Genomic DNA, 288,358 nt, shown 5'->3' on the forward strand with positions numbered 1-288,358 from the left:
TAAATTCATAAGTCCTCCGGAGGTGTCTGGACCCTGTGACACGGGTCCAAACACCTTGCGCAGCTCATCAGAAAAAGTCTGAAAAGAGAAGCAGGCGGATGTACCCTTCTCCCATTCTGCAGTCCCCCACAGTCGGGCTCTTCCAGTCAGGTGGTTTATTGTGAAGGCCACCTTAGCAGCTTCTGAAGCAAACGTGTGGGGTTGAAGAGCAAACAGAATAGAACAGTTCGTCAGGAAAGGGTTACATCCCTCAGGGTCCCCGGAGTAACGTTCTGGTTCCCCTACCTGGGGCTCTGGCGTGAAATCAGACGACGAACACGGATACGGAGCCGGGGGCGTTGGCTCAGGTACGGGAGACGCCTGCTGAGTGATGCCTGCTGAGGACTGCCAGCTGGTGGACCTGCGCAGCGATAGCAGCTACTCCCTGCTCCACATGGTCCAAGCGAGCCCTCTCCGAGGTTCGGTCTGCTGGGTCCATTTTTTGGCCAGATTGTACTGTAACAAGTACAACGGAGGACCCAAGTGCAGTTTTAGGTGCTCAGTGAGCACAGTCTATATTATAAAGCAGACAAGCAACCGACAAGGGACAGACAACAGGTGAACCAGAGACAGGCGATGGGTCAGAAACCAGGAGATCCAAACGAGACCAGAAGGGAGCAGGCAGGAGAGGAGGTCGGAGGACAGAAGGCAGGTCAGTATCCGGGGGTCAGGCGGAGAGACGTGGTCAGACAGGGGCTAGTCGGTTACCGGGGGCTCAGACAGGAAGACGTGGTCAAACAGGCGGGCAGGTGGATCTCCAGGTGGCAGGCAGGGCAGGTCAGGAACTAACAGGGTCAGGATCAGAAAAGCAGACAGGAGAAAACGCTGGAGAGTAACACACGATGGTTGATACAATCTGGCAGAGAACAGAGAAGAGAGAGGTGAATATATACCCTCTACCTAATGAGCCCAGCCGGGCTCACAGGTGAGAGTGATAAACTGATGAGGAGGTGTGACAGGCAGAGTAATGAGGAGGTGTGGCTGAGAAGTAAGAGAGAGAGAGAAAGAAAGGGAGAGAGAGAGAAAGAGCAGAGTAGACAGGGATGTGACACTAGGACTGTTATTGTTGAATATTTTATTTGTCACATTGATGAGGGTGAAAGTGTGTCAATTTCATGGTTGTTTAATACATTTGGTCAATATATTAGTAAATTAATGATAAAAAAAACAAAAAAGTAAATCTCCTTTTAATGAGTGTGGTTTTAAATGCTCTGAATGTATTTAAAAGGTATGTATTTGCATTTTCTAAGTCAGTTCAGCCTTCCTCATTTGTGCATATGCATTGTTTGAGACAGTTCTAAATTTGTTCACAGAGTAAGAACAAATTCGGGTAAGAAAACATTGATGAATCCCAGATTTGTGCATCGAACGATCGTACGTGGAGTTCAAGCACAGATTTGTGTGTATGTACTGTTTGTGAATGAGGCCCACTGTGAGTAACTTTTCATCACAACTTTGCAGACTTTTTCTGTATTAAACCAAACCCTTTCCCCATCTTTCCCCCTAACCAAATGCTGTCAGTACCTAAACCTAACCGTAAAATTTGTTAAGTGCTTACCATATGAGTGTAATTTCCCAGACACTGAGAGCCATGAGAAGTTCAAACACAGTAAAAATGCATGTTTCTAGAATATTTAATAGAAATGTTTTTACCTGTCTGATCTGGTTGGGTCTGGTCTGGTGTACTGCATGTGTGATGATCTACTGCAGGGGTGTCAAACTCATGTTAGTTCAGGGGCCAGATTCAGCCAAATTTGATCTGAAGTGGGCCAAACCAGTAAAATAATAACATAATAATATATATAAATAATTTCAACTCCCAACTTTTCTCCATGTTTTAGAGCGAAAAAAGTTAATTTACATTGGGAAAGGTTTACATCTACAAACTGTCCTTTCAAAAGATGTGAATAACATAACAAACTGAAAAAATAAGTGTAAATTTAACAATATTCTGCCTCAGTTTATCATTTACACATGTACATTAGAACTTACAGATCACAGTGGATCTACAAATACACACTAAACATTTAGTAACAGGCAGAATATTGTTAAAATTGTACTTACTTATCTTAAGACATTTCAGGTTATTCACATTTTTTGCAAAATTATACTTTGTTTTAGTGTAAATACATGAAAATATTTACATTTACAAAGAGAAACATTTGGAGTTGTCATTATTTATATGTTATTTTGATAGTATTTTACTGGTCCTGCCCACTGGAGATTGAATTGGTCTGAATGTGGAACCTGAATTAAAAGGATTGTTAATATTTTAGTGTCATTTTTGCATTTCACAAATTCATCCCAAGGGCCGGATTGGACCCTTTGGCGGGCCGGATTTGGGCCCCGGGCAGCATGTTTGACACCTGTGATCTACTGTATATGACTCCTCTATGAGGCAAATAGTCAAAGGAAAGGTCACAGAAAACCTTGAAACTGTAAAGATGCCACATTTCTCACAGTGTACGTTGAGTCGATGTGGGTTCACAGCGTCCTTTTCTTTGACAGACGCTTTTCAGGCAGAAGTTCAGGACTGATTTTGTTCCAAGAGCTGCTTCACAGACACATGTGAAGCGTCTCTGCAAGGTGAACACAAACTCAGTGCTGTGACATTTGACTTTTACAGTTGGCCTTTAACACAGCGGCTGGAGAAAGGCAAAGCCAAGACTGTGTGTGTGGTCTGTGTGTGTGAGAGCCGTCTGATGATTGGAATAGGCATTACTCCCAGTGGATGATATCATGTTCACATATTCTAGTCTGACACACACACACACACACACACACACACACACACACACATGCACACATCCATCACACAATGGGAATGACATCATCGTCATCATCATCTTCATGCAGATGAGAAATGTAGTGTTTTTTTAGATCAGCTGGATGAGGTGATCATCCATCATCCCTGCCAATCTCAACACCATTTCTGGGCAACATCTTGTTTATTGTTTCGACTTCCTGGAAGCACATGATGATATCATGAGGCGGTAAGTGATGGTTTCACAATTTCAGATAAATAATGGAGAAGTAAGGGCAGAAACCTGATGATTCACTTCTTCACAGATAATCAGCTTTTGATGGGTACTGTATGTAAGGAAAGACAAGAAGAAGAGATAACAGAAAGTAAAATCAGAATAATTTGTTGAATGAGAGACTTAATTATAAAAGAGTGACTGGACATAACATGGTCAGAGAGTATAAGGATTGTACATTTCTGCAAACTGCAGAATCTTTTTTTGCCAAAATGTTTTTATTTAAATTTTTATCATTTTAACAAACGTACAACAAACAACAAACAGTGCATATATCAGATCCATGCAACCTGTTGACTACAAACACAAACATTATTATGTTTACAAAAAAAAAAAAATAAAAATAAAAAAAAAAATAAAATAAAGAAATCTGAGCATCCACCTTTAGAAGCCACAGTGGTAACTTTTTCAAATGTTTGCATTGTCCTCCAATAAATTTAGATTGTTAGCATACACAATGAAAGGATTCCAAACACGTTCAAATGACTCCTGTTTGCCCTTAAGAATATAGGAAATTCTTTCTAGTGGAAGAGTAGAAAGCATCTGCCGTATCCACTGACTAAGAGTTGGTTTATGAGTTCTTTTCCAAAATAATGAAATGCATTTTTTAGCAATAACTAGACTGAAGTCTATAAAAATCTGTTTATTTGTTGTATATTTATGTTTTTCTGGATATATGCCAAACAGAAATAACTTTGGGTCTAATATGACTTGTTTAGAAATAATTTTTTCAATTATTTCCCTGATTTCCCTCCAGAACAATGCAGGTTGTACACAATACCGCATACAGTGAACCAGTGTTCCTTTGCATTCTGAACATAAACCACAGAATCTTAATATAATTTGTCATTGAATCATCTGCTGCTTTAGCTTTTTAGGAAGTTGAAGTGGATGTTTGATAAATAAAATCCAGGATTCTGACACCAGAGCCTGGATCAAGCATCAGGTTTTCTCTATGATTTTAGTTTTATACAATGAAATGCTTTGGTTTCTTTTGGATTTGGTTTTAATATTAATAAAAGCATTGTAAGTTATTTTTTATCCCATCTTTGTCCTGGCCAGACAGCAGCATGAGCAGATAAAACCTATAATGTTGATATTTTTTGGTTCAGAATCATTAAAAATATCAGTGGTTTGCAGAAATCATAACCTGCCAACAGTAATCTTAGAGTGATATACAGAAATGAATTGATGAATAATTGTGTTTATAATCACTGTGATGGAAAACCAATATTACAAATATTTGCAGAATACAAAACTCTTCAATATTTTCGTGCAGTTCATGTCAGGAAGTTTAAAACCATGGACCAAACCAAAATTCAAGCAAAGATCCTCCATTTAGATGCACTGTACCCTTCAACCAGAGACATGAATCCATTCACTTCCTGTCTCCTTGGTGGGTGTGGTCAAACGGATCATGGAAATCCTATAGGTAGATGGAAATTAAAAAGTCAAAAACAGAATCAAAAAATGAAAAACACATCACCATTTTTTAGTTATTCATTTTTACATTGTTCAAGATTTGTGTGTTGAGTTCAGTTAATTTTATTTTGATCTGGGTTTGTAAGAAATGTCATTTTAATGTCAGATAATGGTATGTACTTTGTAAGAAATGGGTCCAGTTTTTATTTGGGGAACTGAAGTGTGAAAGAATCTGTACAAATCTATAAACTGTGTTCACTTCTCCTATAGGAATGAATGAATGAGTCCCTCTGGTCTCCTCCAAGGGTGGGGGCAGCAGAGAAACCCACATGATACTGATACAGAAAATGATTCCCCAGTACAGTGTCTTATTTCCCAGTATTTGGTTTTAGTTTTTGTTGTGTTGTATACATTTAATCCATTTACTTTTGACATCACGTTGCAATTTTGGTAGCAGACTCATACCACTGTCATCATCTACGTGTGTCCTAGATGATGAACACTAGTACAACAGTAATGGTTGTTGATGGTACGTAATCATTTGTTCTCTTTTTTTGTAATTTAGTGACTGACCTGTTCTTTGTTATGGACTGTATCCGTTGGCTGACTGGCCAGCTCATGTGGAATTGGGGCGGGACAATGTGGGCCGGACTTCTTCCTATTCCAGGTCAGACATTGAGTGTTGTGGAAGAGTCACAGTAAAATTGTTGTGCATTTATATGATATTTATTTTCTTTTTTGGTTGATTTATTTCCATATATCCTCCTGAGACCCAGGAAAGTGAAAGTTTTAGCTTTTTTACATTAAACACTTGTCTTGATTGGAAACTGCACAATGCAACAGTTTTTTCAGATAGATATTTAAAATCATTTTTATTTATTTATTTATTTATTTATTTATTAATGACATGTCCTTAGCAATGGACAGCATTTCTTAAGCAAAACCGTAAAACTTTTGTCCCCTTCGGAGGACAAAAATACATTGCTGGGTCTCAGGAGGATATTGGAGTGTCCTGCTGGATCTGGAATTTCATTGCCTACTTACGTCTGAAGTGAAGTCTATCTATACGCGTGGTACGACTATGAAATGGACAGAGTTTATTTTTGATATGTATAATATCTTTTGCGTTTTGTGCTGGATTGTTTAGAATTTATTTTGACATGTGTAAGATTTGTTAAGATACTTTGAGGAACTGACATGGAACTTTGTAATTAGTAGAAAAAGATGGGGTAAGGGGGCGAGAGTATGTAAGTTGTACTTCATCCCACCCCTTTTCGAATGTTTTCTTTTTTTTTTTTTTTTTTTTTTTTTTTTTTTTACTTTTTTCAACTTTTTTCCCTTGTTTTTGTTTTTTTGATATTCGAAAAAAAAAAAAAAGAATAAATAAATAAAAATAAATAATCACCTTGCAAAACTTTGTGTAAGTGATCTGAAAGTGCCAACTAAGTATCCACGGGTGGAATCATGGTTCAGTTTGATCAGGACCATGTCAGACCATGGACAGACCAAAGACCGGCTGTGTGGTCTGCACTTTGGTCAGGGAAATAGAAATTTCACTCCGATCAAACTAAAAAGTCTGCAAGTCCAGACCAAAATAGGTGCATGTGAAGGTTCTCTTACTGTCTGTAGCTTTTCATGTTTTGAACTGTTTTAACCCATTATAGACCCAAACATCCACCACAGACCAAACCACCTACTGATCTAAAATGTTTAATATATGTTGATCCATTAAACCTATCAATACATGTAAATAATTGGTGTAAAATACAGTTTGTCATCTTTTCATTGTCATCAGGTATGACCCATTTGGACATTCAGAGGCTCTGTAGTAAACATGGAAACACCGTCATCTTCTACAACATTGATTCACCAGTAAAACCTATGGAGTTTGATAAATGACAGTGGATGGAGACACTGGGTTTATGTTCAGTTAAAGATATATTTTACTGAAAAACTCACTTTTTCTTCAGTTTTCTGCATTTTTGATATAATAACCCTCAACTTTAGTCTGAGCTTTTATGAACAGCTATATGATCAGTTCATTAAATATTAGAAAATACCTGATTTTCACTGAAAAAAATCCAAAATACAGAAGATTATGTTATAATAAATAGTGATAAATCAGTTAAAAAATGTTAAATATTGAGGAAAAATCATTTGGGAACTGTCACAAAAGTAGCACTGGGTTTTTATGGGTTAAGTTATGGATAATATGTGGCTCATTGTACATTACCTGTGTGTTACATGCCTCTTTACAAACAAAATGAATAATTTGACACATATATTGACCTTAGAATGATATGATTGATTCAAGAACTGTTTAACTGCTTCTGCTTAATAAAACAGTCTATTTCAATAGCTGGAACTGCACATAGGAGATCAATGCAGTCAGAGTCGAGGCTTCGATAAAGCTGTGTAATAAAGGCTGCTATATGATCATTCTACTGTCACTTTTTGTCCAAGAGAGGTGAAAATGTGTGAGAGGAAGAAGAGGGAGCGAGGCGAGAAAAAAAAAAAAACGAGGCAGATGTGAATATATTCATGGGAAATGGATTACCAGACGTGGGAGAGAAAGATAATTGTTTGGAGTATTCATTCCAAGTCCCAACTCAATTTCAAGCTCTCCATTTAAGTGAGTGGGTACGAGTGTGCGTGAGTGTGTGTCAGAGAGTGTGAGAGTGTGTGGTAGGAGTGGGTCTGAAGTGGCATCGGTGAGGGTTTCATCCTCTGTGCTTAACATTAGCTCGGCTCGTTCACATGCACAGGTCAAAGCATGTGCACATGAGGGAACACACACAGATACATTTCACTGTTCATCATACAGAAACATCACTTCTCTATGAAGCATCATTGTTGTCCACACCTTCATTCTTTTTTTTTTTTCTTTTTTTTTTAGTTTAGTTTATTTCGGATATGCAGCAAGACAAAGTAATCTTACTTAATACTCAGAAATAAAACAGGTATTAAGAAGTCATAGAAGAGGCCAAAAAAGCAAAAAACCAAACTTATACATATATATGACTGTATTTGCACATTCGAAAAGGAGTGGGAGGAAGTATAACTTATTTAATCCCACCCCTTCTCCACACAACAGTCTATCCTTTAGCTTCCTATCAGCATAATATATGAAAAGTCAAGTCCCTTAGATCTTGTGTAACTAATGAACCTCACTTACCATCCTCACATACACTGTAAAAAAATCTGCAATTTAACATAATTTTCACTGTTTATTTTACAGATTTTTCCTGTATTTTCAAGATACACAAAAATATCAATGAAAAGACTGTGATTTTACGTCAAATGTAAAATAACACGAAAAAAGTGTAACTGTGAATAACCATAAAATTTCAATTTTTGTAAAGAAATTTTTTACTTTTTTCACAGAAAAATACAGTTAAAATACATTTGCAAATGTATCGTAATTTCACAAATATTTCTTTTCTATTTATGAGATTAAACTGTTGATTTAAAGTTTAATACTGTAAAAAAATAATAAAATACGATAAAATTACTGACAATGAACCATAAAAGAAGTATTTGTTCTGTAAGTTTAAGAAGACGTTTTGTCTGTCTGTCTGTGTGCAAGATAACTCAACAAGTTATGGACGGATTTGGATGAAAATTTCAGGAAATGGTGATACTGGCACAAGGAACAAATGATTAAATTTTGGTGGTGATCGGGGTGGGGGGGATCTGCTTTGGCGGAGGTCTGCACTCTCCGAGTGCTTTTCTAGAAAAGATATATGTATATATATATATATATATATATATATATATATATATATGTATATATATATATATATATATATATATATATATGTAATTTGATTGTTTTAATACATGTAAATATTCTTTATTAAACGTTAAAAAGTCAAAAAAATATTCAAAATCTCATGTAAAGTTAGGGCAAAAAACTGTATTTTACTTATGGAAAAGTACTGTATTTTTATGAGATGGTTATTTTCCATTATTTAAAAGTATTTTTTTGGCACCCCTGCTGCCGGAATAATACCGTTTTTTTTTTTTTTTTTTACAGTGTACACATACATACATACCCATATTGACAAACCAGAAAAGTAAATAAATAAATAAGTACATGCATAGGAACATAAGTCCTTGAAGGCAACACAGATGAATACACAATAAAGTAAACAATCAAAGTAAACAACAACAACAGCAATCAAACAAAACATGACAATCAACAAACACACAAAAAACAAGGAACAAACAAAATCAGACACTTTCACTCCTGTTTTCAGCCTTTCTTCTTTGCTCTCATAAACCTGATGTTTCCTGCCTTCACACCTTCAAGATGTCGCTCATAAAACCTCCAAATCTCACCAACGTAGAAGACCAACGTGTGAGAACTCAAAACGTGTAGAGTTTTGTTTCTCTGCTTTTTAACGGCAAGTGTATCACACTGTTAACTCCAGTAACAGATTTTTCACAACTGACATTTTGACTCGCTAAAGCACAAAACCCATAGGTGTAACTGGTGTAATTAACAATGGCTGTGTTCCATTTAGGTGGATTGGTTTAAGGCTCTTTTTATGCGCGTGTGCACGTCGTAGTGGTTTCCCAAGACAATGAAATGGTACATTGGCATCATTAATCTAATTAGTACACCTGCGACTATCCAGCCTAAATGTCTGCCGTAAAAAAAGTCAGTTTGATCATTAGCAAACAGGTGCGTGTTGCTAAAAAGAATTCATGTTCCAGCCTTAAAAGTATAAAAGTCGTCCATAAAACGGAAATATTGCAGGCTTAGCAAAGGTCTACAAAGGACGACATTTGTAATTTTTTGACAGTTTTTATTGGGGCATGGTTAATACTTTTTTTTTAAAGATATGTCCATGGTGCTTCTATATACGAAGGTCCGTCTGTCGGCCCTTTGGTCATGTTTAAAATGTGGTTTCTCAGGAACATTTCAATAGAATGTTGCAAAAAAGACACAAGGATGAGCAGGTTCTGGTCAAGGTCAGTGTGTGACATCAGGTCTGTTCAAATCCTGCTCCTTGGGACCTTATTTGGAAAAACTGTGAATGACAACAATGACAAAGGACAATATTTAGTATCTTGCTTGAACTGTGCTGTGAACTACACAACACTACAAAGAAGATCTGGATTTGTGAGAAACTGTACAGTGGACTGCATTTTTACCTCCGCCAGAAGGTATTGTGAACACTTTGCTTTGTGTGTTTGTTTGTTTGCGTATTTGTTTGTTTGTTTGTTAGCAACTTCATGGGAAAACTATTCCAACCATCTTTACAAAATTTTACCCACAGATAGGCCTAGGCCCTGGGACCAACCCATTACATTTTGGGCCAAGTAGGCCAAAGTTCAAGGTCACAGCAAGGTCACAAAATCTCACATTTTCCTATCTCTCATCATTGAGCAATTTTCGAAAATTCCTAAAAAATTCAAAACGACTTCAATTTGATCCACCCATAGCTTATAACAATATCTTGTGTCTGGCACAAAATTGTCCACATCCACTGTGGAATGTGGACTCTGTGGACATTTCAATTTAACATTGAAAATCCCATTTACAACACATTTTTCATTATAACTCAACAAATATTGATTGAAATCTAATATAATTTGACATACACATGACTGGTACCAAGCTTCAACTTTTTCTGCTGTATGGAACGACCTTGAAACTGTTGAATTTAAAAAGAAATAGTCAATCCACTCATGCACATCATTCGGGGTGCTTGGCGGAGGTTTGCGTTCTCTGAACACTTGTTTGTTTCATGCGATACACGTCACCAACACCAAAACAAACATTATCTTGGCATATTTAACCTCATTCTTTGAGAGCGAGATGAAAAAGTTTCAAAAGAGATGAAAATTACCACAAGTCAGACCATATTCAAGCCACAGACACATCCTGTGCACAGATTTTCTGATACCTCAACAGTTTTACAACAAACTGTAACTTTCTTAACTTGTAAAACTACCTTTTAAACTGATAAACTTTGGTATAATTTAACAAATTATGGCATCATTCAAATGGGATCAAAAATGAGTTGTCTCTCACCATTAACTGTAATACAATTGGGTCCCATAGGTCACAACTACAAAGGGTGGAATCCTCTCTATCAGTCCAATATCTCATGAGTGCCATGAGAGAATTTCTTCAAATCTGATACAAAAATTCAGGGATGAACTGACTTAAGCTTTTCGTTATTTATTAACCCATAAAGACCCAAACAGCCACGACGACCAAAACTATCCACTGATCTAAAATGTTTAATAACTTCTCAACTACTAAACCTACAAACACATGCAAATAATTGGTGTAAAAAGCAGTTTGTTATCTTTTCATGGTCATCAGATATGACCCATTTGGACGTTCAGAGGCTCCATAGTGAACATGGAAACACCGTCATCTTCTACAACATTGATTCACCAGTAAAACCCATGGAGTTGGATCAATGACAGTGGATGGACACACTTGTTTTTATTTTCAGTTCATGATATATTTTGCTGAAAAAGTCACTATTTCTTCAGTTTTCTCTGTTTTTTAATATAATAACCCTCAACTTTAATCTGAGGTTTTATGAACATCTGCATCATCAGTAAATTAAATACAGGAAAATACTAGATGTTCATTGAGAAAATGCAAAATACAGAGGATTATGTCATAATAAAAGGTGATAAATCACTTAAGAAAGTTAAATATAGAGAAAAAAAACTGCCACCAAAGTAATGCTGGGTCTTTATGGGTTAAATAAGACAAAGGGTGCTAAACCAAAACATTTATCACTAATCATGGTTAAATGTAGTTGAATGAATGAACAGATTATGACTGAAGCACAGATCCATCTGACTGAACTGTTGTTGTTTTCAGTTGTGGTTTGTGGAGTAGATCAACAAGGTACAATGTCATGTCATACGTAAAAAAAAATCATTCCTATCATGCATCAAGCACAAAATCATAGAGATATTTACAGCATGACCCAAATGTTTACTATTAACCTTCTTATTTTTTATCACATACAGTATGTTGTAGCAATATATTCTATATACAGAGGGGCAACTGATGACAACATGGTGTGTTAGTAACCCATAAAGACCCAGTACTACTTTTGTGGCAGTTCCCAGATTAATTTTTCTCTCTATTTAAAATTTCTTAAGTGATCACCATTTATTATAATATTAGCCTCTGCATTTTGCATGTTTTACTGTAAATCATGTATTTTCAATTTCCTATATTTTAAATGTTCATGAAAACTCAGAGTAAATGCAAAGGTTATTATATCAAACCAGAGAAAACTGAAGAAAAACTGACTTTTTCAGCAAAATATATAATTAACTGAGCATAAACTGAGTGTGTCCATCCACTGTCATTGATCTGACTCCACTGGTTTTACTGGTAAATCAATGTTGTAGAAGATGACAGTGTTTCCACGGTAACTACGGAGCCTCTGGACATCTAAATCAGTGGTGTCAAACTCATTTTAGTACAGGGGCCCCATTCAGCCCAATATAATCTGAAGTGGGCTGAAACAGTAAAATAACAACAGTGAAAAAAGTAAAATTACATTATGATGTTTACATCTACAATGTTTCCTTTTAAAATCCGATTAACGTGAACAATCTGAAATATCTTAAGAAAAACAAGTGCAATTTTAACAATATTTTGCCTCAGTTTATCAATTTGTCATTTACACATGTACATTACAACTACAAATACACAAACCATTTAGTAACAGGTAGAATATTGGTAAAATTGCATTTACTTCTCTTAAGATATTTCAGGTTATTCACATTTTTTGTAAGATAGTTTGTTAATATAAAAATTTTCATGTAATTTTACTTTTTTACACTAAAACAAAGATAAAAATCTGCAGTTTTCATTATTTATAGGTTATTATGATAATATTTTACTGGTCTGACCCGATTGAGATCAATTGTTCTGTATGTGGAACCTGAATTAAAATGATTTTTACACCATTTATTGTTAATATCTTCAGTATAATTCATCCTATGGGCTGGATTGGACCCTTTGGCGAGCCTGATTTGGCCCCCGGGCCTTATGTTTGACAGCTGTGGTCTAAATGGTTCATATCCGATGACCACAAAAAGATAACAAACTGTATTTTATAACAATTATTTCCATGTATTGACAGGATTAGTGGTTCAACAGGTATTAAACATTTCAGATCAGCAGATGCTTTTGTTCATTTTTATGGGTTAAGGTCTTGGTCCATCATGCTACTGAATCATGCATCAGTGCTCCTTAGCATTGATTTGACAGTGTGTGAACACTACTGAACGGATGAGAACCACCATCCATCCTAAAAATAATCATTACCATCATTTTTGATGATGGCAGTGAAGAGTGATATCCAACACATCAGTCCAAAATGTATCATAGGTACTCAGCTGGGTGGAGATCTGGTGACTGTGACGGCCAAAGTATATGATTTACATCATTTTCACACTAATCCAACCATTATCATCCAGGAAATAGACCCCTCCCATCAGGTTTTATCTTTAATTTGATACCATGTGGTGTATAATGTCTACATATAACAGTAACACAGGCTTCCCTTCAGCATTTAGTCTCTGTTAATAAAGGTTTTTGGTTCCAGGTGAACAGGAAGAAGAAAGAGGGAGGGAGATGAATAAAGGTTTGTATGTGTGTGTGTGTGTGTGTGTGTGTGTGTGTGTGTGTGTGTGTGTGTGTGTGTGTGTGTGTGTGTGTGTGTGTGTGTGTGGTTCTTCTGAGGGGGTTAAGTGCATGGGGAGTGTGATGTGGTGATGGAGGGAGGACAAGAGGGATAAAAGAAGAGGAAAAAACGAGAAGAGAGATCCATTAGCTAATGGATGTCTTCAGTCCTGTCTCGTCAGACTTGGTATTATCGCACAGACACATTCACTCACACACACACACACACACACACACACACACACACACACACACACGCACACACACACACACACACACACACACACATTCACACACTTGCACACACACACAGGCAACAAGCCATCGAACTGGTTGATGTGTTTGTGAATGTGAGCAGATAGCGCTCAGAATAATCGACTGCATTCCTCAACTCTTCCAAACGAGGCCATAAATAGTCCAAAACTCAACTGTCATCAGCTCTGTAGGAATGAAAAAATGATTGCCCATTCACACCATAAGTAAATGTGTGTTTATGTGTGTGTTTGTGCATACTGCGAGACATAAACTAATTGGTGTCAATAAGACATCTGTGGCTTCTCTTTGATTAAGACTGCAGGCTAGGAAAAGGGAAAAACACCTCACACACTCGGTCTTTGTCCACACACACACTTGCATACACCCCCCCACACACACATACACACACACACACATGCGTAGACACACACTAACACATGCACAGACATTGCCTGTAGTCATGCTGATAGCTAACTCCAGGCTGGGCTCATCTGTCTCATTACAGAAACTGGTCTCACTGGAGAATTTGTATTGTTTATGAACACACACACACACACGTACAGAGAACACACACACACACACACGTAAACACACAAGTTTTCCATCCATACACTCTCCGTCGCTCAGTGTGCATGACCACATAGCTGGCACTGCTGGTGGCCTTGCTCAACATCAGAGCTGCTGGAGACAGAAACAGCTTGATGTGACAGGAAAATGGAGACGACATAGAAGAAAAAAAAGATTTAAATAATGAAACAAAGATACCCACTGAGTGAAACCCCCCCCTCTGTCTGAGTTTTACAACATATTGTGTAACAGTGTGACCCAGGAGGACTTTACTGGCTTTATGATTTTTACTGGAACGGAGCTCAGGATAATATTTTAGCCGCAGCTCTTTTTCTTCGCTTTAATTTTCTTTTCCTGCTCGTGTGTGAGTTCTTGTGTAAATTTTGTTATACATATAAATAAAGCTTAATTAAAAGTTGATATGTGGCACAGTGGAGTGTTTAGTGCCATCGCCTAACAATAAGAAGGCCTTGTGTTGGATTCTAGTGCTGACTGGTGAGGCCTTTCAGGTGTGAATGTGACAGTGAATGGTTGTTGGTCTGTATATTCTCCTGAGACCCAGCAAAGCATTTTTATCCTCTGAAGAAGACGAGTTTCATGCTTTACTTAGAAAAAACATCCTGTCCACTGCAAAGGACATTCTATAAAAAATAAAATTAAAATAAAAAATGTTTCTGAAAAACTGGTGCATTATGCTTTTTCCAATCAAGACAATTATGTAATGTAAAAAAGCCAAACTATTTACTTTCCTGGGACTCAGGAGGATATGTCAGCACTGCCATGAAGTAACGACTCGTCCAGGATTCACCCCACCCTCACCTGATACTAGTCAGAATAGACTGTGGAAGAACTACACAGTTCCGACAATTCATAGATGATTCTGACAATTCAACTGTTGACTGAAATGACCAACACAACTGCCTTTTTTGTAAACTAATCACCTCTCAAGACAAATCTGGAAGAGGTTGCTACAAAATCTAGTGTTTCTGCAAAAGAAATACAAAGCTAAATATATGTTAAAAAAATCAATTTATAAATTAATATCAAATTTGTTAGTATAAATTTTTACCTTAACCCAGTGTTTTTCAGCTTTGGGGTCAGGACCCCACGTGGGGTCACCTGGAACTTATAGTAATTGATAAAAACAAAACAAAACAACTTACTAATAAAAAATATATGGTGAGTTGAAAGAGACAATCACAATACATAACAGACATGACAAACTGTGAAGCTGAAACTGAAGCACTGTGGTACTGTTTATCTTTCAAATGTTCATTGTGGTTAGTTTCAGATGCTGCAGCTCTTGTTTGTTCAGTATTAATTGTCAGCCTTGTAAATCCAAGCTGGACTGACTGTACATATCCTGACCAAGGAAAATAAAATTCTCACTTTATGCAGTAATCTACACCTGGCTTTCCTGCCTCTGTCCATAATAATATACATTATATAGACTAAATGTTGTCTAAAATTAACGTTTATTTGCAACATAGTATAGTAAACTATTACATTCTCAAAAACAAATTAATTTCAACAATAAAAAAAAAGATTCAGTTTTGAATGTCTGGGGTCGCCAGAAATTTGTGATGTTAAAATGGGGTCACAAGCCAAAAAAGGTTGGAAACCGCTGACCTAATAATTCAGACAATTCATAGATGGATTAACTGTTGATTGAAATGACCAACACAACTGCCTTTTTTGTAAACTTATCACCTCTCAAGACAAATCTGGAAGGGGTTCCTACAAAATCTAATGTTTCTGCAAAAGACATACAAAGCTAAAGATGCATAAAAAAAAATTCAGTTTATAAATTAATATCAAATTTTTAGTATATATCTTCACCTTTAATGTAAACTGAAGGGTATAAGGCAAGAGGCAACCCATTACACTTCATGACACTTTTGGTGTCACTTTTGAGGGGCCAGTGGTGCTTGATAGAGGTATGTCCTTTAGTTGTAGAAGTATTTCTACAATTAACTTCCAAACACTTCACTTATCCATTAAAATAAGCATTTAGAAAGCTTTTTTTGGATTGAAAGGCTTGAAAAATGTTGGTGAATTCAGGCGTTTATATTGGAGGGAAAATTTTTTATTAAATACTTATATTCAGTACTTTCTTCATTGATTTTTTTTTTTTTTTTTGATGATAAACACTCCTCACACTTAAAAACATTTAACTCTCATGATTTATCAACTGTTTGCTGTGACTTAAAACATATTTAATAGAGCGACAAAGACAGTGGACTGATGATGGGACTGAATTATTTCTGTCTCATCCATGTTAAGACTCATAGTCATTTTAGACGGAAAACAACAGCAAAATGCACCACTTTGCTACTCCTGCTTCTTCTACTTTGTTTATTACAGCCATATGTAATGTAACCTATAACGCCACCTACGTGTCACACAAAGCATCCTAGGTCATTTACTCCTAACCGGTTCATGGACCTCATTCGTAGTTTTGTGCATGTGACTAATCAAGAGTTTATGCAAAATTCACTTAACATTTCACTGAAGCACAACTACTGACACTGACAAGAAACAAATCCAACACATTTTCACAGAGAAGAAAGAACTTTAATTAAATATAGTGAGAGTCAAAAAGTTATCTTACACTTCAAAGTTCAAAATTAAAAAAAAAAAAAAAAGTCATCATCGTCATCTTTACAGTAGTTTCCTCTGTACTCGTCCCCACGCTGATACTGCTGATCATATGTATGAATGATGAATACCACGACAGCTCATGAGCCTGAACGCAGACAAGTGCTTTGGATCATATCTCCCTTTACTAAACCCTCTATTTACTCCTTCCTGTACAGGTATTTATAGTATATGTACTGTACTGTAAAAAAACAAAACAAAACAAAAAAAAACATCCCTCAGCGTTAAGACATCACATTTTTCTTGCAGAGGAAAAATTATGACACACAATCAGACACACACACTCACAGTTTAACAAAAACAGAAGAGTGGTCTTCAGACCCATATTTAAGATTAAATAAATAGGTGGCTCATATTTTTTTTTTCAAAAAGTAAAAGGAGAGCAGAAAGGAGGGCAAACAGAGAAGGAGGACAGAAAATCTGATGGAAGCGAAAGAAGAGGCTGCTGAGGGAGGAAAGGAAGAGACAGAAAGAGGAGACAGTTTTTCATCTCTTTCAGCTGCTGAAGAAAGTCTTCATTAAACAACTCTGTCCCATCTTAGGATCCATCACATGGAAGACAAATACAGACATTCATAAAGACATATTTATAAAATCTACACTTAGATAATGCAACAAAATCATGCTAACTTTAACAATAATTGATTCGTTATGAACACCATGACAAATGAAAATCATCCTCCTGCTCCCTTAACTTACAAATGATAAAAAAAAATACATCATGGCTTGTTTTAGTTTGATTGAAATTAACTGTGGAATTATGGCTTTTAATAAACAGGCGCTATAATAAAACAAACAAAACAAAAAAACAACCTCTGACATTACAGATAAAGTACATGGGAAGCACTTCTGAGCATTTTCCTGGATGTGACTTATTTTTCTGGCTGTGAAAATTTCAGTTTTAGATTTACTGTCTAGCATTTTCTATCTTGTATTCACATTATTTGTTATCACAATACCTTTTTGAGGAATAAACTGTTGACCATATTGTAAAATTTCATAAATTAAGACCCTTCCCCCCATATTCATCTTAAGCGTTTGAACCAAAATATTGGGATTTACTTCATTTAAACAATTTGCTGAGCGTGACATTGGTTTCCTGTCCAGTCAACTTTAAACCATGTCGATGGTAGATGTCTATGATCACTACCCGCTGTAGATCTGAAATGTATGACTGGACAGTGTATGGCATCGAAGCTGTTTCTGTGTACGATGAGAGTGGACGTGTTGAAAAGCATGTGGCATAAGACTGTTTAGGCATTTAAGTCTCAAAGTAATGACTTTGGCAAAATTAACATGATCATACGTTAAGACTGTGGAATCACACATCACGCACTGTGAGCTGTAAACTCAGACTGCAGGGCTGAGGGAGCAGTGACTTCACAACAAACCATCTTCTGAGTATTTAAGACACACCGCCGGCTAATTCAGCACTGCAAAAAACGTCTGCTTGTTCGCTCCCTTACGTTCCCTGGAACAACTTGCTGATTAAGAAAGCAGGTAGTGTATGGGATCCTTGTACAGTGAACTGCTATAGCTATATATTAAAAAATAACCAAACTTACGGGCAAGTAAAAACATTCACTTCCACTAAAACAAACTAAATGTTCTCATCTTTTGTTTTGTAATTGTAATATTAAGACTAAGTAGAAGATTTAGTGACATTCTTTGCAGTGCAGCTATTTAAGACACACCATTGGCTACTTTTCTCACTCACATTATCAAGTCAAACCAAGTCAATGGGCAGGTGACAAAGGAAACACAATCTGCATGGCCTGCTCATCACAGTTCAGAAAACATCACAGCAAACACAAAACACAAAAAAGATCGATCTGTTAAGACAAAATCAGAGTCATAATGGCAGCAGTCTTTAAGACATCTGTCCCTCTTGTTGAGGCCGCTGTGGCTGTGTTCGGCTTTTTAACAGACAATGTGGTAACAGGGCAGATACGTGGGCTTAATGGCAGAGTTTTTGGGTCAAATCCTCTACAGTGATGCAGCTGTTGGCTCCCAGTATTCACACACTCTTCTGTGGGGACGTATTAATGGCCTCAGTATAATTATGTACAAACCAGCTCCCAGAATCAAACATCACCTTTATGCATTTCTACAAATAGATATGCAAAATCTCAATGTTTCTGAATCAAAACAATGCTTTTTAGGAGGATACTGTCACATAGCCAGAACGTTCTAAGCATTTCACAGGGTCTGGCACCCTCCACTATCATTCTGGAATAGGGGTAAAAATTTCCTGGCTTTGGCTAATTCTTGGGTGATGCTGAGCATATGATGCTATGATCGTGTATTGATATATAACAGTTACATTAGACAGGTTGTTTAGGTTACTTTGTGGTGTGGTATAGATTCAAATTAACTATGGAATTAACAGGTGGTATAATAAAAACAAAACAAAACAAAAAACAACTTCTGACATTACAGATAAAGTACATGGGAAGCACATCTGAGCATTTTCCTGGATGTGACTTATTTTTCTGGTTGTGAAAATTTCAGTTTTAGATTTACTGTCTAGCATTTTCTCTTATACTCACATTCTTTGTTATCTCAATACCAACACATAACAGTTACATTAGACAGGTTGTTTAGGTTACTTTGTGGTGTTACAATTTCTACTTAAGAATCCACCACATAAAAAGAAGTCTGTCGAAACTTGCTAATTTCAGGGTGTAGCTGCAGCCTTGTTTGGTTATTTTTTTCAAAGCGGTTAATAGTAGATAGTGGAAGGTGAATCCTGACAATCCTGCTTCTATATAGGATTCATTCTCATTACAGCAAGCCAGACTAATATGAACATATCTCAGTCTTCGTCAATTCTTTTAAGTGCTTCAACTAATCCAGGAATTTCTCAACTGATTTCCAAAACTGAATTAAAAACACTGCACTGTTGAGGTGCCAGGGCTGAAAAATATCCAACCAAATGTATCCCAAATGAGTGTGGTTGTGGCCGAAAGCTCGTACACAAAAAAACTTCTGCAAAGTATTGAGTGAGCAGAGGCATATTTCCTCTTTTCAACAGTCTCCTTTGAGAAATTGTGTTCAGATGTACGTATTTAATTATTTTTATGGTTAGGTTGAGGCGCTGACAGCACTTGGCTAGGGTTAAAGAAAGATACCAGGACTTAGTTTAATGGAGAAAAAGTCATTAACGTGTGCTCATGGTATAAGTAGTAATATAAAAACTGAGCCTTGGGCTTTTCCTAACCTTAACCAAGGTGTTTTTATCACCTAAACCTACAGAATTCATATGCAAAATCTGCTTTTGTAACAATTGTGTAAATCTGTCATGTACCCCAATTGTCTACAGCAAAAAGACAGAAATCCTTTATGTTGATTGTACACATCCTTGGTTTGCAGAAATGTACAAAACACTTGATTCTGGTGACTGGGTTGTAATGTGACAAAAAAGATCAGATCTGTCCTGAATTAACACTGCAGCGGGTCTGTTTTCCTCTTGAATCTTGCATTTATTCTTAGTTTGTTGAATGTTGGCTTAAAGACTTATTTACTCTTGGAAATGAATAACAGGTGCAGTAGTGCAGATGTATGAGTAAATGATTTGTTTAATGGCTAAAACTGCAGTATCAGTTTCAGGGGTGAAGCACCTGAATGTTTCAGCGGATTCACTTAATGCAGCAACAGCAGAGGAGATCAATGTGGATTTGGCAAAAAAATAAGTCAAAGTGTGTGTCTGGTTTGGCTTGTCTGTGTCGACTGGATTTGACCCGTCCCGCAGCCTCTTCATCATCACCATCATCATCATCACCATCATCATCATCATCATCATCAGGTGGCTTTCTGTTCTTCACATTATAATCCTTCATTAATGACCACATTTCATAAATAGAGATCCCTTATGTAGGTTACAGTTCGAGGATGATTATCACACATTAATTGTTGCACAAAAAGAAAAAAAAAAAGGAACAACAATCACTCAAGGGAGGAAGTGGATACTCTTGAAAATAAATACACTTCCTGTGTCCATGGAGAGTTATAATGTCGGCGTAATGGGTTCTCCTATAAAAGCATCAAGGTGTACAAAGTCTAAACAACTTATATCCTCGCAAACAGTCTTTGTTTTTTGTTCGTCTGTTTTCTTGCAGTTGTTTTTTTTTTATGTTAGAAAGGGCCTGAGATAGGTTTGTTCCTTCAGTTCGGGACAGCTGCTTCCATCCCTGACCGGAGTCTGACTCGCACCGTAATCCTTCGCCGGTGTCGGTGTGAGTGTGCTTGGTTCATCTCGCACACACACTCTCACACACTCTCTCTCACACACACACACTCAGTCATGTACTCACACCTTTACATGGGTGGGACAATCATTCCCGGGATTGCTGTTGGGTGGAGAAAGAGAAAAAGAAACAGCAGAGAAAAAAAAAAAATGTTAAAAACACTGCCAAATATTTTCATACTCATAAAAAAATCCCTCATAAATACATCAGTATGTTTTCCCATCTGTGCAGCTGTGTGACTGCAGCGACATTTAAAACATCAATAGATGAATAAATCAGCAGAATCAAGCGGGGACAGAACATCTAAGTTGGCTTTTAGTGCTCACAAACACACAAACATTTAATTCAGCATGGGAACAGTTGGCATATTTTATTGTATGCTTGTGTGTCTGTGTGTGTGTGTGTGTTTGACAGATTACATCATGACGTGTGTTGTATTTAAACCCAGGGGATGGGTGTCAACATGGGAGAAGCAGAGCCCGACCCAGAATGACACACACACACACACACACACACACACACACACACACACACTTTCACCAAGCAGATTGGAAAAAGGATTAAATAAATGGTTTTATATTTCATGGGAAGTGAAAATGGGAGGGAAAACTGCAAAGAGAAAAGAATTCGAAAACGCTCTGAAATGTATTATTTTAGCTGAGCCTCCTTTTTTTTCTCTCTTCTGTTTTGTCTCACTGCACACACACTCACACTAACACACATTCACACACCATAGGGCAGGTATACTGACAGTATAAACTGTCAAGAGAGTCGAACAGCTGTCATTGTAGATTGCTCCCCAGTAAGCTGCCAGTGTGTGATCACTGTGTGTGTGTGTGACAGAGGAAAGTGTGTGTGGCTGCAAGTGGGGTGTGTTTATTTCAGCTGTGCTTTGAGGCTAAGCTTTTGAGTTCCCACACCCACGCACATGCTCTCTTTTTCCCTACACACACACAAAGAAATGCAGTCAAACACACATACAGCTAAACAAAGCCACTGATGTTGAGAAATAAATGCTGAGTGCCAAATTTTCCTTTTTTTTCCTTTGTAAATATCAAACTTCCTGTGTTTTTTCCCAGCCAATGAGATGGCAAGGAGGCGTTACTAGGCAACAGAATGGCTTGAAGCTGAAAAAATTAAACATGTAAAAGATGTAAGACAGAAGTATGACACGACAAGATGCATGCATGCATGAGATAAAGGACAGGAAACATGGGAGATACTTGTGATTTAATGAGTGTTAGTCTGAATTTGAGGATGAGAAAGCTGAGTAACATACTTCAGGTGAAGGCCAGGCCTTGTAGAGAGCTGGCTGTTGAGTACTTGCTAGAGTCCACAAATGTTTGATCTGGTAGAAAGAGGCAGAGAGAAGGGAGAGAAAATGACAAAAGGTAAAAGATCATAGAGGGATAAAAAGGAGGAAGGGAAGGGTTACAAATCGAGGAGAAGGAAAAGACAAAATGGAGCAGGAAGGAAGAGAAAGCTGTTAATTTAAGAGCTGAAGGGGACGTCTAATAATAACTAATCTGACAGTAGTTTAAGTCCAGGTGATACTGTTTGTGGAAATGATGTTCACTCTTCAATAAAAGCATGGAATCTGTAATCTTTGTGGCCCTGAATATTCACAGAGGTGGTGTAATTACATAAAAAAAAAAAAAAAAACATGTATATTTTGCATGGAAGGCACATTTGCCTTGGCTTAATTTCTGAAAATGTTCAAGGTCCCAAACTGTACAAATATAGAGTTTCATTCTTTTATAAGTGAACATATCTCCTCAAATGTTGCACACATGACCTGGACTTTTAGGTTATTTAAGCAATATCTGTCCAAGTGACCACCTGTTACAGTAAATAATAATCTGTGTAATATTTAGTCATTTGTCTACATGATGTATACAAATGGTTAATAGCAAAACTGGATGTTAAGTGATATTGTCATACACTGCTACTAAACAGAAGGTTTCAGTGGAGGGTTAATCATAAAAAAATGTCAAAATTTGATATTATTGAGAAAAATTCTTGTAAAAAAAAGTACTTCCTGGCCAAAGTAAGTGTCGAATACTATTGGATTTGACTTTGTCTCTCTATAAAACAGTCACTGCTGTTCACAGGTCCAACAGAACAAATTCATTCTCATTAAGTTGCCATTTAATTCTCATCTCTGATCCTATTTTTGGAGGGAAAGACAAATGACTTACAGTATTATACAGACATTTATGAGAAATTGCAGAGTTGTACTTGCAGTCTCATGACATTTATAAGTCATGAGACCATGCAATGTATCCAAAAATCAGATTTACCTCTGATCCCTTTTTAAAACACCCACTCTTATAATGTGTTTTAAATTGCTTCATTTAAACCATTCAACTGTATTTTGACCACCCTTATCCATAATATCATTACCTGCACTGCATAATAGTTTGAGTAACATGAAGTATGCGAGCAGATTAGCATGTTATCTGGCGCTCGGCTAAAATATACAGAACATATAAATATTATTTGCACCGCGGAGCCAAAGAGGAAGGTGAAAGTCAACAGGGACTCAGAGGTAAGTTTCAGAAATTCACAGGAGAAGTGGGAGCCCATCACATGCAGGGGGAAGTCCTCCCTCAGCGTATCATCTGATTGGCCGGCTGCTGTCATGGTAATTACCTTGGAGTCCGTTGCCGTTGGCACTGGTGCAGGAGGGTGGCGGGGAGGAGGAGGGCCTGACCACCGGAGCGAAGGCAGACTTCTGCTTAACGGCTGCCGACACCATGTTGGCCGGAGAGAAGGAGAAGACGCCAGATGAGGAGGAGCAGTTGGAGGGGAGGGAGGTGGAGGAGGCCATAGTGGGACTGGAGGGGACGACTAAGAAAGGAGCGACAAGGAACAGTTTAATACTGATTCATTCAACAGTAGCTCGAATTTTGCAAGAAAAAGGCAATTTAGTCAAAATTAAATTCTGTTCAGTATTATGTAACTTGCTTTAATTAAAAAGAAATTTATTCCTATGTTCAACAAATCAAAAAGTTGTTTTATGGGATATTTTATACAAGTATATTTATGTGTTAGGTTTACAGTACAGGGTTTTTTTAAATTCTTATTATTAAAGCTATAGTAGGCAAAGACAAGAAGATGAAATTGGATTTAAGCTATATTTCCTCCTCCTACAGCTCTCTCCTTTCTGTCCTAAACATAGACTGAGTATAAAGGTGAAAAAAGTCAACGCCTATGGAAGCTTTAGTTTGCTTAAAGGTCTTGTGGTTGAATGTAGGTAAATTACTGCAGACAACTTCCAACGTGGAAGTGGTTTATTTGTATTGGGTCAAATTTTCACTTCCCAATTCACTTTCATTATAATCATCGTCAGCAAGAGAAATGACAAGTCAACATCTCTCTGCTTATTATCTTCCCTTTCTCTTTATGTCCTGTGTTATACTAAACAAAAAAGGGACACAATTAAGCATCAGGGAGAAGAGGTGTGGCTATCAGATGAAAGACATAGGTAGATGGATAATAAAGTCGACATGTGAGTGTTTTTGAAGACAAAGAGACAGAAAGGCCCCTGGGGAATCTCCATACAGCACATATGAGAGTCTTGCAATCTGTCCAAAGGCATATAGTCGTATATGTCAGGTTGTTTGTACATAAACGGCACTAAATTAAGTGCAGAAATCAGTTATATTCAAATGAAGTAAGGGAAATTAAATGCAGCTTTTACTTGGTTTGTGTTTTTTAAAGTAAAGTAACTGATACTTTAGATGATTAACTTCATGCCCTATGTGGACACAACCACTCACTGGCATAAGGCGAGTTGGCTGCAGAGCCATTAAGGAAAGTGGGTGAGCCTCCCAGGTTGGTCATGCCGGCGTTGTTAGTGTAGCCGTTCATGGTGCTGGTGACTGAGGTGTAACTGGTCTGCTGAGGTGTGGAGCTGGGCACGTAACCATGAGGAGACACACTACTGCTACTGCGCACAAAACCTGCAGGAAACAGAGCCGTGGAGAGAAAACATGAGGTAAACACCATCTGAAAAGCATGCATTATCAATTTCATGCATTTTGATTATTAATAGGTTTAATAATCATACACCATTTTGCAATCATCGATGCAATGTGCTCTGAACCAACATAAAAACAGCAAACTTCATATGATATTTCTGAAAAATATGATATATTTACCTGCTTGTACAAAGACATTCAGGTTAAAAGAGCTGCAATTATGACTGATAGTGTTGTTCAATACACTGAAAACTAGAGTATTAGAGCATTTTCAGCAAAATTATTAGATGCAAGTCATTAACCAAGAGATGTGCATTGGGTAAATATATTACTGGAAGTCACTGTTGTATCCATATTTTTTATTTCCTGATGTTGTGAGAAAATTACTTAAAATGAAACTGAGCAGAAAAGGACTGATGACACAGCCAAGATGACTGAGTGTCACAAAGTATCAAATTACCTCACATTGCCATTATTGATTAAATGTTGCACAGAAAGCAAAATCATTGTGCAAGAATAACAATAATTGTACATCTGGTAAATGCTGAATCTATTTAACCATACTTTTTTAAATTTTTTTTTATTTTTTAATTTTCACTCCAAGTCATACCTTGGTTGGGTTGTGTGGGTTCTGAGACGTTGACGGACAGCTGCCCGGGGAAGGAGTTAACGCCCATCATACCGGTGTGGGTGGAGCCAGAGAGCTGGGTGTGTCCTCGAGGAACGCTGTAGAGCGCTTCTGCAATGTCCGCAGCCCGCTTTAAGATGATCTCCTACAATAATAAATCAATATGAAAACTACACTGACACTGAGTTACCTGATATTGTACTGTGTATTTGCATGTTTGTGTATAGATCTATTACCTGGTTGTTATGGGGCAAACCGTAGAGAGCTTCTACAAGGTCAGCTGCTCTTTTCAGAATGACCTCCTGAAAGGAAGATTAGATTTGTTTCAGTATTAGCAAATACATTTAATATAACTGCATTGATTTAGTTCTTCTCTTGAAAAATTCCCCAATATTACATGCTGGTGAAGACCCGCATGCAGATAACTACATCTACAAGAAGAAGCACATGCATAAATGCACATGAAGCCCTCCTTCCCCCAGTACACAATCAACCAACACACATTCACCATCTATTCATGATAAACAAATTGCTTTTCAATCTTTTTAAAGACAGACTATCTCCTGTCAAGTCAAGTGCTTTCATGCAGCTGTGCATCTGAATGACATTAAAGTGACAGGCATTTATAATATACTTTAAAGTAAACCTAAAGTGCTCTGTTCACATCTCAGACTACTGTGACTACATTAGCATCTACTACATATTACAGTTTTTGGCCTTATTCCAGAAAGGCAATATTATACCTCTTTGAAAAGGTTGGTTATGTTTCATTTGCAATATCCAAAAACCTGTGGACATTCATGTTGATTTTTAATGTTTAAAATAGGTGTGTTCCTATTCTTGTAACAGAAATATAGGCTTTTCTTTCATGTGTTCATCTGCGATGTAGCCTCCAAAGGTTTGGGCAATTTGGACGTAAACAGGAAAGAGACCATGTGTCACAACTGAGGAGTTCTGCACACATGTTCAGTAGTCCAGATGGAATAATGATGGAATAATCCTGATATGGGTGACTATTTCAGTTGGCATTCTCCTCCTTTATCTCCTCCTGAAAAGACTATGGCTCACTTCCTTATGAGTGTGATTCACTTAAAGAAATACAAACCAGCCAGACAAACCAAAGAGATGTTTCTGCATATATAGTGGACTGATCCAGAACCATGATAACAAGTGGTGCCAGGCACAACAAACCCCGCCCCTCACACAAATTGTAGCTTATTTTGGCATGGATCCAGCTGATGTCACCATTCTATGCACGTGCTGATGTCAGCATATCAATTGCCCCTATATATGTGCCAAGTTTGAAGTGAATGAAAACAAATTGATGTTTTTATAGACATTTGAAATTTCACCCATTATAAATAAATGGGAGAAGAAAAAAGATTTAAAAAATTTATAAAAAATTTTAACTTTGACCTACTGTTCTCAAAATGTAATCATGCCTATTTTGGGTCACTGGCAATCTAATAAATCCAATTTGGCATGAATTCAACCAATAGTTTTGCTACGAGTGTGTTAACAAAGAAACAAACTGAACCAAAAACAATACCCCTTGCCTCCCCCTCGGGGGGCGGGGTAACAAAGGAAATATACTTTCATTCTATGGAAGGAATGCTCCTAAAATCAAAATAATATCCGCTATTCTTAATCTTAACCACCTAATCACATATATGCTGTTTACATGACCCCAAATTCATTACATTCAGAATGACAGTGGAATATGTGTTGGCAAATAGACATAGTGAGTGACTTGAAGTGAGCAGATCTGGTTCAGATCCCAAACAGTATTAAGTTTTAATTGTATAAAAAGCTTAAAGCATAGCTGGAATTATTTAGCAATGGCAATGTTATCAATTTTCCCACAAACTGATGTCTTTATTCACCTCTATTTTCTTATCTTAATCTCTTCCTCTTCTGCTATCCAGCTCCATTTTCACCTTTTCCTCCACCACTCCCTCCTTCATGCTTCGACTCCACACTGGGAATTGTCTCTCTTATCTTCCCCGCCCACTAATCCTCTACATCTCCTCCTTTTTTCTCGGTCTCTTCATCATTTCTCCTCCTTCCCTCGCCCGCCCACCGCTCTCCGTCTCTCCCTGGTTCTCTCAGCTCTCACCCAGGGGTCTAAGGTGTCTTGTTTAACAGTTAATGTGTTGTCGTTTCCACAGCATGAGGCCGCCCAGCGACAGAGGGAAAATTACTCTGTGCTTCACAGTATTAACCTGCACTGTGTGACACACTCACACTCACACTCACACACACACACACACACACACACACACACACACACACACACTTATGGTTGGCTGCATGTGTGCCCTCCTGTGAGTTTGTGCCTGATGGAACATATTGCCACTCCACCAGTGTGTGTGTCTGTGTGTGTGTGTGTGAATATGAGAGGTCACAGAGCCAGTCAGCAGTTTTAGTGTGCCTGTCCATGGTGCTAAATTCAATCTTTTACACATTATTATGGCCAGGCTGGCTCTCTGTTAACCTCTCATTATTAGACTGGTGAGCTGAGGAAAGCACACACATACACAAATGCACAAACACACACACACACACTCAGAAACCTGATCCCAAGTGTTCGAGCGGTTCCAGTAAAGCAGTAGCTGATAAACGGGAAGGAAAGATGATCTTCTGGTAACATCATCACTATCAGGCCTGCAGGCTTCTCCTACTACATCACTCAAAGCCTCCGTCTGCTGGGATCAATGCACTTTCAATACTTTGCTGGTTTATATCTTTTCATATTCAGATACATAGCGCAGATCCTCATTATCCAATTAATCTCTCCCATGCTTACGCCTGTAAATGAGGAAGCAATCTTTGCTGGTTTACAACTCTTCGAGATGAAAAAGGCCTCTGGCTGCGTTGTGTTGATATGAATGAGGTTTAAAGTGCTTTTGTCGATCTTAATGGTGTAATATCTGTTCCACTAGGACTGAAAGGCATCAGTTATGTTTCACTGTTGTGAAAATTAAAAAAGACTGAACCTCAAAAGCTGAAAAGTTCATTCACAGTTTTTGTGATTTTCATGTTGGCTTCCACCACACTGTTAAAGAATATATGTTGTTGGTGGCAAAAATATCTAAAATCAGTTTTGATGACCTGAGGGTTTAAAATTCAGCACTGAAATGCAGTCCAAGAGTTAAAGTTACTGTCTTGATCAGTGACTTTATAGCCTGAATATATTGTTCATGTCCCAAACCACTACAGTAAAATACTTTTTCATAGTTTTTGCAAAGATTTCCAGTGTGCCTTACAAAAGATGAATTTGACTGGTGTAAATTTAGTCAAAAACAGCTTCAATTTGTAGCCGTCTAACATTGTTTTAACTGCATTACTAAGGAGGCACCCTTTATCTGCTTTTTTCTGGTTTATAGGAGATGATGGTGAGTTGATATTTTTAAACCACATCATCTTTGATTTCCCTAATTGCTGTAATAAAACTTTAATCTCTTGATTAATGTGATCATCTTACATCGTCTTTATCTTTTGTCAAATATTTATGGAATCTACACTTGACATGTACTTGTCTGTCAATTGTTTTTATGTCTCAAAGCCATCAAATCCTTCTGATAAACACTGCTTATCCCAATTCTTCTTTTTTTGATCAAGTTCCTGATGTTTTTCTTTATCATCAAGAGTGGTTTCATCTTCAGTATAATCTATTCCTGTTCAGTTTTACCCGATGGCATTCGGGTAAATATGGAAACAGATGAGCTGACAGAAAGTCAGAGGATGAGTGAAAGAAAAGACAGAACTGCTGGCACAGACAAAGAATAACAGTAGATGTCTAGGTGCTTTTACTGTCTGAGTTATGATCAGGCCTAATGCGATAACCATACATTACACACACACACACATGTTGTATGCATTAGGACCAGGAAATGCTGAGCTGAGTATCCGCAGGGTTAGATGTGTGTGTAACGTGCGTGTGCCAGGCCAGCACAGACATGACACACACATGACTTATTCCTCACTAATGCTGGTACATTAGCCGCTTGATCCGCTTCTAATGTCCCATTAGGGATGCCGTACATGCAGGGTCACACCTTTGCACAGAGATGATGTCATACTGTACATGTGGGCTCAGATGGATGCGGGGACAATGGCACACACACACACACACACACTCACACGTGCACACACAGACCCTTTCACTAAAACGTTTTGAGATGATGTGCGGTTTCAGATTTCATCTCCTCTTCCCGGTGCTGAGATGAACATCCACATGTGCCACAGATATACAGTACATTAAGCAGATATACAGTAGTTTCAAATCTTTGTTCATGTGTCACCGGGATTACTCATTTTGGTGACGGTGAAGACGTGACCTCGGTGCGATGCATGACATCACCAAAACGAGGTGCATAGCGATGTTAGTCATGTGAGTCACTAACAAGGATGACACATACTGGTCAAACCCAAAATCCTCCACTAAAGCACAAAAACTGACTGTTGAAATGAATACCATACATATAGAATTTGCTCCATTAACATCTTGCATCCTGCGTTTCACTATCCCTAAAACTGAGACTTCTGGAAATGATGCTGACCCTGTTTTATTTGGGGTTGTGATGTAATGTGTGATGACCTACATTGTCGTAATGTGATCAGGTCTTATCAGTAACTACGCATCCTCTCCCTGATTCATCGCAACCCTTGCACATGACCTTTCTTGAGGAAAACAAGACATCATCCTTGACTACAGCTATTAATTCAACACTAACAGAGAATTGCAGGCATTAATGTTCCTGTTGTGTCTGTTTTGCAGGAAAATTCTACATATTGTGAAGTTTCACAGAAGGAAAGCTGTTATTCAAGCTATAACAGAGTCAGAGTTCCTGTATAAACCATCATAGTTATGCGTGATATGTGTTTCATGTGTGTCTGAATGATGGCATATCATTTGTGAAACTTTGCCACAGTTTTCATTATTAATAAATCTCTAGTGTGGATGTAGCCTAAGTCTCATCTTGCCTCTGAGTAAAGTCTTGGAAACCTCAAACTCAGCTGAGTACAGACACCACCTCATGTTTGTTATATTTTCCATTACCAAAGAGAACTCCTCTTGTCTTTTCATTGCTTTTTCTTCCACCATTATTCTCCAACAGAGGAGAGGGCACTACAAGCCAAGAGAGGTGATTGATTTCTTTGTGCATCCATAGAGGCATTTCTGCTTCCTACCCTCTTAGAAACTGGCACTTCGCCCACACAGATGATTAGCAGCCGGTCAGAGCAGAAGAAATGTTTCATGCAGGAACGTTTTTGGTTTTAGAGAAGATCATTATATGAAGAGTCTAAAAGTTTCAAACAAGTACATAGGATAATCTGTCTGTACTGTACAACTCCTGGTCTGATAGCTGGTGTTAAAACAGCTGGAAACCATAGGGAACATGAGCAAAGATCAACACAAACAACTGAGTTTTCATCGTACAAGCCCTGGGTTTCATGTCCAAACCTTTGCAGCAGTTTGGTTCACTGTAAGTCCAGTATTTTCAGGCCTCTTTGTGGTCGTGTCTTGCTGTATACAGTTTCCTAATGTGCACATATGGACATATGCTGAACAGAGGCCTGTGACACAACGTGGCAGCTAAACCACGACATTTCTGTTTGTGTGTGTGTATGCATGGAAACACAATGTGTGTGTGTGTGTGTTGGTGTACTGTGTGTATGTTTGGCCGCAAAATCCCCTAAATGTTCACTGAACAATTATAGAATCGGCTGTCCACTAGTAATCCTCTCATACACTCCACTGCCCCGTCTGTCTGTCTGTCTGTCTTCTTTATTGTGACTGATTCGTCTCTTTTTGTTTTTTCTGTTGGCAACAAACTCTTAAAACTTCAATAAAAGTGCTGGTTGATACACACAACAAACCGGCAAGAGAGTCTGTGGCACCAATTAAAACACTCCACATATTCCTTCATGAAACTATTACCACACACATACGCACACACACAAACACACACATACACAACTTCCCCATGCTTAAAAATGCACACTTCTGACATCCAAATAAACACAAATAAAAGACAAAAAAGCTTAGTCTCAAACACATACACACATAAATGGTTAGTGGGCAGCAGTAATAAAGCCTCAGGGTTCGATCGACTGCTGGCCTACACCATGATGAATTACCCAGCACAAAACACACATACAGAACACACACACACACACACACACACACACACACACACACATTGAAACAGATACAAAACAGATACAAGCATGTAAGAGGAACCTTGTTCTAAACTCAGCTCATTGACAGACTGACACAGTTAGCAGTAGTCATTCATGTTTTTTTTGGAGTCATATGTCAGGTTTATGTGTTCACAGAAGCCTCATTTTAAAAACTTTGTAGCTCTGTAATTGTCAAATGCGTGCTCTGTTGATTCCTACAGGTGATCTGAGGTGTTTTTTGTTTTTTTTTAACTCGTGCTTTGGTTTTAATACTTTCCATGGATGCAGCCTTTTTGTCTAAATCGTCAGGGGAAAAGCACTGACTGTTAAAAACATTAGTAGAAGGCGCTTCACTGGGTCAAAAGCATAAAGGAATCAGGTGCACATCAAGGACAGGTGCGAAATTCATGAATAACAGGAAAAACGAAAAAGCAAGTAATCACTCAATGTTTTAAAAAAATAAGCAACGCGAAAGAAAAAAACAAACAAGAAAAAATGTATGAGGTGCTCTGATACAGAAATAGAAATCCAAAATTACCTACTGGGTCACCATCGCCCATGTGTTTTGACTTCACATCATTCATTCATCAGGGCCGAGCTCTGAAAGTTACCCGAATGTTTGAATCTGATAACTGATCAATGCATCCTGCTTCTCTGGTTGCACTGGCAGCAGTCACATGTTCTCTATGTGACTTTTTGTGGAAAATTTCAGTAAGGTTGCTTATAATAACCCTGGCCAGTTAACCAGGGAAAAAAGAAGTACAAATAAAAAAAAACATCTGCATAATCTTTTAATAGAGCTATAGTAGTTAATGGAGGTCAGAAATGGTATGAATATTTCATTTATTAAGACATTTATGGAATCATTAACCCATAAAGACCCAGTGCTACTTTTGTGGCAGTTCCCAAGTTAATTTTTCTCTCTATTTAACCTTTTCTTAATTGATTTATCACCATTTATCCTAATTTTATCCTCTGTATTTTGCATTTTTTTGCCTAAGGAAAATCAGGTATTTTCCTATATTTAATTTACTGATTATGTACTTCATCATGGTGAGACACATTTGAGGGTTATTATATCAAAAACAGAGAAAACTTAAGAAAAAGTGACTTTTTCAGTAAAATATATCATTAGCTAAATGTAAAAACAGGTGTCTCCAGCCACTGTCATTTATCAAATTCCATGGGTTTTACTGGTGAATCAATATTGTAGAAGATGATAGCCTTTCCACGTTCACTATGGAGCCTCTGAACATCCAAATGGATCATATGTGATGACCATGAAAAGACTGATTTGATTTATTTATTTTAACGTATTGATAGGATTAATGGTTCTAAAGTTATTATACATTTTAGATCAGTAGATGGTCACCCGTGGATATTTGGGTCTTTCTGGGTTAATGTGCTCTTTGCAAGCAAAAACCACAAACTAAAATGTCAGTGAATGCTCAGTTTTCACATTTAATGCATATATTTTTGCCTGTAGTGAAGTCTGTTGAATTGGCCAAATAAAAAAAGAACAAAGTGAAAAACACTGTAATCTGTTTAACAAGCAGCCTCTTGTCTTTCATGGAGCCTGAGAGCACACAGGAGCAGGTCTGGTCAATTAGATTGCTTGGATCATATAACTCTTTGTATAAATACATTTATCAATATGTGTGGACAGGAGGTAAAGGTACAATTTCCCTTTAGATGTGCAGAAACTTCAACAGAATAAGTGAGAGCATTACATATTCTGTACTAACAAGGTCCAAGCAATGCACACAAATAATCTGTTGTGTTGGTGGGTGCACATGTGTGTGTCGCTGAGTAAATTACTTCTCGGCTCTGACTCAGCCTTTACCAGAAGGTGGAACTAACATCAATTATGGTATCAAGCACTTTAGGTCTCTAAAATTATTTCCTGTACTGCAGTTTCCACAGCACTAATTGAATTTATTGTAAAGCGGGGTACACACATAAAGATAATCGGGCTGTTTTTGTCCCGATTTCCCCCCTCCCCGACCAAAGACAGCAAATGCCAGATTATTTTATGTTTTATAAGATTATCCTATAAGATTGTCCTGTGGTCTGAGGTGTGTTAAGAGTGAATTTGTCCTGGTAATCGGCTCCAACAAAACAAGTAATAATCGGGGCCAACAAAACAAGTTTAATATTTATGATCAAAAATCTTCATGTGGGCGGAAAACCAACGACTCCCCAGTCATGATTCCGTGAGCTGGCCAATCAAGAAGTCAGCTGACTGAGAAACAAGGAAGCAGGTGTGAATAAAAACAAACATGGTCGACCTGAAACATAAAGTTCAGTGGACCTCAGAAATGGAAGACCAGCTGGTGAAGCTGTGTGGAAGCCCAAGAACGTCTATTTAATGTCTCCACCAAGTCGTACCACAACCGAAATGACATGTTGCGTGTTGTGTTTTCCGGTTGTTGCTATGTTTCTTCTTCGTTTTTGTTAGGTCACGTTTGATCACGCAAGATTTCTGGCATGGAGGACTAGATTCTAAATCAATGGTGGGACAGAATCGTTATGTGTGTGGTGGTGGTGTTGAGATTATCGGAGCACACCACACACAGTACAATCTAAACTGTTCAATGCCTGATTTTTTATCTTCTTGTGTGGGGTCTGTAACAGATAAAAAATCTCTTCAGATTTAGGAAATCCTTATGTGTGTACCCTGCTTTAGTTGGTCTATATGTAACAGAGCTCTGAGAGACTCAAATCTGCTGTGATGAGTTAAATTTACTCTGACAGCTACAGGTTAGTTACATTTACACTAGTGATGCCACAAAAAGAGGACGCAGAGTTAGAGTTCCTTACAGCTCAAGTTCACTATTTGTTGCTGACTTATTAACAAACCAGAGACTTAATGATGTCTTATTCTTGGTTTAGTATATACTTTAGCTGCAAAAAGCATCACTGACAGCTATGAAGTGCACAATTAATGTTTAGCAAATGCATAATAAAGCAACGCAAGTACTAACACCCAATAATTTCTGCCTGGGATTAATAAAGTATTCTGATGATTGTAATAGTTAATGACATAATAGGTAACACAGGTAAACACAATATATGCATTTAGGATAATATTATAAAAATTATAAGACATGTGTAACATTCTTAAGCAACCTTAACACTAAGCTGATAAGTTTGTTAAGTTTCTTATAAGATCTTATAAACGTCTTATAATCTATAAACATGGATATGATGCTTTTATTAATATGTTATATTTATATTTATTTTTATGAAGTCATTACAATGTCAGTGAGCATCTTACAAGGACATGAAAAGTAATGTTAAATGATTCTTATTACCACAGCCTCAATATGAAGATTTAGCCAAACTAGCGGCATTGTACCCATGGTGCCATTGTACAATGGCATGAGAGGCTAAAATCACCCTGCATACCTCACAACATTTGAATACCGACATAAAATTGTGCCTGGTAGATAGTCAGGTAATGTTTCTATTCATTTGGCAAGTTTGGCAGCGATCAGGCCTGTGAAGGCTGAGGAAAATCTGTACAAACGCCCTCCTGTGCTGCAATATCAATCGGATGGACACAGAACATGCATTATATAGTGGGATGCAATTTTAAAGGTTTTTGACAACGTGTCCGTCTTAGCCATCTGAAACTATTACACGTGATATAACCTCCTTAAGGGTGAATCAGGTTTACACGGTCACTCCTCTGACTTTGGGACGTTGATTTTCAGCTTTTTTTTTTTTCTTTTTTGATTCAACAACTGCACTGTATCAGTTCATAAGTCATACTTTTTATAACATTCAGAGGATGATGGAGAAAAGGAGGACACTAAAACAGAGAGCTCACAGTGCCAAATCCAGAATGCTGATCCATAAGACCGGATCCAGCCCAGTCCGGTTCCTCTAGTGGGATCTGACATAATCAGATACATCCCACATTCTGTTCCAGCTTCAGTGCAGAGAACTGAGATGACCACAAGTCATCCTCACTGCTTGACAAATCTATTAGGTCTTGTATTGTGGATTTTTGCAAGAAGTTCTATGCACGGCATGTGTACATGACTGTTTTAAACCAAATGATTAAAAACTTTGCCAGTAAGTAGCTGGGACAGGCTCCAAGCAACCCCTGTGACCCTAGTGAGGATAAAGCAGGTTCAGATAATGAATGAATGAATGAATGATTAAAAATTTGCATATGAAAAATATGGGTTGATGAATGAGCTTATGAACATTTGCCTGTACTTGTACATGTGAATTTATTGTCTAAAATATCATATGAAGTTTGCAGCTCCTTCTCTGTAGAACATTCTCATACAGCTGCAGAGGGGCACAAATGACAACATTAATCTAAATTTTATCACAGTCTATCACAGGATTACAGTGAGTTTACAGGCTATATATTGATTATCCATTTTCTACATCAGATGACGTAACTGTCACATCCTGAATAAAGACAGGATTCTTACAGAAGTGATGTTTTTTTCCACAACTTCACAGATTTCTTTTTACAACACACACGCACACAAAAATACAACTGCACTAAGAATGTCTACAGTGACAAATGTTGATATAACTACATGCACTGCATTCATTTGCATTTACACATTTACTATTTCATATTTTATTTCCAAAAACATAACCTTCGTGAGAACTGTTTAATTGTAAATATAACTATTGATAATAACCTTAAACTCAAATTTCCTTATCATGATAAACCTTTAAATTGTTGATTTTCTAAACCAATTCTAAACTTTTTAAACAAATAACCATCTAAATATTTCAACAAATCCACCATGTAGTGTTTAACAGTGTTTTGACATCAGGGAGCTCATTATAAACACTTGAACGTCACTGTTATAAACAAGTGAAAGTAAATATTCACCACATTAATTCACAGGTGTGTCACACACACACACACACACACACACACACACACACACACACACACACTAGAGGTTGGTGTGTGATGTGTTGAACAAAATCCCGGTGATCACACACATCACACATGATTGCTAACACATGTGAAGGAGCCGGCACGTCTGTGATGACATCACGTCACAGTCACATCATCACATCACGGCTGACGCCCACACATTGATGATGTCACAGCGGAGGCAGCCAATCCTGGATCAGCTCCAGTGGGAACAAGGAGGCGACCGACACCCTCGGCCGCTTCTAAGGTCACGACCCCGCCCACCCAGATGTAAAAAGTTGAAGCAGGTCGAACGCACATGCACTTTGAAAACCCGGCTCATGTACAGATTGAGATGACAGCGTTGTGTATCAAAGAAGAGCTCATCGTTCGGCGCTAATTGTTTGCATGTGTTGATCCTTTTAAACCCTCTGTTTGTTCTGCATCTGATAAACAAATAGTAAGATATGACTCTGTGATCAGGAGAGGATTCAAACACACTGCCTGCAAACGGGGTTAAACAGCACATACACACACAGAGTTCATGAAGAGGTACACAACCCACAGGAGATTTGAGAACACATGGTCTAATAACAAAATAAAAGAAATAAAACATAACATAACACATCTGAGGCTCTTGAGTCTATGTGTGTGTGTTTGTCTGTGCACTTGTTCTTTGATTCCAGTGCAGCTCAGTGTAACGTAGAAGCTGCAGGTCTGAGAAAAAACACTGACCTCATTTAATCCACGTTCACTGACCACACAGATCACAGACGTATACAGGGATTTTCTTGAATGTTTAACAGTCGCTGTGATCTTGAAGCATCTTCGCTGGAGTCATTAACACAGTGTCATGCTAAATGCTTTACACTCAGTTTGGAATTTACACACTAACAGCAAAACTGTCAACATTAGTGTCGATGCATGTGATGTGATTAAAGTCTTAAAAAAAGGTGAGATTTACTCTAATGTTTCTGTTTTTGATTTCTGCATTTTTGTTGTTTGTGGAGTCTTAGAATATTTTCAGGCTTTCTTTTTTCCTGTAATTTGTATTTTGTAGTGTGTTGTGTTCACACTTGGATAGCGGCACGTGTGTTTACTTACGCGAATGTAATATAATAAAAAGCAAAAGCCTGTCAGTGGATGTTCTGTGTGTTTTCTACTGGCACAAAACACAAAAGTGTGATTAACTGTTTGCTTAAGAGATACTGAATGTTTAAGGTGGTTTGTTGTACGTTTTTTTAGTTACCATGTACAGTTTTTGCAAAAAATAATCTATAGTTTCAAAGATGGAGCTTCAGAAAATCTGAAAAATACTGTAAAAGAAGCATTAAGTGGTACCTTTGGCAGCCTCTCCGGGTCCCCAGGGTGCCGAGGGATGACTTTCTGAAGTCTCTGGAAACCGTAGTCTATGGTCGGTTCATTTAACGCTGCAGGAGACAAAAAGAAAGACCGAAGGGTGAATTAGTAAAAGTTCCAGCAATCTGCTCCTTAAATGAACTTATTTCCAAAAAAAGTCCCATCTGTGTAAAAACCAACCACAAGCAGCTCTTTAAGTGGCAGTTTACACATTTACACTGTAATTATCAGATTAATCTTTCTTAAAATTAACAAACTTCTGAAATTTACTTTGCTTTACTAATTTTTGTTTCTTGCTTTTTTCATTTTCAGGATAATGTCTATTATTACAAAGCCCAGCATTTTGTGCATGTCTTTACTGCTTTCATTTGATCAATTAAAGAGTTTGAGGATGTTCTCCTTCATCCTCATCTTTTCTGACTTCTTGAATTTAAGTTGAAGTCTGATTGATTGTTCATTATCATATGGTAATGTTTCAGTATCATTGAATGTTGACTGAATGTAGATTATAGATATGAAAACGTTACATTATGCATCTTTTAATATTTTACTCTTGAATTTGAGCTGAAACACGATAAACACATCACATAATTACAACATCTGTGCAGAAATGGGCTGCTGAAGACAGAGAGGAAGACATTATATTTAGAGGCATTTAGTTCCCAAGAAACACAATGCTTTTTTTCTGTGGAAATGGTTTGGAAAATAATGAACCTGCTCAGCATGACACTGAGGAACAAGTTTGGAGGTTGGAGGGGTGGGTTTGTGACTGGAAAACTGGTTCAGAGTCAGGCTGGGAAAATGAGCATGAGGAAATCACATCTCTCAACAACTACAGTGGAAATCCTTTAGAAGCAGGATGTTCAGACTGCTCCCCTGCAGCTCCTCCATCAGACGTGTGAAGATATAAGACCTCTGTCACTCATGAAGAAGATACTACAGTTAAAACATCATATTTTAACATTAATATGACTGTGTAGAAAACATGTGGCTGAAACGTACAGACTATCTATTGGTTTACATTTGCATTATTCTTACATTAGCCTAGTTTTATCACAATATTTAATCACATTCATAACCTTTGAAAACAGCAGTACTTATATGTATAAAGAAAGAATACATTTTAGACAGAATCCAACCATTACGTTGTCTAAATTCTAGATTTTTTAAATTAATTTACATCAGAACTACAATAGATTTTGTTTCATTTGCTCAGTTTTTGATATTTATCTCTGAAAGTGATGCTGCTACTCAAATTTTATGCGACTGTTATTTAATCTATGATTAGATATAATATCCAGTGTTATCATGGTAGTAATTTCTGCTGTATTAACCCTATAAAACCATTCGTATCATATTTGCTACACCAGGTTTTGAGACCTTTATCGAATCAACAAGATCAATACTTTCTTTAAAATCTTGTTCTATATGACCTGATACATGTGTTTTGCCCCCTGGTGGATTATCATTCCACTGCAGCCAGTAGAGAGGCCTTTTTTTTCTTTCAATATGGCCACTATTGTTAAATCATCAGCACACATTTTGCAGAAAAGTCTAATTTTCAAAAAGTTGCGTTAAGAACAATATTTATATTGTTATTCATTTTTTTTTTTAAAGAAGTACTTCAAGTACTGAAACAACACAAAGTTACTTGATAATTAACTGTTTCTAGTACAGTTAAATTGTGTTAAAAATGTGTGTATCAAATTTGATACTGCAGGTATATAAAGTACTTTATAAAAATGCCCAATGTATCAAATGTGATAGGAAAATATATCAAGACCAAAATGATTTAATAAACATCTCAGTTCCACCAAATTGGAATTCTGTGGCTTGTTTTTAATGGGTCAGGTTCTGCAGGGTTAATTGATCAAAACTATACCAAGACACAATCACATGAAAATCAATAAATATCATTAAAGATTTCTGAGGAATTTGTCATTTTTTTTAAACATCGGTTGATTACTGAGCACTGTCCCAGTAAAATAAAACAATAAAAATGAAATGAAAATTGCAATATTTTTGTCACTATGTTGTTGTAATCCTGGGACAAACAACATACCCTTAAATGCTACATGCAAATGTTAAGAGCCTGATGGTGTCATTTTTTCTTCTTCTTCTTGGATATAAGAGGAGACAAAAGCATCTGTATGACAGTAACTCTGCAGGAATAATCTAAAGGGTTTTACAGAACACTTAACGTTCCCTTTAATGTTGCAATTACCCCCATCTACTGTCTTTCACCAATCAATATGTCAATCACGTCACACTGAAAGCTTCGTCAGTCAAAAAAATGCTGCGAGACTTTATGTGCATGTATATTTATCAGTACTGTACGATGTGACTGCGGTCGATCTGCATGTGTGTCTAAGTGTGACAGATGGAGGGAGGAAAAAGTGAGACAAAAGGAAGAAATAAAGAAAAAGAAGCTACAACAGACAAAAATATGTAAGTACAGACAGTGTTGGGAGTCGAGGGAGTGTGTGTGTTTTGTGCAGCTGGAGTGATATTTGGTACTTTCCAGATTGTGCACTGATAAATTACTTGCAGCTGAATTCCTTATGTGTTGTTTTCTATTATCTTCAAGCATGTGTGTGTGTGTGTGTGTGTGTGTGCGCGTGCATGGGCTTTATATGTTTGTCTGCTTTATTATCACATCACACCCAAGTTTCTGGTTTCTGTTATGTCCTAAACCACTCAATTTGTTAGCAACATAACTTCATAAATTGTGAGCTGTAAAAATCCCAGATGTTAAACTGTCAGGAACGATTCATCATCCTCTCAAAAGAAAATTCATATTTTCATTTCTGGACAAATTCGGATTTTTATGATTCATATGCGGCACTTTACAAACATGATATTGAGTGATTTGAAGCAGGAAGGGAGAAGAAAACAGAAGAAAAATGAAGAGGGGATAAAAGACTGAAAGAGTAAACTTAGAGAGAAAAGAGAACATTTGTTCGATATATATATATAAAAAACTAATTACAGTTATGGTTGAGAAAAACAAAAGTGCAAAAACAGCTGCCTAACAGTCGGTGGGATATCAACTGTCAGAATTAACTGCCAGTGTCAGATACACACTCACTCATATCTCTGGAGACGTTTAACTGATGCCGACTCTAATAACACACACACAGAATGACACACACTTAACAGGATGACTTATAGTGGTTTCAATGCCTTAAGTACCTCCAACTGACTATTTAGTATTAATAGAACAATATGTACTCGCAATGGGTTGATGGTGATGTTTGTGTGTAAACCGACGCTCATAGTGTGTGCATGTATAGTTGAAAACCAAAGGTCAGGTTTCTTTCCACATATAGACACAGAAATAATACCAGTGGAGCAGAAACCATCCGACTGATTACACATCAACTGTTAAAGGCATCAGTAATTTCAGCAGACTGGCATTTACAACAAAAACACTGGTCACACAGTCGCCCACAAACACCAAATACACTCATCTACAGCTTTACAAATGCGATTCATGGTGACACAACTCTGAGATGCAGAAATATGAAAACAATGCAGAAAGGTTGTGTTGTGAGCTTTAAAAATCCTTAAAAAGTATAAGTATCTCCTGAGGTGAACAAAAAAGTTACTGTATGTTTTATCATATCTTTACCCATAATGACCCAAACAGCCTCTGGCAACCAAAAGCAACTACTGATCTAAAAGGTTTAATAACTTCTGAACCATTAAACCTATCAATATGTTGAAATACTTGGCGTAAAATGCAGTTTGTTGTCTTTTCATGGTCATCACATATGACCCATTTGGACGTTCACAGGCTCCGTAGTGAACGTGGAAACACCGTCATCTTCTACAACATTGATTCAACAGTAAAACCCATGGAGTTGGATCAATAACAGTAAATGGACACACTTGGTTTATGTTCAATTATTGATATCTTTGCTGAAAAAGTCACTTTTTTCCCTGCTTTCTCGGTTTCTGATATAATAATCTTAAACTTTAATCTAAGCTTTTATGAACATGTATATGATCAGTGAATTAAATATAGGAAAATACATGATTTTCAATGACAAAATGCAACATATAGAGGATAATATTATAATAAATGGTGATAAAACATGAGAAAAATTAAATATAGAAAAAAAAATATATTTTGGATCTGCCATAAAAGTAACACTGAGTCTTTATGGGTTAACCTGACAGACTGATTCTTTGCATTTTCATTATTTTGGCTTCGTTTTATTTTCTTGAGCTAACGGACAATGACTGCTGCCTCTGGGGATAAATAAAGTTGATTTGCATCTTTAACCATAATATTTTACACACACGCAGACTGTGTAGGAGCTACTTCATCTGTTTCATCCCGAAGAAGGCATTGACTGAATAAGTTTAATAATGGAAACAACAACAAAAGTATTTGTCTTTGCTTAAACAAGATATATGGAAATGTTTTCTGACCCAATAAGCCCCTGGACACTTCGACACAAAAATAATGTGACAAAAATGTCCACCAGTGATCTACAGAGAGTTGTAAAAGCTGCAGAGAAGATCATCCTGCATCATAAAGTACTTGTATCACCCGGCTCATCATCTGATGTGCAATATTATTAATTTATTTTTTAATGTATTAACTGAATTATTTAACTTTTTAACTGAGCAACTGCAAATATGCATTATGCCTTGTGTGTTTTATATGGATGTATGAATGTTTTTTTTTAAAGTATCTTTTATAGAGGTGCACCCACATTTCATTGTATGAAATTATAATGACAATAAAGTCTCTTACCTTATTAATGATCTGATATGTCTTAGGACTTGGTGATCTTAGAGTCTTTTATTTGAAGCATATGATAAAAAACAATGCTGTGCAAATTTTAATTGTAAATGTGCCCAGATAGATTTGCATTATGTGATGTTTGTGGCATTAATGTTGCCTTGGGTAACCTTGGGTAATTTGTAGTAATTGCGATCAGGATCTTGGTAAACTGCTGAAAAAAGGACATTTTTTTCTTTCCTCTGTGCATTAATTCTACCTGTTTCTTAGTCAAAGACAATGGAAGCTGCACTGATGATAAATGATAAAGGTTTTAAAAGTGTTCAGGGTGGAAACTCAGGAGACTCGTGACACAATGTACCATAGATATTCACGTAAAGAGCAAACTGATATCATTCAGAGGAGCGACATCTGAAACAGTGGATTGATGACATGCATGACAGCTATAGTAGGAACATTTTTATGTTTTTCTACAGTTATCTGTAGGTGGTGAACCTGCTCTTGACATCAGAACTGGAGGAAAAAAGTCAGTACATTCGAGTAAAAAACAGACTTCAAGTATCCCATATGAATGCACCGCATGAATTACAGACATTAGGGGTTAATTCCCAAATCCCCAGAGATCCATAAGTTATACTAGTTCTGTACGAGTAGTTCATATGTGATTTTTTGGTGAACGTAAGCTCTAAAATTATTTGGTTAGTCTACTTAGACCCATGACGCCTCAAGTAAAGTCATGACATTAACCCTTTAGCCCCTGACATGTCTGTGGTGAGCGTTCTGAACATATAATTATTTTAAATATTCATAAAAAATTAAACTGTTTGCTAAATAGGAAAACTTTCAAGAAATGCTGGTAGAATAGACCTTGCACTTTCCATAGACATCCAAACATGGGCTTTTTTTTTAAACACCATTTTCCGTGTCGTTTTTTTTTTTTTTTTTTTGCTTTGTTTTAACTGTTGTTTGCAGTGTTGTTGTGATTTTCCTTTATTTTATTTTATTTTTTACTGGGTTTTGACTGTGTAACTGCTTTTTGGAGTTCAACCAGATGCCAAAAAGCAGCCCCAAAACAAAAACTACTGGGCCAAAATTTAAATACTTGTTATTCAGTGTGTTCCAGTTCACAGTTCATGTTAAACATCCTAAATCTCTTATTGATGTACATTATGAGAGCCTTATTTGGTAAAAACCTGTATAACACCAATTCCTTGCTTTGTCTTTTTCTGCTATTCCATCTTATTTTGACCCTAAAACACAGAGTAAAACCAAACCACTGAAGAAAAGGAACACAAGCACATACTCACAGCAGCTTTTAGGACACTTCTATGACACTCATTGAGATTATGTCTCAGGGGTTAAAGCAGAGGTCTCAAACGTGTGACCCGGGGGCCAAATCCGGCCCGCCACAGGGTCCAGTCTGGCCCCTGGGATGAATTTGTGAAATGCAAAAATTACACTGAAGATAGTAATCATTTTAGTTCAGGTTCCACATACAGACCAATTTAATCTCAAGAGGGATCGGATCAGTAAAATACTATCATAATAACCTTTAAATACTCACAGCTCTAAATTCTCCAAATTTTTTCTCTGTAAATGTAAACATTTTCATGTCATTTTGCTGTATTTACACTAAAACAAACGATCATTTCACAAAAACGTGAATAACCTTAGCAAATATGAACATTTTTAAATTTATGAAGTGCAGGTTTACCAATATTCAGCCTGTTATTAAATGTTTTCTGTATTTGTTGATTCACTGTGATCTGTAAGTTGTACTTTACATGTGTAAATGATAAACTGAGACATAATATTGCTAAAATTGCACTTAGTTTTCTTAAGAAATTTCAGTTGGTTTATGTTATTTACATTGTTTTAAAGGACAGTTGGTAGATGTAAACATTTTTATCGCATAATTTTACTTTTTTCGCTCTAAAACATAGAGGAAAGTTTAGAGCTGACATTTTTTATGTATTATTATCTTATTATTTCACTGGTCTGGCCCACTTCAGATCAAATTTGGCTTGATGTGGCCCCTGACCTAAAATGAGTTTGACACCCCTGGGTTAAAGGGTTAAGTCTGACCGAACAGTGAGACTAGTTTCACACAGATTATCTGATGAAACAACACAAGACACAATGGTATTTTATGCTATTGCGAGACATGTAAAAGTGCTGTCGGTTAAACATGAAACTGTGTTGAGATCCATTAAACTACAACAGGCCAAAGGGAACCACTACAGCAGTCCCAGATGTATGAGACACAGTGAGTGTTTTTCCTCCAGCTATCGTCTAAATATTGTATGAATAACAGCAACAAAAAGTCATCACACCACAGTCTAAGACCAAGGGAAAACTTGAGTGTAAGCAGCCTATATTTTACAAGAGAAATTATGATTCAGATCATCCCAAAGATCATAATACACCTCCAGGCCTTAATCTGCCATGACTAATGTTAGGATTTGGCAACTAAAACATGTTGGGTCAGATGGTTAAAGGAGAAGGACTTGGTCAGGGATTAAAATCCTCAAGGAGACATGATGTAAACAGCTTCCTCCGGTGTTAAAGTCAGAAGCCCATCTGGAGAACAGGGTCTGGAGAAGACCGGGGTGTGTGTGAGTCACGTTCATCGTAGGAATAATGAGCGGACTTCAGACCCAGACTGGAGCGCTGTGGATGTGTGGTGACACTGAGGCTTGAACCCGTTTCATCTCGACTTATTCTGCCACCCTGCTGCCCATGAAAGCCTCTCAGCGTGAACCCCTCCTGCTCCCTTTACCTCCTCCTTCCTCCCTCTGTTCTGCTCCTCCTCCCTCCCCCATTCTTTCTTAACTACACCTTCTGTCACCTTCACTCATTCATCCATCTATTCTACCATCACTCCTCCTTGAATCCCTCCGGCCCCACCCTCCTCCTCCTCCTGGAGTCCAGAGCTGCCCGCAGATCAATACTCATAGAAGTTTCATGAGGACAGACCCTCCACTCCTGTTTCACAATAAAAATGTGAGCAGAGTAGAAGAAAAAAAAAAGAGAGACAGGGGAAGAAAGGATGGGCGGTGTTGGTGATGGTGTTGATGCTTGTGTGTCTGATTTTTGATGTGGATTTATTATAAACTGGTGATGTTTTTTTGTAGTTAAGTGGAGGAAAGAAGAGGAGGTGGATAAGAGAAGGGGAAGGGTGGAAGAAAAGGATCATCTGAGTGGGTGAAAGGACAAAGAGGGATGAGGTAAAAGGAGAAGAAGAAGAAGAGGAGGAGGAGGTGTGGTGAGATCAATACTCTGGCCAGCTAGGAGTTCAATACCACTGAATTATTGCTTCATTCTTCCCCTTATGAGATGAGATCTATTTCTCTGCAGCTCTCTTTCTCTGTGACTTCTTGTGTTTGTACATATGTGTGTATCTGCATCTGTATGAATGCATATGTGTGCATGTGAGTGGGATTCACTTTGGAGTGGATCGATACGTTACAGTCTGGTTTAAGACTGTCTGTGTCTTTTTCTTTCTCTACGTCCCCCCCTTTTTTTTTGACTTCTGTGCATCTGTAAAATCCCAAAGAGTTCATCTATGCAGAAAAAGAACGTTTCTGGGTTGATTAAAAGTTTCTCTGATCTCAGCTATGGATTTTCTCATGCAGCTGCGTCGATGAAACTGTAGAGGAGTTGCAGAATACACCTATTTAGATCCGAAAATATGACTGTATTCAATTACAGTATGAATAAATGGCAATCAGACAACAGTTTAAAGCCTTAATTCTACATTATTGTCTATGAAATTTAAAGACACCACTAATTCCCATAAGTCCCTGATCAGACACAGAGATAGAACTTATAATCCAGTTAATATATCTCTGATTGAACAATATATTGATAATGTTATTTATGTTACCTCTTCAACCTTTCATGCTATGAGATAACAACGAAGGTAAAAAACAGCCTGTTTTCTGTACACGGCAGCAAAATACACACCACAACTAAAATACTCTATAGAACTGTAAATTCTCATGATTCTATCTTCTTGTGTTTAATATTTTTTCACTCTACCTCGATGCTGTGTAAAAGGAAAAAAGCACCACACTGATACGTGTTTCCATAGACTTGCACATAGTATGAACATACATCTATAGCTCCCAGCACTCCCCATTCACATTTGAGATATAATTGTCATGATAATATTGTTTATGGCAGTTGTTGATAAATGTCAAATCAATGTTGATTTTTCTTCTTGTGTGAGAGTTGAGGAAATCAGACGGTAACTTGTTGTTTGAAATGAATATTACGGCCAGAACGCGACAAATATGGAACAAATCTACAGTTAGAACATTTAAAATTAAAATCAGTGTTAAAATTAAGTAAAAATAAACTTTGATGCATGTAAACTATATCAAGCCTTGAAGACCTAGAACAGTTTTGTGGCAACTTCAAAATGAATTTTTCTCAATGTTTAACCTTTCCTCAGTGATTTATTACCATTCATTATAATATTATCCTCTGAAATTAGCATTTTTTTTTTAGAGTTAAGCAGGTATTTTTCTCTATTTTAAATTCACTGACCGTGTACATGTTCATAAGAGCTCAGAGTAATTTGAGGGTTATTAGATCAAAACAGAGAACACTGAAGCTAAAGCAACTTTTCCAGCAAAATGTTTCATTAACTGAACATAAAAAGTGTCGACAAACACTGTTATTTATCAAACTACATGGGTTTCATTGGTGAATCAATGTTGTAGAAGATGATGGTCTTTACATGTTCACCTCAGAGCCTCTGAATGTCCAAATGAGTCATATCTGATGACCATGAAAAGCTGAGAAATTGCATTTTACCTGAATTATTTCAAAGTATTCATAGAATTAACAGTTAAAAGTAATGAAAAATTTTAGATCAGTAGATGTTTTTGGTTGCAGGTGGTAGTTTATGTCTTTGAAGAGTTAACCCTAAAGATGAAATGAAAATATTTAATGCTGATATTTATCACAGTGCAAAAGTTATATTAAGCTATTATTATTTAGTAGCCCTGTTAGCAACGATATACCTGAATTCAGTGTTTACCAACACTTTTGTCCATAGAATGTACCATCCATCTTTAGCGTTATTATACATCATAGTGACTCCTTGCTTAAGTTTACTTTACGTAACATTTAACAGTAATAATACAATAGTACGACAATACTGAAGCAATTCCAAGTAGTGCTAATACTGTGTAATCTAATAGGATGTGCTACAAATTACATTTAAGAGCATGTATTCTATAATCTGCAAAAGTGCTGATAAATCAGGAGAAATGTGCTTTGTGTGTGTGTGTGTGTGTGTGTGTGTGTGTGTGTGTGTGTGATTGTTAGTGTGTGCATGTGTGAGAGCATGTATTGATTGTCACTTTGTACCATTATGTTTTTATGGGAATGTGTGATGTTGAGAATGTTAATTTTTCCCACCAGGCAGATGAAGTAGACATACGGCACAATGCGTATATGTGTGTGTATAGCTTGTGTGTGTGTGTGTAAATGTATGTGAGCGACCATCTGTTTACCAGACTACTCACCATCCCGCCCTCATATCTCTCTGATTTACAATTACTTTCAACTCCTGCCCCTGTTTGAAAGTGTGTGTGGTAAGTTGTGTAAGACACGACCCCTTTGCAAGTGTGGCTCTGTGTGTGTTTACATGTGTGTGTCATTGCTTGAGTGAGCTTTTGAGCATGTTTAATTGCTCAGGCCTTTACACCCAGAGGCAACTACAGCTAGAGCGTTGAAAAACCACAACAGCCAATCAGCTTTCACCGCCGTGACCTTTTACCAGCAACTTCCAGAAAGAAGTCGACCTTGAGGCGGGGTCAGGCAACCGCAGTAACAGATCTCGTTTCCTGGGTCACATGTTGAAGCCATCAGCCAATCGTGAGGTCACGGGAGGTCATCTCCACCCAATGGCAGAAGAAGTTAGACACCAGACGGACCAATTACCAGCCGACTCGCCTCAGGGTCAGACCAAAAATGTTTTGACTGAGGAACATTGAAGGAGGCACATGAGCTGAGTACCTCTGTGTAAAAAAAAACATTACAACTCAAGGCCATAATAAAGAGATGAAATAACGCACCCTGAAAACAGATCATTTATTATGTTGACAGTGTTTCATCTGTCAGACTCTTTGGGCTGAAGGTGACGAACACAATCTTTTCCGTGAATGATCTTCTACAATAAATTTAAACACACTGTGCCAGCTTTCTGCACTTTATACTTTCAACAGCATGTGTAACTCAGGGACTGTTGCATTGAAACAAAAGCCCCTTTTCCACAGCGCTTCTGTTACGGGAATATTTCGCCTTTATTCCATAATGACATCTGTAAATGAAATGGTGGGATCATTTGGTCCCACCTTTATCGCAGCTTTGTAACACCTCTGGAGGTAAAAACAGAGCCGTGATAAAGGTGTAATCATGATTCCGGAACGCGATGTAAAAGGAACACCTCTCGTTCCGCAACCAAGGTGTGACGTTTTGATGAAGTGTTGCGTGTGTGACCCTCACGCTAGGGGGATTTAAAATGAGCGTACCAACGCGACCAGAAAGACGTCGAACTGGGGAGACGCCAAGATCCAGGAGCTGTTGTCACTTCGGGCGGAGGACTCAATCCATGCTAACATTTGTGGAACGGTGAAAGACCTGGAGAGGTCAGCAACACCACTATGCTCTGGGTATTTCCAACGCGGAAGTTATACGTCGGGCGACACGGTGGTGCAGTGGTTAGCACTCGTGCCTCACAGCAAAAAGGTCCTGGGTTCGATTCCAACACCAGTCGACGGGGGGTGGGACCTTTCTGTGTGGAGTTTGCATGTTCTCCCTGTGTCTGCGTGGGTTCTCTCCGGGTACTCCGGCTTCCTCCCACAATCCAAAAACATGCACTAATAGGTTAACTGGTTAATCTAAATTGCCCATAGGTGTGAATGTGAGAGTGATTGTTTGTCTCTATATGTCAGCCCTGCGATGAACTGGCGACTTGTCCAGGGTGTACCCCGCCTTCGCCCCTATGTAGCTGGGATAGGCTCCAAGCGACCCCCGTGACCCTAGTGAGGATAAAGCGGGTTCAGAAAATGAATGAATGAATGAAGTTATACGTCACACTATACGCTGCACTGTGTCACCACCCCTTTGATTCCAGAACGCAGGTCCGCTGTGTAAAAGTCCAGCCTGTCTCACCTCTGTTACTTGTTTGGCTTGGCTGTGGAAATCAGTCAATGGTGGGAAAAAGGTGGGATCACCATCTCACCTTTTTTCCTGGATCTCTATGTAAAAGTGGCTAATAATTGATACTTTTAGAGAAGTTTGTAAATAAACTACTTGAATGTGAAATGTATAAATGTATACAAAGCAGTAGCTGATGGTGAAATGACGATGAACTCAGTGCATGAAGTTGTAAGGTAAACATGTTATTAATACCTCTAAAATATAATCAGGTCAATTTAATGGAATATAGGGAGAGATTCTTTTATATGTTACAACTGATGAATTGTTTTTTGAGCTGTTGTGCTTTTCCATTGAAACCACTGATATTCCATTTGGCAATAAACCATTTTAGGTAGATCTTGCAAAATTTAATTCCCCGCTCTTTAAACAAATAAATACGTTCCTAAAGGTAGTGCTGTTTTCTTCATTTAACCTGCTGAACTACTCAACTTGTCTGTTGTTATTATTGTTGTTACTGGATGTTTAAACACTAACAATCACTCTTTAAGCAGTATTTCTATAACCAGTTTGATTTACAACCCATGCATTTACAAAGAACTAAAAGCACAGGCTTTGTTTTACTCTCATCTTGTTGTTTTATAATACTATTTGAAAAACTGTAACCATAATGTACTGTTTTCCTCTCAGTTTCATTGTATATGATATGGATGAAGTTAAATGTCCAAACCAAAAGAGGAGGTGAAGTTTTCAGTATTTTTTTTTCCTATCACAGTCATTGTTTTGTGCTGAGTTGCTGTTTTTTTGAGGAGTCATAAAAAACTATAGGAAAATAAAAAAAAGTCTCAGTACTCTTTGTAGTGATAATGTGCTGTTTGTGTTGTTGTGAATAGAGAATCCATATAAACTCTACACATATGACAAAGCTTTATTGCAAACTACAATGCCATGCAATCAGTAAAAGCTACAAGTGTTTATTGGTATAGAGGTTTTTGTGTACTGTACTGATGCAAAAACAGAACTTTTTACAAGAGTTTGACAGGATGTGTTTGCTTTTGTATGAGTTGTGTAATATATAGCTGGTTTGGTGTGGGGTTTTGTGGTTAGTGTGTTGAGTTTTAATACCACGTCATTTATATTTGTTTATACACATCCTTACTGCTGTATATATCTAACAAAAACACTGGCTTCAGTTTAGTATTTTGTGAAAAATTTAGATTTTCAATTCTCCTTCATCCTAAACATGTCAGTGTGGTCCAAGCTTAAAACAGAAAGCTCGTCACCAAAACAAAAGTGTTACAGCTCTCATAAACTTAACGTGAACAAGCCAAACTGTGGATTTACGTTGAGGTGAGTTATTTTTTTATTTCTATTGATCAGTTTTAAATTCTCATCTTTATCTTTGTTTCATTACTTGGGTCATAAATGTGACAAAGACTTTATACAGCAGCTGTTTTTCTCTGTGAGTGACGTCATGATTATGGTGTGATGGAGCCATGTTGAGCGGATCAATACTGAACCAGACATCACATCACCTCCATCCGTTTCCACATGTATGTGCAAACACACACATGCTTTTGTCCTCGCGTCTCCGTCCAGCGGCTGCAGGAAAGCGCTCATTCACAGTCAACAAGCACACACAAATACTCACTGCTTTTCCAGCTTTGTATGTGTGTGTTGGTAAACTGGGTGTTCTGGATGATTTCACTAATAGTTTCAGTATGGAGGGCTATAAAGAGCAGACTGTTTAATTGTAGATGGTTTTAACGAGCCTCTGATTATGGCAACATTCTACCGAGTGTGGGTCGTTAATGTTGACTAATCTACAGTCATTAGTTCAACACTGTCTGGCCTGAGAGTGAACTGCAGCTCATAGACGTTATTCACACACACACACACACACACACACACACACACACACGCACACACACACACACACACACACACACGCACACACACTGGCATGCGTTCGTCACATGCAAACACACATTAATAAAAGACAAAAAAAACGTATAAACATTCATACAGGGGTGGAAAGTAACTTAGTGCATTTGTTCATTCTAAGGTTTTACTCAGTTGTGGCTTTAACTTTACTTGACCCATAAAGACCCAAACATCCACTGTTGATCCATTAATCCTATCAATACATATAAATAATTGGTGTAAAGCAGTTTGTCATTTTTTTCATGGTCATCAGATATGACCCATTTGGACGTTCAGAGGCTCCGTGCTGAAAGTGGAAACACCCTAACCTTCCACAACATTGATTCACCAGTAAAACCCATGGAGTTGGATCAATGACAGTGGATGGAAATGCTTGGTTTATGTTCAGTTAATGATATACTTTACTGAAAAAGTCACTTTTTCAGCAGTTTTCTCTGTTTTTGTTATAATAACCATCAACTTTAATCTGAGCTTTTATGAACACCTACATGATCAGTAAATGAAATTGAAGAAAATACATAATTTTCATTGAAAAAACGGAAAACACAGAGGGTAATATTATGGGGATAAATCATTTTAAAAAAGTTAAATATAGAGAAAAAATATTTTGAAACTACCACAAGAGTCACACTGGGTCCTTATGGGTTAAGAAAACTGGTGCAGCCGTGGCCTAAAGGGTTCGAGAAGTGACTGTGACGGTTTGATTCCCTGGACCGGCAGAGCAATTGTTAGCTGATGTGCCCTTGAGCCAGGCACAGAAATTAACCCCCTGTTTGCTCCCTAGTTGCCTGATACGGCAGCCCACTGCTCCTAGTCTGCAGTGTGTGGTGTGTTCCTCCATACAATATACTGAAAAATAAAGATTCTTCTTCTAAAACTGCAAGAGTTCAGCTAAAAACATCAGAATCTGCAACTCTCTCCAAACTGTCCAAATCAAAAGACTAAATATAAATATAGATGCACCTGCTGAAAAGTGAACTTTTTCAAGCTCGGGTGTTGAGACATGAAATAGAGCAGTAGAACCATATCTAGGTCACGTTTGGTGGATTCTGATCAGCAAGTACAGCAGTCAGTCATGTATTTAACCCATCTATCTGTCTGAAAAGGCCTGTAATTAGATAAAAATCTGCATTTTCAACAGCCTGAAAATACAGGCAAGTAGAAGATGCAGAAATCCTGTTTTTTTAAGGGTTATCATGGAATTTTTACCTGGTGATACTAAAAAGAAATAAAGAAATGCAGCTTTAAGTAGTTTAATTGTATTCCATACTTCTGCTCCACTGCTTTTCAGAGGAATATTGTACTTTTTACACCATTTCATTGGTTTGATAGATTTTGTAACAGATTTTACACCATGGTTGATGTACAATATAGTCAGCTTCTAAAATCACTGTCAGGCTGAACAACAAAACAGTGTAACCCTGTCCTGTATGTCTCATCTGTACTGTCTGACATTCTGCAATTCCACTCTGTTGTAAATATGTATATAGTCAGTATAGTTTATTATTATTATTTTTTGCACTATCTTTATGCATGGACACTTTTTCTTGCAATTTATTCTGTTGCTGCCTTGATCATTGAAGTTTGTGGGATCAATAAAGTCTAATCTAATCTAATCTCATCTCATCTCATCTCATCTCAAATGGAGACTGCAAGGTGCCTTAAAGAAAAACTGCCTTTGCTTGGTCTGCATTCTCCGTGAAAGGAGCTAATCTGTGGAACCTACTCTCCGTTGAAATAAAATCTTTGACAAGTTTAGGTTCATTCAAAAAACTTAAAAAAAATGGATGTGCCAGAAACAGCAGTGTACTCATGTTTAAGGCTTGTGTAATGTTTATCTGTTTCTTTGCTTTAACCTGATTATTTTCTTTCCTATACCACAGTTTTGTATGTAAAAGATCATTGTCTCTCCATTCCTCTCTGTATTTTAACTTTTCATAAAAGCCCATCTAGGAACCGGCATTGCAAATTAGCTTTTGCTATAAGTACTATGATGCATGCATGGGATTGCTGTGTTACAGTTGGTCTATGTCTTTTGTATCTGTCCCTATCAAATAAACCAAATAAAATAAAATCTAATCTCATCAAAATACAACACTTAAATATACGCTTTAACATTTTACAGAGAGTGGTATGTAGTCATATTCATATTTCAGATGTTTACGAGTTGACAACAGCTCCACCAAATACTGATTTCCTCTCTAACGTTTCTCACATGGTTTCATTCAACGGACATAAAAATCATTGCCAAAAAACAAAGACTGAAAATGAATAAAACTCATACCACATTTCTGTGTAACATTTCTTCTGTCCTCTCCTTTTTATCATGTGATGGACCCTCAGATATAAGTGGAGTTCCTGTTTATAAAACTGGATATGAAGGGCTTCAAAATTGCTCCAACTCTACAAGAAACAAGTATCTGCAACAACACTGATGCTGAAGCTAATATCACATGTAATAAAATATGAGTCACAGGAACCAAACCAGCACTTTTACGTAAATGCTTCAAGTGAGATTTGTTGCTCATGTACTTAGATACAATAATAATAATGTAATGGAGTATTTTCACCTGCGTCTTCCATTGCTCCCACCATTTCAACAACACAATAAATATTAACCTTATACTGATGCTACCATGTGTTTCTGTTTGTCCATGTGTGTCCAGCAGACTCACCTGTGTATATGAACCTCCCAGGTGTGCCTTTGCAGAACTGTTTGGATTTGTATGACAGAGTGACCTCCACGACCCCTGGAATGTGTCTCGGAGGCGTCTGCACCCTGATGGCATGTGGCGTGATCAACTAGATTTAGAAACAAACATGAAAGATCGAGAGTCAGAACAAAACCACCTGATCAGGACAGAATGCAAACAATGACTAATAAATCACTTAATCCTCGTAAAAAAACATGAATAGTTCATTGACAACATACATCTGGAGTCTTGATTCAAGACAGCCGGGTCATGGTACAATATTAAATCACTTTTTTGTCGTTTTTTTTTTTTTTTTTTTTACACTTACACTTTTTTTTTAAACACATCCAATTCATTCACTGTATGTTATTCTCCATGTTGGCAACATTTTACCTTGAGTGTCCCTGCTGAATCTCTGATGTAAAGTTTATTTTGGTTTCTGATGCATTGCATTTACACTTGTTGAGGTGCTGAAAGGCATCTCTGAGAAAAGTTTATTTGCATTTAGATTTAACGCATTTTATATTAAATCAGATTATACATCCTGAATCTAAATGCTGTTTATGTACCATTCAAAGATAGGTACTGTAGTGTTCAGAGTGTACGGTATATCAGAAATCTGACTTATTTGAACATTTATGTCTACAAATCCAACAAAAAGATTTATAACTTCTTTTTAATCTTTATCTAATTTATGTTCTGGTTGTATTGATGTGCCTTGTGTTTTATTTTGTGGTTCACTGCTGCACAATTAATTGCCCTACAGGGACAAATAAAGAATCTGAACTGAATGTAGGATGGGTTAAATGTTTGGCATGATGCAAAAAACAAGTAGCTACTGTAACTAAAATCCAATTGGCCTGCACCTCTATAGTTTCAGTGAATCATTCTATTGACCTGAATGTGGCAAACATTTAAAGCCAAACTTTTAAAGTTGGTTTTTAAAATTCTTTTTGGCCCGAGTTTGCAAAAATCTGTAGGTAGGAGGAAGAGATGCAGACAAACAGGCCTTGGCAACGATGCAATCACTTTCCGCCGACAAATATTCAAAATGCGTTTTCTCACTTTGGAATCAATAATCAGGTTGAGTGCAAATGAAACATTTATTTGGCCAAAATCCACTAGAAGCCGGTCTGAGGAACGCCAAGAGAGCTGAGTCAGTTTGAACTGAACTGAACTGAGACTCTGTACACATGTTAGTGTGTGTAAGTGTGGCTCTCAACACTGTAAACAAACCCCTCAGCTCTTAACACACACACATACACACAAACACACACACACACACACACACACCTACACACACACATCCATGTATGCCAGCATGTATACACACACACACACACACACACATTCAGTGTTGTTGTTGGAAGGGAGCCACGGTCGCTCAGCGCACACGGTGAGTGGAGTCAGAAGACAAATAAACATACTGTAGAGGAGTGGTGCTGGGGAAAAGTACGATAGAGAGCTGTGTGTGTGTGTGTGTGTGTGTGTGTTTTCCTGAGCATTAAGCCGATGGCTATCGCAAATCTGCTGATTTGATCAGTATTCCACGGAGAAAGAGACAGAGGGAGAGTGGGTGAGGACGGCAGAGAGGGGCGACGGCTGCATGTTGGTGGGGACTCATTAGAGAGGCAAACCTCATTTACACAAACATTAACTCACACACACAAACACACACACACACCACACAAAAATGCACATGATCACACACAGTTAAGAGCTGGACCATGAGGAAAAGTATGTTTTCATATTGAATTACTTCCAACGGTCCAAGGACAAAAACACACAGTTGAGGGGTTGAACCAACATGGAAACAGGCGACCGCTGATGAACTCACCTCACTCCAAACCAGCATGGTACCAAAGATGACTTGAAGGCCGTCGAAGAAGTTGTCTCCTATGATGATGACTGTAGCGCCCCCTGTGGTCCAGCCCTCACTGGGACTGATGGCTTTAATGCAGGGAGCGGCTCCTAAAGAAAGAAGAGGGGAAAACCATGGTAGTAGCCAAGAGAAACAGCAAAATATCACACACTTTATGTTTGATAAGCATGTGAGCTAAATAAGTATGAAACCTGTTGTATTCTTGGGTACATTTGAGTTTGGCATCCTCCTGTTAACATTTTATATCTGTTTTATATGTTTTTACATGTCTTATACATTTATTATGTGCTGTTATGACTGAGTGTTCCTAATGCTTCTATCTAAAATGGATCTGTGGTTTTTCTTTTTTTTTTTTATACGTAATGTCAACCAGACTTGGATAATACACCAGAAATGAGCTTTTACTGTATTTTAATGTTTATTTTTTTCTCTATTATTTCCTGGTTTCATTGGATTTATGTATATCCTTTCATATTTGTGTGTTAGAATAGATACCTGGTGTTATACTGGGTATAAATAAAATAACCTGCTCTGATAATTAATTTGCCAGTGAGAGATTAAAAAACCTTTAAAGACCAATAGGTTTCTTAACAGGGAGGGAAATCTGGTTTGAAGCTGTTTCACCCTTGTTGCATCTGCACCTCATATTTCTTCATGCAACGCCCTTGGAGTCTGGCTAAAGTCCATGTCAGCACACCAAGTCCTTCAAGTTTTAAAATCTGTTCCTGAGTACAGAGTTTTACTCTTGTAAATCATGTTTGTGAGAGAAATGAGAGAGTAAACAAAGCAAATAAGTGCCGGGGTTTAATGCCAACATTCAATTTGTGTCTTGCTTTTGTTTTCGTGTGATGCCTTCTCATGTCCTATTGATAACTAATGGAAAACACAACAGTACTTTTAAAAATGCCATACAGAGAAGTAAGACATGATTTAAAAGTAAAAGCTCAAAATAGAGGCGTTTTGACAGAATTTCTGTACATTCCCACTGTTATAGGTTAGAGCAGTGATTCAAACTACTTCAGCTCAAGACCCAAAGTAAAAACAATTGATTAACTAACAAAAATCTCATGAATTGTCATAATTTTTTGCTACACCTTCTTTAATCCTTAAACACCAAGAACTATTTTTGTGGCAACTTCAAAATGAAAACGTCTCTACATTTAATCTTTCTTAAGGGGTATATCACCATTTTTTAACATTATCCTTTGAATGTTTGGGGGGCATTTTTCAGTGAAAATCATGTATTTTCCTATTTTTAATTAACTGATAATGTAAATATTCATTAAAGCTCAGAGTAACTTTGAAGGTTATTATATCAAAACGAAGAAAACTAAAGAAAAAGTGACCTTTTCAGCAAAATATATCATTAATGTTACATAAAAACAAGTGTCTAAAGCCCCTGTCATTTGTTAAAGTACATGGGTTTTAATGGAGAATTGATGTTACAGAATGTTGGGTCATATTTGAAGTCGCTCCTTTTACCTACACTGTAAAAAATTTCTGTCATTTCTGTAGTGAATAATTATAGTACTTTCTTGTTCTAACAATTTACAAGGTATAACTGTATTCTGGAATGCATTATGGGTAAAAAAAAAATATTTACGGTAACTTTGATCATTTGTTCACAGTATCACATTGTAAAATTACAGGATGGTTGTGTTTTCACTTCTCCTGACTGTAAACAACACATATTACAACTGCACACAGAAGGTGTGAAAGAGGACATGAAGGTGGACACGGGGGAGCAAACCCAACATCTATCCATTCAATAAAGAGGAAGGAAGACATAATTAGCCCACAAAATTAACATGAGATTCAAGTAGTAACTTCATGCAATATAATTTGACAGTGCAGATGTCTATTTTAACTCAGTGTGTAATATAGACATGTCAAAACCAGCATTTTAGTTAGAATACTGTTTCTTTATTTGTGTGAGTGACTGTTTTTCACATTATTTCATATATCTTAGTCGTGTTTCATACAGAAAATACAGGGTGTGGGACTGGTTAAGTTAAGCTAATGCTAGCTGCATGCATTAGCCCCGTTCAGAAATGCCTCCGATTGTCCAGGCTCTGTTAGCGCTGTTAGCACGGCTACAGTCAAACTAGAGCAGTCAAAACAAAAAACAAAAAAAAATACAATTAATGGTTGTTTCTAATATAAAAAACCCCAATATTTTTCTGTAATTTATATACAGCAAAAACCTGTAAAAAGTATCCAGTAATATACTGTAATTCTTTTTGTAGTAATTAGCAAACAATTTTACAGCACTTTATTGTCAACTTTTTTGCCTGGTATTTACTGTAAATTCTACAGGAAATTAGTTACAGTGTTAATTATTTTCATGTATTGATAGGATTAGTGGTTCCAAAGTCATCAAATACTTTAGATAGGCAGATGTTTTTGGCTGAGGTGGCTCTTAAGGCCTTTGATGGTTAATCGCTTAACATATATTATTTTTGATTCTGTCTTGATGTATCTTTTACATTCTTTTTTTTTTTTTTTTTTTTTTTTGTCCTGTTATGTCCCTGTCCACTTCATTTTACATGGCTATGGTGGGACCAACATTCATAAACTTTTTCATAGACCACTTTTCTTATGTTTTAATTTTGAAAAACCATTCACATGTCATATTACCACTATCTTATCTTCTTAGGATTCCAAAGAAAGATGTTACTTAATTAAGTGTTCTTTCAAAGTACTTTTCTGTGTGTATGAGGATGTATTGTCTTGACACGTCTGTGGTTTTGTGTTTGTTTTCTGTCCTTGTGATTCAGTTAATTTATGAAGCTATGGATATGACATGGATAAAAACACACAGACGGCTCACTACATGGATTAATACACCAAACAAACTCAATACATCCTGCCATGTATCACTTCAACATTGTCTGGGCATTGTGTGTATAATCCCATATGATCCAATCCCAGTCACACTAACAGTGAAAGCCTGTGCGTTAAAAGGCGTCTTTCATCAAGGATTGTCGGTGTACAGTTGGCAGATTATGAGTATTCATCTGAACCTTCAGTCTGGTTTGTTTATGAGAGAGAAGCATAATGATATTAGACCTAGCAACACACACATGCCCAAAACACCACACTATGCTTTTTATGCGTGAAAGTGTGTGTGTGTGTGTGTGTTGTGTGTAGTGGGTGGGATTAGCCAGATGGAGGGGCAGGAATCACCTGATAGGATTAAACCATCAACCATCTGGTGGCCATGCTGCTAACACACACACACATACACACAGACAGAGACGCACACTCCTCTGTGTTACCGTGCTCGAGGTAAGACGGCGTTCCTTCCACGGGGTCGAGCCTGCGGGCCCGTCGGCCATGTTTGGAGTTGTTATGGACGAACATGTTATCGGACACTGAGAGGACATGACCCTCTACGCTCACCGTAGTTGATACCACAACCTGAAGAGAAGTGAAGGATGACAAATGATGGGGTTAGGGACCAAAAAGAGAATGAAAGGTACAAAAAAGTTAAAAACTTACAAGAAGAAAAACTTTAAAAACATGCAGAGTGGTTATTATAAAAAAAAAAAAAAAACCCTAAAAGGAAGAAAGAAAATGAGGGATTAAAGAGTTTGGGGTCCAGAGATCATTGCATGAGGAGTTAAAACCATGAAACTGTGAAAAGCTCTTTAAATGTAACCCGTTATCACTGCTATTACCAACACACTCAACACATATTAAATCACTGCGACTGAGCGGTGTGTGTGCTTGTGTATGTGTGTGTGTGTGCAGTGTCTATCCTCCTCTGTTCAATAGTTCCTGATGGGTCCGGCCCTTAATTATCTCCCAGGGAAACAGAGCTGTCTTCTCTGGTTCCACTACAATAGAGCTGCACAATTAGAGGCACAGATACTGTCACACACTCCCAAGTATGACTCTCTTACTCTCTGTCCTATCACACACACACACACACACACAGACTCACACGGAGAAGCTGCAGAAATACACATATATACATATCAAACACACACACGCACACACGTGCCGAGGTAATAAATCAGTATCAGTATCTTCTGGGCGTCCACTATGTCCACTCATACTCAAGTGCTGTCTTCCTGATTGTGTTGTGGTTGTGCAGATAAGGAAATAATAAAGACTGCACTGCTCTAAATCTCAGTCACGACCCTGACAACCTCTTTCATTCCTTCTTTGGTTTTTTTTAATTCTGTATCTCGTTCTCCCTGGCTCTCCGACTCTGTGTGCATTGTGCGTATATTTATGTTCTGACTGTTCAGGGTCAGGATCTCATGTTTCCTGTGAAGCCGCTGATAGCTTATTTACCCACAAAGAAACACGCACACACTTACACAGACACATTCCTGTGTTTGTGTGCTGTAGTGCCATAAAGTTATGTAGCACTATTGTGTGGAAAAGACACAGGAAAAAGCAGACAGAGCCCATTAAGAAAATGACAGAAAGAGGGTCACACGCATAAACATAAACAGAGACTTTCAATGATGAGGGTTAAAAACAAAAACAGCAGAGGTTTCTACCTGGAACCTCCTCATGTCTCGTGGGTTTCCTGCATTCTTTAGACAGTTCTGGTTGCACTTGAGGAAAAACTTCAGGAAGAATCTGCAGAAACACAGAAAAACAGGCAATATTTGAGGTTAACAGTTTAGATGACTAGCATAGTGTTTTCCCTCTTCAGACATAGACAGATCTACCTCAAAAAGGAATTTACTTCTGGTTATGTAGAATTTAACACGATGCATAAACACACCAGAGAAGTATATAAAGCAGCCCAAAACTGATGTAAATATGTGGCTTATTCCACTGCTCTGGGACAAATCCAAAACCACTACATAAAACGACTCTATGTCTACTGTTAAAGTTTGTATTTCCTCCGTTTAGTCAGTATTTCTACTTCAAATACCACTAAAATGTAGGTTGTCATTTCGTGCTGGCAACTCTAGTATTAGAAAATCTTATAGGTTTGTTATTCTTAGATATTAAAATACTAGCAGACATGAAATTCTTATCCGCTCATTTATCTCTCAAACCACAGGAAACATATTCAGCAGTCTGCCATTTGTAGATCTGTGTTGAGCATAAAAATGACCTTAAATCTTACTAAAATGTCCAATAAAAGCCTAGTATTTATTGCTGGACTGTGTCTGAATTATGATTGTGTAAATACCTGAAAAGATAAAGTAGTAAAATAAAGTCTAAAATAAAACCAGTGTTGTAGAAGTTTCCCGACGATGTTGACACCTATGTGACACTATGTTGAGCATTTGAAACAGGACCATATGTCACAAATCTATATTACACAATAAATCTAACACAATAAACACACAGATGGCCATCGACAGCAAACAAACACATCCCGCTTGTGTTTTTGTGTGTGCCAGCTGGCCAGCCTGGCAGAAGCAACCAGACATAGTCACACAAAAACACCACAGACCCCCACATGTTCATGCATGTACATTTTGTGAGCCTTAAAGTTCCGTGTGTAGCTCAATAAAAGCAATACCATAACACTATCTGACATACTAGGTTATATTACACCTCCAATGTAGTCAAATAAACCTGTTTCTACTACTTTTAGCTGCAGTTGATCTCAAACAGTATTTTTCTGCTTTTGTGAATGCCAAATTTTCTAGACTTTAGAATGTTTGTCAGTATTTTACATGTGGACACACTGAAACTGACCCTCTGCATTTAACACATCATTAGTTGAACTGCAGGACACACCACACACTGCAAATATAAGCAGAGGGCTGCAATGTCAGGCATCTGTTTGAGAAGACAGCAACAATTGCCAATCACTTGAATAAGATGCTACTATTGTAAAATTCTGTAAAATATATTACTTCTTCATCTTTTCTCATCAGGTAGGAACTTTTTGGTGGATGTACAAGGATCCAGGACATTGACAGCAACGTGTGAGTGAGTTTGCGTTTTGTCTCCTTTATACCAATGATTGTGGTTTAGTTTAAATATCACTAGATTCATTACTAGTCATTTTTATTTCATCTTTGCAGACCTCTTCTGTATTAAACCCAGTCCTAAATAGAGGTAGACCAATATACTGATTTTTTTCAATAGCGGCCATCAGCCTGAATATTTTTTTTGAAAGCCAATATTTGATCAGTAGTAAAAATGTTATAAGATATTTGATCAGGCATCTGTGTGGGCAGCACTTGAAGTTCAATAAATGTTAAAAAAGTACTATGTGTAGCTATATATCATTTATATTGCTGCATAAAAATCTTAATTATCTGAGTGTTTCAATTGTATTTTATGGTCAATATGCTTTAAATGCTTTAAATATCAGACTCAAAAATCGGCTGTAGATATCAGCCATCGCTGACGATATTTTTTTAAAAAATTGGAATTGGCATTAGCCTTATCGGCCGACCTCTAGTCCTAATAACTTTCCCTAAAACTATCCAAATACTGTCTGGATCATACAACCATAAACATTGTTAACTAGTTACAATAAATATCATTTGATCATAAATGTAATGGCAAAAATAATGACTTACACATGACCATAATATAACCATAACCTTTAAAATACATTTAAAAGCAACATAGGTGGTTGTAGAATTCATCAACAAAGTAAAAACAGTAGCACATGACAGTTTTCCAAGTAAAATCACAATGCACTCAATTATTTTGTTCATATCCAACAAAAGTATGCTAACGTGTTTCTGTACAGAGCCTTTAAATGAACCAAACAAAAATGCTAGATGTGCTGCCATTTTTTTGCTTCAGGATTTAACTGAAGACATATTATTGAAGGCAAACTATTTCTCCAGTACTACAACTTAACAGACAAAATGTACATAGCTATAAATGTGGGAAATAACTGTGTGTAAGAAGCGCCTCAGTGGTTTGAAGAAACTTACACTGGTAAATTTTATCCAGGCAGCTGCAACCAATACCTGTATACAGAGCTGGGCGATAAAACGATAACGATGTATATCACAAAATAACTTTTCCTTGATAGAAATATGAGACACATCGATACAATTTCAATAGAATTCATTCGTCCATGTTTTGACAGACATAAGAACAGCCAATCATAATTAAGTAGCGCCGCATCAAACCAATCACGCTAGAGCTACGTCAGGTTAGGTTGACGCACACAGCACAGGCGTAAGAGCAGCCGCAGCATACACGCAAATGTTGTAGCCGGAGGTAATGAGTGTTCCCTCAGGAGAAAATTCGACTGAAAACTCAGGCGACCGGGTTAATGAAAAGTAGGGTGTGGACCTTCAATACAATACGGAGGTGTACCGAACGAATACATGTAGCCTATGTGAAGAACGCAAACACTTACCTTCCCTTAAGTTTCGGTTTTACGCCAGTTATGAAAGTTAAGGAACGTGCCACCACATATAAACCCCAGGTATAGAGGGTGTGCACATACGTCACTTCCCCCCTGGGCCACGCCCCTCTAAATCAGACTGAGTGGCAAAAACCAACCTGCTCAACATGACGGAGTATAGCAGTAAACACAGCCAGACCGGGAAAATGTGAAATATGAAATTAAATTAATTAATTAATTGGACTGGACATGGATCCATACGAGCTACCAAAGAACAAGTGGTCCACGAAGACTGACATGTGGACAGAAATACCGAATCCTGACATCCAGGGTGTAGGGGATCATCACTATTTTTACCTGAAAAAAATATACATACTGTCATCATTACTGACAACCAGGGGCTAAAACTAGGCAGAGAACCAATTGATCCAAAGTGCATTTACAGTAGACCGTGTACTGACCCCAGTGAATATATGCAGGATCTGCTAGTACAGAGGAGATTTACGTCTAGTTCAGATCAAGTACTTTATACAACACAGATACTACTGCTGTGGACCAGCAGGGTACGACTTTATTCTTGTAATATGATATTTTTCCCACCTGTTTTTAAATTCTGACATTATTCTTGTAATATTATGGCTTTATTGTCAGAATATGATGACTCTAATCTCATAAACGAATGACATTTTTGTTAAATTATGAGGGTTTTTTTATAACTACAACTTTATTCTCATAACATTGTGATTCTTTTTGTACTTGACTTTATTATCCTAAAATTCCAGGTTTAATATCAATATTTTATGACTTTATACTCGTAGTGACAAACGTCTTTATTTTCTCATGTGGCCCTAATACTCCATCGTAGCTTTTATTCTCCAGTTCCCCCGTATTTGAAAAACTGGGTTAGCCTCAGTTTAAGTTAGTTTACAAATCATGTAGGAGCACAAGGTTCATAATCACAAAATGAAGACAAAAACCATGAAAGATCTGATCATGAAACCAAGAGCTTTACTAAGAAGTAACGTTAGCCAAAACAATACAAAATTTAAGGTATGATTTCACCCAAAAATACAGCATAAATTAATGTTACCTGACACCAAACGGAATCCACAAATCTAGGTTTGGTTTCCTGGATTTGTGGATCCATCTACGTCACTTTTCTTTGGCTTTCGGTGTCTGTAAAATGATAGCTCCGACTGCTTTTCAAACCTGTTCATACAATCAATCGCACAACAGCTCTTCCCCATTTTTTATTACATATTGTTCTTAAGTTTAGACAGTATTGAAGCCAACGCTGCTGCTCATCTCCCTCTTTCCGCCACTCAGTGGGCGTAACCGCGGTGACTTTCACTAGCGGTGACGTCATGTGCATACCCTCTATAGTTTTGTGAAGATGGTCTGTTTTGTTTGTGTTCTTTTAGTTTAGTTTTATATATATGTGTACTTGTTTTATTTATCTGAAACAGTTATATAATGTTCTTCAACACATCTGTCATGTTCAGCCTCTGACAGAAGATAAATCATATTTAAATCCAAAATAACCCTCTGATGTCTTCAAAAGTAACTTATGAGGAACAGAAAAGTTAAACTTGACAAAAATAGTAATTTGATTTATATCGTGATACATATTGATATCATCTGATATGAAAAAAATTATCGTGATATGATTTTTTTCCATATCGCCCAGCCCAACCTCTATGATAACAATGTGTAACGTTCAAGGCTTCATTTGTGTTTGCAATATATTAAACATACAATGATCTCGTACTTAAATGTGCAATTCAACACACTCTACAAAAAGGGTGATGAAGTTTGTATCTGTCTTTGCAAAGATTAGAAAACTTTCTGCTTTAAAGCGCAGTTGATTTCTTTTGTCCTTTGCATTCATTTTCACAGGAAATAAACTGTGTACGTAAATAATTTCTAACTTCTCTGTTTTTAACGTCTTTAACTCCATTCTTTTGTCACTGAGCCCGGTGCTGTGCTGTTTCAGAGATGACAGCCCCTGTACCGGACCACCAGAACAAAGCAGAGGTGTGTGTTCGTGTGTGTCCAAACATGTACTCTGTATGTATGGAAGTGTATCAGTGTGTGTGTGTGTGACGGTGCAGCACAGCCCAGTGGCAGGTCTGAGTGTAGAACTCGGCGTTAACGAGCTCAGGCTTCGTTAGAACACAGGCACTGGGATTCTGCATGCCTAATTGTCCTGACCCCTCACCCCTGGGTGACAGCCTATCACAGCGGAGGACAGCCACGGTGACCCCTGCTGACCTCCCACTGTCTAGTCCTTTTCACAACACTAGCATTGCGTTAACACGAGCGCCTCAGCTGACCCTTGGCTGTAGATCTTGGTGTAAAAGAGGCGGCTGGGAGGCTTACACACTCTCCTGCTCACCTGCCATGAAAAGACTAAAACTGTGGGAGAATCTTCAAGTAATTCCACCATTTAATCCAACTGCAGCACGTACAATGGCAAGATCTGCATATGGACTCAAACATGGGCAACAGTAGTGTAAAGAGGCATTAATTTAAAGAAAACGATGCTGCTTACAGTGTAATCTACTTCAATGAAATTGAGTCAGAATCTAACAAATACTGACGTTCGACATTTATAACCAGGGTCGGAACAAGTAGACAGGTTCATCTGATAAATGCTATAGTTTATTAATTATTTTCTAAGATTTGAAGGTGCTAATGCGCTGACACCAAGTTTATGTTGGAGTCTAGTGCTGTGAGCTGGATGTTTGTTGATGTCTACCTCTATTACTAAGCTAACACCTATCTCTGTTGTTTTTGTCCATGATAACAGCCTGGGCCCTGACTAAAAGACTACTTAAGTAGGATTTTATGCAAGATTTTGTATGCGTTTGGTGCCTGTCTTCCTGCTTCTCTGCCATTTCAACTGTGTTCAACACTTGTGGTTTTAGCTCGCATCAAAAAAATTACACAAACTTCACATAAACAAACAAGTATGCACAAATCTTATAAACTGAACATTAAACTAGAGATTGGGATTCATTTTCTGCTCATGAACACATGAACTATGACCGCACAAATAGTCCAATCACACTTCAACCATCAGCCTGTGCAATCAGTAAACAAGTTAGTCCCTTTTTTTTACTCTTATGGAGTTTTTGTAAGATACATTTTGGGGCTAGATGAAGTGGACAGAGTCAGGAAGTGGGAGAAGAGAGAACAGGGGAATGACACCCAGAAAATAGTCGTAGTTTGGAATCAAAACCCATCTGTTTGGGACCGCTTTCTCATTGAGTAATTTTAAACCTGCCTTTTGCGTTTTACTCTGTTTTATTGCTTGTTTTATACTCTCCTGTTTATTGTACGGTGTCCTTCAGTGCCAAGAAAGGCACCTATAAATAAAATGTATTATTATTATTATTATTATTATTAATAATAATAATAATAATAATCAAACCCGATCTGCTACGATAAGGCACTGGCATATATGATACATGCACTAACACTGGGGTACCCCTGAGTTTTTACATGTTTTCATACTATTTCATTTTTTTTCCAGTGTTATCACAATATGACCTTTTCATCAAACCGTATAATTTAAGTCAAATTTCATGTCAACATTTTTTTTTTTTTCTACTTGTCTTGTCCACCATCATAACAGCAGAATGGTGGTCTGGCTGTTTTGTTGCACTGAACAAATTTGCTGTGCCAAGAGGAACTTCATAAAGTATATAAGACTCCCCTTGATATTCCACTGTCTTTATTTTGGGTTTTGTTGAACCACATCTTGATGCCGGACCAAACAGAAAGAAACGGGGGAAAGAGAAGAAAGAGGGATGAGAGAAGGAGACAAACAAATTTTCATCTCCATAAATGTTAGGAAGGTTAGTTTTCAGTGCTGTTATTTAATTTGTGTCAGTTGGATTGTATAAAATTGACAGCATCAGTTTCCATGAAATTTGTCAGAATTAGAATAATCCTGTTACATTTTGGTGCAAAGAACCACATTTTTTTAATAAAACCATTCCAACTGACCTTTTTTCATAGTGGAGAACAATCTGTGGTCATTTGTATCATGTCAAATGGTTGCATTTAAGTGCATCAGGTTCAGGATTGGATACGTGTATGTTATGTTCACTGGATTAGTCTCTCAGGACAATTAAACGTAGCAGCTGTTTTAATGTTGTCACCTGTGTTTTGCCTGCTTTTATATCTACTGTGAGATATGTCTATTAAAGAACTGTAGGGCTTATAGCAGAGGTGTGTGCATTGACGAGATATTCCAGTTCGGACAGTGGTGGATTGAGTAATTTATGGACCAACTGACTAGCACTAGAGTTGCACTGCTGGCTTTGTTAAAAAAACACAGAAACAGAAGACTTGGGGAAGCAGGAATAACAACTGATGGATCGATAGTGGATAGAAACTGGTATGATAGCACAGGCTGTTAAAAAAAAAGACCACAGATGCTGCAATTTGTTAATCTGTGTAAAACATTAATTCCTTTCAACCCTTTTCTTGAACCAAATAATTTCCTGATCCTCGCCGGTAGATGATGGGATGATATTGCTTGTTATTTTCCATATTTCCTCTGCTGCTTTGCTCCATCACATGGGTGTAAATCCTGTGAGAGCATTTTCTCTCATTGATTGATAACAGAGCATATTCTACATTTTAATGCAGTATGTGTGCGTTCCTCTTCCCCCATCACTTGACCCCATCTGGCCTAATCAACTCAGTTACAAGAAGGCCCTCCAGCTACACACACACACACACACATACACACACACTAACACACATAGACACCTTGTGTGAATTGATTGGCCGGTCCAGTCCCTGGTCGTTAAGAGGCCTCCAATTAAACCGGGCAATTATAAGAGTCAGAATGACTATGGGGGAGGGTGTCGCTCTCTCTTATGCTCATTTTCTCCCCCCCCCTCCTCACTACCTCACTCCCTCTCTCTACACTGCGATCATGTTCAAGTGATAACAGGGCCGTTGACCTTTGCTATATTGTGAGTACCACACTCTGAGAGCTGACCCAACACCCATCGCTCGCACTGAAAACACACACACTCACACACACTCACACACATACAATGAAATGAAATGTCAGAGCAGTAGCAAATGGAAAGTGTAGCGAAAGATCGAAACAAACAAATTAGGAAGGAATAGTAGAGAAGACAAACATAAACACTATTTTGACATGAATTAGATTTGTACAGTTCTGTCTGATAAAAACAAGAAAAAAAAAACAAAACTCTTGGTCTCCTGATCATAAAAAGCCTGAAATATTTGCTTTTCTTGTGCACATAGTCTAATTATAACTGTCTGATTTGGCTTAGATGGCGTTCTGTTTTAATGTGGAATAAACTGTCATGCACCACATTTCATTTAGGGTGTTTTTTGTGTCTTTGGCCCACAAGCAAATTGATGTCAGAACGTAAAGAGATGACACAAAAAGTAGCATAAGACTAAAGGAGTGGATCATGGCAGATTGAAAAAAAAAAAAAAGCTTCTTTCATCAAAACAAGAAAGTTGCATAAGTTATACAATCCTCTAGAACTGCAAGTCATGAAAGAGTTTTGGTAAATAATGAAACTTGCATATTCTGTTAAAATGTCAAAGCTTTAACAGTCCGTCACAATCTGTCATGTTTAAGGTGTGTTTAGCAATAATGAGGAGTAAAAGTAACATGAGTGATTTGCTTGAGGCTGTCAGAATGGAGACGCTTTTTATGAAGATAAATAATGCTGTGAAGTTGGACAAACAACCACAAGTTCCACAAGTACTTATCCTCATTCTGTATTCGCTTAATTGTTTTTCTTTTAACTATTTCACTGTAATTATATCACACCAAGACTCTCCTAGGTAATGTAGCAGTCAAAGATTTATGTGTTAACCATCAGTTTCAGTGAACTCAACTTCACTTCAGTAAAATCACACTGGAAGAAATTCATTATAGTACAATTGTTGGGTTAAACTACAGTTCCCATGAGTGTCAGCCACCATTACCATGAAGAGAGTCAGGAGCAGGAATCCAAGAAATGGCAAGATCAGAATTCCTTGTCCAGTGATAAAAACATGTAGACTTTACAATTACTAGCAGATGGTGTTTTTGGTTTTCTTTACGTAGCGGCAACATTCATGACACAATTCTGCGGCTGGGTGTTTTTTGCTGAAATGGTCTTCAAAGCCAACTTCTTTATTTATGCCTGTACCAAAAACTTTGGAGCAGTAAATCAGATATTTATGGATGCAATTGTTTCATGTTGATCTAAGCAATATGTATTAAAAATACAAGGGAATGTTACTTTTGAAACCAAGAATGTCTGAAATAAGTGATGACATCTGCAAATGATGAAAAAAAAAGCCATCTGGAATTAACTATCCAAAGTAATGGGAGAAGGTCATGTGGTCTGATGAGTCCAGATCCACCTTGTTCCGGAGAAATTAGTGCATTAGGGTGAGAAGAGAGGTGGATGAAGTGATTACCCATCATGCCTAGTGCCTACAGTACAAGCCTGTTGGGGCAGTGTTATGATAAGGTGGATTTTTTTTCCTTCCCTGATGATGCAGACATATCCCAATGTGACAACGCCAGGATTCATCAGAGTCAGATTGTGAAAGAGTGGTTCAGGGAGCATGAGACATCCTTTTCACACACAGGGTGTGCTTTTTAGGATGTCCTGGAGATGAATTCTCCCATCATCGGTACAAGATTTAAGTTTATACTTCTTCCTACTCCTTTTTGACCATGCAAAATTCAGACTTGCATGTACTTGAAGACAGACTCTGTTCATTTAAGTGTTATTTTGTTTTGTTTTGCCTTAATTTGCTTTGTTTTGTTTTATTTTGTTCTTTGCATGTTCGAAATAAATAAATAAAAGATGCTGGTGAAAAATTAATGACACTTTTAATGTAAATAAATGTATGATATTTATTATGACATAACATAAGCATTGGATGGTGCAAATGATGCTACAGTGAATGTGTCCTGGAATCCAAGCACTCCAACAAAATATTGTATATGTGACTTTTTTTGGCCAAACTCTGTGTAATAAACCCACCCTTAATGTTATTAATTACTCTTGTGTAAAATTCTGCTCCAGCCTAATACCAGTAGTTTTTTTTTATCTTCATGGTTAGAGTCAGCCTTCATAATGTATTAAACCACACCACGATGCTAGTGTTATTTAGTCTGTTAGCCACTGCACTGACGACCCACAGCTGGATGCTGTTTTCTTTAGCCCGTTAGCCATGGTGTGGTAGTGAACAGCACAGTTACATCCATTATTCAGAGGCTGAGATGCCAATTATGGCTCAGAGCACAACTGACATTAATATTTAATATATAGGGCTAACACAGACCTGAAGAGAAAGACAGGAAGTGACAGAGAGAGGGGATGAAGAGGATACACAACTCTGAATGTGGTAGAGAGGATGGATAGACAGAGCGTATGAGAGGGAAAGGAGGCACAAATGGAAGAAAAAGGGGGAAGAGGATTGTGGGAGTTTGTTTCGACCACTCTCCTGTCATTTAAACAGTTACAATACCAACAGGGCAAGGGTGACATCCGGGGGAATTCCAGCTTTGTGTATGTGTGTTTGTGTACATATGTGTGTGTATGTGCATGTGTGTGTGTGTGGGACAGAAAACAACAGTGTGAGCGTCTACGACTGAATGTCTGTGTCCGTTTTATTCCCCAAAGACTTGCTATTCTACTGAGCCAAGAATAACGATGTTGCCTTGGAAAGAGGAGAAAAAAGAAAGCTCTCCAAAACACACACACACACACACACACACACACACACACACACACACACACACACACACACACACACACACATAGAGTGCATGCATCGTGCTGGTGAGTTGTTGCTGACAGGTGGAGAAATTGCAGCGAGTCAGTTAGTGCAGACAAACTGAACAACAGATCAGTGCTTTTGCCTCTCCTGCCTCCTCTGTCTCTTCTCTGTCTCCCGGTTTTCTTTAGATGTCTTATTTCACCTGCCTGCCAAGTTTCCTGGCAGCGCTTTCTGACGGAGCCGTGGTTTTATGCGTGTGTTAAACAACTTGCTAATGCATGTGCACCTACGCTAACTGGCAGTAACTGATCACATACCGGTTGTCTGTTACTAAGACAAAAAATCAGCTCCTCTGCACCAGGAGGAGGACTGACTGAAAACAAGTTAATGCACATAAAAATATTATTTATATTGCTCTGATTATGAGCATTTTCTGTAGGTGGAATACCAGTTTAATCAGCCCCGTCTGAATATATGGCATTTCAAACCTGCGAGCTACACAGCTAAAAGTGTAAGTTTCCCTCGCAGTCTAATCTGTCAGATCAACTTCCTGTTTCCTGTTTACCCTGAGTGCTTGTTATTGTTTAATGTGATGACATCAGATAGCATTGCTGGGCCCTACGCCTGCTATCTGAGGAGCCACGCAGTAGGAAAAACAAGGATCTCAAATACTATTACGCCCTCTATTTGACTGTTATCTCAATAATTATGTGATAATCTATTGCTTCCTGTGGGGGAAATGCTTGTTTTTTTTTTTTTTCTTTTCCTTGCCTTTGTAATGTCTTGTTTAAGAGCACTGCGGCAGGGATACTACAGATTTTGAACCGTCTTGCACAAACCAGACATAATCAAGTGGCTGTGCTGTAAATCTCAATCATGGCTAAATCAGGCTAAAACAATCTGGATGTAGATTAAAGGCTTTTAAAGAACAAGGGGTTTAAAATGACATAAAGAAGCAAAACAATGAGGAGGAACTACAAGCTGGATTCATTTTAGGAGAAAAACTGGAAATCTACTCAGGTTTTGGTTCAGTAAAATGTGAGTTTAAACATGTGTTGCACGACATGGAAACCGTTACGACTGCAGTGAATCTGAAACCTGATAAAGTGAGTTACTGCTCTCTACACGGTGTCACAGAACTTTACAGACGCTGTAAATTATACCTGATTATCGGCTACACAGAGCTATGATTGTTAGCAGTTTATGCATTTATTTAATTATATAGCTGTCTCAAAAATCCCGTTTCTTTCCCATTCTTTTCACAACATCCTGAAATCTAAACTCCAAGAAATAAAAACTAAAAATCCATGGTATGTTGTTTCTGCCACAAGGGATTTCTCAGTCAAAACATTATTATTAGTGATAGATTGTTGCTTTCACTACCATTGCCCATGGAAATCTATCTGATGAGATCATGTATTCAAGTTTTATGTTTTTTAATGTAAAAATTAAATTAAAAAAGGGGGTGTGACATCACTGACATTAAACAAAACATCTAATATAATGTAAACACACAAGTCAACAAAATATCTAAAATAGTTGTTTTTAGTTATTTCAGTGTAGAAATGGTTAAATAAAATAGTACATGTTCAGTGTCTTTGCCTGACTTCAACCTTGATTCATTTATCAAAATTACTGCCCATTGTTGACATATTATTTCAGCTCTTTAAGCTGCTGTAACACTATGATGAAAGGACAACAATGAAAAATATGTAATGATATCCAAACTGAACAAAAGAACATGGTTTGCTTTTAGCTTGTATTTCCAGAAGTGCACTGTCATTGTCACTCCTGTGTATCTTGAGACTTACCCAAAAACTTTTATTGTGTATAGATACTTTAGCAGCTGAAAACATGTCATCATTTTCTAAAAAAAAAAAAAAAAAAAAAAAAGAGACAGAAACTGAAAAGATGTCCACACGCACACAGTCAGAGCCATAGATGAAGAGTCCTGTAAGTAACCGGAGCGTGAGAGCGAGGAAGAGGAGAAAAGAGAAACCGAGACGCAGAGGAGAAAGTGGGAGTAAAGGAGGGGGTAGAGAGTGGTCGGGAGTGAAATGGAGTGCAAAAGAAAGAAAAAAGGCAGCAGAGGGAGGAGGGAGGGGAGGAGGGAGGGAGGAAAAGGCATGGGAGAGTTATGCGAGGGAACAAGACTTAAGAGAACTGAGCAGAGCTGAGCCGAGCGGAGTTATTTTACATAATGATGGTTGATATGCACAGAGGTAATTGATAGCTGAGCTGCAGCCCAAAAAACACCCAGCTAGCTGTCAATCACGGATCATCTCCCAGGAGATATGCTAATGATGATGATGATGAGGGCTTAGCTTCATATTGCTATCATTACTATTAATGCTGTCATTGTTGTCATCTCTGCATATTTAAATGACAGAGCAGGCCAGGATGGTGATAGCCGCTGTGTATGATGTCTACGAGAGGGCTTGTACTGTCTGCCAGGGCTGCGATAAAGTGAGTTGTACCGTTTCAGACCTGTACCAGGGTCATTACATCACTGCTACTTGTAGCTGTGACACTAATGTCAGTTTGTGACAAGGCAGCACAATGTCGCTCAGAGCTACGCAGAATCATTATGTATGTACAGTCAGTCCATCAGCTAACAGGAATAATCAATAAAGGAAGCGGCCGTGAATGCATGTTGATTTCAGGTAATTTGATCAGTAATTTGTATCATGTGAAAGGATATTAATGCACAGGAATCCAAAATTTCATAAAACACAGGGAAAGCAGGTTTAGTTAAATGCATATTGTGCTAGAAGTCTCTCAGTCAAAGCAATAAGATGAAGCTGTGACAAAGTGTGGGATCATGGGAGTTGTTTTCACCAGCACTGCAGGTGAAAATCTGTCTGACGAGGCTTGTAAAGTCATTGTTATAGACAAGAGAATGCATTAAAGTTGTAATCACAGGATCTTTTTGTCATATTGGTCTATTCATATATTCATATCAGTTCATAGTCTTTAATGAACTGGTGACATGTCCAGGGTGTACCTTCGCCCAGTGGTCGCTAGGATAGACTCCAGCCCCTCCCGCCACCCTCGAAGCAGTTCAGAAAATGGATGAATGGAATGATATCAGTTTATTCTAATGAATATAGCTGCAAATAACATGATTGTAGGTTAAGTGACTACGGTGCAACTGACAGGCAAATGAAATGGATCACTGTAAATATATTCTGATCTTGAACGCTGAGTTGATATGATGATATGATGTATGTACAGGACATAGAATGGTATTACATACATGCATAACAAATAAGAAACTCATCTGTACTGCAATCTGTTTCAATGAATGAGGAAAAAATATGTGATGTAATTATAACAACTCTTCAAAATGTTGGTGATTACAAAAATGTTATGCCATATTCTTTTTGGTAATATCCTTATACATTGAATATAACAGCCAATCACAACAAGGCAAGTGTGTCTTCATCAAATTACAGGGCTCATCTCCCCTCTGTAGGATGAACTATGACACTGTCGACAATACACAACAATGACAAAAGTACTGGGACATGCTGAATTCAGGGGTTGGGCTGCAAAACAATAATGACAAATGTCACAATATAGTTTTATAGTGCAATAAATATCTTTGCAATACATGTTTTTATTTGGTCTTTAAGGTTAATTTGTTAGCATTGTTTACATCTAAATATGTGCAAAGTGCTTCACAATTTGTTGTTTACTTAACTTTACTCACTGTTTTCATTGTTATAAGTGCTTCAGATGTCTTTATATCTTTGTGAAATATTTGTCATGTTTTCACTATAAACAAACATTTTAAACTGCAGCAAATCATCTGGTTTGTTCAACTGTCACCCAGGACGAAAAACACAGCCTTTTAATTTAAACGAAATATTGAATGATTTGATTTTTTTGATTATTGACAACAACTGACATGATTTTTTTTTTTTTTTTTTAATAACATTTCAGGCTGTAGGTATTTGTTTGTCTTTATAGTGTACTATCATGTGCAAAACTTAATTACTTGAGGATTTTTAACAATATCATATGAACTATTGCCTCTTATTAATTACTGCTTTCAGTTATTTGTGTTAATATAACAATAACAATAAACTTTATTTCTATAGCACCTTTCAAAAGCGCTAGAAGTTGCTTCAGTATAGTTATGTTTTCTCTTTACTTATGCATTACTTTATATATCTCTCTAGCCTTTTGCCACTGTTTGCATTCATATGTTGTTTACAGGTTTCTGAACAAATTCTGGGATGAAAATTACCTTTAGGATTAATACATTATGTTTTCTTTAACCCATAAAGATCCAAACACCCACTGGCAACCAAAACCATCTACTGATCTAAAATGTTAAATAATTGTTGATTTGCTAATCCTATCAGTCCATAGTGAACGTGGAAACACCGTCATCTTCTACAACATTGATTCATCAGTAGAGTTTGATAAATGACAGTAGATGGAGACACTTTTTTTTATGTTCAGTTAATGATATATTTGCTGATAAAGTCACTTTTTCTTCAGTTTCCTTTATTTCTAACATAATAACCCTCTGCTTTTTTCTGAGCTTTTATGAACATATGCATGATCAGTAAATTAAATACAGGAAAGTGCCTGATTTTCACATAAAAATACAAAATGCAGAAGATAATATTATAATAAATAACGATAAAAAACTTAAGAAAGGTCAAATGAAGAGAAATATATATTTTTGTAATTGGCACAAAAGTAGCACTGGGTCTTTATGGGTTAAGTTAAACAACACTTTTCCTGCTGAAATCAAAGAAGAGATTCAAACATTTTTGTACAGTATTGGTAACGGGTAAAAGTTAGTATATTTAATGCAAATAAATTAATCTAATTGTTGAATTCATTTAAATGTTTAACATCTGTAGCCTGTTATATGTCAAAAGCAGCCATCCCAACACTTGTTATAACAATTTTCAACAGAGATGAGACACGACATGAATATTTAGTGAAAAATAAATGTATGTTAGCGTGAATTGCTGCACAACTTTGGGTGTAAAATTGCGTTTTGTGGTTTTAATGGAGGCAGAACTATAGTTACATGTACGTCGATCCAGTGTTAAATTTGCTGTGAACGCCTGACCCATAATGAGATACCAAGGAGGTCTGTGACACTGTCTACAGTTCTCAGAACAAGATCATGCTAAATTACAACATGATAACCTTCATGATGATTCTGTTATAATGTGCCAGAGGGAGAGAAACGACTGAGGAGATGAGAGGGGAGATGGGGGGGTGAGGGTGGGGGGGCAGACTTTGAGAGAGGGAGGAGGTTACTGTGGTGTATATTTTAAAGGCTGAAGGCAAACTGTTGAATTATAGATGAGAGAGATTGATTTGGAAAGAGGTGAGGGGGATGAAGAGGAGGAGGATGAGGAAGAAAAAAGTAGAGAAAAGGTGGAAGGAGGGACAGAGGAGAGAGGGGAGAGGCAGAGGAGGGTCGAGTAGCTAAAAGATCGCTCGCTCTAGGCCAAACACACAGCGCACACACATCTAAAAACACACACTTAGCTCACCTCAAATCGATCTGGAGCTCAGACTTTCCCCCTTTTTACTCCATTGTGTGTCTGTCATGTACACAACCTTCACATGGACAACTCTCACAAATACAGTCGCACACACACCGGAGTTGTGGTGATTACCTGGTAACAAGACAGCAGGACCGGTGACCCGAGGGACGGCAGGCAGAAAAACTAAACTACTAGGGTTTTCTATGTGTTTCTATGTGTGTGTGTGTGTGTGTTCTTTTGTCACTGGTGTTGCAAATAATTCATGGAGGTGGAGGGGAGTGTGTGGTGGAAAAAAAAAAAGGACGAGAGGAGAAGAAAAGGAGCAATGAAGGAAGTGATATTGACAGAAACCTCTTCTTCCTCTCTCCTCCTGTCTCCTCCTCTCTTCATCAGTCACTCAGTCAAACACACACACACATACGCGAACACACACATGCATGCCGACGTCGTACACACACACACACACCGCTGTCAAAGGACTTTCTCACTTATATTGATGCTGATTGAGAAAAGCATCTGTAAGACACTTTTCCACAGAGGGGTAATGTGTGTTTCCTCCTCTCCTTCTTCACTGTCTGGTTACATTTTTTTTTTTTTTGCCTCCCCTTTTATTAGTTCCTTCCAAAAACCTCACACTGTTTCCTTCTCTGCACCTCTTCCTGCTATTTCCATCGGCTCTTTGCTAGATAACATTATTGATATTCTGCAAAATCCTTGAAAAGCTTCAATGCTATTATCTCAAAGATTTTATGGTATAGTTACAGCAAAGGGAAACAATGATTATAGCTACAGATATTGAGAGGATGAAGTGAATTAGGCTACGGTCAGACTGCAGGCAAATGTGGCCCAAATACGATTTTTTTGCCGATATGTGACCTGTATCCGATCTGTTAAAGACAGTTTGAACTGCACAAATTCGACCCAAGCCACTTTCATATGTGGTCCTAAATGTGATTTGATTTGATTTAGTGATTTATTCCGAACATGTAATGAAATTTAACATATATGTGAACAAGCAAAACCTACATAATAATACAAATACCAACAATCATAACAATCTTAGACAGAAGAACAGCATAATAATTCAATTTACATGCCCAAAAAGGGGTGAGAAGAAGTGCAACTTCGTGCAATATTGATACGTATCTGATATTTTGCAATGTGACTTCAGTCTGAATGGCCCGGTTGCATTTATCTGGGTTTTACGTCATTGAAATGCGACAAACGTCACAATCCTGCATCCCAGGTGGAGGAGCAGCGGGAAAATGAACAAGAACACACCAAAATGAGATGCCTCCATATTTACTTCCGTAAACACAGTGCATTCCTTCGTGGTCACGTATTACATCAGGACCTCTTTTGCACTTGCGGGTCACGTCAGGATCGCATTCAGTTCATACTCAAAACCGATAGAAGTCGCATTTAATGTGTAATATTAACGAGACCACAAAAAAATCTGATTTCACCAAAATATCCGAATTGTGCATTAAGACCTGCTGTCTGAACGTAGTGTTAGAGCATTTCTATACCTGAAAGTTTAAACCAATCCCAACCATGGCTTGTGTTTTTGCTATATTTGACATATTTTATCCATAGTTTTAAGCTTAAATTGAAATTTAGGAAGCTGACAAAGGCTGTGTTCACACTGCAGGCAAAAGTGGCTCAAATCTGACCTTTACACTCATGTGCGACTATTTGATGATGATGATACGAACAGCACAAATTATACAGAGTCTTATTTTTTCAGAATCAGAATCAAAATCAGCTTTATTGGCCAAGTATGTGAACACATACAAGGAATTTGGCTTCTGTTTTGTCTTTGCTCACGATGTACAATTTCAGCATGAACCTAATCACACTTGAACATAGACCTAGTATAGACAAACATTTGACTAGAGATGAGGACAACAATTGGTTGAGATTAACAGTGGATTAATATTATAATATGTATAGAGTGCAAATTGGAGTTTTTATACAGTGAGTGGATATGTACAGGGATCCGTTCTATTAAAGATATATGTTTATGAATATATTATTGTAGTGCAAATTAGTCTGCGTTTTTATACAGAGTGCATTCAGTACTTTATACAGAGTTCTGGTTTGTGACACTTCAGTTTGTTGTCCTGAATCAGACACAGATCTAATCTCTTTCAGTATAAACAGTCACAATTTTTACACAATTTTAATTTGAGATTCATAAATCATAAATTCATAAATCTGCACTGAAGGGTGTCACTCATATACATGAATGCAGCTGTGAAGTTAATTTCGATATTAATAATATTTTAGCTTGAAAAATAAGGATTTGAATGGAAAACCTTGACTGATCTGATCACTTCTGTTTGCTTTTGTGCATGTGTCTCAGTTCAGGACCATAACCTGTTTACACTGGAATCCAATACTGGCCACATTTTTGTAAATAATGTGAATAACCAAACAAAAATATGAAGTCTGAGCGATAAATGTAAATTGGGCACTAAGGCTGATAGTGTGAATGTAACTACTGTCATTATCTACATGTGTGGTGTCTCCCTTTACAGATGGCTATGCATATGATGTCGGCGTTGTTTAAGTAATTAGAATAGAAATGCTTGTTACAGTATTGTGTTTGGACCAACACTCCAGCCTCCATAACAGACAGAGCCGCTGTGCAGTCATCCAACACCCTGCCCTCCTCCTATGATTCACAGAGACACAAACTGGAGCTTCATTTGTTGGAAATGGACACTGGCAGTGAGCATAAATCGTGAGCTGCAGAGTTTAAACATATTTCCCAGGGACACTTGGCTGCTTTCCACTGTTATCACCTTCAAGTTAAGAACGTACTCTGTGTGTGCTTTAGTTTGATTACACAAGATTATTTTTACATTAATCAAACACTTTTTTAGAAAGTCAGTGTATGTCGTGAATCTCTTGTGAGTTTTAGGATAAAGCAGTGTCATAACTGCAAAAAGTGTTTTGAGTATGTTTGTGGTATGGAACATATGGAAATAAATAAACAATGAATATATCTGAATCTAATATGTGAATATACGTCTGTCAGGGAACTTTCATATCTGACTCAGTGTCTCACCTGGATTTCGTCAGTTTTCCTTTCAAACCAAATATGCAAATCTCCAATGGACCAAACAGCTCCGTTTAGATCAAACTCATTTATGTGTTAAAATCACTTTTTTAAAAAAAAAATACATACATCCAATTATAAGAAATCATCACATCTATAGCCTCCTGAGACCCAGGAAAGTAAATGTTTTGGCTTTTTTACATTAAATAATTGTCTTGATTGGAAAAAGCGTAATGCAGCAGTTTTTCAGATACAGTTTTTATTTTTATTTAATTTTTCTATGGAATGTCCTTTGCAGTGGACAGGATTTTTTTTTCTAAGTAAAGCTGTGAAACTCTTGTCCCCTACAGTGGACAAAAATGCATTGCTGGGTCTTAGGAAGACATAACTTTTGCACAACAAATACACTGTTGACCATAAAGTTGGAATAATTTTGTTTTCACACACATTTCTCTTTTATTCCTACTTATACACAACAGTAATCACCTTTGACCTGGTGCAATGATTACATACTGAGTCCCAGCTACACTTTATCTATCAAGAATAAATCACATTGTCACATTAATGTCATAAGAAGAGGTAAAAATATTTTATTGCAACTTCATGGGCAACAGTGTATGTTTATTTGGAAATTTTTAAAAGTAATTTCTCTTAATTAACTAATTTCTCGCTGCTGCTGACAAATGCCTTAAGTATAGTGACAATAAAATCCAGCTTTTTTCTATTATATTAATTAATTTTTCTCCTACAAACAGAAAATGAACATGTTGATAAGGTGTGAAAAGACCCTTGTTTATGATATCCAACTGGAATTAAATATTTAAGTAACACACTCTTCTGCTCTGGTCTGATGTGGACTGAACATTTACAACTACAACAGCATAGAAGCTTGAATCTTTTACATGATATCTTTTGGTTTCTCATCCTTTTAAAAAGGGTTAGGGTTTTGACGTTTCACTGGCAATACTGAATTTTGCATGATGGTGACCTCACCTTGATGAAAGAAGAAACCAGGTGAGAAAAGGTAAAAGGATAGAAAGAACAGAAAAAGACTGAGGAAAAGGAAGAAAAAGCTAAGGGCAGGGAGCGTATGGGCGTATGGGCCAGGCCTGAGGATTCACCTCCTGCTACGTTTGTCAAACAAATTAAACGCTGTCTAGGTTTTTCACCTGCGTGTGCGCATACACACAATCACCCACACATAAAGTGCCCGAGTGGCACGCATATGGCTCACCCAGTCCAAATAAGGAAATACGCATACATTACCATAACTAATGTACGAACCACTCCATTTAATATGCTAATTCACTGAAATATTACTGAGCGCCGTCTGTTGTAAATGAATAAATTTGAATTGCAATTAGAATAATCCTTTATAATTAATGAAAACTGTCAATTTTGGTTCAGAAGTAATTTGATTAACGGGTTGATGGGGCACCAATTAAGTGGAGGATGAGGAGGAGGACAGAAGAGGAGGAAGAGAAGAGAGGAGAGGTAATGACGACAAGCTCCTCAGATAAGCTGTTCCTTTTCATCTGTAATACAAGATTAAGCTAAATTGATGTAATGCTCCTTTAAAGACACATTTCTCTTACCTTTGCAGACATCACAGCAGCATCAGGACCACAGGGCAGAGGAGGCACAAAAAAGAAAGAGAGAGAGAAAGAGAGAGAGAGAGAAGACTGATTAGATAACACACAAATTCAGCTAAATCCACTATTTTATTTCTGTGTGTTGCTGATACGTCTCCTTTTTCTCATATCCAAGTCATTTTCTGTGTGTGTTTGCAGGCATCAGTGATTTTTAACAGTTGTATTTCTGCACAAAGGCCTGTAATGCTGTCGTTGACTTTCTAATTCACAAGTACCTCCTACCACTAATTAACCACATCCATGTTGCTTTTATTAGCTAATTACAAGACTGGACACATGCCCGGCTAATTAAGGCTATTAGGTTGGGTAAGTGTGTGTGTATGTGTGTGTGAGAGGGTGTAGATTAAGGTATTTGAGGAGTTAATGTTTTAATGACATCATGTAAAGGAGACCTGCATTGCAACACAGCACGTTCAAACACAGGAAAAGCCCCCACTCTCCCAGTACCAAAACACCGCCTGCTCCTTCTATTCCCAAATCAATAGCCAAGGTCATTATGTGCAGCTGAATCATATGTTTCACTAAAGTTGCTGCGTGTTAATAATATTTCAACAGAGTTGCAGGAAAAAGCTTCTAATTTAGCTCGTTTAGTCAACACTGTCATCCATCATGGTGAAAACACAAAAGACCCCCCTGACTCTCTGCTGTTTTCTTTTGCTTTTCTCTCCTTGCCGTCGCTTTTTTTCCTCCTCATCTCATTTGCTCTCGTCGCCTTCTTATTCTTTTCCGCCTTTTCTCTTCTCCTGTTCTGCCTCCTCCTGATTTAAGGTACTCCTCCGTCATTATCGTTTCTCCAAATATTGCAATTTTGTCCTTTTACGTTGCTTTTTTTTTCCCCCTCTCCTCTCATTAGAAGAGCACTGCAGCTTACATGTTTTCCTTCATCTGCGCTCTCTAATCCTCTCTTTATACATCTGAATATTTATGGACTTGTTTTGTTTTGAATATTCAGGAACCAATTAACATCCTGTTTATGAATAATTAATGCTTATTATTTTTTCTCTTTTAAATTTTTAATAATTAAAATCTATAAATCTGACAAACAAAGCAGCCTTTTTTTTTTTTTTTGCTAACTTTTCAATTCAAGTCTATGAGGTACAGTGTGTGTGTGTCTGTGTGCGTCAGGCTGACAGACTATTTAACAACAGCTCAGGAACTCTCTCTTTCATCTGCCACCAGTCTATCCTGCTGCCATCGAACCGCAGCTTGTGTGTGTTCTCAAATGTATTTGTGTACATGTGTGTTGGCGCTCATGAATAAATGAACTTGTTAAAGAGAGATGAAGGGGAAGATGGAGACAGGTTCTGCTGTCCTGTTCACAACTACCTGATCTGGCACAGCGCTTAGCATGCTTGAACAGATGCACACACACACACACACACACACACACACACACACACACACACACACTGAAAACATGTTCACACACATAAACTGAGTCAGTGGGCTGCACCGGCAACACAAATTAGCTTGACAATAATGCATTTAAAGAGGAGAAAGGAGAGGAGTGAGAGAAAGGAATGAAAGAGGTGGGGCTAATGTGAAAGAAAGAGGGAAAGAAGGAGGAAAAAGTAGCTACCTTGTCCCCCTTTAGTCTTATAAATACAGCCGCCTTCGAGACAGGCATCATTCCTTTTAATCAGTGTCGCCGCTGTGATCAAAGAAATACCACCTCCACAGAAAGAGACAGCGAGAGACACGGTACAACAGGAGACTCCTCACTGTGTATGCATGGATGTGTGTGTGTGTGTGTGTGTGTGTCAGTAACGGCAATGTCGTGTGGTACCTGCACAACAGCAAAGCTATCATGTCTACATGCTGTCATATAAGTGAGGTCTTGCAATACAGGTTTCCACCTCCTTTTCCAGGCCCCCTCTGTCTGCCTGTCTCTCTTTCTGTCTGTCTGTCTGTCTGTCTCACACACACAAACACAACGCTGACAACTGTCAAACACTCACCTTCCAACTGGGGTGTAGGTAATTAACCAGACAAAACAACTCACAACACCTCACGGATCAAAAGCGGAGAAGAAGAAGAACAAGGAAGACACACGACGAAAACACAAAAAAAAAAAGGAACAGAAGAAAAAAAAAGATACTCGACTACAAAAGAAGTTTAAAAAAACAAAACAAGAAAAAAACCCTCCAAAACCAGGAGCTCCACTCAAAAGGGATACAGAAGATGCAATGATGACAGTAGAAACAAATCTGCTCGTCTTCTGTTCTCTTGTTAATTTGTCTTTATGTCTTCAGTAACAAATCAGGCATTTATATGCATTATTTCTACATATTTGTGAGCCATTTAAAAGCATTACATCATCTCCAATAAGAAAGATGACTATTTATTTATCCTCCAGGCCCCTAGATAACTTAATACCCAAGTGGATTTAACTGCACTGTCATAGGTCACATGATTTTTACTCAGCTGTGAAAATAAAACTAAAAAAAAAAAAAAGGATTTGAAGGATCTTGAACGACCACATTTTCTTTCATTTAAAATGTGTTTGGATGTTTGTGAACCAAAAATATGTCTTGCTGTGAGTTGTTATAGTGAAATCCAATATGCAATTTGTCACACAGTTCGGTTTCACTTTACTCTGACTAGGTTGGGTCAGATGGAGAGAACTTTCCCTCAAGAGACTAGAGTTTGCACCCTAACTCATTTAAGTTTTTAGATTCAGGCAATAGCAGCACTTTGTTAGCATTAGGAAAAGATCTCTAGTTGGTTCATACATTGTGAGTCCTTTCACATTTGTGCATTCATGCTCCCTTTCTGTATACCACTAAGCCCTGGTATCTTCCCATGAATATAGCATATGCTAACTTTAATATGTACTTTTTTAGGTACTTTGGGTGTACTTTGCTAGTACTAGGTGACCTGGCCACTTTATTAGGTACGCTTTGCTAGTATGTCACTTAAGCACCTAAAGTCATCTTTTTTCTATTTTCTGATGCTTGGTTTGACCTACAACAAATTGTCTTGACTTGACTTAAGCCATGTGATTAGCTTATTAGATATCTCCATTGATGGGCAGTTAAACACATGTACCTAATAAAGTGGCCAGTATATAAACATGCTGCTGGTGAATAAATGTAATGTAATAAATGCAAAAATATGTAAACACTTAATTATGAATGAGAGTTCTAAGAGACACATTTGAAAAGTACAATGAGCAGCTACTATAAAGACACTGTATGCATGCAGATATGTAAACATGAAACATATTTTGGTTGAACATTAAATGTATGTGTTTTTTCTAATGTACACTATATTCTACTGATTTGATTGAAAAAAAAAAGAGCATGACTACTGCAAAGTAGAGGTCGACCAATATGGGTTTTTCTAAGGCTGATGCTAATTTTTAAAATTTGGTCAGCTGATAGCCAATATCTACAGCCGAATTTTGAGGTCGACATGTATTTATTTATTTTAAAGCACAATGACCGTAAAATACAATTGAAACACTCAGATAATTGAGATTTTTATGCAGCAACTTGAACTTCAAGTGCTGCGCACACAGGTGCCCGATCAAATATCTCATAACATTTTTACTACTGATCAAATATTGGCTTTCAAAAAAAACATTAAGGTCGATGACCAATTTTGAAAAAAATCAATATATCGGCCCAATATATCATCCAGCCGATATATCAGTCTACCTCTATTGGAAAGACTTTTTATGTACTTTCTATGGCACATATTTTGTTTCTCAACACAACCACAAACTAAGATGTTTGGATTAACTGTAGGTGAAGGTCTTTACATATACAGTATATCTACAATGCACTGTAAAGTCCAGAACACCAACTTGGTAGGTTGGTGTCACGTTGGAAAAAAAGTTGACAGTTAAATTATAAAACTAACAGTGAAAACCTCTAGAAGGCCAATTCAGATCATTTTCAGCTTGAGGGGACCACATGGTATAAAAGTATATGGCATTTATGCTTTACCTATTTTTAGGATTTTTTTTCCTGTCAATTTTATGTAAACAAAAGACTAAGATCTACATAACATAAATAGTTTTTACTTGATACGAAGCACCTGTTTTTTTCTTTCTTCCTGTCTTTTGTTCTTTCTGTTATTTAAACAAAGAAAAACAATTAATAATTTAGAAACACATGACCCAATTTAATTAGCGCCTTCGTTAAATTAACAGTTTCTCCCCCTTTGTTCTCCGTCAAGGGCGCATGTTATCATGATGACAAATATCGCCACGTGTGTGTGAGTACATGCATCTGACTTCCAGACTATTGCCGGTGTATCTTACTACTCCGCTAAGTCTCCCAGTGTAAAGGAATGGCAGTGTAAACCACTAATTAGCTCCCAGTCAGAAAACCCAAGACTACAGCAGTGTGTGCATTCAGGTTTTTTAATCCTTTTCTGTTTAATCTCCCTGTTGTTTCCTATTTGTTCAGCTCATTACGTGATCAAAGCCATTTACGTGTTTATGGAGCAGCTCTTTCATGTTGCAATAAAACACACTGAAGCAACTCATAGAAAGTCATAAGGCGATGAAATATGAATGCCGAGTGTTGAAAAGGAAAGTGCGTGTGTGTTTTGTTTTCGCTGTTTGTGTGGCCTTCCGTATAAATGTGAATGTGAATAAAATCAACCTGATGAAACTCTGAGCTAACAAACAAGATGAGGAGGACAGGGGGGCATCTTAGTACTTTGAGCCCTTTCTGTTCACACATTGAACAAATGCACACATATGGAAATACATACAGAGGCAGTTACTGTTAAATTATTCAGCGTACACAAACACACACTGCAGGCAAGGTGAGGGTAAAAGCACAGCTAAGCTAACAGGCATGCCGAGTGGCCCACAGTGTCAACAACCAATCAGGTTGGAGCGTGGTGGCCAGAAAGCGAGATGTGACCCCTGGTGACCCCAAACTCTAATGATTTATAAACATGACTGAGTAGTGTGTGTTTATATGTGCAAGTGTGTGTGTGTGTGTGTGTGTGTGTGTGTGTGTGTGTCACGGAAACCCTGAAGCTATTTAAATGTGGAGATGAATTCTTATTTATTCACACAGAAAAGGAGTGAATGTGAAGACCCCAAGGGTGAGGTTCAAAACAATACAGAGAGAGAGAGAGAGAGAGAGAGAGAGAGAGAGAGAGAGAGAGAGAGAGAGAGAGAGAGGGAGGGAGACGAATATAGATAGAGGAAAAGAAGAGAAAAACAAAGATGGGAAAAGCAACAGAACGAGATGGAAAAGAGAAGGAGAAAATGATGGAGGATGAAGAAACACGGAAGTTTAAAGATGTGAAACTGCACTCGTTTCACGTAGAGAGAGGAGGTTAGAGGAGTGTAAAAGACCCTCTTTTACGATCTAGAACACACACACACACACACACACACACACACACACACACACACACTAACAAACACACACTCCTTCCCCCTGCCCCCAGCTCTGTATGTGTGTGTGTCCTCATGCAATATTAAAAAGGCAGTATGTGTGGGTATAAAGAGTGGTGGGGCCGGGATGCAGTGAATTATATATCACTATTGATTTGCACACACAGAGACACACAACACACACACACATGCACAAACACACACACTTTATTAGATTAAAGCTCACAACTAAGAAACAGACAATCAGTGCAGGCGGTGGCTAATGGTAGATATACAGGGAGATGGAATCAGTCACACACAAAAACACACACAAACACATATACACTAAGTAAATCTATGCATGGACAGTAAACGTTCTGCCTTTTACTCCACATACAACAGGGGGATCAGCAGCCAGATGTGTGTGAACTCCAGCTGTTTTACCAGGAGAGAGAATGATCCTCTCTGATCCAGAACACACACAAAAATCTCCTGTGAAGATATTTTCTCAATCCGCTTCTTAGAGTTTTATTCATCACCAACAAATACAATATTGGTCCAAACTGAAGCCACATCACCTATGTGAGCCAAACTGTCAATGTTTTTTCATTTCATTTCCGGTAAAAATGCATTCAATGACCACATGGTGCAAAATACATGAGCTGTTTGCTCATTCATACTCCATGACCTACAAAGCAATATGCAGTATATTTGCAGATTTTTCATATGCTATCACAATGTTTGTTTTCAAGTCTCTTAAACAAGTTATGAGCAGAAGGATGGTGACGTTTGGGTTTTATTTCTAGATTAAATTATTTAAAAAGTCTAAAAAGGATAGCTGCAATGAAACTGGAATGGATTTTGTGACACCAAGAAGAGAATATGAACAGCTCTGAAGAGCACTGTTTGTTGAAAAAAAACTGCATCATGAAGGATTTTGCTCTACATAAAGACAAGTCTCTGCCTAAAGTTATATCAGTTGTGTGTTCACTTTTCTTTACTTGTCATGTAACGTCATATATCCCTGTATATTCAGGGCTTACTGATGATTAACTGAAAAATGATGATGAAAGTTGTTGTTTTTTTGGTCATGATTATTTAATTAATTAGAGAAAGATCTGAGCTGCATATTCAAGGCTTTCAAAGCTCAACAGAGAGGTATTTTAACATAAATCCTGAATAAATGCCCATAGATATTACAACAGGGTTTCCATAGTTATAAAAACGTAAGCCCACTGTGTTTCAGCTCATTGTTTTGGTTTTATCGTCCATTTCTCTGTTTTATTCTGAACACTCCCATAAGTCTGTTGCAAGTTACAGTACGGAAATGAAAAAGGCTGGCAATAAAAGAGAATGTTATTTCCTGCGTTTTCAAAATAAAAGAAAAAATACATATTTACTCTTTAAAAAAACACTTAAATAATTTAAGGCTTTGAGCAAAAAATGTATATAATCATGAGTGACCATTCACTCCTGCCACATCAAATTGAACATGGGAGAAGTGTGCCCTGTGGGCTTTCTCGCAGGTAGAGAGATTTTGTGTCAGAAACAGTTTCGGAAGTCAGATGAAGAGTATGAAGAAAAGATCCATAGGTGGAAGAGGTTGTTTTGGATGAATAGACTACACAGACTGACAGACAGGAGGAATGTTTATATCCTGAGGGGAACCTTATTTTAGGCTTTGTATTATTAGTTTAAGTTTTAAGTTGCGGTTTGGTGAGGTTTTATGTGACAAAATACTTGCTTAGGCTAAGACATCCGCATGAGTTAGTCTTAATTTAATGCAGTGGTTCCAAACCTTTTTTGGCTCATGACCCCATTTTAACGTCACAAATTTCTGCCAACCCCAGACATTCAAAACAGAGACATTTTTCTCTTGGAGATGTCTTAGCGGGGCCAGGTGGGCGAAGAAATCTTCCCGTTCTCTGTTCGGTCTGGTTTTCTGACTGTGACTGTGTCTGGGCCGGTTGGAGTGTAGTAACGTACACGGTCACATGATGGGGTAAATCAAGACATGCCCCCTCAGATATTATATCTTGCATTTTATTTGAACTTGAGTTTTATTAGGAAAAGTGTGTGGTATTCTAATTATAATGAAATATATATTGAATCATTAAAAAATATTTTTTATCAGTCATTTTTTGTTTTTTAATCAATTACTAGAAATTTCAGGCAACCCCACATGCAGTTGCGACCCCAAGGTTGAAAAACACTGATTTAATGGCTGTGGTTAAAAAAGATCCTATTACAATGGTACAGTCTCTCTACTTTGTTAATTGGATATTTAAAGGTCAAGTGTGTGACTTAGTGGCATCTAGTGGTGATTGTGACCAACTGAATACCTAATGCCTCACATTCCACTTCTAAGAGGGTGGTAGAACCTACTGACGTTCCTAAAACCATTCTTGGATTTTTGGAAAATCATTGCACTGTAATATGGCGGACCTCTGTAGATGTAAACAGTTCACTGTAATGTTTCCCTGCCAAACTTAGACTCAAAATATGTTGTCGTTGGATTGCCAGTTGCTCAATACATAACAACAATATACTGCATATGTCAATTAAATTTAGTCATTAAAATTGAAGAGAAGTCATACAAAGCCATACGTACCAGTTGTGCCACTTGTAAAATAAAAAAAAAATTATAAATGTAACAAGGCAAAAATCAAGTGAATGAAAATGACAAATGATGAAAAAAAGATAAAAGCAATGGAATGGAAAAGTTGATTAAAATGTAGACATAATGGCAATTCACAATGTAGTTTGTCAATCTGAGAAGACATATTTAGGAGTCTCAAACTGAATAGGCTTGAATCCACTGGTTTAAGGCAATGAAAACACAAAAATTCTTATCTTCAGGGGACAAAATAAATCCTACACAGTTTGCCTTTAAGCGGATGCTGTAGATGATTGAAGCAGACTCTGTGAACAACCAGGCTTCTTCATTCCTGTAGACATTTGAGCTCTCAAATCAAATCTCTGAAAAAGTGAATTCTAAATAATTTGTCACTTGGAAAGATATCAAATCACTGAGAGCTTAACCCATAAAGACACAAATATCCACCAGTGACCAAACTCATTTACTGATATAAAAAAAGGTAAATCATTGCTGATCCACTAATCCTATCAACACATGTAAATAATTGGTGTAAAATGCAGTTTCTCATCTTTCCATTGTCATCAGATATAATCCATTTGGACGTTCAGAGGCTCCGTAGTGAACATGGAAACACAGCCATCTTCTACAACATTGATTCACCAGTAAAACCCATGGAGTTGGATCAATGACAGTGGATGGACACACTTGGTTTACTGAAAAACTCACTTTTTCTCTGCTTTTGGTATAATAACCCTCAAATGTAATCTAAGCATGATGATTAAAGTACATGATCAGTGAATTAAGTATCGGAAAACACCCTATTTGCACTGAAAAAATGTAAAATGGAGAGGATAATGTTATGATAAATGGAGATAAACCACTTAAGAAAGTTTAAATCTGAGGAAAAAATAATTTAGGAACTGTCACAAAAGTAGCACTGGGTCTTTATGGGTTAAGATGTGCTACATTTTTTGTAATTGTGAAGAGTCTGAGTAAGCATCCATTGATAGACAACTTCATGGTTTTCTTGATAATAACCAAAATCATTAAGTCCTTACATCAATATCTATGGCATTGTACTCCCAAAAACAGTGCTTTTAGGCATTCTATGTTTTCTTTTCTGTCTGTTTTAGTCACATGATACACACAGGAGTTAGTATTTGATTGTATGACCGTTGTTTCTGATGACTTTTGATGGTCTAATAATTTTTTCTGCGACTGTATGATCCCGTCGCTCATACATCGAGCTTCTCCCTCCACTTTTCCTCCCCTCTCCTCCTCCTCCTCTCTCTACCTCTTCACTCTGCTCCCATTATCTAGCATTTTAATGCATCTATAGTCATGCTAATGGTCTTCAGAATCCAAAATAATTTCTTCTTTGTCCCACTCTGCCACTCAGCACTGATAGAGGAGTGGTATCTCTTTCTCCTTCTGTGTGATTTTGAGTCCTGTCAGTCTTTTTTTTTTTTTTTGTGTCCATCATGCTTTTTCTATGTGTCAGATAAAAGGAGGTAAGGAGTGCTGACGGAGCATGGACAGGAGAGGAGAGGAGAGGAGAGGAGAGGAGAGGAGAGGAGAGGAGAGGAGAGGAGAGGAGAGGAGAGGAGAGGAGAGGAGAGGAGAGGAGAGGAGAGGAGAGGAGAGGAGAGGAGAGGAGAGGAGAGGAGAGGATGTGTTTTACATTATCAGCAGCTCCAACCTTTCTATTCATGCTGGGTGACCTTTCCATCAGTAGGTAATAGAGAGGAGAATGTCTTTTACTATAAAGGCTGGATGTTAAGTCACGCTCCTCTCTGCCCCAAAGAGAGAGGAGAGCACCTGATGGTCACCCCGACACAGCTCAGGGTGAGAGGGGAGGAGGCTGGGGAGATGAATGGAACCCCAGTGTGTCAGGGTGGATGGGGTGAGGGGCATATGGTGTACTGATATTAGCGAAGGATGGGGGTGGCCATAGTGCTGCTAATGTATGTGTGTGTGTGATGGGATGGGATAGATGGGATTGGGAGGGGAGGGGAACAATATTGGTCTGCCAGTGTGGGTCATTGTAGAGAAAACATAAAACATAATCATCCATTAAAATGCAGCTTCACACCCTCCATCACGTCGGCGATGGAGCTGCTGCCATAAACGCTGTATGTGTGTTTTGGTGTGTGTGTGTATACATTCACACGTGCATCACTCTGCTATGATAGATAGAGGTCTAAAAAAGCCAAGAGAGCAAATGAAGACAAGGTTTCTGAGCTTTGGTGGGAGGTCACGGAATTTTTATTCATGTATGTGTGAGTGGTTTGTGTTGTAAATCAAACTTATATTTGACCATCAAACAGTGGTGTGTGACAGTAAAAAAATATTCATGATATAGTAAATACTACAATAGAATCTGCTGTAGGCTCAGACAGTAAGTCAGTTAAATACTAATATAGTGAGAATGATAATATGTCATATATAGATATGTATATCATAAAATTCAACAAATTGCCATCTTTCATGGAAGCATAAACTAGATTCAATAGGAAATACTTAAGTAGCTAAAGTGAAATTATTTAGTTTTATTTTCAGTATTGAAGAGGCAGGTTTGAGTCCTCTCCATGGGCTGTTCTGATACTTTCTATAGCTATAATATGTAACTTTTCTGTCTTAAAATGTCCAAAAACAACTATGTTATGAGTTTTGTTGTCTTTTATACTGACCTTATAATCAGATGTTTCCTACAATGATGTTACAAGTGAGTGAAATCCAGCCTTTAGTTGAAGTAACAGCTCATTTCATCATATTCCCTTTACAAACATTAACATTTATTACTACTGAATTCTAATAAAATGACTATGCATCCCGCCTTCACCCATTGGTACCTGGGATAGGCTTCAGCAATCCCATGACCCCCTTGAGGTCTAAGCGGTAAAGAAAATGAATGAATGAATGAATGAATGAATGAAAGGCTATGTAATACGAATAAATATGAATAAAACTGCTTAGAACTAACAAAGTATAGAATTGAATCCTTTTAGGTCAAATGGGTTTCTTTGACTGAGCTGGTTTGAAATTGTAGGTCAACACTGTTTCTGATTTATCAAATATAACACTTTAAAGTAATTCTTCAAATAGACGAAACCGATATTGATATATTTTTTTGCTTGTTAGTTTTTGTAACAAATTTTTTGCCAAGGAAACATAAAAATCTTCATTATATATATGTGTATAAAAAAAAATCATTGTCACAATCAAACAAGTCATCATTTAAAGGCTTTTAATGTAACAGATATTTACATTCATCCTACTTAAAATGACACTTCTTCACTATCCACACTTTATTCATGTTCCTAGAGTGTTTGCAGAAATGCCCGTTGGTGTTTGCTGGTGTTTTGGTGTTTGCTATGGTAATTGTATTACATTCTAAAGTTAAACTAAATTAAACTGGGTTGATGCTCCTCTTTGTGTCTGGAGATGATTGCCTGTGAGTTACGATATATTCTTCTGTACACCAAGAATCTAAACAACCGCTCTCATTTTGGCACGACAACTTTTAAATGCCAATCAACAAAGCCAGCTCTGTATTTCAAACTCACAGGCTTAATGGTGTCACAGAGAAGACACACACACACACACATACACACGCATGGAGACGCAACTCTTGCTGTGACACCATCATACACTGTAAATCTCCACAGATTGAGGGTAAGCGGGCTTCAGACGGCTCTGTGTATAACTAGCTCCAGCCCGACAGATCAGAATGGCTGGCAGTGAGCTTACATGTTTGTCATCTAAAAACTATTCACCCTCCACTTAGCCAAGAACACAACACAAACAATAGACAGCCCGTTAACAATGTACCATTATCCAGAGTATGATGCCAGGGGATGATGGGAGGAGGGGTGTGTGAGGAGAAAGAGAGAGAGAGAGCAAGAAAAAGAGCAACAGAGTGAGCGGCAAAAAAAAAAGAGAGAATAAAGGCACAGAGATGAGAGAGAGGATTGCAGAGAGACCAAACTGTTATTTAAACCAGGCGGCCACGAAAACATCACAATAAATAACTCGACTGTTTAGTCTCCACCTCAGACGCTGGGGGAAGCGACAGAGTGCAACACGCACCGGAGAGGAAGGCGGGGGGGGAGGGAGGGAGGGAGGTGAGAGGGGCAGAATTAAAAGGACCGGGGATGGATGAAGTGGTGGAAGGAGGGATTAAAAACAAAACAGATAAAACACATTAGGATCACTCAGACTCAAAGAAGTATCCAGAATCGTCTCTGTGTGCGTCTCTGTGTGCGTCTCTGTGCTTGACTAATGAAAGGAGCAGCTTTGCAGTCAAGTACCAGGACGCATGCCTGTTTGCACACAAAAACACTGGGAATACAACACACGTGACAGACAGAATGACACTCCGTTGTTTAGCATCACTGTGTTCCGCTCGTACTTGCACCTTTTTCCCTGCAACACGCACAGAAACCTTCATTCTCAGCAGAAAGAATGGCACAGCGAGGGCACCTTTGACTGCGCAGAGCACTGCCTCGCCAGCCAAGGCCGTTGATGAGAGGAAAATAGTGCTAATGCAGCAAGGAAGCTGTTCTTTCCCAATTAAGCCAATAAAACACATGCTCCCCTCCTTCCTGTAACTGCCTAATAAGCCATAAACACAGCTGAACATTTATAATTCTGGCTAGTCCATAAAAAAAGCACTTCCCATGTGTGCAGGGTGAGGGGTGAGGTGTGCAAAGAGGGTGAAAGCGCTGGCGAGCGCAGCGGCAGCCCCAGCGAGCCACGGAGAGAAATCGCTTTTTCTACTAAAAGAAATATTTAGTACCTCACTGAATTAATGTGAGAGAGCAGGAGGTGGTGGGTTAGAGAAAGATGGAGGGAGGAGGAAGAAGAGAAAGAGGAGGAGGAGGAAGAGGAGGAGGAGGAGGGCTCAGAGCTGTCGTACTAGACCAAAGAAAATGCTTCTATCTGCCTTCCCTCCTCCTCCTCCTCCTCCTGCTTCGTCCTTCTGTGTTCAGGAGAAGGATGCTGAACTCCCTGCAGAGATAAGATGCACACCTCTGCACACCTCTGCACACACACACACACACACACACACACACACACACACACACACACCTACAGGCATACATGCATACATACATACATACATATATGTATTTATATACCTGTACACATGCATACTCACAATTATGCAAGAATAAGATAATAGGCTGGAGGAGCAGTGAGGAAAGGAGAAGGAGTAGAAGACCAGGGGGAGAAAACCCAGGGTGAGGCAGAAAGGTGAGTAAAAGAAAAAAAATATGGGGTGAGTGAAAAAGTGGAGGAACCCTGAGAGGTTCAGCAGTTTTTCGTGTGAGTTCAGCAGCTTCCTGGATCGTGTTTGTGGCCCCCTCACAGGGTCGGCCCAGCCTTTTTCCTCCTGGGGGAGAGGAGTCGTAAACACAGCGTGGGACCACAGTAAAACAGTTCTTAAAAAACACATTTGCTGTTTACTGACTAAATGCATGAGCCCCAGCCTGAAGGTGAGAGGGGAAACTTGGAGAGATGAGAAGAAAAGACGTGCTGGAGGAGAGCAGCAGATCGGACAAACTGGTAGATTCTGGACATTAATGACCCGACAATAAGAAAATACACAGCAGAGGTGAAGAGGAGTTTATGACCTCTGGAGTCTACCTGTGGGTTTGTTTCAATAGTGTATTCATTCTGGATTATTTCAGATCCCACGCTAAATCTTACAAATGACTCATGCTGTATTAATACTTTTATGACGGTTTTAACAGTCCATCTGTAACGTGTATCATTTTAATACAATCTTTAAAGCTACATTATGTAACTTGCAGTTTGTCACATCTATTCGGTGGTATCTTATTTACAATGTCCGACTGATAGCATCCCTCACAGTCTTGGCTTTGTATATTCATGATAACAACCTGTAGACTGTTCTCCATGTAGAAGACGTAGGCCAAATGTTTTGGAAAAATCCAAACAGTGATATTTTTTTCTCTATTTGTGTGCCTCTCCACATATCTTCGACTTCTTTACAGTAGCAGGACAAGCTACCATTAGCTTAGAAATGAGGTCACAGCCCAGCCTGCAACACAAACTCCATACAAACATGCACAAATACTACATATTGAACCTTTAATGCACCTTTTTTCTCCTTTAGTTTATAATTGTTCAATGAAGGATTGTTATTAACATATTCACTAGAACACATTCGGTTTTGGTTCAATCTTTTTTTTTTTTTTTGTTTTTTACAGTTTGAAACCCTGTAAATAAATAAATAAATAACAATTATGCAAATTCCCTATGAAGGCCTTACTATTATTCTTCTTATCATCATTACTTTACCTTAGTAAATAATACTCTTCCTGTTCCACCTGAATTGTTAAACTGTAGATATGTTTTATCATCCTTATAGAATTCTTGGTGTAAAGAATATTGTGGTTTTCTCTTATTTTTCTGAGTGTTGTCCTGTCTCTGTTCGCAGCCACACAGACTTAGTTTCACTCTGAGCATCATTAAAATTTCATTTGAACTCTGAGAGATTACAACCTTTTCTGTTTAGCATCCAGTCTTTCAGTTAAGTGTACGAGGAATATGCCTATTAGCAGAAGTAAGAGGCTTGTCGATGTGGGTAAACTGAACACTTTAAATATGCAAGTAAACACTGGTCTATACTGTACTCAGACACACACACACACACACACACATACACACACATACACACACACACAGCGGTGGTGGAATGCAGCTCTGTGTGTGTGTGTGTTTGTCTTTCCTGCTATTGTCAGACAGAGATTGATACCGCCTCTCTTTAGTGACAGACGATTGTCGAAGCTTCCTGAACTAATTATAAAAAGCAACAACAGTAACACACATGCCCCGCCTGTCTGCATGTCTGTCGGTCTGACCGTACGTCTGCATGTTAGTACTGTACCTCTGCTGCACTCATTGTCTGTCTACATTGTGTAAATTACATGTCTTTGGGTTGAATTCCTTCACTTACGTTTTTTTACACAGTGGATACTATTCATAAATTATGAGGACTGGCATGTAATTAGAAAATCTGCACATTTTCTAAAGTTAATCTGGGATAAAAACATAAACAAGTCTGGATTTTTCTTCTTAAGACTGAATAAAAGCTTGGTTGAATGTCCTTATGTTTTCAAATTTAGAAGAAAAACTGAAAATATTCAGAGACCCTAATTCCAAAGTAACTCTCTTGTGTTTATGACCATTCTTGTAAGACGGGTAATTGTCTTGAAATGAAAATCACCACAGCCCCCTTCCCCTATACACTGGCTTAGAGATGTCCTGAATATCCTCAATTTGGAAAAAAAAAAAAAATACGATGTCACTTTATGCTCCTGCTGATAAATTCACACAAATCTGGAATCCTTTGTTCCAGATTGACCTTTATGTTCATTTTTCTGTCTGATCCTCATCACTTTTCTGCCTGGCAATTTACCTTGTGTAACACATAATGCATTGTAAATGTGAACCTTTTAAGCCACTTTTCGTGTTAATGGAGAATGTTGGTTTAGTTGTTCTAGGGTTTGTTTTGTTGTTTTGTTTTTGTATACATGTAAAAAAAAAAAAAAAAAAAAAAAGGAAATGTGCAACAATTCATTTTCAATTGTTCTGTCACATAGGATACAATGTTTGTATTGCTCAATTCCTGCAATTCTCCAAATAAACAAAGTTTGGAAAAAAATAAAAAAGACCCTAATTCCAGGCCCCCCAAAAAAAAAAGTGGTACACGAAGAAGGTAAGACAACTACACCATTTCTTTACTGGTCATATGAACTACTTTAGACACAGAGGTGACATGACAGAGGTCTGTAAAGTTATTCACAGAGTATGTGATAAGACAGCGGAGCCTGTCATCCACTTTTGGAATAATAGTATGATTAGAGGTGGCCAGGTGCATACAGACTAGACACCTGCAATAGGCCCCCAAAGGTTCCCAAGAGCACTTGAAATATCCCACAAGAGAGCCTGAGGTTTATATGTCTTTTTGAAATATTATTTCAATGGTAACCATCTAAAAATACAACAATATGTTAATGGACTGCCATGCTGATACTACTGGTTTAATCAATTCCCTCTTCCAAAACTGGGGGCTGCTGGGTCATATATACTGTAATGGATATTAACTGCACAGTCTGACTAATGTTAAAAAGATCATATTTAACTAAACCCCCTTTTATTAGTCTTTGGGACATTTATTTGTGTATTTGGACCCTAATAGATCAAAAAGTTTGAATTTGAACCCTCCAGGTGCTGCAAAGCTATCTTTATATTCATTTTTGGCAAAAATTGAGTGGATTTCTACAACCTGTTTTAATTCCTGCTTAATTTGTTACATTTTATAACTAGTTGCATCACAACATTTGCACATATAAGGTCAAGACTTCCGACGAACATTTCTCCGATTACGCCGTAATTGTTTATCAGCAGCAGCGGGTGTAGTAAAACTGAAAATATGTCCAAACTTTGAGCCGATTACCTGAAATGCTCAGTTGTTGGTTGTATTAACGAACACAAGAGGTTGAAGGGGACAGAGCAGCACGGTCAACAACCTGGAGGGGGTGGGGTGTGAAGTGGCTCATGTGCATTTAAAGGGCCAGCGCTCAAAACGACCTTTCTGGTGTCATTACTCAGAAATAGATTTGAAGATGGACCTGTGGAGTTGAATCGATGAAGAATTCAGACCCAAACATAGCATTTACAGTTTATTTAGACCGCAGGGAAATGTTTTAAAATGCATAACTCCATTTAAAAAAGCAAAATATCACTCCTTTAAGGTACAGTCTTCTGCTCTGCATATGGACATATTTAGTGTTGACAGCACTGAGGTGATGATGGGGCCCAAATCAGAATTTTTGCTCAGAGTGGAAACACTTGGTTCGGCCCTGGATATGATTTACAAAAGAACTTCTCAAAGTTATTCACAGACCTTTTATTTCCCAAAAGAGAAAACCTTTTTTTAACAATTCATGATGAAAAAACGTTGAAGTAGATGTGAGAAGATACAGTTTGGGCTCATTCAGTTAACTGGTCAAGAAAGGATGGTCTCTTTACATATTGACTGTGTAATATTTGTAAATTATTGTTTTTTTAATAAGTATTTTGTGCTGTTAGGGAGTGTAGTGTGGCAGATTTACACTCTGTAACAAAAAAATTTCAATGGATTGTATCAGTGTGCAGACAGGGAAAGGCGGAGGAGGGAGAGGCGAAAGGCCAGACAGTGTAAAGGTACTAACATCAGTCGGAGTTTGCCTCCTATTGTCTGAGTGTCATGGAAGTCACGGAAATGTCATGTTGCATTTGCACCCATGGTGTATACACAGACATCAACTCTTACATTATAAATCATATGTGCAGCAGCAGCCCTTTGCAGCTTTGTGTGTGTGTGAGATGAAGCAGTATTCATGGAATGGTTGTGTTCTGCACAGGAAGTGGCAGTGATCCACTTCCTGTTCGGATGGAAATCTCATCTGTGGGGCGAGCTGCCCAGGGTGTTACCGCACACAAACACACACACAGCATGGACCACCACCCAGTCTATTTCAGTCCGTCTTGTATTGTCACCTGAGCCTACAGTAAATACAAACACTTTGTTCTCAGCACAGTTCTGCTTAGGGGGCTTTTTCTTTGTGTGTGCGCTCTGTCCATAAACCACAACAACAGTCCTACTTATACATGCTATAAATGCTCTGTGACATCAGGTCAACGGCATCTACAATCACATACTCACATACCGGATACATGTGAGGCTTCATAACCAATGACATGATCTTTAACACTAAAACATATAGCATTTGTGCATTAAAATATCCAAAAACAATTAGACCTAAGTTACATATAGCTTGTATATGCTGCCTTTTATTAATATTAATGTTAACAATAGTTTTAGCTATTTCAATACAAATAAATGATAAAACAGGAACAGGATCACTAAACATACTGTGAACACGAGGCCCTAAACTACTACATATTTTGTTACCATTTTGATTGAAATCAGAAAAATTAATTCTGTAGCAATAAAAAGGATAAAAACTCTCTTAACCCACATGTTTGAGAGGACAGACATTTAAAACACTGTAACAACTAAAAGTACAAAACACAGATGAAGTTAATAAGAAGAAAAGTTTAAAAGCATGGGAAAAAGTAGGAGCGACTGAAAATGGCAGCATACTGGTTGATGCATACACACTGAATGTATATGTTTAACAAATATGTTTCACATCAGACATTACTCACTATGATTTTAAAATATTTAATTGTTTTCCACAGCAGAACAGCAAGTATTAAAGGAAATGATCAAGTCGTATCAAAACACATTGCATCTGCTAAATAATGCTGCGTTCCAGTCCACCCGTAACTCGTGTTTTTCCAACCTTCTACCGGTGAAAACGCACTGGAATGGCAGTCAAACCTGTGACTTCCCACCTGTGAACTCGGACTAGATCGATGTACTCCCAATTCCGAGTTCTGACATCACGTAGCAACGGCAACCCCCATGGATGCGGTGTTTATGCAAATTGTTTATTAAAACAAAGTATTGCTCTGACATTATATATCTGCAAATGTTCTGCATAATCAGCAGCTACTCTAGCGTTAGCTAGTTTTCAGTCCAATGAGTGCAAGAATAAATTAATACCAAATACGTCTCCAAATATACAAATAACATAACATAAAAGGTAGAACAGCTTCTCTTGCCTTATGCACCGTTTTTACTCCTCTGTTTCCCTCAAATAAGCATAGAGCAAGCACCTTTGGCGATGGAAGTTATTGTAAATGAGCATAACGTATGGTCCATCATGATGGTTTGTTTCTATCTAGCTACCACAATTCCTTGTGCTTCAGCAGTTTGGCATGACTTGCCTGGAACGTTACAAAGTCATGAGTCATGGTTTGAAGTCGTGACTTACGGGCTCAAAAAATGGCCTGGAACGCAGCATAACTCATGTCTGTAACTGATGTAAATGTACTTGTGGCTCCTATCACGGCTCATATGCATCTAACAACATGAAGATGATATACTTATAATGTATTTTATTAACCTGTTTAACACCGTAAACACAGGATTTAAACCCCTAATCCACATGGATAAGCTGCGCAAAGACAGGAATTAGCATGAAATAAAACAAACAAATAAAAAATTTAATTGTCTGTCTTACCCTTTCTGTCTGGCTGCAGGTTTGTTGCAGCAAACAGACGGATTTCACCGGTAAATAAAGCCACAACACTCAAGCGGCATCTCCAGAGATTTAACCTTAACCCTGAAGTGTGTTGCATAACAGCAGCAAACTAGACAGATAAAACACAGGCTGTTAGCACCCCCACCCTCTATCCCCAGTGTTTGACTAGACAGCAGTATCTAAACACAGGGACTCCTCACTACACTGACTTTACAAGGACTAATTACCGGCTGGCACTGAGTGCAGACAGATGGTAAAGAGAGAGAGAGAGGCGGAGAGGGAGCTCACACCGACGGAACAACAGCATATATGCACTGTCATTTCCAACTGTTTGTATTTGTGCAAAAAAATATCTCATTTGCGTCAATAATTACTGTCCAAACTGCAGCAGACCAAAGCGTTACCTAAACTTCCTGGCTGTTTCTTGAACTTCTCTGACTTTCACTAAAACACTTTGCTGTCACTAAAAGTTTTGGATGTTTGTTACAGACTGACACTGTAATGATTCTAATATGAGCTTTTACTGTCATCAGATTTACTGGATTTCTTCACTTTCACTCCTATTAACCTTGACTTCAATCGCAGCTGTTTTATGACGTCAAACTGCTGATATTTGGCTTTGAAAGTACAGCTGTTTGAGCATCGTCACTGCAATGCACGTGTGCGCAATAGTCACATCACAAGGTCCAGCAATGTAGGAGGCAAATGAACTCAACATGTTTTCATCTAATTTAACCTGGGTGCCTGGGTACACACACTGGGCACAGCCATCCACCAATCACAATCGTTCTTAATCGATTTGCCGAAGCAGACCACACCCCTGTACATGGAGTGAGTCAGTGGTAACAACATTGAAAAATGAGCAACAAACAAGAAAAAAAACACCGAAAACGAAGACTTGTTGGCAAAAAGAAAAGCAATGTCAGTTATCTGGAATTATTTCAGCTACTAGAAGGATGATACTGAAACACGTGTTCTGTGTCGATAGTGTCTTGCACCTGTCACCACAATGAGAGGAAACACAACTAATTTATCTGAACATTTATGTCGGCGCCTCACACTATTATATCCTCTTGAGTATTTTTTCCAAATCGCAATATATATCGCAGGGTTAAAAAAATCACAATGTCAGTTTTTTCCAATATCGTGCAGCTCTATTTGACAGTGAAGTTGGTGGATCATTTAGCAGCTATAGAGCACCTGAAGGTTGGTGGTGACCAAACAAGAGCTACAAGAAAAAAAAAATCAAGTAATTCTTGTCAGTGGGCACACACAAATGTTGCTTCTTGAGAAATACGACATACAGGCCAAAAAATTGTGAATGAAATGCACTTCTTTTTTTTTTTTTCAATATTCTTTCTATTTGTTGGATAGGATTTAGTACTATCTAACAGTGAGATTACAAATTACAGCCAATAAAAATATAAAAATGAATAAAAGCCCTTTCGTAAGTGTTTTATTCATTCATTTATTCTGGCGGTGCAACATGCTGAACTCTATGAAAAATGACCTGCTCACTCTAAATATAAACTGAGACATAGTGGTAACAAAAACATTATTTTTAGGCAGTTATGCTGTAGTGAAAACAAAAATGTGGTTCTTAAATTCAGTTTCTGCAAATAAATTCCCTAAATCTTGCACGTTGTACCTTTAAATTAAGCATACCTGAGGAATACTGACAGGTATGGGAGATATACAGTGGTTAGCAATAAAAGAAAATGCATTTTAAGTATTGAAAATAGGACACATCATCCTGTTGGTATGTCTGAGAATGAGCTTGTATAACTATTAAATCATCTGTAAAACAAGCTTCAGTCAAATATTTAATTCCCAGCAATATTTAGGCGTCAAATAAGACAAACTAGTCAGATATCTGCTGGTGAAGAAAATGAATGAGTTGTTGTCCATATTGGTGTTTGTTGACTACAGATGCTAGTATGTAACCCTCCGGTGTTTCTCAGTTTTCAGCTGCTGTAGGCTGTAAGTTACATGGCAGCTCTCAGACTGAAAGCTCAAAGCAGAAAGTTGGTGGAAAAAGGGCAATAAGACTTTTCCTAGACACATACCTGACCTAAAAGATGAGAAATAAAACATAAAGCTTTGTTCTATTTATAGCGTGTGGTGGTCTCCTTCAGTCTAACCTCTGCTGTAGTCATCTTTCTCTCTTTGCCATCCTCTCCACCTCTGCCCCGTCTCACTCCCCCTCTCCTCCCCCTCAACTCTTTATTCAAGCCGTCTTTTTCAATCCTCTCCTGTTTTTCCATCCTGCCTCACCCCGCCCCGCTAGTTATTCCTCCCCTCCATCCCCCATCGCTCTCCCCTTGCGCCGATCTCGTTAGCCGGGTATAAATCTCCAGAACTAACCCAGTAATTTAACCAATTAGCATCTCAGATATGCGGGTGGCACCTAAATTACGACAGTGCAGAATAGTGATGCATGTAGCCCCGGCTGGTGAATTTACAACCTCTCGTTACATATTCAACCGGCATAAATCAAGCGCTCCCCACTGACATGCGGCCTTATGGGTAGGCACGGGCCGAGGTGCAGGGAACAGTCTCAGAGACCTGAGTTAGTTAATCATGTGGAAATAAGCTGCATAACCTAGATTCACACATAAACTGGAAACACACACAAACACAGGTAGATGCAGTCACACGGAAAAAGTCACACGCGAGTAAAGTACGTGTTGAATCATGTTGTGACGCGTACAAACATACAAAATACAACATATATGAACAAACAAATGGATAAAAAACACAAGAATCTAACCACACATGTTTTGTTTTAGGTCCCTCCCCCACCTTCCCTCTTCCTTTTACTCCTCTAAACACACACACAATCACACACTCTCCTGGTTAAATGAGTGTTTCCGTGTGTTGATGGGAAAGACAAAGAGCACAAGCAGCGGCGACCGTGTGTGTTTATACGTGAGTGTGTGAAGGCTTGTGTGATGCTGGCGTTAGCGCAGGCTGGCAGGCAGGCAGGCAGGCAGCGCGTGGTTTGTGCAGCAGCAGAGGGGTGTCTGGTCGTCACAGCGGTGGCGGCGACAGCGAGTGAGTGATAACTGTAGTAAAAGTGTAGTAAACAGTGTGAGTGATGGCGGCTGTCGGCGGGGCCAATTGAGCGTATGACATCAGCCGTGACACATCAGTAGAGAAGCACAACGGTAATGACAGCATCGCCACGCAGCGCACTCAGGCTATCTGTTACTGCTTAACAGCCGCCACACACACACACACACACACACACACACACACACACACGCACACACACACACACACACACACAACAAGCACACACACAAAAAGAACATATAGCAAAAATGAATTTAATCTGCACTAAGAACTGACAATTGTTTCCAAATCCCTCATAAGTCATAATGATACTTATGCTTTTTCTGGTTATTGTTACTCAAGTGGAATGTGTGTGTGTGTGTGTGTCTGTGTGCGTGTGTGTGTGTGTTTGGAGTGGAGGAAGGTTAGTGGTAATTCGAAGCAGGGGAATCTTGGGTAGGTGGGTTTGGGTGTAGTTAGGAAGGTGAAAGGTCACCAGCTCGGGTCCCTGGAGGCAGACAACAAACCCCGCTGTTCCCAAAGGACGGGACTGAGCATCATTATGAAACACACACACATACACACACACATAGTCTATATACCACAAATCATTATAACATGTAGCCTTATAATGAGGTGGTCACCTTCTAAACCTTCTAAAAACTAATCCCCTGATGCATCTCTCTTACTCTCACCTACCGGGCTCCCATGAGAGTCTCTGACTGAGAAGGACTCATAATTAGACACAGGGACACAGACATGGGAGACACACACTCACCAACACATCTGGGTAGAAAATATGGTCCACAATTATAAAATAATTCATGCAAAAGCTCAATCTTAACTGGTGTACGTCTGCGCAGGGAAAAGACCCAGAGAAAAATTCAACAAGAGGGGAGAAAAAAAAAGGAAACAAGATGATAACCAAAATAAATCAGCCCTAACTTCCAGGGTCTCCTTCAAAAGACAAACAATAAATCTCTTATGCCTCAAGTGGTAAAAGTGATCATTACACACTACTGGAATGATTTATTGGGTAAAACTTTCTGCTCTACTATCATTAAAGGCTCGGTTTTCTTAACTTTAATGCAATACATGTAACTTCATTTTCATATGAGGCTTCTGAGGTGGAGAGACTTTTCATTGTGGTGGAGACCAACAGCATTAAGCTATATTTTTAACAATTTGACACCATCTTTGCCCAGAAACAGTGTCCTGGTTAGTCTGGATGAGCCACATTGTAAATGGTTTTTAAAGGGACAATTTGTCTTCTATGAAAGTGGTTACAGCACAAACTATTTCAAGTATGTCCTGGAGATTCTATCATTTTTATAGCAGAGATGGGTCACAGTTGCTGTTAAACTGATTGATTTAGTTTCTTAAATAATACATTTTTCGTTGTTTTTACCGTCACCGGGCATCGTGGTATGTCAGTCAAAGTGTGTATGAGAACACGCTATAAACATTGTAGGTTAATGCAAGAGCTGAGCAGTAATTTTAAGTTCACGCAAAGCAGAAGATGAATCTAGAAACGTCACAGGGCCAGTCAGCTCCAGTCTGTCTTTTCTTTCTCAATTCACTATAATACTGCTCTCACTTACTCATTTTTCTGAGAGTATGGAATTTACTTGTTACATTTAATGATTCAGAGCACATAGACATTGTGGCCCTATGTGATGTAACTATGATATGAAGACTGCAAGTTAACCAGCAGCCTCTTCTAAACCATGATAAAATGTTTTCAATACAATGTAATGGTTAAATGGTGGGTGGGTATAACCTGCCAATACTTAAATACTTTACTAATACTTTAATAGAGATCATTGATCTGTGTTGCTTCAAATCCCTATTTTGCATATGTAATAATATATAATATACTATTGACCACATTCAAAAGTACATTCACCAGCATTTCTTGAATGAATGAATGCAGGAAGGAGTCTCAGATCTTTCATTCTTACTAGATACCATTTTTAGTGCATAGATTGTTATGTGAAATGTACTTTATTTAACAGCAATATAGATAGTGAAATGATTCAAGATTGTGCTAAAGGAAGTCAGTTAAATTTCAAGAAGTAAACCTCTTCAAAACAAAACATTTCATTTCTTTTTTTTTTTTTTTTAAAGAAATCTTGGTTTAATATATTTTGTTCATTTTTTTCCAGTCATAAATTGATCCTTCCTGACTTTGAGCAATGCATTGTGGGACAGAGCACTGAAAATCATATGTTTCATAGTACATTTTTTTACTTAAAGGGGTCATATTTTGCTAAACCCACTTTTATTAGTCTTCGGTACATTTATTTGTATATTTGGGCCCTAATAGTTCATAAAGTTTGAATTTGAACCCTCCAGGTGCTGCAAAGCTATCTTTATATTCATTCCAGCAAATATCAAGTGGATTTCTACAACTCATTTCAATTCCTGCTTAATTTATTATGTTTTATAACTAGTTACGTCATGACATTTGCACATATAAGGTCAAGACTTCCGACGAACATTTCTCAGAGTACAACATACTTGTTTATCAGCAGCAGCGGTTGTAGTAAAAACTGAAAATATGTCCAAACTTTGAGCGATTACCTAAAATGTTCAGTTGTTGGTTGTATTAACAAACATAAGTGAAGTGGCTAACGGGACAGAAAGCCACGGTCAACAACCTGGAAAGGGGTGGGGTCATGTGCATTTAAAGGGCCAGCGCTTTCTGGCGTTATTACTCAGAAACAGGGTTGAAGATGGACCTGTGGAGTTGAATTAATGAAGAATTCAGACCCAAGCATAGCATTTACAGTTTATGTAGACCACAGGGAAATGTTTTAAAATGCATAATTCCATTTAAAAAAAGCAAGATATCACTCCTTTAAGAGCGATATAGACACTGAAAGGATTCAAGATTGCGCTAAAGGAAGTCAGTGAAATTTCAAGAAGTAAACCTCTTAAAAACAAAACATTTCCTTTTTTTTTTTTTTTAAGAAATCTTGGTTAATGTATTTTGTTAATTTTGACAGAGCACTGAAAATCGTGTTTTACAGCAAAAAATTATACCTCTGATGTTTTATCAACAATGTTTCAGGCATGCATTTTTTTCCATACTACAATCTATCTATCATAGTTCTTACACAGAATAATGGTTCCATTTGATTACTGGCCGTATTCACTGCATGTGCGTTTAACTGGTGCATCTAAAGAGCGCTTTTAGAATAAAAGTCATGTGTCACTCTTCTTCTGTCCATCAGCACAAGCAACAAAACAAAGTTGCCATCACCTTTTGCCTCCCGGGGCAGCTTTTCATGGAAGTTTGCATTATAAATACACCAAGAAGAGCAGTTATGTTCATGCAAAAGCCAACAGGTCAGAGAAAAGAAATGCAGATTTACAGAAACTGTCTTTCATTTGGAATAAACACCCAGATGATAGCGGCGGGTTAGACACTTAAGCTGGCTCACACCTACGAGTTGTGACCCAAGTTCAAGTGTTTCTATCTCTCTTTTCCTGCTTGGAGAGAGATACAGAGAGAGAGAGAGGAAGAGAGAGATTGAGAGAGAGAGAGGGAGCAGCATTTAACCTCCAAGGGTCAGACCAAAAAATCTCTGTGATCAATAAGTCCAAGCAACGCCTGCACCCACACAGTGATACCACAGAGCGCAAACAAACACACACAAAAGCACCAACACACAAACACACATAAACCACCCCTAATGGGCACACACAAGCTCAAAACCCTCTACACACACACACACACACACACACACACACACACACACACACACACACACAGTGGAAGAGCTGGCCTCAGCTGTGCTCTCCTCTCGAGCGCGGCACTAACTGACGGCTAATCGATTAGTGCTTGGTGACCTCTGACCCCGCTAGCTTCCTGTCTGACAGATTACACCTCCGCAGTTCCATAGGACTGCCTTCGCCTGCCTCTGTGCTAGTGTGCATTTCAGTGTGTTTTTTGCTCTTTAGCTCCACTCCAGAATAGAAATAACAGAAGGAAGTTTAAGCAGAACTGTTTTCAGGACTGCTATGGTGACCGGAAATAGATTTTAACTGTTATTTGTGTTCGTTTGACCATTAGCTGTGGCTGAAACCTCCTCCAAATAAAGGTAGTTTTGTTGGAAAAAATCCCACATGCATTTGAAGCTCCTATTGTGGTATGGAAACTCACTGCTACTCTTTCTAGTCAAAGTCCCACCAGAAACATAAAGCCATTCCCATTATTGTATTCATCCCAACTTCACCCAAAAAAACGACAATTTTCGAAAGGATTTAGTAATGCAACTGATGTTTACATGAGTGCGCTATAGCATTTGGATGAATGAATGCATGTACAAAAGTGACATCAAGAAGAAACAGTTAGATGATGAAGGGAAATAGGAACAAACCTTACAAGGACGCAGTTTGGGATGGAATCAAAAATAAGAAATAGAAGAGTAGTGCTTATGTCCCATTCCAAATTAAAGCTAAGTATTTGTCCTTGTCCCTGGTTCGATTCCATCCAGGAACCTTTCTGTGTGAAGTTTGCATGTTCTCCCCGTGCTTACATGTGTTCTCTCCCGGTACTCTGACTCCTCCCACCACTCAAACACATGCACTGATTGGTTAATTGGTTAATCTAAATTGCCCATAGGTGTGAATGTGAGAGTGGTTGGTTGTTCGTCTCTTTATGTCAGCCCTGTAATGAACTGGCGACCTGTCTAGGGTGAACCCCCCCTTCACCCACAGGTAGCTGGGATAGGCTCCAGCACCTCCCACAACCCTAGTGAGGGTAAAGCGGGTTCAGAAGATGAATGAATGAATGAATTCGTCAGGTAAATTTGTTATTTTAGCTTCTTTTCATAACCCCGAGCCCTGTTTTTTGTGCCTGAACATAGACTAACTTTAACCTCAGCATTGTCTGAGCTTAGAACTTTACATATGGTATTTTACCTCTACAAATTGCTTGCATAGGCCTATATTTTACTCTATAGATTAGCAGTTGGTATCTTCCATTCTTGTCACTGTTTAAACTCTGTTAATACGCCACAAATCAGGATAAAATGCTACATCACATGAACATAATTTATGCATGCATGTGTTCTGCTATATTTATGTAATACTATGCGCCAATGTCTCTGTCCGTGGTGGTGGGATACAGTGTTTGTTGTTATTTGGGCGTGTGCTGTGTGTTACCGTAGCGACACAGACGGTGTGCAGATCAGGCAGCTTTGTCTGGGAGGGGTGATGAGTGTGCTTGGGTGTGTGTGTGTGTGTGTGTGTGTGTGTGTGTGTGTGTGTGTGTTATGGGGGTAGATAACAATGCCCCTCTCGGTGGGACACTGGTGCTTTCTTCCTGGCCTGCTCAGCACGGGAAACACCACCCCATCGCACACACAGATATTTATACCTGTGTGGGTTACAGTGACTTCACCAGTTCACCGAGCAAAGTCCTAACAAAGGGAAACAAGACCTCATTGTGGACTAGTGTCCCCCCCCACTTCACACACACACACACACACACACACACACACACACACACACACACACACACACACACACAGCATTATAGTGCTTGCAGACTCAGCCGTCCGTTAGATCAGACAAGGTTAGCATTTTTATTCCGACACGGCTATTAATAATGAAATGATGCATGGCTGGCACATTTATCCTCTCCTCTCCTCTTCTCTCCTCTCCTCTCCTCTCCTCTCCTCTCCTCTCCTCTCCTCTCCTCTCCTCTCCTCTCCTCTCCAAATTCCTTCTTACAGTTGTACAAACTTTCATACAGTAGGTAAACACACACTCCTCTTTGCCTCCCAAAACACCTCAACCACCGGTTCACTTTGTGGTGAGGAAAAATTCCCTCTGCCATCGGTGCGTCTGTTAACGTGTGTGTCTGCAGGGAGTTTCCAGATAAACTAAATTTGTTTGCTTTTTAATGACAGAAGCTTAAGATATTCACACACACATGCACACACCGCCGCTAGCCACCTATCATGAATGAGTCGCTCTGTACTTTCCCCCTTAATTCCACATGTGTTTGTAAAGTGTGTGTGAGACTAATGGCTGTCCAGTAATGGGTGTAATAATAGGCTGATAGAGCATGTATAGAGATCTCTGTGTACTGTAGGTACCCAGAGGCCTCTGACCGCAGTCTCATCGCCCACCAGGAGGTTATCCACATACCACACGAGTGCGCACACACTCACACACACACCATCAGTGAATTACTTCTGTAGAGAACCAGCTAAGAGATCCAATAGTCTGTTAGTCACCGTGCCAATCACTTGGTAAGTTTGTTAATCATTCAGTCAGTCAGTCAATCTTTCAATTAGTAGGTTAATTAGCCAGTCAGATAGTCATTTGGTAAATATCGATTTAGTATAAAATCATGTCTCCTGATTTGCATCAATGTACAGAGGAGTGATGCTTCTCACTAGGATGCGGTCCAATCTACAAGCCTCTAGAGTCCACCAAAGGTTCAGGGCATTTTCAAACCTATGCACTTCAGGATACATTCACACCACAAACCTGGATTTTTGATTGTTTATTTACAGTCGTGGAAAAAATTATTAGACCACCCCTTGTTGTCTTCAATTTCTTGTTCATTTTAATGCCTGGTAGAACTAAAGATACATTTGTTTGGACAAATGTAACGATAACAACAAAAATAGCTCATAAGAGTTTAATTTCAGAGCTGATATCTAGCCGTTTTCCATGGTTTTCTTGATAATAACCAAAATCACTTCAGTTCTTACATCAATAGCTATGGCACTGTACTGACAAAATCAGTGCTTTTAGGCATTCCGTGTTTTCTTTTCTGTTTGTTTTAGTCACATAATACACACAGGAGTTTGTACTTGATTTCATAACCATTGTTTTTGATGATTTTTAATGGTCTAATAATTTTTTCCGCAACTGTATTTGTTAGTTTAATGAGGCAAATTCTAGCCATCATGGATCTGAACTGAAAGAGAAACAGTAAAATAACATGTTACAAACAGCTCGCAGTAATACTGAAGTAAATGCAAAGGATGCTGAAGTCTGTCTTTATGGTTTCATTTGTAACTTGATGCGCAGTGATTTCAAGGGAAGATGAGAACAAATAGGAGAAACAGAAGAAGAACATCCTCCAAAGTCATCCCATGTAATTTTAAGGTCTTGGTGTCTTCCATTTTTGTATTCATCGAGTGACTTGTGACATAAAAGTTGCATGAATACAGAAAAGAATGTTCAGGGTAAGGGTAACAATCAGACCTGTATCTGAAGGGGCCAAAGTCCAAAGAAAGAAGACCCAATTGGATGTATATTAACTGTTGTATAATACGCAGTATAAATGTAGCCTGATTGAGCTTGAATCAATTTCTGGTTCTTTTCTGCAATTCTTTCGAGGAGATATGCAGAAGTGAAAATATGAAAATACACTAAAAGCAATCAGATCCCAACTCTGAGTATTTACCGTCCAATGACTAAGTAACAGGTAATCTATTCCCTTGTGGCAGAACGTGATCTGACCATGATCCATCTTAATACAAGACATACTCTGCAGATTCAAGCTAAACAGCTGTAGTAGCCAGGTGCATTTTGCTGACGGGGATGTGTATGAACAAAATCAACAGCTGCTAGTAGTCAGTTAGAAAACCAAATGAGGCCTGATCAGCACTAGCAACAAAGCATGTTGTCTTCTTGACAATTAAGCAGCAGTTTCTTCCTGTGTTTATTTTATTTTTTTTTACAGCCCAACTCCTACATTTATCGCTGATGTGTGCAAGAAACTTTCTCCTGAGGTGGTTGGAATCTAAAATGCATCAAGTTTACGTTTGTCATCTATCAGTTTGGCTTCGAACAAACAAATATGCTTAAAAATATCCTTAACATTTGGTCATGTTTTCATCTTTTCATGTGAGTTTAGTTTGCATTTAAGGTTGTTTCAGTTGCATTTAAGTAGAGTATATGGCAGAAATTTAAGAGATGCACTGTATTTATCCCCTTTATAATTATATTTCAATAGATAATAGAATAGAGGATAGAACTGTGGTTTCAGTAGAATTTGGAAGATGACACAGACATATAGCTGTGGACATTATGAGGTATTATTAAACAGTTAAACAGATCAGTTTCAGCTCAACAGTTTAGTTTCATTTCCCTTCACATTAACCTTTCTTTTTATATGTAATAAACACAAACTGTAGTGTAGAAGTAGCTCATGATATGCATTTTAAGACACAGGTTTTCTCTACTTTGAGGTGGTTAATTTGCTAATTTCATCCACAACACCAGTTTTTTGGATTCTTTAGAGTTTTCTCAGTGTAAATCTTTTCAGCCCTGCGCACACAATATAAAAGTAATTGTAGATGTTGACAACAAGCTGCCTCTTAAAGTAAACGAGGCATCATAACGGTTAGGACAGGAACAGATGGGAGAATGTGTGTGTATGAGTGTGTGTGTGTGTGTGTGTGTGCGAGGCCATCACGGCAGCGTTTGTAGCTTTTAGGGTAACATGATCCCAGCCTTAGGGTGTGTGTTTGTGTGTGTGAGTGTGTCTGCGCTGCAAGGGAGGAAAGGGAAGATGAGGGAGGTGAAAAAGAAGGAAAAGGGGGGAGGACAGAAAGAGGAAAAGGTTGTGAGTGTTTGGGGGCTTTCAGGCACATATTACACATCTGTTTGGAGCTGGTCCAGTCATGCCCCATGGCAATTTATATCAGTAATATTCATCATCCCATTTTCCTAACAAAAATACAGCAAGGTGGATAGAGGAAAAGAGAGCATGTTGGGGCAGGAGGTCTGCAATTTAGTGGAAAAAATATATATATTTGGCTTTGTTTCTATGTCTTTTCCTGATTTTTAGCCGGGAGAGATGTAGTAATTTGTGCAGAAAAGAGCAACAGACAAAATATGGAATAAAAAATTAAAAAGTGAGTGAAAGAAAAAGACAGCCACAACACCGAAATAAGTGCTATTATTCCCAGTACTGACAATAAAACCTTAAATTGTGACTCCGAGTCAAAAACCCTCTTAGTTATGGCTGTTTGTTTGACACTGAGGTGTGTGTGTGTGTGTTTTAAAGAGGGCATTTAGACTAAATCGGCAAGTAATGTGAATATCGGCCTTCTAAATGGTAGGACAGATGCAGACTGAGAGACTAAATGAGAGAAATGAATAAAACATACTCTCTCTCTCTCTACCCATTTCTCCGTCTCTCACCCGCATATATATATACACACACACACAAACATGGTGAGAGCGGAGAACACTGACATTAAGTCGATGGTATGAATAATTCCCAGTAGTCCTCATCTCCAAGCAACTGCTGACCTTTAACACAGGAAGTGATAGTGCAACACAAGAGAGGGTATAAATTTACTTCTTTCTTGAGTTTTTTAACCAGAGATGCTACAATGTGCTATCCTAAACCTGTCAAAAAATATTAAAATCCGTAATGAAATCAATATAGCAGTAAAGTGTGGGGCCGTCAGATAGGATATAGAGGCAGTGAAACCCAGCCCACTTCAGTCTGGAAGTGCACAGAGCTGATTTACGCTGCTTTTTCCCTGATGCTAAACCCAACCAAACTTTCTTGGCGTTTGCATTTGGACCAGGGACCAGATTCCATCAAATACTATTTCTAGTATCACATTCACTTAGCAAGCCTTAGCAAGCCAATGTAGTATTAAATGTGACATCAGATCAAATAAATCACAGACTGGCTGATCCTAAATTTGTTGGAGCACAGACACAAATGTGTGTCATCATGTCATGATGCAGGAAAATCTCCAAAAACTTTGAATCAAATCATCAAGTAGGCTCTATTTTGATAAATCGACCATGGATATGAAGTTTAAGTAGTTATATTCTTTCCTGGAAAAATCTTAAAATGCCATTTTATGTCAGAAATTGTAACTTGCCATTTTTAGTTTCATGCCCCTCCATTGTTGCCTCACTCCTAGCTACAGTCATGTTGAAAACAATATCATCATATGCTTCTACTGCAGCGAAATGCAACATGCTAGTACCAAAACCGAGCCAAGTCAAGCAAAACTGGGGTATGTTGAGCTAATACATCAATGGAAAAACAGAAAACCAGTATTACATGAGATGGTAGAAGAATTCATCATGACACTCAGGTCCTCTATAGCCTCAGAGACAGTCTACCTGATTTTTAATGACGTGTTCATGTAGACAAATCAGCTGCATTATAATTGTTCACAAACTGGCTAATGAACGTGCATTACTGGGGGACTCCAGTAGAGGGCACATCAGAAACCAGAGCAAACTTCCACATTTGCATGGTATAAACCAGGGGCTCCCAAAGTGGGGGTTACGAGACACCAGCAGGGGGTCGTAAGATGATTTTCAGAATCCTCTCATTGTGACCTCTGAGATGATTGCACCAGAATAATGACAGAATTGTTGCACTTCACTTGGGAGGTTTTGCTTAGAAGGTCTTACGGTGTACAGGAGATGCTTTTACTTTTTAAGTGCAAAAGTTACAACAATAACAAAAGAACAACAACCTGATAGACAAACAGGTAAGGCATTGTTTTGGCCTACAGGTTTGACTAATGGTGTCACACTAAAAATAAACACAAAAAGGCCAATAAACGTTGTAAAACAGACACATTAACCTAAATACACATTAACATAACCTTCCCCCCCGACTCCCTGCACATAAAACAGAACACAATGAGTAAAATGTCCAGTACCCATAATGCAATGCAGCAAATATGCCACACTATCATTTAAATCGTATCATGTTCTGTTCTTTTGTGTTGTTATGCCAGTGTTTGGATATGCCTGTTAGTGCGTGACTCACACACATTTATTTTTATGTTTCAGTCACTTCGGGGATAGTGTGGGTTGCCAGTCTCTGGCACCGTTGTTTTGGGGGTCACGAGTTTAAAAGTTTGGGAAGCCCTGGTGTAAACAATAAGCATGGCATCAGGATAACATTTGGTAAATTCTAAAATTACAGCCAAAAAAAGGATGGAAAATGCTTGGGCTCCTACGTCAGTCATGTCACAATAGTCCTTGTCCGGCCAATGTGAGAAACTGTCAGTGGAAAATGTTACAATTACATGTGATTCTCCATAAAGAATCAGTCAGTTCACCATCTTCCTGTAATAATAACCCCATGTTGCTCCTTCCACTCATTAACTGCATTTTGCGTCCAGGTTATCTTAATGTCTAAGGACACGCACGACCAACTTTCCAAATGGAAGATGAGGCAGCCATCATGTGCACCCGAAGAATTGTTAGAAGCAGGTATGTCTGCAGTTGAACAGTACCAGGTTATTCACACAATGAGGAACAACAAATTACAGGCAAAGAAAGATACATGTATGTCTAATTCAAAACAGTTTTAGCACTAATTCAGCACTAATTAATACATGATTCGTACATGATTATCTCAAGGTACTTAACAAATTCTGGTCCAAACCTTAAAATAACACGCAAAAACCTCAGAAAAAAAACCTCAGACAGTGAGCACTTATAGTAAATATCATATCAATATATCAACCACTGCAAGAAGTCCAAGTAATTGTGAACATCATCGGATCATTCATTCTGGTGGACAAACACAAACCTGGCAACCCGACGAGACATGGAAACAGTGCAACACCTCTTGCAACTTTATGAAAATAAGTCAATGAAATAAAAAATATATAATAAAAAATAAATAAGTCAAACAATGTGACGAATGATTGAAAAAAAAACAAACAGATAAAATGCAGCAATACATCAAAGAACATATCATGTTCCATCTCATTTCATCGAGCATCAAACCAACGTTTTGACACGGCTCTGACACATAGAAGTAGAAACAGGACTTAAATGTAGTGTAAAACATTTAGCGCTTTTGAGTCTCATTTTCCAGTTATTATAGCGTGACTGTAAACCGTTTCCGACATTCTTTGACAATACTGAACTTAATTACTGTCAAGCAAATAAGGTGAGTTTAAATGTATGTACGGAAGGATAAAAAGATCTGAAAAGAGGACAGGGAGGGAGATGGAAAGGAGAGAAGTGGAGGGGTCAGTAAAGAAAGAGGTATAATATCTCACTGTCGTTTTTTCTTTTCTTAAAGTGTGTGTATGTTTCTGTGTGTGTGTGTGTCAGGCGGTGACAGTTGAGCGAACACTGACATACCAGGTTGGCAGAGATATTTTGGTAACTAGGACAAGAGAAAGAGAGAGAGAGAAAGAAGGAGGAGGAGGAGGAAGACAAAGGGAGAAGAGATGAAGAGATCGTTTAGAAGATCCCCCTTCGCCTCCCCTGTCGCCTTTCCTCACCTCCTTCCTCCTCCTCCTCCTCCAGCTGATTGACAGCGCCCCCTCCTCCCCCATGTGAAGCTCTTTGATTGACAGGACTACCCAGACTGAGGCTCTTATCCCATAAAACAAACCCCGCTCTGCTCCTCCTCGCCTCCTTTCTCTCCTCTGTCTGCACAGAGGACCCTCCTCCTCCTCCTCCTCCTCCACCTCCTCTTCTTCTTCTTCCTTTCTGTAAATGCTTTCATATCATCGTCACCCTCTCCTTGTATCATTTCACCTTCCTCTCTTTCCCATCATCTCTTCCTGAAGCTGTGACCCCTCTTAACCTGAGACATTACACACACACACACATACACACAAAAGGGTGCACACACAAACACACACATGCACACACAGGGAACCCCTTAAACCCCTCAGGCTTATGTGGGCCCCCTTAGACTTTGAGAGGACACACACTGGTACCCATAACCCCCTTAACACACATACACACTCCAAGTCTTGACACTGATCTGAACACACACTGCTTGAGATTTTAACCCTCAAACTGCACACACACACACACACACACACACACACACACACACACACACACACACACACACACACACACACACACACACACACACACACACACACACACACAGCCTGAGCCTATTAAACTAATAGTAGAAGTCTAAACAGGCAGTGAGCTGAGCAGTGAGGTAGGTAACCCCTCAGGGCCACATGGGAGAGTAAAAGGGAGTTGGGGGGGGTGGAGTGCAAGAGAAGAGAGTGGGTGGGAGGAGAAAGAAAACGACAAAAAAAGGAAAAAAAATGAGAGATGAGGATGTGGAGTGATCGCAAAAATACAGCAAGAGATACAAGGAAGAGAAAGTGAATGGCAGGCGCACACACACACGCAGAGGAGAAGAGTGGATGTGGCTCTTTAGGAGTCAAGCAGGCGTATGATAGGATATCGTTGCATGTTGTTAACCCTATATTAACCCTGAGAGGCAGCGGGACACTCTCTGGGCTACAATATGGATTAACTGGGCCACACACACACAGCGGTGCAACGAGTTAGCTGTCAGTCACACACACACAGACACACACACACAAATGCACACAAGGACTGATATCCTCACTGACACCTTGCATCGAGCTGTCAATCACATGAAAACACTTAAGGGCAGAAATGGGCACCGCAGACACACAGTCCCCTCTCAACCTCCCACCTTTATGTGGACGAGGCTGGAGTGTGTGAAATATTTCAAGTATTACTATTTTTAAGAGCACAATAACATGGGCATTTTAATGACATCTTGAAAAGGGAGAAAATATTTTGGTAAGAGGATCATCAGTATTTATTTATAGCATGGATGTGCCTGAATGTAACAGACGCAGAGTCTAACATGAAGTTCTGCAGCAATGACAAGCCGATTTATGAACTTAAGTTATGTTAGTGTTGATTTAGGTTGTTGATATGTGTGTTTTTTATATTGTTTTATTTATTTATTTAGTAGGGGCAGTGCATATTAATGAATATCTACAACAATTGCAGCTGTAAATATGGCAGATTGTAGCAGCAGTGCTAATTTCCATCTGCAGTCCCTAAGCAGGTGACAAGAAAGACAGCTGACAAAAGACAAAACATCATAAAAACACAGAACAACTCAGTGAGGACAGTCTACTGATGGTCACTGGCTTGGTTTTCCTCCATCCAGTATTTAAGTTGTGATTTGAAGGAGGCACATGATTGTGAGTCTCTTATGTTGAGTGGTAAACTGTTCCAACATTCAGTTCCAGTGACTAAAAGTGTACACTACAAACAAAAAGTTAAGGATATTTTAAATTTTTGGGCTATTTTTTTCAGTTGGGATTCTTGCACAGCGCTTTTTACTTTTTTGTGTGTGAATTGAATTGAAACACATTTTTTTAATGACTAGACATAGTTTTACTTACAAATGGCAAAAATGACAAAAAAAGACAAAAAAAAGAAAAGAAATATCCTTAATTTTTTGTTTGTAGTGTATATTGTGTAGATTTCACCACAGCACCAGTGTATGTGTCCATCTCCAAATGTGTCCATACACTGATTTATACACCTATATGACCTATATTTTTTGTTTAAGGTGCATGTTCATTTCACAAAACAACTGACATAAACCTATTGGGTGTGATCCCATCATTTTCTAATAAAAAAACAAAAAATCATTTTTTTAAAAAACTATTTAAAAAATGTCAGTTTCACCTAAAACACTAAATGTAGAGAAGAGAAAAATATCAATTTTACAAAATATCAGCATAAGTGTGGATGTGGTATAGGCTTTCAAATGGAAAATATGCTGTCTTTACCCTTATTATGAAAACGACTATTCCTATTGAGCTAAGTTTACATGTCTAATCTTCTTTTTCACTCCTTCCACCACCTTCTTAAAAAGCACCAGTGTTGTGATATCTCTCTCAAAAAATTTTTATTTAATATGGTTAAAATGGGTTTATGTTTGACCAGGAAATCAAGCTTTTATTTTGGCTCTGAATGTGCCATATGTCACAAACTGTGGTAGAATCTCCAGTTGAGACACATACTCTAAATGCACTGTAAACATGTATAAAAATGGTCCTAAAATCTGCATAATATCTCATATTCCGCATGTTTTAATCAGAAAATGCTACACTTCACTCTGAATATACAAACAAAACATGCTCTTCTATGGCCTCTATTAAATTCAGGACATTTTTCTGGGAATGATAGATGTAATAGAGTAAATTGGATATTCATGTAAACACAGTGAGTAAGACAAGTAGATGTACATGGATATATTTATCTGCTGTGCTGATATATACAAGAAGCGACAAACTTCAAGCTCTTCTTTGGTCCACTTCTCTCCCTCCACATGTTTGTGTCGGGTAGCAGAGTTCCAGATGTTCAACTGAGTAACTCTGACAACAGGAAGTATCCCACGGTATCCACGGTAACCTTGACATTCCTTCCTGACCAAGTTCCCTGACATCTCCCAGAGTTCAGTCTGCTCCTCTACTTCAGCCGTGACTCATCACACATACAAACACACACTTAAAACAGAATCTACCAAGCATCACTGCTCCAAAAAGCCCAGTAGCACACATCCTATGATTCTGTGGTTCTTATTTTGTCAGTTTCCGTGTAATGTATCCTCTATTCTTTCAGTATAGACTGTAAATTGGCCCAACCCAGGTAGCAGCCACCCATCCACACACATTCATACACACAAAGACACACACACACCTTCCAGGCGTATATATAATGGGATGTAAGCTGAGATGTCTGAGATAGCCGACAAAAACATAAGAATGGGGCTGTGGTTGAAAGGCACTATAATGTCCTACGCGCACATACACACACACACAGGGAAATGACACACACACACACACACACACACAGAGTACCGTGTACCTGTCGATCATGAAGCCTGTCCTCACACACAGATTTATGCTCTTTGAAAACGCTCCATCAAAGCTCACTTTGAGACACAAGTGTTTATCCACTTCATAAGACTTCTCTAAACACTGAAATAAGTGTGGGAGGTGAGGGAAAGGAGAGCACAGTCCTTAAAGCGAGAAATGAGAATTATGGGCTTTGACGGTCTTTGACTTGGAACAGGAGAGGAGGCCACCACTCAGAAGAGGCCAGTTTATATATTATCACACATGACAGGGACACGGAATTATTTATATGAGGTGAAGGTGAGAAAATATTTTGCTGTCACACTGAGAGAAGTAAGTTAGACACATAGATCTACAAAGATATTTATCTGGATAACATTTGATTTGATTTGATTAAAAAGGATAAAAAAATATACAAAAATTTTTAAAAAAGAAAGAAAGAAAATCATACAATTCCACTGAGAGCAGCAGAAACTGATCCTCTAGCCAAAAACACTTGTTTCGTCTTTGGCCTTTGATGGAAGACAAAACAACAATACATTTTACACAGCTGACTGTCTCCAGTCTCAAATCATTGCTCACGGGTTTCAAAACCTTGGCACAAAAACACAAGAATTAAAAAACACTAAGAAAAAAGTTTTATATTTTCTGAAAAATGACTTTCATACTTTGATGACAATTTCAATTTGTCAAACAGGGGTTTGAAAAGGTTGGAAAAGTATCCGTAGTGAAAACCTGCGATCACTGAACGACGCTAACACAATGTTAATGCAGCTGTGATGCTTCAGGCAGTGTCTCATATCTGTATCTGTGTTGATGTTAGTTATGTTTAGCTGAGGTTCTAATGTTAACATTTTTAATTAAAGTGTCTTGATTACACTTAGGAATAGATGGTATCAAAGCTAAATTACAATGTTTTTTCATATGTTTTGGATAATGAATATGTTCTTCAAACTACTAGACATTACCTAATGGCAAAAATTAACGCAAAGATTAGCATTTACACATATCAGTGTATACATTAAAAATAGCAGACTTGTACAGTAAATAAATTTCACACTTATTACAGACACTGCAGTATTATTTATGCATGGTGTGGGTAGATTTTTCAATATCTGAAAAAGTTTTCACGTGTTATCACAGAAGGGCATATTTTCGACAATCTTATTTTTAAAAAGGTTTTACTCTGCCAGAATAATGTAGTTAAACTCTATATTTTGCCTCCTGAGTTAAGGTAGGCTTTCACTTTCAAAAAGAAATGATTACTAGGTGCTGAATTGATGACAGTGACAAAGATCAGCATTTTTTTCCCTTTGTGAATCAGTCTGCCAAACGCACACAGACACGCACGACGAAAAACCTGCTCACAGAGGGTTAAAACAACTGCCAAGAAGAAATCAGATTAAAATGAGGTTGGATCTCATTTCAGTTTTTCTCTGTCACTTTTTTCTTTGCTCATGACCCATTTTTCTGTGCTGCTGCAGAAGAGAGAGAGGAGGAGGAGGAGGAGGAAGAGGAGGAGGAGGGGTAGTAAGAGAGGGATAACTTCAGTCCTCTACCTCAACAGACAGACAGAAAGAAAGAAAGAGACAGACAGGTAGACAAAAAAAAGTAACAGTGGAAGCGATAGACAGCATCTGCTAGTAAACAGCTTTGTACTTTGCATTACGTGGAGGGAACACACTCATCTGAGTTGTGTTTGTTCAGTCAAGTCTAAATGTGTGCATAAATATGTGTGTGTGTGTGTGTGTGTGTGTGTGTGTGTGTGTTGATGCCAGTTATAAGGATGTGAATGAGCAGCTGATGAACATTTGTGTCCCTTCTGCTCAGGTCAACGACTCCATTACTGCAAGTGCATGTGCAAAAGTAAATAAACTGTTTGGACCTTTAATCTGTCTGCATTTCACTCCGTGTCTTAGAGATGCTTAGGTTCTTCTCTCAAGTGCTTTCAATCAGATCTGTCCGCCAGTGTGATTTGCTTATATTCTCAACCTGTCTTCCATCAGAAGCCATCGATTCTATCTGAGGAACATCTATTTCAGGAGTGACAGCAGATCATCTAAACACACAAACAACCCATCCTACGCCGTCATTCAAACAGGTCAACACAGTCCCACATCCAGTGTTTGTGTGTGCGAGTGTGGGAGAAAGAGAAAGACAAAGTGAGAGACAGTACCTGTCGATGATAACAGGGTCTGAGGGTGTCTCATTACGGTTTCCGCAGCTCTTCTTGTCACAGCACCGACTAAGAGAAGAGAAGACAGTTGAAGAGGAAGAAGACACAGGGCAAAGTTAGAGAAGAGCTAGGCACTGATAACAGACAGTACATTATATGGGAGTTCAGATTTAGATGTTTAAATGGGAATGTAACAGCAAGACGTGCTTTATCTGCACTGATGTAGAGAACTTCATCACCAAATTCACAGCAATTGATCACATCTGTCTGAAACAGGCCATAGTTTTACTCAACGAAGTCTGCTGTGCCAAGCAGGTCTACACTGACAGCTAGGATAAAAATAGACTTATATGACACAGAAAGTGAGGAGATAGGCACATCTAAAAGGAATAAGTAAGTTTTTAGGGAAACAGCCAGCTGGTGAGCTCAGCCAACTCATGTATGCACTGCAAAAATTGTTACAAAATGTGCTGAGTGAAAAAGTGACCGGCTATATTTACAGTGACTCAACCGTCTGGGAGTCATTTTAATCGGGTTAAAAATTTTTAAAACAGATTTCAACAGAGACATAGATTAAGACCTCAGTGTTGACAACTGGATATTGAAAAAAAAACATCATATTTGAAGACTTTCATGGCTGTAACAGAGATAAAACAGCCTCAGTCTTGCCCATGTTATTTCTTTGCCAGGTCAAAGAGCATCGAAGCGGAGATGAAACACAAACACTTTCAGTCTAAGCAGGTGGTGTAACTTTGCTGCAATGTGCATTAATTTTCAGTCCTTAAAAAATCTACATTCCTTGACAAAGTGCCATTCATCACTGGTTGCATAACAAAACTATAACTAGTTTAGCATTCAGTCTGTTGGTGTATTTATTAATACTGTCATTTTACTTGAGGTAAGAAGGGAATTGCTCATAAAAAGTAAAAAAAGATATTCCTTTATTCAAACACTGACATCCTTAAAGGTTCTGTATGGAAGATTTGTGCATGTTTCTGTGATTACAAGAAGATGGAGTCTATGTAGTGCTGAAAGTGGTCTTTTTCTTTTTTTTTAATCACCTGACTGCACTTCATAGCCAGTAATAAATAAATAGATAATATAACTAATTTGTTTGACCATTTATGTCGGCACCACACAACTATTATATAGTCCTGAGTATTTTTTCATATCGCAATATATATCGCAGGGTTAAAAAAAATTGCAATGTCAGTTTTTTCCAATATTGTGCAGCCCTAATATGTGTCATAAAATGTGTAGATGAAACTCTTTTGGTTCAGAGACGTTGATATTCCAAGTTTGCATTAATACACAATGACACAAGTTATTTCTTAGCATCCTCACAGTTGTGGTGTTTTACAGCACAGATAAAGAATATAAGCTTGTGCATGTGCTACATAAAAACAAGCAACAAGAAAACAGATACAGTAGACGAATGGATAGATAGATAGATAGATAGATAGATAGATAGATAGATAGATAGATAGATAGATAGATAGATAGATAGATAGATAGATAGATAGATAGATAGATAGATAGATAGATAGATAGATAGATAGATAGATAGATAGATAAGTAACAGGTTGATATTAAGGTTAGTAAACACTCTAAAAAGTATTGCTAAAAAACTTACTCTAAAAACTTCCTGTAAAAATCTGTAGAAAGCTAAATGTATGATCAGTGTACATACATCTAGTGTTGTATGATGGTAAAGTTTCAGAGGAGGAGGCACTGAAGAACCAGGAAGTGAGCATGAGGATTTTCGACATGAAAACCATGAAAATCTGTTATCATACTGTACATGCAGACTGCTGTTAGCATGGTAATGGAGTTAGCTAATGATAATAACTAATTGGTTCTCAGCACAAAATAGACTTTATGCTGATACATGCACATACTGAGCCTTTATGTGTTTAGGACTAAGTTGACTTTCACATATTTTGCTATTACATGTTTCCACTGAAATCGACTGAAGGATAAACATATAAAACATCCCATCTACATCCTGTGGCTCCAAACCGAACACGTCCATTCAGTGGTCAGCCCTATTTTTTTGCCAATTGGCTCCTAAAATTAGATCTGACATATGTTTTCCTCTGAAGATTCTTTAAAAATGTCCCTTTGTTTACAGCTGTTTTAATCTCAAAGTCACATGTTGAAGTTACACTGTATGCAATGTCGTACACTCTTACTGCTGTAGTGGAACAGAAGATAAAAACTGAATAACTTGAGAGCAAGCACAATGATTTTTGCAGAGAAAAACAAACTGTCAGACTGTTATAGAAAGAGATAGTATCCCAAAAGTCAAAGAAGGTCTCAGTTTTTAAGATATGTTATCATCTTTTCACAAATTGGAAATGACTTATTATTACCTCCACCAAGGAGGTTATGTTTTTGTCTGTGTTGGTTTGTTTGTCTGTTTGTCTGTCCATGTGCAAGATAACTCAAAAAGTTATGGATGGATTTGGATGAAAATTTCAGGAAATGTTGATACTGGCACAAGGAACAAATGATTAAATTTTGGCGGTGATTGGGGGGGGGGGGGGGTGATCTGCCTTGGCGGAGGTCTGCGCTCTCTGAGTGTTTTTCTAGTTATTAAATGCAAACCTCTTTTTTTTCCATTTTGTACATGTCCAACTCTAACATCGCTCATATTATACTGACAACCAAAAATGTATTTATTTGTTTAATTTTACCTTTATTTAACCAAGAAGCCATAGGGCAGCCATACAAAGTCCAACCAGTATAAAACACATACATGATACACAATTAACAGTAAAACACAACAACAACTATTCAACCACATATTGAAGTTACACTGTATGCAATGCGGTACACTCATACTGCTGTAGTGGAACAGAAGATAAAAACTGAATAACTTAAGAGCAAGCATGATGATTTTTTGCAGAGAAAAACAAACTGTCACATTGTTATAGACAGAGACAGTATCCCAAAAGTCAGAGAAAGACTCAGTTTTTAAAATATGTTATCATCTTTTTACATATTGGAAATATAAAAGTTATTATTATATGCAAATCTCTTTTTTTTCCCATTTTGTACAAATCCAACTCCAACATCGCTCATATTATGCTGACAACCAAAAATGTATCTGTCTATTTATTTATTTCACCAGGAAGTCCCATTGAAATTAGGAATCTCTTTTGCAATGGAGACCTGGCCAAGGTAGCAGCCATACAAAGTCCAAACAAAGTAAAACACATACAAGATACACAATTAACAATAAAACACAATAGCATCTATTCAACCACATGATGAAGTTACACTGTATGCAATGCCGTACACTCGTACTGCTGTAGTGGAACAGAAGATAAAAACTGAATAACCTGAGAGCAACCACAATAATTCATATACTGGAAATATAAAAGTTATTATTATATTCAAATCTCTTTTTTTTCCCATTTTGTACAAATCCAACTCCAACATCACTTATATTATACTGACAACCAAAAATTTATTTATTTATTTATTTATTTAACCAGGAAGTCCCATTGAAATTAGGAATCTCTTTTGCAAGGGAGACCTGGCCAAGGTAGCAGCCATACAAAGTCCAACCAACATAAAACACATACATGATACAAAATTAACAATAAAACACAACAGCTATTCAACCATAATGGCATCAAGAAAAACAGGGACATTCCTCCTTCACTGCATTCTCCATGATAATTTTAAAATAATTAACAGAAATGAATGTATGCAGTTTTACAGTTTTTTGAAGATTATTCCATGACCATGGTGCATGATGTCTACCTTCTCATTGTTTGGTTATCTCCTGGAAACTGCATGCACTGTTTGACATCAGGAACTTCACCTTAAGGCCCACTTACAACTTTTGTTAAAAATTAGAGCCCGAAATAATGCTGACATGAAAGAACTCTCATGAATGTTATCTAAAACATGAGAAAAATAGCTGGAGTTTGATCCTAATTGTATTGATGTCAGGTAACGGGGTGGGTTAGAGAATACAGAAAAGGCCTGGGGCTCAGAGGAGAAGAGGGTGGGACACACACCACAGTAAAAACAGAAAAAAAAAAAACCTGCGCACCTAAAGTCACACATGTACGTACTACAAGTTTGTCAAAAGGCTTTCTTGCATGCATCAATTATGAATAAAGGTGTAAGCAGGAGGGAGGAGGATAAAGGAGTAGTGAAGTGAAAGGGTGAGCGTGGGAGGAGAAAGCTACAAAAAGAGAGTGAGAGGTGGGGTGGGAGGAGAGGGAGCTTTGGGTGGGAAGAAGAGGAAGGGGAGACGTCTCAGGTTTCCCACTGTCACAGATGGCAGAGGTGGAAAGAAAGAGACTGATACGTTACACCTTCCACATTGTCTCCACTATCTGCTGCTGTGCCTCTCTTTCTGCTCTGACTGTCATTTCCTTTCTGCTGCTCGATGAAGTGGGTCACTACACTGTCCGGTACGAGCGAGAAGTCAGAGAGGACAGAGGAGGGGGAGATAAGGGGATGGGAAAGTAGGGGAGAAGGGGAGAGGGGCTGAACTATGCCTCAAGAGGGAGGGGAGGGGGGGTGGAGGAGGAGGAGGAAGAGGAGAAGGGAGCAAGAGAGGAAGATGTTATAAATGGAAGGGGTGGTGGAAAGGAAAGCAAAGGGCGGGATGAGGGTAATGTAGCACTTATTGCTGTGGATCCTGGTGATCTAATCATCTGCTCTCTTCCCCGACTCTCCCCTCCTCCCACGACACACACATTGAGCGCACACACCCACACTTTTAAACAATAGAGTCTCAATAACAGCCAGGGTGGGAGATACCATTTAACAATTTCTGTATGTGCAAAGGACACAGGGAAATGTTTATACAACCTTAGTGTAAGCAAACAAGTACTGAGGCCTTCCGTCAGTTAACGAATGATTGATATAAAACTTATTAAAGATAAGATTTGCACATGTTGGGTGCATGAAGTTTGTATGGAGTCTGTTTTGAGAAGGTATCCTACATTCATGATGAAGATCTTTAGACTGATTCTTATGTGGGAAGGTTGTGAAAATCCTGATGGTCGGTCCTAAATTCTTCACTACTCTTCTGCTCCTCTACAGTATTAACAGTGTACAACCCTAGCAGGCATTAGCTTAATATGGAGTTAGTGAACGAGCAACTCCCAGGACTCCAACACAAACTCCACACAAACACAAGAGCACAGAAATATCATATATTGAACCTAAAGGGGAAAAGCAAAATATTCTTGTATGTGAGGATTTCCTGCTTTTCTATGATTAATACAAACATCTCAACAGAAGTTTAGTGAAATATCAGTTTCGCTCCATTTTGTACAGGTAAAGTACATCATTGCTGCTGTGAAAAGTTTCTAAATCAAAACAGCACCAAAAGACACGATGATGATGTCAAGAACCACCATGGAATTATGGGGTTTTTGTTTCCATCACTACTACTGATGAAAATCTATACGACAGGACTTGGGTAGAAATCAGGGTGGAAGTTTTATTCCTGTTACATGTAGTTATTTTATGTTATTTTATTCTAATGAAATTGATGAAAGTAACATTTAAGGTTAACATCAGTTATATGCAAACAAATGAAGCACTGAATAAAACATTGAATATTTCAGAATTTTTACATTGTTAGGAATATTTTATATAACATAAGAACAGACGTCAATAAAATATATAACAGGTCTAATCATTTGAATATATTGTAATGTGGAAATGTTATCATTTTCAAGCATCAGTTACTGCAAGTGAAGACTCCATTCACCTCTGATTCTTAAATTGAAGCCATCTACATTTATAAATAACCAAACCAAATATTTTACATTTATATTGCACTATAACGCCACCTCTTTTTCACGTTCTCTGGAGTGAAACCTTTCTTCTGTTCGTGTCGGAGCCTTCAACCACTCTGGCGACGTGGGGCTGTGTGGTGGCAGATTGGCTGGGAGCATATGGCTAATAGCACCACCATGACAATGAGCCACACTGATTAATGGACGCCCTGAGCTCTTTGTGCGTGTGTGTGTTGTATGTTGTGTGTTGCGTGTGAGGCCCCTGCTGCAGAATCAGCATGTGAGAACATGAGGCAACAGCCGTAACTTTGACCTCAGCGGCTGTTACAGAAAAGCGAGTGTTTACACTCACTGTAGAAGTCATAGTTTTTGTGCTGCCGCTACCGCCGCACTGTTGCTCCCCCAGAGGAGATGTTTGAATAATCCTGCAGGACAGATGCAGGGCAATTCATGTTTACTCCACCTCCTATATGCAAAACAGTCTCTTCATGTCCACAAATCATTCCCTACATGATGAATAACAATAATTTACAGTAAAATCTGTTGCCAAATACAATTATTTATAAATTCCTTGTAAATCACATCAGAATTTCAATGGGTCGTCTATAAACCTCTGCAGCCTGAGGACTATTCAGTGAGCTATAGAATAAAATATTAGTGGGCCTTATTTCACTGCTTAAATCCCTGCTTGTGCATATAGATGAACCCCAATTTATATTGTTACAGTTAAAGTTGTTCAGTGACAAGGTCAGGGAATAAGAACAACTTAATTCATGTGCTAAATTTGAATTTTTATAACTGTGCTGTGCGTGTGTGTGCAAGTGAGTGTGCATATGAGAGTGTGCCCATGCATATGTTTTTGTGTGTATGTGTGCTTGTGTAAAAGTCCCTGCCTATATTTTATAGTCAGATTGTGGAGAAAGGCCCATTTGTTAGCCATGAAACAACAGGAGGGTTCAGATTGACTAATGAGTTTCTCTGTGTCCTAATTAACCAGGCGTCACAGACACCACACATGCATCCACACACACATTTTTCTATTGTATAGGATAGGTTGGTAAAATGCCTCTATAAATAGTCTTTCCTCCCAACCTACTTCTGAAGAAATTCATCTTTAGATTATAATTAAAGCAACGACTCTGATAGCTAAAACTCATCTTCCTCAACACATATATATGTGTATGTATGCGTCTGTGTGTGTATATGTGTGGGGGGGTTAATGAGGGTGACAAAATAAGAAATGCATTGAGAACGAAGAAATGATTGGTGGGAACTCTCAGCAGACAAACAAAGTATGTTGTAGAAAAGAGGAACACAGCCAAAAAGTAGAAGAGAGGAAAGGAGAGGAGAGGAGAGGAGAGGAGGAGGAGAGGAGAGGAGAGGAGAGGAGAGGAGAGGAGAGGAGAGGAGAGGAGAGGAGAGGAGAGGAGAAACGAGAGGAAACGAGAGGAAACGAGAGGAAACGAGAGGAAACGAGAGGAAAAGGAAAGAGCGGAGAGGGAATGAGAGGAAAGGAGAGGGAACGAAACAAGAGGGAACAAAAGTAGTAGCGATGAGAAGAGAGAAAAATAGAGGAGAGGAAATGAGAGGTGACGAAATGAGAGAAGAGGAAATGAAATGAGAGGGGCCAAGAGGAGAGAAAACAAGAGGAAACGAGATGGACAAAACAAGAAAGAATAAAAGAAATGGAAATGAGAGAAGAGAAGAGAAGAGAAAAGAAGAGAAGAGAAGAGAAGAGAAGAGAAGAGAAGAGAAGAGAAGAGAAGAGAAGAGAAGAGAAGAGAAGAGAAGAGAAGAGAAGAGAAGAGAAGAGGAAATGAGAGGAAAGGGAATGAGAGAAAACAGAGAAGAAGGAACAAAACCAGAGGGAACAAAAAGAGTAAAAAGAAGAGGAGAGGAAACCAGAAGAATGAGAACAAGAGGACAGGAAACAAGAGGAAACGAGATGAGAGGAGAACAGAGGAAACGACAGGAGGACATAAAACAGAAGCTGCACTCCCTGTGATGAGACAAGCAGAAGAGGATTAAGGAGAAGTAAAAAGATGGATGATTACCTGCACATGATCTCATGTGTCAGCAGCACTCTGCACATCTCTGGGTTTTTGTCTTGGCCTTCATACACAATTGCCTGACGAAAGAGAGAGAGAGAAAAGAAAAGACACTGTTACACAAACTAAAACAAACTGAGCCCAATTAACAAAACATTCTCCATCTCTAATATGGTGTTGGATTCAAGTGCACTAATAAAGTGAGTTCTGAAAAAATGTGTCTACCAGTGCATTAGTGTCATCAGTTATGATTTTTAGAAAACTTTCACAACAGAGGCAGCTCATCGCACAATTTTACAGTTTGCAAAGTTGACTGTAAAGGCAACAAATAACCCAACCACCACAGAAAATACAATGTTCATCAAAACTTCTGTGTATGCTTTAACTGCTCATGGTGCTTTTCAACTGTCTGATCCCACAGTTTAGTCTAATATCAAAAACAGAAAGTAAGGTTTAAGGGTTAAGTTTATTCAGTCATCTTCCATAATACAGAACATACAATCAATGAGGTTGATTTGAAGTCAACTGACAGTGAATTCTGTTGAGACTGAACATGTAAATGCTTATATGCGCCTCTCCTACATTCAGACTTCAGACTTACTTTATGGTCATTCAATAATGCACCATCAGTACCTTATTAAACGAAATTTCGGTTCTTAGCTCAACACAGTGTCAGTTCATAAAAAATAAATAAAAACACCCTCACAAAATATAAAAGTAACCTAAAATACAATAAACACTTTAGGATACCAGTTTTAGGATACCAATCAATACATCAAAAATCATTCTTGCTTGTATCCCTTCAAAATATCTTAACAAACCAATGAAAAAAAGAAAAAACAAAGTCAACTCACAATGTATTTACAGTGTATTTAATAATACAACAAAACTAAACCCAATCATTTTAGTTGCTTTTATTGCCCAAACCTACAGAATTTGGCCTTTGTGTTCCAGTCTCTGGTTGCAAAGTCTTAGATTTTGTGTTTCCATCATCTACCCCAAACCATGGCCTGTCAACTGAGGAAAGACAAAAACCATTTTTTATAATGTTTTTTTTTATAATGTCAATGCATATACATTACAGCTGCAAAATATATCGTTTGAGCATTGTAATCGCAATGTACGTGTTTACAATAGTTACATCGCCAGTCCTGCAATGTAGGAGGTAAATGAACTCGACGTGTTCTGATCTAATTTCAAGGGTACCTGGCACACACTGCGCACAGTGATCCACCAATCACAACTGTTCTTAATCAGTTTGCCGAAGCAGACCACACCCCTGCACATGGAGTGAGTCACTGGTAACAACATTGAAAATCAAGCAACGAACAACAGAAAATCACAGAAAAAAAAGATTTGGTGCCTAAAAGAAAAGCAATGTCAGTTATCTGGAATTATTTCGGCTACAAGAAGGATGATACTGAAAGACGTGTTCTGTGTTGATAGTGCCTTGCACATGTTGCCACAACGAGAGGTAACAAAAGTAATCTGTTTGACCATTTACGCTATTATATATTCCTGAGTATTTTTTCATATCGCAATATATATCGCTGGGTTAAAAAAAATCCCAATGTCAGTTTTTTCCAATATCATGCAACCCTAATATGCGTCATAAAATGTGTAGATGAAACTCTTTCGGTTCAGAGACGTTGATATTCCGTGTTTGCATTAACATACAATGACAAAAGTTATGTCTTAGCATCTTCACAGTCGTGGGGTTTTACAGCACCGATAAAGAATATAAGCTTGTGCATGTGCTACATAAAAACAAGCAACAACAAAACAGATAGATAGATAGATAGATAGATAGATAGATAGATAGATAGATAGATAGATAGATAGATAGATAGATAGATAGATAGATAGATAGATAGATAGATAGATAGATAGATAGATAGATAGATAGATAGATAGATAGATAGATAGATAGATAGATAGATAGATAGATAGATAGATAGTATACAGCATAAGAAGACAAAAAACCAACAGACTGAAACACAACAATGGGTTAGTAGCCAGGCTGACATTAAGGTTGGTATATATACTCTAAAGACTACCTCTAAACGACCTCTAAAAGAGCTGCCTGTACAATACTGTAAATCACAGGTGGCAAACATGCGGCCCAGGGGCCAGATCCGGCCCGCCAAAGGATCCAATCTGGCCCGTGGGATGTAATTGTGAAATACAAAAATTACACTTAAGATATTAACAATCGAGGATGTCAAAATCATTTTAATTCAGATTCCACATACAGACCAATTAGATATCAAGTGGGTCAGAACCAGTAAAATAGTATCATATTAAACCTATAAATAATGAAAACATCCAATTTTACCTTTGTTTTAGTGTAAAAAAGTAAAATTACATGAAAATGCTTCTATTAAAAACTGTTATTTAAAAAAAATTTGAAAAACCTGAAATGTCTTAAGATAAATGCAATTTTACCAATATTCTGCCTGTTATTAAATGTTTCATGCATTTGTAATTGTAATGTAAGTTGTAATGCACATTTGTAAACGATAAACTAATAATCTGAGGCTGAATATTGTTAAAATTGGACTTGTTTTTCTTAAGATGTTTCCAGTTGTTCATGTTATTCAAATTTTTGTACATGTTAAAAAAAAATCTTGAATTAAGCAAAAAAAAAAAAATCCTGGATTAAACAAAAACAATCTTGAATTAAACCCAAAAAATCTTGAATTAAGCAAAAAAAATCTTGAATTAAGCAAAAAAAAGTTAAATTAAGCAAAAAAAATCTTGAATTAAGCAAAAAAAAAGTTGAATATAGCAAAAAAAATCTTGAATTAAGTAAAAAAAATCTTGAATTAAGCTAAAAAAAAATCTTGAATTAAGCAAAAAAAAAAATCTTGAACTAAGCAAAAAAAAAAAAAAAAAAAAAAAATCTTGAATTAAGCCAAAAAAAAATCTTTAATCAAGCAAAAAAAAAAAAAATGAATTAAGCAAAAAAAAAATAAAAATCAAATAATAATTATATATTGTTAAAATTGGACTTGTTTTTCTTGAGATGTTTCCAGTTGTTCATGTTATTCAGATTTTTGTAGATGCTAACACTATCAGAATTTAATTTTTACTTTTTTCCACTGTTATTATTTTACTGGTCCGGCCCACTGGAGATCATATTGGGCTGAATGTGGCCCCTGAACTAAAATGAGTTTGACACCCCTGCTGTAAATAAAGACTTCTGATTGTATTTACACATTTCAGGGCAGTGATATTTAGTGAAACAGTGATTTAAGTGAAACAGTTATTTAAGTGATCTACAGTGTTTTGAAAAGTGGTGTTGTCCAACTACATAAGGTGCTTGGATATTTTAAAGTCTCATTGGATCAGTCCTACAAGCAGCCTCTTCATAATCGCATTAAAATCTGCACAGTTACTCCGATAGGTGCATCGGTGCATGAGTGCATAATAACTGATTTGTATGTTCTCAGGCCACCACACTCTGCTGAGACAGCGGTTGTATTTTGCAAAACAAATCTGAAGGAAAGAAGAATCATGGCAGTAAATTAGGGTGGTCCAATAATTTGAGAAAAAAATAAATTCAATGAAAGAAGTCTAGGCACCTTCCCAAATTGTTCCAAATGTCACTTTATTTTATTTTGCAAAGTTTTAGGTTGATATATTCAGGGAATGGCAGTGCTCCAGATAGGTCAACCTCACAATGTATTTTCGATATTGTCATAGTTTGATAAAAAATAATCACAATTTTAGAGAACTTCTTTTCTCTCAGATGATTAACTAAGAGCGTCAATCTGGCTCAAACTACATTAAATAACCATTTGCTAAGTTGTATTATCCAAAACAAAAAAGGAAACAATTAAAATAAATATTTATATTTAGAGGGCTAAACTGATAATGCGTATACTCATACTCACAGATCTTTGTTTTAAAATGACAATTGACACACTACCAAATTATATATAATTATATCGATGAGTATTACAAAATTAGTATGATCAAAATTAGTTATTAAAAATATGATGTTCTTGGTATGTCATTTATGACACTTTAGTGAAAATATACAAAAGTTATTACAAACTCACAATGTCAAAGCACATGAACAAAATAGAATTATTTCTTTAGAACATCAACACGCATGAACAAAATAGAATTATTTTCTCAGAGCATCAACATACATCAACAAAATAGAACTATTTCTTCAGAGCTTCAATAGCCAGTTTCTTGGTAGTGTTCATTGGAATTAGTTTCCGGTTGTGTTCTACAACTTGCAAAAGTAGCTGTTTTTCTTCCTCGTTGTTGGTTTACGAGTTTGTTGTAGTCATCAAAGAGTTTAACACCTCCAGCTTTTCAATGGCATGTTTCTTCATAGTTGTTGGAATAGATGCATTTTGCCACACAACCAAGAGCTCATCAATTGTCTCATGACTGGCATTTCGGATGGATTTGCTCTCCTTCAAATGGTGGTGGAAACGCTGCAATACTTGCTTTACAGTTGGTAATTGTTTGTATCTTGTAATAGTCTCTCTGTCAGCATAGCCAATCAAATACATTTCATTAGTTTGTCGTGTGGATGCCATAGTGAATGATCTAAAGACAAGAACTGTGGAGAAGACGAGGTAGGATGGTTAGAGGAAAGATGACATCTTGAGCACTGCCTTCTTTTCACCCTATCACTTAGAAATTTTGCATAGATACACATTTCATTGAAACAAACAAATTGAGAAGGTGCCTTGGTTACTACAATGAAGTTGGATTTTCTGAACCACACTACAGTAAATGCGTCTTCTATAAGTATAATGATAGAAAATATGTGTTTGGATTTTAAGGCAGTGAAAGTGTACACTCACACATTGGCAGAGTGTTGCTGAGGTTCATTCCCCACTGCATTAACACCTTCACTTTTCGCACATACAAGTACAAAACACTCATCATCCCCGACACACACCTTGCCCGTACAGTATTTCACACAGAACTTCGAGACAATAACAACCATTTCTCATCTCTCACACACTGATTAGGTGAATCTCCGAAGTCTGCAGTTACAAATCTCTGTGAATACACTCTTCTATTCCCACAGCATTGGCCACAGTTTCTTTACTTGTGAAACGACGCCTCAGCTTTATCGAGTTCTCAGGCTTCTCTCGCTTCCATTATACATTACTCTTGGTTCTGGTAAGCAGAATAAAGCGCAAGCACGAGTCACACACCACTAAGCTATCTATCAATCAATATACATCCCCTGTCTGTCTTTGGTCTATTCCAGTCTGTTTGATCTGTCGCTCCAAATTCCAGCAAGTCTCAGCGAGTGACAAGTTCACTTTTCTCAGAAAATGGTGGAAAAGTTTCACCGTCCTTTCTAATACACTTCAGCTGGAGTTCAGTCCACCTGCTGCCATCAAGTCAACAACACTCTGAGTCCTGTTTATCCACCGCTGTGGCAAATTAGGATAGTTTTTCTGGACAACTCCAAGCAACACTGAACTGGTACAGGAAAACAAAAACAACATCTACTGTACATGTTTGATTCAGTCTAATTTTTGTGTAACAGCAAGCATTCTAGTGATTTTACAAGTCCTAATGCTTCAAATTATTCTGTGTAATGGGATTGTAAAATGACAATGATATAAATAAATACTATTTTAATCAAATTCTTTCTGTATTTAATTTTGTTCTTGCTTATTACCTCCGCCAGGAAGTACTGTGATGGCTTTGCTTTGTGTGCGTGCGTGTTTTTGTTTGTTTGTTTGTTAGCGAGATAACTCAAAAAGTTCTGGACAGATTTTCATGACATTTTCAGGAAATGTTGATACTGGCACACGGAAGAAATGATTAAATTTTGGTGGTGATGGGGGGGCAGGGGGGCAGATCTGTCTTGGCGGAGGTCTGCGCTCTCCGAGTGCTTTTCTTGTTTTATGTGTGTCAATGATGTTTGGGTGGATTAGGTGTGTTTATCATCTGTTAGGATGATAAAATATCTAGATGAAATGACTGTGAATAAAACAATTACATTGAGAATTTGCACAACTTTCCTTATATTTAGAATGTATTTCCTTTCTATGTTTTAGACTTGCACCGATTACAATTTATAGGGCCGATCCCAATTTCTGATTTGCAGGGTACCTGGACGGCCGATACCAATTTTGGCCAATTCCAATCTCATTTTTTCCAAACACAACACACAAGACATTGCAATGTAACTTTCCCATTAGAACATTTATTTTAAAAATAGAAGAAAAGTGTGCAAAACGGTGCCAGGTTTTCTGTATGAAAACAGGTGATTTGACTTGATTTGATTGGGGGGTTTTTGTCATAAAATTCACTTTCACTTTGTATGGTTGTATGGTGTGTGTGTACTCAGTGTGAGGTATGTACGCCACAGAACCACCACCACCCCCCACCCCCGTCGCCACCTTCATCAGCGACATGTGCCCCCTTCACATTCCTGACTGCCGCCTCATATATGACTAAGGCCAATTAATCAGTGCAAGCCTAGTATATTTACAAGTGTCATTGCATTTTTTGGCCTAGTTGCATGCTCATGTTAATCACATCATGACAGCAAAGGTGAAGATGCTACGTTTCTAAATGATCCTATTTAATCTGCAGTGAACAGAGCCTAACACTTGAATAAACAGAGACTTTACATGTATGTGAATGTAGATTCTGAGGTTCTGTTAAGAAGTATATAGTGTGGTATAAATATAGCCTATTGTTGAGCCTGACTGTCCCACCAGCGTCCCCCGGGCGAGCATGTTCCGTATGGGGCCCCAACATGAACCAACGCTGCAGACTGTGCCCCTCATTTGTAGGAAGTGTAGCAGACACGGGTGTAAGAAACTGTCTTGGTGCTCCACAGCATTAATGGAGAGACAGTAGGTGTAGACGATGAGAGTCCCATTACGACACTGTCGAACTGGAAATTGTAGTAGCCTAAAGCATTTCATACTAATAGCCAGTTCTCTCCAGGACCCTGTACGTCTATGAAATTGGAGCCCCCATTTGTTTCTGGGCCCCGGGCCCTTGTCAGTTATCATTTTCAGTGCATGAGTATATACTCGAGTTTGAAATACACCTGCCGAAAATGTATTGACTTATAAACTTGGACCTTTAAAGGCGTTGGTGGTCCAAGGCTCCGGGGCTGTGTATGCCTAATAAATGTAAAAGTAATATTTAACAAAGTAATTTAATCTCAAGAAAACAAACAAACAAGTGTACCCACAGGCCAGAGGAACTAATGCCAAGCTTTCCAAAACAGTGTTTATGTGAGTGTGATGACAAGATAATAGAGACATCGGAGGAGACACTGATGTGCAATCCAAGCCAAATGGGAAGTAAATGAATCCATCCATAAACCACAATCAGCATCAGTCCACCGAAAACATCTCAGCTAACCTCAGTCAGTGCAAAGACGCTGCTGTTAAACAGAGAATCCCCTCTCTAACCCTATTCATCCACGGCTCAACTGTAAATTCTTGCCTTAAATCTGGATTAATGAAAGCAAATCGTAGAAGATACAGTAAGAAACGGAATTGGGAGAATTTGAACAAAACATGCATTTAATAATATGTTTTTACCAATGTTTGGTCCTGCGTTTGTTGCCAGTGGGAATAGAGTGGGCCAAGGAACTTGCTCTGAACCTGTTTCCTCATCTGGACAAACATGCATCACTGTCATCTCAACCTCTTTTCTCTCTTTTCTTGCACTTTTGCTCTTTTGTTCCTTCCTGAACCGAGCACACATGGATACTGTACTCGTCGACAAGAAACCTTCACACCTTGGGCCAGGTGAATGCATTTATCTTTATGAACAGAATAAGGCTATTGTTGCTTCAGGGCTTTTCTCCAAAACCACAGAAAAGGCCAGTGGAGCTGTCTTATCTCCTAGTTTCAAGAACTTAACTTTTGCAGGACAGAAGAAGAAGAAGAAGAAAAATGTTTTTGTACAGATTTTTGCTGATAATGATTAAAGTAGGGGTTTTAATTTCCTCTAAAATGAAAAATAAAGAGGCAGGACACTGTTAGTGTTCTCAGATGCTTTGTTCCATGTCAGCTCATCTACCTTTCTGTTAGATCTTTCCATTGGTTCGTTTCTATTTGAAGCAGTTGCCAGTCAAAGTAAAGTTTAACTGAAGTTTCTCATCGTGCCTGCTCTGTCCTCTTTACCAGCTTAAGCCATCTGGAGCTCCAAACAGGAAAAACACCCTGACACAAAGAGTAATTTGCAAATAATATTTAGTCCACCCTCAGTGACAGGCTCTTGTGAAAGTGTGTAACTATCCCGGACTATGTTTCTCCCAGGTTCTTCATCACACTGTCACCTCGCCTGCTCGGCTGTTCCCTTTCATCTGCCTTTTCCTACCCTGTCTCCTCCCTCCCTCCGCCTCAACGGGCCTTTCATACAGCAGTCGTTTTCTCCTCACACTTTGAAGTAGCATGACATGCGCAGCGTGTAAACAAGACGCCGTTAAGCAGGGGGAACACACTTCCTTCTGCGTTAGTGTCAGGTCGACTTGCGAGCTAGTGATCCGTCAGGGCCGCGGTGACAAACACTTTATTCTCCGGGACAGAGTCGTGATCAACCGGTGCCGTGCTGAGCAACGACACAGTGATGCATGGCGCTTGTGAAGTCTGAGAGGCGATCTCCTCCATTTACCACAATCAGTGCTGGGCCCTTCAGTGCACACACAAAACAGGTAGACGCACAGGAACAGATGCCAGCTTTTGGTGCCAAACACTCAAGAAAACCTTACAGTAGTTATCCACGCAGAAAAGTGACTGTCACAACTGCATCTCGACACACACATGCCAACACATGGACGTAGCAGAACATTATGTCTATGTGTGATTTTTAACCATCTTTTACTTTTATGGCAGTTCTCTCAAGTGATTATCACCACTTATTATTGTATTATCCACTGTCTTTTGCTTTTTTCACAGTAAATAATGTATTTTCTTACATTTAATTTCCTATATTTTATTTAGATATTCATGAAAACTCAGAATAATTCAATGTTATTACATCAAAACAGAAAATGGAAGAAAAAGTGACTTTTTCAGCGAAGATATCAATAACAGACTAGAAAAGCAGTTGGAGAACGCAGACCTCCGCCAAGGCAGATCAGCCCCCCCCCCAATCACCACCAAAATGTAATCATTTGTTCCTTGTGCCAGTATCAACATTTCCTGAAAATTTCATCCAAATTCGTCCATAACTTTTTGAGTTATCTTGCTAACAGACAAAAAGACAGACAGATAAACCCTATGAAAACATTACGTAATCATAAAACAAGCATCTCCATCCACTGTCATTTAATAAACTCCATAGGTTTTACTGGTGAATCTATCTTGTAGAAGATAACTGTTCCCCTGTTCACTACGGAGCCTCTGCACATCCAAATGGGTCATATCTGATAACCATGAAAAGATGACAAACTGACTTTTACACCAATTATTTGCATGTATGATAGAATTAATGGATCAACAGCTATTTAATATTTTATATTAATAGATGTTGTTCGCCACCAGTGGATGTTTGGGTCTTTATGGGTTAAACTGATTTCTTTCTGAACTAGAAAAGTTTCACCAAGGCAGATCATTCCCCCTCCCCCCGATCACCACTAAAATATAATCATTTGTTCCTTGTGCCAGTATCAACATTTCCTGAAAATTTCATCAAAATCCTTCCATAACTTTTTGAGTTATCTTGGTAACAGACAAACAAACAGACAAACCACGATGAAAACATAACCTCCTTGGCAAAGGTAATAATGTTTTTTTAAGCTGTTCCTGCCACTATTCTGAGTTAAATATGGTGGTAGGTGGAAACACTCTATAAAGGCATGTCTCACATCATCATACCTGTGTCTATCCTTTATGTGCATTAGCTGAGAATATAAATATGATGGTTTTGTCATAAAATGTACCAGACAACAGAGTTTTGGTCAAATCAGCTTTTTCATATTCAAGCACTGCAGGTAAAAATAAAGATATATGCGTAGTATATGTGGTCCTGCAGAGGTGGATTTTATGAAGAAATGTGGTTGTTAGAGTGAGTGAGGTTAATCGACGTTTTGCCAAAAGGTAAGTGCAAGTAAAAAGACAGTATTACAATAAAAACAGACATAAGAAGTGTGATAAATGTGGACTTTCCCACAGAAGAAGACCTCAACTCACACTGACAAAACAGATTAAAAGATGCAGAGAAAATTAGATGAACTACAGATGAATTAAAATGTTAGACTATTTATTGACTTGTAAAGGGTAATATTTATAAAATGAAGTTATGGCATTGCAAACATGCTGTGTGTCTAGACTGAAAAGATTGACAAGTCCATTTTCAGAGCCACCGACCCTAAAGTATTATTACGCAGGTTATTTTTAGCAAATGATGGTCTTAGGCATGTGGGCAAAGGCATTTAAGAGCCACTAAAACCAGCATTATTAGATAAATGCTAGCGTCAAATCATGTGAAAAGAATTTCACACGTTAAACAGTTGGAGATGAAGGTGTGATATAAATATATTATATGATCTCACAGGGTTTTCTCAGTCATTCGGATCAACACTTTAGTCAAATTAATCTCAATGAGGAGAGCATCCAAACTGACTAAATGATCTTTCCTAGATCTAACAGTTGTGGCTGTCCCTATAGACATCTATAGCACGTTTTGTCATAAAGGTTTTTGAATGTTGCTTATGGTACAAAGATTTAGTATAATACAAAATGGTCCAAAATTATGCATTATTTATAGAAATATATGAAATATTTCTTGCAAGAAGAACCTGTAAACCTCCTACTTGTGCACTTACACCTTCCACAAACTCATTTTAATCCTCAAAGAGCTCAACAGTCGCCTGCATCTAAAATGATCTGTACTTATAAAATGTTCAATAACGTTATAACCAGTAATGCTTTCATCACACTTAAATAATTCAGGTAAAATACAGTTTCTCAGCTTTTCAGTGACATCACATATGTCTTTTTGCATTCAGAGGCTCTGTAGTGAACCCAGAAACACCAACATATTCTGGGATGTTGATTTGTTAATAAAACCCATGTAAGTTTCTGGTTTTTAAGTTCAGCTAATGATACTGATATTTTACCTCAGTTTTCTTTGTTCTGATATAATAACGTTCATTTAGTTTTATGAACATCTACATGTTCAGTCAATTAAATATAGGAAAAAATGCTTTGAACTGAAAAATGTAGAGGATAATATTATAATAAAGAGTTGTAAATCACTTATAGAAAAAAAGCTGGTAATTTTGTGTTGTATAATTTCTCTTGGAGTGAGTTCACATGGTCGTACACTGTTGCTAATGAAGTTGGAATATAATATTTTTACCTCTTCTCATGAATTGATTGTGACAATGTCATTTATTCTTGATACATAAAGAGTAACTGGGATTCAGTATGGAATCATTCACCAGGTCAAAGGTGATGACTGATGTGTGTAAATAGGAATGTGTCTGAAAACAAATTATTCCAACTTTATGAACAACAGCGTATTTCCATAAGTCATTCAGTCTTACACAAAAGCAAATGTAAAATTTAGACTTAAAATGAAACCGACGCCAGACATTGATGCTGACCAAAAAAACAGGACACGTTATGGATCTTTAACCCATAAAAACCCAAACAGCCAATGGCAGCCAAAATCATCAACTGATCTAAAATGTTTAATAACTTCTGATCCACTAATCCTATCAATACATGTAAATAATGGGTGTAAAATGCAGTTTGTCATCTTTTCATGGTCATCAGATATGACCCATTTGGACGTTCAGAGGCTCCGTAGTGAACGTGGAAACACTGTCATCTTCTTCATCATTGATTCACCAGTAAAACCCATGGAGTTGGATCAATGACAGTGGATGGAGACACTTGTATTTACATTCAGTTATTGATATTTTTGCTGAAAAAGTCACTTTTTCATCAGTTTTCTCTGTTTTTGATATAATAAACCTCAACTTTAAACTGAGCTTTTTATATACATCTACATTATCAGTCAATTAAATATAGGAAAATACGAGGGCCGTTCAATAAGTTCATGGCCTCACCCAGAAATACTGGTTGTTATAATACAGGATGTTACATTCTTTCGTGATGGGATAGTGATGCTTGAACATCGATGGACCAAGTGCATTGCTGTAAATGGAGATTATGTTGAAAAATAAAATATAAATTATCAGTCTGTGTTGTTCTGTTCTGGGTGAGGCCATGAACTTATTGAACGGCCCTCGTACACGATTTTCACTGAAAAAACACAAAATACAGAGGATAATACTATAATGAATGGTGATAAATCACTTAAGAAAGATTACATATGGAGAAAAATTTATTTGGGAAGTGCCACAAAAGTAGCACTGGGTCTTTATAAGTTAAGGGTTAAATGCAGATATTAAAAAAACTGTTTCATTCTAAGTACAGCAAATTTTACCAGCTTTCTACTGCAAACATGATAATAAAAAAAAAAAAATAATTATGCAAATAAATTACCTCAACCCCCACAGGACCTTAGCCCTCTGAAAGCTGAGTCAAAACCCTGCTGTGTTTCTGTAATTTTTAATTAATAACAGAAAGATCACAAAGCAAACTCTGTAGCAGCTTCATTTTTCTGTTTCTCATTCGACACTAGGTTAAAACAAATGAGTGGTAGACCAGTGTGTGTGTGTGTGTGTGTGTGTGTGTGTGTGTGTGTGTGTGTGTGTGTGTGTTCATGGTTATAAACCGGCAGTGGCTATGACATCACTGACCAGCACAGCCAACCACACGTCTGTTTTGGTTTGACCACCTGTTAGTATTTCATTCCTCTGCTGCTGGTAATAACACACACACACACACACACACACACACACTCAAGTGAACCCACTGTTTTGCTTCATGTGCAGTTTTGCCTAAGTGCTTCTGTGAATACATGCGTACACCACTAACCGCTCTCTCTCTGTCTTTCCCTTCACTCACACACACTCTCTTCTACACAAATAAACAGTCCCCAGACAGAACCGGACGCCCACAGGTGCTGCACACACCTGCCTCAGCATCAGCATCTTCACAAAAAATGACTTCCTTTCCAAACTTAAAATTGCACACATTAAATTTTTTGGAAAACATTACACGTGAGAATAAAAACTTGTGTGTGTATATATGTGTGTGTGTGATAGTTTTAACATCCACTTTGCTGCCTCTGAACCTTTTACTGGGAGCAAGGCCCGACTCATGATGTGCATATGTGTGCCTTTGTTTGTGTGTGTGTGTGTGTGTGTGTGTGTGTGTGTGTGTGTGTGTTTCTGGCTGTCACCCCACAAAGCTCAGGCTAAACAGCGTTATTAGGGAACAGTATGGTCTCTTAGGCCTGCCAGACACAAATACACACATATACACACACATCGCAGCGTGCAGTGTTGCGTGGCAGCAGCAGTGTGAGACTATCAGAGGCCAGGGACACATTATTCAGTGCATAGTGTGGCACTTTGGCTCCTCATAAACACACTGACACACACATGCATTACTACAGATAATCAACTGTCTTATCCCATAAAGACCCAGTACGACTTTTGTGTCAGTTCCCAAATTAATTTTTCACTATATTTAACTTTTCTTAAGTGATTTATCACCATTTATTGTAATACTATCTCCTTTGTTATGCACTTTTTAAGTGAAAATCAAGTTTTATCCTACATTTTATTTACTGATTATGTAGATATTCATAAAAGCTCAGGGTAAAGTGGAAAACTGAATAAAAAGTGGCTTTTTTTCCCCCAACAAAGATATCAATAACTAAAATGTTCTCTATATTGAACCTTTCTTAAGTGATTTATCACCATTTATTGTAATACTACCTCCTTTGTTATGCACTTTTTAAGTGAAAATCAAGTTTTATCCTACATTTTATTTACTGATTATGTAGATATTCATAAAAGCTCAGGGTAAAGTGGAAAACTGAATTAAAAGTGGCTTTTTTTTCCCCAACAAAGATACTAATAACTAAAATTTTCTCCATATTTAACCAATCTTAGGTGATTTATCACCATTTATTTCCAATATTATCCTTTGTACTTTCTATTTTATCAGTATACATCATACATTTTCCTATATTTAATTTACTGATGAAGATGTTCATAAAAGCTCAGATAAAACTTGAAGATTATTTTATCAAAAACAGAGAAAACTGCAGAAAAAAGGGACTTTTTCAGAAAAATATATCATTAACTGAACATAAAAACAAATGTCTCTATCCACTATCATTTGTCAAACTCTATAGGTTTTACTGGTGAATCAATGTTGCAGAAGATGACGCTGTTTCCAAGTTCACTACGGAGCCTCTGAACGTCCAAATGGGTCATACCTGATGACCATGAAAAGATGACAAACTGAATTTTACACCAGTTATTACATGTATTGATAGGATTAATGGATCAATAGATACTAAACATAGTAGATGATTTTGGTCAGTGGTGGATGTTCGGGTCTTTACGAGTTAATCACCGCTCCTTCAGTGCAAAACATAAAAATCTGTTTTTGTTTTAACTGTTTACCTGAGGAGCATCCAACACAAATACTAAACCTGTCTGTCTGATTTCTACCTGATGTTCTGTCTTTCTGTGCTCCTGCCTTTTGTATCTCTCTTATAAACGCACATATAAACAAAAACACAAACACTAACACAAAAATTGGATCTGATCAGAAAATGCTTGCTCCTCGGCAGACCAAATCCCAGAGGTGCCGTTATATCTTTCCACTTCCCACTGTGAGCAGCAGAATTACGCTCCTGTTCCTCAACACCCGCTTGCTGCCTCCTTGCTCTAATCACAGCAAGAAAAGTACAGGCAAAAAACGCCTGGAGCCATGTGGTGTGTATGCATGTGTATGTACGTGTGTGTGTGTGTGTGTGTGTGTGTGTGTGTGTGTGTGTGCCCCCACCCACACACACACACACACACACACACACTCACTGTAGAAACACCCACCCACATTAATACACACACATAAACACTGTTTGTGTGTGTGTGTGTGTGTACATGGGAGATGCAGATAGAGGAGGGCGGTGAAGAACAGGCAGATCAGTGGAGCAGCTTATTGTCGGAGAGGTAACAAGAGAGGTGACAGACCGCTGTGAGAGAGTGTGAGTGGGTGTGCATGAGTGGGTGTGTATGAGTCTGTGTGTTTACCTGTTTACTCATGGAGTCTATGAGTCTGACATAAAAGTCCTGCTCTGTTCTGATGCCTGTTGGGATGCAGAAATAAAGAGGAAAACGTCAACTTTACATGAATTTTAAGCAGCAAAACTCAAATTAGAATAACATACCAAAAAATACATTTAATAACTCATGGCTTATACACAATATAAAAAGAGTAGCTCAGCGCTTGCCAACTTCAGGGTTTTCACCTTAATCTTATAAGATACTAAACCCAGATTAAGGGGAATTTTCTTTATGTGCTTTCTATAATATATAACAAAACACTACAGTGAAAAAATACTCATTTTAAAGTTTAACAAGACCCGCTGTGTATCAGTTCACATTGAAAAAAACTGTAACATAAGTGTGTTTTTGGTCTGTTTGTCATTATGACACGCTAGAAAATAAAAACACACCCAGTTTCCGCTTCACAACTTATAATACTTGACTTTTTCACTTCAATCATGTAAAAAAAAAAAAAAAAAAAAAAAAAAAAAAAAAAAAAACACTACAGTCCTTACAGTGATCACTTCCACATGCCCCACAGTGATCACAGTTCACATGCTGTAGCTGTGTGTTATGCCCACATGTCTGTTATTGTTGTTGTTTCCCTGAGACCTCCACCATCCACTCCCATCTAACCCTGACAGCAGACTGCAGCAACACTGTCAAACACACACACCACTTAATGGACCAAATCATTTACAGACAGACACTGATTAAACCACAAAGCTGCTCTGAATGGCCTGGGCTGGTTACCCTTAAATGGCGACATTTATCCAGAAATTGGTCAAATTACACGATTGTGAAACACAATAGTGTGCAGTTCATTTGATATAAATAGTGCTGGGAGCTGTGTTGGCCTCCTGCGACTGTTCAGACCTCAGATGCGTGGAGAAGGTGGAGGCTTTTTACGCATTTATGCGTCTGAGGGGAAACTGTACCTGAGTGGGATTTGGCTGAAGTGATTGTAAATACTCAACGCTTGTGTATGTGTGTGTGTATGTGTGTGTGTGTGTGTGTGTGTTGTCACTCACCGTTACTGTAAAGGAGCTGCAGCCGGTAATGAATCCCGTTATTGGTCTTCTCTCCGCTCGTCTCCTTAACACACACAACAAACTTATTGAACCTGTTGGCTTGCAGCTTATTGCAATTTTACTGCAAATTTGAAGCAAAAAAAAAAAAAAAAAAAAAATACAAAAAAATAAATGAACAAAAAGCAACTCTGTGGATATACGGGCCTTTAAGAGCATATTCAGAAATATTGAAAGAGATGACACATTAAATAAACATGTGATTTATGCACACAGCGGACGTATTAAAGCGGTGTAACCCTGTAATTTGTCCGTGTGTAATCATGGTGTTATTGTGGCTTTTTAATTCCTCTGTAATTACTGATTATGTTTGGAGGGCAAATAAATCCAACACTAAATTCTCCCACTAAATTTCATCTCATTTAAACGGTGTCATAATTGATGAGGAGACCGGTCGACCCGCTGGTGTTTATATAGAACAAGTGGTTGTGTTGAGCTGAGCTGGAAATATAATAATTTAAGCAACGAGGGGGGATTTAGTGATTTGGGAAAAGCACAAATGATCGAAGAATCAATGCTTTGAATGCATGTCTGAGGAGAACCTTTATATATTCATCAAGGTTTCTATAAATAATAATAATAATAATAATAATAATAATAATAATAATAATAATAATAATAATAATAAAATTACTGTGCATGTTTTAAAAGAAAATATTAGAACTATCAGAGAGCTCAGTGAAAATAAGGCCTTCACACTATCAGACTAATAAATGACTGTGGATTCAGGATTTAAGTTTTTACACTGACCTTTTCCTTCTCGATGAAGTCCACAAAGTTGGTCCTCTCGATCTCCACCGGCTGACCCTGCCGGTCATACAGAGCCAGGACGAAGTGGAAGAAGTTGGACTTCCGCAGGTTGGAGGGCGGCTGCTTCTCAAAGTGAGCCCGGGCCAGACCCACTCCACTGCGGACACACATGTGTGAACGGGTCGGTGTTAGAACGGGTCAGTTTTGTTGAACGTGTTAAAGCAGTAAAAGCGAAATGTGAGAGTAAATCCACTATTACGCACATTTTTATTTGATTAAATCGCTCGTTTTGTTATAATAATAATAACTGCAAGCTGTGATTTTAAAATGTGACTTTTTAGGATTCATTTCCAGTAAAACTAAATTTCTAAAAAACAAAAATTAAAACAGCCTTATTTGTGTTAAAGGTTGTTGTGTGATTACAGATTCATCCACCTTTAGCTTCTATAACTTAAAAAAAAATGCAAAAATTGGAACCAGATAATTACAGAAGAGAGCGTCTTAAGAAAATGAGGAAAGAGTAAGTTTGTTTTTAAGATTTTAATCTCAAATTGAGGCCTGAGTTTATTTTTATTTGACCTTTTGGCTTCATGCTTATGAAAAACGAGCCAGCTGCTTAAATGTGCAGAAGGTGCATGCTGTGCGTAAAATTTGGAGCGCATATTGCCATTAAGTCTTAAGTAGGCTACTTCGTTTTAAAATATACAGATTACAAAAACGCGGTATATTATTAGATTTTTTTTTTTTACAGAATTAAAATTTCCCAAAGTGTCCTTGCAGCAGTTACATCCTTTTTTTTTTTCCGCCCTGTGGTTTCCCCGCCATCACCACCACCACAGTGCACCGGCTGTCCTGCACCGGTACAGTTGTAAAGTCCTCATAGGAAAAAAAAATGTTTTTCCCTATTTCAGCAAACTGTGAATTGAGTTATAGTCCTTCAAACGAACAGGTCTCACCTTTGGGCGGCCGTGTTGGCATCCAGCACGCCGCCCCCCTGCATCCAGCTCCGGACAGCGTTCATGCCTCCCAGCGGCTCCTCTTTCAGGCTGCTGCCGCTTCTCTGGATGCTCTCCTGGATCCCAAACATCAACAAATCTCCGAAGCTCCGAGGATCAGTCTCTTACCTCCACTCCGTGCACTTGTTCTCCCGTGAATACTTCACTCTGATTCAAGGGAAACAACGTGGGTGCGCTTTTCCGCTACTGTTTGCGCTTCGACAGGAATCAAGATGCGGTTTGTTTATCCGTCTAATTCTAGTTGTGCTGAGGAGTGGGCACTATAAGGAAGGGGAAATCATAGTAAAAGTGTAGACTCCACCGCGTGTAAAGGACTTAAAGCGTCCATTTAAATCGCCAAAAATGACAGTGGGACACGTTGACCCGGTGTGGAAAGGTGTTTAAAAGTCACTCCTTGTGCGCTTGGAGGTCCACGGAGCTGTCAGTGAGAGAAAAGATAGATCAACTAGCACCTAGATCAGATGTCATCATCATCTGACACTTCTTTCTTCCCCTTTTCGCGCTTTGCTTTCTCTTCTTTTCCCCGTGCCCACTGATCCGGGACGCGTCGGTGTCCAGAGCTGCGATGCGTCCTCCGGATGGTTCCCGAGCTCTCTGCGCACTCTCCCACTCCCTCTCTCTCTCTCTCTCTCTCTCGCTCTCTCTCTCTGAGGAAAACGCTTTGTGACTCTTCCCAAAGGATTCTCTAAGAACCCAACACGGGGGAGAGAGGGAGCCTGGATGGGAAGGGAAATAGGGGAGGGGACCAAAAGAGAGGAGGGGACAGGACAGGAGGAGAGGAGTGGAGTAGAGTGGAGACGCCCACAAACAAAAGGAGAGAGAGTGGAGTGGGGTCCGACACGGAGTGGAGTCCCGAGGAGCCACTCTGGTCATGCAATCTGTGAAAATTCTGCAAGAAAAAAAAAGACCGATAAAGTTTCCTTCTCCATCTGCAGAACATATAATTTGCAGCATATTCATAGTGCTGCAAAAAAAAAAAAAAAAAAAAATGCTCAGTAGCACTTCAGCAGGACATCGGTCAGTTGCAGGAGATTTATGACAAACTTCTGTTCAATGCCAAAACGAAGTGCAAATGACAAAAAGACCAATTTAGGATATTAAAGAATAAAAGTGTGCACACATATATATATATTGTTGTGTCAGTCATAGAAAAAAAAAATCCTCCACTGTGAGGCCTCTTGTCAGGTTAGAAAAAAAAAAGCTATAACCTTGAGGCTCAATAAAAATGACCATTAAAAAAAGGTTAATTTAAAGACAGGATAATTTTCCATTTGCTCCATTTTAAAAGCGGTATTTCCCTGCGGTATTAGACAAATTCCTGCAGAAGACAATTAGTAATTCTGATATAAAACCGCAGCCTTACATTAAGATCTAAGTTTTATTTAGAGCAGCTGTTTAAGCTCAATTATGAAAGCCATATTTCATAGTCAAACCATACCCCTGCTCCCCATTGTCTTCCGTAGGCCTGCTTATTGCACACAAGCGCCGCAAGACACACAAACAAAAGTGACAATAACAATAATTAGCTCAAAATAACAATGAACATAATTGAGGATAATTGCTACCAGATTTCCCTGCTTTGTCTCTCCCTCTAGCACCATCTGTTATATGAAACAATTTATCACGCCACGACGCCGAGAGGGAATCAAAACAAAAATATTAATAGATAATTCAGTGGACTGTTTTAATAAAATAAAGCATATTGATCTGTTAAGGTGCAAAAGGTCAACAACTTTTGTATTATTCAGCTGGCTGTGAAAATGATTGGCAGGGCTTCACTGGCGCAGTTCCAGCCTTTAATTCCCAAAGGTTATTGAAAAACGCTCTTGACCTTGATTATGGAGAATAAGAGTCTTTTATGCTCCGGTTTCCTGCAAAGAGAGGAGAGACAGTGGCGGAGCGGCCCTTATAGGATGGAAGGAGATACGGAGTGTGCGTAAAAGACGCAGCGTTAAGGAGCTCTGGCGTTTTGGATCGATCGCAGTGGGATAAACACGCGTGTCAGTTCATTTAAGGAAATAAATAAATAAATAAATAAATAAAAGACTGGATGCATAGCTGTATGTTAAAGCATATAGGTGAGAGATGCGCATGTCAGAAAAGAATGTAAAACCCAACGAATAGATTCATAAAAAAGGCGCAAATGAATAATTATGTTTTAAAAACACTTTTAAAATGATCTGAAAACACTAAACACTATTTTAAAGTCTAAGAAATCGCTTACAGTCAGGTTTAACAGTGAGAATAATCTTATAAGAGTTATTATAACAAATATAACGACGATTTTCTTTTCTTTTCTTTTTTTATATATATATATATATATATATATATATATATATATATATATATATATATATATATATATATATATATATATATATATATAATTTCACTTAAAAGTTATCCCCACAAGAATAGACGCAGATATTACAGTCTATAAAACAAAACTATTCTGGTTTAAGAGAAGTGTTTTTATAATAAGTAATAACAATCAGGAAAATAATGATCTAAAATGGAAAAAATTATGACAATCAATGAAAGTGAATTTTATCTGATAATAATAAATAAGTACTAACATGGTCTTATACAGTGTCAGTACAGAAAGAGCAGAAAAAGAAGTACTGTCACTGTGGCTGTGAAACGCGGTTTGTCTCCTGAATCAGCTGAAAAACAGCACAATAGCGCCACCATGTGGACACGTTATGTAACTACAGAGAACCCAGAGGGCCAGCTCTGGTCTCCTGCATAATGGGTCAGGTAGTTATTGACAGGTCCCAGAAATTAGTCTGTGGATTACAAACAAACATTGAACACAGAATACAAAATTAAAAAAAATAAACAAAATAAAATAAAATCTGTTAGCAGTGAAGGGAAACCACTTTAAAAGCACCAGCCTAATTTATATAGCAAATCAAACTCTTCAAAGAACTAAAGTAAAATATAAGCTACTTGAAAACATTATAAACTATATGTAATTCTGCCTTCAGTTACTGTAAAGCAGTCTTTCCCAAATAGGGCTACGTGTACCCCCAGGGGTACTTGGAAGAAGCCCAGGGGGTACTTGAAATGTTTTTGGAAAAATATATTAAATAAGTCATCATGTACTGAATACAAAATAAATAATGAAAATTAATGCTGAAATATAAAACACCATAAATACATTCATATTATAAAATTGACACTCCTGACCTTATTTCATTTCAATATTTTTATTTTTTATATTATCTATCATCTTGTTTAACCTTTGGTAACATTTCAAGAACGTTTCTACGTTATATTATTCAAGATGAGTTTATTTGAGTAACTAAGTGTTATTTTTTGTTGATGAAAGGCTCCTTTCTTCATTAATGACAGTTTAATTTATTTTTCTTATTAATGAAAGAGGGCACATTTCAGTTTATATTTTGCACACAAAGTTTGCTTATAAAGATTTATTATTTTTAATATATTGAAGTTAAATATATGTTGTGTGTTTACAAAGTTTTGAAAATAAAAACAGACAGCTTTGGCACAGGAACAAATTTTGCCTAATTTTTTCAATCAAAAATGCTGAAGCGAGAGTTGGGGGTACTTGGAAACAAAAGTATATTTCAGGGGGTACTCCACTGTAAAAAGTTTCAGAACCAATGCTGTAAATAAATGAAATGCACTTTTTCTAAGGAGCAGGTGGTCTTTGGCTTCAGTTTTGTAACATGTGACATGAACAGTATTTACCTGCTTGTCTTCAGGTCCAGGTCAGAGGTGGAGGATCTGAGGATCAGGGTGGATGAAAAGGGGGTCAGGACCAAGCGAAGGGGGTCAGTAACAGCACAAGAGCAAAGCTAAACTAACAAAATCCTCCCTTTTTACTTTTATGGCAGAAAAGTTGCAGTTTGAGGAGTTAACTACATAAAAGTGGCAAAAAACCCAAAACAAAATCATCACATGTAGTAAATGCTGTTAAACTCCTGATGCCTAACAACTGCCAAAAGACATGTTTAAGCTTTAATTTAGATAAAAGTTTCTTCTTAAATTTTTTCCTTTTCCCTGAGAAACAATATTTTGAGGAGGTAATGTATTAGGTGCAATGGTATTTTTTTTAAGTTTAAAGTCTTCCTTTTTTGCTAAAAATCAGAGTAGTTGACTTAAATTGTTTTAAAGTATGTCTCTTGTATAACCAAAAAAGGTAGCAGTCAGGATGAAAACGGATCATGCAACCTCATAAAAACATGTTTAAGTGATGGTTTCTTTTGTGATATGCAGATAATTTTTTTTACAAACTCTGGAAGAAGCCTGTTCATTTTTCATATGCTGGTCTGTTCAGCTCAGATGCTGTGTTTGTGCTTCTCCTGGATCTGAGAACATAATCAGAAAAAAAAATTAGGTTAAGTTATAGCAGTTCATACTACAGTTTTTCTAAGTTTTGGTCCTAGAAAGGCATCAAATAAAATACTCAACTTATATATTACGCAACAGATGGTTAATGAGACACATTAAAAAGAAAATAAAGGTTGAGTCCAAAGTGGATCGTTCATTTTATTTCTGACATTCAATTTTTGTAACATAACCAAGGCAATGCCAGGCATTAAGTCCAAAACCATGGAGCGTTAAACAGAATACAGGATTCAGAGTAAGGTTTTACAGAGAACCTCCTCATTTTTTTGCATGAAAAAAATTAATCTGACAATGAAAAAAAAAAGTTAATAGAAACAAAAATGTCAGGGAGTCTCAGTGAGAGGAGCCCTAGACATGATCAGGTTTTTGAGGTAAAACACAGCGGTGAACGAATGTCAGAGGCAACGGTATTACACAACAGTGTCAGTCACTTCTTCTCAAAGATGCATTCAGGACATAAGTATGCAGGCAGACGGGCTTGGTGCCAGCTGTGGATCCCATTACCATGCTGTAAAATCCTGCTAAGGTTCATGAAGAACTGAGTGGAGTTTCCACTCGGCTCAGTGGGACTGAACAGATGCATGAGGCTGATTAAAACTCAGCATCAGGCTTCTTTCTAATCATTTATATTCAGGTTTTTCATCTGTGACAGTAAGAAACAACTTAGCACAAGTAATATTTTAACATTACTATAGGTAACAGGACTTTGAGGAAAGTTTGTGTATTTTTTATAGTTAGTGACCATCTGAGGATAACTGGATGAATACACTTACAGATGATGCTGTGATTTACCACTGAACTTACTGACAGTTAAAAGTAGTAATATGAAATGTTCTAAAGAGTCCAAAGCAGGGCTCATGCATTTAGTTGGCACAATAGCTTAAGGACACACTGCCTTTAACTGCCGTGATGTTCATCCACCAGCTGAAATCTCCGATATGCACAGCAACATATTTGATCTTTGGCAATATAATAAATACTTGGCTTTAACATCATGAATATCCACGGCTGTGTTCAGATGCATGAATTACAATGTGAAATATCAAGTGATCTGAAGAATAAGTGCAACAGCTGCATTTTTTTAGTGTAATCTCACAACATCTGGAATCAAACTGGCCACTTATTATTAAGCATTACTGCAATGCAGATTTGGAAAGAAAACACACTTGATTGCTAGAGTTGCCACTGACAGTCATCACCTCATGGAGCATTTGTTAGCATCTGACTATGCTGCTGATCTTTCTGCAGCATGACAAGTGCTCCACAGAGAAAGAAAATAAGGTTTCTGTTTCAGCTGCTCCGGTTTAACCTGGGGTGGAATGGAGCTGATAATAAAATAAGAAAGTCATTCAGTAATACGTCCTTATAGTCACCTCTTAGAGAAACGTGTGCAAAATACATTGAACTCTACAATTCATCTCTTAAAAAAATAAACACAAACAGTTAAACAGCACCGGGCAGGTTTGATCCTACATTTGACATGTATTCATTCTCACACCTGCGGCCGGTGCTTTTCAATGTCAAGAGTAAAGTCATTCATAGTAATGAGACCTTTAGTAATAGTAGTAGTAGTAAATAATACTGTTCAGGGTTAACTGGTGCATCTCCTGTCGCTCTGTGCCATGCTGATCCCACTCCTAACAGTAGAGGGCACCGGAGTGATCACACCAGCTTGAGGACACGTCATAGCGAGCGGAGAAGCGGTAACACTGGCTGGTCTTACAGATCGCAGAACTCTGTTTCCCAAAAGCTTCTCAGCTCAAAAGGTACCTTTGTCCACAAACATGTAAAGTAACAAAGAACATGTAACCGCCAAGAAGCTTTGGAGAAATCAGGCCCCAATCTTATTTATATATGAACACTCCTCTGGATTAATATATTTGTCATACAGAGCAACATTTATATACTGTACATTACACACAAAAAGATTGGGCTGTTTCCTCCTACACAAACACATCAGAGGGTATTTGGTTGCCGACAGCCACAGAACAGCTTTGGAGCGTTGCTAGTATAAATGACATTAGTGCAAATGCAACCCAAAAAAATACAAATAAATGGTAAAAATGGCAGAAAAAACGTTGCAAGGTTAGAGCACATTAGGGACTAAACGAATAGATGCTATGGGTACAGTGGCAGCGTGCAAGCTCTACATACAAGCGTGCATCAAGACTTAGCATTACCAAGATTTTAAGTCTCTCGATCAAACAGACTCTTTAAAACACACATTTCTTTACATTCCTGCACGATTCGCAGGAGTGGGATGAGTGTGTGTCTCCGATCGCATGTGGAGAAAAAGAAGCCTTCCTATCAAACGGCTCAATTTGCTGGTAGTAACTTTTGATTTGTGTAAAGTGACAGGGGTGATTGAGCAGCAAAAGGGCACAGATGGTCTTGGTAAAGTATGGGGTGTGTTGATGTGATTTGTTGAAAAGGCGCCTGCTCTCACATTTGACATCAGTCTTTAGAATCTAAAAATCACAGGGTTCGTGAAATGTTTAGTGAGAGCTGGCTCAAACAATAAAACGCCTTTTGTTCTGCTCAGGATGCGTACCATAAATGAGGTAAAAGCCAATGACAGAAAAGTTTGGGCTCTTTTCTGTTCCACTCACGTTCTCATTAAATTGAAAGATGAAATACAAACAGTTCTACGTTAACTCTATCTCCTCCTCCTTTGCAATCTGTCTGCACCGTGTGCTGTCCAATAAAACAATAATGCTCTAAAAAGTATTGTAAAAATAATTTTTCGTCTTTAACAGTACTAAAGTTTGGCGATGAGAACTGTTTTGTTGGGACCAGCCAAACAAGTTGTATTCAGATATTAGAGCAGTACAATAGAGAGTTTGCCACATATAATGAACCAGGTCGATTCCATGTGAAATCACTAAACACTTGACTCGACCCCATCTTGCATCCTACGCTTAGCACCAGGCTTCAGATCAATCATGTGGCAACATCAAAGAATAATAACCAACCACAGTTCAGTGATACACAAGACTACTGTCACTGAAAACCAAAAATATGTGTTGACAAATCAGTCAGACTTTATGAAATGTTAAATGTTTGTAACTACTTAAATTGCAACCATTGGTTACTGATAGTCTCATAAGGGTGTCCTAAGCGATTCCATACCAATCATGGCACATACAGAGAAAACCCAAACACTATAAAATGCACAGCAGTGAGAGAAAAGCTGCACAAACCAAGGCAGGATGGGAAAAGCCACCACTGAAATGCCTGGGATTGAAATGAGAAAGAGTCTGAAGCGTTATTTCAAAATGTCACTATACAACTAGAAAACAATAAAAAAAAAAAGCATCATGATTCGAGTTCCTTTCAGGACTTCACATTTCTTGGACAAGATGTCGAACTAAAAAGTTGATGTGAGATTACTGCTTTCCCAATATTTTGTTTTTTGTTTTTTTTTAAATCAAATACCTGGATTTTGTACCGTAGGTGGTTGTAGAGTGAGTGCAGAACACAAAATAAACAAACAAACAAAAAAGTGTGAAAAGTGATGCCCACCTTAGTTAAATTACTGCTGGCATTAAAGTAATTCTTCAAACACATTTAGATAAACTCTACCAAGTTTTTGCCAAAGGAAGGCAAATGTGTCCAGATGGATTCTTTAACTGAGTGAAGAATATGTACTTAAGAGATTTAATTTATGTCTAAAAATAGATTTTGAGATAAATTTCAAACAGCCTATGTCTGATAGACCATTTAGACTGTATTCATGTATGTATATGCATGGATGTTCACTGTGTTATGATGGGGCTCAATGGCTGCATGGGACAGGACGCTGCTCATCCTCAGAAGAGGAACTGGGTGAATCTGACTGCTGGGACAAACTGACAGATGGGTGCTGGCTGTTCAGTGGGGAACCTGTGTTTACTTCAGGGGTGGGCTCAGGGTGAGCACAGGTCTCCACTTGAGACTGAAGCTGTGAGGATGACTGATGAACGACAGGGGGAGACACAGGGTGGGGGACACATGAAGAAGAGGTGTTCATGTCCTGTGTGTCAGAGGAAGGGAATGAAGATAGAGGTTCAAGTGATGACTGGGGCTCAGTCGAGAGGGGAGATGGAGATGAAGATGATGATGAAATCTTGAAAACTTTTCTTGAGTCACAGGGCAAACTGGATGATGAGGAGGGGGAGGAACTTTCCTCAGCCTCCTTATCTCCCTCCTGTTCTGCTGTTGCCTCTGTTGTTCCATCACCTGGACAGGTACGGTCTTTTTCTTTCATGCCACCTGCTGCTTCTTCCTGGCCTGCAGGACTTTGATTTGCTGGAGGAGTATCTTGGTTGGGGACATTGGAGGCTGGTGACTGGCTCTTGAGTTGTGAATGACAGAGAGGACATGTCTCCTGAACATAAAGCCACTTCTTCAAACAACCAGCGTGGAAGAAGTGACTGCATGGAGTGATCACAGCGCTGTTCATGTCCTAGAAGGATTAATCACCAAAAAAACAACAGTTTTGAAACCTAAAAAAATTCTCCTTTAGGCTTATTTCAAGTGTGTGTTATGTCAGCAATGGTTTATTTTAATAATTTGAACATGAAAAACCTTACCATAAGTGATAAACACAAACACATACCTGGTAGCAGATAGCACAGATGTCGTTGTACTGTTCCAGCTGTGTGCTGCTAGCTGTGGGGAGGCTTTTGATCTTGTTTACAGCATCTCTCCTGAGCAGAAAGCTCTGCCAGCCCAGCTGGGCTCTGAGCCAGACGTTATAATATGAGTGCACCAGGATGATGGTGCTACCCATCACACTCCACTCCCCAAACACAGTCTCTGATACGCCATAGCACACCACACACACTGCAACCTGGCAGAGTAGGAAATCACAGAGTTCAGGATGTAGTCAGTTACCAACTGAGATGTGTGAGAGTGTGTGTGTTCTGAGACTCACCAGGAACTCTAACAATCTGTAAGTGCCATTGACACAGTAAATAACTTCGTCCATGTTCTCAACTGGAGCTTTACGAAACTCCTCCACCATGAAGAGGACATAAATCAGCAGAGTGCCAAGGACCTGCATGACAAAATATGTTCGGCTTCAGACTTCCTTTCTCACAGCCCAGAGCTTCAGATGGCAACAAATATTTAATAACAAATGTTATTTTTTTGTATAAGCTGAAATGTGTGCATGCCTGTGTGTGAGAAGCAGTAGCATTAGGGCATGAATAATGCTCATCCCTTTTCATTTTTATTAGCATACATCATTAAGTCACAGTGGATGTAATCCTCCAACTCCTCTCACAAAGCCAGGTTAAGCTCATTTCCTGAAAAAACTCCATGATCAGTTTTTCTGCAGGTTTCAAAAGCATAAATTTTAGTCTTTTCAAAGCCATTATGAATGCAACTTAAGGCATATTTAATGTTGTGTCACGCTGGTGCCAGACTTAGCTGATGCAGAATAATATCAGGGGGTGGCAGACATTTGTTGCTGAGGTTTTACAGAAGATTTATTGTTTTATGACTTTCTCTGCAACTCTAATCTCTTTATACTCAATGTGTTATTATTCAAATCACATTTCAAATGTATTTTTTGACACTTGACCAAGACCCAACTCTAAATACTTTTTGACTTCATAGTATTTACTTTTTAAGAGTTAAAAGTAAGATTATTGTACATTAGATTAGACCTGCAGAAACCCTGTAGGTGGATGTTAAACCTTTTATAGTCATTCTATATATGCCCGTGTGATACCTGCAGTGACGTGAGGATGGAAGAGGAGATGATGATTAGGAGCCAGAAGTCCATGTGGAAGAACTGGCAGATCATATAAGCCATATAGGCTGGAAAGATCAGCAGGAATAGACACAGAGACACAGCTCGGAAGTGCTTCCAAAGACTCCTAAAGGATAGAGAACAGGAAACGATTTCTAGAAACTAAATAAGACAAACAAACAGTTGTGCTGATATGGTTTTCTCTCTCACTTGTCTCTGGATGCACCCAGAGCCAGGACTATGGGGTCCGCTATTTCCAGCATGGATTGCAGGATGGAAGCGACTACAATGAATAGTATAATGGAGAGAAGGAAGGCTCGGTGGATGACCTGCAGCTCGATGAGCCCCGTTTGAACAGCAAGGATCAAAAGGGTAATTCCCTCTGTCATGCCCCTACACAGAAAGAAAGCACATATTTAACATGAATACAGGTAGAGACACAAACTACAAGGTGGGGCTTTATTGAATTTCATCGCTCTTCCATTCATAGTAAAAACAAAACACACTGACTGACCGGTGCATGGTGTTGTCGTTCATAAAAGCCCTGTATCCTTGCAGGTAGAACTTGCAGAGTGTAAGAACTCCCAAAGCGATGAAAGAGACAGTGAAAACCAGACCAAGCAGGGAATATGGTGTACTACAACATTCTGCAATACTGAGGAGAAAGGAAAGAAGATAAAGAAGTTACATAGACCAAAAGGACAAAAAACTACTTATCAGACTTCTCGTTCTGCTTTATAGGTGGTATTTTGATTAGGTACTATTGTGACAACACTGTTATGACAGGAAGTAATTGCTTTTATCCTACCCTTTCGTTTAACTCTACTGTCACTGAACACTATACTGCTTTCTGTGGTAAAGTATTCACAGGAAAGGTGATAGTAAGAAAACTGAACAACATGATTACTCCCTTATAATATATAAACACAATGCCTGAATGGGAAAATTCAAGCAAGATCTGTGTAAATATTATACAAAGATCTGGTGTCTAGAGAATTATGAGGGATTCACTGCCTAAGCCTTCGCAGTCCATGATACTTAATAATAGTTATTGAAGAATTAAAGCTTAAGTGCGCAATTTTTTTGGCATCATTGGACAAAAAAAACCCAGTCATCCTCCAGCATTATATGATTCACATGGTCTCAGAGGAAACTCTATGGTCAGGCAGAAGCAAATCTTTCCTAGTAACATGGGGTTTTGACCACTGAGGTGTTTTCAGGAAGACAGTTAAATACATGTTTGAGTGTGATTATATATTGCTGCTAATATTCCCTCAGACACAGTGGTTTATCATAGAAGTTTATAAAAAATAAGTTATTTTCCATAACAGTGTTAAACATCATATTTATGTTTCCTTTTTATATCTTTTTATTTTGTCAGAGACAGAACATTCTGAGTTTATTTCTGTCTGTGTCCTGAACATCTGCCTAGCATAACCATCAGGTCTCAACGTTCTCTTTACTTATTTTGGTCGTTGTCAACAAATCTTACGACAACTTCCGGGAAAATTCTAAATCATAATTAGGCTACAAAGGTGGTACCATTTTTTAGTAATTTGTCATGTTCAGCAATAACAAGACACTTCAAGTACCTGGTAAGAAACAGGAAAAGAAGCCTCTCCCGTGAGGTAGGCTGGTCTCTAGTGCTGAAGTAGGAGTAGATCTGCAGAGCGAATAACAGGAGCCAGAAACACATGAAGAGAACTGGAAGGACCAGCTGGTTCCACAGAGACATGCCCAAAGCGAGCAGTCCATACACTTCCACCACCTGGGGGCAGAAAGCAAATCATGTAGAGATACAGAAGAGGACAGATGAAGGTACCCAGTATATGACCATTCACATGACCAAATCCAAACCTGTAAAAAAAAAAAAAAAAAAGAAGAGTTATGTAGATTACCTGAGCCAGCTCGCGGTAGGCGGTCTTGGCAAGATTGTATGGTACCAGTAAATTAGAAGCCAGGAAGTAAATGACCTCCAGGCCTGTGAAGATCATGGAGAACTTGTTGATGAAGACAATGGTCTCCAGTGGAACCAGACACAGCCTGGCCACCAGAGGAAGGAGGTGAGCAGAGAAAAGCCAAATCCTCTTGGTCTGCATCACACAGGAACACAGCGTACACACCACCAACTGACCTGAAAGACCAAGCACAAACATATGCACACACAAGTGCCAACACTGTATAAAAATAAGATTTTGGAAAAAAACTTTAGCTGATTTGTGTTTGTTTTTATTATGTTTGCAATTTATATTGCAAGGTGACTTTTCACATTAAAGGTGCGGGACACTTTCGAGACCAATTTTTTATCAAATCTGTAAAACCTCAGTCATAGCCTAAGTATCACGAATCTGTAAGTCTTTCTGTGATTACTCACCTGAATCTCTTGCATTGTGGGAAACGGAGGCTTGTGCTGCCGTTGCAGGGAGTTTCGCAGTGCGAGCCTCCATTTCCCACAATGCACGTCGTGACAAAAAATTCTGAAGATGCCACAGCTACCTCCCAGCTCTAAATGTAAACACATGGTTTTGTTTATGGTGGATGGCACTTCAAAACTATTCACTGTAATGCAAGAGATTCAGGTGAGTAATCACAGAAAGACTTACAGATTCGTAATACTTAGGCTATGACTGAGGTTTTACAAATTTGCTGAAAAATTGGACACAAAAGTCTCCCCCATCTTTAAGTAGATTTACTCGGTATAGTAGTATATCTTTGTCACTGTCACATGCTATTTTCACTTTTGCAGACTTTCACTGTGCAGTGAAATCAGCACTCCTGTGCTATTTGTAGCACAATAGTCAACCTCTTTATGTTGAAGTAAGATGGCCAATAGAGTCTATAGTTCCTGTAGAGCTAGAAACATGTAGAACCAACACATAATTTGTTCAAATTAAAATGTATGTGCTACAGTTTACGTTCCATAATAATTTCCTTTCACTAAACTGTAGTAATGGTAGTTGGTATCATTACAATCCATGCAAAAAGTTGCAATATTAGATATAGATACTGATCCTGCTACATCCCTCTATAGAAAGACCAGTATAAAAGCAGGAAACTGATGGGGGTGCTGTATCATACACGAGGAATATAGGTGGCCACACAGACTTGAGCCCTAAAAGCTTAAGAAAAGTATCTGAGCTCACTTTATTGCAATATTTCCAGTTAGTGTTATCATATTTTGTATTTATGCTAGAATAGTGTATTATCCATTTATCATCATGCATACACATGTATATTCATGCATTCAAAAGTAATATTATACCTATGAGTGCTGTGGTGAATCTGTTCATGGAGAGAGGTTCCAGATAGACAGGTCCTTCATAGCCAGAATCCAGTTCACTGCGGACATAATCCCTGACAGAGAAAGGTCAAATTGCTCAGTTTACAGGCAAAACTATTGTGACTTGCTGTATAGACTGAGCTACATTTCAACCAGAAGACTTCTATCCCCAATTAGCATACTGAAAACTGACACTAGTTACTGATATATTCTTTTGTAAAAGCCTTGAAAAAGATATGAAATATTAGAAGTCTAATCAGTCAAATCACCTGTGTGGGTGTGCTTGGCTTTCTAGTCTGCCAAGGATTTTGAAATAACAGTATGAGCACCAGCTCAAACATCAAGAGTAGCAGTGAGATATGGATCGAGAACCAGTTCCAAACTGTCAAACTTGCTGGAATTCAATGCCTCCGAGCTTATCAAATCCTTTGATTTGTGCTGGCATGCTTTTTCAATTACGCACTGCAAAACTCAAGAGACTCAAACTCTATATGTTCTAAATTAAACAGGGGTTCAGCAGTTAGACTTTTCCACACCTGAGCCACATATTTAGTTTTTCCCTCCACTGTTTCAACACAATTTTTAACCTCAAAGATAATAAAACTGTTGAACTTTCACTAGCCACCTTTCCATAAAGTGTCAGCAACCAAACGTATGTATACATCTATATCTATATCTATCTATACATATACTACATTCCACATGATTGTTATAAACAGAGTATAAGAAGTTCAGCATTCTGGTACCGTTTTCGATCTACACTGGCTAGCGATGATTTTTCGTGATGAAACAGAGGAATAATTGGTACACCTCATCAGTCCACACATGTTACCATTATTAACAGTGTTTCAGTACTTTATGGAGATGTAAGAATACTGAGGGTGTTCTTTCTCAAAAAAGGCAAAAGCCATGAAATGAGTGCAAAATCCTTTTTGCTAAATTAAGAGCATTAAATGTTACTATAACACACTGACTGAAAATGGGCACCACTAACACAGGGCTGCGATTAATTAATGAAATTGCAGTTTTGATCATAACATGCACATTTATATTAGTGCAAAATGCTGCAATTTAAAAGTCCAGACATATGTAGATTTACAGTGAACTAATTGCAAAAAAGGGAAAAAATAAACTAAGTCTCTGTTCTGAGTTGACCATTTGTATTTTGTGTTATGCAAGTTCAAGTTTGAAAGGATTTTTTAGGTTGAAAATATACAAAATTCCAAAATGAGTAATCACAGCATGTGCCTTGATAAGAAAGTACGTCAACCCAAACTGAAATCACAATAAACACCACATGACATTTCCACCAAATCTTGCAGCAATAATCTAAATGTATGTGTATTTATACCTCGAGACTTGGTGACCAGCAAACAGGAGCAGGGCTGTCAGGACATACAGATACAGTTTAACAAGGTGCTGGCGAGGCAGAGTCAGGAGCACCAAACTCAGAATGTAACCTGCAAGGCAGCCACACAGATGGACACAAACACGACACAATTAGCAACATTACTGAAAAAATGCAACATAACAGCATCTCTAACAATGTTTTCATTCAATGAAGTATTTAATACTTTAACTTATTGAATTTTATTTAATTGTATGGAGCCATTTTAGAAGTACCAGTTAATAAAGCACTCAATGTAGCACACAAGTTAATAATACACAAAGTCAACTTAACAAAAACAAACTAAACAATGAAAAAGGCTCCCTATAAACATAGAAATAACTACTGTACTTTTACTGTCCCTGTTCCCATTTCTGCCTGTCCTCTCATTGTGTTCATCAGCACATACCAAGCCTATTGGCTCATTAACCAACTGCAGCCAAGTCTGACAGCGCACGCACACACACACACACACACAGCTAGAACGCACAGATCATGCATTGATGAAAATGTTATTTTGGGATGATCACTATTATTCTTCCTGATGCATGTCAAAATAATTTCTCAGAGCTATCCAGCCTAGCCTACCACCAGCATTTTGAATATTGTACACAATTTAATTATTTTTTCCAAATGCTGCTAGGAAAGATCAAATCATGACACAGTTGGAAATGACGTACTGAAACAGCAGAGGAACAAGAGAAACTTTAACTGATAAGTCAGTCAAACAGTTGAAACAAAACACCCACACAAGTAACAGATAACACTGATATACCAACGGTCAGTGTTTGTGTACTAAAACGTGTTTGTGTGTTTGTTGTGGATGAGCATACACTGACCTACGTAGTGCAGGTAGAGTGCCAGGTATTTGTACTGGAACAGGGGGTTGTTGGAGAGGCTGGAGCGCTGGATCTTCTGGAAGAAAGAGCTGACATCCCAACGATACAGGACATCAAGCAGCATGATGCTGGGAACACGAAGACCCACATTGAGCACCGCCTCTACACGGTCCTTCAGTGCCATGGCCTCAGCTTAACTTCTGACGGGCAGGCAGAACTGACCACTAAGACGGGATGTTAACAGTGGGTTCACTGCATAAAAAGAAAGACAAAGCACAGTGCTACAGATCAAAATGTTGCATTGGAAAATGCAGGTGAAATGCGACAAAACGGAGACAGACAGAGGAAGTGTATACAACATTCAAAACATAATTCAATTGAATTGGCAGAAAATATTCCAAATAGTATCCCAGAACCACTTTGCCTATGATCAGTGATCCCCCTCCCCCACTAGGCCACCCAACAGATTCATATTTTAAGCAAGCTCAGAGCAAATCAGAATGAAGACACCAATTCACGAAATGTGTAACAAAACAGTAATAAAAAGAACTTTCTGAAACATTGTGGGACAAAGAATTTCTTCTAAAATAACTGCTACCAGTGTCACAAAGCTATTAAAATGTTTAGAAAAGTTAATACTCTTGTAAATGCATGCATAAAATATGCATCTCAACACTTTATTAATTTACCTTTATGTATGAAATGCATTACACGAGGTTAGAAAAAGGTTGCCTGGCTTTTAAGTCAAGAGGAGACATTTAAGATAGCTCTGAAGCCTAAGTTACTGTGCAAAAAATATGTGCCACAATACACTTGCCAGATCTGAGGTTCTTCACACATAGTTTACTATGAAGACTGGTTTGACAAGATGACAATAAGCAGTGTTCATCAGTGTTTTTGTTTTCAGCCTTTGTGGGGTGGCAGCATCATCCTACTCTACTGCAAGATACTAATGTTTCAGTTGACTGGTCTCACTCACTCTCAGGAAACACAATCCATCACAAACAGCATGTCTGGCACAGTAGATAACTACTGCAATTCAACTGGAACACCACATTGGTAAGTGTTTTTACACAGAAAAAAGAATAAATACACATAAGCTTATTAACACAAAAGGTGGCCACTAAAGAGAGGCTTCATTCACACAACTATCATTTCCATAGTCAAATTAGTTGCTGGTCAATGTAGACTTGAATACATACAAATCAACATCCATTTGCCTTCCCACAACAACTGACTGCACCAGTAAAGACTGCAAAAAAAAAAACTGTGCAGTACATTACACTGCAACACTCTCAGGTTTTTCAAGGCAGGTGCAGCGTAACTTCAGTTTGACAAATTAAGCTCACTTGCACTTATATGTTGTACTTATTGTACTTGCGCTTATATCTGCTTATTCAGTTTTTTCTCTTGTAAGCCATATTAAATGCAAACATTGCCATCATAGCTTCCCATTGTGCACAAACCAGACATATATATTTAAAGTGAAAGTCTGTCTTTAACCAATTTGCATCACATTTTGCAAACTTCCCTTACACTCATTATTATTAGCCTTGCTAATAGATTTGTAACATTACCCAAACAATGAAATCAAATACTAAGGGCTTTGCCTTGCCCATACAGATGATGGACCAAGTAACTGGAGCTTAAATCTCATGATGTTGATAGCTCACTATCAAGTTTGTTCATATACTCAACAGCAGAATTTCTGCAACACAACCAAATTCTACATAAAAAGCATATCATATATTAAAAATAAATCAGCCAAAAAATAAGCAGATTCAAATTTGATGCAAAACACGCCTCATATGATCACTTCTCATCCCCTTAAACTAGATGAACAATTTGTTTGCTTTTGGGTAGGTAATACCACTGCAGGTCAACACTGTCCGCTGGAAACCTCATTTGTCTTTCTGTTAGCTGATTAAGGACTTCCAAAAAAATCAATAATTGTGCACAAGGCTCTCGACCCTTGGTAATGAAGCAGTAAATGTAATGTAAAAAAGGAGCAATTTTTATTCTGTGTTGACTTTTACTAACTACACTAACCAACAGCTCAAGCTGCTATTGCGGAAATTCTTTGCTCATAACCCTGCAATTTAATTACTGAAAAAGCTGTTTCAAAAGGGCTTCATGGAAAAACTCACCGGAGATAATAATTTCCAAACAATAAACTACTATTACTATCCATATCAAAAGAACAAAGTTTGAGCATCACTTCATGCTTTTGATTTGGATCTTAAAATTTCCACTTTCTCCCCTGTTGAAATGCTGGGGAAGTTAGCAAAGGCGTTTAAAATTTTATCCATTAATTCTCCTGCAGACCGGGGCAGCATCCTGTTACCTTACATAACTGAATTCACCATCCCTGGCCAAAGACAGATCACTTCGCAGAATCCGAGCTTATATAACGCCGCAGTCAATTTACCACTGTGATTTAATCTTCTGTAATCCATTTAACCAAACATACAGGGTATGGTTTGATGAGATTTATCCTAAAAGAGTGCATTTGTGCCATTGTTTATTTGAGTGAATCATTTCCACTATACGTTTAAGGATGAGTGAGTGTTGCATCGATTGAGGCACGCCATGAACTCTAGTAACCTCTCCGTCTCGACTGTAGCAAAAAAAATCTATTCCTTCGCTACGATGCAGAACACCGCAACACTTTGCTAACTACTCCGACCAAAAACACAGAATATAGGGTAGTCAGAAGCAAATGGTCAGCTTTGACAATTTCTGACGTAATCTGCAAAGTTATTAAAGCGTTTAGGGACACAAATAGCTGTAGTGGCGTACGTGCTGTGTACATACGATGAGCTGCATCGAGCAGACAGCAGGCACAGTGCCAATAATTCAAGCTAACGTTAGCTCCGCTGTCAGTTAGCTTCACCAAACTACTGAGCTGACATCAACACAACGGGTAGGCAGCAACATAAACGAAGTAACTGCCTTGTTCCGACACGTTTACTTCATAAAACAGGTCTCGTATATCTCATCATAAAAGCAGAAGGATTAATCTGCAAATACAAGAAAGCACCGGTCCCTCCTAACCACTAAGTCCATCTTTAGCCTAGCTAGCAAGCAGACTAGTAGACATTCTGAGCTAACCATGGCGCCCAGCCAAGACTAGTGAGAAAAAAGAGCACTTACATTTGAAGGACGATGTTCGCGATGTGTAATACAGTTTTGGGGTGTTTTTCAGGTCGGATATCAACCATTTTAACTCGGCACCGCCCGAGTTAACGGTCCTCTAAAAGGAAGCGACTCGTACTCAAAGGATGTGGCCCATCCGCTCATCTCACCTAGCAGCCATTACCCCGACCAATGAGGAGGATGTTCTGGGCATGCGCAATATGCCTGTCCCATTAAATCTTTTCACTTACAGAATGGAAACTAGCACTAGAAGTGCTTTGAACGCTACATTCCGCCTTAATTAATGCCATTTACTGGTGTGCTTTAAAGTTTGTGGTAAAATAATAAAGTCTTTAGTTTTAGCTGGCCTTCACTGCTTGGCGAAATTAAGGAAATATATTTTTTAGAATGAGCTTTGTGGAGATCAGTCAGTCACTATGCTGATGTGATTCTCCAGCGGCTTAGAAGTAAAAACAATTTACAAAGATTACATGCTAGACAATTCATAGTAAGTACAGCACGACTTTGACTGTTCCTTTGGGTGTTTTTTTGAGTGCCCAGTGTTGGCCAGGCTCCTTACATACCAAAAAGTGGAACACTTAAATGCATTTAACATTTACGATGGTTAAGTATAAGCCAAAAGCAGTAAATGTCCTTCACCTACGCCGATGTGATACACGCCAAAAATGTACGCTATGTATGCTTTAAATACCATCCACTATAATTAGTACAGCATTATAACGTGACAATAAAGTAAATGTGAAATAAAACAGTGTCTGCTGGCGTGTATTAAAGAAATCCCTGCAGCTATGTTTGTTTGGGGGTTATTCTGTTTGATAGGTATTGTAAAAATACATATATATTGAATAATCAAAATAAAAGGCTAATGACTTTTATTTGTGGTGACCATGGAAACGAAGCTTTTGCCTACGTCACTACCGGTAGGATTCAGGACGCCAGGAAGAGCGGAGTGCTTCTTGATGAATGGGACTAATCTGCAAACTTCATTCATTCAGATTACGAAGAAATTTGTCACTGTTTGCTAAGCATTACATTGTAGCTTGCGTTAGTAGGTAAGGATACCCAAAGCGTACAGATTAGTCGGCCGGCGTTAGCTACTTGGTTGGCTATCTTGCTTGTTTACACTGCCGCTAGTCAGTGTTAGCCATCTCATGCTAAAAATATCAACATCGGGTCAGCTTTGAATAAGGAGATTTTTATTTTAGCCAGCCAACAGAGTACATGCCTACGCATAGTTACGTTTACCTTATGTTTTGCCTTTTGTGTTTCATATTTATCCACTCTATGTTTTGCTTAAGCTACATCCAGTTACAGTGAGGCATCCTGACTCTTATTATGTCCCCTCTCTTTGAAAGGTGTTGGTAAATATTTGCGTGGAAGAGGGTGCAGTTGTCTGTTCGGTGCATACGTCCACCTCCAGCTGCGGCACTGTGTGTGTATGCATGCTGAAGAACCCGTGTGAGCCATGTCAGTATCAGTGATCATAAAATGGGGAGGTCAGGAGTACTCCATCAGTTCTCTCTCTGAGGAAGACACAGTGATGGACCTGAAACAGTCTATTAAGACTTTGACTGGGGTGCTACCAGAGAGACAGAAACTACTGGGACTCAAGGTCAAAGGTGAGAAGGCAGTCAATGATCACAAGTGCTCTTGCATTATTCCTAACTATATGCCTTTATGGGTTGGGCGGGGGGCGATCTAATAAATCCACCACTGCTCTGGCAACATTAGTCAACATTAATGAAAAGGTGATGTTCAGTTTCTAAGTTTGGTATCTATGTGTTGCTAAGGATTTTTTTTCATTCCTGTCTGCCAAGTTATGAATGTGTCTTAAGTAAATGAACTAAAATGAAATGCCGTCTTTATTTTCCTCTCCAGGGAAGCCTGCAGAAGATGAGGTGAAGCTGGGCTCTCTGAAGCTGAAGCCAAACACTAAGATCATGATGATGGGCTCCAGAGAGGAGAGCTTGGTAGGTAGCAGTGTGGTGACCATAACTGACACATTAATTTGTACATTTTTGCAGACAAGTAAAGATACACACATTCAATACTGATACTAGATATTGGTGCTAATAAAGTAATTCAAATTGTTTGATCAGGTACCATGACTCTGTTGATCCATTCAGTTTGTGTCAGCAGTACTCCTGTAGCATGGTGGGAGCAAACATTCAAGTAGTTTGGAAGTCTTTCACATTTCTTTCACTAACAGTTTTTTTTTTTTTTTTTTTTTAAATTTATCTGTAATATCTGCAAAGCCAATGTTTGGAGGTAATGGAGACAGTAGGACAGCAAAATAGAGCAAAGCATTCCTCTTAATTCAAATTCTTTTTTACCATGTGGCTAATGCATGGTGATTTTTTTTATCTTAATAAATAACCTTTAAGTAAACGTACAATTTGTTTTTCAAATTTAGGAAAGCAGTGATTTACTTAAGTTTGCTGTTGTGGTTTATATAAATCAGGGCAGCGGCCTCAAATAGCGCTCTCCAAATTGTTTCTTTCAAATATTGGCATTTTCTTTGTGATCTGTTCGGGTTTCAGACAGCTATAAAATAAATATGCATTTGTTTGTTTGTTTTTTATGAAGGAAGATGTTTTAGCCCCTCCTCCAGAGAATGATGATGTGGTCAATGATTTTGACATCGAGGAGGAGGTTATTGAAGTGGAGAACAGGTCAGAATCTTTGCTCATTTGTGGTTATGTTAGGCATATATATGTGTGTGTGCACTAACATGAGTCTTGTTTTTATTCTCTAGAGAGGAGAATCTGGCTAAAATAGCCCGCAGAGTGAAAGACTATAAGGTAGAGGAGCTAAACCCCCCCAGGGAAGGGAAGAGGACTTCTGGTACTGATGTGGACTACACACTGTTTGGTGAGTTTTGATTACACTAGCATGTGTCTCTGCAATAAATAAATAACCTCACTGGGATTGTATTGCCAGTTATATCATAGGACCCTAATATTAAAGCACTGTAGTTTTTAACCGTACACTGCATATTATTTAACTTCTTTGCTGCCTGTACACTTGTATTCAGCTGTAGTTTTTTTGGCACCATGCGTTGACATCTGAATTCTGTGTTCATTTAGATCACAAGTCATGTGCGGAAACCGGTCAGGAGCTGATGAGGCCATATCTTCATGAGTTTTTGACATCAGCCTACGAGGACTATGACATTGTAATTTGGTGTATGTCTCTGCTCTTTATTTTATTTATTTATTTATCATTATTTAACCTTTATTTAATCAGCCAGCCTTGATACAATATATTTTTGCTAACAAAACAGGAGATGTAAAAAATTTTAAGGCTGCGTTTTTTCAAGAGCACACCATTTACATTTCCTCTGTGTGGTAGTGCAGTCAACAGCGTAACAAACTTAAATTCTCTCTCTTTAGCTGCAACAAGTATGAAGTGGATTGATGCCAAAATGAAAGTAAGTAATCCACTTGATCCACATGTTTTTTCATGGTATTCACTAATGTAATTATTTCCTATGTCACTGTACTCTACTCCACTCTTTACCCTTCATAGTCAAAGGTGGCAGTGTTAATCAATTGTAACTGGAAGGGAGCATGATTGCACTGTGTTGGTGTGTGTTTGTATACACAGGAGCTAGGAGTGACAGACAACCCCAACTACAAAATAACCTTCATGTTGGACAGTGCTGCTATGATCACAGTACACACCCTAAGAGAGGGGTTGTAGAGGTTAGTATACACACCGTTTATGATAAATAATAAATACTGGTACCTTGTTGGGGTTTACATTCTGTTTACTACAAAAGTAAACAGACTTCTGTGGACGCATAAACCATTATGTATGTAGATTTAGGTCCTGCTCATCCATACATGCAATGAGTGGAAAAGATATAACCTTTTCTTTTCACTTCATTTAACTTCATTTACATGTTTTGTTTGGGCAGCATATTCATTTGTGCTGTTCTTTTCTTATGCGGTATTTTAAGACCAAGTCACTAATAATACAGAAAGTAATTTAGAGATAAATGTTGAAAACTATATATATATATATATATATATATATATATATATATGGTGGCCAGTCAAGGTTTCTAATCCTGTTAGTGGTCAAATGTTATCTATATGGGTTGGAAGGCACAATCACGAAGGAGGTTTCAATTTGGGGGTCTCTCCCTGCCAACACAATACTTACTATTGTCATTGTGAATCAGTTGCCCACCTACAGTAAATGTAAGGACACATGATTAGTTGTAACAGTTGTTGCTGTGGTGCAGCATCTCATGTAGAGCATAACTGTGTGATTGCTATTGACTTAAAGTAACATATAAAAAAGCATTTTATGCTCTCTTGTGAAAATGTGTCAAGCACTCTTTAAGGCCCTCTGGTGGCCATGTTGGCCCTGAGCAGCCACTTCATTTGCTTGCACATCAGCTGGTTCTCAGAGTGAAGTGTGTCTCTGTTTTTCATGTTTATTTTATGCAATAGAGTGGCCTCCACTATAACTGTATATAGAGTACCACTCTGCGGTAGAGAGGCAGTGGTGGGCAAATGGTTTCAGAATGGAAACAACAGAGTGATGACAATCTCTTTCATAGACTTTGAGGCGGGAGTTTGCTTTCAGAGGGCACCATTGCACTGATTTAATGTGTTTAATGGCATGCTGGTCTGCAGGTGAAGCCCTTAGGCGTGATATGGGGAAGTACGGAGAGTTTTACAACCGGAAGAACACCATTATGTTTGATGACATCGGCCGCAACTTCCTCATGAATCCACAGAATGGACTAAAGGTAAGCTGACACTGACACAGCAAACACTATCATCGGTAATTTTACCTTCTCCTGTTCCACATTACACTGACATCTGACACCGTTTACACTTTTCAGCATTGTTTACACATTTCCCTAAATAACCAGCTCCTTTTTGCGTGTAATTGTTCAGATCCGACCCTTCATGAAGGCCCATCTGAACAGGGAGAAGGATAGGGAGCTGTATAAACTGGCTCAATACCTCAAAGAAATTGCCAAGCTTGATGACCTTCACTGGACCTCAATCACAAACACTGGGAGAGGTAGGAATATAAAATCACCTCTAGGGCTGTGCTTTATACTCGGGCTGCTATATATCAGTGATTAGACTGTGTAAAATATATGGAGGATGAAATAATGTCATTCATCAGCAGTTCACTGTTAGAACAGTAATGTAGTCTGTTGCTGGTTCCTTGGATATGCCTGCAAGCTGTATGCAGAATAAAGTAATATTAATGTAATACAACTACTTAAAATGATAAAGTAACATAAAAATAGTCATGTTACCTCAGTGACATGGAAGTGGTTTGGTATTGTAAGGTCCGACGTGGATCAGATCACCCCTCTGCTAATCTGTTTATTGTTGATGTTGGATATTATTCCTTACATGCCTACTAAAAAGATCTGTTTTTTTTTGTTTTTTTTTACCTCCATCAAGGAGGGTTATGTTTTTGTTGGCGTTGGTTTGTCTGTCTGTCTGTATGCAAGATAAGTCAAAAAGTTATGGACTGATTTGGATGAAAATTTCAGGAAATGTTGATTCTGGCGCAAGGAACAAATGATTAAATTTTGGTGGTGATCGGGGGTGGGGGGGCCACTGATCTGCCTTGGCGGAGGTCTCAGAGAGCGCAGACCTCCACCAAGGCAGATCAGTGCCCTGCGACTCCCCCCCCCAATCCCCACCAAAATTTAATCATTTGTTCCTTGCGCCACTATCAATATTTCCTGAAATTTTCATCCAAATCAGTCCATAACTTTTTGACTTATCTTGCACATGGACAGACAGACAGACAAACATGGGGGGGCACTGATCTGCCTTGGTGGAGGTCTGCGCTCTCCAAGTGCTTCTAGTCAATCATGCTTTGCCTTGAATTCATGTAGACAGACAAAACTTAATTACAGTATTCTGCGACAGTGGAAAAAAACACAGAGACTGACTTCTTTGGTCATATCAGTCTTCCTCGACGGTTAAACAATATGCCAGAGTACAACAGACCTGTAAACATATTCTTATGTACATCTGTGTTTAGCACTGACTATGTTTGTTTGTGTTTCCAGGTATCTATCTAAGAGGCAGCACCATTGAGAAGAGACTGAATGAAGCCTTGGTCCTTCCCATCTGCCACTTCTCAAACACAGATATACTTACACATACATACAGTATGCACACACAAATTTGGCAAGTCCTTGATTCCAAGCCTTACGGTAAACTCTACACTAATCCTGCAGTTATCAACTCTCCAAGGCTCAGGACTGACATGGGCTTCCCCATTTATACATTTGCATGTTCTCTGTCTCTTCCAAGTCTCACATATTTTTTTTTTACAAGAAAGAGCAGTATGTGCATTATAAACATTAAAATACACCTACCTGTGCGTATCTGAACAAGTCACAGATTTGCTGCCACATGCCATCATAAACCACAAACTCCAAGATAAAAGAGTCTGATTTGTTTGAGTTATGTGGTTACACATATGGGTAGCATTTACATTATCTGACAGTACTGGAAGCTGCTCATTGGCGTACTTCAACGCATTGTCTGTGTGCAACTATTTGTTATACCAAGCAAGGAAAAACAGTTACATAATCTAGTTAAAGCCAATAAGTGGTGTCCATTAAAAAGCCAATAAATCTAATTTGATGACAAAGAAAAATGATGACCATTACAGTATTCAACAAGAAAACAATGAGTGAAAACACTTAAGCAGTAACAATCCATAATTCAATTGAAAATCTGGTAAATCATGTTCCTGTTTAAGAATTGATGTGGAAAAAATACAGATGTTGAAGATGTGCAACATTAGTTATTTGACATCATGATCTGCAGTTATCTGTAAAGTGAATACAACACAAATGGTAATTGAAAATTATGAAAACAATTGGCATTGATACATTTTGTTATATTTTCTGTGTCAAGTTATCCTGGACGGTTGGATCTGTGGATCCGGTAGCTGAACAGAAGTCGTTTTGTGGGTTTTTTTGTGCATTGTATTGTTACGTATCAAGTCTGCTGCATCTCTACACATGCAACCTCAGATGCCAAAAGGAGTCATTTATATTTTTTGATGCAAAGTTTGTTTAGTTTGGAGAGATTATTGAATTGTTTTGGTCAATGCAGACATTAATGAAGTATTTATGAGGGATAATGATAGGAAAGCAAGAAACTGACAGCACAGCACATGTGCACCCCCTCCCTACTTTTTGTAGCATTTAAAAATAATAGGTCTGCACATAATGATGATGACCAACACTGATTAATAGATGAGGATGATGAAGAGGAAGTGTTGAGGGAAGGTGTTCTCAGTAGTCTCCTAACATTTTTTTTTCTTCAGATTTTGTCAGGTTTACAGGGCTCTTGAGCTTTGTGTGACTTTATTTTATTTTATTATGTTCTTTTTTTTTTTTAAATCAGCCTGTTATGTGTTATGTTTTCCTAGCCACATCCCTGACATCTTGGCTGTAAATATGACAATAAACCTTTTTTGTAACTAAAGTACCTATTGTGTCTGTTTTTGCATTATTGAACCATCTTAACCCATAAAGACCGAAAGAGCCACTGGTGACCAAAAGCATCTACTGATCTAAAATGTTTAATAACTTCTAAACCATTAAACCTATCAGTACATTGAATTAATTAAGGTAAAATACAGTTTGTCATCTTTTCATGGTCATCAGATATGACCCATTTGGACGTTCAAAGGTTCCATAGTGAACGTGGAAACACTGTCGTCTTCTACAACATTGATTCACCAGTAAAACCCATGAAGTTGGATCAATGACAGTGGATGGAGACACTTGGTTTATGTTCAGTTAATGATAAGTCATTTTTTCTTCACTTTTCTCTGTTTCTGATATAATAACTCAACTTTAATCTGAGCTTTTATGGACATCTACATGATCAGTAAATGAAATATAGGAAAATACATGATTTACACTGAAGAAATGCAATATAAGAGAATAATATTACAATAAATGGTGATAAAACATTTAAAATAAGTTAATTAGAGAGGAAAAAATCATTTGGGAACTGCCACAAAAGTAGCACTAGGTCTTTATGGTTAACATGACATTACTTAAAGTTGACATATTGTGGAAAAGAACATTTTCATTTCTTTTTCCATTATTAAACACATGGTGGCTCTTAATGTTAATCTTTCAAAGCTCTCACTCAACAGGGGAATACACACTGCCCTTTTCAGGTTACTGCAGCTGAAACATGGTTTTCTGTATATTTGTGATGTTAAAACTATAATACTACCACGCTTCACCTGTTTCTCTAAAACCACCCAAAACATTCTGACACCCCTGTAATTTGTTATGATATTTGCATGATGGTGTCAATGGCACCAACAGGAAGAGGTTGTGGAAGGCAGTTGCTCATTTGCAAATGGTACAATGACAGATCTCTGAGAGATATTGAGCTGAAACACATAATTTGAAGATACATGTGAATTGGAATAAATAAAACTTGCTCATAATCAACTGGAATGTTGAGTCACAGCATCGTCATTTATTGATTTATTATGGAATGTGTGTATTTCATAGTTCAGTATTTGTAACTGAGGAGAAACATATTATGCATATATTTAACAATAAGTCACTAAATAAAAGGTCAATAAATACTGTACAGGTATACATTCATTTGTCTTGTTGTACATTGCCTGCAATATCTTTTTTTTATAAAAACCAAACAAAAATTTTAAAATTGTGGGGTTTTGTCAGTCTTCATTTTTTTATGGCTGTTGTCTAGTCAGTGAAGCTAGCAGGAGACGATTCCTTTATTCACACTGGAAACAGGACAAGTTGGGATGAAAATTAGAAATTGGATTAAATGTCAATATTATTTGGACCATAAATTCAAATCTAAAGCAAAACACCAAATTCTGCTAACATAAAAAAATATACTTACGTGCAATGGTTCCAGTGGCCCCATGGACCTCCGGTGTGCTTGTCCTGAGCCCTCACACAGAAAACATACTTCTTGGTTTTGACACCGACCTCATATGTATTTTCTTGTATGATATTTTGCTGCACAAAGAAAAAAAAAGAATGTGTTAAAGGAGCCACATTTGCCTAAAGTGGAATCAGTGAACATATCCCAAATCTGATAAGAAATTTCTATCATGCATGTATTTATTACCACTATGTGCTCCTCAGAGTTACAGGGTTGACCATGGTGAACCACCTTGACCTGGAACTGCAGGCCAAAGAAGCTGCAGGGCTCCTGCCAGGTCTCAGGGTAGCTCCAGCTGAATGCCCTCCCTTCAGTAAGATGTAGGTTGGGGAGCCTTCCTGGCCTCACTAAATGAGGACAGAGGTGGGGAGGAGGAACAGATGAAATGAAGAGTGAGTAAAAAGAAACTGAGGACGCGCACACCTCGACAATTGCATATGGAACAGAATATGGGCAAATAAGTGTCCACAAATCCCATATTTCTATATACTCACAACTGGACATCCTGAAATAGCATTTTTCTGAGAAATCAACCCCTAAAGATCCAAATATCCAATCACCGACCAAAAGCATCTACTGATCTAAATGGTCTAATACCTGTTAATTCTCTTATCCTATTAATCCATGTAGATAATAGGTGTAAAATGCAGTTTGTCATCTTTTCATGGTCATCGCATGTGACCCATTTGGACATTTGGACATTGGTTTATGTTCAATTACTGATACATTTTACTGAAAAATCACTTTTTCTTCTGTTTTCTCTGTTTTTAATATAATAACCCTCAACTTTAACCTAAGCTTTCATGAACATTTTCATGATTAGTAAATCAAATACAGGAAAATGTCTGATTTATACTGATAAAATGCAAAATACAGTGGATAATATTATAATAAATAGTGATAAATCACTTAAGAAAGGTTAGATAAAGAGAAAATTTCATTTGGGAAGCAACACAAAAGTAACCCTGGGTCTTTATGGGTTAAACATGAAATAATTAGTGGGTTTTATCATATACAGACCAAAGCTAAAGGGATGAACTGACTCCAGAGCTGTCAAAAACTTTGAATATCGAATATTAACTTTAGGATAGCCCCAAAGTGATTTTTTCATTTCATTCTATTTTCATTTAATTAAAGGCATGGCCACTTTAATTGACAGTTGATTGTCTGTGTTTGCTGTGTGGGCTTTGATTGACAACAGGCTCGGGTGCAAAGACAGAGTTTCTGTGTACTGATTTAAAACATGTTTCATCTCTGACAGTTAACTCAGCTGCAGCTGTGTTTAAGGGGTTGCACTTACAAGAACAGAGGATTCACTCATGAAGTTTATTTGTACTTAATAAAATACTGAGCCATTAGCTGAAGTTAGCATTAGCAATAGCAACATGTACTTAAGGTTACGAGCTAACATGCTGATTAGCCTGGTCGGTACTAAGGACAGTTTTTATGTGCAGACTTGACATTACTGCTGTCAAACTCAACAGTATGTGTTCTTAAATTACATGGTGGCATTTTACACAATACTATTAGTCATTATGGTGGTGGGTGGTTTCTGTACGTTAACATTATCTTGGTGAGTTTCATCCCTTGCTCTTCTCCACTTCCACCCCCTTAAACAAATTTTGGCATTTAATCCCAATGATCCAGATGGCAACGTCTTACTCAGGGCACAAAAATAGCATCCACAAACTAAGGTGGAATCAAGGAAGCCTAATCTACAATTTATAGTCTATGATTAAAGCAAACCGTAAATTATGGATATAATTCCTTATGGATGTGGGTCAAAAATGACCTGACAGAGATTTTATCTTGTAAATGTTTGAGTATTTCAGATATTCCTCCCTTAACTTATGAGATCACATTTTACTTTTAATTTCTTTTAATAAAAATCTTTTTTTTTTACCTTGTTACCGATGCTTGGAGCTTTGATGCTTGGCTGAGATATTTGTTGTATCTTTGAAATAATTTATTTAATCATGTAATATTATGCACTTTTTGGTCCTGATGTACAAGTCATTATTTCCATTTCCAAAAAAAAAAAAAAAGTAGTGTGAGATACTCCCTGGTAAAATGTTCAAATAAAAGAGGATACACAAGCAAAGGTGTCAGAAAAATGGGCAATGATGACTGGGAGTACAGTTGGTGTCGGCTGCTGCCTTATCGGTACAGACAGCTGCCTGTCAGCCAGCTGAGCCCATTAAAAAAAAAAAAATACCATCCACAAACCAAGGTGGAATCAAGGAAGCCTAATCTACAATTTATAGTCTATGATTAAAGCAAACCGTAAATTATAGATGTAATTCCTTATGGATGTGGGTCAAAAATGACCTGACAGAGATTTTATCTTGTAAATATTTGAATATTCCAGATATTCCTCCTTTAACTTATGAGATCACATTTTACTTTTAATTTCTTTTAATAAAAATCCTTTTTTTTTTTACCTTGTTACCGATGCTTGGAGCTTTGATGCTTGGCTGAGATATTTGTTGTATCTTTGAAATAATTTATTTAATCATGTAATATTATGCACTTTTTGGTCCTGACGTACAAGTCATTATTTCCATTTCCTATTCTGTCTTTATGAACAAAAACACTTCTTTATTGCAGGGTTCAGTTGGAAAATGTATTGTAGTTTGTATGTGTAGTGCATCAAAAGGTGAACACATGATGACTTACCAATTTCTCTCAGGTAAAAAGTCTTTTCGTATTTCTCCAGCCGGGAGTGGCTGTATAGGTAAACTGTGAGGGAGATGCGATGTTGTTCCTCTTCAGTTGGACAGTTATTGTTCTGGCACTGAACTCCTGATCCATCAGCATTCAGCTCACAGGGTATTACTACAGAATTACTGGATGAAAGACAAACTAGTTGGTACAGTGCAAGCCAGAAAATGGTGAAGCATAATACGGCACTCAAACATTCAAAGTCACTATATATTTTCAACATGACAGTCTTATCCAGACATATCATAAAACACAACAATAACATTCAAATAATGATTTGTGTCATATATGCATCTCCTCTAATCCTCTCATAAACGTAGTCTGAACTCCTACACTGCAGAGATGACTGCAAGTTTTACACATAAAATGGCATACAAAGTTACGACTGGTGAACGAGTTTAGACAAGACTGTTTCAATTTCTTTAGTGAGGAAAAAAGTGAGCAAGTACAAGGTGTGAAATGTACTCAGACAGTACAAAGTAGCCAAATATAGAACATTTCCATCGACTGTTTCTGTACCAAGCATCATTGTAATACACAGGGGGGAACCAAACCCCTCTAACTTCATATAAAATAGTAAATGAATAACCCACTGAACAATATGAACATTAATGCTGTGCGTTAACCTCACTGTGCAACATATTATGCAACCTTTTCTCCGTGGTCTCCCTTTACTTTGTGTTTTATCTTGTTGTGTTTGTTGTGCATTGTATGCATGGATGGATACACCAAGGGATTGCTTCATTCACATGTTTTTTCCCATCTATTTAGACTGAAACCTGTACTGATGGTGGGAAGGTGCGCAATTATGCAAAATATATCAATAATAATTCCCAAATGCACATTAATGTAAAGTAAAAGTAGTCTGAAAAATGCATATATAACAAACACATGATTGAAAACGCTTCACAAAGTCAGCCATGATGTATTTGTGTCTTCTGACTAACCCATAAAGACCCAGTGCTACTTTTATGTCAGTTCCCAAGTGAAATTTTCTCCATATCTAACATTTCTTAAACGATTTATCACCATTTATTTACAATATATCCTCTGTATTTTCTATTTCATCAGCATAAATCATATATTTTCCTATATTTAATTTACTGATCATGAAGGTAGTCATAAAAGCTCAGATAAAAGTTGAGGGTTATTATATCAAAAACAGAGAAAACTGCAAAAAAAAAGGGACTTTTTCAGTAAAATATATCATTAACTGAACATAAACCCAGTGTGTCCATCCACTGTCATTGATCCAACTCCATGGGTTTTACAGGTGAATTAATGTTGTAGAAGATGATGGTGTTTCTACGTTCACTATGGAGCATCTGAACGTCCAAATGGGTCATATCTGATGACCATGAAAAGATGACAAACTGTATTTTACACCAATTATTTACATGTATTGATAGAATTAGTGAATTAAACATTTTAGATCAGTAGATGGTTTTGGTTGGTGATGGATGTTTGCGTGTTTATAGGTTAAACAGTCAAATGTGTCAAATTCTGCACAGATAGCATTATACTCTGCTGTGAATGAACATAAAGAAGACATGTTCCTGAGTAAAGGAGTTTCAACTACTAAAAAATATCAAATGTTTTTAGTGTATAATAATCAACTTATGGTTAAGTTACAGTGTTGTCCTCACCGATGTGCTTTTATGAGGAGCACGGCAGCGTTGGCGCGGGTTCTTCTCCTTGTCCAGCTGCAGTGAAAGGGGCCACTGTAGTTCAGTGCTGAACAGTGGATGTAACCTACAGAGCCAACACCAAGTTAGTCACCTGAGTTAAAGCTGCCTTAATAAATGCCTTAATAAATCATATTATTTTACATTTTGGGCTGACTCAATCTCAGCTGTACACCTTATCAAGTACTTTAATCTTCAAAGACACTTTAGTGTGTCACAGGCTTACTGACTGAAAAGAATGATGATCTATTTGACCTTCTTATTTCGAGGGTTTTATTATTCATGCTGGCTTTCATTTGGCTGACAGTGATTTTTCTGCTATGACAAGTCTTACAAAGGCCTATTCTTTTTAGGACAGAGGATCTGCTGAAATTGTATAACTCCGAGTGTAACTCCAACTTACTTCCTGAATAGAGATCTAATCAGTCAGGCTTACTGAGGAAGGTGCACTCAGTCCCTCTACACTGTTTTAGAGCACTTTGTATTAATATGTATTAGATCATCTTCATAAGCCTCCAAAAACAATCAGAAGAAATGATGTCATCTTATGGCACAAAACAGGACAAAGGATGATGTTTTCTTAAGTACAATCACTGCCAGTGCTTTTAGGCTCTTCACACCTACTTGCAGTTTGTTAAAGGTAGTAAAGAGCTCATAAAAAAATACTTTGTCTCTAAAAATTTGACAAAGAGATTATGTAATATATCATTGGCTCACTGTGTCTGTATTGATTTTTAATGTTTTTTTTTTTTTTTTTCCACCAGTTTGGCATTACACAAAGGCAGCAAAATAAAACAGATAAGTCATAAAGCCATCAACAAACAAAAATTAACTTGGTGTATAAAACCAAATTAAAGGAGATTGAAGGCAGTTCAAGGAAATTACAACTCAAATAAAATCAGAATCTCTTTCTTCCATTTCCAACATGAGACAGCCTCCTTTTGTCTCCTTTCTTTTTTTATTTGCCAAACTGTTCATCTTATCTCTTGGCTGCTGTCAGCTTCTCTTCTGTCTGGTTCTTCTCATCTTATCTCCCTCTCCTGCTATCTATTCAGGGTTTCCTCCTGCCCTATCCAGAAGCACCACATATCTTTTTTCTCCACAGTGTATATACTGCACTTTGACCATCTTTCCATTCTCCTTCCCCTCACTATATCCATGCTTGTTATTTTTAATCATCTTCTTTTTTTTTTTTTTTTGTTAATTTAGAATTTACCGTCTTCAGTGGATTTTTCTTCCAGGATGACAGTCCTGTTTTCTTCTAGTTGAACCATGATCACAGTGTGGTTGACATACTGTCCATTTGAGCTGAGGTGACAGCTGTAGTTTCCTCCATTCATTTCCTCTACCAGAACTGAAACCTGGTTTCCCTCCAAACGTGGACTGAGCTCTTCACCTGAGACAGGGACATGAATATATATCATTATATAATATAGAGACAAAACATATGACTGCTGCCTGAGATTTATGGTATCATGAAATGCAAGATAAATTTAAATGGAACAATTCATTTACTTGTTTACTTGAAATTTACTTGTGAGAATGATGGTGATTAATAAAAGGATTGCAAACGTCTACCTCCCAAACATTTACCAGCAGGTGAATTTGATGTCAATGTCAAATCTTAACCCATAAAGACCCAGGGGTACTTCTGTGGCAGCTCCTAAATGAATTTCTCTCTCTATTTAACCTTTCTTAAGTGATTTATCCCCATTTATTATAATATTATCTCCTGTAATTTTGCATTTTTTACAGTAAAAATCAAGTATTTTTCTATATTTATTCCACTGATCATAGATGCTCATTAAAGCTCAGAGTAAATTCAAGGGTTATTTTATCAAAACAGAGAAAACTGAAGAAAAACGGATTTATTCCACAAAGATATCAATGACTGAACATAAACTGAATGTCTCCATCCACTGTCATTTTTCAAACTACATTGGTTTTACTGGTGAATCAAAGTTGTAGAAGATGATGGCGTTTCCATGTTCTCTACAGAGTCTCTGAACGTTCAAATGGATCATATCTGATGACCATGAAAAGATGACAAACTGTATTTTACCTTAATTAATTCAATGTACTGATAGGTTTAATGGTTCAGAAGTTATTGAACATTTTAGATCAGTAGATGATTTTGGTCAGCAGTAGCTGTTTGGGTCTTTATGGGTTAAATAACCAATTCATTTGAGAACTTATGGTAAAGTTTTAGTTTGCCAGGTTGAAGTGTATGTTTTTAGGATGTTTCAGGTTTACACCCGCATGTGAAGTAATTAAAACCATTATGTTTCTTTTCAGTATTTTCAGTAATTGCAAATGTAAAGATTATATATCACAAGTAACCTTCCCAACACTGTTTGCATCATGATTGTAGCAGTAAATGTATCTTTAGAAGGTTTAGTATGAGTAATATTAATTGCTTTAACAGTTGTATTACCATTTCTTTTCCAAAACACAGGCTGGATTTGATTATCTTCTCCACAGGTCAGAGGGACGTACACCCGGCTCGGCACACCATAATGCACCTTCAGAACTACAACTATTTTAAACACAGATACACAGTGGGAAGAATCATTAATGTATTTAGAAAACAACTTAAGGTATTGAAGACATAAGTACGCAGAGAGAAGGATTACCAACCATTATCCATCAGAGTTTCTATATTTTCTGTGTGGCTTTCAGAGCGAACATAGCACTGGGCAGCACACAGTATCAGAAAGACAAATACATGCATCTGGAGAAGTAAAGAAATGAATTAAACCTGCTCTTCAGAGGAGTATAAGATACGAAGCATCTGGAAAAGCAATGGAGGAATGTGAGGATGGAAATATAAAGCATCTTTATGGAGTTTGTACAGTACAGTTGTGGAAAAAATTACTAGACCACCCTTGTTTTCTTCAATTTCTTGTTCATTTTAATGCCTTGTACAACTGGAGGTACATTTGTTTGGACAAATATAACAACAAAAATAGCTCGTAAGAGTTTAATTTCAGAGCTGATATCTAGCCCTTTTTCATGGTTTTCTTGATAATAACCAAAATCACTTAAGTTCTTAGCTATGGCATTGTACTGCAAAAACAGTGCTTTTAGGCATTCCATGTTTTCTTTTCTGTCTGTTTTAGTCACATGATACACAGGAGTTAGTACTTGATTGCATAACCATTGTTCTGATGACTTTTGATGGTCTAATAATTTTTCCTGCGACTGTATTTAGGTTATTACATCTGATAAAACACAGTACATGAAAAATACATCTTCCAAGTTCAGATGTATTCCAATCATTGCTTTCTTTAAAAAAAAAAATCCTAATTAATATAAGTCTGAAGGTGTAATATATCAAAATTAAAATATACACTGATACAACAGTGTGTGTGGAAAAAAAAGTAGATCATACCTTGAAAGCTGTTCTCGAATTCACAAGTGATGAAAGATGAGCTCTAAAACAAAAGGTGAGTTTACCACGCTGGGTCTGTGTTCAGTTTGTCTGTGTTAACTCTACAGACACTCATATTTATACAGGACAGAAGCAGAAGGATGAAAAATCCCCTGAAGAATAAGAGGAACTGCCCTTATGCTTGTGTGCAGCCAGTGGGTGTGAATAATGTTACTACCTGAAAGGAAAAAGGGCTGATGATGTATCAGATCACAATATTATCCATCACTGGAAATACCACAGGACAATGTGAAATATAGCTGATAGTTCATCGGATTTCGTCATCTGTCTCTGGATCCTCTTTTTAGTTACAGGGACAGATAAAAGTTCAATACTGTATTCCTTTACGGAAAATATGTTTCTGTAATGACACTCTGACCACTGTGGAGTGTGTGTGTGTGTGTGTGTGTGTGGGGGGGTGCTGACCATAAAACACAGGTGTCAAACATGCGGCCCAGGGGCCAAATCTGGCCGGCCGAAGGGTCCAGTCTGGCCCTTGGGATGAATTTGTGAAATGCAAAAATTACACTAAGATATTAACAATGCTTTTAGCTCAGGTTCCACATTCCGACCAATTCAATCTCAAGTGGACAGGACCAATAAAATACTAATAACATATAACTCATGACAACTTCAAATTTTTCTCTTTGTAAATGTTAATATTTTCTTGTATTTACACTAAAACAAAGTGTAATTTCACAAAAAACATGAATAACCTAAACAAATATGAACAACCTGAAACGTCTTAAGAGAAGAAAGTGCAATTTTGACAAGATTCTGCCTGTTTTGTGTATTTATAGATCCACTGTAATCTGGAAGTTTTAATGTACATGTGTAAATGATAAACTGAGGCAGAATATTGTTAAAATTACACTTATTTTTTCAGTTTGTTCATGTTATTCACATTGTTTGAAAGGATAGTTTCATAATGTAAATGTACTTTTTTTGCTCTAAAATATAGAGAAAAGTTTGGAGTTGACATTATTTATATATTATGTTATTATTTTACTGGTTCGGCCACTGCAGATCAAATTTAGTTGAATGTGGCCCCTGAACTAAAATGAGTTTGACACCCCTGCCATAAAAGATACAGAAACCCATGGAAAGGGAACTGGAAGAGCACAGGGTTTGCACATGATACAGTCATTAAAGCTTTACAGGTATTTCTTACCACAGTCATGAGAGTTCTAAGGAACAAGAAAGCAAAAGAGTTGACAATGATGCCTCCATGGAAGATGAAAGAGGAATAAACTCAGTGGGTTAAATAATAAAAGCAGAAGCGCTCATGTAATTTAGAGTTTTATAGGCGAAACATTACTCAAAGAGCTTTATAAATAAGGTGTAAGTGACATCAGGGAGTTACCTGCACAGAGCGTAATGATTTATGAAGGACTTTCCATTGTTTATTCAGCTCCAGTCATAATCACTAACCTTTAACTGTTACAATGTGTGTGGCCTGTAGAGTATTTCCTATAAAGACTAACTCGGTGGAGGGGGTCTTCTCAGCATAGAGTGGGGGCAAAAAAAAAAAAAAAAGTAACAGATGACTATGTGAGCTTTGTTGTTTCTTATAAAGGCAACTATACATCAGATCATACTTGACTATGTTGCTGAGAAAGGAAATGTGTTCAGTGTGTATGCACAGTTGTTGTAATACCACAATCTTTTCACCTTTATTTTGTAGGTGACAAAGATGGCAGTTTATTTCTGCGTTGTACACTTGAGACCACAGCCTAAAGCAGGTGTGATATTGTTGAGTCATTTCCAAACAATAGCAACTAACCTATTTCAGATTATTAGACTCATCTTATCTCATTACATCTACTTCCCCTGCTTGTGGCTTCTTTCAAAAGCAGCCATGAGTGTCATTAACACTCCTTCTTCCTCTAAATAAAATACACATAAGCTTAGTTGACAGGGAATTCTGTGCCTGATGTACAGACATGTGAAAGCTCCTTCCTCATTCCATTACTGGTTGACGTTTGTGTTTGATTGTTCTCGAGCTGGGAAAGTCAGCCCGCAGCGCTTGAATCAAATAGAACTTGGAAGCTGCTTCTTCTGTAGAAAGCCTCTTTACATCATAATGTAATTTACACTTTAAACATAAAAGAAGGAAGAGGAGAGGAAGTAAAATATCAGCGAAAAAGAGGAAGCTGAAGTGTTCTAGTTACTCAGTTCACCTGGAACATTTGTGTGTCATTGATATTTTAGTGTTATTAACCCATACAGACCCAAACAGCCGCTGGTGACCAAAATCACACTGATCTAAAATGTTCAATACCTGTTGATCCACTAATCCTATCAATACATTCAAATAATTGGTGTAAAATACAGTTTGTCATCTTTTCGTAGTCATCAGATATGACCCATCTGGACATTCAGCGGCTCTGTAGTAAACGTAGAAACACCGTCATCTTCTACAACATTGATTCACCAGTAAAACCCATGGAGTTGGATCAATGACAGTGGATGGACACACTGGGTTTATGTTCAGTTAATGATATTCTTGCTGAAAAAAATTTTTTTTTCTTCATTTTTCTTTGTTTCTGATATAATAACTCTCAACTTTTATCTGAGCTTTTATGAATATCTTCATGATCAGTAAATTAAATATAGGAAAATATGTGAATTACACTGAGAAAATAGAAAATACAGAGGATAATATTGTAAATAAATGGTGATAAATCACTTAAGAAAGGTTAAATATAGAAAAAAATTTCACTTGGGAACTGACATAAAAGTAGTGCTGGGTCTTTATGGGTTAATCAGAAGACACAAATACATCACGGCTGACATGAAGAGTTTGCATTTGAGCGTATGAGCTTTTATGAACAGCTACATTATATGAAAATTAAATGTAGGAAAATACCTGATTTTCACTGAAAAGAAACACAAAGTAAAGAAGGTAATATTCCAATAAATGATGATGATAAATCCCTTAAGAAAAGTTAATACAGAGAAAAAATAATTTGGGAACTGTCACAAAAGTAGTACTGGGTCTTTATGGGTTAAATAACAAATAAGATCTTGTAGCTGCCAAAGTCAATACTGATATTAATTGCAAAAGTCAACTTGTTGGGTTTTAGAGAAAATCAAAAGGTTCTTGAGTGTAAGTTAAAGCTACAGTAGGCAGAAAAAAGGAGTTTATAACAACTGTCGATCTGTTTTTACATCTACAGGATGTAAAAAGAGATAGAAAACATACTCTCACAAGATGTAATAATAGCGCTGCCGTCTTAAAAGGGGCTTATCAGAATAGTGGCTCATTTTTTAAGATAAATTCAACTAGCTGGTTTTGATATGTTCAGTTTGTGTGGTATGTTCAAGTGTGTTTTGAAGATGCCCCTCCCTGAAAAGGCCTGTACATGACCAAAGTCTCTCATAACAGACTATATTTTCTATGTCCTGAATATAGAGCCATAGTGACATATACTTAACAAGTGATACCAGGCACAATAAACCCCGCCCCTTGTACGTATTATAATTTATTTTGACATCAATCCAGCTGATGTCATCATGTCTATGTGTGTGGTGATGTCAGCATATCAATTGCTTCTATATATATGCCAAGTTTGAAGTGTATTGAAAAAAAAAAAAACAAAATTTATAGACATTCGGCCCATTATAAGTAAATGGGAGAAGAAAAAAATATTTTAAAAATTCATAAGAAATTTGAACTGTGACCTACTTTTCCCAAAATGTAATGACATCTATTCCGGGTCACTTGCAATCTATAAACCCAATTTGGTATGAATTCAACCAATAGTTTTGCTGCTACAGACATTTGAAATTTCACCCATTATAAGTAAATGGGGGAAAAAAAGATTGTAAAATTTAATTTAAAAAAAAGTAACTTTGACCTGCTGTTCCCAAAATGTAATGAGATTTATTCTGGGTCACTGGCAATCTACAAACCAAATTTGGTATGAATTCAAGAAATAGTTTTGCAGCCAGAGTGTTAACAAGCAAACCAAACCAAAAACACCCTTGCCTCCCTTTTGGGGGCGGGGTAATAAAACCTGAAAAAAAACAAAAAACAAAAAAAAACACCCACTGAATGCTGAAGTTGAAAAAACTATATCAACAATTGCGATATCTATATGTAAATAAAAAGCTCCTGAAATATACTGAATAATATTTAAAAAAGGAATGTGTCAATTAAAAATATATTTTTATGGTTCTGAATTGGATCTTGATGGATAGACTGTTTGAATGCGCAGTGTCTAAGTCATTTGAATGGTTATATATATTTCCATTTCTCCATCTACTATTATGGATATTAAGTGCCAAACATCCAACTTCTGAAGTCTATGCTCTGCACATTCAACCACTCCTCCTCTCTGAGAATAATCAAAGCCACTAATCAGTGATGATGTTTGTGAGTTCACTGATGTGTTGTAAACAAACTGTGGTAAATTAAAAAGAAAACCCAAAGCAAACATTCACAGATTAACAGAAACAAAGATTAGGTTTAATTAAAAACACTATTTTTAATCAAAATATGCAGCTGTGTTTCTGATGTCCATCCTTTCGTCACATGAATAAGCGTGGTTGTGTCATGGTCATGAATGGATACAATAGCACACACACCCTTATTCTGTCACTCTCTCACACACACACACACACACACACACACACACACATATGCAAACATAGACTGACTTATTTACGTTTATTAATGATTGCTCTGATTGTTCTGTGAAGCAGGATGAAATAAAGAATCTAATCCAGCAGCATCTTGGTAAAATGTCCAGTCACACCTCCTGTCTGCAGTCTCTTGAAAGGGAGGTCACATCTTTTTAACTGGCGATACCAACAGCTGAGACAAAGCTCATGTAACCCCCATGTGATCCGATCACAAACAATAAATGCCTGAATAAGTGTTGTGACAGTTAAACTATTTTTATTCTTTTCTTTCTGAATGATCCAAGCTGAAATGTATGCATTGAAATGTATATATAACCCTGTAGCCTAACCCCCCCCCCCCCAATTCTGCTGACCTAGCTTTGCCAAAGTGCAGAACTTGGAAAGAAACTGACAAACACAGAAACATTCGCACCCCAGTGTTGCTAAGAAAACCCTTTAAGCCATCAGACACAGTTCTCTTTTTCTTGTTGTTTGGTTTCCATAGGAACAGTTAAAAAGACTTCAGAAAAGGTCAAAATTTCAACATGTAAAACCAAAAAGAAGAGCCTTTTCTCAATTCAGAGAGTCCTTTTGCTCCAGCAGACAGGCAAACCCTGTTCCAACAAAGACCTTCTCAGCATTGCTTGCAAAAACAACGGAGAAGAGAGGACAAGAGAAAAGAAAATGAAGGAAAAAAAAAACAAAAACAGAGTCAGCAATTCTTTCTCTTTCCTCCCTTATCGTCCTCTTTCTTTCAGTCTGCTAGCTCATAGCTAAGCCCGCTTCCAGGCTTGAGGTTTGGGGCAGTTAGTTCTCCACAGGCGTGGGTTCTTGTGAAAGTGCAGCCACTCCTTCACCTTCCACAGGACCGGAGGCCCCTTGTGTATGTCCTGGAGTGGATACAGGCGCTGGTGGCTGGCTGAGGATGACCTGCACTACGTAGTCTCTGGAGATGTTGAGCTGGTCCAAGCGCAGCCTGTCTGTAAGCGGCCGACCTGAGAAAAACCAGCGCTGGGTCGTGGCGGGTACGCCCTCCTGACTTTGTAGACGCCGCTTCATCATGCCCACTGTGTCTGTAGAGCGGACCGCCAACCTGAGGTCACGTCCAGTGGAGAGTCGTAGGCGAAGCTGACACTCCCCTCCTGAGCCTGGGTCGCTGGCGCTGCCCGTGGATGGATCCGCAGCCCCAGAGTCTGGATCGGAACCGTCAGGCTCATCGGAGCGTTCCTCAATCATGTTGACAGGAGGGGAAAGGCAGTAGACGGGTAGCTGGTATCTGTTCCCCAGTTCATCGTAACATTCAGTCAGAGCTCCTGGAAGACAGACAGACAAAGTCAGTAATCGAAGCAAAAATGACTGGTGTTCACTTATGTTCTGTCAGTTATAAGAACAGGACAATTTCAGCTTCATTGTACATTGTACTATTTCTAAATCTAGTTTGAGTTTTGTCATTTCAGACAGTATGAAGACAACACATTTATGGACAGTTTTTGTAACACTGGAGTACAAACCCTCTTATGTCAGGGCTTTATAATGTTTTTCTTTTTGCTTTACATTGAACAGAAAATCCAGTTGCCTGGAGTTCTATGAAATACCTCTGAAGAAATGTGAACTGGATCAATTTAAATATTTCAATGACTTGTTTCGCCCACCCAGTACAAGTTAAACTTTTGACTGTGTTTTATTATAGTCTATCAGTTCAGTGTTTATAGTCGCTGTTTTTTTTTTTTTGTTTTTTTTTGTTTTTTTTTTATTGTTTCTTTATTCTTCTTTTTGTTTGGGATTCCTTGCATTTTCTTTTGAAAGCATTACTTTTGGTTTTCTGTAAATATATGTAAACTACAAGACACCTTTTTATTCTTTCTGCAACTCAAAAGGAAAATCTTATTAGAATATAATTTAAATGTTTTTTTTCTGACTGGATTTAATAAAGACATGCAGCACAAAGTCAGAATATTTGTAAGAGAAGTGCAAACTTTGGGGAGGAGAATAAATAACATTATTTACTAAAGTTTGTGGTGGATGTAATACTGAAAAAAAACCCTTTGTCTCAAATGTCTTAACTCATCTTGTCCTAGACATGGATGTGATTAATAGGAGACAGAGAGCGTGTGCTGAGACAGACCTCCTCCACTTTTGTTAGTTTATTTAGAATTACAGGAGGAAGGCATGGCCAGAACATATTATGTGATTTTACAAAATAGTGCTGAAAACAGCTGAATTTGATGTGTTATTTCTGTAATGCTGTGGGCTATACACATGGGAGATTATTTTCAGTCCATAAAAAATTTTTTAAAATCATTATTTATTGCCACACGATTGATTTCTTCAGTAAGTAGCCATGTAATTGTCACTGAGGTGAAATAAACCCCTTCAGGGTGATGCCTCTGCCAAGGCATGTTATTCATAATTTACTGAAGAAACTCAACGACAACTTGGAACCTTCAACTAGAAGGAGTCATGTACCAACTACACCACTAAACCTCTTTTTAGCGTACTGTGACAACTGTAGCTGGCACTTTTTACATACAAAAACTCCTATTTTTACTTATACTACACCATAGAGTTGAAATATCTAAATCATTTCTCTTTTTTTAGAGAAACATTGTTTTTAAACTACACATTTCACTACTTTTCTTCAGTGACAACCAGGTTAATGAATATTTTGACATTCATTCAATCTTTTTTATGTACATTTTTCACATTGTCCCAGTCGTCTCTGGTGTGAAGCTATAAAAACATGGTTAACTTATAGTCTATTGATCTAAACGTCATTGAAAGTAAAAGTTTAACATCACAATCTCATTTCTTTGTAACATTGTAGAATTACATGAATATGAAATAGTGCTATGACCCTATAAGTCAACATAAGGAAAAAAAACAGCTTACAGTGAATCACAATAATACAAATAGAGTTACCAGCTAAAGGAATAATAAGTATATAAGAATAATAAATAAGGTCTGAGTTTGACACTGATTGGATATATTCGTTTAACATTTCCATTACCACACAGATGAACTGAAATGAAAGTCTCATATCACTTTTTTTCCAAATTCCAAAGCAAAAACGTGACTCTGATTCACAGATAAATAGGAGAAATGAGAGTTAGAGTCATAATTCAACAAACACTAGGAAATAAGAACCATGCGAAAAGGGAAAGTCATGTGTCTTATGCAGAAATACATTAAGGACACTATGTCACTGCTGACCTGCTGTGTTTCAGACAGGGAGAGTCAGGGACAGACAGGGAAATAAAATGTAGTGAAGAGGTCAGACTATTCCGAAAACAGAAACTTAATACAGCACAACGAGCAGGGGGGCCCCCAGGGGTCCTAAAGGGGATTTCAAACAGGTCCCCCAAACCACAAGTGTTTAGTGTCAACACTTTTGATTCCTGAGAACACGTCATTAAAGTAACAATATTGTGGCAATGGGAGTTTCCATGTAAATTATCCAAAAACAGTACATTTATTGTAATATTTGTCCTTTTGTACTTGTGAAAAAAACAACAAGACCGTCTGTATTTGAAAGTTTCCAAGATGAGAACTGAGTAATTAAAGACAGGCATGAAACAAGCACCTCCACGTCTTTTCTGAAAGTAAAACTCAAAAGGTCAGTGAGACACGAGCCACCTGAGAAAGAACATTAGTACAGAGACTGAGATAGTTCAGCAGAAGCCCACAGTACGCCGCTTTCTACTCTCTAGATGACAGCTGTTGTGGTCAAGTTGAGGGCAGGCCAACAGTACGCCTCAGGACATGGTTTACCAGAGTCAATGTGTGACCGAGAGAATAGGAGGTGGGAAGAGAGTGAGAGTGTGACAAAACTTAGTGTGATATATGTAGTGATGTGGATAACATGCATACAACACCTCTTACCAGCATTCACCAAAAACCACTGGGTGTGAAAAAGACGTAAAACAATATGTCTGCAGACTTTTCCAGCGTATTGATAAATAAAAACAGTGGCATCCTGCACTATGAGAGAGTAGACCATCAGTTTTCAGGGAACTAAACTGTCAGCATTAACAGATACATGTGAGGAATCTAACTGTGGCATCCTGCATTTAAGCCACTTTAACAAATAAGTACTGCTAAGATAGGGTCAAAAATTTGAGTACTATTTAAGATTCTGGTGGTTTCACGGTAAATCATATTTTCTTTGTATATTTTTATGGCTTTTAGCCCTGAGAGGAGAACAAAGAATAAAGGCTGTGTGATATGATAACATTTTTCATGTCAGTTGATACTGATAATAAGCACAATAAATGTCATTATCTCTTTCCAGTTTAAAGGCAAGTTTTGGTTCTGAGTGAAGGCCGTTTATGTTCTAAACATGGCAAACACTTCCAAACTCTAGCACCAGAATATCCAACAAAAACATAATGGAACACTAGTTATTTAGACTAGCAGCATCGTACCCGTGGTGCCATTGTACGATAGCACCCTCCCGTGGTGCAACAGCGGCATTGCACCCGTACGCCCTCCCGTGTTGCAACATCGGGACATCGATCGGACACAGAACGTCCATTACAGTAGGATGCAAAGTTATATCAGGATAATTATTGCAGCTCATGTCCAGAAAAGTGTTTTTTTAAATCACTAAATATTACCAACATTACATCCCTACATGACATAAAATGTTGTTATAATAACAATAATCATTCGATTGCTCAGCCCTACATAGAATATAAAAACATTTAATTTCATGACGTATAACATAACGCAGCGCACTTTTAATACACTTTGGCCAGAATGGACAGACAGACAGACAGATGACAAAACGATTACAATACCCCTCTGGCCAGAGTTGGTCTAGGGGTAAAAATGAAAGATTTCATTATGTACAAAATGAACTTAAAATGTTAAAGTGTAATATGGGGTTTGCCCTTCAATAGGAAATTACTCAATACATGAAGGAAAAAAAATGAGCATGCACAGTATCTCTTCTCAGTACACTGCATGCAGTACTCCACAGTACTTCAACTGTGAATAATGTATATGATTTCCATCCTGAGGAAATGCTAAACATAACTTTGCTGGTAAATGATAAACTGATAACAGAATATTAAAGACACTACACCAGTTTATCCACTATACCACCCAGCACCATAACAAATGTGTCTTCTGTGTACATTTCACAGTAGGACACAGATAAATAGTGATTATAGCCAGTGTCAAAAAAGCACTATGAATATTACTACAAAGTAACTGTATAAATATGTTTTGGGGGTGAATATGCCTGTATATATCACTGTTTTTCTTCTTCTGTTCAGCTCCACCTTGCTGTTTACCTTACAGTGGTAGAATGCTAATAGTTTCCAGGTGCCGTTAAAGCCTTCAGTCGTGGAATTTCATCAAACAACAAGACTAGGTGAAAAAAATCTGTGCTGCACAAGCCTGCACCAAACGAACAAGATTACATTTTATGATCAAAGCAAGAAAACATTTTGTTTATATGAGAAATGCTTTCTTGCTTCATTGCTGCTTTGCAAGGCCACCCAAAATAACAGTAGGTGGAGTTGTTAGGCCTTAAAACACAAGGCCCTGTAATGATGCAAAACAACAGACATGATGTTTTCATTTGTTGGTGCTTGGAGAAAGTCCAACATGCAGCCTGCTGACAGCTATTTCTACAAACAAGTTACATTTTTCCTCTCACACAGTCACTTTTGAGGACTAAAGAGCAGCTTAATTTCCAGTGATATTTAAGACAACAAAACAGAAAGACAGAGGTGGAGAGGAAGCAGAAATGCTGAGCTAAAAGTTCTGAAATACAGAAACTAAGGCTTGATCCAGACTAGAAGCAGATCAGATTTGTTTCTCAATCTGACATAAACTGTCCACATTCTTATTTGCTTTCTGCCTGACCTATTGTGGCAACGTAGGCATCAGTAATTATGTAGCTACACTGGTTTTCACGACTTCTCATTCTTTGACTGAATAGAATTCTTGTACAAAAGTGCCAGTAGATAATGTCAACAGACTGTTTTTCTCCATACTGTCCTCTTCAGTGCTCTGTTAGTAGCAGCATCAATTCTGCTCAGCACTTTGCTCAATCTGGACTTGACGTCATAATGCTTTGTGCTGCAAGTCGTGCACAAGACACTTTGAAATCTGTTTGAATTGGCCAGAGCGTCACAGACACATCTGTAAAAAGCCCATTCAAAATACAGATGAAACCAGGGTGCAGAGGAGAGCAATGAAATGACTAACTGTTCAGACTTTGTTATAAGAATATGGATATAATCTGGGTGTGCCAAAAACAGATTTGGGCTGCCAGTCTGGATAAGGCCTATGACTCATCTGGACAACACAACAACACAGGAAAGTCAAAGTTTAACTGACGTAGGGGGATCATTAACAGCTTTTATATTAACCGCTTATCTCAATAGTCCCACAGTGATCTTAGATTCTAAACTCAATGAGCTAAACAGTATTCTCTTTCTTGCACAGCAGACCTAGGATGATTTAGTGGATAAGATCTGCCACTAGACCCACCCTGTTTTCCTCCGAGCGCTGACAGCCTATCACACCAAAACATCTTTAACACAGATGGAATCCAACCCTTTAATAGCTTCTGATCATATAACAGTTATTCATTATTAATCTAGCTTCATTATTGCGCGCATAAATTTTTTCTTTACTTTTTAAGATTGTGGAAAGAAAGCCAAATGTATATTGTCTGTGCAAAACTGGAATGGTGAGAGCAAAATTTTAAAGAGTAATTACAGGCTTAATCATTCCCTTGGCTATAATCTGGGCTGGGCATGAAGATGATGTGAATGTAAGTGGGAAAAATGTTCAAAGTTTCCTGTCTGTGGCTTTGTAGTGGAGTGCTGGTGAGTGAATTGATGACATCAGGCTCAGGGAATTCACAGCTGCAGCTCAGCAGGATCTGATCTGACCTGGCCAAACTGACAACAGTGAAACAGTACAAGATATTGACTACATTTACAACTGTAAAAAGCCCTGCTACACCTAAATCTATTCAACTGGTTGTACCTATGTCTACCTGGTTTTCCACTTATAAATCTATCGACCTTTTGGAATTTACCAGCATAAAAAAAAAAACAAAACTGAAGAGGTGCCAGATAATGCCCGTGAGATACGGCAACAAGAAATAAACAATGATCATAGTTAAGATAAGGCTTACCACTGTGTTATGTGTTGTTACTATGGTAGGACAAAAGACAGATGCCTTACATTCAGCATCAACATATTTTCAGTCCATTTTTCCTCCATTTCACATTATAGGTGCTGAAAAGGCATATTCTTAACTATTAACTATGACATTTGCTCTCTGTGACAGCACACTCTTTCATGCAAAAGTCTTGAGGAACAGGTGAAAACTTCCTACTTCAGCACGAACTTGTACAAAACTCACAGATGCAACATTTTCATAGCAGGTTCCTTCTCAATATGACAGATGCCTTGAATAACACTGAAATAAAATGAAGTTGCAATAAAGAGAATGAAGCATATCTACAACAAGATAAATGCTGCTAAAGTAGCTGGTAATTGCTGTGTGGTGTTGCTGACTTCCTGAATCTGAGCCATGGCTGTTTTATTGATTTTTTTTTTCTTGGTGCATTTTTGGAGGTGCACTATTTTTAGTATTCTTGTATAGCCAAATACATCATTTAATCCTACTTTCAGAAAACCAAGGACAAGCCCTATTCCTTTTTTATTTATTGATCTGTTAAGCTCAAGCCTAAACTAAAGAAAACAGACAGCATTCAGACAAACATTAGAGGTTCAGCATCTTGAACCGTTTCAACTCCAGGCTCATGAGATGCTTAGCTACTTGGAATAAAGCCCAAAATCACTTAACATTCAATTGTTGGGTAAGAAAGCAAATAGTCAGCGCACGAACCACTCAAGAAAACAGAGAACTAACAGCATGCCCCACACAGTATATTTCCTGTTTATGAAACTTCCACAGGACATCTCACTTTACACTTCCTGTGTTACACTTATTAAGACTCTCATTAAGACTATTTCATCTCTGTTAATCTATTAATACAGTGACACAAATATACATTTGTCCTTGGTATCACACACATCTCACAAGAGTTGCATGTAATAAAGCAAGACTGAAAAAAATTAACTATACATAAAAAGGTTTAGTGAAATGGATGCTAATATTACAGTCTTTCTGGACCACTATGATGTTGGAAATAATGATAATAGTCCACTCAGTTGCAGGATCATGCTTCATTATCTGCAGCGAGAATGAAGACTCATAATTATGCTAATTGTTCGGGCCAGATCTATCTGTGCTCAGATTTATCAGGAGATATTTGCCCACTATAACTCTGCATATGCTCAGAAAAGATTAAGCATTATGTGAAGTCAATATTTATTAGTCCACTATTTTGGTTGGGGCTTTCAATTTCGATTTGTTTAAAAATTTTGATCTTGAAAAAGGGACTTCCTGGCATTGGTGCTCTACATAGATAAGTAAATCAAAAGTGTATCTGCTGCGTCCATCACTGTGTGTTTGGAGATTTGCATTACCGTGCGGCAGTGTAATGCTGGCCCCGTCCAGGATGGCCTGAGCCAGCAGGTGGTCATTGCTCTCAAAGGCGCTGGCCGCTGCTCGTAGCGCATCCCAGATTTCTTTCCGGCCCTCGAATGCTGGCGCTGTATCCCAGAACTCATCTCTCTTGCTGCGCAGCTGGCCTTCAGTCATTGGGTAGTCACTTTTCCATTTAGGCCGCTCTCTCTTCAGGGGCTGGTTACGCCCTAGAGCCACTGGGAGAGAGGAAGGCAAGAGAAATGGAAGGATGGAGGAAAAACAAGAGACAGCAAGGCAGATGGAGGGGAGAGAAGAGTAGGAGGGGACAGATAATTAATTACAGGAAAAAAGAAAGAGAATAGATGGAGTAAATGGAAAGACAAAGGGGACGTACAAGGGAGGTGTACACAGAACCAGGAAAATAACACAAAGAGGGAGTAGCAGGAGTCCCACGGATGAGACATAAATTTGCAGTTGTGGTAGTAAATAGAAGGAATGATGGAGAGGACAGTGGGTGTACACAAGAGAAACAAAGAAAAAGAATGTTAGGAATTTTGTCTGAACCAATACATCTGCTTACATATTATTTGTACATGCACAGTATGAGAAGAGCTGAAGACAGAATTGTTGTAGAACTAAACCAAGTAAAAAGATTAAGACTGTATCTCCATCTGCAGCAGACTGAAGATGAATAACACCATCTGGATCCCGACTGATGGGGACAACAGGTACAGAACTGTGTGTGTGACAGAGACAGAGGACAAGAGGGAGGAGGACGATGGATCAAGGTGTTGAGTTACACCTGCTGCCGGTACACATGTACTCGGATGATCACATGGCACTGCCTGACAACATCACCCTTAGACTGTTTGTAGTAAATAAGACCTTTAAATGTCTTGACTGTTTAGGCTTACTTTGACTTTTTCCCTATTATGCAGTGCAACATGTGTCAAGTATATACTAACACCTTCTACATGGCTTGTAAAGACAGTATCTCTCAAGAGTCCTGGGGTAAATGAGGTCCTTGGTTGACAAAAATAAGCCTGGAAAGTTACGAGGTGCCTGTGGGGACATGCAGGTACAACAGCAGTGGGAAGAAACAGACAACAACCTATATGAACATATATTTATGGGTTAAGAAACTGTGTGATATAAATACGGCTATGCAAAATATCAGAGGCAGCATTTACCAACTATGAGAAAAACTCAGAAAAACATTTAGGATCTGCATGTTACTCACAGTGATTACACAAAAAAGTTGGTTTCTTCATCTGTGCATCTGCAAGTGTATTACTGTCAACTTGGCAACACATTTGTCCATTCCTGTATCTCATCTGACTGCCCTAAAGACTTTCATTCACCTCTAAACGGCAGCCTACTTGGCAGACATTTCTAATATTCCCTTGAGTTATATGTGGACCAGAAAATAAATAAGCACAAAAAAATCACTATGCATAAAATTGGTGAATCCAATTATGACATCTGCTTGAGTGAAAACCGAGATGAATTTACACGTGTTCAGGTCTAACGATCTTGTCTGTGTTATCTTCAAGCTAGGTGTCAAATAACAGCTGTTTGGCTTCTTCTGTTTTAACACTGCAGGGTGTCTTGTTACTAAACACACTACTCTGGAGCTCTGGGCATCTCTGACATCTGACTATAAAGACTGGTGGAGACAACAACAAAAAAAGTCTTGGAGGCAAAAAAAAAAATCATTGGGATAGATGTGAAGGAAACAAGACAGCATCTCCACATCTCTGTTATGCAACTCAGTAACTCAACAGTATATCTAATATCTGTTATAACTCAGTAAGCTGCAGATCAGAAGAATCCAAACTGATGTTAAATAATTGGCAAAAAAGTCATCAGCATCAGCAAGAGTAAAACCACTAGTTATACCCGTCTGATCTATTCTGGCCTTCCTTAACTACTTCTAGTAAATGTCCTAAAGCCATTATAGCTGAATGAGTGGTTATTAATATGTTGTTGTCTATTATTTCTTGTTGATCTATGATGTTTGTTGCTTGTTTGTTGTTTATTGTGGATCTCCATTAGCATCCACTGTACAGTAGTAGTTGCTAGTCTTCCTGGGGTGCCAGTTAAAAAGACATCAAAAATTAATATATCATTCACAATAAATACAGTGACAATGCAGTAGCAATAAATAACAGTTAACACATCCAATAAGCACAACTTCACATATGGTACAATCTAGATCACAGGTGTCAAACATGCGGCCCGGAGGCCAAATGCAGCCCGCCAAAGGGTCCAATCTGGCCCGTGGGAAGAATTTGTGAAATGCAAAAATTACACTGAAGATTTTAACAATCAATGGTGTCAAAATCATTTTAATTCAGGTTCCACGCACAGACACATACAGTCCAATTAGATTTCAAGTGGGTCAGACTGGTAAAATATTATCATAATAACCTATAAATAATGACAACCCCAAATTTTCTTTGTTTTTTTTGTTGTAAAAAAGTAAAATTACATGAAAATGTTTACATTAGCGAACAATACTTTTACAAAAATATGAATAACTTGAACAAATATGAACAAACAGAAATGTCTTAAGAAAAGTAAATGCAATTTTACCAATATTCTGCCTGTTACTAAATGTTTTGTGCGGTTGTAACGCACATGTGTAAATGATAAACTGATAAAAACGAGGCAGAATATTGGTAAAATGTTAAAATTACACTTGTTTTTCTTATGACAATTCAAGTTGTTCATGTTATTTAGATTTTTAAGGAAACTCTGCAGATGTAAACCTGATCATGATATAATTTTACTTTTTTCACTGTTATTATTTTACTGGAGATCAAACTGGGCTGAATGTGGCCCCTGAACTAAAATGAGTTTGACACCAGTGATCTAGTTTTTAGTGTTCCTGTAAATACAATTATGCTTACACTTTATTCTGCTACTTCAAAGTGTCCCACAACCTGAAGTTCTGCTTTTCTATTCTATTTTATTCACTACTCTTTCTGTTTTCAGGCCTTGATCACTGTTACAAACACACTTCCTTTGCCTTAAAGCTGGAGCACCCTTTAAGTTTTGACACCATCTCTCCTCTCTTCTAAACTCTCAACACATGCTCCAAACACATCGCCTATGCAAACAGTCCATAAAAACAAAAGCCTCACAATAGCTTTAAGTGCAGCTTGTACTAAGCTAACACGAAAAAGCAGCCAAAGAGCCCAGGCCATAATTAAAATCAGTCTGCATCACTCCTGTGCGTACCCTTGCATGCCATTGCCGTCTGTGACCCATATTTGTTATGCAGAAAAGCTAGCAAGCTAACTGGGCTACGTTTTAGCCAGCTAGCTGAGTCAAAGAACAAAGGGTGGTAAGCGTCGCACAGTTAATATCCCGACTTTATAAAGTATCGAAGCAGACCAGGCGTCATTGTCGCTTCGAGGCCCGCTGAGAGGAGGGGGATACCGGGGAGGGCTGCCGTGTGTGTCTCCGGCTCCGTCTGGCTCGGGTATAAAAAGGAAAGAGAGAGGACCTCCAGCCAGGACAACATGTTTAAATTCCCAGAGGAAACCCACTTCAAAAGCCACCCTCGCAGGCACTAAAAGACGTCGAGAAGCCGCGTAAGTTACCTCCAGTGCCGTCCGAGTTCTCGTTTAAGCTGCCCGAAGAGTCGTGGTGGCTCCCGACACAGCCACCCATGGATGTTTCGGCGAGCAGCCCGGGCTAGGTAGCTCACCCCCCGGCCCACAGCTAGAGCTACATCTACTAGCCCCTCTCTCTCGGTTTTCCTCTTCCCCCTCCCCTTCTCTTCTTCCCTTACTTCCTTCCCTCTCTCTGCCTTTTCCTTCCTTTCCTTTCCTCCTCGTTTCCTCCTCCTTCCTCCCTCCCTCCTTCCTTCCTTGCCTCCTTCCTTCCTCCCCTCTTCCTCTCAGCGGGTCGCAGCGGGCATCATCTTCTTCAGCTGGGGGAGGGGTGGGGTGGGGGGAGTGCGGTGGAAGACAGCCGCCTCACATCTACACAAGGTGACCGACAGAGGAACAGAGGAAGAGGAGGAGAAAGGAGGAAGAGAACAAAGCAGAAGTGCACTGCTGGCTTCTGCGGCCACACACGTTTCCTTTTTACTTAAGACTCAGTGATAATGCATTTTGACACAGCATTATTTAGGTTAGGGGGGAGGGGGTTGCTTCTCTAAACACAAATAATATATTTAGTAAATGTGCATGAGGCCTCCTGCTGTTTCTACTGGATTGACTGCAGAAAACAACTGTGCATGTTTTCCTCTACTTTTCTACTTTTTATTTTCTAGCTGGCAGTGTTTTTGTCACATCGACATTCAGTTTGATTTTGCATTTACTGGGGTTTAAAAGCCTCTGAGCCTCTAAGGTGTTCTTGAGCTCGACAGTCAGGTTGGGCGTGAAGTAAAATCTGAACATGAGTGAGCCTTTGCATGGATTTTATGCCTCCCCTATCATTATAATACTTGTACTAATTCCATTTCTGCATCTGAATGCTGCAATGTTACACCAGATAAACACAGTCCTGCCTGGTCACTATCTTTAGGACTGTCCTAAAGAGACTTGAGTGTAATTTGACACATTGGCGCACAGACACACAGTGTGACACTAATGTATCCATGCACACACACACACACACACACACACACACACACACACACACACACACACACACACACACACACACACACACACACACACACACACACACACACAAGCAATGGGATAGCAAGGGTAATTTTACAACAATGCTGTCTGGAATTACAATTATTTCCCATTGATTAGAACTGAAAGAAGACTGGCTCATACAAATGAACTTACTTGGATGCCCGTTTCTGATCCTCTAAATGATGCAACATGCTTTTGAGATAATACCTGACATGTGGTTGCATTTTTATTTTCTTATAATTTTTACAAAAAAACAACACAAAACAGCCCCCTCACAAACACATATCAGTGAATTTACAGCAACAATAAAATAATATCCTACTAATTCATATATCAAACAAGAAAAGCAATCGGAAAGCACAGACCTCCGCCAAGGCAGATCAGTCGCCCCCCCCCGATCACCACCAAAAATGTAATCATTTGTTCCTTGTGCCAGTATCAACATTTCCTGAAATTTTCATCCAAATCTGTCCATAACTTTTTGAGTTATCTTGCGAACAAACAAACACACAAACAAACACACAAAGCAAAGTGATCACAACACCTCCTGGTGGAGGTAATAAAAGAAAGAAAAGTGTATGTAATGAAGAAAACAGCCAGGTCAGTCACTCATATCAGTCACCTCACTGAAAAAATTTTAACACAGGGTCCCATATCTGGACAAACACTTTGCCTCTATCATCATTATAATACCTTAGTCATTCCAGATGTAGTGTGTTTGCTAGTTCCCCCAACCAAAGGTCAAACGTGGGCACTGAGTCCTTCTTCCACACCCTCAGGATCAACTTTTTAGCAATCACCATACCAAACAAAACAGCAACTGACTCTTGGTTGTATATTTTTGACCTAAGTCAGAGGAAATGATGGTGCAGAATCTTCTAAATATAATATAATCCTTTGTGTTACTTGTTTAGTTCTCACAGAGACTTAATGATTCTCATGTATGGGTGCTGATGAGACTAAAAGAAATGAGACAAACTTGTGCAAAGGTCTTGTGTTTTGGTTGTGTATTCCCAGTGGGATCCTAGAAATAGTGTTGTTTTTCCCACTGTAACATTGTTAGACACTACAGTAAGCTGTGAAATATTCACACTGACCATTCAAAACAAGAATAGACTGTTGACTAAACACACACACCAAGGTGACAAACATATACGACACTGACCTCTAGTGATATTTACAGTCACAGTGAAGTTTCGATGATAAGGGATTGTTTTATATTCAAAATGGGCTTTTGGGGATTCATAGGGTTGAATGAGCACTTATAGTAGGACCTGTTAGAAAATGTGTTTTAAGTAAAACACATATCTTACAATAAAAATTTTCTCCACATTTAATACACAATTAAATGTAGAAATTGTACACATTTAAGTGTTTTAATTAAGAGTTGACATACACTATGTAAATCGAAAAAAAAATACATAAAACAAATGCTATTTACAGTAACAAAGTGTCTGCTTTTACATGAGATGCCTTAGTCAGTTATTAACTTAGTAAAATGTCTGATGCACTTTCTCAGTTGCATGTGTTTTATCCTGTAATTTACTTCTTATGATTGGTAATTTTTTTTTTTTTATTTTAATGAGTGGACACAACAGTTAAACATTTACTTTTTTTTTTTTTTAATATAGAGAAGCTTTTCTATGACTAAAGATTTGATCCTGAAAATTAATGCGGATTCAACCAATAAATGAAAAGTGAAAATTAATGCAGCCATAAACATTTATGTGTTCTGCTATTGCACAATTTCACCAGTAGATGGCGACGAAGAGTTTGAAAACAGCCTCAATCTGAATTACTGCGAAGATTACATGATTTTAATGTGTCAGGAGAAACAACAATATCAAGAGATTTCATGTTATTTCAGGTATAAAATTAATTTGGAACATAATCCTTTTTTTGGACTAAATTAGTTTTTACTCGTGGCTTTGTCATCTGACACTGCACCTGTTTGTTAGTTGTTGTATTTATACAGAACACATGCAACAGTTTTATTGTGATATTTGGCACCACTAACACGCCTGCAAAGTCATGGCTGTTATGACAAAAAAGCAGAAAATAACACTGTCCACTGAGACAATAGTGACACTACTGCCTGTGTCTTCTGCAGGCACTAAACACAAGGTATAGTTTCTGAAATAGAAAAAAGAAAAAAACAAGTGACTACATGTTTTTTCAACGAGAATCCCTTTATTTGAAGAAGGACACTTCTTGACGTTTCTCTGCAATCTCTTGCTATCTAAACCCTTTCTTTTTTTCTCCTTTTTCTTTGGCCTCTTCTCCCTCAATCTCTTTCATCAAGCAACAAAACATCTGACATGGGGATTAATTGGTTTGCCATTGATTTATTTGTAACTGTCCAGTGCCTGCGTTTGCTCTGAGTCGTCAGCCTTACATCTGCCACATTATCTTTCTGATGCTGTGGTTCTATTTGTCTGTCTGGTCATTTAAAAATGGTCACCTGCCCCATCTGTGCGCAAGAGAGGACTGATAGTGCAGCCATTGATTTACTGTTTACAAGCAACCTGCAAGTCTAGACCTATGGCCACATAATGTATTTGATGGTGAGGAACTACGCTGTGTGTATCTCTTAAACTCATTCACATCCAACTGTGTGTGAAGCAGGCGGACAGACAGTGCACAGCTGACTGTCCTTTCACTGATTTACTATTGACTTGATTTGTCAGATTTAACTGCAGCCCCCCACCGATTCCTTTCCACGCCCCACTTCCTTAATAACAAAGAGACCAATGCAGAGAATAGACAAGGGAAAGACAGGATTAACTAACAAAGAAAAACAGAATGTGCAGGTCCATGAGTGGTCTAGTTTCTAATAAAATCAGGTCAAGTTGACTCTGAGGATGTAAATTACATTTAGCAAACAATGCTTCAAATGTAGTTAATATGTAGCTTTTTTCACTTTTTCTAATAATTTTATTCACAACTTTTTACATCAATGTCAATATTGAACAAAAATGTTATTGTGTGTACATTATGTGTTGTGGCTAAATGTGTTTTGCACCTATTTTGGCAGATTTATCAAAAAACTGAGCTGGTAACATTTTCTAGCACATCAGCAGAGGGTATAGTTTGCAGGATTTACAGAAATTTTTGTAAGAAATAACTGTTACCGTACAATTAGACATTTATATTTACTGAGGCAAAGATGCCACCATGTTTGTCTTGTTTTTTCTACAGTAGCTCAAGGTGCTAAAGAGTTTTTGTTTATTTGTTTGTTTAAAACTTTGCGCTTTTGCAGCCACCATAGGTTGTCTTACTTGCTGGACGTGGGTGATGGGTTTACTCTAGTAGATATGACCAAACCCTACACGTAAATGTAAAATATGTTTACATGTTTGGAAATTTAGTTAGCAATGACTTAAAAACAAGAGACAAAAGTAAAATTGTATAAAATAAATACATTTTAACACCATTTTGGGGTGAAAGCTGTTACTAAGTGGAGAGAACAGTGACAGAATCAGACCCAAACTGTGAATCTGTAAATGTCATCAGACATTTAATCATATAGATGAGGAAAAACTGGAAGAAAGTAAAGAGTAACAATGTAATGTTGTTAGAATAACTGCCTCTTCTGTTGTATCTTAAATCCAAACATCTGTTCATAGACCCTTTAAGTCCTCTGTTTTGTTTTCTGGCACACACTCTTTCATGGTGAAATATCAATATTCATGTAACAGGGACACAAATGGACACAGTTACATTAAAACTAGTGCTGCCAAACGATTAAAATTTTTAATCAGATTAATCACAGGGTTGCTGTGGATTAATTTGGATTAATCACAATTAAATATCATTCATTTTAATCTATATTAATCATGTTTCGTTTTGCATCAGCAAAGGGACTCAAGAAAGAAGGGAATATACATGCACTTAACATGTTTATTAAACACCTCCAACAGTTCTAACAAAACAACTTGAAACAACGTTTTTTTTGTCCTCATATTTCCATTCAGAGGGCCAACGTGCTGTTTAGTGTCTTCCATCTTTATGGGTTGGTTCTGCTGCCTGTCACTGCCAGATCAACTGCCCATTTGTGGTAACTCTACTTGGACAAACTGCCTGAAATGCATTGGCAGAGACGTTCAGAGTCATTCTGTGCTGTAGATGAGTTGTGTTAAAATTTTTAATTGGACTAATCATGTTGATGGATTAATCCACATTAATGTGTTAATTTTGACAGTCCTAATTAAAACATGTAAACCTCCATATGGACCAAAACCACCTTAGTCCTGTGAGGACAACACTATGATCAGCGTGGACAGGATTATACTGAAGACGTCTGTTGGCTGATCAGGTCAACACTTTCATAAACTGAGGGTCATGTAACTAAAAGGCTGGAGGCAACAAGAGACGGGACATTGATTGAAACCACACACAGCGCAGCTTTTGGGGAAAACTCACCAATGGGTGTCAAAGACTTCATGCTGCTGCAACATTGTTCTTCGAAGAGGACAATGACAATAGCATCTAACTTACTCATCGCTAGCTTTTGAACCAGACGTCCTTGACTAGAGCCCAAACGTCATTCCCTTTGAACATCTATGGAATGAAAACACAGTGAGATGAGGCGCTGTTTTTAGACTCTCCCTAGTTTAACTAGATGAAGATGTAACACAACTGTAGACAATTAAAGGCAGTGTCCTGGTCCTGAAATCCACATCTGCTAATCTGATGCAGGTGAATCAACATATTCCTTCATTTTGACATAGAGGTCTATCATTTTCAATATACCTGACAATTATAATTAGAATGAAATGAAAAAAGGTCACAAAAAGGTAAAACAATAAAACCTTATCAATCATTGCAGGAAAAAATCAAGAGCAAATTAATTAAATAAAACAAGAATAGCTAGAGAATAAAAAAAATAAAAGGAGGATAATAAAGATCTTTTTGAATATTATTCTTAGGTGCAGAGTGATAAAACTGGATTTTCCAATCTTGGTGAGGAGGCCCAGTGCCTCCAACGTAATAAGGAAATCAGTGAAGCATGTAATATAGCACATTAACAGACAGCAATGATATGGGGGGTGGGGGTGGGGGGTGGGCAGTTAGAAACCAGTATGAGGCTTGTAAATAAAGCTCAGTGTCTGCCACACCTTAAACAGACACCTCACCATAGTATCCAGCTCACAGTATCAAGTATTATGCACATACTGTATGCACATATATGTATGCACATAGATATGCGTTATTGTATTGTGGGTATATATAAATTATATTTATATTTCTTTGTAATAATATAAAGTCAGAAACAAAATTATTCAACAATAAGTCTCAGGCATTAGAGTGTAGATATATTTAGACTAGGAAGTTTATTATTGTTATTAATTATTTAAGGAAAAGGGGTGGCATTTATAAGTAATACTTCTTCTCACTCCTTATGTGTATTTTATGTCTTATATTTAAATTTTTTGTTTGTTTTTTCTTTTTCTTTTTTTTTACATCCATATTCTAGATAAATGCTTCAATCAGTCAATCAATCAATCAATCAATCAATCAATCAATCAATCAATCATCAATCAATCAATCAATCAATATTATATTTAACACAAAAAATTTATCTGTCTCAATCCTTTAAGTGAATTCATTATAACGCAGTCTAATTACCCATCCAAAACTGAGGAATTAGGCTTTTAAAGCATTTTTTGAAAAAATTATTATTAATATTCCACAATATGAAGGCACATTTTGTATTGTAAAGCAGTCTTTATTAGATTTTAACTTATGTTAAAAAGTTTAATTTTGATGAGGGATGTGGCTCATATCAGATCTGCCTCCGCAGTCATACATCAACACAGCCATAATTAAACCATATATTAAAGCTGAAAAGGATGTTAGACAGAGAAGGACAGGCTGACACTGGGAGAAATGGTGCAGCTGGCCTCTTCTTACTACTTTTGGGCATTACTGCTGCAGCTCTCTGAGCTTCATATATCTTATCACAGCAGAGTCGGACTCCACGTCTTGTTGTCTGGTTGCCGTCTGGCTGGATAAATGTGTGTGCACATGTGGATCCACTCCGTCAGACACAAAGTAAAGCCCACACACAGACCTGACTTGTTATGGTAAAGATATACCAATGAAATTTCTTTGTCTATTGGCTGAATTCCATGTGTCTAACAACACCTATATGCTCCATGCACTTTGTTATATAGTTCTAATCTCTCTTGATGTAAACCTTTACACTCAGGACAGTACAGAAGTGGACGTGGAGCGTTACAGTGAAGGTGTCAGTGATGTCCTCTCACACTGACAAACTTGTCACAGGTCTGGTATGTGTTTAAACGCAGTGGAGTATTTCAAAGAGGGAGGTCAAAAGTGTAATATTGAACAGAGGCATTGTAAATTCATATGTTTATTTGGTCTTTGGTCTCCAGTCAAAGTAGAAAAGTCCCAGTATGGGTGAATCAAATAGTCATAACATTTGGATTCAGTAATTATTAATAGAATTTTAGGTTTGAAAAGGATGAATTAGTAAGCAGTTTTACCTCTCAATTTTGCTATTAAAGCTGCAGTACTTAATAGTTTTTCAGCGTCACTGGGCAAAAATTCCAAAAATCCCTTCCATCATATAGTATTTCAAGTGGTCTGAGAGACATGAGACTTCTGCATGTGCTCCTCACCTGTGTTTTCAGACTGTAGAAAACAACACCTACACCATGATACTTACACAGAACTACACAAAAGTATTAGGCAGGCTTTATGTTTGTTGTTTTTGCAGGGTTGTAATGGGTGTGTGTTGTTATTACCTCTGCCAAGGAGGTTATGTTTTTGCCAGCGTTGGTTTGTCTGTCTGTCTGTCTGTCTGTCTCTCCGTGTACAAGGTGAGTCAAAAAGTTATGGACGGATTTGGATGAAAATTTCGGGGTGGGGTGGGGGGCACTGATCTGCCCTGGCGGAGGTCTGCGGTCTGCTTTTCTAGTTTCTAACAAGGAATATGCAGGAAATACATACACAGTATTAAAAACACACACAATGTCTACAGCTTCTGCAGGTAAAGTCAGTGTTTGCTGTGGGATCCATTTGGATTCAGTAAATCCTCAACTCTCTTGGGTCGAGTTGATGTTTCCTTAAATAATCTTGTGTTTTGTTACACAACTTCAGAATATCCCAGAGGCTTTTATGGTCTTTTATCCTGTTCTCAGTCCAGTTGATTCCATGTAGTTTCCACAATATTCACTTTTTTTCCTGAAATTATTTTTTATTTTTAATATTGTTTATATATTTGCTGTATATTGCAGTTGAACATATTTTACTACAAAGACTGAGAAATACATGTGTGATGAAAAAAAAAAAGTATATATATATATATATATATATATATATATATATATATATATATATATATATATATATATATATATATATATATATATATATATATATATATATATATATATATGTTTAGTATTTTCTCTGGTCATGGGTGTTGTGAGATAAAGTTAAAAATATGATTGACAACTGTAATTACCAATTGGTCACGCATTGTGTGAAAATCAGGTTTATTTATGTATTCTTTTAATTTGGACTGAGAGGAGGGCACTGTAGATGTGCTTTAAAATTTTTACCCAGATTTCAGATGATTTTTCCAGCTTTTAATTACCGTTTCCCAAAATTATTTTCAAACAACAAACAATAACAAACCTGTTATGGCCCAAATTCACAGTGAATAATAAGGTGAAGTAAGAAATATGAATAATGAGCAAAATTTTAGACCAATTTTATAGTCATTTTGTAATATTCTAAACCTCATTATATAAATCTATTATTTTCATTGGATAAACCAGCTGTTTCTGTGTAAAAGTTCAGTCAGGAACACTAGATTAGACTCCCTGTGCAGGCACAAGTACAGTTCCCTGAGCTCCATTACCTGATGTCCATCTTCATCCAGTAACATGACAAGTTCCATGTTAGGTGTCCAAATTTTTATGTGTTAAACCCCCATTCATCTGTGTTTGGGCTGTCACCACCTGAAGATGGCCCTGAAGGCATTGCCTCCTCAGCTCCATCACCATCAGTGTCTATGCTCTGTGGGAGTTCTATATGTGACTGTACTTCTTATTTCATACAGTTATTTCAGATGCCAATCTTCCTGATGGGATCTATGCATAAAAGTCTATAAAGTCGATATACATGTACGGCAAACTTTCAGTTTCTCTTGATTCCAGTTTAAGGCTCTCCTGACTTAAGCACAATTGATAAATAACAACTTAATTTTATACATGTAATTGAAAACATACAGTCAAATTCATAATGAGAACAAAAAAAACGGCCAATCCCAATTCACCCCTTACCCCTACCCCTTGGCCCTTGCACTTGGCACTACCCCTTGAAACTGAGCTGCAAGGGGTGGGGGGGTTGAAACATTCTCCTATGAAATGGGACAACCCTTCACAACCTGTTATGTCATGAGCAGTCATCGATGCCGCTATAAACAGATGTGACAACTTTGTTTCCAAAAGTATTCCCCCAGCAGCTGTAGCCATCTCTGTTCCATGGGCTTTGGTTGTCTTTTTGCAGCTATCAACTCTGAACTGCAGAAATGCGATCTATAACACACTGAAACGGCATTAAATGGTTGATCAAATGATTAAGTTGTTTATGAAGAACATACGTACATTTGTGTGTTTCTTTCATCACACTGCTGCACTTTTTGGCTGTGTTTACCTCCATCTTGCCAACGATTCAAACAGAATTATGGGAAATTTCTCCTACCCCTCCATTCGTACACTGTAAGCCCAGACTTTGTATTTACTAAAATGCTTTAATTACAATGTACTTAAATGATTTAAGTTTTATTACATTACAATAAAATGTTAAGTATATTCTACTAATTTGTAGACATAGTTGAAAGTACAAAAAAGTTTGAGTTGAATGGATTTCAATCACAAAGTTTTAGTCATGACCACACCTTTTTATCTCTGCATTGCATTGTGGGTATTGGGCATGTTGTTGAGAATGTGTTATTTTTATGTGCAGGAGTTCAGTGGGGTTGTGGTGTTAGTGTTAATTTTGACATAATGTGTGTATGGCAATGTTTACTGGCTTTTTTGTGTTTGTTTTTGTATTTTTGTAGAGCTGCACCATGAGTGAGAGCCATAGGAAGAACAATGGCTTTCCTGTTCATCAATTGATGGTGTATGTTCACATACATTTTTAAGCCATGCTGACTCAAACCCACTTAATATGCTAGTAAAATAAGTAAGTTTAACATCCTTTCATGCAACAATAAGTTAAGTAGAATAAATAAAAAATGTATATTTGATTGCAAAAGATTTAAATTAAAATGAACTTGGAGTTGAATATAATAAACTGATAGTCGTAAGGCTAATGATTATATAAAACAATTGACATTGCAACAAATTTCAAGTTAAATTAACTTGGCATGTGGTGTGTTGTACTTACAATAGCAATTCCATTCAAATCAAGCATTTAAGTTTAATACACTCAAGTTTTCATCACTCATTACTTAAATATTTTAAGGCAACCAGTTTACTCAAATTTTTTTAAGTAAACTCAACTTATCCGGTCTTATAGTGTAGTGTGGTCCTGAAATATCTCTGTTTCGAGGTCCAAACAGCCCTCCAACCTTAGCCCTTCCCCTCCATCTAACTGAGAATCGGGACAACACTACCCCTTCATGTGTACACACAAAACTGAGGGTATGGGTAAGGGGGAGGGCCAAGGGGTGAACTGGGATTCAGCCAAACCCTATTTTTTTGCCTCTTAACAATAAATTAAAAAACTGTTTATTATAGATTCAGTGTTAATGTACAATTATCAGGACAAAATGTATGTTCAGTGTTATCAAAAGCATATTGTCAAGTCAAAAGGTTTTTGGAATGAATGGAGGTTTATTGGAATGGATGAACAAAATTTAAGCTCTTCCCTAATTCAACCAATAGGGTGAAGCAGGTTTATGACTAACACTAAACTGTTAATCAATAAATTAATTTAATAAATTAATGTAAACAGAAGTCTATTGTGAAAAATAAAAAGTAGACAGAAATTATTTGGTAGGTAAGCTTTAATAACCCAAGAGACAATATCATTGATGAGGTTATGACAGTTACTATAATGAATTAAAACTTCAACTCATGTCACTACTTTCAGTTTGTCAGACTATTTATGCGCTGAGCCTAAGAAGCAACAGTATGAAATGTTAATCTAATTCCTCTTTGTTGATGCACTTGCCGTGGAGATAAAATTAGGTCTGATATGGGCATGACTGTGATCAATTTGTTACTGTCATTCACACAGAACATTCAAGCCATTACTTGGATTATTTGTTTGTCGTCACAGATGTTATCCACGAGATTTCATCATGATCAGCCGAGCTTCAGGCGCTTCCAGCAAGAACACAAGCAGAAAGACTGGGCATTTGTATCAAATAAAAGAGCATTATTGTATCTCTTGATGACATTAAATAGCCTCGGAAAACTACATATTTTGTTGAGCTCTGGCTTGCATATAATATGATAAGGCAGAAAAATATGAATTATGAGCAGATGGGAGATAACGCATATATAGGGCAAAAATCGAATGTATTTTTGGCAAATATAGACAGTGGAAAAGCTCTAAAATCTGTCTACTCTTGTCTGCGCTCCATTTCAACAAGTGCCTCTGCAGAAAGCATGGTAGCATGGTTGTGGAAAAATCCAGCCAGCTTTGGCAGAGCTTAAAGGGCAATTAGCAACATAATGAAATAAACCAGTAGAGTCTCCTGTTTGACAAGGGAAGGATTAGATAGATGCTTTACCCACTGGTAGCTTGGTACAAATCCACAGAAGATGGAGACTTGAGCCTACTGGCTGTGTTGTATGCATACCTCCAGAACATCTCATCAGGCCTACATTTACTCTTGCATCTGCATTGTTTCCCCTACAAGTACTTCTACTTCGACATTTTTCTTCCTCTTTGTATGTGTCAATATGTGTCACAGCCTTTAGGCAAGACGGAAATGTCATCACACACTTAACCTGAAACACCCTTCCGTCTTGTTTTTAACTTGAGTGAAATCTGATTTTTTAACAAGCTGCGCTCTAATAGATGTGTGAATAACTGACGTCAACCCATAACGACGACAGCATCAGCGAAGCAGCATGTGTTGAAGTGTTTTTCCTGGCTTTTCATCAGTCTCCCTGGCACTGAAGGTGTGTAAGGGATAATTTAATCCTGATCTAATTAAACTAATCAGGTGCGATGGAATGGAATCTGACTCCGTTAATGTGCAATGATTGGATTTCTCTAAATGTAACGTCACAGTTTGGACAGAGCAGTTAGTCTTACATCAACATCAGACAGACACTGAAACCAATATTTTTGTCGTAATTTATAATTACATTCCTTTAGTGGTAGCAATTTTTTTCTAATCAGTTGTAACATAATCAATTCAATGCATTTGATTTGCTACATTATATGAAACTATCATCTATCCGTCCGTCCGTCCATCCATCCTTCTGTTCCTTTCATCTGTCTGTCCATCCATCCATCCATCCATCCATCCATCCATCCATCCATCCATCCATCCATCCATCCATCCATCCATCCATCTCTCCTCAGACACCTCCTCTAGCTCCTCTGGGCTTTCTCAGATATAATCCCTCCAGTGTGCCCTGGGTCTGCCCTGGGGTCTCCTCCAGGTTGCTGATGCCTGAAACACCTCAGCAGGAAAGCATCCCAGAGGCATCCTGACCAGACGCTCCAAAACCTCAGCTGGCTTCTCTCAGTGTGGACGAGTTACTGCCCCAGATGGCTGACCTCCTCACCCTATGTCTAAGGGAGAGCCCATCCACCCTGCAGAGGAAACTCATTTCTGCTGCTTGTATTTGGGATCTCACTCTTTCAGTTACTACCTGCAGCTTGTGACCATAGGTGAGTGTGAGAACATAGTATCGAGTGGTAAACTGAGAGGTTTGCCATTTGGCTCAGCTCCCTCTTCACCCTAACAGTCTGGTACAGTGTCTGCTTTGCTGCCGACACCACACCGATCATCCCAGCTGTTTCACCCTCCACAACAAACCACCTAGTCAGCTCCAAAATTTCAGCTGTTTGGTACATTCCCCCTTTTTTTCTGAAAATAGCAGCTTTCTGCAGCCAAAACCAATACTGCATATACAAGCGAATCAAATCTGTAATATCTCTATAGCCATAAAACTAAAAATATTTGCTGAAAGTTTAAAAGTTCAAAGGATCTGCACAGTTGTGTAGTAAGTCTGTCTTCGCTTGTCTGTACAAATGAGTGCCCTCTTTCTATTGTAAATTGTCACGGTACCCAGTGTTAAAACTGATTAGAACCACTCTAATGTTGCAAAGAAGTTCATTTTTTGGCCACATTTTTGGGAAATCAGGTCTTGTTGGATTGCTGACAATACACAGTAAAGCCAACTGTGCGTGCCAAATTGGATGCAGGCCGACAGAAGGACGATCGGAAATATTTAATGTCCTGTGCGTTTCTGGAACTGTACCATGGACACACACACACACACCTACACACACACACACACACACACACACACACACACACACACACACACACACATCCTGACATGCCTTACACAGTAATAGTCACTGGGCACAAATACACAGACACATACTGTATGATTCTCCACACACACAGATATACATACACAGACACACATGCTGCCTGTTGCCAAGGCTGTCCAGTCAGCTGGTGTGTCTCCATATGTTGCAGAATTGGCAGCACCAGAAGTGTTCAGTCTGTGAGCTACAAACCATTTCGACACATTGGGAAACCAGGGGGGCACAGTGAGAGTGCATACCTCTGACAGAACGATACAGTCCTGCAAATTCAATCAAACACCATATCTCACAGAGATGAAAAAGCAACTTATCTCCTGTGACACATAATTTTTTTTGCAATATTTATTCAGTGTGTCCTTGGTCTATGCCCTATATTTTATAAGCACCGGTGCAGTTTGATTCCTTTTGTGGGTTTCCTTTGTTGCATGTCGTTACTTTCTCTGTTCTTGTTTCTTGTTTTCTCCTAAAATTTCAGTGCAAAAGAATTCATAGGATCTAATTGCACAATGGAAAATTACATCCATAATTATGTTTTCATTGGTCTATAATCACATCAATCAATCAAATGTTGTCATTACCTTAGAATGAACTGTTCATATGTACAGAGGGAGTAGGGACCCTCCACAGAGTCGTCCATGATGTGCCATGTTTTTACTTTAGAACAAATTTCTTCATCTTTTTTTTTTTTTTTTTATTGGGGTATTCCTTTGCAATTTCATCAATTGAGGCCACTTAATGTCACACACGAAACTCTGAAAATGAATTAACATTTTAATTTAACCCATAAAGACCCAGAGCTACTTTTGTGGTAGTGATTTATCACCCTTTAATTTAATATTATCTCTTGTATTTTGCATTTTTTCAGTGAAAATCATGCACAGTTGCGGAAAAAATTATTAGACCATCAAAAGTCATCAGAAACAATGGTTTTGCAATCAAGTACTAACTTCTGTGTGTATCATGTGACTAAAACAGACAGAAAAGAAAACATGGAATGCCTAAAAGCACTGTTTTTGTCAGCACAATGCCATAGATATTGATGTAAGAACTTCAGTGATTTTGGTTATTATCAAGAAAACATGGAAAATGGCTAGATATCAGCTCTGAAATTAAACTCTTATGAGCTATTTTTGCTGTTATCATTATATTTGTCCAAACAAATGTACCTTTAAAATGAACAAGAAATTGAAGAAAACAAGGGGTGGTCTGTTTTTTTTTTTTCCATGACTGTATTTTCCTGTATTTAATTCACTGATCATATAGATAGTCATTAAAGCACAGACTAAAGTTGAGGGTTATTATGTCAATAAACAAAGAAAACTGAAAAAAAAGTGACTTTTTCAGCAAAGATATCAATGACTCAACAGAAAACTAAGCATGTACAACCACTGTCATTTGTCAGACTCCATGGGTTTTACTGGTGAATCGATGTTATAGAAGATGATAGTGTTTCTGAACGTCCAAGTGGGTCATATCTGTTGACCATGAAAAGGTGACAAACTGCATTTTATACCAATTATTTATATGTATTGATAGGATTATTGGATCAGCATGTATTAAACATTTTACATCAGTAGATGATTTTGGTCACCAGTTGCTGTTTGGGTCTTTATGGGTTAATAAGGCATTTATCTTGAGATTATAGATTATACTTTGCATGTTCTGCTTAAGACTTAGAAATACTGTGCAAGAAAACACAAGAAAAAACAGGAAACCAAATGCCATCTACAACATGAAAAGGCTCTTTTTTTATGCTACATATACAACTTTTTGTTCTGAGATAGTCTTTCACCTCTGTTTCCTTCATTATAATGAGATCCTAAAGGAATGTGACAGCTGTAAAGCTTCATAGCTCACTCTCCCACTCTCTGACACCCTTCCAGGATCAGATATGGTGCTGTCATGCATCGGTGAGACTTGACATTCCTCAGACCCTGTTCTTAGATCTATATCACATCTGTATATAAATGGTTTTACCTGTAATTTTTTTCCTATAAAGCTCATGGTGAGCCATTAGAGCTATGTGTAAGCTTATGTAGTTCAGGGTTGTGTTCCAGCCACTGTTAAATGCAGAAAAAAGAGGATGTTCCCCTGCAAATGAAATCTAATTAATGGTATTTTGCACTTTTTCAGTTTTAACTTTAGCTTAAGTTAAAAGTTAAGGTGCGATGAAAAGAGTAGATGCTAAAAGGTTTACATGCACCTGAAAAAACCTAAATTACAACAGTTTAACCCTATAAACACAGCTGCTCAAACTACTTTGGATAAGAACCAAAGCTCAGAAAAACTGGCTCCACGTTTATTATTTCAGTTATATCATAGTTTTAAATTCTTTTTTCTCTTTTTTTTTTCTCCTGTGTATTCTTTATTTCTGGGGAGGTATTCACATAAGCCTTTTTTGGCTTCTATCCTCTCCTGCACAATGATGTTACTTGTTCGAATGTTGTTGTTGTTTTTTAATTTTTCTCTTGCTGTTTTATGATGTGCAAATGAATAAAACAAAAACAAAACACACCCCAGACTGACTGATGTGCCAGAAAGACATCCAATGTAGATGTTTAGGCTGAGGTATCTAATCTACTGTGTAAGCATACTTTAAAACAGCACTGGAGTTCATGTAGATAAGAGCTAATGAGCGCTTTGTTTCTGTGTTCTTTGTCTATTTAAAGGTTTAACCCTATAACACCAAATATATCATATTGGATACATGAGTTTTGAAGCCCTCTACATGATCAGTGTGATATTTTTTCTTGAAAAACCTGATGTACACAATTAGATACATGCAATACACAGATAATCCACCAGGAGGGAGGAATTCATTCACTAGAGGCCTTTCCAGTGACACAACAAGACTGTCATTAATGAGGAAGGATGCAGAACTTTGCCAATTTTGAAAAGGAATTACCAATTTGTTAGACATGTTTGTGTTATATTATGTTTTTGTTTGTTCAAAAATAACAATATTTGAGCATTGAGACCTGATGTATCAAATATGATGATTGATTTATAAAACTGTCTAATTTGCACTATGTAAAAAACTGTATTTGCACTACTATATATATATATATATATATATATATATATATATATATATATATATAAGGCCTGTAACGGTACACAAAATTTTCGGTGCAGTACGTTTTTGGTTTTCAAAGCCATGGTTCGTGTTTTTTTGGTTCGGTACGGGAAGAAAGAAAACCCCTCCAAATGTCTATTAATGCATTTATGAATTTTTCAGCATTTTTCCCCCAATTTTTGGAGACAATAGAATATAGAAAAACAGGAATAATATAATTCTGCTGCTACAAATCAAATAGAAAATAAAATAAATTATTAATATTACTAAATGTATTTTAAACATTAGTATTGCATTTTTCCCTGAAAGATAGTTTCGAACAAACAAAAAAAATCTGATCACAGTTCTGTCAGTTCACATTCTGCATAAAAATAACAGAAAAATTCCACATGAAGTACAACATTAACAAGAGGGTAAACTGGTAATCTGTTTAAACAAACTGAAGAGAAACACTGACAACACAATGAACCAAATTATTTATTTTAGGACAGAGAACAAACTGTTTAGGACACCGTGTGTATTTGTGTGTGCCTGTGTGCACAGGGGATTTTTTCTTTTTTTCTTTTTTTTTTTTTGGAGCCGGGGGGTAGGGGGGGTGCGCAGTTATATACCTGGGGGTGCAGTCCATAATTAATGTAACGAATGCTGTTGTGAAACGAAAGTGAAACTTTACATACTTTCAACGTTCTATTTATTCCTCTATTATACAGCGTGCACGATAGACAGACAGCCAGACAGACAGACAGACAGCTAGTGTAAGTGTTTTAGAACTACCGTAGTTCCTAGGGGCCAAACAACGTCCGTCTTATTACCGTCTCTTTCCTCGTTGTTGTCTTTCACCTGAACCTGAACTGATCCAAACTGGACTGGACTGATGATGGAGGGTCTTCAGTCTCTTCCTTCCAGGTTCACATCATATTTGTTGTTTTTTTTTAACCTTATATCAACTGCTATTTCATATTTTGGGTCAATGTGTGCTCCTTTATGAAGTCCGTGTGAAACTTGAACGGATTTAAAGTTTCGCGTTGAACGACGTCTTTCGTTCCTTTTTCTTTTTCTCATCATACTGTGCCGTTTCGGTACAGCTGTGTACCGAACCGAACAGGTATGTACCGAAACGGTTTGGTTCGGTACATGTACCGTTACAGGCCTATATAAATAAATAAATAAATAAATAAATATATATATATATATATATATATATATATATATATATACACACACACACACACATAAACATATATTTTTACAGACTGTATTCCTGTACATATCCACTCACTGTATAAATACTTCAATTTGCACTTTCTGTACACATTACAATGTAAAACCCACTGTAAATAATATATACACAAACATATATTTTTAATAGACCGGATCCACACATCCACTCACTGTATAAAAACTCCAATTCGCACTCTGTACATATTACATTGTAAATCCACTGTAAATCTCAACCCATTGTTGTCTCTGTCTCTAGTGGACTGTTTGTCTATATTTTGTCTAGGCCCACATGTTGTTCTGGGTTCATGTCAGAACTGTATGTTGTGAGCAATGTAAAAACCAAAGCCAAATTCTTTGTATGTGTTCACATACTTGGCCAATAAAGCTGATTCTGATTCTGATTCTGAAATTGAAACTCATACATGGAAATTAATACTTGAAAAAAAAATGCTTTGGTTGTTCAGAAGGACCAACAAATGCTCTAGCTTCAAAGAACTGGAATTTTCTGTCAATGATTTAATGGTTCAGGCTTTACAGAGTTAACATCAGTTCTTAAACATGACCCTAACCATAAAATACGTCTCTGTTGCCTTGGTGAATGTGAAGAGGTTAAATCTTCTTTGTAGTAGAGTTTACCTGCCATGCCAGACTGAAAATCCACCTTTCAGGGCTGCGTTCAGAACACTGTGGTAGTTATCATATTGATTACAGATGAAGCATATCTTAGCACAGGATGAGTATATTCTCTGAAGAGTCACCAGTTAACAGTCAGTCCCCAGGTCAACGAACCCCTGCAGAATGACGCATGTACGAGTCACAGAGGCCTTTTTATAGATCAAAGCATCCAGTACTGATTGTACCGAGTTGAGTCATGTTGTGGTTGGACAAGGTGTTGTATTGGTTCCAGTAAATGACATATGTTTGTTACTGAGTTCCCATGAATGGAAGAGTTGTGTGTGGAAGGAATTGTCTCAGCTGTCTGTTTTTTTTTTTTTTTTTCCAATTTATGGCTGGTACTTCTCCACTTTTAGTAATGATCCTGACTGCAGTGCGTGATAAGGGTGGGATTATATAGATTGCTTTACAATAAAGACCATGAGTGTCCTTGAGAGGGTCTCAGATTGCCTGGTTGTTTTTACAGGGCAATCAGTACTTCTGATGAAAGTGTGTAGAGTTCACTTACACTACATTTCATTCATTCATTCATTCATTCATTCATTCATTTATTCATGCGTTCAGATATTTCCTTAAAATGGCAGGGTTTTACTCCAAACAGCTACATTTGTCAATATCTGCTTTACATGGCGACATCCCATGGCATGTTGAAATGCTGAAAAAGTTTAAATAAGCACCAGTGATTTAAACATTTTTCTTTCTGTCCACTTTTAGGGACAATCTTTCTTCAGAGACATTTCTATTATTGTACGCTTGGTTATTGTACACACAGACGTTCCAGAAATACTTTGAAAAAGAATGTCCAAAGGGAGTTTCAGGAAAAAGTGGAAACCTGGATGCTTTCCCACCAATTCCCAGCTGGCCAACGGCTGCAGGAGAGCTTTTGATTTTTGGAAGTTATTGTTTGATGCAACCTTGCCTGATTTTCCAAGCTGAAAAGGTGTGAAAGGAGGGGTTTCATGCATTGTTTAACCATCAAGTAACACTCTTTTTTCATTGTGAACAGATGTTGTAAAAGTGCAGCATGTCATGAATAGCATTTAGATACATATTTTCATGTTTCTTAGTTTTTACCAGAACACACAAAACAGATGACATTGTATTTTTAGTTGTCCGTCTGATACTTTTCGTGTCTTTGTATACTTAGTCAGCAGTGCCCTCTTTTTCCATTCTTTTACTCTTCCTCTTTTTCTAGACAATTGTTGAGGTCCAGAGAGGACACTTGCTTTCAGTGGTGCTCAGATGCTTCTACCAAAGCAGCCAAGGACACACAAACATTATGTAATGACTGTGCAAACAGCGGTTCACTGTAGCAGAACAGAAACTGGGGACACAAGCACCCAGCCCCACACGCATTCGGTTGCACATCAGCAGCCACGCATATATTCTTTTAAAAAGAGGAAATAAAACAGACACCACCTTAAGCTTTTGTACTTTTCTATATTTAGATGTCATGAAACTCAAAGTCATTGATACTGATAGTAAGATAAGATCGAGCTTTTTCTCTGACCTACATATGCTCATCTATTTCCACTCTGATCATCAAACAGCCTTATTTGGAGATGTATATGTTGCAACCACAGATACAGACACATGCACCCTAAACTTTGTCAACAGGATACATTTTCTGGTGGACAGATTAGTAAATCTAGTTAATCTTTTTCAGGTCAAAAACGTTTTTGTAGGTGCAAGCTGTGTTTAAACACATGTCACAGTCAGAGGGACAGACACACCAACAGAATATCTGTCTGTTCTCACTGTCTTTCTTGTTTTTTTGGCAGGAGATGCAGGTCGGTTTTAGTTCAGGCAGCTTGCAATCTATAAACTCTCTGTGATCACAAGATACACTTGGCACATGCCTCACTCTCTCTGTATAACACAAATACACACACACACACTTAGGACACTGTGCACATGTTCATCTAAATAATCACACTGAGAAGAAGGCATTAATGCATAGGTTGTTTTGGAATACAATGCATACACAGTGCATATCGTCACTTGTTAGTGTTAAATAAATGTGTCCTTGTTTATGTGTACGGTTAAAGTTGAAGTGACGACATATAAGCAAAAAGTTACTGTATAAATGAAGTCTTAATGTATGGAAACATTATAAACCAGAGGCACATAAGTGCTTGAGTTGCCTTCCAAGTTTCACATGTATAGATCAGCAACGTAGCTGTGTGTATTTACCTCAAAGTCATACCTCCAACCCTGTGTACAAAGGTCTGAGGCAGAGCTAAAAGGGTCTCTGTTTGATCGGCAAGGATTAAACTGAATCTGCCTGTCAACAGGGGTGTGTGTGCTGTTGTAAGTGTGTGTCATTTTGCATATAAATGTTAGCATGTGTGTGACAAAGAGGATCACAGAGGATACATGTGATTTCCTGTTGCCAGCTTCATGGTGCCAGTTAACACCTCATAACAGGATAAAACACACACATATACCCAGACACGGACACACACCCACAGACATGTGTTTCACCAGGAGGAAGTCAGAGAGAGGTACGCATGTGGAGAAAATGGAAAAGACAAAATGGAAAACATGTCTTAAAATGTCTCTCTTAATCAGTTCTTTAAGATGATTAATAATCTATAAAGGTTGCACAACAAAATAGTGACATGTGAAGCAGAACAGGCAGAGAGGATAGAGATGGAGAAGGACCATGTAGAATCAATCAATCAGAAAATTTGCCACACATTACACGCTTAGTACTAGGAAAAATGTATTTTACGTCATCAAACTACAGGCATGGACTTATCTGAGGACTTATCTATTCTGATCTGGGGTCAGTAATATGTGTCAACCCTTTCAGTGTTTGATATATAACCGGTAAGTTTCAGTATCAGTCTTAGCTCGGAGTAAAAACACCATGGATGCTTTTGTTTGTTTGGTTATCCTTTAAATTTAAGAGAAAAGCTGCATATCATAATCACCTAAACTTATGTGTGCTTTATTTATTTATTTATTTAATGTTTATTTAACGGGGACAATACATACAGCATTGCCACTATAGGGAAAATGTGATGCATATAAGACGTCTAGCTTCAGTTAATTTGCAGTCTTTGTTGTCATGCTTTTGAATACTATAAAATAATATACTGACCACTATAAAATAATATACTTAATACAATAAAAATACAATGCATACAATGAATAAATGCTATAAATTAATAAATCCGGTGACTCATATCAGACAAATGAACACAATGTAAAGATTAAAACATTAAATAAATTAGACTTTAACATGGTAAAATGGTGCGTATTTTGATGATGAGCTGTGAGCATTAATGTTCACATCTCTGCTGTTGCTTAAGGAGTGCTTAACTTTGACACTAAACACCTTGAATTCTGTTTGAGACTTGATTTCTGCCAGCAGAGACAAATTGACACATTATTGAGCCACATATTCTAAATACAACTATAATATAAATTCAAATAAATACATTGAATTAAGGTGTTTGGGCTACAAAACAATACTGACAAAAGTCATTAAATAATTGTATATTTTGATGAATTGTTGCAATAAATGTTTTTATTTCATCTTTATGGGTATTTTTCTTTGTCTTTCTTCATATCACATGTTTATGATCATATTACATGTTCTACCTCTGGATTTCTGATGTATTTGTCACATTCTCACAATAAATAATCATTTTAAACCAAATGTAGCCATCTGGTTTCTTCAGACTCAGGAAGAAAAATTTGCCTTTAAATGTAAAAAAAAATGTTAAATCAGTTGGAATATATTGCAAGTGAAATTTAATTAAGTGTTATAACCTCGCATGCACAATGAATATCTGTAAATATCTATGTATAAGTTTAAAGTTTCAGTATGAATAATTTGTGCATGGTTGTGTGCTCAAAGCTTCAGGGGCTGAAATCAAGAGAAAAATGACAGAATTTGAAGAAGTTGACATTTTCCTTCTGCGGCTTCTCCTCTTTGCAAAAATAAAATGACTAAACATAGATATAGATGACCTTACTCCATTTCACACTGCTGTGACCAATCACTTTTACAAGCATCTGTGTTGAGCCACAACATAGAACAGTAAAGTCACCTCTGACTGAATTTGAACCGCATTTACAATCATACACAATCATACAAAGCAGATTTTCCACAACTCAAACAAAGTCCAGAGGAGGAGGTAAAACTCTTGCCATGAATTCCAAGATTTTGGACGAAAATAATAGCATTTTTGAGCGATCAAACACTACAGCTTTAAATGAAGCAAAGTATATTTTTAAGCTAATAGTAGTTACTTTCACGTGTATAAAAGAAACGTTTAAGAGCATATGCATTTTTTGCAGAAAAACTACCTTAACTTCAGCATATATGAGCGTACACAAGCTGCTGTTATAGAATTCAGGAAATGAAACAATCATTAACTCGGGCTAATGTAAAAAAAGCCCCAAGACAAATTTCCTATAGGCGTACGAGCACATACAAATTTTACATATTGAACCTTTAAAAAGTTTTTATTTGCAGCAGTAACACTGTATCCTTTCATATTTGATATTTTTATATTATTATCCCTTTTTAATTAAAGAATAAGTCAGCAAAAACAGATGACACTAACATATAAGTTATGTGATGTTATTTGGCTATAAGTAATATATGACGCCAACATAAAGGTATGCATGTTAGGTAGATTAACCTATGTACGCTTTACTGGAAACTTGTCTCGTGGAAACATTTCACGTGTCACATATGTTCAGCGTCAAGTGTGTGTGTTTGTGTGTGTGTGTGTGTGTATGTGTGTGTGTGTGTGTGTGTGTGTATTAAGGCAGTACAGCTGATTGCATTTCCTCTCCAGTAGCTGATACTGTAGCTTGTGTGACAACCTGCACCTGTCACAGTCCATCTTGGCTTCACACACACCCACACACACGTACACATTGACTTAAACACAAACGGGCAGGCTGAGTCTTCGTGGATGTCTGGATGACTGAATAAGCACAGAAAGCCTCTGTCTCATGGGCTTAGATAATGAAGGTTAAAGGTGACATACAGTCAGAATCACATTTCCCAACTCGTTTTAATTGTTGACAAAGGGCCTTTTGAGGCAGCGTTTTTACAGACTGCCAGAGTTATGCAAAACTCCAATGGCTTATGAGTAAGTGGTTGTCTTTAGATTTGTGACGAATGCCTTACGTGGTCGGCAGCACGCAGCTTCAGTCAGACATCTGCCAACTTGACAAATGAGCCAACAGACTTTTTATGAGTAAGATGGAGAAAGTGCTTTGCAAAAGTTGGCATTATTAAAATGAGAGGAATTGCTTATTCTGTTTAACATACAGCACAGTGTCTGTATTGATCGAGTGAGGGACATCTGTTAAAGGTATTTAAATGAAATATTCACAAAGTCAGCATGTTGTTTTTCTACTTTCAGATATTATAAAATCACCTTAAAATTAGCGCTAGTGCATTTAGAATTATGAGTTATTCGATATTATTGTATTGGGAGTGAAGAGAACTGTATCTATTCACATTGACATTCCGATATATTTATGTGACCACTAGAGGGAGTAGTGAGTCATTCTGCCGGTCTCCTATGATGAGGAAAGCTAACACCATGGGGCCTTTGACCAAACCATCAGAAAGTGACCAGATGGGGTGGAAAAACCACCAAGAAACAGCTTTTTAAGTCAAAGAAAGTGACAAAAAAGGGATAAAAGCTATAACCACTGTTGTTGTTTTCAGCACTGGACCCAACTCTAAATGAAAATATGAACACACAGCATTTCTTCTCCACAGGTGAGTTTGATTATGAGGCTTATGAAGGTGTAAAGTTATTATGTGACGTTATTACCTTTGCTAAGTTCATCATTTGTTGATCCACAGTTCAGACTAAACTGTGACAACACAAACTGTACAGAAAAAAGATGGATTCGTGGTTTTACCGTGGCTGTTTTCTGTCTAAAATCAGAGCTAAGCCAACAGAGCATTAATGTAAACTATCAGCTGATGCCACATGTGAAAATTAAAGACAGTGTTGTTTTGGCCGACTGTCAGTTTTCAGTTTGAAGAGGGAAACTTGATGATATAATATAGATTTGTGTAAACAATGAGTTTTAGATTTTATTCAGTGAGTGATACAGTCTGTGGATACATGGGGTTGTTTAGTTGGTGGTTTTGGTACTCATACGAGTGTTCTGGACTTCTCCTTGCTTTGGAATCAATACTACATAGAACACCTTTAACCCATAAAGACCCAGTGTGACTTTTGCAGCAGTTCCAAAAATAAATTTTTCCCAAGATTTTTTTCCCCCAAGTGATTTATCACCATGACCTATAATATTATCAGCTGTTTTTTTTTTTTTTTTTTACATTTTTTTCTGTTAAAATAATGTATTTTCTTATATGTAATGTACAGATCACATAGATGTTCATAAAAGGTCAGAATAAAGTTGACGGTTATTATATCAAAACAGAGAAAACTGAAGAAAAACTGACTTTTTCAGTAAATATAACAACAACTGAACATAAAAACAAGTGTCTCCATCCATTGTCATTTATCCAACTCCATGGGTTTTACTGGTGAATCACTGTTGTAGAAGATGACGGTGTTTCCATGTTCACTACGGAGCCTCTGAACGTCCAAATGGGTCATATCTGATGATCATGAAAAGATGATAAACTGTATTTTACCCCAATTATTTACATGGATTGATAGGATTAGTGGATTAACAAGCATTAAACATTTCAGATTAGTAGATTTTGATCCCCAGTGGCTGTTTGGGTCTTTATGGGTTAAAGTGTAATGATTGTCTCTGTTTGCTATGCAAATAAATTAGAACCTTTTTGGTTTCTGGAACTGAATATCAAATCTGAATCTCTTATCTGTAGTCTCTATGGGTTTTACTACATACACACAAATTAAAGCAACAAATTGAAGCATATACAACGTTTTATCAAGTTTTTTTTTTACTCTCAAACATACAATATCCAACATCTTAAGAATAAATATTTACAGAAATGAGATGACATTCATTTGACACAGACAGAGGTAGAAAATTCCTTGTTCTGGTTTAAAACTGCAACTTTGAAAACATGTTTCAACCAAATACATTTGACACTTGTCTAGGTATCCTAACACAGACACAAATAGAACAGAAACTATTAAGTCTAGTTATCTTTCTAGTGCAACTTAACCCCATATATAACATACATCCACATGCATTAACAGACTCAGTACAAAATGCACATTAACACAAGCTTTGGTAAAAACCCGAAGAATCATATTTCTCACACAGGACAGTGCAAACAGTGCCGCAAGGTTTAAACAATTATCAGAAAGTCATTCTACTATTTTCTACATAGAAACTATTGAATACATCATACCCCAGTGTAGTAAATATTACCCATCTGGTGAATTAAACAGGCAGTTTGACAATAATACTTTTGTTTGTTAGTCTCATACACATTACAGTAAAGAAGCATTCAATGGCATGTCTCAGACTTTACAAAGCACAAAAAGGCAATAATTACATCACATGCACACAAAACATACATATAGTCAGGCACAGATCACATTTACAGTACATAATATCAAATTAATTTAATTTCATTGGCTTGCTTAAGGTATTTTGACACACATTAAATAATTATATATATTAACAGGCGAGGTAACTTTTTGTTTGTATCCACTAACATACCTGGAATATCTCGTAAGATTTATATAGAGACGATATGTGACCAACAATATCAACGTCTTTATTTAGAATTTAATCAATAATAATGTGAAACCTTCTTAACAATCATTTGATCCATCCACGATTCTGACCTTGAAATATCTGTAATATATTTGTTATGTTATTACAGATAACTTAATGCAAACAGATCCCGCTACATGAGAACTCACCACACTCTGTGACAGATCACAGTGAGCTCAGTGTAAAAGAGCAAAACCCGACAGGATAAAAGAAAAGACTGGGTGATGTTTGGAGAAAGACTGGAAAATAACTACGACTAATACACAAAAATGAACACAAAGGTGGAAAGAGCAGTTATGAGAGTCATAAGTTTGGGTCGCAGATGTTTATCGGATGTACAAATTTACATCAGTAAATGGTTTTGGACCAGTTATGAGGATCATCAGGGTGGAATGAATAACAGGCGGACTGTTGCTGATCTCAGGAGGTTATTGGAAGTCATCCTCAAATGAGACCCTTTGTTTTGAATAAGACTTGTAGCTGCAGGGCTAACTATGCAGAACCTCCTCGACTCTGGATGTGTGGCTTGTTCATCTGATACTAGCAGAAAAAGATATTAGCACTGATAATGTACAAATACATCTCTGCTAATATACTTCCTGCCCTTTGGGTTAATAAAATAAAGACTGACTGAGATGGCCTGAGGTGCACTGTATGCCACTGAGTGTTGCAGGGTATGACTGTCACAGTTCTGCTGAAGAGGCCTTTCACCAAGACACAGGACTAGAGATATTCAACAATGCATATGAAAAAAACAAATCTGTTTAGTTTTGCAAAGCTGTGGTGGTAGGTTGTTTGAAAAAGAAAAAAAAAAAAAAAAAGCAATCTTTTATTCTAAAAAAACAAAACAAAACACATTTTAATAGGTTTTAAAAGTACAATGTGTAACATTTGTGAAAGTTTGTGTTGGAGTCTGTGCTGTGCTGGAAGTCAGATGATGTTACTGAGCTCATTTCCAAGTTAACAAAGCAAACAGTATCTAACTAGAGTTGTTGAAGAGCAGAGGAGAAGCACTGAAATACTCAAAAGCGAGCCTGAAAAATAATCCCGAGGTTTTCACAGGAAAATCTGACCCAGGTCCTCTACAATGAAATCAGTGAGTAGTGCTCATTTTAGATAGAATATCATGATCTGTTGAAACATGAATGTGCGTGCATTTCCTCACAGACGTTACATGTTGTACGTTTAGGATTTACGTTTCTCACAGTAGGACAGGACCATTTTTAAAGTATTGAGAAATTTATTGTATTCTTTCATTTTCAAAGAATTTGTTGATTCATTTAAGGATTGCATCAGTATATTTTTCTATTCTATCTTTCTGTTCTATTGCAATCTATTGACCTTTAACCCTTGAAGACCTTTGACCTTTAAGGTCACTTATCACTGTGATCTGTTAATCTCACTGTCGGTCTGTTTAAGATAACCTAGTGTGGCGAGAAGATACACAGTGTGTGTGAATTTATAACCACAGCCTTCCTGCCAAGGGCCATTTGTCCAGATTTCTAAACAACAGTAACTTTCTCTTTTTTCCTGCTTGACTGCTGTTTGACTGAGTAAAAATCATTTTGGAATGCATAACCAAATATTTGACATTTTAATATATTTCTTGGTGTTTAATTATCCAACAGTCATTAAAACGATTTCATTTATCTCCTAACTGACACAGTTGTCGTGAAATAAATCAGGTATTTTTGTCATTTATTTAAAGCAAGTAGTCCACTGTAATGGCATTGTTATACTTTGTATAAACAGGATTTAGACAAAATCAGAAACATCTCACATCCTGATACATTAGGCATGCTGTCAGTACCAACTTGGTTAAGATCATAATGTTTACTTTGCTTCGTTGATGCAGTTGAAGCCAATGTATTTCAAACACACTGTCAGTGTTTGTAACTGATCTGTTCCTAAATATGATATTTTGCAGTATTTTGAAAATCTATAGTTGTCTGTCGAATTTTTATACCTTACCAGTGTTGAGGAGTCTTAAGATACAGGCGAAAGTGTTATTTAAGTAATATACAACTTATATGTAAATGTAATTAGTAAACCAGTTGAAAGAAATCTAATTAAAATACATTTAAAGGGGATACATGTTTGATATATTCTTTTTTATAAGGCTGATGATGATTTATTTATTTATTTAAAATTTGATTAAATCTATAGAGTAAGAAATATGGCAACATTTATGGTAAAGAAGGATTGTATCTGTATTTCAAGTGTTTCCGCTAAAAATACTGGATCTTTCAGTCACTTAAATCTCCTTTATGCAACGGTGCCCAGCTGGTGATAGCCCAATTACTGTTCCCAAATGATCTCTTAAAGAGAGACCATTGTGTTTTTTGATTACAGAGTTTCTCATTTCCTGATGAAGAGCCACAGTCATTGATAATCAGGCTATAGAAGAAATGACCTCAGACCTGATTCAGCTGCATTTCAGTCCTGATTATTTGGTCAACCTGCCAAGCACATTTTGCTTGATTGATCCTTTTGAAACAATTTGTTCTGAGGGTCTTTTCCTGCACAGATCCACCCAAGACCCAAGGCTAAATGATATCTTTGAGAAAAAAAACTTACAATTGCTCCTTTTAGTTTCAGTCAAATAAAATGGTTCAATGCAAATCTTTTGCTTGCCTGCTAATACCAGTAATGTCACTCTTTATGAGGATATGACCGACATTAAAATAAAGGTCAATACTCCAGTGAAAATGGAAATAGAAATTGGTGTAGCACTACTCATAGTCAAATGTAATTAAATCCAAGGGAAACTGGTAATCTTTAACCTATTACATATCAAAAGTAACCTTGTAACCAACACTGTAAGTCCTTTTGAGGAATACATTATATCAAAAACTGGAAGAAAAACAGGCAAAAACATAGACAGTCACATGTAAGGAAAAAAAATTGAAAAAAGAAGAAAAATAAATGACACTTAAAAAAAAGCTAACACTATGAAGTCTTAAGGACGCTGTGATATTATCACACAAATGCAAACATTGTGAACTTCATCGAACACCAAACTGGTTTTCAGGAGTTTTGCAGGACTGAACCATGTAAACACAGTGTAAATCCTTAAATTAAAACTGGTCAAACAATAGAAGCCAGACTTTCTTTACAGCTTCCATTAGCAGAGCTGTTAGCCTGGTGGTTCATCAAGGAGCCTGGAGCTACGTCTAAACCCTGACTGGTAGGAGCCAGACTGGGTGAGCTGCCTCTGATCGAGCTCTCCAAGCTGCCCTTCCATCCTATTCTCTGCTGCAGCCCCTTAACACGATTTGGGTCTAAATTCCCATTGGTCCTGCACGGGGGCTTTGAGAAAGTGTCTCTGCAACAGCCCCATGCTCGCTTCCCCCTCCAGCTGCCTCCCCTGCTCCTCAGACAGAGTATTTCCTGAAAGGCGTGCCTGAAATCCGGGCTGCGGCAGTAGATGAGCGGATTGAAGGCTGAGTTGGAGTATCCGAGCCAGTTGAGGAGTCTGAAGGGTAGCTTGACGTCACCCAGGTCAAGGAAGGTCATCAAGATGTTGAGGATGAAGAACGGTAACCAGCACAGTGTAAACGTCCCCATGATGATCCCAAGAGTTTTCACAGCCTTGTGCTCCTTAAGACAAAACTTAAGACGCTTAGTGGCAGAGTGTTTTCCTTCCCCTTTTTCTGTCCTGGCTCTGCCCTCTTTTCCATCTTCTTGTTTTCCAGTGTCTACGCCTCCTGTTTTCTGCATGTTTAGGTTATCATCTGATGCTTCTTCTCCCACCTCGGCTCCTGTTCTAAGTTTATTCATCGAGGGGCTATCATCTGGATAAGCCATCTGTGCAGTGTAATGCAAGTTATAAAAGTGCCTCTCCCTACCCCTGATCTTCTCCAGCTGCTTTTGAGCCTCCTGAAACACCCGAGTGTACAGGAAAATCATCACCACTAGGGGCAGGTAAAATGACACAATAGATGAGGACACTGCGTAGGCGGCGTTGGTGTTGAAATCGCAGCAGGTCTGGTCCTTCAAGCACCGGAGAGCCTCAGAATCTCCTGACACCCACAGCTTCAGATGGATGGGGAGGAAGGAGATTAGGCAGGCCACCACCCAAACCCCAAGGACTACAGCGAAGGCCCGACCCCTGTTAGCAACATGACACAAGAGACAAGCGTTGAAAATTGGTCGATAAAAACACAGATGTGGATGAAATACTGGATTGTTTAAATACTACATTGCTGTTATAGGTACTCCCTGTATTCAAAAAACGATCCTATTTAGTGTAATTTCACTGCATTTCCACTCTGCAAAGTCTGACTTCCTTAAAGTCACATTAAAAGAACCAGTGCTAGAGTGTTTATTCCGCTCACCAAAGGGGAGGCAAGGGGTATTGTCTTTGGCCTGGTTTGTTTGTTTCTAAGTTTGTTGACACTCTAGCAGCAAAACTGTCGGTTGAATTCATACCAAATTGGCTTTATAGATTGCCAGTGACCCAAAATAGATGTCATCATATTTTGGTAAAAGTAGGTCAAAGTTAAAATTTGTTGTGATTTTTTTTTTTTTTTTTTTAAATCTTTTTTTTCCCCCATTTACTTATAATGGGCAAAATTTCACACATCTGTAGCAGCAAAACTATATGGGTAGAATTCATAACAAATTGGGTTTTTAGGTTGCCAGTGACCCAGAATAGATGTGGTTACATTTTGAGAAAAGTAGGTCAAAGTTCTTTTTTTTTTTTTTCATCAATTTTTAAAATATTTTTTCTTCTCCCATTTACTTATAATGGGCGAAATTTCAAATGTCTATAAAAACATCAATTTTGTTTCAATTTACTTCAAACTTGACACATATATAGAGGCAATTGATATGCTGACATCAGCACATGCATAGACATGATGACATCAGCTGGATCCATACCAAAATAAGCGACAATACATGCAAGGGGCGGGGTTTGTTGTGCCTGGCACCACTTGTCAACCCTTTAAACCCTAAGCCTAAAATGGTCTGCGTGGACATTTTTTTCTTATTTTGACTATAAAGAGGTTAGAAAATAGGTTGTGAGTGAGTCCTTTTACCCATTTTTCTAGAGCACTTAGAACTTCAAAAATCTAGCAGTCATTTACAATTTACTGCATGTTATAATTCTGCTAAATTGACTTCTTGTCCAGCTTCTAGAACAAGCATGAATAAAATTACCATAATGACCCAATAAAGCCTGCAAAGCGCAACGTCTCAGGTTTCAGAGACCGCTGGAATTTTTCCAATTACACAAACAGTGAAAGAGTGACAGCCATCCAAAGTGCATATGTGCAGGGTGTGTCAGCGGTGACACGTCAGGTTTAAAAGTTAAAGGATAAACATTACGTTAAACAAACGTTAAACATTTAATAGATACATTTGGCAAAAGGTCCTCATTTTCTACAAAGATCCAGAATCTGATTGGTTCTCTTGTGTGTGTTCGAAGTGCTCATTAATGCTTATCTTTTAATGTTTGTTTTAATCTAATGTTATCATAAAAATAAACAGGAACAATCAGCTGTGCCTTCTGCAGTCCTGGCTGGTTACCATTACACAGATCATGCAACCATAAGTGTTTCCTGGTAACAAGCCACAACATTAAATAGATATGTTTTTTAATCTAATGTAGGTATTTTATTTCTAGCTAGTTACTGTGCTGTTGACAAAATTTTACCAGTTTGCCTTAAATATTAAAATGTGTTTTTGCAGTATTACAAGTTGTTTTTGGCTGCTCTGAAATAAAAAACATGCAGAAGTTCTTATGACATAACAAACGTTCTTTGTCCTGTGGTTCAGGCCAACATTAATTTCAGTTGTTTTTTTTTACTGTATTAGTTAATTTCTGTTTGAGTATATTTACTGGATAAATGACTGTGTACATGGCACCTACAGTTTGTGGTGGGCAGGTGACTTGAGACTGTGCATTCACTGGAGGATTAAAGCCACTTCCAATTAAAATAGCTGTTATTTTCTATTTTCTTATATGATCGCATGTTTTTCACTCTTTCAGAACTCCAGAATGAACAGAAAGCAGTTGATTGTTCTGCCTCAAATGTCACAGATGTTCAGTCTGTCACACCTCTGTTTAGTCACATCCACCTCTGTGTTTTACACATGGACTCTAGGATGAGTATGAAGTCATAGTCATGGATATTCAGCAAAACTGTAATGTAGGCCCCTTTTTTTGACAGTTCCTCTATGGCTGAATATTCATCTTGCAGGTTCACCATCTGGGAGACTAGGGTTTGCATCCTGTCAAGTATGTGTACCTTCTATGTGTTTGTTCACAGAGCATTAAATTGCATGAGGAGATGAGTCAAACATTACAGTCAAAGACATGACGTGTCAACACAACCATTATCAGCTGATTGAAACATTAAAAATCTGGCTCTACCCACAAATTTATAAGCAGTCTGTTCATATTCTCTTGCACCTTCCTTTTTTAGCACCAGCTGCAAGTGTTAGCAAGTTATTACCTGGTAATTACTTTGGTAATTTCATGTGGTACTATTTTTTTTGTCTTTATCACCAAATTATTACAGACTACTACCATGTTGTCATGTAAAATGCCCCCTGTGGCTTGAGATCAAGCAACTTATTTTCTAAATAACTCAGTCTGGATGTAAATATAACTAAATATATAATAATAATAATAATAATAATAATAATAATAATAATAATAATAATAATAATAAATAAATAAATAAATAAATAAATATTAACAAGTGGTGCCAGGCAAAACAGGCCCGCCCCTCGCACATATTGTAGCTTATTTTGGCATCAATCCAGCTGATGTCATCGTTTCTATGCATGTGCTGATATCAGCATATCAATTGCTTCTATATATGTGCCAAGTTTCAAGTAAACTGAAACAAAATTGATGTTTTTATAGACATTTGAAATTTTGCCCATTATAAGTTAATGGGAGAAGAAAAAAGATTTTAAAAATTCATAAAAAATTGAAAGTTTGACCTACGTCTCCCAAAATGTCGTGACATCTATTCTGAGTCACTGGCAATCTATAAACCAAATTTGGTATGAAGTCAATCAATGAATTTTCTGCTACAGACATTTGAAATTTTGCCAATTATAAGTAAATGGGACCTTTTTTATTATTATTATTTTTTATTTATAAAAAGAAATTAACTTTGACTTACTGTTCCCAAAATGTAATCAAATCTATTTTGGGTCACTGGCAATCTATAAACCCAATTTGGTATGAATTCAACCAATAATTTTGCTGCTAGAGTGTTAACAAACAAACAAACAAACAAACAAACTGAACCCAAAACAATACCCCTTGCCTCTTCATTGGGGGGCGGGGTAATAATAAAATATAAGTAGATCCATGTGAATAAATATAAGTAATGTTACATCTTTTGGCCCATTTATTCAAATGTTTCTGTCGTACCTGGTGAGTAGACTTGGGTAACGGAGTGGTGAGGTAATGGCGAGGTAGCGATCCAGAGCAATCACACACAGTGTTTCGATGCTTGCTGTCACACACAGCACGTCTGTAGCAGTCCAGAACTCACACATGAAATTTCCAAAATGCCAGGTTCCCAGCAGTATGTAGCTGGAGCCAAAGGGGACAACGGCCACGCCCATGATGAGGTCGGCTACGGCCAGGGAGGCAATGAAGAGGTTAGTGACGGTCTGGAGCCGCTGGAACCGCAGGATGGCAGTGATCACCAGCACGTTACCTGGTCAGAAGGATAGTTGAAAGAGGTAATGACAGGCACATCCAGTTACTAAAAGGTGTGCAGGACCCAAAAGAGCAGTGAATAAAAGATGAGAAGAGCCACACAACCTGTCAGCTCCCAAGGAGATGTGGTGAATAAACATCTCCTTGGGAGCTCACAGGTTGTGCAAATTTTATCTCATTTTTTATTCAGAGGGATAGCTGAAACATAGTGGAGGTCAGGTTTTAGATAATAACCGGTGGAAGTGGAGGGAGGATTCACATTCAGAACAAGTGCTAATACTACACTGTGAACATACGCTATGACAACTGAAAGTTAGACATTCAACACCTCATTTCAGTGAAAGTATGCAAGCATTGGGAGTAAAACTTAGAATAGTATGAAAAGTCAAAATCCTCATTATGCAGGAAGATGATCCCCAGCAGTATTTTTTTTACTATTACACTGGTCTACAAGTAAAAGGCCTCCACAATGAAAGAAGTGAAGCAGTACCAAGTTTGGGTCTCTAATAGATAAAAAAAAAATTAAATAAAGAATGCTGTTTGGCTGTTGTTTCCAAGATACAGTCTTGGGTCAAAATGTGACATTCTTAGAATTAATGAAAGAATAGCTTTTATTCAATGGGAATGTTTGTCTCCAAGCTACAAGTTTCTATCTAGTGGAAGATTTATAAATATATTCTGTAAATGTACATAAATGAACATATACTATAACATTATTTCTTATCTTACAATTGTTATGTTTTCCGGGTCATCTTATTAAAGTATATAAGATTTAACATATTTAATTTCTGGGAAACAAACAAACAAACAAACAAACAAACAAACAAACAAACAAATAAATAAATAAATACTGTAGACCTGTATTATATATAATGCATTTTGTTCAATCAAATTGTACCTATACAGTGTTACATCATAACAGAAGTTTTTCTCATGACACTTTACATTTATGGCTGGTTCAAACCAGAGTCTTAAGCCAATTTACAGAAACCCAACAGAATCCTCCAGGATTATTTCATTTATTGCTGTAGATGTTTAAGGTTAAGATTATTTCACCTACTTTATATACTGTTGGTAGCTTAATCTACACCTATAAGATTATCTTATGTAGAAGCGTCTCCATCCTCTGAGAAGCACATTATAAAAAGACAACTTTTCACGAGCTGGGAAAAACAGCCCTGTTTTCAGCTTTGTAACGTTTTCATCTAGTCCATCCAAGTGTTTATGTAGTTTAAGAATGGGGAGAATCTTAAACTCAGCCCTGTTAAGGATTGGTTCATCAGTCAGTTTATCCTAAATGTTCAAAATGAACTCATGATTGTTGTAATTGTAGCAAGCTGAATGAAAGTGGGGATGAAAAACTGTGATCTGAGAAGTAACCAAAGGTGTCAGATAAATGTGTTTTGCAACACTGCATTAAATAACTGAATAGGAACATTTCACTTTAGTTCATCCCCATTCATCAGTCTATCAGAATAAAGGGTAGTTACTCACCAAAAACTATGGCCAGAACCAGAATGGCCATTAAAACACCCAACAGCACCATTTCTGCATCGCTATACTCCGTGGACCTCCCTGCCAACTCATAACGCAGGGATGAGTTGATGTGCTCTGACTGGTTTTTAGGGTCCATGATCAACTGTCACAACACAAAGAACAAAACCAATTAATACACACATAGCAGTCCTTAAAACGAGTCTCGCTGGTAGTTTGTGAGTACTTTAATGGGGAAAACATCATTTGTAGGAGATGCTTTGTTTTATTTATTTTGATCCATACATGCACTAAATATCTTTGCATTGTGGATTAAACAAGACATATGTGGACACCATAATGATCTTTTTTCTTATTCTGAAAATTTTTTTAGATCAAAAACTAAGATTCAACAGAATAATCTGCAGAGAAAGTAATAGTTACTTGCAGCCTCACTGATAAGATTATCTTGGTGTTGGGTGTAGTTTAGGTTCTTATCTTCTCTTTGCTCCTCAGTGTTAGTCATTTGGGTCTAATCACCACTTTTAGATACAGAGGGCTATGTAATGGTGGACCATGTCTTTTTCTGCTTTTTTTTTATAGAAAATGTGGCTTTGATCAGTCTTGAAAAGTAGCAGTTTTTCTTTTTTCTTTTCAGAAAATGGTGGTACAATCACAATAAATGGCTGCAGGCAGTGGTACTGATTACTGCAGGCGTTAAATATAGTGAGAGAGGAAGGGTGGCTGCAGGTCACAGAGGGTGTTACTACACCCACTGAACTGCATATGGTTGTACCAGTGTGTGCATCATATGTCTATGCATGTAATAAAAACATTTCAGCATGTACCTTTAATTAAAAACACACATGAAATCATTCTGAGCCATGCAATAAAAGTTTGGATATTAACACATAATCCCCTCTCAAGGCACTTTTAATTGGGCCCAAACCAAAGCAGGGTTTTCATGCAAAATTGTGTTTACCTAAAGATCAGAGGTCACCAGAGGGGGATTTGGGTCTGGCTAATCGTACTGAGATACGCACTTGTGCTTTGTCACTGGGGAACACGTAGCTGCGTTGAGGTTATCACGGATTTATCAAGCTGCACAGGCATCCTGATTAGTGTTCCAAGCTGCGCTCAGTCTTTATCTCTGGGGTTAAATGTGTTTATTTACAACTTAATTATAGGTGTGATTTTCACCTCACACATGTAGGAATGTAGGAGTGAAATTTTCTAACAATGGGCCAGTGTTGGAAACTTAGTACCTTAGAATCAAGACATTTTCTTATCATATGAAGAATAGTGATTAAATAAGAACATTCATTCATTTCATTTCATTCTTTTATTTGTTTTGAGCAAAAGAAAAAAAATGAACATTTTTTGTGTACAAGGAACAAATATCAGAGCACATACATTAATAAATAAAGGTGATCAAGATGAAATAGCAATTGCCATGTACACTAGTAATAAAATAAATTCAACATGGACTGCTCAAAAAAGGAGTGGGAAGAAGAAAACTTATTAAATCCCACCTCCATCTCATATTTATATAACATAACACATTACTTTTGCTTCCTTAATGATATAGTAACATGTATTTAGAGTCCTAAAAATATAAATAACAGATAGTAAATATAGAGATAGTAAATATAAATAACAGATAGTCTGCATAGCTTATAATACAACATATTCAACAATAATCACAGTTACCAACAAACCAAACAAGTGACACATACTAACATAGTAAACAACAACAAGTACATACCAACAAAGGTAAGAAAGAACCAAGGATGGAATGGCCCAGCAATTAACTATAAGCCCCGCCCTCCCTGTACTGTGACCAGACAAGTGCTTTACTTTATCAGTGGTTTGTTCTTGCCACTTACAGTAGCAGCAATGCCAAAACATTTTTTTTTTTTTTCTCAGATTTGCACTTTGGCTCTGTGTTTCTGTTGGTATCATGTGACAGAACATTTTAGTCCAGTAACATGATGTAGATATTCAGCAGCAGCCTACATGCAGACTTTTTGACCCCAAAAATGGTGGAACCTGAGTTAAGACATTGACCATTCTGTCATAGAGGTATGGTTGCACAGGCCTGTTTGGCAGCTCAGGGAGGTTAGTCTAAACCACAGGTGTCAAACATGCGGCCCAGGGCCCAAAATCGGCCCGCCAAAGGTTCCAATCTGGCCCGTGAGATGAATCTACAAAGCGCAAAATGCAAAAATTACCCGGAAGATATTAACAGTCAAAGGCATCAAACTCAAAAATAATAGCGTAATAACCTAGAAATAATGACTCCAAATTATCTTCTTGGTTTAATGTGAGAAAAATAATATGGCATTATGCCTATAAATAATGGCAACACCAATGTATTTCAAAGAACATTAAATTCTGATATCCTTTAACAATAAAATGTCAATAACCTGAACAAATATAAACAACCTCAAATACCTAAAGAAAAATGAGTGCAATTTTAACATTATTCTGCCTTTTTTGTGCCTTGGTAGATCTGATCTGTAATGCACATGTACAAATCATAAGTTGAGGCATAATATTGATCAAATTGTATTTGTTTTTCTTCAGAAATTTCAGTTTTTTTCAGGTTAATCACATCTTTTTTTATTTTGGATTGTGTGTAAAATAAAAATAGTTTCATCATTTAATGTTATTTTTTGGACTAAAAAATTTGGAGTTGTCATTATTTATAGGTTATTATGCTATTATTTTACTGGTCCGGCCCACTGGAGGTCAAATTGGGCTGAATGTGGCCCCTGAAAGAACATGAGTTTGACACTCCTGGTCTAAACAATCTGACCATTACGCTTCATATCATGAAAAAAATAGTCCTGATTATAAGACGGAAAGCTTCCAACAGTAAAAAAAAACTTTCCTATTAACCATCTGAAATCTGTATTGTTTTTTTTTCTTGATCTGTTTGGCTGTATTTATTTTAACTAACTTTCTTTTTGTGTTTGTGCTCCATTGTGTTTTTCAGTGCAATCTCAGCTTCATCTTCGATTATTCCCCTGTTATTTCTTTCTATATTTGGCTTGTCAGCGTGGAAAAACAATGGTAATACATCTTTTTCATGAGGGATGGTGATTATAAAACCCTCCTGGATATGAAAATTCATAGACTGCAGGTTGAGGCTGGAGTAGTGTGAAGATTTACAGTTATACTTGCAGCGGCATATGTCGTTGTGTTTACAACAGCACCATTTGCCTCTGAAGAGGTGGTGATCCATCAGAGACTATAGAGTCTTACTGTACAGTACCTTAATGCATTGTAATCTTGTGAGTAGCGTATGTAACATGAATGTATTTATGGATCCAATACATTGTAAAATTAGTCTTTCAGCACAGTTTGACATAGATGATACATTAGGCTCATATTTATTTTTTTATTTATTCATTTAGTGTTACCTTTCTTTGGATGGAAAGTGCAGTTTCAGCATAAATCCAAGAATGTCTCTAATTGACCTGGTGACTCTTGTTTATCACTGTTCACCTTTATACTCAGGGGAGAGCCAAGCACTTTAGAAGCATTAATTATTTATACTGTGTGCCTCATTCTCCTCTTTTTCTTTCTGAACACTCCGCTGGTTCAGGTGTATTAGTGGTTTTCTTAAATGGTTCCTTCAAAGGGAGCAGCGTGTACAGCTAATGTTTTTTAATGCCTCACAAACTCATCTGTATGCACATACACTTGTATTTCTATGCGCACTGGCCTTATTCCAACACAATCCAAACATGCGCAAACACATATTAAAGCCAACTGTGAAGAGGTGCATTTATTCATGAAGTGTTTACCCAGCTCTCCTGCAGTCAATGAGCAAAGTGTTAAATTTTGGGACTTAATTCAAAACATCAGGGTGGACCATGACAAGACTATTTTTTATAACAGTCATTTTGCAGGTGGAAGAAATTGCTGTTCTTAGTTAACAAAGCCTTACAGAGTTTTTACATTGCAAGGGGTCTTGGCAGGCTGTCTATTGCATAAACTGTCTGCGGCCACGGCAACAATTACTGTGGCAATTTGTCTTGATTTTTAAAGAAGTCTCCAACTCAATATATGTACAGTTGGAGATTATAGAAGTGTCAAAGTGTTGAACAAATGATGGATTTCTTGGAAAGTTTAACTGCGGACTCATTTAAGAAAATCAATCTTTCATTACTGAAGCATAAAGCAGCTTCAATTTTGTATAAGTGAAACAAGGCACAGTCTGCACATAGGCATAGAGTTCAGGGGAGATCCAGGGCATATGTCCCCCCTTGATATTTTTCTTTTATTGAAAAAAATCCTATAATATAACTTAGAGGCAAATACATTGACTATTAGGTGGGTGTATGTCTCTGACAGTAGTTCTTTTTTATTTCTAAAATTAAAAAGTATGAATAGGAGCTCAGATGAATGCCGAATCTGCTCATTCTCTAGAAGATTTAAACACTGTTTTAACCCTTACAGACCTATTGTATTTTTCATTTTCAGTGAAAATCAGTTATTTTCCTATGTTTAATGTACGGATCATGCAAATGTTCAGAGTTGATTCCAAGGTTATTTTATCAAAACTGAGCAAAATTAAGAGAAAGTGGCTTTTTCATCCAAATATATCATTGTATTTTACAACCACAGTCCATGGTTTTTAATGGTGAATCAATGTTTCAGAAGATGATGGTGTTTCCACATTCACTATGGAGACTCTACATGTCCAAATGGATCACATCTGATGCTGCTGAAAAGCCAAGAAACTGCAATTTACCTGAATTATTTACAAGTGAGATTAATGGTTCAGAAGTAATTTAACATTTTCAATCACCAGATGCTTTTATTTAAGTCTTTGTGAGTTAATCAGTCGTGGTAAAAATGTGTTATAGGTTTAGTTTTCAGCTACAGTATATCCTAAAACACAAGACAATGTGCAGAAAGTTTGAAGAAACAGCAAAATTTAGTTTGATTAGAATTATTTAAGTGAATAGGTCTCATGTGCAAATTTTAATTGAATTCACTGTTTTCCTTTAAATAAATAAAAATGTCTTACTTGATATCCTACACAAAATGCAGACACTGATGCATAAGAATTCACCAGAATGCCTGAAATGAAGTGTGTGATGCTGAAGAAGTACATATATACATGTTTTCCAATGTACGAACAAAACCTACACCAGTAATCTAACAGTTTGTACTGAAGACATAAGACAAAGCTAAATGTAGTTTAGAGTTTTCCACTGAGGCCAATGATTTTTTTAATGGTGCTGTACCTGGTGACTGCACCCATTAATCAGTAATCAAAGCGACTACCTGCACTAACACATAAAGTCCAGCTGTAAAATGGTCTCTGCTTCCTCTCCCTGTCTGAGCTGCTGAACGCCTTAACCTCACAAAAAAAAAAACTTGACTGGCTATCTGTGGCCAACAACCAAACACAAAAGATTTACAGAGACATAAATATCCTAATATTTAGGCAAAAGGGAGGGTAATAACGATACTGAACACCTCAGTGCAGAAAAATCCACACAACTGCCCATGCACACAGACAAACACACATTCACAAATGCATGCGCAAACACAATAATGCACATGCACGCCAAACAAGCAGCCTCTGCAGTGTTTAGTTGAATAAACATATGACAAAAGACAAAGCTGCAGTGGAAGAAATACGTTCCTTAGTTTATGGCTATTTGTAAAAACACTCATACCACATTAAATGAGCTATAAAACATTAGAAATGATAAACTAAACTGGTACGTGTTAGAAATGAAAGCTTATTTGAATTGACTGAGTCTGAGAAACAGCCTCACACTGATATTATTCGTTATACAGTTATGAGCGTTTCTCCTATGGCTGATGGTTGGAGAAAGAAAGGAAAGTAAACAGTGAGTTCAAACATATGTGAGTGTTTTGACAAAAATAAAATCTGGTCTATTTAATTATGGTTATACAGTGCATCAGTGGTAAACCATTCAGCTGAATATGACCACATCAGCCACAGAAAAACACAAAACTCTGTATATTTATGAAGCATGTAATGCACTAATTTTATTCTTTGATAATAGTGAAATGCATAAGAAAGCATGAACATCTAATTATAACAAAGCCACATCTCTCTCATCAAATATGCATTAAACATATGGTTTTGTTGCAAACTATAAAGTGCAGTTAGTTTTCCTACCTGTAGGCTTCGTCTTGTGCTTTTCAATCCAGTGATCAGATATTCCAGATGCTTTTAAATCCACAACATGAAGTCTCATTATAATGTGTTTGTCAGCAGCTTTTGGACTCTCTTCCCCTTTTGCTGAGTTAGAAATGTCTGCATTTGTCTGCAGCAAACATGCTCTCCCTCTCTCTCTTTCTCTCTCTCTCTCTCTCTCTCTCTCTCTGCTTCCTTTACATGCTCGTGTATAAACAGAGTGTCTCAGTTCTCAGCTACTCTTGCCCTTTTGAAGCAGCTGAGACTGTCACCCTTTTATAAGCCAGCCCTGATGACATCAGAGCAGGACAGTAGCCTATCAGAACACAGAGAATCACTTTGAGCGTGTATCGAATGTCTGCAGGGTACTGACAACTGGACAGCACTCAGTGGGAAGTCTTATTTTTTTTTACCTCTGTTTATTCATGGAAGGTTTTATGAACCCTGTGTCTTACCACCCTGCTTCACATTCACACTTTAGGGCCGCCAAATAAAACCTCAGACTTCTGTTTTTGGCTGGTGCTGCTGCAGCAGTGAAACCTGAAAGTTGCACCCAGTCTTCAAAGTTGTATAGACCTGAAGCTTATTGACTGTTTCACTGTGTTTGGATCAGTGCAATAGAAGTACACAGCTGTGTTGACCCACCCCAAACTGAGTGTAAAAACATAGAGAATGGACTTTAAAACCCACAGGCCTAATAGTAGAATTAAGGCCACACAGGGGAACTTATTTAATGTGATGAATATTTTGGTTGAACGTATCACAAGTTATTATTAATTACATAAAATGAGCCATAAAATATTTGAAAACACGTGTACTTATTGGAGTTATGATGAGTTAAACATTCTTTTATTTTATTGATTTCAAGTTGGATTTAATTTCAGTTTTAGTTCAGTTTTTAAATGAATAAGACTTGACTTGTGTCTCTAGTTTTCATTTAACTTTAGTGCTGTAATAATAATAATAATAATAATAATAATAATAATAATAATAATAATAATAATAATGGATTAGATTTCTATAGCACTTTTCAAGGCACCCAAAGCATTTTACATTATTGGTCCATTATTCATTCACATTATTCATTTGCGTTATGTAATAAGGAAACATATAGTTAAAAAGCAAAAAAAAGTATAATGACATCAAGTATGATTTACCAGACCCTTACAGAATGGCATTTTAATTCTTTGTATATGTTGCCAAGACAATAAAGAATATTCCATTTCGCTCTTTTGTTAAAGGTCCCATATTCTGCCAAACTATCTTACTATCTTAGTCTAACACAATGAGTCTTACCAACAAATCTGGATGAACTACCGTGTTGACTCGTGGGGTTCTAGATGTAGTCATTTTTATGCTGCTGTGTATTCGTGCATGCTGTACCGCATTTGTCCAGCAGTCACCGCCAAAACATTCTGGCCATAGCAACATGACTGTATGGCAATTGTATTCCAAAATTACTAATATCTCCCAAAATATTGGTCCTTGCTGTTTTTGCTAGTGTTTTCCTTGACCAAAAATACACAAATACGCCAAACTGCAGCCTTCAGCTCTTTCCGGATTTTGTGTGAACCCCCGGACACACATACACACACCTGCACACAGAGGCCACTTGGCTTTTATAATATAGATCAGGTATCTTTGTGATTTTCTGACAAATTAAGGCAGTTATTACTCTGAAAAGAAAATCACATGTATTAAGGTTAGTATCTTTTTGATATATCCTGGTAACAAGTACATTTTCCACAGCTTATTTCATTAATAGTCCAGTTTTGATCAACTGTAATAATATAATCTCCTTTTTCTGTCATTTTCTCCTCTTCAGCCTGTTAACATTCCACTTCCCTCTCAACAGTTTCTCACCTTGAAGATCTTTTATGAGGTAAAATGGTATGCAGATAATTTTCATGTCGACCAGGAAATGCCAGAATGTATACCTTCTTTCTGTAGTTCCCTCCTCTCGATCCAAATCAAAAGAAAATATAAAAATAGATGGAAAAGTGAAACGGCACCTCCAAGCTTCCATGCTGAGACAGACAGCTTAATTACATCCTCTTTACTGATCAGTAATCTGTAATTACAGCTGTCAGTCAATTATTTATTCCACCTACCTGTCTGAAAATCTGGATCACAGGATAGTTTTCCACCAACCCCAAACACATGCAGTTAGTAGATGGAGAAGCCTTGTGTCCTCCTAGTCTACTTGAATGATGATATAATATTATTATTATGGAATTTTTGCCCAGTGACGCTAAGAACAAAAAACTGCAGCTTTAAAGAGGTCATAGTTTGTTTATTTGTGTATTTGGACCCTAATAGTCCATAAAGTTTGAATTTAAACCCTCCAGGTGCTGCAAAGCTATCTTTATATTCATTTTGGCAAAAAACTGAGTGGATTTCTACAACCCATTTTAATTCCTGTGTAATTTGTTAAGTTAAAAACAAGTTATGTCACGTCATTTGCACAATAAGGTCAAGACTTCCGACGAACAATTCTCTGAGTACGCCATAACTGATTGTCAGCAGCAGCGGTTGTAGTCCATACTGAAAATATGTCCAAAGTTCAAGTTGATTACCTAAAATGTTCAGTTGTTGGTTGTATTAATAAACACAAGTGGCTGAACGGGACAGAAAGCATGGGCAACAACCTAGAGGGGGTGGGCCGTGAAGTAGCTTATTTCCATTTAAAGGGCCAGTGCTCAAAATGACCTTTCTGGTGTCATTACTCAGAAATAGGGTTGAAGATGGACCTGTGGAGTCGAATTAATGAAGAATTCAGGCCCAAGCATAGCAATAACAGTTTATGTAGACCACAGGGAATGTTTTAACATGCGTAATTCCATTTAAAAAAGCAAAATATCACTCCTTTAACTCTTCAAATTCTTAAACAACACAAATAATTGCACTGATTTTCATACAATTTCCTCAGTAGGAGTGATTCTTTATATCACTGATTTTTACCAATATAGCTCCAGGCAGATGACAATGTTAAGAGTAAGCAAGTTAAGAGTTCAAAGAAACTGGAAATTGGTCGGTCTGCAGAAAACACCTTTATGTTAATGTGGTTAATGCTGAGAGGCTGCAGCTAAAACATGAGAGCGCTCATATGAATTGTACCTCTTGCCTTATATGATTAAGAGGATGGAGTTAGAATTGCTTTGCATTAGCGTTGAATCAAGTTTGTAATTATGAGGAACAGGCAGTAACTAAAAAGCTGCTTTACATCCCACAGCATGTATTTGTTTCCATTAGCTTAATTGAGTTGAGCTAAATGAACCAGTGTTCCTGGGTTAATTCAAAACATACTGCTGCCCATATACCCAGTACAACAGATTTAACCACCTGAATACCTCCAAGTCAGAGGGCTGTATTTAACCACTATTAACTAGCCCTGTGGTAGAGAACAGCACTGACCTGCACAACCACAGTTATGACATGGACATTTGATTTATTTATTTATGTGGTCAGTAAGTTAGCTAATTTTTTTTTTTTTTTTTATCAAGTATTTCAGTTTGGATTTTGATTTCAGTCAATAAGTATTTTATTGTCTGTTGTCTGCTCAGTTATTGTTTTATATCTGTGTTAATTTGGTGTTTTCAGGTTTTATAAAGAAAGCCACTGGCAATTTTAGGGAGATGTCTTTCTTATTTATGTTCACTGTTAACCTGGAATCATGGCAGTAACAATCTCCATTGAATGAACATTTTGAAAATGTTTGTTCCAAAGATAAGGACTGAATTAGAAAAAAAATAATTTAGGTTTTCAGCTCCTGACGCATGGAACAAGCTTCAGTCTGAGCTTTATCTACAATCACTGATTCCATTGATTGATTTTAAAGAGAGCGTTAAAACTCTGGAATCAGTACTGTTGGTTTGTAAATGTTTCTATTGTGTATGTTTTTTCTGTGTTTGCAAATGCTTTTATTATTGTAAAACTATAATGATGTGACTGTATCGCTGCCGTTTTGGCCAGGTCTCCCACGAAAAAGAGATCCCCCATCTCAATGCCGATCAACCTGGTTAAATAAAGGTTAAATAAAAAAATAAAAACAAACAAACAGAAAAAAAAAGCCTATAAGAGCAGAAAAAGGTATGATTAAAGAATGTATGACATCAGATGTGAAGCCATTTGTGAGCTGGAACAAGCTAAAACCCCCCATTGTAAAGTCCCATAAGTTGCAAAACTATTTCATACCAGAAACATCACCAGTGTGCAAAGGTTATACTAGTTTTACCTGCAATTCTGTTCCATTTTAGCTCATTCTGTAATGTTCATTCTTCGTTATCTTTTGGTTTTTGCATTTTACTTGTTTGTGTCAGTTATTAAAGACTTAATATGGGGTATATGAGTAGGTGTACACATGAGAGATATCATTATCAAGGGTTCCTCAAAGACTGAATGTGACTAATGTGGCTGAAACTTAAAGTGCTACTATTTTTGTGCATAGGAAACTGCTCTGTTACAGTAGTGGTTTAGTGATATTACTTTTAATAGTATTTATAAAAAAAAATCTAAATAAAAGATATTAGATATTTGGGAATAAAATGACAGACCTGTCTTAGTGTACCTTTTAGTACCACAGTGACATTATTATATTAGAGAAAAATATGCAATAATTTTGTTTCCTAAATGTAATAAAAGCTCATGAACAAATGTCAAAAGTTTGTTTTTTTTTTGTCCTGTTACAGTGAGTTAACATCCAGGAATAGCCACAAACACTCTGCAAAGTGAAAGAACAACCACAAACACCACAAAATGTACCAGGTTGATTCTTCAGACAAACCCTTCTCGGTGGTTTCATGCGTCACTGTACACAATGTTCCTAGTTTTATGCTGATAACAAACTGCACGTTAACAACAAATTCTTCCCACACATACACAACATACAGGACGATGAAAGATAACTGTTTGTGTGAGAGAATATTTGACACAGTTTTGCATCAACAAACCCCTCAACCATCCAAGTGATGGTAAAGCAGTTCTTCAAAACCTCATTGATAAATGTAAGAATTTAATAATAAAAAAAGTGAAGAGAGTAAAAATAATAAATAAAGCGAGGTAAAAAGTAAGAAAATGACACATACAAGCTCAGGTAAAATTCACACTTATTAAAAGTGATGGTTTTTTTTTTTATGTTTGTGTTTTGTGCTTGCTATATCTGCTCACTCATATGTCTCTTGCAGAAGAAACAGGAAACCTTTGAACCACAGTGAAAGCCTCACGCTACCTTTTCTATCTATTCTTTCTTAACCCCCTCTGTCACTTTAAGGACATCATTAGGGGATGTTTGTCAAGAGGCCCTGAGCAACATCTTCACAACCAAACAGACTAATTAGTTGCAACATTCTGGTGACCATTCATTATCTGTGTTTGACCATCTAGCTGATCTTCTGTCATTATTCTGGCTCAGATCAGTCATTATATTTGTGTGCATGTGAGCACTTTTGTCAACTGTTCCGCAAACAGTTCACCAAGAGGGCTTTCCACCTGCAGAGGAAACCACTGCTGGTACCCTGAAGAGCAAACACTAAGGGTTCACGTATTTAGGCAGAGAGAGGAAACAAAATGTGTCAGTCTCAGCTTGATGCTTTCTCTTTGTATGTCTGTTTAGTTTTGTCTCTTTCACATCTTCCTTTGGGAGAAGAGGCAGTATGGCCATAATCTCTTGTCTTTCCCAAATACATTCCTGTCTGCATGTCTTCCTGTCCCTGTCCATCACTTCCTCTCTTTCCACATCCTCATCTCCAAATGCCACAAATTTAGATACCCACATTGTGGGTCTCTTTTTCTCTTCTCTGAGCTGATTCTCATCTACAGAGATATACAATGAACAACAAAATAAATGCACGAACCCAGAAGGTTAAAAGGTAAATTGACCTATAATGAAATATGCCTACAAACAGTGTTTATAGGTGGACTAAATGATTGGTTTTGCTCAGTTCTGGTGACCCAATTCCAGTGTTGGGAGTAACGCATTACAGAAGTAATCCATTAAAGTAATGGATCACTTTTTTGCTGTAACAGTAGTGTAAGCATTACTAATCAATTTTAAGCAATATTTTACTCAGTACATGTTCAATAACGCTTGCATTACAACACACTTTTCGCCTACAATTTTATTGCTCAAATGAAAAGAAAAAAATAGCAAGACCATGAGACCTTTAAAGAGTGATATTTTGCTTTTTTTTTTTTTTAAAGGAGTTATGCATTTTAAAACACTGCCCTGTGGTCTACATAAACTGTAAGTGCTATGCTTGGGTCTGAATTCTTCATTAATTCAACTCCACAGGTCCATCTTCAACCCTATTTCTGAATAATGACACCAGAAAAGTCGTTTTGAGCGCTGGCCCTTTAAATGCACATGAGCCACGTTACACCCTACCCCCTCTAGGTGGTTGGCTGTGCTGCTCTATCCCATTCAGCTACTTGTGTTCGCAATGAATTCAACCTGTGACACAAAACACAGCAATGAATTCAACCTGTGACACAAAACACAGCAATGAATTCAACCTGTGACACAAAACACAGCAATGAATTCAACCTGTGATGCAAAACACAACCTACAACTGAACATTTTAGGTAATTGGTTCGAAATTTGGACATATTTTCAGTTTGGACTACAACTTCTGCTGCTGACAAACAATTATGGCATACTCTGAGAAATGTTTGCCAAAAGTCTTGACCTTACATGTGCAAATGATCTGACATAACTAGTTATAAACGTAACAAATTATGCAGGAATTAAAATGGGTTGCAGAAATCCATTAATCCACTGTGCACGCACCATTTATGACAAGAGTCTGTATGTAACTCAAAAGTAATACAGGAGTACGCATTGCAATTCTGAGACAGTAATATTGTAATTGTAAGGTAAGAAATTACTTAAACTTGAATAACAGTAACAAGTAATCTGTAATGTATTACAGTTTGGAAGTAACTTGCACAACACTGCCCCATTGTCATTGACCGCTCTCTGCGCTGCATGGACCATAACATTAAGTTGGTCAGTCAGCCTGACCAGTACACAGGTATTCCTTGGACCAGGGCCAGTAGAAGTCCACCCCAAAACATGCACTTTTGTCAGAAGTCACTATGCCACAGATGTCACAAGGTATTAACACCACTGAGATGTTCTGGACTAGCAGAACAGAAGAACATGACCAGCTCCAAGTTTTGCCACAGGTGGAATGGGACAACATTCCACAGGCTACTATCAACAGTCTCATGAACTCTATGCGCTGGAGATGCACCACTTTACAAGATGCTAGTGGAGGACACACTTGGGACTCAGGGTGCTGAACTCAGTCTGTTGACCCCTGGTATGTTCAGGACAGGCTCTGATAACTCACAAATTAGGTACAAATTGTTAGTCATGTTACTGTTGCTTGAATATTAAAGCCAGACTAAAATAATGATTGATTGAAATATTTCCTGACTGATAAACTGTAAAATAATTTGAAACACAAAATCTGTACTTTTGTTCAGTGTACATTGCTGCCACTCCTTTTCAGTAGTTTTATTCTGCTTTGACCTGAACTGTCTATTACTATAACTGGTCCATCCATCCATTATCTTCCGCTTATCCGGAGCCGGGTCGCGGAGACAACGGTCTAAGCAGGGATGCCCAGACTTCCCTCTCTCCAGACACCTCCTCTAGCTCTTCCAGGGGGACCCCGAGGCGTTCCCAGGCCAGCCGAGAGGCATAGTCTCTCCAACCTGTCCTAGGTCTTCCCCGAGGTCTTCCCTGGTGAGACATGCCTGAAGCACCTCCCCGGGGAGGCATCCGAAATAGATGCCCGAGCCACCTCAGCTGGCCCCTCTGAATGTGGAGGAGCAGCGGCTCTACTTTGAGCTCCTCCCTGGTGACTGAGCCCCTCACCCTAACTATAACTGGTCATTTTGATATAATGACGCCTTTTGTAACAGGCTTTGTGGTGTTCCCTGCTTTTTTCAGCTGGTTATCCTTTCAGTGTTGTCTTCCTAAAGTACCTTAGAAATGTTATGCAGTGCTAAAAGTGGAAAAGAACATGTTACCCGACAAATACAGTGACTGAATTGAGCCTTATACATATCAATTTTACATAAAGGCTCAGTATGTAAGATTTGCACATGCTCATGCTTTTTGTTTGCATTTAATTTGCTAGGACACAGTAATTGTTGACATCATGTGACTCCATTTCAAAGCTAATGGTATCTTGTGTTGTACACTGTAGCCATGCGAACAGATGCACTGAAGAAGATGACAGAAGCGTAAGAATTTTCAGAGCATAACCAACCAGCTGTCTTGACACATAAAATAATTTTGCGTCATTTTTCACGGATGGAGGCAGTCATCATAGCTAACACCAACAAGCAATTGGCTCAACACAGACTGTAATGCAAATTTTACATAAACTTGTGTCAGTCATCCAAACTGAAGCTGAAAGCTGCAGGGCTTCACAGTTTTTTAGTATCATCTGAGAGGTCACAACATTTCCGCATCTGTTTCTTGTCTGGTTATTCAGGTTCTAAAAAACCAGTGTTGTGATGCCCACATTTTGTGTAGTCGCAGGTGTTTTCAAACAGAACAGAGGATAAATATGGGTTTGACAGTTCATTGTGTCAGACATGACCTGGACAAACCTCTACTGCTTTACTCTGTCTTGACGTCAGAGTTTGGAAAAGTAGGTTCAGTTTTCCATAGCAGCAAAGTCAGGTTCATTTAGATTTTTATTTATGCTCCAGGCAGGTTTTTGAGCCAGTAAGTCACGACTTCCAGCCACGACTCACAACTTTGTAGCGTTCCAGGCAAGTCACGCCAAACTGCCTGAGGTGGTAGCTACGTGTAAACAAACCAGCATGACAGACCGTACGGGGCTCATGCTCATTTACTTACATAATTTCTATTGCCAGAGGTGTTTGCTCTTTGCTTATTTGAGGGAAACAGAGGAGGAAAAATGGTGCAGAAGGCAAGAGATGCTGTTAGACCTTTTTTGTTACATTATTTGTATATTGTATATGTGTACATATTTGATATCAATTTATTCTTGCACTCAATGGACTGAAAACTAGCTAATGATAGAGTAGATGCTGATTATGCATAACATTTGCAGATAAATATCGTTAAAGAAATACCTTATTTTAATAAACTATTTGCAAAAACACAATATCCATGGGGGCCACCATTGTTGTTTCACAGGGTACATGACGGCAGAGCGCAGAACTGGGAGTATGTCGATCTAGTACGAGTTCATGGGTGGGAATTCATGGGTTTGACTGCCATTCCAGTGCATTTTCACTGGTACACGGCTGGAAAAACAGCTATGGGTTGCCTGGAATGCAGCATTAGTCTTTTGATTTGGACTAAGAGTAGAGATCTGCAGATGGAGGTTCTGCATTTTTCAATTCATGCTTCCTTTCGGTTTTTGCAGCTTTAAATCTATCTAACCATATCTTCTTATCTCTTCTGCTTTCGATATTTATTAAAAAAAAAAGATCACCAATAGGTCAAAACTCAATCCAGAGTGCAGACTTGTGTTCTCATGAGAACTTTGTGACTGATACGTACTGATAAGCTGCAAGATAAGATGAACTTATCAACTGCAGTTCAGAGCACATGTTTCGACAGCTCTGATTCACAGATGAGATGTTATTGTCGCTGAAATATACCACAGGGAAAAATAAACAGACTAAACCATGCTGGGGTTTTTTCAATTTGAAGATTGCTGCAACAGAAATGATTTTTTTTTCTTTTAAAGCAAATGAACGTTAGGGAAAAAACACATTCCCTGCCTCAGCTGTGTTTTCTTTTTCATTCTCCTCTATGGGAGGCCCAGTCTCCACAGCATATCCTGTACATAATGTGCATCAGGTCCATTGAGACAGTACTGTGCCGTTTCCTGCTGCTTTACCCTTCTAACTGATTTGCCTGTTTTTACACCTTGTCTTTCCAGTGCCAACTTCTGACAGTGGCTGCAGCGTTCTCGCGTGAACAGGATTTAGGTCATGTAAGCTGTGTGTATTCTTTTCCTAGTGATCCTGCCCCAGAAGGAATCATACTCCATTACGTTGATGAATGCAGTGGTTAACTCACTACTTATATGTCAGTTCCCAAATGAAATTTTCTCTTTATCTAACCTTTCTTTAGTGATTTATCACCATTTATTTATAATATTATCCACTGTATTTTGTATTTTATCAGTTTAAATCATGTATTATCCTGTATTTAACTTACTGAACATGAATATGTTAATAAAAGCTCAGATTAAAGTTGAAGGCTATTATATCAGAAACAGAGAAACTGAAGAAAAAGTGACTTTTTCAGTCCAGTCTCTCATTAACTGACCATAAACTCAGTGTCTCCATCCACTGTCACTGATTCAACTCCATGGGTTTTTCTGGTGAATCAGTGTTGTAGAAGATGACTGTGTTTCCACGGTGACTACAGAGCCTCTGAATGTCCAAATCTAATGACCATGAAAAGATGGATAACTACTTGGGTGGTCTAACAATCATGGTAAAAAAATACATTTCAGATAACCTCAATTAGAACCCTGCATTAGGTTTTGGCATTCGAAAGATGATTTAGGAAACAATTTGGAAGAAAAAGGAGATGTTTTAGAGGTTGCACAAGTTGCTGGAAGTTTCCTGGAAATTGACTAATTTTGCATTTTCGGCATAGCCGAGCTGACCTGCTAAGAGAAGCAGCAGTACAATTAAAACTAAGGTTTGAGTGCTTCATCTAGCAATATATGTACTAAGTAAGGCTGCCGACGTCTTTGGTATTTGAGTGAAGAATTGGGTGGCCTGGCATTCTTCGACTCCAGTGTGACACAAGAGCAGAAGCAGCTGATGGTTCACAACATTATAGGAAATGAAGGTTCAGAGGTTCCACTAAAGCATTGTGATGCCCTTAATCAAGCAGATTATGAAGGGAAGCAGATCAGTGATTTTGTCACCACCAGCATGATGCATTTCTTTGAAACTTTGGATCTGCCACAAACATTCTTCAGAATTCCTCCAGAAGACTGGGCTAATGATGCAGACTTTCAGAAGGCTGCTCAAATTGTGCATTCCAGAAAATTGGTCAGTGATGTCGCTGAAAGAGGGTTGAAGCTTATTCAAGACTTCAACTGCAGCCGAACAAAAAATGAAGATCACAAACAGTACTTGCTCCAAGTTGTCAAAGAACACAGGAACATTTTTTGTAATTTCAATAAAGCAACAGTGGTTGCTGGACTTTCTAAGTAACATTTTTATGTGAGTTGCAGTTTGATTTTGAGAATAAAATTATAAATTATTCTAATATGCCTTATTCATTTGGCTAGTTATACTGTAGTATATAGAGCAATCTTCACGTGTCTTGTGCAACCTCTAAATATTAATTAATTTGCATAAAATCTGGACCGAAGTAATTTGGCCAGATATGGAACCAAATGCAGGGTTCTAATCCAGAGAATCTTAAAAAAAAATTTTTGGACCACCCTAATAACTACTGTATGTATTGATAGGATTAGTGGATGAACAGGTATTAAACAGTTTAGATCAGTAGATGGTTTTGGTCAGTGATGGATGTTTGGGTCTTTATAGGTTAAAGTGGGATCCAATTAATATTACAGCAACTGAAATGCAAAAATAAATTACTTCTTGATAGTAACCATTAAAATGAAGCATTTCCATAAAAAAACACAGTACTGACAACATATATTTCACTTTTTTTTTTTTTTTTTTAACTCTCTAGACCTTATTTGTGTGTTTTACATCGCCTGCCTCACCCCTACCTGTTGTTTTGACATATGCGATGAATGGAGGTGTCAAACAATGAGGTGAGAAAAGTCAAAGAGTCACGACAAGCAGGAATATTACAGAGAATAAACTGGCTCAGAGGATGACCCTTCAATATATCCAAAGTTATGTGTGATATTTATGTGTCAGAGTGTGTAGTTTTGGGACGAAAGCCCAAGGGGAATAACATTTTACAAATCAGAGGTGAAGTGTGGAAATATAAACACTCTGCCACTCAGCACCTTTCTTTCAATCCTCTTGTTTTTTCTGTGTCTGATCATTGTTATGTTTTCCACCATCCACTCTCTTTCATTTTCTCTCTACTGTCACTGCCTCTGCTTCTTCTCTCATCACTCTTGCTTTTTTTGGTTTCCTTTCTTTTGTTCCCTCCCACTTCTGTAACCGATCGACTCTGCCGCTCATCTTTCATCCCTCCTCTTTTTCCGCCCTTATCCTGTGCTTTTATCCCCTGCACTTTTCTCTTACATATGTCACTTGTCCTCCCACTATCAATCCTTGGCATTATTATTTATTTATTTATTTATTTATTTATTTATTTTACATCTTTGGATCAGCAAAAGTATTGAGTCAGCATCAAGTGTTCTTAAACCATAAGGAGTATGATTTTTGTGGCACTATCCAAATGATTTTTTCTTTCTATTTAGCCTTTCCTAAGTCATTTATCACCATTTATTTTAATATTATCCTCTGAATTTTGCATTTTTTCCAGTGAAAATCATTAATCTATTTTCCTATGTTTAATTGACTGATAATGTAGATGTTCATAAAAACTCAGAGTAAAGTCAAAGATTATTATATAAAAACAGAAAAAAAAACAGATGAAAAAGTGGCTTTTCCAGTAAAATATATCAAGTGAACATAAAACAAGTGTGTCCATGCACTGTCACTGATCCAACTCCATGGATTTTACTGGTGAATCAATGTTGTAGAAGATGATGGTGTTTCCATGTTCACTACGGAGCCTCTGAACGTCCAAATGGGTCATATCTGATGATCATGAAAAGATGACAAACTGCATTTTACACAAATTATTTACATCGATGGATAGGATAAGTAGATGAACAGTTTAGATTAGTAGATGCTTTTGGTTGATGATGGATGTCTTAAGCGAGTCTTAAACACAGGTTTTGGTCCAATATATGATAGAATAACTCATAAAGACCCAGAGCTACTTATATATCAGTTCCCAAATTAAATTTTCTCTATATCTAGCCTTTCTTAAAGTGGTTTATCCCCATTTATTTATTATATTATCCTCTGTATTTTGTATTTTATCAGTATAGATCATGTATTTTCCTGTATTTAATTTACTGATCATGAAGATGTTCATAAAAGCTCAGATTAAAGTTGAAGGTTATTATATTAAAAACAGCTAAAACTGCAAAAAAGTGACTTTTTCAATCAAATCTATCATTAGCTGACCGTAAACCATGCATTTCCATCCACTGTCGTTGATCCAACTCCATAGGTTTTACTGGTGAATCAATGTTGTAGAAGATGACAGTGTTTCCATGGTAACTACAGTGCCTCTGAACGTCCAAATGAGTCATATCTGATGACCATGAAAAGATAACAAACTTCATTTTACACCAAATATTTACATGGATTGATAGGATTAATGGACCAACAGGTATTAAACATTTACATCAGTAGATGATTTTGGTCGGTGATGGATGTTTGGACGTTTATGGGTTAAATTTGTGGTATTTGTATGTGCTTAAGAAAAAAAAAAAACATCTAGAGCTGGAGTGATCATGGTGAATCACACTAATCCACAATGGATAAATACACCATCTTATGCTTCCTCTTCCTGAACACTTCACCTCTTCCTCTCGCCCTCATGTGTGGAGGTGTGTGATTAGGTAAACCAACACATGATTTATACCTAACTAAGGATTAACCCTTTTCCATTAAGAGTCCATCCTCAAAGTATACCGTCATTCAAGGCATCTGACTCTACTTTCATCATACATACAGCTTAGTGCTAGAAAACTACATTTGTTTTGCTAATGGGCTCATTCTTACTGATTGTGACCATTAAGACTAATGGAACTTCAGGTATCAAAATGAGATTTATTTTTTAAACATTTTTTTTTCCAGCTGTACATCTCAGAAAAAATACTGCAGCTTGGAAACGATGTGACAGGAAACGACTTGAGGCCCCAAGCTGTTCAGGGGCTCCCAAGGTCCTGCCAAGCTTTATTCTACTGCAGTGTGTCTCGAAATGTGGTAACTGTGAAGACCTTAACCCTATGACATGGCAGTAGGAAGGGCCCCATTAGAGTGTTGAAGCAGCACATCCTCATGGAAAACAATATTCATGATATCAGCCCACAGAAAGTACCACTGATAGCACTGAAAATACTGTGACAGTTTCATTTCAGCTTTGTCATGACTAATGTTTTATTCAGATTGGGCATAAAAACATATTGGTTATGGTTAGGAAATGATCATGGTTAGAGCAAAAATTAGAGAGATTGTTGACTGATAGATGATTATTATCACAGAAATGGGAGTAAATGGTTAAGGTTAACTTTAGAAACAAATACAACTTGGTTAGGGTTAGGAAAAGATTGTGGTAAGGACTTCCAAAAGAAACATGCAAATACTTATTTTCAGTTTGATATTGCAAAACTATTCTGTTCTGAATGCCAAATTTGTCCCCAACCTCCTCCATCTAACATTTAATTACAACACATGTTTTTTTTTTAGCATGCACTTATTCAGACAACTGCAAAAGACTTACATGAAAATAAATTTTTTCAATGCCCTTCAATGGTAACAGCTGTTTTTTTTTGTGTGTGGTTGGGCTGTTGATGAGCGCTGGCCTCATCATTTTTAGATATACAGTCTTAGCAAGAGTATTATGATATATTACAATGTATGTGGGTATTTTTCAGTCTCTGTAACAAGATACAACTGAAATACAGTGGCATGAAAAACAACATTTTCAGGAAAAAAAAACTCTGGGATATTCAGTATTTGATGTGACCTTCGTTAATGCTTAACATGTCTTGAACTCTTCTGCATAGATGTGAAATTTGATGAACTAATCCTCTTGTGTTTTACTCCAGGTTTCATTCATTCACATCAAATCAAATCAAATCAAATCAAAGTTTATTCATACAGCACCTTACAACAACATCAAGAAGCCCAAAGTCCTTTACATCCAAAAGCATGATTAAATTATAGGATAGAAACAGGTTAGTCAAGTACCATAAATATGCATAAAACAATAGGATACAATACACAGTGTTAAAAAAAAAAACCCACAGATTAAAACCTAATAGTGTCCATTGTTTTCTATTGTTTGAGTTACTATTGGTCAGACTTTTGTCACAGAGGTCACACTGCATACTGATTGCCTCCTCTGCAGAAGTGTCGTATAGTTTATGTTTTTTGTGAGGTTTTAATGCTGTGCACAAAATTTCCCTGCATTTTTGGATTTTATGCTAGTTACAAGTGTGTGAAAAATAACACAGCTGAGGGTGACCTAAGAGTTATTATTTGTAATATTCTTATTGTTTATATTTTATATCTTTACATTAGTCTTTTGCTGTTCTGTTTATTTAGTCAGTTCAACTTACTACGATTACTGTTCTACTGTGAACATTAACCTGTCTCTGCAGAGTACAAAAAGAGTCAGAAGAGATTTTGTTTTGATTTTTCTTTGTATTTATCGTTGACTTTTCACATTTAACATTTTCAGCACCGTTCACCTGTTGTTCCAATCACCCTATTACCTCTATTCCTACAGTTCCTGATCTTCTGGAGAATCCTACCACTTTTGGCTCCATATGTAATAAAATTCAATATAAACCACATCCAATCCCTAACCCTGTTCTTCATCTGAGTCCATGTAAAAGTCCATTACAGTATCTGATGTTTGTGTATGCTAATTTTGTAACACTCCCTGCTAGCTGTTCATGTTTATTTTCTGTAGATTGTAGCCCTGGTAACTGAGAACACTATCTTATTTTAACATTATGTAAATATAATATTAAAATGATACACTCTAACAGTAAAGCTTGAAAACTTACTGTCACTCTGTCATTTATTTCATCTGTTTTCTATCCTTTTTCCATTTAACTGATGGTACCCAAATGGTTGACAGTACCATCTGCTGCCCTTTTCAGGCGTTGGATACCCCAGGATACTTTTTCACCTCTTCTTCTGCCTAACACACTCCATGGCGGTTATTATACAAAGACGTCATTTACAGTACTGCTCTGTTATTTTATTGCACCCAAAAGGCTCAGAGAATTCCTGTCTGTCCAAACACAGCTGCTCAAACTACTTTGGATAAGAACCAAAGCTCAGAAAAACTGGCTCCACACCTAGGACTGACTGATGTGTCAGAAAGACAGCCAAGGTAGATGTTTAGGCTGAGGTGTCTAATCTACTGTGTAAGCACACTTCAAAACAATACTGGAGTTCGTTTAGATAAGAGCTAATGAGTGCTTTGTTTGTGTGTTCTTTGTCTATTTAGATAAAGGTTTAACCCTATAACATCAAATGTATCATATCTGATACATGAGTTCTGAAGCATTCTACATGATCAGTGTGATTTTTTTTTTTTTTTTTTTTAAAAACCTGATGTACACGATTAGATACATGCAACATACAAATAATCCACCAGGGGGGAGGAATTCGTTCACTAGAGGCCTTTCCAGTGACACTACAAGATTGACATTAATGAGGAAGGAGGGAGAACTTTGCCAATTTTGAAAAGGAATTACCAATTTGTTAGACATGACTGTGTTATATTATGTTTTTGTTTATTCAGAAATAATAATATTTGAGCATTGAGACCCGATGTACCAAATATGACCCAAAATTGAAACTCATACATGGAAATTGATATTTGAAAAAAAAAAAAAAAATTTGGGGTTGTTCAGAAGGACCAATAAAGGCTCCAGTTTTAAAGAACTGGAATTTTCTGTCAATAATTTAATGGTTCAGGCTTTACAGGGTTAATTACCTCCACCAAGGAGGTTATGTTTTTGTTGGCGTTGGTTTGTCTGTTTGTGTGCATGATAACTCAAAAAGTTATGGATGGATTTGGATGAAAATTTCAGGAAGTGTTGATACTGGCACAGGGAACAAATGATTAAATTTTGGTGGTGATCAGGGGTGGGGGTGTGGGGGGACCACTGCTCTGCCTAGGTGGAGGTCTGCGCTCTACGAGTGCTTTTCTAGAACAGACAGCACAGACCTCCTCCAAGGCAGATCAGTGCTCCCCCCCACCCCCCACCCGCAATCACCACCAAAATTTAATCATTTGTTCCTTGTGCCATTATCAACATTTCCTGAAATTTTCATCCAAATCCATCCATAACTTTTTGAGTTATCATGCACACAAACAGACAAATAGACAAACCAACGCCGACAAAAACATAACCTCCTTGGCGGAGGTAATTAACATTAACATCAAATGTAATTAATGTCAATATTTCCTGAAATTTTCATCCAAATCCGGGGCACTGATCTGCCTTGGCGGAGGTCTGCGCTCTCCGAGTGCTTCTAGTTCTAATCTCATTTTTACCTTTTTAAATAAAAAAAAGTCTGACAAATGTTATTGCATGTTTTTTCATGTGAAACCTGTGGAATTACTCACTGAGCATGTCTCGTGGTTGAAAGATGGTTATGGTGAACACTTTATAATCAAAATTAAAAGCACTCCCACTAAGAGAAAGCACTGATACTTTTTTACCAAGAGGAGTGGGAGAAATAAAGGAATGTGTCTTTAGATGACTTATGTTTAGACAAAATTAAAGAAAACCTGATTTTAAAATATGGTTATCTGTAAACACAAGGTGTGGTTTATCTGTAAAAAGAAAGGTCAGATATGTATATAGATTTATCAGTAACACTTTCCTCTCCTGGATGAATAAATCTTTTGTTTTTTCTTCCTGCATGTCCATTGACCTTTGACATCTACATGCCTCTCACAAATAAATTTAACTGTAAAGAACAGAACCCTGACATACAAAGTACACTTGAGACACTTTAATCTGAGGCCCACATGGATCAGCATTAGTATAGAAACACACACCCATTGTGACCTCACCTTCACCTCATGCATTTCCTAACCAACACGCCCACATAAAGGCACAACTTGTGCTTCAAGACTTCTGAGGAAATTGTATTGACATCACTTCTCAAGTAAATGGCATGACCTACTGCAGTTTGCACCCAAACTGATTAGATGCACTCTTTAAATGCAATGCATTTGATCTGCATATGCACAGATTATCAACCCTCATAATTTGTATCTGGAAACAGAAATGTCTCAGACTTTGTGTCTTTTTAATATAAAGCTGCATTATGATATAATCTCATGTTTTGTGCACAGCCTTCAGCTATCTGTCTAACATATGTTCAGGATTTACAGTTAATCTATTAATTTCAAAGTATTTAGCCTCAAAGTAGCACTATTTTCAGAAATTGCAAAATGCAGAACAGTGCTTCATCTTTGCGCCTTATTTTTTCTCTCAGGCATGTTGTCGTCTGATGATCAGCTCGAATAAAGGTCACAGTTTCGAAAGACCACAGCGGCTCCATTGTCTGTCTGACATAAACAGAATAGTGACTGACAACACATCTTCCCCTCACCCATGTAAACCTACATTTATGAGGACCGATATAGGTACCATAGCTGCTTTGCAATGCTTCTAAAAGCTAATATAAAATACCAATAATCACAAACTTTCGTGATGTTATTTTTTCTGCTAAAATGCATCCGCATTCATCAAATAACACCATTGCACATATAAGTGCAGACTGTATGTGACTGCAGCAGTATTTATAGACTGGTGTTATGCCATGTTTCCTATAAGTCTTGCTGCTTCCTGTCCAAAAGGATATGGCCACTTGTTCCCTTCTCAGGCATCACACCGTGTGTGTTTGTTTTATCTTTTGTCATTTTCTGTTTGCCTCTCATTTGTTCCCCAATCAGCATTTGTTTGACCTATTTCCAAGCGAACAGCAGCGCCCTCTTCATGTCATGTATTCTCTTCATGTTTTTGTTACTGTGAATTTATGTTCCATTGTAATCTACTGTACTTAGACTGATGCCGTATCTGACCTGGGTGTGCACCATTTGATAAAATGGTGCAGAGGCCATTTAGAAGCTTCAAGGATGATTCTATATAAACATCTTGAACTTACTACATAAATAATATACTGATGTTGTCATGTTTAAAGTGCATTTAATGTACGGCTTCAGTCTAGACAGCACTGTCAGTAGGGAATGTGTATGTTTGAACAACGCACTCACATAAACTATAATTGGTTAAGAATAGCTAACATCACACATCCTCTGCATTTCTAGTCTGTAGAAATGCAGACTAGAGGACCAAAGAAGCTGCAGTACAAGAAGCTGCAGTACAAGCTAAAAAAAAAACAAAAAAACCCAACTGTAATTCTGTGAACAAATGTTTGACACCATTAATATTTAATTGCAGCCTCTTCTTAATTACCTAAGCATTTTAAGTTGCTGTTGATCTGGAAGCTTTTTCTCTGCTAATCACTTTCGTACCATCCAAAGCCCCAAAAACCACAAAGCTGCATGATTTATTGTATCTGTGCTTTTATTTTAACCTATTGTGGTTGATTGATTGTGACTGATCATTTATGTTGAGCATGTGCAGAAGAAAAAACACAAAAAATAACATAATGAATGTATAATATTGATAGTAAAAGTCAGAGTAGACAACAACTTATATAGTGTTGCCCACAAAGTTGGAATAAAATATTTTTACCTCTTCCATTGAAAGGATTGTTACAATATGATTTATTCTTGATACATACGATGTAACTGGGATTCAGTAAGTAATCATTGCACCAGGTCAAAGGTGATTACTGATGTGTATAAATAGGAATAAAATGAAGAAAGTTTTTGAAAACAAATCTATTCCAACTTTATGGCCAACAGCATACATACATTTACACATATACATATATACATCTACATTGGATACATACATACATACATACATACATATATAAACATAGACCCTGTGTATATTAGGCTGAAAAAGAGTGGGTAGTACAATTTATGTATACCTACCATTTCAGTCATATCTTGCGTAGCACAAATTTGTTCAGCTGCTTCCTATAATACCGTCAATCAACACTGACAATAATAACAACAGTAATAACAGCAATAGTTATATACTCGCCTACAACCATAATCTCTGAGGACCCCAAGTGCCAATTTTCTCTCTCATCCCTGTACTGAGAGAATCCAAGTTTTAATATCTTGCCTTAAATACATAAATATTTTGATATTGCTTGGGCTTAACCTCCAAATGATTTCATAGAGTAAAACCACACATTGACACACAAAAACTTTTCTGAGTGATTTTCATCACATGAAGTTTAGAATTCCAAATTCCTCTCAGATTCTAACTTCCCTCCCTCTGACTGTATTTGTGCAAAAAAACATGTATCTTTATTTATATGAGTTGTTGATCCTGAGGGCAAGGGACATTTTTATACAGAATATCATTCAAAGAGCCAATTTAATATAGTTTGCCTAAATGGAAAGAACATCCAGAAGGAATTGAAAACAAAATGCTTAAACAATAGAAGATCAAAATACAAAACTATGATTAAGTTTATGATTAGGAGTACCCCAAACATGCATACCAGCAGACTTATAACAAATGAAAAGAGAAATGTCTTCAGCCTGGCTTTATAAATATATATTTGGGGAATAGGTTACTATATTGTTGGATTAAGACACATACCTTTGGGCTGTGAAGGATGCACAGTAATAGTGCCAAATATGACTTTGTTTAAAAAGGATTATCTGTGTAATATTACTGTTATTATTGTCTTCAACAGAAACAGAAACACAGTCAGTATTGTTACAGTCACTTTGCAATGACTTACATTCTCTATGTAGGGATTTACTTTAATCTTAACCTTAACCACCCTGTATTTATCCTACCTTATAACAAGCTTTAACAATGAAATTGGATGATTTACTTTAAGGGGACCTGTATTTTGTCTCCAAAAGTATATGTGGGTCTCCATAACATGTGTTTAATCTGTCTGCACAAACATAAAGTGAAGTGTAGAACACATCACAGCCGCCAGACAGGGTTCTTCTAAAGGAACTTCACAATTACTTGTAAGTGGGCGGTTCGACTTGACAATGGGACATTAATCACACCTGAAGTTCCCAGTAGATGCAGAGGCTGGATGTGTTATCCAGATAATAGTTTGTTGATCTGACCACTTTTGACTTCACCCAAACCTGAAGGATACTGAACAACAAGCAGGAGGGCATTGAACATTCAGCTTTTTGATGTTTTTGATGGAATCAAACCTCTAAAAAATGACAGCACAGCGACTATGAACTGTATTTTATGTGATTCACTGTCTTGCTTATGGATCCTAAAAACTTCCACGTTAATTTAAGTATTAAATATGCCCTAACAGAGGATCTGTCTAGAGTTTGTTTCTTTGTTTCAAATGTTTTCTGTCTTGTGTTGCAGCATCAGTAGGAGGTATTAGGAAGTGTCTGGTTTGCCAGTGTTTGCAGGAAGTATCCTGCACATTGTTTTGAATTACAGGGAAGTCAGCCAGGACAGACTGAAAGGTAACTGTATAAACATGTGTTTTTTAAGTGTGTGCTTGAGTGCTGTTGTGTACGAGGGAAGATAAATCAAAGAGAAGAGAAGAGAAGAGAAGAGAAGAGAAGAGAAGAGAAGAGAAGAGAAGAGAAGAGAAGAGAAGAGAAGAGAAGAGAAGAGAAGAGAAGAGAAGAGAAGAGAAGAGAAGAGAAGAGAAGAGAAGAGAAGGAGATTTTTCTGTCTATAAAATTTCTGAATGGTCAAAATCAATTTTTAACCCATAAAGACCCAGCACTACTTTTATGGCAGATATCATATGAATTTTTCTCTCCATTTAACCTTTCATAAAGGATTTATCACTGTTTATTATAGTACTATCCTTTATATTTTGCATTTTTCACTGTAAATTATGAATTTTCCTATATTTAATTACCAATATTCAATTTTGGTCTTCATGAAAACTCATTTAATTCAAAGGAGATTATATCAAAACAGAAAACTGAAGAAAAAGTAACTTTTTCAATCAAATATCATTAACTGAACATAAAATAAGAGTCTCCATCCACTGTCATTTATCCATCTCCATGAGTTTTAATGGTGAATCAATGTTGTAGAAGATGATGATGTTTCCACATTCACAACGGAGCCTCTGAATGTCCAAATGGGTCAGATCTGATGACCACGAAGAGATAACAAACTGTATTTTACACTAATTATTTACATGTATTGATAGGATTAGTAGATCAACAGGTATTAAACATTTTATATCAGTAGATGTTTTTAGTCTTTATGGGTTAACCTGAACCACAAAAAAGGATAGAGTTTGCAGTATAATAATGTAACACTGAGTTGACATATTTTCACATCCTAACTTACACTGCCACCTTTTGGAGCCTCCCTGTAGCTACATTTGCTGCTGTAACCACTAGTTGATATAATGCAGGGGTGTCAAACTCATTTTCTCTAGGGGCCAAATTTAGCCCAATTTAATCTGAAGTGGGCCGGATCACTAAACTAATAGCATGATAGCCAATAAATAATGATAACTCCAAATAGTTTTAGTGCAAAAAATAACATTCAGTTGTGCCAATATATACATTTACAAACTATCCAAATAAAAAGGATGTGAATAACCTGAAAAAAATGCAATTTGTTAAGAAATATATGCACAATTTTATCAATATTATGCCTCGACTTATCATTTATACATGTGCAATACAGATCAGATCTACAAAGGCACAAAACATGTCGTAACAGGCAGAATATTGTTAAAATTGCACTTAATTTTCTTTAGACATTTTAGGTTGTTCATATTTGTTCAGGTCATTGACGTTTTATTGTTAAAGGATAGCTTGTAAATGTAAACATTTTCATAATTTAATGTTTTATGCACTAAATCAAAGGGAAAAAATGGTGTTGTCATTATTTATAGGTTATTATGATATTATTTTTGAGTTTGATGCCCTAACTTGCACTTTGCAATTCATCCCAGGGGCCGGTTTGGAACCTTTGGCGGGCTGGTTTTGGCCCCCGGGCCGCATGTTTGACACCTGTGATCTAATGAGTCATTATCAATGACAGTGTTGGAAGTAACGCGTTACAAAAGTAATGCATTACAGTACCACATTACTATTTGCTGTAATGCAGTAGTGTAAAGCATTACTAATCAATTTTGAGTAATATTTTCCTTGGTACATGTTCAATAGCGCTTGCTTTACAACACACTTTTCACCCATAATTTAAATGCTCAAATTGAGAAAACAAAACAGCAACACCGAGACACATTAAAGAATCTAAAATTCGGCAGGAAAGTTCTATTTCCTGTTGGTGTTCAGCCAGTGGGTGAAGATGGCAGAAGACAGTCCACTGGCCACATGGATGTATGCTCATTATTAACCCTAACCCTAATATGAGAAGCTAGTTAGCATTAGCATGATCCCTGTGATGAGCAATGACAAGGTAAGCTAACGTTTCTATGACTATTTAGAAGTTTTTATCTACTGCGCATGCGCCATTTATGACGAGGGTCTGTATGTAACTCAGAAGTAACACAGGTGTCATGTAACGCATTACAATTCAAACATTCAAGTGTTCCTGCTGGGATTCGAACAGCGTTACTTACTGAGCTATCCGTCCATATGTACTTTGGGGCGCAAATTTATGCATATGTCTTATTATTTGACTTTGGGGGGTGGGGGGGTTCTACTGCACACGTGTCATTTATGCCTACAATCTGGATGTAACTCGAAAGTAATACAGGAGTCATGTATCACATTACAATTCTGAGACAGTAATATTATAATTGTAAAGTAAGAGATTACTATTGAACAACAAGTAATTTGTAATGTATTACAGTTTGGAAGTAACTTGCACAATACTGATTATCAGTATGTCTGTTTAGTGACAAATGAAAGGAAAAACCTGAAGGGAGTGGTCTCCAGGAGAACAATGTTACATTTCCACCATCTCAACTCCGCTGAGAAAGTTTGATGCTTCCAACACATTAACTTCTAACTTAACTTACTGCTTATGGTGACCTGCAATATCCATCCATCCATCCATCCATCCATCCATCCATCCATCCATCCATCCATCCATCCATCCATTTTCTGAACTGCTTAATCCTCCAGAGTTTTTTTTTTTTTTTTTTTTACATATTTATTTATTTTTTTGCTATACAGAATACAATAGAAACATAAAGAATACAGTACAATATATTAGTATAACAACATGAACAGAACAGAACATAGCCAGGGGACAATCCTGTAGACTATTGTGGGGGGTGCTGGACCCCTTCATCACAGGGCTGGCCACAATATAATCAACACTGTTACCCATGGGTGCACTGCTACCAGGGATTTGGGGCCCTATGAAAAAAAAAAAAAAAAAATCACTTTGGGCCCCACCACTTCAATACCACAAACCATGCAAACCCAAAGGAATGGATCAATATTCTGCTTATAGATTTTATGATTTTGTGCTAGATTGATGAGAAAGGTGCTAGCCACCTTGTACATTTAAATAACGATAATAGTATATTTACATTGACTGGCAAATACAAATAAAGTATCAAATTGATTTTAAAACAATGAAATAAAATCTGACATTTCACATTTTAATCTCACATTTTAACATATTCTAATGCTAATTATTACTCTTTTCATGGACATAATGTGCAAAAAAAAAACCAAACAAACAAAAAAAAACCCCAAACTTTTTTTCCCTAACAAATAACAGTTGATTTACACTGAAACATGTTACTGCAGATCAGGTTTGTCAAGAACAGCAAAGTTACAGTAATGGTATGAATTACAGTGTATGGGATGATGCATAAGCGTCCACTGTGTCGGCTGATATGGAACTAAAACAACCAAACCCATGAATATACAAGAGAACAGCTGGAGAATAGCTGTCCACTGTAGTGACCATTATGCATGAAAGGGTTAAAAGTAAAAATGTGGGTCATTTAGCAACACTAATCTGTCAGATTGTCTCTAAAACGTCCCTTCTGAGAGATTTCCAATGCCGTGTTTTGACCCAACAACAAAAAAAGACAAAAAAAAAAAAAAAAAAAAAAAAAAAGAAATATCCTTAACTTTTTGTTTGTAGTGTAATTCGGTTCTGAGACGCTATTCGGCGCTCTCGGACCGTTACAAGCATCCCCGTGGCCAAAGTCAGCCGTGGGTCTGTGAAATCTCCCTCTAACTCAGCAGCAGCAGCATCTCAGCCTCCATCTGGGCTACCGGAGTACCGGAGCGCATGCATGCGTCCGCAGGAGCGCACGTTCAGTGGGACAGAGATGGGCGCTCCTGCACCGAAACAAAGAAACGCAGGGGTGTCGGAGGGTGGGACGGGCAGGAGCTGAAGGCGTGATGAGAACAGGGATGTCGGTGCCGTCAGTTTCGATTTAAGCCCGTTTTCTGCCTTTACGCAGGGTGGAGAGGCAGTCTGCCGGTTGGCCGTAATCCGCTCTCGGAGCAGGGAAAGCCCCATCCAGACTGAGACACAGAGAGGGAGGGAGAGTTTTAAGTCGGACTGGGATCCAGAGAGTTGACAGGAGTCTTTGGTTATATTTGGAGCTTTTCTCCCCCTGCTGTGGAAGCTTACATGAACTGATTCAGACCCCGGACAGCTGGACCCAGGACGACAATCAGCTGTCGGAAGTGAAGTTTTTAAAATCCATACATGATGAGTGGACCCACAAATGGTAAGTGAATGGCTTTGGAGCATGTTTGTGTGGTCGTATGAGGTGTGTGTTGTTTCTAATCGATATAAAGTCTTCAGAGAGGCTCTAAACTGAAGTAGACATAAACATCCTTCAGTGTGGTTATTGATCACTGACTCATTTATTGACACTCTGTTTCATCAAGCCATTAGCTACCTGTCTGTCAGTAAAGGTGTTGAAACAAAGGGTGTTATTGTGCCCTGAATAGCTGACAGCCTTCACCAGCTTTTTAATAACTGCCAGTGGAGTCAGTCAGCCTTTGCCACAGTAGTTTTAGTATGGCCAGTCCTGCTGATAGTAAGCAGTGCGTAATATATGGATAAACATAGATTTGTGAGGTTCTGAAGCAGGGGTTTCTCTCTCTACAGGATGCAATCATTTTAAACAATATATAAAATTGTTCCTCAGATTATTGATTCCAAGTGGCTGAATTTTGCTCATCATCAGATGCTCAATACTCTTTTACAATAAGAAACAGTCAGCGGCAAGAAAAGCCTGACAACTACTGAGCTATTTTTGGGAGAAGAAAGGAAGCCCACCACTCCTCCATTTGATTTTCATTGTGCTGGTCACATATTAAAATGTACCACCATCTATCTACACTTAGAAATACATGAGACTGGTAGTTATTAATGTGGAACTGCCAAATCCCAAAATCTATTTTAAAAAAGGCTCCTAAGAAGCAAAATGAAACCTCTGCATGACTGACACGCTGCTTTCCAGTGTAACACTTACCAGCATTTTAAGCTCCATAGCAGCCCTTCAGGTTTATACCTATATAAGCTCTGTATGGCTCTGAGGGGCTCTGCGGGGCTCTGAGGGGCTAAGTTTCACTGTAGCAGAGGGGCCCTGGCTGAGCTGGTGTAACCCCCAAAATCTCCAACAGAAAGGAAGGGGATTAACTTTTGGATGACTGTATTAGTTTTTTTATCCAGGCTGTTTCTCTGCAAGGTCACAAGTCAATAAATATGTGCAGAAGAAATGTTTTCCCCAGCCTTGAATCAGGGTTATTTTCTGAGTGATACAGTAACATCACTGAGTGATATCTGAAATGTTTGGTCTTCTCACCGTGGGACAACTTCAAATGTCATGAAATGTTTGCCACAGTAAACACATTCATATCGGTCGATATTAATAATTATCAAGATGACTGCCATTGGTTTATGGTCCTGATGGAACAATGATGGAACCTGATGGATATTTGTGGTTTTAAAACACTCATAAAACACATAATGAGACAAAAACAATGCAATATACAGAACCACAACAACACAGAAACACAGTGAAAAGGCAAAACATTATGTATCAAGACAAGCACAAACCATAGTCACGGATTTTATGTTTTCATACTTATTTTATTCATTTCAAAGTCAAGAAAATGAGTGCAATCAGACTTCTTATTTAACACAATAGCAGTTTACACTTGCTCATCATCTGAACATGATAAACACTTGCCAAAGAGCAGAATATTTCAGAAATCTAGAGACAGAACATTCACTATTATAACATTGAAATATTTTGCAGTTGCAATATTCAGTAAAACTTCACTGAAACAATTTGCAAGCATTTTAGCTGAGAATGCATTCCAATGAAACCCTTAAGACACAGTAAATTTACATTACAACAATATTTATTGTAATATGAAAATTATGTTATTGCTGTTAAAAAACTAAGGAAAATTATCACAATAGGATATACAAATAATGTTGTGCTGTCATTGGTGAACACAATCAGCTGCATCATTTCCCTGAAGTTTAATCAAAATTAAGCATGATATAGTCTTACATGTCATCTACAGATGACTAAAAAAGTACATTCTTCTTCTACCACTTATATTCTTCTTTTGCAGTTTGCTTTTGTTGTGTAACTGCAGCTCCATCTTATTCTTAAAAATACCCAAAAGATATGGAGCCCAAGAGTGTTTAAATAGAACAGTGTCTTAGGTTCAACTGTTCACTTCAAATACAGAACACACAAAATAATTTAAAATGTACAACAATAGCACTATAAACATGATCACAGACTAGTGCTGTCAGTAACAGAATGAACTGGCTAGTGCTGGTAGCTTGGTGTACATTTTAACCAATGAGAAGCCCAGTTTGATTATTGGTCCAATTCCATCATCTGTATCTGTATTTGTTGTGTAAATCACTCCAGTAAGTTGTGATCTTAGAGGATGTACACTGGAAGTTTCAGTGAAATCAAGTTAATAAATGCACATGCAACATAATACATTACATACAATACATGTACTGTTTATAAATTCCAGATCAGGACAATAAAACAATACTTACAGCCTTTCTCTCTCTCTCTCTCTCTCTCTCTCTCTCTCTCTCTCTCTCTCTCTCTCTCTCTCTCTCTCTCTCTCTCTCACACACACACACGCACGCACACACACACACACACACACACACAGGTGGCTCAGATCTTTCTATGTCTGTGGTTCCAGTCCTTGTGCTACCATCTGGCTACAGAAGCAATGCCAGCTTGTATCGTGTACACACACACACACACACACACACATACACACACACACACACACACACACACACACACACTGATGATACAATTTGTTAGGGACATTTTTGTCCCAGTTTTACCTTTTTTTTTTTTTCCTTGCAAACACATTTATAGATCCACAACTCCTCCTCTGTCTCTCTCTCCTGTTGTCATCGGCTTAACCTGATGGCAGGTTGTGTTGTGTCTGTTGTGATTGCATAATACAGTAGGGTACAGCATCATTAAAGCTTCAGTGTGTGATTTTTATTTTTTTTGCCATCACTGGGCAAAAATTCCATAATTACCTTTTAGTGTATTTTAATTCTAGTGGTCTGAGAGGAAAGAGGACTTGTGCATGTTCCCAGACTCTGTTTGTGGGTAGATTTTTAGCATAGATAGACAGTCACAGGTGTTTTCATAGGGCTAGATGGATTAAATATGTGACTGACAGCTTTAATTATTGATTAGTTTGAATTCCATCATAACTCCACTGCTTACATCTGTATCTTGTCACAGAAGAAACACTGCAGTGCTCATATTTTGGCTTCAGGTTTCCATAGTGATGTGAAATGAAGCCAGATCCTCTTTATTTATATTACTTTTTTTGACTCGGACTGATAGGAGAGAGCTACAAAAATGTTTTTCATTTCCAAATTCTGCCATTTTCTTTCCCTGATTTTCACCTCCTACTGCTTTAACTGTAAAGAACTCAAATGGAGCAGAGTGCAGTAATAATTGTTGCTCAGACCGTTTCATAACGGCATAAGTGCAGTACAGCCAAGTACATAAAAATCCCAATCAATATGGATCAAATACACTGTCATTCCAGATTGTGAAGTCTATTCAGTCCACTGACACTTTGTCTAGTTAAACCAACTGGACACAGACAGAGCTGTGTGTGTGTGGCCCTTTATTTCCAACAGTATAGGGATGTAAATCTATGGACATGGTCTCTTATGAGAACTCTGCTCACATATGGGGCAGCATTCACACCCTGATACCATAAATCATTAGAGTTGAAGGATTAACAGCTGTTCTTAGGTTACGGTTATAGTAGATTAGGGGAAGTCTTCATTCAGATGAATCCAAGTCAATGGATTGTCCTCTAAATACACGGGAACATGACATGTGTGCATGTGTCACACAGTGTAAAGAAAGGGCTTGTGTCACTAAGAAGGATTTGACCAGTTTCATAAGTGAGGATGAAAGAGGTGTAATCCTGAAACAGCCCCCTGTCTCTGCTAGTGTCTGTTTGTGGCTGGAATGCTCTGCCTGTATGACACATTTTAATATGCAACGCCATTCTGAGTTTGGTGTCTTTTCTGACTGTCATAACTTGAGTAATGGGGGTTAGATCAGGAACACAATCAGGAAAAAAGGAATAAAGAAAATTGTAAATATAGACAGACTTTCTAGGAGCCATCACTTCAAAATCACTCGTTAAGGTCATCATCTCCTCTAACCCTGAGTACATAGCATGTGGTTATATTTTATTGTATTTGTTGTTTTTAGCCTATTTCATTGATTTTTCTTATTTTCATGCTTTTCAGTCAGTTGCCGTAATGTTAATGTGACATTATGAAAGTGTCATCTAAAGCCTTAATCTATTTTATTGATTTATGAAAATCACATTAGGCCAAGTGATGAGCTGATGTTTTTTTATGACTTGAATAATATTAAGTTTTTTCTTTTATTAAAGGAAAAAAACGGCCATACAAAATATACATTTCCACACCTTAAGCCAGTTATCAATGCAGGTGCACTGAAGACGTGGACAATCTCAAATAAGACAAAACATAAAACAATAAAGACGATGTCGACAATACACATATACATGGTTATAGCAGTTGTTACTTATCACTAAGTCCAGTTCAAATTCTTGAGCCGGATACGTCATTGACCTGTGGAGGAAAAGTAGCGGGCCCATTGTCGTTGTAATCATCTACTCTATTTAACAGTCTGTATCAGGGGTGTCAAACTCCTTTTAGTTCAGGGGCCGCATTCAGCTAAATTTGATCTGAAGTGGGCCGAACCAGTAAAATAATGACACAATAATATAGAAATAATGTCAACTCCAAAATTTTCTCGACGTTTCAGAACAAAAAAAGTAAATTTACAATATGAAAAGGTTTACATCTACAAACTATCCTTTCAAATGATGTGAATAACATGAACAAACTGAAAAAAATAAGTGTAATTTTAACAATATTATGCCTCAGTTTATCATTTACACATGTACATTATAACTTACAAATACACAAAATATTCAGTAACAGGCAGAATCTTGTTAAAATTGTACTCATTTCTCTTAGGACATTTCAGGTTGTTCATATTTGTTTAGGTTATTCACATTTTTGCGAAATTATACTTTGTTTTAGTGTAAAAACATGAAAATATTTACATTTACAAAGAGAAAAATTTGGAGTTGTCATTATTTATATGTTGTGATCATATTTTAGTGGTCCTGCCCACTTGAGATTGAATTGGTCTGAATGTGGAACCTGAACTAAAAGGATTGTTTATATTTTAGTGTAATTTTTGCATTTCACAAATTCATCCCAAGGGCCGGACTGGACCCTTTGGTGGGCCGGATTTGGCCCCCGGGCCGCATGTTTGACACCTGTGGTCTATACGATAATCCTTCAAATGCTGCCAGTTGACCAAGAGAGATAGAGCTGATGTTTTTACCTCATGTGTAAAAAAACCCTATCGGTGTCAGTGTTATCTTTTCACGTTTGTGTTTCACTCATGTCTCAGTAATAAGACATTTTCTTGGAAAGGATGCTTTGGATTTATATCTTTTTTGGCAGTCGTTCCACATTGTTCTAGTACTTTGATCAGAAAGAAAGTCAACGGAAAAGCCTAAAATTGACACTTGACATGTTTTTGATCCTCTCCTCTCCTCTCCTCTCCTCTCCTCTCCTCTCCTCTCCTCTCCTCTCCTCTCCTCTCCTCTCCTCTCCTCTCCTCTCCTCTCCTCTCCTCTCCTCTCCTCTCCTCTCCTCTCCTCTCCTCTCCTCTCCTCTCCTCTCCTCTCCTCTCCTCCAGTTCAGTTCCAGTCGGGTCTTTATGGAGAAAACAACAACAGCAGCTCTCCTCTCACCAGCCGTGGAAATTCTCCCATTGTGTGCGAGCGCTGTAGGGAGGTGTGTCGTGGTGAGGTGGTTCGCGTTAAGAACACACATTTCCACGTTCACTGCTTCACTTGCCAAGGTAAACACCTGCCACACACCTACACACACACAAACATGCTTCTAAACCCTAACCCTATTGCATCCGTTTCACTTTTCCTCTCCCACACTCATAAAAAAGCCTCTATTTTTCAACACTGAACTAATGCATGTGTGGAGTCCTCCCACATCTATTTGCATAATTAAATATTAAATAATTACCAGCACTCAGACAAGAAGGAACCACCACAATTGAATCAGTGATAATGTCTGTCTTCACTGAATTAAAACCTGAAGCATGACTCCAGTATAAGTTCGTCACAAAATGTTGCTGTTACATAATAAGGCACAGAAGCATCTTTCAGTAGAAGGTACACTAAACTAAGATGACATGAAATATCCCTAATGTAAAAAGTCTGTTAAGTAGGAGAAGTTTTACATAATATTATATATGAAAAAAATTATGTGCAAGCTATAAATGAAACCTAAAAATTGCAAAAAAAAAAAAAAAAAAAAAAAAGCCATACATTAACATGCAAGTATAATCCCATGTATCTGATGTATCCAGAGCATGTATGCATGCCTGATAGATGACATGTCTGGTAACATCAGTCTTGATATGAGGCAGTAAATGTCATATATTAGCTTCATATGAAAGTTAATGGCTGTTTTCATTATGAGTTGATCTATTGGTGTACTTTCCAATTATCCGCTTGTTAAGTCTGACGTCATGGTGCCATAAAACTCATTTCCGCATCCAAACTGTCAACCACAGTGGAGCCTGTATACATATTTACTCTGACTTCTTTCTTTAATGAGGCACCAGATAGGGTTCAGAAGGAGCTAAATTCATTCATTTAACTCAGAGTGATTAGTGTAATTTTCTATAGTCAGCGTTTTACCTCTGGTAGATTGTGATCCGTAGAGACATATTTTAGAGATGGATGCAGTGGAGTTATTACTGAATAAAACCATGAAAATAGTCAGAATGTTGCGTACAATTATACTGACATTGGTCTAAAATGACATTGAAGCTTTACATTTACATTTACAGCAGTGGATCAGTTCAATTCATTCTCAGCTGTCAAACATGTATCGACTAAAGACACAATATTCCAATCTCTTGGTTTAATCATGTGATGGCCTTGAGGTCTTTGAAGGGAGACCAGAGTCTGATCTGTGTAAATGGAGTCCTATGAGAAAAGAGGCTCAATTCTATGAATAATCAACTATTCTGTGAACTCTATTGGTTTTATAATAATCAGATGACCTCTTTGATGAGGGCAAACAATGTCACGTTGCCAAACAATGGCCCAAAAACATATGTTGTTTCGTATTATCAAAACCAAAGGTAAAAAGCACCATATTCCCATTACAGCTAAGAAATCCACTCTGCTGAACCACAAGATTTAGCATCATCATAAACACAGGGAGAATATTTAGGGACGTCAGAAAACAGTGATACACATGATTAAGCTTCGGTTTAATTATATTTTCATTTACAATGAAACAGACAAGACTGGAGTCTTACAGGGGTATACACTGACTCAAATTGTTGCTTTATTTACCTTCCCCTGAACTGGAAAGCTCAGATAAAGGACTGACAAACGAATATCAGTCCTTTGTGAGACACCTCAATAAAGCTTTTTCGATAACAGGGGAGTCCATAAGGATCCGCTTTGGCAGATGCATTTGGAAACTAATGTTCGTTGGATAAAGTGTGAGCGTTGGCTCTCACCAGACTTTGTTTTTTCTCAGTCTTCATCTCCCTCCTCTGCTCTTTATCATCAAATGTAAAGTGGTAGAATGACAATTGTATGTGTTTTATGGACCCAGGGACACAGAATTGAAGAATAATGAATAGATATAATGAACACAAGTGGACCTGAACACAGTAAATAATGTCATGGCCTAATTAGCAAATTTGCTGACTCGGTTAATCTATAGATGCAAGAAAAAAAGTGTCAATTTACTTCTGTCTGACCAGAGGCAATCACAAAGCCATAGATATTTACATTTGAAAAGTTGGAATTGAACTGCAACACCCTCCCAGACCCTCAAGAGCAGGAATGTCCAATCCTGGTCCTTGAGAGCTATTATCCTGCATGTTTTAGATGTATCCCTCTTCCAACACACCTGATTCCAATGATAAGCCAATCATCAAGCTCTGCAGAAGCCTGATAACGACTGTCATGTGTGCTGGAAGAGGGAAACATCTAAAACATTAAGGATAGTAAATCTCGAGGACCAGGATTAGACACTCCTGCTCAAAAGGATTAAACAGTTCAGAAAATGGATGGATGGGAAAATTGGAATTGGTCAATGTTTTGCATTTATGATTGACAGCTCAAGTGAACCAATTATCAGCTGACTAACTGTATCTGCTTTAGTTTGAGAGAAGGTGTTGTATATTCTCATGTAAAAAACCTGACAGTGGATTCAGTCTGTGTGGAATCTGTATGACCCGAGACATTTGTTACAGTTGGAATCATAAATTAGTACATTACAGGTAAAAATCTGTAAATTAGATCCTATGCTTTTGGCCTCTAAGATGTGGTTAGTACATAGCCACACATAAACACTGAAAACATGCAAACAGAGTCTGAGAGTTGAGCGACTACTTGTTTTCTCTCTCCATGTCTCATAAATTCTGCTTTTCATATCTCTGCATGTTGTCTTTTCATGTGTGTTTTCATGCTCAGTCTGAGTACTTGTGTCTCTGCTGCATGTGTGTGTGTGTGTGCATGTCTGAGCTCCACCAGTGAGCAGGTGGGACAGAAAGCACAAATAGAGGTCTGGAGTCAGCAGCTAGCCTAGCAGTGCTGTCAGCAGCTTTTCAGACCGTAGTCAGACTCCAACCAGCTAACCTCCTTTCACAAGCCGGGACCCACATAGTCCCAAAGCGCGCTGGAAGACGGCACTGTTTTCTCTGTTTGATCTTCTAGTAACGTTGTCTGAACACACCCAGGCACAAAGCACCAAAAGGAGGCTTTCTGATTTATAACATGATTTTTTTTTCTCAGTTGTTGAGTGCAGATCTTAAAAATAACCTGAGTAGATCTAACTCCTTTGATTGACTGTTGAGAACACAACCTATACTTATTGACGGAAATGTTCTGTGTTTGATATTAAAGTATTTGTTACCGTGTTGGATTGATCTTGCAGAGTAAGCTTAATGACTTTTAGCTAATGGACTGTGGGTTGAAAGGACATCAGCTGATGAAGTGGCTAAGAATCAAATTGTCAGCTTTTAGTACACAGTCATCTATTTTTTTTTTTTTTCCTCCTCGGCTCATTATCTCCTCCTCCTTCTCCCTCTCTCTGTTACTTTCTTGTTTCAGAGATTTTATTTGAATTTCCTGTTAGTGTGTGACGACCCCTGTCATCACACACTATTTTGGTTTTGGAGACAGATTTTCTGAAAAAAAACAACAAAAAACTGAGAACCTAAAAATTGTGTTTTGGTGTTACCATCAGCAACCATAGAGGTGCTTTACCACCGTTAAACCAATCATTTTTCAGTTAGTTCTCTTTACTGCCATGAATCCATGCAATGAAATGGAGTTTTATATTTCTTATGTCTATGACAAAAGACGATGAAACGTGATTTCATTCTGCACTGTATCCGTGTTGATATTGTGTTTGAATGACAATAAAGTGAATCTTGAATCTTGAGTTGTGGAAATGAGTTCCAAAACCTTTAAATGAGTTTACATTTCACACTACTGGTTCCCTTGTCACAAAGTCAACAGGTTTTATTTTTTGGATGGGTCTTTAGGTTCAATGCCTGAAATAAAGTCTGTGCTTAATAGAGGTAGACCGATATATTGGGCTGATGTATTGATTTTTTTCAATATCGGCCATTAGCATTAATTTTTTTTTTTTGAAAGCTGATATTTGATCAGTACTAAAAATGTTATGTGATATTTGATCAGGCACCTGTGTGGGCAGCACTTGAAGTGCCATAAATGTTAATAGAATAGTGTGTGTACATGTATTAATAATTTAATTTATATTGCTGCATAAAAATCTTAATTATCTCTGTGTTTCTATTGTATTCTATTTTCAATTTGCTTTAAACTCCTAAGACCCAGTGTCCACATTTGTGGACAAGAGTTTCACAACTTTATACAAACAAAAAGAAAAGAAAACTGTCCACCACAAAGGACATTCCATAAAAATTTTTAAAACTGCATCTGAAAAAACTGTTGCATCATGATGTTTCCAATATAGGCACTTATTTAATAAAAAACAAAAAAGCTTGTACTTTGCTGACATTTTCTGGGTCTTAGGAGGTCAAAAAAAAAAATCTGCCTTAAATATCGGGCTCAAAAATCAACTGTAGATGTCGGCCATCAGCTGACCAAATTTTAAAACATTGACATCGGCCTTAGAAAACCCATAATGGTCGAACTCTAGTGCTTAACACAATGGCATTTTATAAAGCCAGTGAAATCTCCACTTAAACTTACAGGTTTACTTGCCTTCAGATGACATTTGCTAACAATTAGCTAAAAGAGGAGGGACTTTAAATGCCATCATACCAAATCTGGATTTATCCCCTGGTCCACCATTACACCTCACTGTATTTTAATCTATTCTACTCTGAAACTGTTCTACTCACTTGCTAGATTAGGTTATTTCTAGAGAAAATGTTTTTGTAGAAGAAATCAGTTTACAATCTGGAAGCTTAGTGGTGGTGACACTAAAGTCCCAGGGCCATAGTGTGTTGTTTTACCGGATTGGAGATTGTAGTTACACTTCATCAACAAAACATCTAAGTAGTAAAAGCTTCTTCTGTTATCTGGGAATCAGAGCGATCCAAATATTTGACCTGTACAAATATGTCATCTCTGCAGCACTGGTCCTCAACAGATGTACAAATAAATGTTGTTGAGTAACATTTATAAGAAACCACAGAAAGCAGATGTATTTTAATAACTTGGAATGATATAACCTGTAGCTAAGTGTTACAGACACTTTACAAAATGATGGATTTAGTTGTCTGGTTTGCTAATAACCAATCCAATCCAACTTTATTTGTAAAGCACTTTAAAACAACCACAGTCAACCAAAGTGCTGTTCAGAAAAATAAATAAGAACCAAAAATACAAGACTAGATTAAAAATAAATAAATAAATAAAAATACAGAAGAATAGATAAAACCTGAATAAAAGAATAAAATACAACAATAGATTAAAAGCATACAAAGCTGTACAACTAAAAACAACAACAAATAAGAACAATAAACCAATACCAAATAAAGCAACTGAATTAAATTAATACATTCAAACATCTCACGTGGTTTCCAGATGCAAAGTCTGTCATAATTATCAACATGTCAGTATTTATAGTTGCAAGACTTTTACATCTAACTGAACGATATTCTCTTTTGCATATTTTCACTTCATTTTGAACCCATAAACCTTTTATTAAAGCTTATCAGAGCCATTAGAACAAACTGATCTAAAAAAAAAAGTTTTCAAGCCCAATCACCGAAAAACTGCAACCCTGCAAATATCCTTCTGCTCCAGTAAAATGTCTCATTATATTATATAACATAAAACACTTTCATAAAATTGTCCTCATTTCGAAGTTAATTATGTCAGTTTTTATCTCCATGCCCTTCTGGGTATAAAAATATGTGGTCCTAAATCCTCCAAATGAATGACAAATGTTTAACTACTCTTTTCCAATAATGCACATGGTATATCTAAAATTACACCGTGGCACTTTTTACCCTGAGGATTGTTAGTGTTGGAGTATTATGGACTTTTGCACCTCCGTCAACATTTGTCTACGTCCTCCTCTGTCCTTTCCCTTTCCATCCATTTTGATCAGCCTTACGTAAATACGAGGGAGCTAAAGAGAGGAAATCCATCCCGTGTTGATGATGTGAGTTGATGAGGGAAGACAGTGACAGGCCGGCGGACGTGTGCTGGATGGACAGATCAATAGTCTCATTGATACCTCCCCTGGGTCCCTCTGTCTCTTCCCCTCTCTTCCTCCACATCCCCATCGCCTCGTTTTTTGTCTGCTTCCCTCTCTCCTCACATGTGACACCCTCTCTCTCTCTTCAACTTCCTCTAATCTCTCCCTCGACTACCGTTTCACCTCTCCTTTCTTCTCTCCATGTCTAGTCACAGTGTGTAGATGAAAATGCTCTTCTGCTCTGTAGTTGTTGGGAAAAACTTATTCTTTGACAGAAATTGATGAGAGGGGAGTGCGTTTTTACCTCATGTATAAGAAAACCCTATCAGTGTCAGTGTTATTGTTTGCGTTTCGCTCACATCTCAATAATAAGACATTTTCTTGGAAAGGATGCATTGGATTAATCTCTATTTAGATCAAGGGGCAAGGACCTCAGCCCCTAAATTAAACCCATGTGAAACTGTCTTTAATATCACTAATATTTAATATCACTATCACTTGTAATATCACTGATAACTGACTGGGGTTGGCTCCCATAGACTTTAACTGAAGTTCACTTAAACGATACTTAGTCAATATTTGTTTTTAACTAGTATTGATCCTGGATTTATTTGGACCATCTAATAAGTGTTCTAATGATTTATATTTATATTTGGGTGCTTCTGTGAAACTGGGTTCATTTTGGTACCTGGCACTTTGCCGGCTTTTTAGACCCAATAATAAAAGAGAAATGTAGACATATTTCCCCCCAGGATGCAACCAATGCCGACTACAGATAAATACAAAAAAAATTATATTCTTGCTTTGAGCCTTCCCAAAATGAATGCATTTTTTTTTTTAATAAAATATTGGGCCAAAAATAGGATCAAAATTGGGACAGGAAACGCTACATAGGTGTCAGAGCATTTGATCTTAAACATCACTTGAAATGGTCTTACATAGCGCTATAAATAAAGACACTGTGTTAAATTTGACGATTCTAGTGTTTTTTCTAATCCACACATGCATTTTTTTCATGAATCGGCAGTCTCATTCCAGGTTTTGTGTGCAACCCATCGTGTTCTTTTGCGTTACATGTGGAACCTGCCCATTTAAACACAAATAAATGGTGAGTGATTTTGCAACAGCGGCCATTTTTGTGAAACACTCTGCCTTGCATAACTGGTTCAATTCCCAAAATGTACCTGCGAGAGAAAAAAACAGATATTCAAAAAAATAGTAGCATGTAATTTTCGTGTCCTTTTTACCGTGTTACATATGGATTCTTGAATAAAAAATAATATAAAAATGTTGTTTTATCTGAAAAATAGTTTCTCTTTTATCACAGTAAATATTTATTGTTAAAATAGACCCAAAGTGCTTCCAAACTTGCTTCATAACATTCGTCTACATCTGGTTTGAATTTTTAGCGCCCATGTCCTGTTTCATAGAAGCACCCATTTATTAAAATTAATTTCCTGACCAACAGCTAGACTCTAGTTGCCCTATCGGCCCACCCGCGGGCCGAAAAAATTATATTAATATTCATCTACTATAAAAATATAATAAATCAGGACAATGGATGTTTTTTTTCAACTTTTGCTCAAAGTTTAGACCCTAATGTTAATAAAAGTACATCAAAAGTGTATTTTAGTGCAAATGTTAATGTTCAAACATGATTTTTAATCTTTGTGGGGTGAAATATTATTATTATTAAAAATCTCCGACATGAACAATTAATTTATGCATATCATTGTCAATCCAGCCGATAAAAAACAGGTGAGGATAAAAAATTCTTATTTCTCTTTTAGTTTGTTACAGTTTACTCAGGCATAAGAATAGATACAATATTTTAGACAATGGGAATAGATTCTGTGTGGTCTCTAAATGTCCATAGACACCAAGAACATCCATATGAACCTTATTATTGTGAAGTAATTCTTCATTTACTTTGGGTATGTCTTTTTAGGTGTTTTTCCCCTGAAAATATGGTCAGGGTTAAACAGGTTAATAGGTTCCACTAACGAGGCTCTACAATGGCTTCATTACACAATGCTTGATGATGTTTACAGTTTCACCAAGTCAGTAAGCTAGCGTTTAACATTAGCTGACACATGACCCCTCGTACAGAGCTTTGACCCCTCCCACCTGTGCATATCTGCCCCATTGTCCAAATACGGTCACTTCCATATCCAAAAGAAGCTGATATTCCCAAAATTGAAAACTACTGGCTTCATAACAGCAGTTCAGAAACCAATATGTGACGTCACAGTCCCTCCATTCACAAACAGTGTACAAGTTTAATGTCAATTCTGAAGCGTTTTTCCATTGATATATTCAGTAAAACAAACTCTAGCTGTCTAGTGCATCCAGCTAATCTGTATGGATCACAGGTGCCTTGCATTCTTCACAAAGCTTACTGCCCTGCCAGACCCACTTTACTATAAAACAAGTTTATGTTTTATAAGTTAAGCATACTACAAGCAATATCTAGTGTATTTTATCAGCAGTGGAGGCTCAGCTATTCAGACAGTCACGGATGGCCTGCTCCTTCGTTGGAGAGGTTTCAAGGACACACTATAAAGCACTAACCACCAAATCAGCTCCGTTGTGAAGCACTCTTTTGTCTCTTTTGTCCTCTATGTGTGAATGTGCTTGTGTACTTTAAATGTGTTTGTATGAGCATTTTTATCTGTATCTGTGTGTGCATTCTTGGGTGCCTGCGACTTGTATCTGAAAACGAAATCAGAAAGATGAGATGGTCAACATGTGATTCAGGCCTCGAGGATATGTTTTTTAGTTTCTTGCCTCTTTCATCCATCTTCATTTACATCCCTTTTTCTTGAATCTATCTTTCCTTTGCGTTATTCTTTCATTCCCTCGACCCTTTGTTTCTGCTTCAGGCAGTAAACAAAGAAATCATTATCTGCTGTCTTTCTGCCAATTGTGTGTGTGTGTTTGTCCATGTTTGTCCATACCTCCAGCACTCTAATCTAATAGGCCACAAATCACTGTTAACGGATGTAGAATAAAATATTTAAATACTTTAGTGTCCTTGACGATGTGATGATCAGGTGACAGGGAGAGTAGGACGCTGATGAGGAAACAAACTGATGGGGCGAGGAGGATAGATAGATAGATAGATAGATAGATAGATAGATAGATAGATAGATAGATAGATAGATAGATAGATAGATAGATAGATAGATAGATAGATAGATAGATAGATAGATAGATAGATAGATAGATAGATTTTATTTATTTGTGTTCATTCTGTGGGTCTTGATTTCTAAATCTCAAAAAGCTGCTTCTTTTTTCAGTTTAGAAAGTTGGTGTGGTAATAAAAGTTTATAAAAATGCTTTTTAAACTGCTACAATAAAAGAGATATAAAAGCATTACATTAGAGGTGTTTTTGTTTTGAACACCATGGGTAGAATTCCATTTACAGTATAGTTTGCTTGTGAATGTTAATGTCTTTTGCTTTATTCACTTTGTTTTCCCTCCTTTCATGAACCGTATTTAACTTTCAAGCAGCTCATACATTTTATGTTCAGCACAAAAATAATCTGTCCATCTCATGTACATGGATATAATCTTATGAAAGAAGTATGCACTTTCTGACAGCTGAAGTTTGTGGAAAACCTTTTGAATGTCCTCTGTGGTCTCCAAACTTCAGCAATGCTGCCCTTTAAAAACTACAAAAAAAAGAGATGAAAATGAATGAAAATAGACATTAATATAAACGTAAACATAAACATTACCCAGGATGCAATGGTACTGACAATCAGTATGACAAGAAACAAAGTTTTCTTTATGTTGTGAATTCGACCAATGCAGCTTGATTACCAAAAGGCTTTATTTTCTGATAGCTAAATGAGTCAGCATTATTTGTGTAGCTCAGTATGATAAAACACAGATTAGCCCCGATATGTGTTACCATCTGCACAATATACAACACTCTATGTCCTTTAATTTCTTAGTTTGCGTGGTTTAAAGCTGCATGAAAAGGAAAGGAGGAGCTACAGATGATGGCTCCTTCCATTAGGATGGACAGGTAACGCAGTGATGATGATGATGATGAGCAATCAGGCACCATCAGTAGATCAACCTGTCCCTCTCATTTTGTGTTTCATCAGTGTCTCCAGATTAGTTACATAGGCTATGTACTAAATCTTATTCACAAACATTTTGATATCAGCCTGAAAAGCACAGATGGAGCTGATCACATTTTGAAAGATTCTGGCAGCAATTAATGATGTTATTAGTTAACTAAGGACTGAATTATTGCAAACGACTGCTGATCTGAAGTGTATGAATGTAATATGTGAACTCACATCAGTTCTGGTAGCGTCTTTTTAAGCATCTGCAAGGAAAGAGGATAACATGATGGAAATCCACAGCCGATTTTTATTTGTGTGGCGTGAGAATGTGAAAAGTCACAGGTCACTGCTCAGGCTGCTGCAGGGTTTCCTGGGTCATCCCAACTGCTGACAGCTGAGTAGAAGTAGTCTTGCAGCACTTCATGGTAAAAGGAGTGAACACTGTGTGGACTATTCTGTAGATGGTGGTGAAATGCTTTTACTCTCTCTGATAAGCGACTGCCAGCACTTCTGATGTAGAGGAAGTTGACTGCAATAAAATCTACAGTATGTGATAAATGCGTTACTGGAGATCATATTAAGAAATCTAGAAAAGCACTCGAAGAGCGCAGATCTCCGCCAAGGCAAATCAGTTGTCCCCCCCAATCACCACCAAAATTTAATCATTTGTTCCTTGTGCTCGCACCAACATTTCCTGAAAATTTCATCCAAATCCATTCATAACTTTTTGAGTTATCTTGCACACAGACAGACAGACAGACCCCGATGAAAACATAACCTCCACCGTTACACTTGGCGGAGGTAATAAAAAGCCTTTTGAGAAACCTTTACACAGTCTTTCAACTGTTTTATGATGTATTATAATCATGGTTGAGTTTTCATTGTCAGAGCTTTGCTGAAATAAGGCAAATCATTAAATTAGTGGGGATTCAGCAGATTTACAGACTAAATCTAGAAAACCATCAGAGTTAGGGACAACAGGTGAGGTCAGGATTGGGTCAAAAGGTCTCAGATGACACATCTGGCTGGGAATCAAATGAATGACGAGTCTCCGACTATCTGAGCATTAAGCTTCAGTCAGCAAGTTCAAGTAGAAGGCAGAAGATTTGCCCCTGCTGTCCCTGAAAGACTGAAATGTCATGTGACAGAGGAGTAATGTATGGTTACAGACAGGCACATATTCATTTAGATTCTGGGGGTTCACTGCACTGACATTTTCAGCATAATTACATTGTAAATCTGCAAAATAAAATCTTCAACTTAATGCAGTTCCTCGTCTCAAACTCACAGGTGAATACTTAACACTATAGGTCCAAAAATGTACATAGAACAGCTAACTGCTTTTTAAACCACATCATCTTACTTTCAACTCGTACAGAATGTGCAGCAGTGAGTTACTAAGTGAAAGATAACAACTTATGACATTTCGGCATTACAGTGTTCACTTGTTTATTGTGCAAAGGTACAAAAGCCACAAATTGAATTAGATCTGCTAAATTATTTGGCATTTAGGTTAATTCAACTTCATCATTCTTACATGGTTATTTGAATAATTGGGGAAATGCAGAGAATTAAACATTTTTTTTCTTTTTTTTTGGACCAAGCTGTTTACATGTTTATTTCAGCTGTTGAGTTCTTGATGGAACATGGGGGTCTATCGAGACTGACTCCCTTTTGGAGGGAGCCCCCAGTGGACATTGATGTCACTGCAGACCCTCCACATGGACTTCACCTTTGAATCATGGAGGTCGCTGCGTAGTTGGACTTTCTGATACCTAGCATGGAGAGGTGTACATTATGTGTTGCTAATTGCAGTCACTAAGGCTAATGTTGAGCTAATTCTAGCTAAGCTAGGCTAACTCATTAGTTAGTTTGTCCACAGTGTGTAGCCTTCAGCACCAGTTCACTGCTTATTCAACCACATTATTTCAGTTCCGACATGTTTTAATTGTACTGTAAAATGTGTAGACTTATAAACTGTTCAAAGGCATTTTTGACTGGGCTTAAGCCAAGTAGCTAATCAAACACATTACATTTAGCTGTTAAATAAGTAATGTTAAATCATTACTTATTGAGTAATTAGACAATAATTGTAATTATGAAGTAGGCTACTTTCTGTCATCAATATTTAATGATAACATGAACACACAGGCTACTAATACTGTGACTTGAGTGTTAAGTGTCATCAGGCTTTCTTTTAGTTCTGTCAAGTTCAAGTAGACTGAGCAATATAAAACAGACATTTCAGCAGCTGAATGTTTGAGGCGTATGGATAAGCAACATCCACCCAGAATAATGCATGTAGGAGCCTTTTTATGTGTTGGGAGTTATTGGCATGATCTGAAATCTAAATATACCAAAACTGTCTCCAGAGAGGCCAAGCCTCAACATCTCCCACTTTCCTGTGTTTCTCAGCTTAATGGTTTTCCACTTAGACAGTGATGAATGTGTGAATAGTGTCGACATGAGGAGAAAGGCCTTTATCCTCAAGTCTCTATGTGAGTCTGTAAGGCAGAGGCAGACAAAAGGAGCTCTAATATGTGTAGGATATATGAAAGTTTGCATATGACTGTTGACTGAAACCATTTAATAAATACATGCAGTGGTAAGGTCACTGACGTCCTATGGAGTATATGTACAACACACAGTAGAAAGTGTACATGTGGTAATACTTTCACTGTGAACAATTTTAGTCTCAGACAGACTGATAAAGGTCACGCTGGCATTTGAAGTTGTACGACAGCAGCTTTGCCTCGATAGTAATACCGTAACAAAGACAAAGGGGAGTCCAAAAAAAATTATTAATGTGTGCAAGAATGATGTCCCAGTTTTTCCCTTGTTAAGGAAAACCTGAGTTCAGCTTGCTTAAATCAACCTGGGAGAAAAACCACTCACTTATCAGTTACAATAATGTCACAAACTGCACTTCGATGGGATACAATAAAAATATCATATCTGTGTCATGAAATCATGTTGTTAGCTACAGTTTTCAACATGTAGGGTGTGGTATAAAACACACGCAATACAAGCTAAATGTCTTGGATGGTATTATGCATATTAGGGTTCGGGTCTGTGTCTTAGAAGATGGAAAACTGGAATCCCAGATTAAATATAAGGAGCAATGCAAGGGATATTGGTGCTGATTTATTGTAGTTTTTTTCCTCAATTTAACAAAAACATACAGCTGGAAAAAATGAAACTATGAAGACAAACTTGATTCTATGCAACAAGTATGTGTTTGTATTTATTTTAATGTTTACTTTCATGTGCTTCCTGGTACCTGGATGCCATGAAACAGCACATAATTTGTATGCAATACACAGGAACACACTGAAATTCTGTACAGCTACAGCTTTTGCCAAGGGATGTTAGAATTATCACAACATGAATGGGGTGGTCCTTGGGTTGCAGGAAAACCTTGCAAAGCTTTTCTTATTAATGAAAACAGAGCTTTTCATGGTTTTGGCTTTAGCTACAAAGTCAAGGAAGCTTTCAAATGTACTGTAGTTCACATAGATGTTTCTTTACTGTCTTGATGCCTTCATGTTGGCTCCAGAAGAAAGATATACATTACGGACAGATATATAGATAGAGACAGATAATGCATTATGCAGCCAGACGTCTTCCTTCTCTCTGTCTTTATGTCTCTCTCTCTGAGCCACTTAACACGCTGACTTGGATCAGTTCAGATCCATTCACTCCACTGGGTTTAAAGCCATTAGCTTAATTAGAGACTAGGCATTCAATTCACTGTCAGATAGCCTGATCCTCTGGCTGCCGTTCAGATGTCTAACCTATAGGTTATATCAAGATGTCACTCCACTGCAGTTTATACCTCCACTGACTGAGAATTAGTGAACTGACTTTTTATATGTAAAATGTGGAGTATCCTGTGACTTTACACTGATGCCCTCACCGTTATTTTGTGTGGTAGGGGTCACCAAATGGCAGAAGATCATCACTAAAAGCAAGCTCCCTCGATCCCTGTGCATCATCATTATCATCATCCCTTAAAATCTGTTGTACTATCCAGCTCAGCACAACTGGATCAGAAGCAATCACATTACAAGTGCACAATAGAATAATGTACATCTATTATCACACAAAGCAGCCTCTATATACACAGAAAGCTCCAGTTTATGACATAAATTAAGCCATATTTGTTTACAGACACATACTAGACACACTTTATGTTTTTAAATGGACAACCAGCCAAAACATACTGTATGAATTAACAGATTAGATGCCTACTAGTCTAATCCCCAAACAGATTAAAGCTCTTTAGAGGTCACAAAGAACAGCAGATTGCTCTCTCAACAACCCCACCCCACTTAAGCCCCCGACACATCCAATGTACCTTCAAACCAGAAGGTGAAACCTCAACATTAGTGGATTTAAGCGTATGTCTGGGTGCAGGCTGACAACTTAAGGTTACTAATTTTAGCAGACACCTGTGGGATTACTTAGTAGTCTGTACTTTCTTTTTGATTCAATGAAAACCTGACATATTGATACCTGGCTATGAGTTCAATTTTTCAAGTTTTGTGTCAGTTTTGATTATTTGTCCTAAATAACTTGCTGATTTTGTCACATTACAGTATGATTTCATCACTGGGCTAAGGCTGAACTTCATTTGTATTTTTCTGGATTATTTGGACCGAAGTAAACCTGTTGCCTGTGTTTGTTTTTCCAGTGTGTGGCTGTGATCTGGTGCAGTCAGGATTCTTCCATCACTCGGGGGAGTACATCTGCACAGAGGACTACCAGCGTCTGTATGGGACCCAGTGTGACAGCTGTGATCAGTATATCACTGGGGAGGTGGTTTCTGCCCTGGGGAGGACCTACCACCCGCACTGCTTCGTCTGCAGCGTCTGCAGGTGGGGAGAACGTTTCTGCACTTATGTCTGTGTTTAGCCTAGTTTCATTTCATGTGTTTGCACGATATGAGATAACGTAATTGCTGGATCTGTGGAACTACAGTATGTTTATCACTTATATTTCAGTATGTTTTGTTTGCATCTGCGTGTCCCCTCCATTGTTCTCAGCTCTGTGTGTCAGGTCCTCAGGGAGTCTCTCAGCACTGCTTTATCTCAAACTTGAGACTGAAAAAACAAATGAGATTCTTACACAGCACTGCATACTTTAATTTGGATTAATGACTTTGCAAGTCAGTTCACTGTTGCATATGTCTTAGGTGGCTACAGGTGGCCATCTACAATTAAAATGTACTGCAGGCTAGTGAATCCAGACTGGGTTGACTGCTGCAGAGTCTTGGAGTCAGCTTTAAGCAGGTAAAGTGACAAAGGAAGTAGCACAGTTGACTGTATAATTAGTGTATAAAGTATAATTTACTTACAGCCACATAATTCTATTCATTTTTTGCATTCAGTTTATTCGTTTGTGCTTCAAAAAAAAGTAAAATATATTTAAAGAATGCTCTGATCTGGAACTGAATGTATTTTAAAAAGAGATGATAAATGTGATGTAAATTAGCTTGTATTTTTACTGCTTTTATGACATTACTGAAT

The 288,358-nt window shown here is 37.6% G+C and overlaps 7 protein-coding genes across 16 annotated transcripts in view; 2 read left to right on the forward strand and 5 right to left on the reverse strand.

Annotated features, from left to right (window-relative positions):
- Positions 1-17,027: 17,027 nt before the first annotated feature.
- Positions 17,028-148,172, reverse strand: LOC115433508 (transcription factor COE1-A-like). 4 transcript variants are annotated; one of them, XM_030154963.1, is made up of 17 exons: positions 147,522-148,172; positions 146,566-146,722; positions 145,759-145,822; positions 144,713-144,768; positions 129,568-129,641; positions 121,740-121,808; positions 60,919-61,000; positions 59,683-59,824; positions 56,360-56,493; positions 54,505-54,631; positions 37,942-38,030; positions 25,754-25,819; positions 25,500-25,662; positions 24,689-24,871; positions 23,559-23,756; positions 22,186-22,254; positions 17,028-21,008 (listed from the first exon to the last, which is right to left on the reverse strand). In XM_030154963.1, the coding sequence occupies exons 1-16, from the start codon at positions 147,650-147,652 to the stop codon at positions 22,187-22,189; spliced, it is 1,803 nt and encodes a 600-aa protein (XP_030010823.1). In that variant the 5' UTR covers positions 147,653-148,172; the 3' UTR covers positions 17,028-21,008; position 22,186. The 4 variants fall into 4 exon arrangements, with proteins under 4 accessions (XP_030010823.1, XP_030010825.1, XP_030010824.1 ...); XM_030154965.1 differs by lacking the exon at positions 121,740-121,808; XM_030154964.1 differs by lacking the exon at positions 22,186-22,254 and having other exon boundaries at positions 147,522-147,652.
- Positions 148,173-152,071: 3,899 nt separating this feature from the next.
- On the reverse strand, positions 152,072-166,518 carry LOC115432773 (RING finger protein 145). The gene is made up of 12 exons (XM_030153773.1): positions 166,352-166,518; positions 163,199-163,450; positions 162,324-162,432; positions 160,955-161,046; positions 159,591-159,826; positions 159,285-159,460; positions 158,207-158,347; positions 157,903-158,085; positions 157,672-157,819; positions 156,871-156,993; positions 156,553-156,786; positions 152,072-156,399 (listed from the first exon to the last, which is right to left on the reverse strand). Exons 2-12 carry the CDS (start codon positions 163,380-163,382, stop codon positions 155,731-155,733), a joined length of 2,295 nt encoding a protein of 764 aa, XP_030009633.1. The 5' UTR covers positions 163,383-163,450; positions 166,352-166,518; the 3' UTR covers positions 152,072-155,730.
- Positions 166,519-167,261: 743 nt separating this feature from the next.
- Positions 167,262-173,850, forward strand: ublcp1 (ubiquitin-like domain containing CTD phosphatase 1). The gene is given in 14 exon segments (XM_030154761.1): positions 167,262-167,406; positions 167,653-167,973; positions 168,233-168,324; positions 168,941-169,026; positions 169,110-169,225; positions 169,441-169,539; positions 169,747-169,784; positions 169,961-170,033; positions 170,036-170,058; positions 171,001-171,025; positions 171,028-171,116; positions 171,268-171,369; positions 171,372-171,397; positions 172,413-173,850. Coding segments are annotated over 13 exon segments (951 nt in total). The 5' UTR covers positions 167,262-167,406; positions 167,653-167,819; the 3' UTR covers positions 172,441-173,850.
- A 1,185-nt stretch (positions 173,851-175,035) lies between these two features.
- On the reverse strand, positions 175,036-183,204 carry il12bb (interleukin 12B, b). Its single transcript, XM_030154760.1, has 9 exons — positions 183,106-183,204; positions 182,352-182,445; positions 182,149-182,250; positions 180,931-181,110; positions 179,676-179,781; positions 177,985-178,154; positions 175,495-175,655; positions 175,264-175,382; positions 175,036-175,141 (listed from the first exon to the last, which is right to left on the reverse strand). Exons 2-9 carry the CDS (start codon positions 182,443-182,445, stop codon positions 175,114-175,116), a joined length of 960 nt encoding a protein of 319 aa, XP_030010620.1. The 5' UTR covers positions 183,106-183,204; the 3' UTR covers positions 175,036-175,113.
- A 4,394-nt stretch (positions 183,205-187,598) lies between these two features.
- ubtd2 (ubiquitin domain containing 2) lies at positions 187,599-200,149 on the reverse strand. The gene is made up of 3 exons (XM_030154880.1): positions 199,900-200,149; positions 196,291-196,527; positions 187,599-189,083 (listed from the first exon to the last, which is right to left on the reverse strand). Exons 1-3 carry the CDS (start codon positions 199,967-199,969, stop codon positions 188,578-188,580), a joined length of 813 nt encoding a protein of 270 aa, XP_030010740.1. The 5' UTR covers positions 199,970-200,149; the 3' UTR covers positions 187,599-188,577.
- Positions 200,150-225,398: 25,249 nt separating this feature from the next.
- Positions 225,399-241,795, reverse strand: adrb2b (adrenoceptor beta 2, surface b). Of its 2 annotated transcripts, none has more exons than XM_030154833.1 (4): positions 241,540-241,795; positions 235,389-235,530; positions 233,601-233,892; positions 225,399-230,315 (listed from the first exon to the last, which is right to left on the reverse strand). In XM_030154833.1, exons 2-4 carry the CDS (start codon positions 235,525-235,527, stop codon positions 229,292-229,294), a joined length of 1,455 nt encoding a protein of 484 aa, XP_030010693.1. In that variant the 5' UTR covers positions 235,528-235,530; positions 241,540-241,795; the 3' UTR covers positions 225,399-229,291. The 2 variants fall into 2 exon arrangements, with proteins under 2 accessions (XP_030010693.1, XP_030010692.1); XM_030154832.1 differs by having other exon boundaries at positions 235,389-235,533.
- A 24,884-nt stretch (positions 241,796-266,679) lies between these two features.
- LOC115433266 (actin-binding LIM protein 3-like) overlaps positions 266,680-288,358 on the forward strand; it is a 66,462-nt gene continuing 44,783 nt past the window's right edge. For all 6 annotated transcript variants that reach the window (XM_030154580.1, XM_030154581.1, XM_030154582.1 and 3 more), the window contains exons 1-3: positions 266,680-267,132; positions 272,698-272,862; positions 287,524-287,707. In XM_030154580.1, the coding sequence (XP_030010440.1) occupies positions 267,111-267,132; positions 272,698-272,862; positions 287,524-287,707 (371 nt within the window). In that variant the 5' untranslated portion in view covers positions 266,680-267,110. The remainder of the gene's footprint in view (positions 267,133-272,697; positions 272,863-287,523; positions 287,708-288,358) is intronic.

The sequence above is a fragment of the Sphaeramia orbicularis genome, chromosome 14, assembly GCF_902148855.1.
Source record: "Sphaeramia orbicularis chromosome 14, fSphaOr1.1, whole genome shotgun sequence".
Lineage (NCBI taxonomy): Eukaryota > Metazoa > Chordata > Actinopteri > Kurtiformes > Apogonidae > Sphaeramia > Sphaeramia orbicularis.

What these genes read in the sequence shown, in the direction of transcription:
- LOC115433508 (XM_030154963.1), bottom strand. Translation starts at nt 147,652, where the DNA reads ATGTTTGGGATCCAGGAGAGCATCCAGAGAAGCGGCAGCAGCCTGAAA. An exon ending in ACTTCATCGAGAAGGAAAAG is followed by an intron (nt 145,823 to 146,565) that starts GTCAGTGTAAAA and finishes GTGTGTGTTAAG; the next exon opens with GAGACGAGCGGAGAGAAGAC. An exon ending in GAGACATGAGGAGGTTCCAG is followed by an intron (nt 59,825 to 60,918) that starts GTAGAAACCTCT and finishes ACTTCTCTTCAG; the next exon opens with GTTGTGGTATCAACTACGGT.
- LOC115432773 (XM_030153773.1), bottom strand. Translation starts at nt 163,382, where the DNA reads ATGGCACTGAAGGACCGTGTAGAGGCGGTGCTCAATGTGGGTCTTCGT. An exon ending in GCTGGTCACCAAGTCTCGAG is followed by an intron (nt 161,047 to 162,323) that starts GTATAAATACAC and finishes TTTCTCTGTCAG; the next exon opens with GGATTATGTCCGCAGTGAAC. An exon ending in CTGGGTGCATCCAGAGACAA is followed by an intron (nt 157,820 to 157,902) that starts GTGAGAGAGAAA and finishes TCTATCCTTTAG; the next exon opens with GAGTCTTTGGAAGCACTTCC.
- il12bb (XM_030154760.1), bottom strand. Translation starts at nt 182,445, where the DNA reads ATGCATGTATTTGTCTTTCTGATACTGTGTGCTGCCCAGTGCTATGTT. An exon ending in AGAAAAATCCACTGAAGACG is followed by an intron (nt 179,782 to 180,930) that starts GTAAATTCTAAA and finishes TTGGCTCTGTAG; the next exon opens with GTTACATCCACTGTTCAGCA. An exon ending in GGCCACTGGAACCATTGCAC is followed by an intron (nt 175,142 to 175,263) that starts GTAAGTATATTT and finishes TCCTGTTTCCAG; the next exon opens with TGTGAATAAAGGAATCGTCT.
- ubtd2 (XM_030154880.1), bottom strand. Translation starts at nt 199,969, where the DNA reads ATGGGTGGCTGTGTCGGGAGCCACCACGACTCTTCGGGCAGCTTAAAC. An exon ending in GAACTCGGACGGCACTGGAG is followed by an intron (nt 196,528 to 199,899) that starts GTAACTTACGCG and finishes CCTCTCTCCCAG; the next exon opens with TGGCTCTAGGGCGTAACCAG. An exon ending in CAGCATTACACTGCCGCACG is followed by an intron (nt 189,084 to 196,290) that starts GTAATGCAAATC and finishes TCTGTCTTCCAG; the next exon opens with GAGCTCTGACTGAATGTTAC.
- adrb2b (XM_030154833.1), bottom strand. Translation starts at nt 235,527, where the DNA reads ATGGACCCTAAAAACCAGTCAGAGCACATCAACTCATCCCTGCGTTAT. An exon ending in GGTTCTGGCCATAGTTTTTG is followed by an intron (nt 233,893 to 235,388) that starts GTGAGTAACTAC and finishes CCTTCTGACCAG; the next exon opens with GTAACGTGCTGGTGATCACT. An exon ending in TACCCAAGTCTACTCACCAG is followed by an intron (nt 230,316 to 233,600) that starts GTACGACAGAAA and finishes TGTTGCTAACAG; the next exon opens with GGGTCGGGCCTTCGCTGTAG.